Raw genomic sequence first — 288,358 nt, 5'->3', positions numbered from 1 at the left:
ATACTTCACAGATTCTTACAAGGAAAGGAACTAGTACAGAGGTCTGTCACACAGACAGAACTCAAGAAATATTTGTTGCCCCTCCAATCCTCCCACTGACTCCCTATTTTAACTTTAGATGTGTTTGTGCCCCCAAACCCAGCTAATGAACTTTCTCACTGCCAAATTAAAAAAAAAACAAAAACAAAAGGAAAACACAGCAGATACAGTTAAAAGAAGAATCCTGAAGTAGACAAAAATGCTGGGAATTGAGAAAGGGAGATAAGAGACCTTGAAATGGTAACAATTATTATTTTTTGAATATTAATATTGAACTTGTTCATTTTGTAAGTGATACTTAAAATTAGGTGACACTTTCCAAGTCTAACAAGGGGAATTCAGAGAGAGAAAATAGTCTCTGTTGTTCTATCCATTTCCATAAGAATCCAAGAAAATCAGAGAACTCAAGATACAACCAAAGAATATGACTTCTTAAAAACTTTATTTGCCCCCAACTTCATCAATCAAACTTTTCATAAGCTCACCTCTGGTATCAGCTAACACGTCCCTATTTTGTCTGAACAGGCCCATCTGATTCCCCCATCCGTAAATTCAGCTTATGTTCTCAGAACAGGATCTTTTCTCCCTTAGGCCTTCACCTTCTATTTAATACCCTGTGCTACTTTTCTCCAAAATCCCTACAACAAATATTAGCTCACATACAAGGAAAGCAAGCAGAGTTTCAAAATGGGCCAGGGGCAGCATTCTTAAAAATAACTCTGAGAACACTCACTTATCCAATAAAAACAAGAGCAGAATTCAAAATAGTTATACTGTGGGATTTGTAGATTTATCTGCTCTTTGAAAAGGTAAAATAAACATGAAACATTCCATAAAGTCCTAAGCAAAATTCACCTGCCATCACCACCACTCTCCTTTACAATAAACACTTGCTGGCAGAAGCGGGAGAGAAATCCAAGTTTCTTGCCTCTTGAAGTGACAAGTACATTCTTTCCTCATTTGCCAAACTGCTTTTCTCCCTCCGAAGCTCCAGCTGTTCTCAAAACCCAGACACTGTTCCCTTCACTGGCTGGCCTCTGGCTCTAACCCTCATCCAAGGGTGCATCTCCCTGAAATCTCTTGGGGACACTAACAGCCAGGACTTGGAAGCTTGTGCCTACTTAAAGCGAATTGGGTTTTTGGCAGAGAGAGAAGGGGCAGGGGGGGTGGGCGGATGAAGGGGAAACACTGTGTGTCAGCACAAGAACTCAAACAATTGTGTTTGGACAATGCCTGGTACTTTGGTGCTGCCAAGTGATGGCTGATGATTCTCAGTGGTTTGCAGACTTTGGCTGTGGGATTTTTATTCACTGTGGTTCACAGCCTGGGACCCCCAAGTTCTGCTATGGAAAATAAAAAAGTGTTTACAAAACAAGTATATCTATTATGACTACATTTTCTTTCAGTGATATGAATGAGAAGATCCATAGAACCATGGGATCTTGCGGGGGGGATTTTAAACCCATTCATTTATATAAATAAGCTCCACAAAGGACAATACGAATTAATTCTTCCTCAGCGATTATAAAGAGTGAACTGTTTATGTTTCTCTCGATTAATAATGTTCCACTCTTGACCATAATAGGATAGAGGTGGGAGAAAAGGGATACAAAGGCACATTTGTTCAGGTCCAAATTGCAGGAAATCAACAATCAGAAGAAAAGGCAAATACCTGCAATTTTTTAGAAATTCTGGGTTTTTTAAAAAGTTAAAGCTATCCTATGTCCAGGCTACCCTGACTTGATAAGTAACCTAGAATGAATTTTAACTCCACACATAGCTGTTAATCACTGTCTGCAGGGATTCTTGAAAGAATAACACATTAACCTGTCCTTACTTAAGAGATGGTAGCCAAAGACTAACCAGCTAAATTAGTGAGAGCTAACATTTGATGAGGTGTGAAAGGGATCTAAAAACATAGAGTCTATTTCTCACCCTTATAACAGTATGACTGCACATGATCCAAAGCTAGGAATGCTGGTGCTTTCTGTTTGCACACCATCGCAAGGACATTTCTGTCATCTACCTGGTCCAAGATGATCTTCACTGTAGCCAATGAGAAGTGGGAAAGGGGAATAAAGGTGGGGGTGGGGTGGGGAAGTCCACCACTTCCCTTTAAGAGCATGACTCAGAATTTGCACACATCATTTTCACCCACATCCCCTTAGCCATAAGTTGGTCACATGATTATTGTCTAAAATATGTATTTATTTTGGGCACCATGTGACAGTTAAATATCAAAAATTCTATTAACTTAATATAAGAATCAGCAAACTATACCCATGGGCCAAATCTGGCCCACTACCTGGGTTTAAGTGACCTAAAAGCTAAGAATGATTTTTACATTTTTAAGTGGTTGAAAAAAAATCAAAAGGAGAATAACACTTCATGATGTGAAAATTATGTGAAATTCAAATTTCAGTGTCCATAAATAAGCTTTTATTAGAACACAGCCATAGTCATTCATTTAAATATTATCTACAGCTGCTTTCATGCTACAAGGGCAGAGTTCAGTAGTTGTGACAAAGACCACAAGGCCCACAAGGCCTAAAATATTTACTATCTGGCCATGTATTAAAAGAACTTTCTGACACTTGCTTTAGAAGAAAGAAAGAAAAACAAAAAAACAGGAATTGATGGATAACTAGCTAACTTGGTCATACTGAAGTGGAGAAATTGGGAGTAGAGGAGGGTGGGTTTTAAAAGCGGCTGTAAATGAGTCCTAGTTCCTTAAAAGTTCTTCAAATTGCTGAATTAGTTATCCATTTATGTATTAAATATGATGCTAAAGCTCCTAACTCCTAAAATTCCTATTTAAACCATTAAGTAGGTTAATGGTTTAAATAGGAATTGTGTATTGCTTAGTTTCTATGGGTCAGGAGACCAGAAGTCACTCACCTGGTGGGGGCTGGCTCAGAGCCTCTCAGGAGGTTGTAGTTAGGATACTGGCTGATACTGCAGTTTCATCTGATGGCCCGACTGGGGCTGAAGGTGCCACTTTCAGATTGCTCACTCACATGGCTGTCTGTGGGAAGCCTCAGTTCCTCACCACATGGGCTTCTAGCCTGGCTGCTAGCTTCCTCCACAGTGAATTATCTGAGCTTGAGAAAAGTAGAAATAGAAAGAGAAAGATAAAAAATAAGCAGGAAGTCACAGTGTCTTTTTTTTCTTTCTTTCTTTTTTAAATTTTTTTATTGTTATGTTAATCACCGTACATTACATCATCAGTTTTTGATGCAGTGTTCCATGATTCATTGTTTGTGCATAACACCCAGTGCTCCATGCAGAACGTACCCTCCTCAATACCCATCACCAGGCTAACCCATCCCCCTACCCTCCTCCCCTCTAGAACCCTCAGTTTGTTTTTCAGAGTCCATTGTCTCTCATGGTTCATCTCCCCCTCTGACTTACTCCCCTTCATTCTTCCTCTCCTGTTATCTTCTTCTTTTTCTTTTTTCTTAAAATATGTTGCGTTATTTGTTTCAGAAGTACAGATCTGTGATTCAACAGTCTTGCACAATTCACAGCGCTCACTGTAGCACATACCCTCCCCAATGTCTATCACCCAGCCACCCCATCCCTCCCACCCCCAACCACTCCAGTAACACTCAGTTTGTTTCCTGAGATTAAGAATTCCTCATATCAGTGAGGTCATATGATACATGTCTTTCTCTGATTGACTTATTTCACTAAGCATAACACCCTCCAGTTCCATCCACATCATTGCAAATGGCAAGATCTCATTCCTTTTGATGGCTGCATAATATTCCATTGTGTATATATACCACATCTTCTTTATCCATTCATCTGTCGATGGACATCTTGGCTCTTTCCACAGTTTGGCTATTGTGGACATTGCTGCTATAAACATTGGGGTGCACCCCTTCGGGTCCCTACATTTGTATCTTTGTGGTAAATACCCAGTAGTGCAATTGCTGGATCGAACGGTAGCTCTAATTTCAACTGTTTGAGGAACCTCCATACTGTTTTCCAGAGGGGTTGCACCAGCTTGCATTCCCACCAACAAAGTAGGAGGGTTCCCCTTTCTCCACATCCCCGCCAACATCTGTCATTCCCTGACTTCACAGTGTCTTTTATATCCTGTCTTTGAAGTCTCACACCATCACTTCCATTATATTCTTTGCATTAGAAGAGATTCACTAAGTCTACCCCAGCCCACACTGGGTGTGCAAGGAATTGTCTTCCATCTAGTGAAGATACATATCAAAACTATGGTCATTTTAAAACCACCACAATAGTACCTGAGGGAAAAAGTAAATAATCTGTCTTCAGATAATGCTAGGGACATGAGGCTAGTGATTATGAAATAAGTATAAGTTATTTGACCGGGGAAAAAGGAATATTAAGGCTCATGTTAGAGATGGCAGTCATTATATTAGAAATGGTTTTAGCTCTCTTGCCAATCAACTGGTAGTAGTTGCCTGGAGTACTACGTTGAGAAAATTCTGATTGACAGATATCAAGTACACATATTTTGTCACTGGCGCAAAACTCAAAATTTTAAGCAATGAGAATTTGGAGAAAAAGCAATATGTGGGGCATGTTCAAGTCTCCAGAAAGCTTATCAAACCATGGCTCTTAGGCAGCTTCCCTAGGGTGTTTCTCTAGAATACTGGTATCCCATGAGATTCATTACCCTCTCTCCATCAATCCTTCCTTCCATGAAGCCTTCCTTCCATCAATAAGAACTTATTGAACACATTTGTGTTACACATAGATACTCTGGTCACCAGAGCTAAAATGAGGAACAAAATAAATGTCTCACCTTTATAGTAAACTAGGTATTTCGGTCTTCTATAAAAAGTCTTCATTTTTCTTCTCTTTTCCAAAAGCTGTATGTTTTATTTCTGATTACTAACCAGTTGCACTAAATAATCTAGATCAATACCATAGAATAATGGTGATTTTTCATGTTTCTGGTCCCTATATTGCAAGGTTTCCCAGAGTATGTGTCACAGAAGTATTTCCACTGGGCATTATTAATAGGAATAACTTGAATAGAAGGGTTTCATGGCACATAAGATTGGAAAATGCCAGATTACACAAAGGTAAACAGATTTCTCTACTGTCGGCAACTTTAATGGACCAATGAATCACCAGGAAAAAGATGGTGTAACATGCTGTATTTCCAAAAGTTCCTTGAGTTTAAAATCCTGTGTGTTTGTTTCATTTTGTTTTTACAGAATGCTTATTCAGGTGGCCTGACAAATGCTGCTGGAGATTTAAAGTCACTGTTTCCCTATCCCTTTCCCTATCAGTCACATCAGTTCCCTTACATTTCTCTAAGACCTTAGAGTTCAGTGAGACACATAAATGTCCATCATTACAGTAATATACAAAACCTAGGTGGAAAAGAAATAGTGACAATTATTCTCATAGAGTGTTTCTTTAATATCTAAGTATTTCAAAGCCATACAAGTGTTTTAAAACACATAACTTATATAGAATGTTTGCACATACATACATTTATGTAAAGAAGTACGTGTGTGGGGGGGGTGGGTGTGTGGGTGTGCATTTTGGAGTCAAAACTTTCCAAATTACCTGGAAATATATATTTATTAAGTGCACACAATGTGTCAGAAACTTATAAGCATTTAATACAATGATGAGCAAGAGAGAATGCTTTACAAATACTGTCATTAATGTAATTAATAACTCAGAGTATTTGAGGACAAAAACCATTAAGCACATTATTATCCATTATGGATAGATAGTTTGTAAATAAAAGTACAGGATACAAAAAGAGGCTATATCAAGGGCTCTGCATCATTTAGCATTTGTGTGTACTGTATATAACAGAAATCTGATGACAGTGGCTTAACCAAACAGCCTTGTGTAATTTGTCTCACATAAAAAAAGTGCAGAGACAAACAGCCCAGTGGTTCCATGGTCTCATCAGTGCCCCAGGATCCTACTTCCTTTTCACTCCTCATTCTCATTACGTAGCCTAATTCCTCATCCTTACTGTGAGATGTCTCCAGTTGGCTGTTACCTTCAACCTCACTATGTGCTTTCCAGGCAAGAACAAGAAGGAAAGAAGAGTAAAGAAGTAGAATCTAGGAGATTTTCGTCAATTATTTCATCAGCTGAAATGTCATGCCACTACCCCAAACTGTGGGCAAGTCTGGGGAAGTATTTTAGCTGGATCCATGGAGAACAATTCAGTTTCTGTTAAACATGAAAAAAGAGCAAATATTTGGTAGTCCACTCACCACATCCTTTTCAGACCCTTACACAGTCTGTGAGGGCCAAAGAAGGAAGAAGCTAATAATAATGTTTTTAAAATAGATATACTTGTTTCTTTTTAAACCATCTCCATTTATCATACTTCTAACTTCCAAATAACTTTACACAAGCAATTTACTTTTGTCATAAACACAAACTTTTAAGGAATTCCTACTACTTACTTTGAATACCAATGAAATAAATGTGAAAATAATTTCCATTAAATGTTTGAAATTTTCAACTTTACTATGTTAAGAAATAGTGGCTTACTTCTGTTTTTGTTTGAACTGTTTTGGCCAGCAAAAATAATTGTTCACATTGGCAGAAGTCGAACATTTGCCAGCATGAAAAAGCACTATTTAGAATAGCATTTAGCATACCATAACATATATTTTCTTACTTTCATAAATCTAGTTTAAAACCTTGATTTTTTATAGCTGTGGCCTCAATACTTCAGAATTTTAACTTTTTTTCAACTTTGCAGCATATAAAAGTACATGTGTTAGCTTATAATGCCAAGAAAAGTTTTTTTAACGTTAATTGCATTTCTACTTGGAATTAATTCTGGCTTCATTTTGCAGGGACCATGCTGAATGCCTTCCTATCCAGAACACAGAAATACGTTATTATAGTCACTAATCTCTCTACTAATGCCTTAAATTTCTCTTTGACTCTCTTTGACACCCAAAGAGCACTTTTCACTCCTTTCTTGTTTCTTTCTTTCTTTAACTCCATGGTATCAACTTCTACAAATGGTTGGTGGAACAGGTACTGGGTAATTCTCATTTTTAATAAATTCCTATGTCTAATGAACCCAAAATGGTTCTTAGAAAATGCATTCCCCCCAAATGTAATGAATCAAAATACCATCTATGAAGAATATAATTCAACTTACCCATAAAAGTACATGTTTCCTAATATCTCACCATAGGAAAATGGTTTAACATATGTAATACGATGAACTAGTATATTGCCTTGTAAAATGATAATGATAAAGACTATGTAACAACATGGGAAAATGTTTATGATTTAATATTAAGCAGATTACAACTCAAGGAAAATGAAAGCATTAGACAAAAACTAGAAGGTAATGTGCAATGATGAAAATAATTGTGGTAGGTTTATATTTTTTCTAAGTTCCTTAATTTTTTTCCCATACAGTCTGATTATTCTTCAATGTGCATGTATTACCTTCATAATTATAAAAGGGGGGGTAAAATAATTTTTTAATGAAAATATATTATGAGAGGTGTGATGCTCTCTACATTTGAACCTCCCCCTATGTGCTCATTGCTTACCTAGATGTCTTAATAGTAGAGCTGTCTGCTTAGAAATAATCCCTCTTTTGTTTTTCTTCATTGTTATTTATCTCTGTCAGATAATCCCATAGCTCCGTGGACATTGGCCACCCACAAGAATAACTTCCTTTTTGCCTTTGGCTGGTAGCACACATGAATTGCTAATCCTTTCTTAAACATCTAGGTGAACCTCGAATTCTCATGGGACTCATATTTCCTCCAGAGGGCTCACTACATAAGGGCCATTCCCTCTGTGGAGCTCTTTCCTGATTGTTCCTCACAAACAATTAAGTGTGAAAAATGACCGCTACACCTCACTTCCCCCTCCGGTTACCTCTGTCTATCCTTTGGCCTGAGTTTTAAGGTAAGATTACCACCAGGTTTTTTCTAACCTTTTGTAGCAAGATTGAGAGGTGAGGGGTGAGTTTTACTGGGCACTAGTAGAAGGTTCCTATAACACCCACTTTGGCTTTGGGAAAGCCAAAGCAAGCGGAGTGATTTAAAACCAGCTGGAATACAGCCCAGAAAGAAGTTAACACCCTAGGCTTTCCATGAACTTTTCTACTGTGAGTCCGAAGCCAGAGGATCCTTCATGATCAGAAAATTATTGGAAATCCAGTTTCCAAAATTCACTGGAAAAATGATACAAGAAATGCCTAACAGGGAAGGTTTTACTTAGATTACTTGATTAATTAAAGACCACATTTCAACAACTCAAGGTTACTTTGTGGATGTAAATGTATGAGTAATACCCAAAACCACAAACCGAGGAGCAAAAAAAGGCCTTAGGTTGAAAGTTCTACTGTCAGAATTATCCTGATTTTCCTCTGAGCAACTAGGGAGAGGAAAATAAAGAAACCAACAGGAAAATTCATAAATCTGTGATTCTGGAAGGAGGTCACATTCTATTGAGAAGGTGCTTTCCCTAGGTCCAGTAGGAACTGCTTTCTATAATGTGTTGGGAAGTGAGTCCAGAATAGAAAGGTTCTTTTCAACTTGTGTCTGGACTTGTCTACTTCTCCTGCTGGCTCACCCACACATTACGACTGCCTTTACCCCTGGTGAGCTCCATATGCCAAGCCACCTCTGGAAAGGAATTATGCTTCTGATGGACCTTCCCGGCCTCTGAACAGCTCTCCAACAAGCAATGAATACCAAAGCCTCGGTTGAACCCCCAATTTTTTTGACTCGGGTCTAAAAGAAAACAGAATATACAAACTTACCAAGGTTCTCTGGCTATGAGTTACCAATTTCTTTCCTCTAGAATTCTAACTTTCTTCTTGTTATGGGTTGAATTGTGTCCCCCAAATTCATATGTTGAAGCTCTAACTCCCAATACATTAGAATGTGACCTTATTTGGAAATAGGGTTGTTGCAAGTATAATTGGTTAAGATAAGGTCATGCTGGAACAGGATGGGTCCCTTATCCAATAAGACTGGTGCCCTTATAAAAAGGGGAGGGGTGCCTGGGTGGCTCAGTTGATTAAGCGCCTGCCTTTGGCTCAGGTCATGATCTCAGGGTCCTGGGATTGAGCCCCACATCAGGCTCCCTGCTCAGTAGGAAGTCTGTTTGTCCCCCCTCTCTCTTCCTCTGCCCCTTCCCCAGCTCGTGCTTGTGCTTTCTCTCTCTCTCTCAAATAAATAAATAAATAAAATCTTTTAAAAAAATAAAAAGGGGAAATTTGGACCCAACACTCACAGAAGGAAGATGAGGTAAAGACACACAGGGAGAAGACAGCCATCTGATTAATAGAGATTGGAATGATTCACCTAAAGCCAAGGAGTGCCAAGGATTGCTGACACAGAGCAGAAGCTGGGAGAGGCAAGGAAGGACTCTCCACCACAGATTTGAGAGAATATGGCCTTACTGACACCTTGATTTCAGATTTCTCTAGAACTATGAGACAATGAATTTCTGTTGTTTAAGCTACTCAGTTTGTGGTACTTTGTTATGGCAGCCCTGGAAACTAATACAGTGGTCTATCACCAAAATTTGCTTAGTGATCTATCAGCCGATTTGTTAAAGAATTGGAAACTACCTTACTTTGAGAAACATTTGTTACTCACTTGAGTCATTCATTTTCTCACTTTCTGGGAGGAATTCCACCAAAGAATCTACCCAAACTTCTCAAGTAACTATTAACTTTACCTTTTATTCTTATTTGGAAACGTCTTGTTTACAGAGCTAGAGTTAGATAAAACTAGGGTAAAATAACCCTAAATATTGGAAATTAAATAGTTAGTTTCCCCCTCCTCACTGTTACACATATTGGACCATCTAAATTTTCCCACAATAATGCAGAAAGTCTTATTATTTTTGTTTTGTTTTGTTTTGTTTAGTGTTCCATGATTCATTGTTTGCATATAACACCCAGTGCTCCATTCAATACACGCCCTCTTTAATGCCCATTTGTATCTTTGGGGTAAATATCCAGTAGTACAATTGCTGGATCATATGGTAGCTCTATTTTCAACTTTTTAAGGAACCTGCATACCGTTTTCCAGAGTGGCTGCACCAGCTTGCATTCCCACCAACAGTGTAGGAGGGTTCCCCTTTCTCCACATCCCCTCCATCTTTTAAATGAATGAGGCTCAGTTTAGTATCTTGCCTAAGTGAAAAACAAAACTAGGATATGAACTCATTCAATAACCAGTCATGTTCTTTCACCCAAACTGCACTGCACTGCCTTATTCGTTTACTGCGTCTCCATTTTGGAGGTCCCGGAAGTGATAAACGAGCATAAAGGGAAACTGTAAGCCTAGAATATACTAAGGCAGTGAAGTGGTAGTGGCTAGCTCTAGAAGCAGACCAGAAGTTCTAAATTGAACTGTTCTTTATCTTTGATTAATTAAGAATGAGAAACAACTATCTTATAATAAGTTCTCCCTGCTTGTAGACATTATTACTCAAAACACGGTAGGAAGAAATAATTAGAGGAAAATTTGGTGACCAAAAAGAAATGGGGGAAAATTGCTTTAAATCAGTGTTAAATTAAGGTATGTGCATTTTAAGGGGAAAAAAAGAGGCATTAGCCAAGAACCGAAAAGCAAAGAGTAGCATCTGTCAGGAGATTTAAAAAAAAAAAAAAAAGTGGGGTCATGAGGAAAGCCACTGGAGTCCTGAAATCACCTGAGTGAGGCTGACTCAAGTTTCTCAGCTTGTCAAAACCATTAAGAGTCATAGAAGCTGCTTTTATCCCACAAAGGCCTCTGTTTAATAATCGTGGGTGCACCCATTACACACGATTACCATGGCCTTATGATTCTTGTTTCCTTGTGAAAGTGTGTTTCCTGCTCTGAATCATCCTGTAATTTGCTTCACAGGGTTTCCATTTGTTTAGATCAAGTGTGAAAAAGAACTGCCTGAATCCCATACTTAATTTGGTGCAATGACAATTCATATGGCAATGTAACAAGGTCATGCCACAAACTTCACACCCAGATATGCAGCGGGGGGAAACACAGCGTCTTCTTATTTTAAAACTGCTCTAATCTCCCATGCCAATTAAAGACATCTCTTCCTGCTTAACTATTTCTTTCCAGTTAACTCTCTTTCGGGTAAGTTATTCATCTTTGTAGCCAACCTTTCCCCCTTTCTGCTCTCCAATATGTTATCTGTGGGTATGAGGGAAATCGTGTGATTTTAACTATCAGAGGAAGGGGTGCTTACATTCCTCACCTGTAGGTCTTTATGCCTTTTCTTGGTATTTGGGTTTATGAAGTAGTTGGATATGGTTTGGCCCCTGGGAATTCTATGATGACATCTCCTGAAATGTGGCTGATCACTCCTAGCCCTACAGAGCATCATGAAGACACCTACTGCTTAAGTCACTAAACACAGCCATTAGTTTGTTCTCAGGAAGCCCCTGCACATTGCTGCCTCTTTGTTCTAAGTCCATGTCTCCAGTCCTCTCATTGCCCCCATATCATCTGCAGTGTGGAATCAGGCACAAGACCTCAGGGTCATTCCTCTAGACACCATCCTCCATCTGTGTTTATTTTCTTCTCTCACCATGTTAGATGTGGCTCAGGCCAAAAGCAAGGCTTTGCATAAAAATCTGCACAGATAGCCTAGTCACTTTGATTCCCCCATACCTATCCAGATGGTTTTATAGCCTTCCCTCAAAACTCAAACCCAAAGAAAGAATAACAAGCTTACAGACATCTCACCAACCTGCTGCCCTACTTTCTCTTCTCTTCAAATATTTTATGTTTTCATCAGGTCTAACACACACATTATTTCTTATTTTAACATTACTTATATGTATCTTTATAGATATGTGCAAGAAATTCTCTGGGTTTAAACACCCAAGAATCTGCCAGGCCATACGGCATAACAGCAATGAACATACCACTCCACACATCCATGGGAGAACATTAAAGTATCTATCGTGACATATCCTGACCTACACTTGTATGTACATTTCTAATGTTTGCTGTTCTGATAGCTTTAATACGGCATCTCACTGTTGCTTTAACATCTCTGATTACAACATGTGAAGTTGCTCTTTATGACTCGTTAGCCATTCAGATTTCCCTCTTTATATTGCCTTTTCATATCCTTAACCTATTTTTTGTGGTTGTTTTTCTATAAATGTTTCTATAAACATTTTTATCTATTAGCTTTAGAATTTTTAACCTTCACAGTGATGTCTTTAATTCATGCAGAGTTGCCTCTTACACAGTGTAAAACAGGGATCCAAATTTCTTCTTCGTATGTGAGGATTTTTCCAGTGACACTAAAATAATCTGTTCTTTCATCATTTTTTAATATGTCACTTTATCTCTCAGCTATATAAATTCCCCATATACGCAGTTCAATTTCTGAGTCTATGTTCCATTTCACTGATCTGTTTGTCTGTTCCATAACCAATAATTTTAAAAAAATTTAAACCATATAATTGTCAAGTGTCTTAATATCCGATAGAGGAAGTCCTCTCTCTTTTCTCTTCTTTTTCAAATGTGGCTTAGCTATTCATAGACTTTTATTTTCCCAGATTTTATAAAGAGTTTTTCAAGTTCTTCAAAAAATATAAATGGAATTTTGACTGGAATTGTATTGAGCTAGTAGATTTGTTTGAGGAAAATTGACATCTGTACCACATTAAATCAGCCTATCCATTTATTCAAAATTTCTTTTATGTTTTTAATGGAGCTTTAAGTATTTCTACACAAAGATACTGGCTTTCTTTTTTAGGTTGGTTTCTAGATATTTATTCATTTTGGGTAATATTATAAAGAGCATCATATTTCAATTATATCTTCTAGTTGATAATTGCATAGGAAAATACTATTGATTTTTATGAATAGGTCGTATACCTAAAACTTTGCTGAACTCTTTTCAGTTCTAATAGATTTCTCTTAATTCTGTCGGAATTTCTATGTATATGATCATTTCACCACCAAAATGACACCGTGTGACACTAACATTTAGCACTATGTTGGCTGGCATGTCACAGGTATGGAGGAAACTGCATAGGAGGGAGGAAACTCCCTTTTTCCTAAACCCATAAACTCGGACATTCACAACTGATAGTGAAACATCTTTAAAGTAAAATAAAAAAGAGCCAGTAGGCACAATATGAAAAATTCTCTACAACTCTCTTTTTTTATTCTCTTACTTGGCTTAAGTTTGATCTTTTTTGTTTTCAGATTTTGAGTTCTTTGAATTTTATATATTCTATTTCTATAACTTTAGTGGTTACACTTATAGTTTCTACATGCATAATCTGAATTAAAATCTGAAATAATTTATCTCTCTTCTTCCTGGGTAATAAAAGGTCTGCAGAACTTTTCACTCTACTCACATTCCTCCTATTTTACACATTATTATTGCTTAGTATTTTACCTCCACATATGTTTTATCTTTAAAACTAATCAGTACTGTTTTTATTGTTTTATAGAGTTAGTGATTATGTAGATACTGCCATATTTACCAGTTTCTTTTTATCACATTGCCTCTTGCTTCTCATATTTTCCTTCTACACATTCACAAGTCTTTATTCCTAAAGTGTGTTCTTGAGTTATTTTTTCCATGAGAATATTTAACTAGTAAATTCTTTCAAGATTACTTTTCAATGTCTTCATTTTACCTTTGCCCTTAAATCATAGTTTAGTTGGGTATACTAGATTGGCAACTATGTTTTCTTTAAAGATATTTCTTTTCTTTCTTCTGTCTTCTACTGTTGCCACTGAGAAGTCTGTTGCCAATCTAATCTAATTACCTACCCTTGTAGTTAATGTTTTTTTCTTTTCTATTAGTGTTTTAGGTTTTCTTTTATTTTCTGTATTTGGTGCTCTGCAGTCTGATTCTGATATATAAAGTACAGACTTATTCATTTATTTATTTTGTCTTCCTTGGAGCTTATTTACCACAAAATTCAACTCTGAGCTGATTATTAACCTGTTCTACGAAGTCCTATTTAGACACGGACATATCAGAAGCTAGCCTAATGGATTCACTATAAGTCATTCCAGTCTGGAAAATTGTCCATTTAGACTTCATTAGCTTCCCCCGATACAAAAGCATATGAATTGAGGTACACACTGTTGACATGCCTTTGGCTTTTATCAAGGTTCAATATCAGCCACATACATACTGTTTCTGTATAGTCTATAAATCATAGTTGAAAACATTATGTTACAAAACTAAGATGTGAACAGTTCCAAATTTCTCTACCACCACCCCCAACTATTAATCATTCTCTCCATCCATCCTGGCTCTGAGAAACAGAAGTATCTTTTTTCCCTTCCCAAGTTCCCAAGTTCACCCATCTTTCCTTCCACTATCTCTGACAATTGGCTCAGTATTTATACTTTCACTCCAAGGCCATTTAAGTCTTTTCCACTCCGCCCACTCCTTCCTTACAGATAAAAAAATTCAAGTTTCACACTTCCTAAAAAATAATAATTTTTCTTTATCCTTTCCTGTCCCTCAAGATAATTACATCTCTTTGCCATCCTCACAGCCAAACTTGTCGAAGGAGGGAGGGCTGGTCTCTTCTATACTACCCCTCCCCCCAGTACGCCAATTTCATTCCAGCTCTGCTGAAATCTGGCTTCTTCTCCCAGCACTCATTGAAACCACTGTAGGCAAGATTACTAATGACTTCTTGACCTCCAAACCAGAGGAGTCTTTTCAGGGTTAATCCTATTTGGATGCTCTAAGGCTTTGAACACTTTTTTAAAAGATTTTATTTATTTATTTGAGAGAGTGGGCGGGGGGGGCAAAAGAAGAGGGAGAGAGAGAACCTCAAGCAACTGAGCCACCCAAGTACCGCAGCTTTGGACATTTTTGCCTAATTTGTCATTACTGACTTTCTTACTCCCTCAGAATTCTTCTCTGCCTTTTCAGATTGCCCTCCTTAGATCACTTTTTATCCTGTATTACTATTTCTCCACTTCCCTTTAAGTGAGGGAGGTCTATGGGAGTATTTCTGGTCCTCTTTTCAAACCACTTCCATGGCTTCAGCCTGTAGTTATAAATTGGAGGCCCTGAAATATCTGTCTCTAATCCTGAGTATCAGACCTAATTTCCAACAGCTTGCTTAACATTTTCACCTGGATGCCCAACAATATCTTAAATGCACTGTGTCAAAATGGAAGTCCTTTTCTTTTTCTTTCAAACTTTCTCTTATACTCCCTATTTAAGTGCCATTGTCATTCACTGCCCAAATTTAAAACAGTCTTTAATCCAGTGCTGTCCAATAGAACTTTCTGTGATGATGGAAACGTTCTGTGTCTGTGCTGCCCAATGTGGTGTCCAAGACACTCATGGTTACAGAGCATTTCAAATGTGGCTAGTATGGCTGAGGAAATAACTTTTTACTGTATTTAGTGTTAATTTACATAGCCACATGCGGCTATCCTACTGGAAAGCACAGCTCCAGTTCTTCCTCTCACCTAAATTATTTTTGCCATCAGTTCTCATAGTATCTATCTCCTAAATTTTTCTTGAGAAGAGCCTTCTCAAAGCAGTTCTGCTTTCCTATCTTCACTGTTACCATTTGAAAACACCAATATATTTATGTCCTTTCCCTGTCTTAAATGTTTTCATTAACCTCACATTTTATATTTTACATAAGATGATATCTGCACTTCTAGTCATAGCCTCCAAAGCCTTCTGTGATTTGGCCTACCTTCCCTCTGGCCACTCTCTCACCACCACCACTCTCCCAGCATGCATCCTCTATAACAAGCAAACTCAACTCTTTGCTCTTTTCCTATGTGCCCTGTAACACTTCCAAGCTCTTGCACACTCTGTACTTCTGCTCTGTATATACCTTCTCTCTCTCAGTTCCATGAATTTCTACTTAAACTAAAGAGACCAGATCAAATGTCACCTCCTCAGTAACATTGTTCCTGACCATTCATGGAAATATAGCTACCACTTTCTATGCATGTTCATAATATGTAATAGCTACTCTGTCATAGTAATTAGTACTTTTTCTACATTTGCTGGTATATCTGTTTCATTCTAATCCAAAGCAAGGACAGTGTCCTAGGAAACATTTTGATTCCCATATGTAAATGAATGAATGATCATAAAATTCCAAACAATTTCTTCTACAATTAAAGGCCAGAAATGTATCACCTGAAAAACTTGAGTGCTTCCTTTTTTTAAATACTGAAATTATAAGCCTGTATTTTTTCTAATGGCTCTATAAGTCATTGATTCTTATATATATGAAAACAGAGCTTTATTTTTCATAGCTGAATTTAGGCAAATCACATCACATCTCTGGATATAGCACTTATTATCCCACTAAGCCCCAACTTTCCCATCTGAAAATGGGGGATAATTGTAATGAGACAGTGGGAAAAAAAGAAAAGAAAGGTGGGGGAGGAAACATGCAGTAAACCCTCACATGTAGGTACATTTTCCCAGGCTTCCCCAAGTACTCACAGGAATACACAGATTCCAATGGTTTGCAGTTGAAATTTCACTAGATCTGAGAAGCATCTCACTTTTTAATTCCCTCTGTGAAGAAAAGCAAGTTGTAGATCAATTCCAGACAACCCTGGGTATTACCCAGATCAGAGCTTGGTACAAGTCATGGCTGAAAACTAACCCAACCTGTGCCTGACTACACCTTTGGGTAGATGCTTCTGATTCTGAGTTTGGTCTAGGGACCATAATTATAAAATTCATTCCTCTGTAATAATAGTCTATAACTGAGAGGGTTTTCCCGAGGATTCAACAAGATCTTAAGGTGATAATCCTTTTGAAGTGCCTCACCCATAATAAGGGCTCAATATGTGATAGGTTTGATTATTACTTATAGGATTCAATAATTTTGCAACATCTGAAACTATGATAATTTTGAGTGCCAAATCACAAATTTCTTGTAGTCAAGTGCTGAGAAATCAGACTGGAACATTACTAATGGCTGATATGTGTATATGTGCAGCATTTACCAAGGTTATATTTTTTTGTATGATTATCTGCTTGATGTCTATCTCCTCCACTAAACTATAATCTCCATGAAGGCAGGGCCTTGTCAATTTTTGGATCCCCAGTACTTAAAGAGCCTGGCACATGTGAAGCACTCAATAAATACTGCTGAAATAATTTGCTCACTTATTTGAAAAACATTCTAGGTATTGGGTGGCTCAGTCGTTAAGTGTCTGCCTTCGGCTCAGGTCATGATCCCAGGGTCCTGGGATTGAGCCCTGCATTGGACTCCCTGCTCTGCGGGAAGCCTGCTTCTCTCTCTTCCACTCCCCCTGCTTGTGTTCCCTCTCTCGCTGTGTCTCTCTCTGTCAAATAAATAAATAAAATCTTTAAAAACAAAACAACAAAAAAAAACATTCTAGGTATTGTGGTAGAAACCAGGGATACAAAAACGTTTCAAAGAAAGTCTTCTGCCATCACTGAACTCCTGTCTAGTTGACAAGTCCTTAAATCAAACCAATGATTACAATAGAGCAAAGTAAGTATTATAGGAACAGCATGGAGTGCTGTGGGGAAATACAAGAAAATATAAGATAAATAGTGAAGAGAGTAGGGAGAATTAGGAAGAGCTTTCCAGAGGTGACAACTGCGATAATCTCAAAATAGGCAAGAAAAAAAGAAAGCAGTTCAGGGAGAGCAAGAAACCCAGAAATATAAGAAAGTTAGAGGAAAGGCAAGTTTTTCTGTTTAACTGGAGAAGTATCTGCAAAATAAATAATGGCAAGACACAAGGTGGAAAAGTAGGGAGAAATCAGAACATGTTTTGTGAACCATGTTAAGGATTTTGAATTTCATTTTGAAGGCAATCTAGAGACACTGCAGGATTAACAGAGAAAGATGATAACCTGAAAAATGAGTGGGGTGGACTAGATCTCTAAGGTGTCCCAGTTTTAGCAGTCTGTAATTTAGAAATGTTGAGAGCTGAATTTAATACTCAAATACAGTAACTGTATGTATCAGTTGAACTAAACTACTATAACAAAACAGATCCAAAATATAATGACAGCAGAGATTCATTACACACTCAGAGAGGAGCCCAGGGAGGGTACTTCTATTGCCTTTGGAGAAAAGAAAGGATCTATCCACTCCTCACACATGCATTCTAGGCTAACACACCTCTACCATATTCAACACATGGCTTCCAAGATCACTCTGGTCTTCAAGTCACCTTTCCACCCTTTGTGAATGGGTTATGGTGTGAAAAACACCCTGTGGGAGGCTTTCTGAGTCAGATCTGGAAGTGGCACAGATCATTTCCATTTACTAGGACCCACTGGTTAGAACCAAATCACATGGCCACATCTGACTGCAAAGAAGGCTGGGAATTGTAACTTAGCTGTTTGCTAAGGCAGTTTCCACCATACTACTTTAGTTTAGGACTTACAGTATATTTGTGTTCTCTTTCCCCTCGATGGTTTTGTATTTTATTTTTATTTTAATTATCTGTATTTCATTATGTCTCAAATTTATTTTAAATGAATGCAGAGTGCAAATTATAAATAAAACCATAATCATAAATTTGGTTAATGTCAACAAAAGTGCATAGTATTTTGCAGTTTCACACTCTTTAGTTTGGTTTTTTTAAAGCAACTCTGATGAAACAGGGAATTGTTGTTACCACCATTTTTAAAATACGTGACTCAGAGAGGTAAATGACTTATCTGAGGTTGCCCAATTACACTCATTCTAACAGACAATTAATGTGGGAAACATTTAATTCCTTGAAATCTATCTAAAAATGTAAAAGTATTTTTAAATCTTTTTAATACTATTTCTCTTGATTCAAAAATAAAGGACATCCAGAGTTCACATTGAGGTCCATTTTGAAACACTTAGATTCATATAACTCAGCAAAGTTCACCTCAACCACAAATGCAGAGTACACAGAGAAACATAACCACTGGGAATGATCCTCAGACTCCATCTGAGCTAGTATCTTTATGATCTAGAAAAAAAAACATTTGCAAAAGAGGCAGCAAGAAAGGCTCTTGAAGCATAGATTCAGGCACTCAATTTGTTAAAGGGGTTCAGATGGTGTGTTGGTTTCCTAGGGCTGCTGTAACAAAGTATCTCAAAATGAATAGCTTAAATAACAGAAATGTATTGTCTCACAGTCCTGGAGGCCAGAAGTTTGAGATCAAGGTGTCAGCTTGGCCATGCTCCCTCTGAAGGTGCTAGGGAAGGATCTGTTCCCAGCCTCTTTCCTCCCTTCTGATACTTTTCTGGCCTGTGGCAGCAGAATTCCAATCTTCACAAAACTGTGAGATAATAAATTTCTCATTTGCTTACCTTTGGCTTAGATTTAGTCAATGAGACAAAGGCCTACATATTAGGAAATTAACAGCCTGCAAGGGAATGAAAAGAGCTTTCCTATGCCCAAAGAGTTGGAAAATATAGCAGTAGAAAGAAGCCAACAAAAAATTCCAAATGCTCAGGCCACGTAAGTTTTGCCCTCCAGAACATTTTTACCAGCATTTGGCATGCTGCACCCCCCCAAGCAATCCTCCCCTGGAAAGTGAACAATGCATCAGCCCCCCACATCTATGTAAGTTTCCCACTTGTCTCCAATGAGCAACATTCTTCCCATGAGGTCATGTTCAAGCTCCTATTCTTATTCCAAATGACTTTTCAATCCTTTTGGCACCTATGCTTTTGTGTATTTCAATGACCCATAAAAACCAAACCAAACACAAGATATGATACAGAGACCTCAGCTGTTCTACAGAAAAATGCCTTTGCAGTTCTTCCCCAGTCCAACTTTTCCACCCAACCCTTTTCTAGCGCCCCAAAGGAAAAAGGAGGAGAGAGGGTAAAATGTTTTGTCTGTTCACCAGTGCACTGGGAAGGTATTGCTTCCTTGAAAACTCATGCCCTGGTACCTGGCAAAATGAACCCTCTGCTGCTTCACTTTTCTGACTGCATGGTCACATTTGCCAAGCCAACATCTGTGGATTGCATGGCTTTACAATTAGAAGAGGTGGACAGTATATGTGTGAAAAAAGAAGAAAAATCTTCTTCAGAGAAGAACATCCTCTTCAGAGAGAACATCCTCTTCAGAGAGAACATCTGATAGGATTTGCCCCTCAAACTTCCACACACCTTCCTCTTCCCCACCATTCCAGGGCTCTTGTCCCTAAAATTAGCCTAAGAGATGGAATCACTTCTAGTCCAGAGGAAGGCAAGTTTGGCAACTTTTAGGGTTGAATCGTGACAACTTAGTAACAATCTGCTTTTCTCTGCAAATTGCTCAGGCAATGGTGTTGCTTGGCTAATTCAAAAATCAGGTGATGCCCAAATAAACTACAGCACATTCTTGTTTCTCATCCAAGAGCCAAAGCACGGTGCCGCCAGAGGCTACAGGTCAAGTCTCCTGCTGAAATTCAGTCCCATGAGATTGGCATTCCAGGGCTGTTTCTTCTAGAAAGCGATGAGACTTGGGACAAAAATTTGGAGGGTTATAGGGTAAAAAGCAGAGGAAGAAGACAAGAAGAGAGGGTAGCTGTCACTAGATATGCTGCTTCCATCAATGTGGTCATAACAAAGACCAAATTGGGCAGCAGTTTTATAGGGTATCATACCAAGATGTGAACAGTCTGTGGTATTAACCTGCAAAGAGGATCTTCTCTGTGATCTTTATTTCAATTCTCCCCCTATTTCTTTCCATTATGTTAAATGGTATCCCTAGCTTCCACCTCCAGTTTATTATAAGTCCTGTCAATAAGAGCTACTAAGTAACTCTCTCAGATACATTTGTTTTCCTTCATAACCATTGCCATCAGTGTAGCTCTAGTCATCAGCATCTTCTTTCACTTGAATGAATGGTCCCTTCTTATTCCTTCCCTTCCCTCCTCCCACACTCTTGTTTCTTTCTAATGTATTTTATAATCAAGATGGTCTTTCTCAAATGCAAACATAAACATATCATTTGACTGCTTAAAACCCATACACAAAAATAGACTAAAAATGGATGAAAGATGTATATGTGAGACAGGAATCCATCAAAATCCTAGAGAAGAACACAGGCAGCAACCTCTTCAGCCTCAGGCACAGCAAATTCTTCCTAGAAACATCACCAAAGGCAAGGGAAACAAAGGCAAAAATGAACTATTGGGACTTCAAGATAAAAAGCTTTTGCACAGCAAAGGAAACAGTCAACAAAGCCAAAAGACAACAGACAGAATGGGAGAAGATATTTGCAAATGACATATCAGATAAACGGCTAGTATCCAAAATCTATAAAGAACTTATCAAACTCAACACCCAAAGAGCAAATAATCCAATCAAGAAATGGGCAGAAGACACAAACAGACATTTCTCCAAAGAAGACATCCAAATGGCCAACAGACACATGAAAAAGTGCTCAACATCGCTCGGCATCAGGGAAATCCAAATCAAAACCTCAATGAGATACCACCTCACACCAGTCAGAATGGCAAAATTAACAAGTCAGGAAACAACAGATGTTGGTGAGGATGCAGAGAAAGGGGAACCCTCCTACACTGTTGGTGGGAAGGCAAGCTGGTGCAGCCACTCTGGAAAACAGTATGGAGGGTCCTCAAACAGTTGAAAATAGAGCTACCATACGATCCAGCAATTGCACTACTGGGTATTTACCCCAAAGATACAAATGTAATGATCCGAAGGGGCACCTGCACCTCAATGTTCATAGCAGCAATGTCCACGACAGCCAAACTATGGAAAGAGCCCAGGTGTCCATCGACACATGAATGGATAAAGAAGACGTGGTGTGTACACACACACACACACACACACACACACACACACACACTGAAATATTAGGCAGCCATCAAAAATGAAATCTTGCCATTTGCAATGACATGGATGGAACTGTAGGGTATTATGCTAAGTTAAATAAGTCAATCAGAGAAAGACAATTATCATATGATCTCACTCATATGTGGAATTTAGGAAACAGGCAGAGGATCATAGGGGAAGAGAGGAAAAAATGAAACAAGATGAAACCAGAGAGGGAATCAAACCATAAGAGACTCTTAATCATAGGAAACAAACTGAGGGTTGCTGGAGGGGAGGGGAGTGGAGGGTTGGGGTAACTAGGAGTTGGACATTGGGGAGGGTATGTGTTGTAACAAGCACTGGGCATTATATAAGACTGATGAATCACAGACCTGTACCCCTGAGACAAATAATACATTATATGGTAATTAATTGAATTTAAATAAAATTTAAAAAACCTTCATGGCTCCCTGATACTTTTATAATAAAGGGCCTTCAAGACCCTGCCTCTATGGCTTCTGCCTAATTCTCCAGCTTCTTCTCTTCTTCCCAAATGCATTCTCTGATTCATCCAGGCCAAACTCCTTGTAGTTTCTCCAGGTGTCCTGGTTCTCCCCTGACCCCCTCCCTTGACTCCCACTGCACTCTTTAAGCTCTCTCCTGGTTGCTTGAGATCTTCCCAACTTCTCCTCCTCCTTCTCTTCCCTCTCCTCCTTTTCTTTCTTCTCATCATTTGCTAACTCCTACTTACCCTGCTGGTCCTCAATTCCAATTTCACTTAATCTGGAGAGACTGATCTGCCCCTGTGCTTTGCAAATCTGGGTTAAGTTCCCTTCCCATACTCTTTCTCAGAACCCTCACTTTCTCCTTCCATAAAGTGTTAACACTCTGTGTTATAATTGTCCATCACTCATCTCTGTCTAATTCTCTCCACCCGCCTTCCCAACCTAGGACTACATGCCCTAAGATCAAGGAGCATGCCTATATTGCTCACCATGACCATAACACCATACAAAAAGCATATGCAAAGTGCTCAGTGTTTGTTGATTCAATCAGTCTATTAGTCAATTAAAATATCCCATGCTGCAGTAGTAGAGGTAGAAAAGTCTTTGGCTCAGGTGTTGATTCCCAAAGTCCTCCTATTTACCCCTTGACTATTTATACGTAGTTATACTTTGGCAAAAGACAAATTCATTGCAGCTATTGCATAAAGAAAGAAACTGGGATAAAAGATGAACAGCAACAAAAACACTTCCCTTCACAGTTGTTAGAAGATTCTGCTATTTTTTAACAATCTATGGAGGCTTGATCTTACTTAATCCTTTAGGCTCTTCTCAAGCTCAACTTGTTAGTGATTATCAGAGCATACTTAGCTGAGACCAGGATCCTGACTCCTTAACCTCTTTCCACAAAAACGGCCATCCCTCGAGGGTCAGGACCGATTTACCCATTAGGTCCTGTAGTAGCTCAGTGCCGAGGGTCCACAACAGGTTTAGAAGCCCAAGAACATGTTTTAATTTCTTTTGAAATCAAAAGGAAAAAATAAACTGTTAGGACACACACACAAAAAATGTTAAATATAAATACATTTATTTGTCTTTATACCAACAGTCATAAAATTTAATTTTTAATACTTTTTATGGAGGAAAGTGTCAATGAAGTCAATAGTACCAAATGCTCATGAAAATCATGATTTTAGTCTTTCTGAGCATCTCAAAAGTGATATATGCATAGAGGACAAGGCTAAGGAGTTGGGATCATCTCACTACCTCTGGACCTTGATGGAGCCCCTACTACTGGTGAGAGGGTTGAACCATATTTCCATATGGTTTTCCATATGGTTCGTAAGGATTGCTTCCATGCCTCTGGCCTAAGGCCTGCAGATGGGCAGACTGAGGCTCCTCTTACCCTTGTCTGAGACTTGTACAGGGACTGTCAGCAAAGGAAACCAGAATATGTCAGCTCAAAATTTGCCTCTTTAACATAAAAATTATCTTGAATTAAAGGCAATTAAGCAGTAAATACAGGGGGAAAAAAGCTCCCTGTTTTCTACTTTCTAAAGGCAGAAAATAAATTCTCCTTTTACTAGAGACAAACTCCTATCAGCCCAGAGTTGGCATCAGAGGAATCTGTGAACAAAGCTTATTAAATTAGCCCTACTTAAGGAAGATAAGAACTACCTAGCCCCAGTAGGACTACCCCAAGCCCAAACCCCTCTGTTTTCTCAATTCTTCACAAATTTATTGTTTCTTTGCCTCAAAGGTATAAAAGCTTCCCCTGCTCTGGTCATTTCTTCTAGTACTCAGTCTCTCGTGAGGGCTTCTATATACATGTAAAAAGTTAATAGATTAAGTATGCTTTTATCCTATTAATCTGTCTTCATCAGTTTACTTTTCAGATCAAGCCGGGTATCCTAAGAGGATTGGGAAAAACTTCTTCCTTCCCTACACCACTTTATCTCACCAGCTACCAAAATAAAATTGCTTCCATTACTAGAAATATCTAAGACCTAGTTCAATACTGTAATCATTCGACGCCTTCTATGAAAACAGAATTATATTAAATTAAACTTCTCTTCTTGGACAGGCCCAGTGCTCCAAGTCAGGAGCACTTCAATCCACACACCTTACTATGAGCCATTACTGTGAGGTAAACCAGGCCACAACCTTTCCAGACCACGGGGCTAGGGCAAGATCCAAAAACACCCTCCAAACCTAGCTGAAAAATAGAGAATGTGAAGTCACACACTTCACTGACAGACGGGCAGTGGGCATCAAATACAAAATATAAACGTGCTCATATTTGCAAACATGTAAGAGAGCCACTGTGTACGGGAAGAATGCATTCATCTGACAGGGTTTATTAAAAGGTAAATGCTCAGAGATCCATCTAGATAAAAAAGAATCAGAAAAATTATACAATAATACAAACATCAGTGGCTCAGTCAGTTAAGTGTCTGCCTTCGGCTCAGGTCATGGTCCCAGCATCCTGGAAAGGAGTCCCTCATTGGGCTCCCTGCTCAGCGGGGAGTCTGCTTCTCCCTCTCTGCCTGCCACTACCCCTGCTTGTGCGCTCTCTGACAAATAAATAAAACCTTTAAAGACATTACTTCACGGTAAGATTGGTTACTAAAATCTGCACTCTGCAAATGTGCATCAGAGCTGATATTTGGACAAACTGGGTCACAAAGTCAACCAATCAGAACACAGAAATTCCCTAACTGCTTAGAATCCACAAATAAAGAATCGTTTGTTTACATAATTAAGCTGTCACAGTATCTGGTTTTGCATTTTGTAGGCAACATACCAGATAAAAATGTGAATTTACTCATGACTAGAGACTACTAACTATAACTAACAACTATAAAAATGAGACTACTAACACTATTATAAATATTATTAAAATGTCCAAAAGCAAAGAATCATAAGAATAGAGGAAAACAGGGAAAGATCATGTTCCTATTATGATCAAAAACTTGCAATGAGGGGCACCTGGGTGCACAGTCGGTTAAGCTCCAACTCTTGATTTCCGTTCAGGTCATGATCTCACGGACCTGGGATCAAGCCAGAGTCTTTGGGTCCCCACTCAGCAGGGAGTCTTATGTGTCTCCCTCTCCCTCTGCCCCTACCTCTGCTTGTTCTCTTTCTCCCTCTCCAAAGTAAATAAATAGATATTTAAAAAAGAAAATAAAACCTGCAATGAGTCTTCATTCCCTTTAGAACAAAAGCCAAGATCTTTAGAATGGCCTACACCCACCTAATCCCTCCATCTAGCCCACTTTACCACTCTGAGCTCATCTCCCCTGGCTCTCCGATCTGGGCACTCATCTCCTCACTGTTCCTCAAGTATGCCAAGCATGCTCCTGCCTCAGGGCCTTTGCAATGAGTGCTCTTGCTGTCTGGAAGTCTTTCTCTCAATGTATCCACTGGGCCACTTCCTCATTGTCTTCAAGTCTTTGCTCTACAGTCACGTTTTCAATGAAGGAGGCTTATCCCGAATTAAGTGAACTATGTCATCTACTAATACCCTCCTACCTACATTTCCTCCTCTTTATCCCCAGCTTTAGGGACAGTCTCCTTTCTGCCACAGACAAGTTTAGCAAGTGCAAAATCACAGCATTTGGTTGAGAAGGAGGAATATAAGCGTGAAGGAAGCTGATTTTGCAAAGCTGAAAAGATACATTTCCACCTCTGAGAACCCGACTGAACCACCTCATTCCAAAGATGCTTTTGGGTATGATACTTAAATGTTGAGCTCCCCCTGTGCCTGGGAGCAGCCATCCAACAATTTCTAGAAAAGCAGACTGGTATTTGGAAGTCTTCAGTAATGCAGAACAACTCATTACTGTGCTTCCCCACAGAAAAAATTCTAAAACTACTACTTTATAAGAAGGAGTTCTCCCATTGGCTTGAAAAGAACGAAGATATTACTTAGCAGATTTCAGTGCAGCACCTAAAGAAAAGAAAGGGCTACCCAAACACAGCAAAAGCTACATGAGAGTGGTTTTTAATGCACATGTGTGTATAAGCTTGCTTCATGAAAGAACTATGTTTGTCTTCTTCATCCCTGATTCTCATGATGCGCACATGCTAGGCTTTCATTAAATAGTTGTTGAATGAATGAATGAATGGTTCAAAAAAACAAAAAGAACCAATCACTGCTCCCTAGGTTTAGTTTAGTGTGGGACAATAGCTAAGCGCTGAGTACCTTTTCTTATAATTCTAAGCACACACGTTTACTTTCTTAAAAGATTATTAAACCCCATAAATGTTTCTTAAATTTTTTTCTTCATTGCTTACTTTTGCATTTCTGTATAACTTCTTTTATCTTTTTAATTAATTCAACAAATATTTGTTCATCCTTAGCCAAACTTCTACTTCAGAGACAATGAGAGAATAAATGCCTTGGAAACAGACATGTGGATCTAAATACTTATTCCACCGATCTCTAGCTAGGTGTCCTTGAGCAAGCTGCCTACCTCTCCCAGCCTCAGCAACTACTTATGTAATCCAGAAACATACCCATCTCAGTAGATTGTTTAAGGGCTAACTGACTTCCCTGCTTCCATTTCCTTTAAGAGGTGGGAAATTTAATGGCTGATGACCAATTACAATTCAATCTCCCAGAAATTAGAAAAGGTCAGCCTGAGAGATCCCTTCTGATAGCACAGAGTATGCTGTGTATCATCTAGATCCCACTTTGTTTTCCTCTGGGAATGCAGAAAGACTGCATTTCTCAGACCCCCTTGTAGTCAGTGGGCCATGTAGCTATTAGAATATAGTAGAAGTGACATTCAGCCTTAGCCTCTATAAAAATCTTCCAGTCCTGGCCCCTATCTGAATGCAGAGGATCCAATAAAAGACTCCAAAGCCCTATGTGATGTTAGAGGCATGGAACAGGAGTGTAGGGTCCTAAATTATCCTTCCACCCTCACCAATCTGCAATAAAGTATGAGATGTAAGCAGTTCAATATGGGAGTTGTTTTGTTTTGTTTTTACAGCAGTTAACCTATCTTGAATAATTCACCACCCAATCTAGAACTGAAAACCTGGAAACAGATTAACAGTTATCAGTTCTTTCACTAGATTTCTTGAGAGATAAGACTAGGTCCTAATTTCCTGATATTCCACTCAACACTTAGCACAATACCCTAAATAAATATATTTATAATATAAATGTTATAGTTTTATTTATAAATATATAAAATATATTTATATTTATTAAACACATACATATTTTAAATAAAGTCCATCCTCCATACCCTATTTTAATTTAAAATATAAACCTTATTTTCTGAAATCATTCCAATTCAGGACACAACCAAGATTTGATGACAATTAAAATGGCAATCAGAATGTGATCCCTGTTTTCCCAGGTCACTTAGGAGAACCGCAATCATGGGAAGAAGGAAGTTATAGAGACAATCAAGTGTGTAGATAAGAATTCTAGTGGTGCATTCAATGCCATCCCTATCAAAATACCATCGACATTTTTCACAGAGCTGGAACAAATAATCCTAAAATTTGTACGGAACCAGAAAAGACCCCAAATAGCCAGGGGAATGCTGAAAAAGAAAACCAAAGACAGAGGCATCACAATTCCGGACTTTAAGCTATATTACAAAGCTGTGATCATCAAGACAGCATGGTACTGGCACAAAAATAGACACATAGATCAATGGAAAGGGACCCTCAACTCTATGGTCAACTAATCTTCAACAAAACAGGAAAGAATATCCAATGGAAAAAAGACAGGCTCTTCAAAAAATGGTGCTGGGAAAATTGGACAGTCACATGCAGAAGAATGAAACTGGACCATTCTCTTACACAAAGATAGACTCAAAATGGATGAAAGACCTAAATGTAAGACAGCAATTCTTCAAAATCCTAGAAGAGAACACAGGCAGCAACCTCTTCAACCTCGGCCACAGCAACTTCTTGCAAGACATGTCTGTAAAGGCAAGGGAAACAAAAGCAAAAATGAACTAATGGGACTTCATCAAGATAAAAAGCTGCTGCGCAGCAAAGGAAACGGTCGACAAAACTAAAAGGCAACCTATGGAATGGGAGAAGATATTTGCAAATCATATATCGGATTAAGGGCTGGTATCCAAGATCTATAAAGAACTTATCAAACTCAACACCCCCAAAACAAATAATCCAGTCAAGAAATGGGCAGATGACATGAACAGACATTTCTCCAAAGACATCCAAATGGCTAACAGACACATGAAAAAATGCTCCACATCACTTGTCATCAGGGTACAAATTAAAACCACAATAAGACACCACCTTACACCAGTTAGGATGGCTAAAATTAATAAAACAGGAAACGACAAGTGTTGGTGAGGATGTGGAGAAAGGGGAACCCTCTACATTGTTGGTGGGAATGCAAGCTAATGCAGTCACTCTGAAAACAGAGATTCCTCAAGAAGTTAAAAATAGAGCTAACCTACAATTCAGCAATTGCACTACTAGGTATTTACCCCAAAGATAGAGACATAGTGAAACAAAGGGGCATCTGCACCCCAATGTTCATAGCAGCAATGTCCACAATAGCCAAACTATGGAAAGAGCCAAGATGTCCTTCAACAGATGAATGGATAAAGAAGATGTGGTTCATACATACAATGGAATATTACTCAGCCATCAGAAAGGATGAATACCTACCATTTACATCGACATGGATGGAACTGTAGAGTATTATGCTAGGTAAAATAAGTCAGTCAGAGAAAGACAATTATATGGTGTCACTCATATGTGGAATATAAGAAAAAGCACAGAGGATCACAGGGGAAAGGAGGGAAAACAGAATGGAAAGAAATCACAGAGGGAGACAAACCATGAGAGAGAGAGACTCTTGACTCTGGGAAATAAACTGAGGGCTAGGGAAGGGAAGGGGGGTGGCGGAATGGGGTAACTGGGTGATAGGTATTAAGGAGGGCACATGACATGATGAGCACTGGGTGTTATATGCAACTGATGAATCACTGAACACTACATCTGAAACTAATGATATACTATGTGTTGGCTACTGAATTTAAATTAAAAAAAAAAAAGAATCCTAGTGGTGTTTGAGTATTGAGCTCTGGATTATTCTTTCAAATCCTTAATGCTTCTCAGTCTCACTGAGTCCTGCAGGGATCATTTTCTCCTTGGATTATATCCTCCAACCACTTCTGGTTTTGCTACTGTCACTTGCATTCTTTTCTCCTGGCAGCCATGCTTCTACCATCATTGTTGGCCCACTTTTTAAACTAATTCTCATATATCACCTTTGATAAATTCCTCTTTCCAGCACAAAAGCATCCATCCCCAAGTGTAAAAGTATTTGGCAACTAAAGAGCAAAATTGCTCTTTCAATTTTTACAGTCCCCTTCCTGGTGGAATGTGGGACACATTCACCCAGAGCTATGTTGGAGAGTATTTATAGGTGATATTCTCAAAAACATTTTTCCCCTATAACAAACTGGATCCTAAGCTTTAGGACCAGTTGTTAGCTATCTCCAGCTGAGTTGCCTACCTATTTTCTCCAGAAACTAGCAATCAATAATTATCTTTCTTAATTGCTTAAGGTGACTTAATCCCAGTGGCCTGGGTGCCTGTTAATTATTCTCCACTATTTTTTACTGTAAACATTGGTAAATATAATGTATATTCAGAAAAGTAGTCACAGCAAAGTGTCCAGTTCAGTGAATCCATTCACTGTTGTTAGTTAGTTGGTTAGTTAGTTAGCTTTCCCCAAAAGTCTTGGAGAAGGAGTCCTGATAACAGTCCCTGATACCCTAACATCTTTGATGTGAACAGAAAAATTCTCTCCACTCCTCTAGGGCTGCTCGCACATACTCATATCCACATGCTTTTGCTACATAAATGATGAGTTAGAGTCAGCATTGGTAATCTATGTCATGAAGGAATTTTGAAGACTTGATATTTAGTTTATACCCTTGCACACATTGATTTTTATTAAGTAGCACTTCTTATTTGCATGAAAGCATCTGAGGCATAGAATACATATTAAGCCTGTACACCACACTCCAAAGGACATATTTGTATGGTTCACTAGAGTCATATTTATAATGGACTCAAGACAACTCCAGAAATGGGGTGGGGTGGGGGAGGAACTGGCTTCACATCAGACCAAGAAATCCTTTCATGTCTTCATTCATAATTCACCATATGCTGTGCTTCCTTTCACCACTGCCTTTAAAAATCAAGAGGTTAAGATACTGGATTTATAGCTAAATATAAATTTCCATATAGCCAAATCTTTCCTGCTTTCTCATTACCAAAAAATGGAAATTATTCCAAAAGGTGGCATTCCAATGTCTGTCTCTGTCCAATGTCTCTGAGGAAGACAACTGTACCCATATTTAATTCAGAGGAAAGTGGATGGTAAATAAACAAAAGAAAAGTATTCCCATTCCTTCTTGCAGCAAAACACAACCAATCATTTCCTCTTTTTTAACATTCCAATTTTGTATTTAATTAAAATATCAGCCTTTTATTTTCCAAAACTACCCCTGAACCTGGTCTATCCTAGCTGTAACCCTACAACTGTCCACCTATCTTCAGATAAAGCTATCATTCCTCTTTAAAGAATGCTATGGAAATCCTTTTTTGTCCCATTCATTACTGAACAATATTTTATTCTTCATTTTTATTCTCTTGGTCCAGTGAGCATACTCCCAAAACTAAAAGGATCAAAAGATGATGAGAGTCTGAGATAGACTTTATTTAGATCATTAGGTCTTTTTTCCTAGAATGTTTTTTACTCTGCACCACTTTTCTCCTTTAAATGTTTTTTTAATTTAATTTAATTAATTTAAATTAACAGACATTTCTCCAAAGAAGACATACAAATGGCTAACAGACACATGAAAAATGCTCAACATCACTCGGCATCAGGGAAATACAAATCAAAACCGCAATGACATACCACCTCACACCTGTCAGAATAGCTAAAATTAACAACCCAGGAAACAACAGATGCTGGTGAAGATGTAGAGAAAGGGGAACCCTCTTACACTGTTGGTAGGAATGCGAACTGGTGCAGCCACTGTGGAAAACAGCATGGAGTTTCCTCAAAAAGTTAAAAATAGAACTACCCTAAAGCCCAGCAATCTCACTACTAGGTATTTATCCAAAGGATACAAAAACAGTGATTTGAAGGGGCATATGCACCCCACTGTTTACAGCAGCAATGTCCACAATAGCCAAACTATGGAAAGAGCTCAGATGTCCAATGACAGATGAATGGATAAAGAAGATGCAGTATATATACACAATGGAATATTACTCAGCCATCAAAAGGATGAAATCTTGCCATTTGCAATGACATGGATGGAACTAGAGAGTATTATGCCAAGCGAAATAAGTCAGTCAAACAAAGACAAATACCATATGATTTTACTCATATGTGGAATTTAAGAATGAAACAGATGAACATAGGGGAAGGGAAGGAAAAATAAAATAAGATAAAAACAGAGAGGGAGGCATAAGAGACTCTTAACTGTAGGGAACAAACTGATGGGTGCTGGAGGGGAGGTGGATGGGGGATGGGGGATGGGGTAACTGGATGATAGGCATTAAGGAGGGCAATTGATGTAATGAGCAGTGGGTGTTATATGCAACTGATGAATCACTAAATTCTATCCCTGAAACTAATAATACACTATATGTTAACTAAATTGAATTTAAATAAAAAATTAAGGGGTGTCTGGGTGGCTCAGTTGGTTGAGCTTCTGATTCTTGATTTGGGTTAGGGTCATGATTTGGGGTTGTGGGATCCATCCTTCTACTTTACCTCTCCCTCTGCTTCTCCCCCGACTCTTGCGCTCACTCTTTCTCTTTCAAGTAAATAAATAAAATCATTAAAAAAATTTTAAAAAGTCTCATTAATTTTTTTGCTCCCATTTAGATAACTACACTTTTAAAAAAAAATCATAGAACCTGATTTTTCACATATACAACCCCCTCCATACCACCACAACACTACCATAGTTGCTTTGTGGAGAACAGGTGCGCTGGGATTTCTTAACACATTCAGACTGCTGCTGTAGGGTCTGAGACTATGGGGGATATGAGAGTCTGGGACTCTTAATGACTGCCCTCCCCCAACACAAATATAAATACGTTGAAATTATTTAGACATTCTTAACATGTTTATTTCACAGCTCTTGAAACAAGTGAAGCCTCATCCCCCACTTTTTTTTATTATGTTCAGTTAGCCAGCATATAGTATGTTTTAATGAATTGTAAATTTTCATGAAAAAAGAGAACTATCTCCTGACACAAGTAATCCTATTTCACTGTTATTTAGGTCAAATGATAAAACATGCCCAATGGGCCTAGAGTGATCTAATAAAGCGCCAGATCATAGGAAAAGACAGTAGTATGCCCTGTGGGCAAGCAAGAAATATGAATCTATAAGCGAGCAGGAAATCTGAGTCAGCACTCTTAAAACATGCAGCTGAATTTAATTCTCATCTGCCATATATATGTCTTTAAAATGTTATGATTATTATTTAAAAGTTTACAAAGCACAGATTTTTAGGGCAGTGAAACTATTCTGTAAGAAACTGTAATAGTAGATACATGTCATTGTACATCTGTCAAAACCCACAGAATGTACAGCACCAAGAGTGGATCCTAATGTAGACTATAAAACTTTGGGTGACAATGATGTATCAGTGCAGTTTCATCGACTGCAAGAAACGTGCCACTCTAATGTGGGATATCATACTGGGGGAGGCTGTGAGTATGGGAGGACAGGGAGTACATCTACTTAAAAGAAAAGTTTTCTATCTGGATATTTTTTCACTTAATATTACATCATATGGAATAAACTACATTATGTCTTCTCACTGCTCTCAAATTCTTTTCTAGATGGCTAAAGAATCACATTGTGATGGCTTCCAACATCCCTACAACTTTGGATGAATCACTCTTTCTTTTTTTTTGTTAAGACTTTATTTACTTATTTGACAGAGAGACAGCGAGGGAGGGAACACAAGCAGGGGGAAAGGGAGAGGGAGAGGGAGAAGCAGACTTCCTGCTGAGCAGGCAGCCCAATGCAGGGCTTGATCCCAGGACCCTGGGATCATGACCTGAGCTGAAGGCAGATGCTTAACGACTCAGCCACCCAGGCACCCCGGGAAAAATCACTGTTTCTGAATGTCTTGTTTTAAAGAGATTTGTAGTCTTTTCTCACACATTTCCTGCACCTACACTTCTCGTTGCATGCAACTTGTCTCCATTTATTGCCACATTGCCTAACAGTCAGAGATGAAATCAGCTTTTCTAAAACCTGCCTTTATTTTTAGCAACTTTTTTTTTGAGTCTGTATGAAAGAAAGAGTAGCAGAATTAGGTAATACTGGTCCCCTTCTCTCCAATCTTTTCACACCACCCAATCAATTCTACAAGCTCCTGTTAGAGATATCTTTTTAAAGAGCCCAAACCCACTCAATGATTTTTTTGGTTGAAAACTTTGGCTGGCTCCCAGGTTTATGCTGGCATGCCATAAGCACCCCTCTCCATCTGACCTGCACTTACCTTTTCTGTCATTCGCCCAACAGATCACAACACTCTATTTCCAACGATCACTTTTCCTCCTTCCACGTTCCCCCTCTTCTGCCTGGAAGAAAGTATTTATACATCCTTGCATTTCAACTTATCTTCTCAGTGAAACCCTCCTTAGCCCCCCAAGATAACAGCAATTAATGCAATCCCTCTTCTGGTTTTATCACCAGCATGAAACTTTGTTGTGTTATTATTCACGTAGCTGTCTTTCCACTGGACTGTAAGAAGCTTGGGGCCAACTGATCTTAGTTATTTTTATATTCCCAACTTCTACCTGGGTGGCTGGCCCTGAAATAAGTATCCTGAGAAGTCCAGGATTGTTTGATAAATGCATTCACATAATCAATACCTATGAGTAGTTCACCTGACCAAAGCGAGGAGCCAGAACTCTCTAATCTCACCTGTGAAAGGAAGCAATAAGGGTTTTCCTTATTTCTGCTTGGTTGGTGAGTGTGTACATTTTACTTGTATTATATTTTTCAAGGGACATAATTTAACCTCTTCTAATCAATTTAGTTTAGAAGAGCAAATTTTCCCTTAGTCATGAAAATGGCTACATAAGTTTGATTAATGATTATCCACAGATTCACCCATCTATTCAGTCACTCAAATATATTTTGTATCTTCCATGTGGAACAAATGAAATTCTTCTTTTTATCCATGAGTTTTATCTGGGAGACAGAGAACAAGACTATTAATATCAATCTCACAAGTAGAGTACAAAATGTCTCTGAAAATTCAAAATCTTATGAAAATTTTGATATCAGAGGCATATACAGATGCACAATTACTCTTCCAGTAGTTTTTCAGGTATACTTACATAGCACAGAACCAGGTTATATAGGGTCAGTCAGGTTCCAAAATTTTTCCTGACTTACAGGAACCTTAGTTTCTTAGGAACCCAGATGAAAAAGTTATCAGGTTGAAACATATGTCTGAGTTTGATGAGAAATTCATTGGGCTGGAAGTCACTGGACTTGAATTCTCATGTTGATTCTACCATGGTGATCGTAAAGCAATTTTTTACATGTCTAAATCTTAGTTCACTCACCTAGCATAGGACATAATTGTCCAGTCTGTATTTTTTGTATCAGGGTTTACAAACTCTTCAAGGTATGTGGATATGTGCTAGATGCTACACAAAGGTGAAGGATAAATAGGGACCATTATGCTTAATGGTAAGTAATTTTAAAAACTACTTTTATGAGAAAACAAGATATAATTTGATATCAACTTGAAGTTGCAGAAATACTTAAAGATAAAATAGTGAACTTCAAAGACATTATATATTATGCTCATTCTGAGTGGAACTTTCTCTGTGCCTCCATACATCTGCTGAATTGGCTCTTTTTCCTCTGCAATAGAAGTCCTCTAGTGAAAAATGATGGCAAAATACTGATACTCTCCAAAATCCTTTCTATATCTTTTCATCCTATGATTCTTCTGTATTAAATGGAAAACAGCAAGTTTGCCAGTTTGATTTAAACCCTAGTTATAGCTCACTATTAAAACATAATGCTTTGCATGGAGAGAAGGTAAAATCCCTGATTGAGGTATATCACAATCCTAAGTCAAAAGTCCTTTCTTTGTGGTGCGGAAAGGAAGAAATAGAAGTACCATGTGAGGAGATTCTGGCAATTGTGCACTCCCACAGGTGAGGGAAGAAAGCAGGAGTGAAAAGTAAATAAAATGTGTAGAACTAGCCTGGAAACATGGCTGGCAGTAAATGGATCTGTCTCAGAGAGGAGGAACAGAGATGGCATGCTCCCTTCAGGAATGGTAAGAAAAGTAGACTTTAGTAAATATAGTCCAGGTAGCTTGATTACTTTGGTTCTGGATGTCTGTGAGAAGGAAAGGCCTAGAAAGTTTAAATAAATACTTCATAGAGAGCTTCTTCAAATTATACCATCCCCTCTCTCCATATTTCATGTGCACAGATTAATTGTAAATCTTGGTGTAATATATCCAGTTTTCATGATGAATATGATGCTTTTGACTACTGCAACTAACCATAATCTATCCAGTTGACTCCAAAATGGCCCTTGAAACCAAGGATGCATATCCCCACAGACAAATGTGGTATGTTCAGATAGTTTATCTTGACAGTCTCTACCAGCCAAGAAGAAAATGCCCCATTCATTCATTAGGACTTTTATAAAATGGGAACTTATCAGAAGAAACAAGTCTAAATCAAGCTCCACAAAATAAAAAACAAAATGCACTCTTGGGAAGATACATTCATGCGAAAATATTTTTTGCCACTCTAATTTCTACTAATGTCGTGATAATGGGGTTTGTACCAAAATACTAAACAAACAAGGAATCTTTACAGGTAGAACTGCAATTTAGCTGTATGTGCATCTGGCAACATGGTCATTTGTATATATTAAGAAGAGTGTGTGGAAAAATAATATACTGAATAGATTATCTGTGATTTATGAAAAGAAATCAATATCTGCTACCAAATTTATAGGCTCAGCATATTCTGTGTGTCTTACTGCTTCACCTATTTATTAAAATGAAGATGAGAAAAGTAAAAATGGAAGATAATTTTTTTTATGGCAGAGAGGATGTTGCAAAATACCTGGTAAAATAATTAGAACAGATAAATTCATGAGCAAACTAGAAATTTCTATTCTGTGCACATAGTTCTAATGCACCTGGAGAAGAAAACATTTCAAAGTCTTGGCTATAGTGTTTTCTGTGGAGAACAATAAAGTTCTGAAACCTTCACTGGGCTCTCCAAACAATTTGATCTTCAAAGCCCCGATATCATTTGGGTTCAGGATTCCACAGAAACTGCCTTTATGTACCACCATGCCTGTTTCAGCTGGCCAAAGAACAGCTGCCAACAGGCCTTAGGTGTGAATACCAAGGGCTGGAAGCAAAATATTTTCCAGGGAGAAAGTCCATCTTTGGAATTCAGTTTTTCAGTTGGTTTCACCAAGTTCAGGAATATTGGCCTTCAGGCCATAGAATAAAGCCCAATTACCTGATACTTATGGGAATATTTACTGGTAAAATAAACATCAAGTCACAACATTATTAAGATGAAATAAGTATCTTGGCTTAAATTCTCAAAATTCTTTGACTTCCTTTTGAATAGTTCCAAGCATGCCAACGTGTGTTGAAACTATAATTAAGTCCTCCCACTTCTCCGTGAAAAATTCAAGACTGCCTAAATAATGAAGGTTCCTTTGCAAATGGAAGGGGCTTTAGAACAACTGGCAATGAGTTATTAAAAAATTAAGTTCCAGAACTAGAGCATTTATCTGTTTTGCACAACTGGAGAGCTAAAGTAGGAACACAAAAATTCCCATCAAGTGCACTGGTTCATGGAGATGCCCAGGGAAGGATCAACCCCCTTCTCCAACCCATGGAAGCAGAGTCTGCATTTCAGTTGGAGAATAGCCCACCATCTTTAGGAAACAGATTTTACTATGACCAAGCTTCAACTCAAATGTCGCCTCCTCAGAGGCCTTCCCTATATATTATAGGTAAAGTAGTGCCCACATCAAAGTGACTCTCAACTGCTTTTTCATAGTAGAACTGGTAGAAGAAAGAATCAGAAAACTTGAAAGTAGGTCATCTGAGATTATACAGAAAGGAAGATGAATGAAAAAAATGAACAGAGCCTCTGACAGCTGTGGGAAACTGTCAAGCTACCAACGTATGTACAATAGGAATCACAGAGGAAAGAATAGAGTGGAAGGGGCAGAAAAAAATGTGAAGAAATAGTGGCCAATAACTTCTCAAATTTGATTTTTAAAAAAAGTTGATCTAATGTTCAACTACTATTTGACAAGGGAGCCAAGAATAATCAATGGGGAAAGGATGGTCTCTTCCATAAATGGTGTTGGGAAACCAAACAGTCACAAGCAGAAAAATGAAATTGAGTGTCTTACGGCACTCAAAAAATTAACTTGAAATGAATTAAAGACATAAATTTAAGACCTGAAACTAAAACTCCTAGAAAAAAAAAAAACATAGGGAAAATCTCCTTGACATAAGTCTTGGATATGACAATGATTTCTTGGATATGACACCAAAAGTACAAGCAACAAAGGCAAAAATAAACAAGTGGGACTACACCAAACTAAAAATCTTCTGCAAAGAAACCATCAACAAAGTGAAAGGGCAGCCTATGGGATGGGAGAGACTATTTGCAAACCACATATCAGATAAGAGGTTAATATCCAAAATATACAAATAAATCATATAAATCAATAGCAAAACACAAACAATCTGATTAGAAAATGGGCAGAGGAACTGAACAGACATTTTTCCCAATGAAAGCACACAGATGGCCAACAAGTATGAAAAAATGATCAACATCACTCATCATCAAGGAAATGCAAATCACAACCCCAATGAGATATCACCTCATTCCTGTTAGAATGGCTATCCTCAAGAAAATCCTTGGTGAGGATGTGAAGAAAAGAGAACCCTTGTGTACTGCTGGTGGAAATGTAAATTGGTCCCACCACTATGGAAAACAGTGTGGAGGTTCCTCAAAAAATTAAAAATAGAACTACCATATGATCCAGCAATCCCACTCTGGGTATATGTCCAAAGGAAATGAAAACAGGATCTTGAAGAGATACTGCACTTCCATGTTCATTGCAGCATTATTTACAGTAGCCAAGATATGGAAACAACCTCAGTGAACACTGATATATGAATGGATAAAGAAGATGATGTATTAAATATATAATTAAATATATTTATATGTATGTAATTATATGTTAAACATATTTAGTATATTTCTATAATATATTAAATTTATTTATTAAATATATTTAATGATATATAAATATTATATTTATACATAATAAAATATTCAGCCATGAGAAAGAAGGAAATCCTTTCATTTGCAACAACATGAATGTTCCTTGAGGACATTAGCTAAGTGAAATAAGTCAGACACAGAAAGAAAAATATTTTATGATGTACACGGAATCTAAAAAAGCTGAGCTTATAGAAACAGAGAGTAGAATGGTAGTTAACAGGGGCTGGGAGGTAGGGGAAATAGGGAGGTGCTGGTCAATGGGTACAAATTTAGAAGATGAATAAGTTCTGGGGATCTAATGCACAGCATTGTGATCGATAAAAATTCTATGACGTACACTTGAAAATTGCTGAAGCGGTACATCTTAAATATTCTCACCACAAAAAAGAAACGGTAATTATGTGACATGGAGGTGTTAGCCAACAATATGATGGTGATCATATTATATATATATATATAAATACACCAAATCAACACATTATACACCTCAAAATTACACAATGTTATACGTCAATTATAGCTCAATAAATTTGGGGAAAATTAATCTACATATCCAAGAAGCTCAAGAACTCCAAGTAGGATACACTCAAAGATCAAGTATTTTTTTTTTACTGCTGAATTTGCAGATCTTAAAACAATGCCTACTCTCAATAAATATAACAAATATTTGTTCAATCAGTAAGTGAATTCATTTTCATTTCACAAATGAAAACCTGAAGCCCAGAGGAGCACAGTAATTTTCCCAAAGTCAAACAGTCAGTGATGAAGTCTGGTTTTAAACCCAGGCAGTCTGCCAACAAAACCCTCAATCTTAATCTCATGCTAGTCTACATCATGTACCAGCCCTTGTGGTGTTAAAATAGTCAGAATATGCATCTTTTTGAAATCCATGTTGACTAATTAAACATCTACTTTTGCCTCCCTTTGCTTCCATCTCAATATATTCATTCATAGATAATGAAATAAGGACAAATGAGTAGAGCCAATTTTAGTCTCAGATTGCCCCAATCCTGCCTCTGTGCTCTCATGCCTAAATCACAGGGACAGGAAGGGCCATACAATGAAAAGGAATTTTCCTGAAATTAGATAATTACTATGTATAAGTCTGTGCTGATAAATCTCAAAATCTCACTGAAAAAAAAGGTTGAGAGGGAAAATATATGTAATCTAATATCAAACAAGAAAAAATGAATAAGTTTTGAAGAAATTGAAAGATATCACCTAATTATCTCCAGTAAAAGATTTTAGGACCAGATATTTTTACTGGTAAGTAATCCAATTCATTTTATTAAGCTAGTATGACCAAAATAGCAAAGGTAACCAAAGAGAGTCCAAAATACAAGTTATAAATCAGTCTTACTTATATGGATTAGAAAAGGGCAAAATAAGAACAAAGTAAATTAATCAGCAGACTGAAGCAAACATCTAACATAATCGAGTAACATTGATTTAAAGAGTCCAATACTTGTTTAATATTAGCAAATCTATAAATCTTTCCTTAAACCTACAAGTCAAATAACAAAATCATACAATCATCAAAAGATACTAACAAGGAATCTGAATGTCAGAAACCCGTTCTTAAGGGGAAAAAAAAGTAACTTAAAAACTAGAACTAGGGCACCTGGGTGGCTCAGTCGGTTAAGCATCTGCCTTTAGCTTAGGTCATGATCCTAGGGTCCTGGGATCCAGTCCCAGGACTGGAAGCAGGGAGCCTGCTTCTCCCTCTCCCTCTGCCCCTCTCCCCCCGCAACTCATGCCAGTGCGCGCACGCGCTTTCTCTCTCTCTTGCAAAAATAAATCAAGAAATTAAAAAAAAAAAGCCCTAGAACTAGGAGGAAATTATTTAATGTGCAAATAAATATTTTAAAATAATAACCTTACATTAAACATATATCTAGAGTCATTTCTATAAATAATAAATAAGCAAAGATATCTACCCAATATCACCCTTGATCTAGTAGAGCTATGCAAATGAAGAGGACAAATTACCATTATACTAGAAGATGAAATCAAAACTGTTTACATAAGGGTGCCTGGGTGGCTCAGTCAGTTAAATGTCTAACTATTGGTTTCAGCTCAGGTCATGATCTCAGGGTCATGAGATCAAGCCCTTGACTGCTCTGGGCTCAGCAGGGAGTCAGCTTGAGATGCTTTCTCCCTCCCTTTCCCTCCTGTTCTGCTCCTCCCCCTGCTCATGGGCAAGCATGTGTGCTCTCTCTCAAATAAATAAAACCTTAAAAAAATAAAAATAAATAAACTGTTTATACAAAAGTGGTAGATAATTAATTGAAAATCTCAAATTTAGTATTCAAGTCTAAGATACAATTTATATCCACATTTTCTTGTATACCAGAAAGTATGTTAGAAAAATGCAATAGAATATATATTCTATTGACAGCACTATTAAACCCATATAAAATATCTAGAAATATCCTAAAAATATGAGGAACTACACAAAAAAATGATTTTTTTTAAAGATTTATGTATTTATTTTCAGAGAGCGAGAGAGAGAGAGTGGGGGAGGGGCAGAGGGAGAGGAAGAGAAACCCAAACAGACTCCCCCGCTGAGCCCAGAGCCTGAGGCAGGGGCTCCAGTCCAGGACCCTGAGATCATGACCTGAGCCAAAACCAAGAGTCCGAAGCTTAACCTACTGAGCCACTCAGGTGCCTCAAAACATGACATATTTTTACTATAAAGTGTGAAAAAGAAGGAAGTGGAGGGAATAAGAGGAAAAGAAAACATGGTGAGAGACATATTTTCTTTTTTTTAAATTTAAATCAATTAATTAACATATAGTGTATTATTAGTTTCAGAAGTAGAGTTTTGTGATTCATCAGTTGCACAGAACATGCAGTGCTGATCACATCACCTGCCCTTCTTAATGCCCATCACCCAGTTCCCCCAACCCTCCCCACCTCTCCTCCAGCAACCCTCAGTTTTTTTCCTAGAGTTAAGAGTGTCTTTATGGTTTCTCTTTAATGGAAAAATGGAATTCTGAAAATACATCCATTCTCTGGCTAAAATCCAAGGTGTTTTCCAGGCCCTACAGGGCTGCACATGATCTGGCCCTTGACTACATCTCTGACCTCATCACCACACCCATCACTCCCTCGGATCACATAAGCCTTCCTCCTGTTCCTCTGACCACCGGGCACCTGTGACCCCTCTGCCTGTGGCTACTCTTTTCCATGCACTCTCTCTCACTTTATTCAAATACCATCTGCTCACAGAAATGCTCTCGAACAAAGTTACCTAATACCATCTCCATCATTCTCTGTTTTGCCCTGCTTTTTTGTTTGTCCTACCTCTCACCACCTGACCTTGTGCTATATACTTACTCCTGTTTTTGTCTATCATTTGTCTCCTCTAAGAAACTGGGAGCCCCATGACGGCAGTGACTGCCTATCTTGCACACAATTGCATTCCATCCCCAGCACCTAGAATAAGGAATGCCTGGCACAGTGAAAGACTCCATAAAAAGTTATCAAATGGAGTAATGAAAAATCCTAACTGGATAACATTACAAAATTATTCTAAGTTTAGCCTAGAACTATAAAGAGACAAGAATGCGAATAATTTTTTAATGCAGTAATAAAGGAGTCTCAATATGTATTTTAAAATCACAGTAATTAAGTCAATGTTTTACTGGGAAAGAGACAAACCAACAATCAAACAAAACTGACAAACCCAAAATAACCATAGCTCATAAAAGAACGTAATATATCACAAAGGCAACATCATAAGACGAGGAAAAATTAATTATTCAACAAAGAATGTAAAGTATACTACTTCAACCTTTGAGAAAAAAAAGAGGTTGGGTGCCTGGGTGGTTCAGTCGTTAAGTGTCTGCCTTTGGCTCAGGTCATGATCCCAGAGTCCTGGGATCGAGTCCCGCATTGGGCTCCCTGCTCAGCGGGAAGCCTGCTTCTGCATTCGCCCTGCTTGTGTTCCTGCTCTCGCTGTCTCTGTCTCTGTCAAATAAATAAATAAATGAATAAAATCTTTTAAAAAAAAAAGAAAAAGAGGCTGTTCTATAAAATCTAATAAACATGTTTTTAAAATGGCTTTAAAATAAAACAATTAAATGGAAAATATATGTGAATATTTTGCTGATATTTGGATGTGAATGATACTTGCTAGGATATCACAAAAAATATGAAAAAAATGGACATATAAAAATTTTAAGTTTCTACCTATAAAAATGCTATAGCCAGTACGAAAAGACAACATAATAGAGAAAGAACTCTTCTGGGCGCCTGGGTGGCTCAGTTGGTTAAGCGACTGCCTTCGGCTCAGGTCATGATCCTGGAGTCCTGGGATCGAGGCCCGCATCGGGCTCCCTGCTCAGCAGGGAGTCTGCTTCTCCCTCTGACCCTCTTCCCTCTCATGCTCTCTGTCTCTCATTCTCTCTCTCTCTCAAATAAATAAATAAAATCTTAAAAAAAAAAAGAACTCTTGGCACAATTATGACAAAGGGCCATTATGCTTACCATATAAAACAAGTTCATAAATCATCATGAAAAGCATTAAAGCTAGGAGAAATATGAAAGCCAACAGGCATATTAAATAGTACATTCTCAGTGGTAACCAAAAATTATAAATTAAAATAATGCTTCTATCAAAATGCCAAAATAATAAATGCTAAAAGTCATTGTTAGTAAAGATACAGTGGGATAGTTCTCATACATTGCTGAGAAAGGAAAATTGGTGAAAAATAATGGAAAGAAAATTTCCTGTTTAATAAGACCCAGTAATTCTACTCACAGAAGCCATTCCTGAAGAAACAAATGTGGACTGAGATTTGTATCTGAAGTTTCATCATCACAACATTTTATATAATGGCAAAAATTTATAAACAAAACACAAGCTCCCCAAAAATATGGTGAAATCATTTATGGGACATTCACACAATGGGTGATTATACAAGTTTTGAAATCTGTTTTCAAGGAATATTTAGTAATATCTGCTAGCATTTATTATATATAAAGTTAGGAGGAAGAGGAGGAGGAGGAGAAAATAATTCAAAATTACATATATATATAGAGTTCTTACAGGATATTACAGCTGAATCAGGGCTCAGATTCTATAGATTAAAAGAATTATGTTTCTCTCTCAACATAGCAATTGAATTTAGAGCTCTGGTCTGTTTGGTGGAGTTGAGTAGAACTATCTGCTTTTATAAATGTGTATGAAATAAAAGGTGCCCCCTGGTAAAAAATGACATGAATCCCAAAGCCATACTCTTGAGAGTCAAAGATATAAAAACATGTCTGATGAACTAGGATGGGAGAGATCTAAACCAAAGCCAAATGTCAACAAGATAAGCTGCTGCCCACAAGGATACCCACGTAAGAAAGGTTAGGTCACAGATCACCAGAACTGAGACCTAGGGCCAAAGTCATTGAAGGGAATGTGGGTTTCAGGACCAATGTGCACTTAATGCTGGAACCTGTTCCAACACAGACTCTCACCACCACTCCCTACCTGCCTCAGGCCCTCTGAGGACACCAGGTGGGAAATGTCTATCCAGCTCTTAGCATTGTCCCTGACACGGAGTTAGTACTCAAAAAACATTTTTCTTGAAGGAAAGAAAAAAATGAGTGAGTCAATGAATCAATAAGTGAATTGAAAATTGGCCACCTTAAGGCAGGCATTTTTGTTGTGGGCACCTCCATGAAGCATGATGCTGAGAGGTATCCTATTTCACACCTCAAAGTGTAGATCCGTAGATATTTTCACCAGGACCAAGTAGGGTCTGAGGAACACCACGAGAGTGGTGCCTCCACACTGAGGAAATGCCTGGGGGCAGCTGAGCTCCTGGCAGAATTCTCCTGGGTTTAGGGGGATGCAGCCTATGGCCCTCAGGGCTGCAGCTGCAGGTAAGCAACCAGGAGACAGAATTGAAGTAGGGGTGTGAGTGACCTGGGTGAATTTCAAGACACTAGGGGAAAAAAACTACCCAGGAAAAAGCATGAACTTTTTGCTCCTCTGGTTGGTGCCCAAGCCATTGTTATTTGGATGTTTCAAAGACAGATTGTTTTATTTTGTGGACACAGACTTTTGTGAAATAAATCATTTAAATTATACAGTAATACACCTGTTTTGTAAAAACAAAAAGCCTAACGTAAACACACACAAGTATATACACATACACATACACTTATATCTCAACATAGAGAAAAATATTTCTGTATTTAAAACGTTTCAAGGAACTTGGATTTTGTAAATTGGGGGGAAAAATAAAACACAGCTTTTCACTTAAAAAAAGGGTGAATAAAAGGCAACAAACCCTAAGATATTTTCCTGCAAAAGGAGCCGGAGAGGGGGCCAGTTTGATGGGCAGCACTGAGGCTGCATAGCAGAGACTCTAGAGGCTTTTGGGGGCAGCAAAAATAGTATCATTGCGGGGGGGCCGGGGGCACCAACTCCTCCTGACAGCAACTGACTGAGATACGCCCGTGGAAGGAAACCCAGGCCGACTCACAGAGCTAGTTTGGAAGAATCCGGGGGAGCTAGAGTTCTCACACAGTGGGTGAGGATGGAGCCTGATGTACGTTTTACCATTGTCACTGAGACCCTAGTTTTATTCTGATACCATTGTGGTCTGGGGAGAAGGTTTTCAATTGCTTCTCCTTTAGGAGTTCTTAACCTTACAGAGGAAGGAAAGCAACGAAGACGTTAATGGTGTTAGACAATATAGGACTAAGTGGGGAATTAGGAACTGACCCCTAAATGCTGTAAGAATTTAGAAGAAAGTTCTCTAGAATCAAACAGCCAGAAAACATTTTCTTAAGGAGAAAGGAATTTAAATTTGGCTCTAAAGGATGGCCTGGAACCAAAGAAAATGAGAAAATTAGAGGCGAGAGGCAGAGGGCATTCCTGTGGCATGTTTATCCTATATCATTTCACAGAAGGCTCTAGAAAGGTTATCTTGAGAAGCAATGGTCAAGGTAACCAGTAAGTTCATTACTTTATTCTAATATATAGTCTAATCTCATAAAAGGACTATTTATTTTCCATGGAATATTATTGAAACTCCAAAAGTCAACACACTAAAGATAAAATATCTGCCTAGAAAGGATGGACATTCTGAAGAAGAAAGGATGGACAGAGAGAAAAGGCGTAATTACAGAAAACCTGTGGTGCTGTGATTCTACTGGAGACAGAACCACCAAAATCTGACAGTATTGAACACCCCCTGGTGGTCATATTCGTGAAGACTGGTTACTTGGGAATTTTCACCCATTTTTCTTTATGGGAAATGATTTCAAAAGATGAAATGGCATTCAATGACTTGATTCTCCTTCCCCTTCATTAATTTGCATACAGATGTGGCTCATCTCGATTTCGTTCCCTCCACCAGCACTGTCTGGTAATTCTAAAAAGCCCCTCTTTTGACCAGAGCTATAGTAAAATGAAGAACAAGGGAGAATTTGTAGATACATAGGCAATAATATCATTAATTCCAGATGGCAAGAAGATACTGTTCTGTATGTTCTGTATCTCTAAAGAAAAGACCAAAGACGAGGAAACTCAACGGTGTGGAAAATTTTGGCATTTAATGTTATTCACCCAGATCTCAGTCGTTGCTGTGAGACAGGCAAAGATTAAATAACTATGCAAAACACCTAGCAAAACCACTGTCACAGAGCAAGTACTCAGTAAACATCATTCCTTTCCCTTGAATTCATACTGATGTATTTCTATATAGGACTCAGAAACAAAATGGACCACACACACACAAAAATGGTATCTATGTGAGGTGATGGATATGTTCATTATCTTGATTATGATAATCACTTCATATTGTGTATGCATATCAAATCATCATGTTGTCCACTTTAAATATACCCACTTCTATTTTTCAATTTTACCTCTATGAAGCCAGGGAAGGAAAAAATGGAAAAGAAGCAAACAGGACAAGTGGAAAAGAGAAACAAGTTAGATTTCACAAAAATAAAAATGCCATTATGTCAGAGAATTGAAAAGTTCATTATGGGATCTATTTTCTGCCTGACATATACTGTCTCTTCTTAGCTTCTGTGTGGGTCCTTCACTCAGCAAAAGTTGAAAAAAAGAGAAAAATGGGGAGAGAGCCATCCAAGTTTCTATCTATTGAACTAATAAGAAAAACTCAGTTCTCTGCTACATTCAAGACGTATGACCTTAAACAAATCACTTAATTTATTTGGACCTCAATTTCTCCATCCAAAAAATGAAGAGATTGTCCTAGATCGGTAGTTCTCCACTGCTGCTCATGGATTACCAACAAACTAAGAGGAGCTCATCTGTCCTTGGTAAAATGAACAATGCAGAGTTTTACATAAAGTTAAATTATTAAATTAAAAGATTGCCATCAATTCTGAGATTCAATCCTTCTTACCCACATGGTGTTAAAATATCCTTCTTTTGGGGCATCTGGGTGGCTCAGGTAAGTTGAGCGTCTGACTCTTGATTTCGGCTCAGGTCATGATCTCAGGGTCATGATCTTAGGGTCCTGAGACTGAGCCCCAAGTCAAGCCCTGTTTCAACCTACACTGGGCTCCACACTCAGCCCGTCTACTTGGGATTCTCTCTCTCCCTTTCTCTCTGCCCCTCCCCAACCAGCTCATGTTCTCTCTCACTCTCTTGTTCTCGCAAATAAATAAATAAATCTTAAAAAAAAAATCCTTTCATGAAACAGTGGTGACATGATATTAGGGGTGGCTTTAATGTCCTAAGTAAAACAATGCCAATCCTAAACTGACCCCTCAAATTTTGGGTCTATGAAATCACTGAAAATCCACTGAAATCAACTGAAAGAGTGGATATGGTAGAAAGATAGTGAAATCTGGAGACAGTTGACCAGGCTCTGTTAATTACAGACTTACGTGACCTTGTTTGTTTAATTATTCTAAGCCCAAGATGTGATTAGGCAGTCTGTGCTTGAAAGGTTATTGATCACAAAAACCAAAGATTTGAAAACTCCTTTCCTTGCTCTCTAAAGGTCCTTCCAGCTCTGCTTTCTAAAGTGACACATGGACATTCACCTTAGTTACACTGTAACACTAACAGAACCTCCGATCACATGATGTCAACTTAGAAAAAAACACCTGAGTGATCAAATCAACCTCCCCAAGCTGCAGTGAAGAGGGCTAAAACATAAAAGGAGAGGAAAAGACTGGCTATGCATATGCATTACAAAGAAAGACAGTAAAATGCTAACAGAATGCCTACTGTGTATGCTCATTAGACAAATTTTATATGCGATATATACATGAGTCATTTTATCACCCCTAAAAACATAAATCGCTAGTCATAAGTTTTAAAAATTCCAAACTTCCTCCTTGGGTTTCACTCCCTTATTTAGGTCAACTTTGTGAACTCTTTCCAAGGAGGGAAAAAACAAAGGATATTGGGAAAATGAGGACTGAATAATCACACCGGGTACCCGAGTTCACTCGGTGGTCTTTAACACTGCCTCCCTACAGAGTTTGGAAAGTGGAACACACACACACACACACACACACACACACACACACACACACACACACTCATTCTCTCCCTCTCCCTCTCCTTCTCCTTTATAGTGTTCTTCCTCTGCCTGACATACAAAGCTACTGAATCCAAATACAGGTCAAAGGCACCACCTAGAGGCATTAATCATAAGTCTCTCATTTCAGTGAACTCTGATACAAATCAGTTCAAAATGCAGGTGAGTTTCCTTCCAGTCACAGACTTGAAAATTAATCAAGTAAAGTGCTCTCATATCTAAATGCAGTCAGGGGGAGGGAGTAAGACCAAATGAAGAGGAGATGTGCAGTTATACACATCCTGTCAAATCATTAGACTTACTATCACCATTTTATTTATTAACACCTCTGTGGTTTCACTTGCTGCCTAGTCCATAAGAAAATGCATGACATTAAAGGCCAAAATTCTACCTTTGGGTGTCAAGGAGATCAAGCAACTGAAACCACAGGATTTAACTCAATAAACAACATGCCCTTTTAATAATGAAAATATGTCTGCAATAAATGATACTAGATCCTGCCGGTTACCATTGCTATCAGGGACAAGGAGTGCATTTCCAGAAAGTTCAGCCTTCATGTGTTGGCTTTATGTCGTCAGCAATAACCAAATATCTGGGTGAGGTTTTAAATGTAACCATCTGCACATCTTATCTATGTAGCATTAACTGGAATAAATAGGTGTCCCAAGTTCAAAGGCCTATCTATAACCAAAGTATCACAGATCACCAGGCAAAGTTAAGGGAGAGTTGAAACTAATGAGGAGCTATGAGCTTCCGATGCGTAACTGAGTCTGCAGTTCAGAAATATGTTTGACAAATACCTTGGACTTCCAGGATACCAGAAAACTAATTTAAAGCTTAGGCAGCTCAGATGGGCAAAAATTATGTTGGCAGGGGACAATGGAGTCCCCGGTTCTAGTCCCATTTTTGTCATGATGTAGCCGTGGGATCTAAGGCTATTCATTTACCTTCTCAGTTTTTCTCATATATAAAATAAAGAGGACGTTTATTATGAATTGTAAAACTCTATAAGCATAAAAAAATTGTTCATTATAATTTAAAAGTCTTAGGTATAAAAAAGCTTAGACAAAACACCTACCCTTTTTTGGCATTGATGCTTTGTTCCTACAAACCACTAGTGGGCAGTGTTGGGCTATCTGCCTAAGACACCCGCAAGGTGAGCAATGAGATTTCTCTAGCACTGAAGAATAACTTCTGCAATATTCTTCTCAGAATTGTCTGCAGCCCACCTACCCAGTGCTGCAATCGCTACCTTGTGTTTGCTATATACATACACCAACCAAAATTTAAAGAATAAAAGGCTCAACATTAGAATTTTTTTTCCACTGTAAGCTGATCATTAGTCTCCACTCCACTCTACCATTTTTAGTTCAATCTTTAATTAATCACTTCATTATATCAATTTATTAAAACTACAAGTGTTCAAGAAATAATTAGTATCCTATTTAATGATCTAGAGCAATTATATAGATTTTTGCTTTATCCAAATAGATGTGTTTCTGAAAAGATGGGTATAACAACACTTTTTATGATGACAAAAGTAATACATTTCACTCAATAAATTTTAACTTCATGGAAAAGGCTATATAAATCCAACCAAATCTTAACATTTTGACTTTGTTTTGTGGTTTTTCCTTTGTATAAGCATTTAACTTTTGCTTTTAAAGAATCTGTGCACATATTATTCTATAATGTGCTTTTCCCCCATTAATTATGTCATGAATATTTCCATGACATTATCTTCTCCATCAGCCTTGTTAGTGTCTGCACAGTATTACATTATGGAGATAGGAAAAAAAAACTGAGTCAACTGCCTTTTTGTAAACTTAAGATATTTCTAATTTCACAACACAGAAATGAATATCCTTACTGATAAGCCTCTGATACATCTTTGCTATCTGAGCATAACTGTAGGTTTAAAAACTGGGCAACAATTCCAGTCATTTCAAAGTTCAGATGTCTTTGTCTCAGACAGACTGCTTTAAGTAGATTCCTGAATATTTGAAGAAGCCTGGTGGTGACAGTTTTCTAATCTTGACTTACACCAACTCAGATGCTGTCTTAGTCCGTTCCACTGCTATAACAGAATACATGGACTGGGTGGCTTATAAACAATAGAAATTTATTTCTCACAGTTCTGGAGGCTGGGAAATTCAAGATTAGATGAGGCACCAAGAGATTCCGTGCCTGGTGAGAGCCTACTTCCTGGTTCCCAGACAGCTGTCTTCTTGCCATGTCCACACACAAAGTAAAGCTGTGTCTTGAGTGGCCAGCTGCACCCAAGAGGCACAAGGAGCACTCTCTGTAGAAGACTTGTTATTGACACCCTCTACCTTATAGCGTATCTTTTCCTCACAATTACCGGAAGGTTCTACAATAACAGAAGCTAGCAGAGAAAGTAAAGTCAAAGACAAGAACACAACTAAGAATCACCAAATAGTTAAAGAAAATCACACCCTAAAATATAAGCATCAACCTAAATATGCAGAACTAACTCCTGAGGGGAAAAAACAATACAACAAACTGAGAGTAGTTTTTAAAGGATAATTAATATCTTCAGAAGCATTAATAAAAGAGATATCACATCCACGTAGCAAAATAGGCTGTTGTAAAAACTGATTAGAATAATTAAAATTTAAAATACTGTAACTGAAATAAAACACAGTAGATGAACTGAGTAGATGTGCCTAAAGAACAGACACAGCTGAAGAACAAATTAGTAAACCAGAGCACAAATCCAAAGGTCAAAGTGATGAAAAGTGGGAGGGAGTGAAGAATGAGAGAGTGGAGGCAGCTGGTAAGAATGACTTATAAATAAAAGGACTCTGAGTGGGAGAAGAGAGATGGAAGGAGAGAGAGAATGACATGGAAATACTGAGAGGTGCAGAATTAAGGAGTGTTGGATGATGGAGGAGAACCATAAAGTTAAGCAGAGCAGTGAGGTCCCTGCTGGAGGAATAACTAATGATAAACAAAAATGGGTAACAAAAAAGACATATGTTTTAGAGTATAGGAGAGAAAGAGGTGGAAAGATAGCGGATATGAAGTTTGTAAACTGGCATCAGGAAGTTGTGGAAACTAACATATACTACCTTGTTTTTTTTTAACACAGTGAGATGGGTTTTTGGGGTGCCTGGGTGGCACAGTTGGTTGAGCATCCAACTCTTGGTTTCGGCTCAGGTCATGGTCTCCCGGTCATGGGATCAAGCTCCGCGTGGGCTCTGGGCTCAGTGCAGAGTCTGCTTCAGTTTCTTTCTCCCTTTCCCCCTTCTACCCCTGCCCCTCCCCACTCATGCTCTCTCTCTCTCTCTCTCTCTCTCTCTCTCTCTCTCTCAAATGAACAAATAAAAATCTGAAAAAAAAAAAAAAACCCATAGTGAGATGAGTTTTTCTTTCACCCCACCCCTATTTCCTGGAAGCTGAAGGTTTCTATACCTAGGTGATAGAATGGTGGCTGTCTGGTGGGCAGAGGACAGTCTCTTAACATAAGATGTAAGAGATAAGGGATGTGCTGACAGGAATTAAACGTCTACAGTATAAAGTGTCAGATATTTTTAAAATTTATATTCTACTTTCAGGCCAGACTAGCACTTTTACCTACCTCTCCTATCTTCTGTCCAGCACAGAAATCTTGTGGAACAGAAAAGGACACCTATTTCAGGGGCACCCAGAGCAGAGTAGGCTGGGATTGGGATGAAAGAGAAGTAGTTAATGAGGATCAAGGTCTATGGGGATAGCTCAGGAAGGAGAGTCCAGAAGAGAGACCCTATAGCCACCTCCTAGAGTTTATGTGAAAGCTCACTTACATGAATGCAGAATGAAATGAGTAAAATAAAGCCATTCCTAAATTCTCACCCCCTATGGATATTATATGGGTTAAAATATAGTGCAAACCTAAACTAAGAACAGAATGGACTTCCTTTGCAACTGTTATGTGTTTTTCCAGTTGAGAAAGAGGAAGGGCATGCTTTCCTTCATCAATTAACAGCAATTAACATTTAATTTCCTTCATCAATTAAATGCCTGCATTTCTCCAGTGGAAAAAAAACCGTATGTTGGAACAAATGCCTTTCTTTTAACAATTTCACCTTACCATCACAGTCTTCCACCCCCAAGATAATAGGCAGAGAGACCGAGTTATAGTTCACGGCTTCCTACAGGGGTGTCTCCAGGGGCATTTGAGTGTCCAGTTGTACCTGAATCAAATCATAAAAAGGAACTGAGCTAGGAGACAATCCACCATGGCAGCCAAAATATTAGCAAAATGGTACCAAGACAAGTGGCTCCAGAATAAAGTGGTTTGGGGGTTTAGAATTTTTCAGACAGAGGGAGAGAGAAATAGTATATCATTTTATGATCTGCTCACTGGAATCAGTGAGTATATAAATTGAGAAGACTGGAACCATGCCTCCTGCAAACCCAATATTGAGTTTTCTTGCAATATATGGAAAGTGGTATATAGAGCCTCATTATCAGACTAATAATATGTTTTTGAAATCTGGATCACTTCTGGAAAGAGAAGATCCATCCACACAACTTGACCAGGGGTTAGAAATGCAGTGATTATATCAGAACCAATGTCATGGCCTGTGATGGTCAGGGGAAGAGGTAAGGTTGCTTATGTTGTATGCTAGTAGATAGAGAAAGCTAAAGGTATTTGTCAGGAGCGCAAAATAGTTCTCAGATGGGCTAAATCTAAACTATGGGCTGTGGTAAGAATAAGGAGTAAGAATAAAATGTATCAGAACTATAAACAGAAGAGGGCTATGAAACATTGGCAGCTTCTGCCTTCAAAGTTATATGTGGGTTAAATGCCACAAATGTATTGGCCTTGATGCGCAATAGACTGGTGGCCTTCATACAAGACTACAGAATATTGAGAAATTTCATACCACCTGATCACTCAGCAAGAGAGGACAAAGAGACTGCTAATTAGATCATGAGACTATAAATATATATAACACACACACACACACACACATATGTATATGCAGCTAAGAAGCATGCTGGATTCATTCCTTCCCCAAACTCCATGCATGTGGTTTAGGTTGGATTTACCCCAACCCTGGCTCTGGGAGTGCACATAACCCATATCTGAGCAGTGTACTATCCTTACACTCCTACATCAAGGTTTGACCGGTTGCTTCAGGGATGGGCAATCATCAAAAGCTGTATTTGTTTCCTATCGCTGTTGTAAGAAATTACCACAAACTTAGTGACTTAGAAAAGAAGTTATTATTTTATAGTTCTGAAGATCATTATCTATAATGGTTCCGCAGGTCTGTGTTCTTCTGGAGTCTCTAGGAGGGAGTGTGTTTTCTTGCCTTTTCCAGCTTCTAGAGGACATCTGCATTCCTTGATTCATGGCCCCCTTCTTTCATCTTCAAAGCTAGCATCATTTCTCTTCTCTGACCTCCTGCCTCCCTCCTGGGACTAATTCAGGCCCATCTGGATACTCCAGGATGATCACCCACCTTATGAGCCATAACTTAATCACACTTTCAAAATCCCTTTTGCCATGTAAGACAACATATTCACAGGTTCTAGAAATGGGGACATGGATATCTTTGGGAAGCCATTATTCCACCTACTATGCAAGCCTATCAAAGTCTTTCCTGGAACATTTTCTAGAAGTATAAAAAGCACTAACTGAAGAGATATCATGAGCCTAGAGCTACTAGTGCCCATATTTTCCATTTGAGACTCAAGAATCAGGCCAACCAAAGGGAAAGTAAAGTTGAAAGATAAAGGAAAATGGTCCTGAGAATATTGTTTAAGCTCCCAGGACCACCCATGCCAAAAACCAACATTACCTATAGACTCTATAGCTACATGAATATTCCCTTTTTGCTGAAGTTTGATTGAATTAGGCTGCTATCCATTATAATAAGAAGAGGCTGTGTGATCAAATTAACGGAAAAGCAAATGATCAATTAGAATTTACCCATCATCATTTATCCACCACTGAATCTGATATGTGTTAAAGAGAAAGAACATTAGTAATATGAAGTCCCTCCACTTTTTAGGGAGTATCCTAGAAAAAAATTGTTTCATTAGAGAAAATTGCTGACTTAAAAACAGTATTAATAATGTATTAATGTCAGAGTATCTAGATTTTGGAGGCCTACAAAATTAAGATATATGTAGAATAGGGCATGCGACAAATTGGCTAAAATAGATTAGTATTTCATGTTGGGAATTCAACATGCTCAAACTGCTGAGCCAGGTGCTCAGTGGTGGTGGTGATTAGTAGTGGCATTTGTGGTGATTGGTGGTAGTGGCATTTCTAAATCTAAGAAATGGGTCTTTTCCCAGAGGACTCATCCTATTGTTACGGGAAACACTGGGACACTCAGCTATTACCATATAACAATTCTTTCCTCGCATGGAAATTAAATGAGTTGGTAGATTGTGAATACTATTTCTTGTTCTTCAACAATATACTGCAAGAATATGTATGTCCCTGCCAGAGGTACCTATGCTACAAGGAAAGTGAATATATAATGCTTGCAAAAATATTATGAAATAGCCTTCTTTTTATCTGCAAAACATTTTTGTTTTCCTTTATGTTAAAAATAGTCTAAGAAACCCTGAAGAACTGAGAAGTTTCCACGGAGTCCCTGCCACTATTCTTTTCTACTCCCTCCTACACAATGACTTAACCCATCACTGTTTTCCACTCCTCTTGATCAAATCCAAATTGCCCAAACCATGGCTACTATTCTACAGACTATTCCTCCCTCTTAGGAGAACATCTTTGCCTAGTTCTCAGAACTACCTAATTGTCAACTGCCCCTTCCTGTAAACCTCAATAAAAAGTTTATGCCCCGCCCCCTCCCCCCAAGTTAGAATGTTCTTCTTAGGCCCAGCATTTTCAAATCAAGTTTTATGATAATGGTGCTCTCTGCGTGGTTACTGTCTACAATAGGAGAGGGGAAAACCTTTCGCTTCAGGATACTGAATAAGGTAAGAACGTTTTGATTTACTATCTCCCCAGGTCTATTCTTTCTTTCTGAAAGAAAGAAAGAAAGAACACTTTCTTTCAGCAGCACACAAAGGACTGACTGATGGTGGCAGGCCTGAGATCTGACCCTTCAGACCAATTGAACTGACACCATTGTAGACCTGTTTGAAGACACCTGCTTTAGACAGAGGGCAGTATGCATTTAGTATCTGAACATACCTGCAAATAAAAGAATATCCCTATAGACCAATCAATAGAAGTCTTATGGAAAGAAAAGAAACTTAAAATAAAATAAAGGTCTAGCTCAGAAAAAAAGTGTTAACCCTACTTAAGGTGGAACAAGAACAAATCTCGAAGTTGTACCTCTTTGAGCATCTGAGCTACAGAGAGTGCTTGGGGATATAAATTCCATGGACATAATGGTATATCTAAACAATCTCATTATATTTGGTAAGTCTTTGGAAGAACAAGAGGAGACTTTAAGCAGCAGACCGCCTCCAAGAGGCAAATCTGAAACTTTCCCACAGTGGTTGTCAATTACACTGTTTCCCTGTGAAGCATATGGGGCAGCATGATCTCAGCCAAGGACAAACACAGTCCCTTAGAAGACCTCTGTTCAAACACTGGCCATGTCCAATTCACTTTAGAGAACTAGAGATATTACATCTGGGAATTACAGGTGGGGTTTATTTTTTCTTCAAGAATTTGGATTTCTAATTTCTCTGTTTTGACTTGAGGTTACCCTTTCACCTTGTCTTCTCTCTCTTGATGACCCCTGAAGGCCATGGGCACTGGAGGAGGAGTGGAGTCACTCTATCCTGGTCCTGTTGGGGGAGGAAGCCTGAAGGCAGGCATTCTGTGTCTAAGTAGGGGAGCAAATGAACACTGTGAGCTCATGTAGGAATGACTTTTCAGGCCAAAGAGAACTGACCATTTTGACTAAGATGTGACTCCTACAGCCAATACATTATATATAGACATCTGTCACTCAGGTGTAGCACCAGGTATGGCAAGACAGATTATGGCATTTGTACATTCCAGACATAAAAAATAACTGACCACTGGAAGCTCATTATACATGTAGTAGAATGGGGCAGTCTCCCTGAGATGGACGGCATCAGAGATCAAGGTCAGGATTATCTTGGTAATAAGGCATTTTAATAACCCACTGCCCAAGGAAGAGAACACACCCTGCCTAAGGCACTGATACTAACATCCAACAAAAAAATTGGAGGGATTACTCTAAAAAAAGTTGCCCTGCTCTCCCTACCACCACCATTATAAGCAAACAGGGGGCTAAAGATAGAAAAAGGGAGGAGATAGAGATGGAGGGACTCCTTGCATCTAGAGAGTGCAGGATTATCTACCACTGTGGTGTGGAAGATAGAGAAGCATGTTCATCTCCACAGATCTGAATCAAGAAGTGCTTGGACCTGAGGAACAAGATCAATAGATGTGACTAAGGCATTTTGAGATGGGAGGATTATCCTGGATTATCAGGGTGGCCACATATAATCACTCATAAGAGTCCTTATAAGAGGGAGGCAGGGGCACTGGGGTGGCCCAGTCGTTAAGTGGCTGCCTTCAGCTCAGGTCATGATCCCAGGGTCCTGGGATGGAGCCCTGAGTCAGGCTCCCTGCTCAGCGGGGAGCCTGCTTCTCCTCTCCCTTTGCCTGCTGCTTCCCCTGCTTGTACTCTTTCTGTCAAATAAATAAATAAAATCTTTAAAAAAAAAAATAAGGGGGAGGCAGGAGGGTGAGAGTGAAAGGAGATGCAACAACAGAAAGAAAAGACAGAGTGAGTCAGGTCAGGGAGCCAAGGAAACTTTAGAAGCTGGAAAACATAAGAAACCAGATTCCTGCCTATGGTCTCCAGAAGGAACACAGCCCTGTGGCACCCTCATCAGATCTCTGACCCTCGAGAACTTGTCAGATAATAAATTTGTATGTTTTCAAGTCACCAAGTTTATGGTAATATGCTACAGCAGCAATAGGAAAGTAATGAGTGGTTGCAATTTCAAATTTTAGAATTTTGGCCACTCTATCTCTTATGGGGGTAGACTATGGGATCTCTCAGTCTCAGCTTTTCAAGATGGTGTTATTTTGTCTCTCCTCTTCTTACATAAACTTTCTCTGCTACACTTGTTTTCTAAGGAACATCCTAGCTGTATAATGCCTGTGGGTTTAGGCTGGTGTGATGGCTCGTCTAGCATGAACCACTTACCCAATTGACCTGGTCTCTTCGTATCTCTTAGGTCAAATTTTAGAGAGATCTGATGGTCCTACTTGGGCTACACGAACAACCCAGATCCAGTTATCTATGGCTTGCAGAGTACAAATTGTCATCACCTGGTTAAAAGCTACTCTATCTTCCATGTCACAGTGGTAGATAATCCTGCACCCTCTAGATGCAAGGAGTCCCTCCATCTCTATCTCCTCCCTTTCTCTATCTTTAGCCCCCTGTTTGCCTACAATGGTGGAGGTAGGGAGAGCAGGGCAGCTTTTTTATTTAGAGTAATCCCTCCAATTTTTGTGTGGGATGTTAATGTCAGTGCCTTAGGCAGGGTGTGTAGACACAGTTCATAATTCTGTGCTCTGAGCTCAAAGAAATCCCTGCCCCTGCCCCTCCCCTTTAGGTGATCTCATCCCATCTTGTATGAACACTAAATACAGGCAGGATTCTGTTATCCTTAGAAGGAGCAGAACAATTTATACAGATTAAGCCTCACAACCATCCCTGAGGATTAACCAGATCCTTATCCCCTATTCATTCAAATGTAGACATGTCTCCTAAACACATCTCAACCAATCCAAATGCCTTCATACAACTAATCTGACCAATGAGAATCCATTTTAAATAACCCATTGTCTGAGCAAAATGCCAATTTCATCAACTAAAACCCTGTGATATTGTGATAAAATAAGAAACACATATTTGGTCTTCATCCATGGTTCCTGGCACACAGCTTCTAAAATCGTTGTAATTGTTTTTTAAATTTTTTTTAAAGATTTTATTTATTTATTTGACAGAGAGAGACACAGCGAGAGAGGGAACACAAGCAGGGGGAGTGGGAGAGGGAGAAGCAGGCTTCCTGCGGAGCAGGGAGCCCAATGTGCGGCTTGATCCCAGGACCCTGGGATCATGACCTGAGCAGAAGGCAGACGCTTAAGGACTGAGCCACCCAGGTGCCCCGCTCATTATAATTTCCTAAGTGAAAAGTGATAGAAGCATCTTTTGTTATATTTGGCCTTCTGTGCTCCTGAAACAGCTCTTAAAGGAGCTGAGTTTGTTATTCATTATAAAAAGGCCCTTTTGACCACACCTAAATGTATATATTAATGAGGCAATTTTTGAATGCCCCTCCTTGGGGTGCCTGGGTGGTTCAGTTGGTTAAGTGTCTGCCTTTGGCTCAGGTCATGATCCCATGGTCCTGGAATTGAGCCCCCACATTGGGCTCCCTGCTCAGTGGGAAGCCTGCTTCTCCCTCTCCCTCTGCCTGCCACTCTGCCTACTTGTCCTTGCACTCTGTCAAATAAGTAAATAAAATCTTAAAAAAAAAAAAAAGGAAAGCCCCTCCTTGATAACCACAGAATGGGGGCTGGTTGCCATGGGAACCAACAAGGTAACTGGAAACTTGGAACTTTCAACCCCACCCCGTGACCTCACAGGAGGGTAGGGCTGGAGATTGAATTCAATTACCAATGAGTGGTCAATGATTTAATCAATGGTGCCTACATAATGATGCCTCCATACTGAGCATGGAAGCTCTGTGCACCCTGCCCCATACATTGTTCTATCCATCTTTTCCTGAGTTGTACCCTTTACTATAAATGGATAATACTAAGTGCTTTCCTGAGTTTTGTTAGCCATTTTAGCATATTATGGAACCCAAGGCAGAGGTTGTGGAAACCCTCGATTTGCAACCAACTCAGATAGAAGCTGTGGGTAACCTGAAGATCCACTACTTGAGACTGGTGTCTGAGGGGCAGCAGTCTTGTGGGACTGAGCCCTTAACCTGTGCGATCTGACACTAACTCCAGGAAGTGTTGGAACTGAATTGAACTGTAGGACACCCAATTGGTACAGTGAACTGCGAGAATTGCTTGTTGTGGGGGAAAAATACACATATTTGGGGGCTAGAAGTATTCTGAGGGTAGTAGAGAGAAGCAGAATTTTCCGTTAGTTGGAGTTTTTCTTTTAAACCCATTCTGCTATAATGAGCTGTCCCATTTTAAATTTTCTATTTTTCTGACCATTACTTTCCTGTAAATTGGGAATACCGTGATGCCTGGTAATGTCAACATATATTGTATACTTTTAGCACAGTGATAGTGTCACTGCATAATAAACACAATGCTTGCCATCTAATTCAATAACATAATCCACACTGTACTGTGCCTTAAATGCATGACATCTGAAGTCTACTTTTCTTATTTTGACTGAATATGAACTGGTTAAAAAAAATAAATAAAATGTCAGAGTAGGGCGGTACACACAGCACTCTAAATGTTGTGGAATAAAAGCTGCATCACTGAAACTGGAGTGAGCTGAGTAGAGTGACAACCAGTCAGCTCTGCAACTGAAGGGTGAAAGCCACAGAAATATGTTAACAAATAAGCACAGCTGTATTCCAATAAAACATTATTTATAGATACTGAAATATGAATTTCATATTATTTTTGTATGTCACAAATTATTCTTTTGATTTTTTTCAAGTATTTAAAAATGTAAAAACAATTCTTAGCTTTTAAGCTGTACAAGAAATGGCGGTGAGGTGGATTTGGCCCCACTGTCATAATTTGAGAACCCCTGATCTAAACTATCATATGAATATCATACCCTAGACACAGGTTGAAGTATAGTAAATTTTCATTACACATGGTAGTTTTGTTCTGTAAAGCTACTGGGAACACTGAATTCATGACTACTGTACTAATGTACTAACGCAGGAGGCAAAGGAGGCTTGGGCAAGTCAATCAAAGTAAAGCCATTTTGGTTTTTAGGCTGACCCTTAACCTAAAAGTCAGCAGGTCATAAAAAGAGTCATGAGATCCAACTCATTGAAGACCACAAGACCCCACTCCCTCTGACAGTAAAAGTCATAAAAGCTGGACATTCTTAAAATTGCTCCCTGTGGGTAATTCCACAACCCAAAGACAATGGAAAAACCAACCACCCAATGTAAGTGATAAACCCAAAGTTAAAGAGTAAGCCCCTCCTATCTAGTTAGCTAATTCAAAAAAAAACTTATAAAACCCTTCATTAGAGGGGCGCCTGGGTGGCTCAGTTGTTAAGCGTCTGCTTTCAGCTCAGGTCATGATCCAAGGGTCCTAGGATTGAGCCCCACATCGGGCTCCCTGCTCCAAGGGAAACCTGCTTCTCCCACTCCCCCTGCTTGTGTTCCTGCTCTTGCTATCTCTGTCAAATAAATAAATAAAATCTTTAAAAGAAAAACAAAAACCCTTCATTAAAGGCAAAGGGGAGGACAGAACAACTTTGTGAAGCAGCTCCTTTCTTACTTCTATATACTTAATAAATCCTTGTCCCTTTCTCCAAATGGCTTGCTCTTGAATTATTTATTGTGCAAAGCAAAGAACCCTCTTGGAGAGGGGCCTGAGGCCCTCTCGGGACCTTGCCCATCCAGCATCAATACAGTTGTTCCTAGAGGAAACAACAGGGTTAGGTTCCTACAAGCCTGTGTTCATAACATTTTCATCAACCAATCAAGACATAATCTTGTCCTATGTGTGTTTCTGTTTAAAGACATCTTATTTAATATATATCGCTGGTTCATTAACACTGAACTCCTGGCCAATAGCACTGTAACTCATGCTTGAACAAAACTTATCGAACATACATATTCTCTCTGTGAGACTGCCATACTTTTCTTACACTTAGTGTTTGGGGGCCATTTTAAACAGAGAAATCATCAATAAAAAGTATAAAAATGAGAAAAACATGGCACTAAATAGACCGCGAGAAAGACACTTATTTACAGTACGAGAAGTGAAACAAAAAGGCTCATTTGATCTCGGCTGAATGTGAGCATTGGACAGTTTGGGTTTTTTTTGCTGTTTTTTTATGTAGACTCCATGCCCAGTGTGGAACTTGAACTCAGGACCCCGAAATCAAGAGTCACATGCCAGCCAGGAGCCCCACCATTTGTATTTTTGGCTGCTCTGAGCATGCATGCATGTCTGCTAATACCAGAAAAAGCATCATGAGGATATTACAAATGCATTTTAGTGAGTAGATGAACCCACAAATATGAATCTGTGAATAATGTGAATCAGCTGTATTTTAAAGTAAAATAACTATCAGATAGGTGAGAGTCAAGTATGAGAAAGAAAATAATTCATTTCAAAATCTGTACTTGGTTGCAACTATAATTTTAAATGGGAACCATAGTTTTTAATTTGGACTCCAAAATAGACCATTTGTATTTGAAAACTCAAGCACAACTGAAGCTTTTATGATAAAAGTTTATGAGAGTTTCTTACCTATAGCAACACATAGGATAAATTTTAAATAGCATGGAATATGAAACTGCTAATTCTTTCACAGATATGGAATTTATATTTTTAATACTCCTTACCCTCAGAAGCATCCATCACTCAAAGATGACCCAGGAAGCTTGAGGTTATAATTAGAAGAAATTCTCAAATTATTTGTGCTATGGTTGGAACATGCATAAATGCAGCTGCAATGAAAATATGGTTAGGTATATTTCACAATCCATTTTTTTAAGTTTCCCTGGAGAGCTACAATTTAGCCAAAAGACAAAAATCAGAGCTAAATTAAATACAGTGCTGCCTTCCCAACCAAGGCAAAACAAATGTAAATTGCCTTATCAGGGACACAAAGAGAAAGAAGCACACCTGTGATATTTTCTCAAAATGGAAAAGATAGAAATTGGGCACTTTCCAAGAGGCCTCTTTTTCATGAAATTCTTGGCCCTCTGGAGTTTAGCAGAGATTCACAAGGATAGAAATTTTTTTTTTGTTACCTTAGATAGAATAACTCAGTGACTGTTTTCTTGGAGCACTTTTAGTTTTATTTCAGTTCTGTCCATTAGTGCTTTTGGTCCCAAACACCCAGAAGTCTATTTTATTAAATGAAACCAGCAGTACAGGACTGGGCAATTAAAGGTAAGGCTACTTTGTAAAACTTACCAAAATATAGGGCAGTCAAGAAGGCAGTCAGTGGTATAACACTAGGGGCCAGGGTTCTCTCAGCACCTATTTCTTTGGGATAGTTGTGTATCTTCCTCATGCTCAAGTTACAGCAAAGCAGACAGTTACTGTTCTAAGAACTAGGCAAGGCCTCTGTATGAACACACTTTCTTGATTTGGTGGATTCTTGGGGATTTAGCTGCCATTTCTCAGCTGGTAATTTTTTCTTTCTCTTGTGGTATTGGCCAAGCCTTATGGTTCCTACAGATGGGAATCAACCAGGATCAAAATGCTTTTATGTATTGTTTCTAATTGAGATTGTGGAAGGTCTTAGGTGACACAGATATGAAGGCTAGGCTTTCTGAGTATGGGGGTGGAGAACTGTGCGGAGAGAGGACCCTCTGTGGGGCCAGTTTCTTACTCAGGGGCTATCCCTGAAGCTATTTTAAAAGAAAAACTTGAAAAAAAAGCATCTTCTGTATCTCTACCATGTTGCAATATCGTGAAACTAATATGTGCATGTCAACTATGCTTCACTTAAAAATGTTTAAAAAAAAAAACTCCAAAAAATACATTCAATAATATCTTCCCTTTGGTAGCATAAGCAGCATAAAGGAATTTGTTACAGCATCCAAAGAAAACTAAGATACCTAATAGACATTGTATATTTTACCTAACAATAAGTTCCAAAATAACACTGCAATATTAAGAGCAATACAATTACTGAATAAAGTTAAAAATTTTCTAATAATTCCTTTTGCTTTTAGACTATAGTCCACTAATGATCCTCAAGTAAATTTGTTCACCAAATCGCTCCCTCTCTGTGGCAGTGTCCGTCCTTATCTGATGAGGTTTCAGTTTGCTTTGTTTCTTGGCATTATAGGAGTGTGATTAGTTCAAAGCTCTTACAAGGTGGCTTTCTTTTGTGGCTGTCTGCTGCAGCCAGGACAGAGAAGGGTCTACTGTACTTGGAGATGATGTAAAACATGCAAAACAACTCTGTCTCCAGAATCTGCAAAAAATCTTATTTCATAATTATGTGATCTATATACATTTTTTTAATGATGGATTACATAGTTATAAATACATGATTCATATGCATACTCTCTGGCTGAATAAGCTAATTCTTCACCTATTATTTAATTTCTAGGAGTAGTAAAATCAATGTATTTTTATATATTGTCATTATTTTAAAAAATTTGCTAAGTCCCATCCTAATCTTCCAAGCTTTTTAAATTTAATTTGCTTTTTCCAAGCCATATCATAAATCTTGTAATATTAAGATCCATTCCTATACCACCTTAATGTTATGTATTATCATACCATGGTTTACAGGCCTAGAGGATTCCCCCAATTAAAGATTAAGAGTACACTTGTTGTGATCACTGAAAAATGGATAGAATTTTTTTTTCTTTTTTTAATTTTTTTATCAGAGAGAGAGACAGAGAGAGCACAAGAGGGAGAGTGGTAGGCAGAGGGAGAAGCAGGCTCCCCACTGAGCAGGGAGCCCAATGTGGGACTCAATCCCAGGACCCTGAGATCATGACCTGAGTCAAAGGCAGACGCTTAACCAACTGAGCCACCCAGGCATCCTGAACAGAATTGCTGAATCACTATTTTGTATGCCTGAAACCAATATAACACTGTATGTTAATTATACTGGAATTAAAATTTTTAAAAATATGTGGATACAGAAACATCTTAAACAATAAAAGAATTATACAAACGTAAAATAATTTGACCAATATCATGAAAATACAAAACATGACAAACAATAAAATAAAGGATTCCCGCAATTAGCATTAGCTTGACCCTAGTACTAGTTTTTCACTTTCTTAGAAGATTATAAGAGATACCTGGTATCTTTGTATTTCATATGATTAGCAAAGAATACATGTAAATTCAGGGCACCTGGGTGGCTTAGTCGTTAAGTGTCTGCCTTTGGCTCAGGTCATGACCCCAGGGTCCTGGGATTGAGCCCTGCATCCGGCTCCCTGCTCAGTGGGAGGCCTGCTTCTCCCTCTCCTACTCCCCTGCTTGTGTTCCCTCTCTCACTGTGTCTCTGTCAAATAAATAAATAAAATCTTAAAAAAAAAATACATGTAAATTCGGTCTTTAGATTTTGCTTGAAATGTTCATGGATGAAAATTCGTATGTATGAATACATTAAAAATATATATGAATATATATAAATTCTTATTTTACTTGTTGAAACAGTACAGAAATCTAAAATTTCAGAAGTATCTATGGTTTTATGACTGCACAAATTCAAATGTCCCAAAGCTAATATTTATTCCACAAAACTCGGTATTTAAAAATATAAGAAAAATAATAATTAGAAAAATATCAGTTATTACAACTTTAAACTATATATTCTTAAGGTTCAAATGGAAAATTTTCTATGGATTCCTATAATTTCCAGATAACCTGTGTCCTGGTAGAATAAGCTCATAAAAGAGGAGAGCATCAATAATGATGGCCTATTGTAACTAGTCTCATGTTTTATATCACATTTGCATATTTAGCTTTAAGACAGGAACCTAAATTCTTGCATGGATTCATAGGTCATTACCTGAAATCTTAAATTTTGCATTCTGTGGTAACTTCACTTATCACCCAGGGGAAAAACAACATTCTTTGTTTCTGAGATCTGAGTTCCTACTGCTTTCGGAGCTTAATCTGGTATTGAAGCAATTTAAAAGGTGATTCTCAAAGATAGATAGATAAATAGATAGATAGATAGATAGATATTCCTGGAATCCTCAGAGGAGGAACCTATGAAGACATGTGGATGAATTAAGCACAGGTGGAAAATAAAGAAATTACTGAGGCTCATTTGGGCCCTCATTTTTTCCCCTGACACAATTTCCCCACTATGGTCTAGGAGAACTGGCTGTACCTCTTCTGAGATGTGAAGGTTTGGTTTTTAGTTCTTGAGTGCTTCTAAAGGTACCTTAGAAAGGCTTGCTCTCTGAGAGGTTTGGAAACCTCTCCTGCGTGATCTGTGAAGGTGGCAATCAAGGATTTTGCTTTTAAATCTTCCTACCTATGACATCTGGCCCAGATAGGACTCTTCAGGTTTTCTCTTACAATGCTTCCAGGGAAAACTTGGGTTGTTTGGTTATGCCAGTTCCATCTCCTAACATACGTTTGAGCTCTAGTATCATGGTAGACTGTAAATTGATCCAGGAGGGAGTTTCCTTTCCTAACTCTTGAGCTGAGACACACCGATAAAAAAGTGAATCTGGCCTAGAGACAAAAATAAGGCCCACCTGGAAGAAAGAAAAAAAAAAAAAGACTCCCTTTCAAGAGAGGAGGAAGGGTGTCACAGACAAATGGACTATGGTCTCCATCTGAAAAAAACAAAAAAGATTTCCTGAACTCTGTAGGGTCCAAGACAGAACTCTGCCAGTCCCTCAGCAGCAGAGGAAGGAGAAGCATCCAACAGGAAGTTGCCAAGGGATCTTTACAGTGTGTGTGTGTGTGTGTGTGTGTGTGTGTGTGTGTTTGTGTGTCCTCTTGTGCCCATCCAGTACCCACCTCCCCTGATCTTAGGCTCTGGAAGTGCTCCTGACTATGACAAACTGCTGGGGAAATAAAATCAAAGACCACAGACTTGGGATTTTCTGAAACATGACTTGCTATTTATTAAAAAATCTGCCTGGAGAAAGAAATGAGAGGAATATTTACCAGCTTGAAGTCAGGTGACTAATTCACCTCAGTTCATAATGTATCAGTTTTCTTTATTCATGAGTATTTTCTAAGATCCCAGCCACCTTCAGTTCTACCAGAAATTATTCTGAGATATGGGAGGAAGGACCTTGTATTTTCAAATAAATTTACATACATTTTCAAAGCAATTCAAAATGTCTGAAAACAGGAAAGCAATAGGAAACAAGGTAAACTATCCCTTGAAAAAAGATGTTAAATGTACATTTAGAAATCGAGGGGAATCCAAGTAAACAAGGTAAAGCATGCTCATGGAAAGAAGACTCACCTACTGGAAAAGGGAGTCACAGCATTCCTTTATTTCTTACTTTCAGAAAGTGACAAACTTCTTTGAGTAAGATGGGGGGAAGAGGGCTGATTTCCTTCATCCCATTATGAGAAAAATATATGAATCAGTACCCAATGATACACACGGCTAGACAACTTATTTGAGATAGCCAAAGTTTTTCTCAAATTCTCTTTCCTCTTTTTGTGTAATACAACCAGCACACACATTTCTGCCTCTCCTTCCCTGATTGTACATGTTCCGAAAGGTCAATTCTTGGTATCTGAGGTAGTTATATTCTATAAAATTACCACAAACTCTGAATTAGTCAACACGAAACCATTGCTCCTAGAGAATTTACCAGGGGTACATTTCTGTGAACCTCTTGTCACATTTTTGTCAACTCATCAATACAACATATTGTTAATTCATTAACGGTAAACTCATGGCCAACAGCATCATAATTCATGCCTGAATGAAGTTTATGTAGTTATTACTTTCTCCTTAAAGAACACCACAGGATTCTTGTGCCTAGGTAAACTAGACAGCACTTCAGCATGACCACACTTGGGAAGCCATTTTAAATAGCAAAATCACGAACAAAAAGCCCCTGAATGAGAAAAAACATGGCACTAGACCATGAAAAGGACACTTGGTTATTATATAGTCTGACAGCACAAACAAGAAGCCACAGTATTGCCCTGTTTGACCTATCTGGGAACACATACCTCAAATGACTCAAATTTTTTGGTACTCCATGTTTGTCCAAGAATGACATCAAAAGCCCTGTATTCATTTGGGGGTTACAAATAAATTTTAGCATGTAGGCAAAATGGCAAATACAAAGTCTGAAAATAATGAGGATTTACTGTACAGAGGCTTCAATTCCTTCACTGTGATTAGAAAGACAGTTACCTCAATAGGGCAGTCATGAACCAGGACTGGAAAGTCAGGAAAAGAGAACCAGGTCCCAACAGCTACCTTTAAATTCCCAGTGAGGTGACAACCAAAATGCCTAAGATTTAATAGACATTATTCAAAAAATGACTAATTAATTCTGCTTTAGTTTTTGCTTTATTGTAAAACGTGAGATGGGATACAGGGCCTCTCAAAAATGAGCTTCATATTCCAACTCAATGAAAACTTGTAATTTATAATCTTTTCAAGGTACTGTCAAATTTATTCATAAATATCCCAACTGCAATTAGTTTTTACCATCCTTTCAAATCAAACCAACAAAAAACTGGATCCACAATTTGTATTACCTGTTAGTTTTTCCATCTACCATAGTCTAAACCCATTAGAATACTTAATCCTTCCAAATAAGTTTATAAAATCACCTGCATAATAGATAGTTGCCTTTCAGTTTTTCTTCCTTTGACTAAACAAACTTAATGCTTAAGATTTTCCACTTAGGGCTCTACCAGTACTTAGTGCTCTACCAGTACTTAGTGCTATATTCTAGTCCAGTCTTTTTTTTTCAGTCTTAAGATACAGAAAAAGGAATGTACCCTTCTTGTATTCTTTCAGAGCAGGGTTGAAAGGCAGTATCACCTACCATATTAGGTATTTTCTTGTAAGGACTACTCTACTGCATGTATCTCAAGTCCATTTTTTACAAGTCACACATTAACTCATCATCACTGTGTGTTCCATTAGAATAAGATTGCTCAACCAAGAATTACCAGAAAGCCTCGGGGAAGGGGAAGGGAGGCTCATCAACGAAGGCCCCCATGTTCTGAGTCCCAGGATTTTTCTGAAAAGAAAACCATAGCCTTAGCAGATGTGCAAACGGGTCTATGATCCTCCACACCTCCAAAATTTTAAGAATCACCTCACTGTATTCTCTTTAAAAGACTTTAATGTATGAGATTGGGCAGTATAATTTGACATCATTCAGTATCTAATCCTATTTTCCAAAGTTCTGGCACCTCTAGCAAGTTGTAATTTTATAAGCAGAACCAGGCACTCTGATTCTACTTTTGTATTTTTAAGATACAATTAAACATATATTTCTAGCACTTAAAGGATTTTAAGTATTGTCAAATATATTTGGATTATATCTTAACCCATAGTACTTCACACAGTTCATGGTTTTAAAGAGATTAAATTAAATCTGAATTTCTAAACCTAAATATATTGTGACAGTGACACTTGCGATTGTTTCAAAATTAATGGAAAGCATGTCATTTTTTTGAAATGAACTTGGCGTAAAAGGCAGCAAAGAGGTCCTTATAAGGAGTGTCTGAATCTGACTTGGTCAATGGTATTCGGCAAAGTTGACGAAACCTAGGAGAGCGCAGCAGCAAGTTCTGTGAAAGGCCCATGAGGCTGGAACATAACCAGTACAGCACAATCGACTAGAAAGAGAAGAAAGGACATGAATGTTAGTACTTCTCAACTCTCCAAGGACACCGACGTCTGGAGACGGGCAGGCGGTACAAGAGAAAATGACATTGTGGGGAAGCAGCCGTGGACAGGGACTGAACAAGACCTGTAGCAGCTATCTGACACCTGTGACAATTCTACTAGGTAAGAAAGAAGGCTAAAAGGACTAAAAAGTGAAAAGAAAGCAACCGGAGAGGTATTCATGATAGTAAGTGGATGAGAGAGAGCAGTGCCCAGGCAGAGGCTCAAGAGAGATCTCCCCTCCCCTCTTTGGCAAGTAAGCACCCTTTTTCCCCATCAAGAGGCCTGACAAGCTGCTCTACTGGAGGTAGGGTACTGCTCCCTAGACCCCGTTTTCCTCTACATAGTGATCTATCACCCCAAATTTTCCCAGTAACTGGTTTCTTAGGAATGAATTGCCTTTTTCAGAGATGAACAGTCTCAGCATCATCTTCAACTTTCTTTTGTACTTCCATTCAGAGTGATTTATTTAGGTTACTGACTAAGTTCTGTAGCCCTTCTAAATATTCCCATAGTTGGGAGTTGCAAACTTTTCTTTGGCATCAGAATGTGATCAGGCCCCAGAGGCATGAGCCTGTGGTGGTTCAGTCCGGGTCCTGGAGCTGAACTGCCTGAATGTGAATTCCATTTATGTGACTGCAGGGAAGTTATTTTCCTTCTGTTTCAGTCTCCTCATCTGTAAAATGGGGACTGAACTATACCTGCCTCAGAAGGCTGCTGTGAGGAAAAAGGGAGATAACTCACACAGACTGGTAAGCACAGTAGGTGGCCTATATTAAGCACTTGGATTTGTTCCAAAGCAAATTTTTCAGGGCAGAAAGTACCACATCCTCAAAGCAGATTAGCATAGTAGCTATGGGCAGGAGCTAAATTGCCTGGATGGGTCTTAGATACTTAAGTGATATTACATGTTCCTTAATGGATGAGTGACCTTGGATAAGCTACTTACCCTCTCTGTGTCTCAGTATCCTCATCACTAAAGTGGAGACTGAAACAGCACCTACTTCAGTGCACACTGGATGAATTATACGAGCTAATACATGTAAACCTTTTAAAACAGTGCGTGGCACAAAGTCAATACTGAATGAGTATTAGCCATCATCATTTGACTTATCCAGTACGAAAAAAGTACTCTGAAACCAACTATGGTAGACTACGAACTACCTACTAAGAATAATTCTTCTTCCTTAGTAGTAAAATTCTCATTTTAAGCTGGGTATACTGCCATCAGAAAAAAAAGGACTAATTCCCAGTCTCTCCTGCAACCAGGTGTGGCCCAACTAGGATGTTAGCACAAGTGTTTGGTGTGACATCTGTCACACAGTGTCAAGTGCTAAATGCACTTGAAGTACCCTTTTACCATTCCTGCAAGATAAGTTCCAGCAGCCACCATGACCATACTGTGGCCTTAAGGATAGAAATTACAGGCTGTGAATGGTGGAACATAATGAGAGAAGCAGGCTGCGTTCTTCATGTATCTTCATGGAGCTGCCACATCAGCTCTACACTAAATTGCCTAACTCTGAATTTCCTATATTTGAGAGAATAAACTTTTGGGTATTTAAGACACTGCTTTTGAGATCTCTGTTATTCACTTTAAACCCAATCCCTCACTGAAAATTCACTGCTCCTATTTCATTTGATCAGGGAGTTTCCTGATAATATATAAACTGGTATTATTTCTCCCCAGAAAGCAGTGAATCTGTACTGTTCTATTTTCACATGAAAAGTACTATAATAAGCACTTCATGCTACTTTATTAGTTCTCACAGACATTATGAGGTCTACTTTAGAAATGTGGAAACTGACTTATTTTACACAGGATTAGTGACAGTATTATGACCAAGGGACAGCTTTAAAAAATACATTTTTGATGCTGAAAATGCACTGTTTCAGATTCCTAAGACAATGAAGTACTCTGATATATGCTGATAGAACCCTATCTATCCCCAGTAAATGAATTCTACTTCAGGGTCTATGTGTTGGCCCTGAGCAGAGACAGAGATAATACCTAAGACAGCTTTTGCCCTCTTTGCACTAAGTATCATTGGGAAATAAGCAAAAGGCTAAAAATGTGAAATAACTGCAAACGTAACTATTTTTTCTCTATTTCTATCAAAGTGTATTGACATATAAATGGGGGCAGGTGTACCTACCTCACTGAATTGTTGAGGTTAAATAATATCACATATGAACCCATATGGACTTGGCACAAAGTTTTGTTTCTTTTTTAAGAGCTAAATTCCTTGGCCCACTCTATGTAGACAGAAGGAATTCAATATTTCAACTAATCAAAAAGAACAAATACTATGTTTAAAGCACTGTGCAAGATTTAAAAAAAACGAAAGAAAAAGGAGTTTGAGAGTTAACTCACATTCACACAAAGGAAGATTAACTAATCCCAAGAAATATCAAGTGTCACTTGGTGATATTAATTACTACAGAAACTCGGAAACTAATTAGGGACTTAGCAGTCAAAGGAAGCTCAACAGAAGACACACAATCCTGGCCAGTCAGCACAGAGAGGATTTAGCACATGCTACACACAATGTGGGTGCTTACTCACTGAAGGTACGGTTGCAGCAACTGGAATCATCAATACTGACACCGCACGAACAAAGTATGTAATATATGTCTGAAAACGAGACATTCCAATTTTTTGCAGAGCAAAAATCTGAGAGGGTAGAATAATAAATACACACAATAATTATTAAGCATATTATATCAGACAAGCTTTAAAATACAATTTGATTTTTGACTGGCCTCCACCTATATTTTAATAGAAGAAAAAAAATTAAAACACTGATAAATGTAGAGTTGACGATCTGTTTCTGAAAAACTTAGTAATTATGCAGAATTATTAATGGAGCTTTAATCAATAGCAATAAAGGGGATTCAGCTATATTAAAGAGCATAATTATTACAAGTCAATGTTTTTTAAAGATTGTAAGGCTGAAAGTCCTTTCAAGATAGGTGCTATGTATGAATCATTACCCTTGTTTTGGTACTTAAATACAGTGCCTGGCATAAAGAAGGATCGTAACTGGAATCTCAAAGGTTTGTGATCTGGCTATATGGAATAAGGGGAAGAACCAGGCTAGGAAAAGCAGTTATGACTTATAAATAACTTATTTAAGAGAGAGAATAATGAAATGATTGTGAGCACAGACTCCAGATCCAAACTACCTAGATTCACAGGGCAGCCCTGCATTTAATAGTTATGTGATTTTGTATAAGTTACTTAACCTTTCCGCGTCTTGCTTTCTCAACCTTAAAATGGGGATAATATTAGTACCTATATCACAGGATTATTCTAAGAATTAAATGAGTTAACTCACATAAATTGTTTAAAATAGTGCCTGGCACATGGCGTATATTGTGTAAGAATAAGGTTTTCTTTTTAAAAGATTTTATTTATTTACTTGTCAGAGAGAGAGACAGAGAGCAAGCACTCACACAAGCAGGGGGAGCGGCAGGCAGAGGGAGAAGCAGACTCCCCACTGAGAAAGGAGCTGGATGCAGGACTAGATCCCAGGACCCTGGGATCATGACCTGAGCCAAAGGCAGATGCTTAACCGACTGAGCCACCCAGGCGTCCCAAGAATAAGTTTTTATTAAACTTATGTATACTGGGTTGTTAGTTGGTAAAAGGAAAGACTAGAAGACTGACATTAATTCACTGTGACCTTGTATTGATCATTTTCTTCATTCTAACAAATATTCACTAAATACGAACCACATTCGATGGTGCTAGGTAACCTTAGGGAAACACACTTAAGACTACACATGGAGTCTTTTCTCAAGAAACCCTAACCCAAAACATTAGAGTATCGTCTTCACTTTTCTCATTTGAAAAAATAAAGGGTTTGAGGCACCTGGGTGGCACAGTCAGTTAAGCGTCTGCCTTTGGCTCAGGTCGTGATCCTGGAGTCCTGGGATGGAGCCCCACCTCGGGCTCCCTGCTCAGTGGGGAGTCTGCTTCTCCCTCTCCCTCTGCCGCTCCCCCTGCTTGTGCTCTCTCTCAAATAAATAAAGAAAATCTTAAAAAAAAAAAATAAGGGTGTATTTGATTTCCGAAACAGAGACCAGTGATGGGTCTCTGAGATGAGGTTCTAAGGATCATTTCTAAGGTTTCTTCTAGTTCAAAGAGCCTATCTTCTACTCAACTGAGAATAGCTCCTTATACAATTAAAGGCTTGCTTCCCCTAAACTGCTGAGTAACAGAGCATGGGATAATGGTAAGACATAGTTGACAGATATTTTATATGTATGTGTTTTTCTACTCCATCATATAAAGTACTGACTCTTCTAGGGTCATACAGCTAAAAAAAAAAGACAGATACTATGTTTCCTACTTGCAAATTTACATTTTAAACATATACACAAAATACCAATCTACTGTGAAAATAAAACCAGATTGATTAACCATTTTAATTACTGTCTTTACCAAAAACAAATCACAAAATTGTGTGTATTAGATTCATATAATTGTAAAGCTGGAAGAGACTTTGGAATTGTTCTAATTCAGCTCTTCCATTTTAATTATGAGCATTCTGGCCCCCAGAGAGGTTAAGGAACTGGCCTAAGACTTGCCAATAGCTGATCTATGACCAGAAACCAAGGAATCTCAATTATGGCTCAAAGCTAGAATATCACTACCAATTCAAACACATTTATATTTGATGTTGGAACAGCAACAAAAATCCCAATAATTTAAATGGCAAACAAATCTCATTTAAAATCACTGACCTCCACTATTAATAAATTGATGATACCAACAGAGATAGGCAGAATCCAAGTAGAATCCAGTGCAGTGAGGTCAGGAAACCACAGGATTCCATCAGTAGCTAACTGTTCCTGAACAGAAAAACCTGCTAAGACAGTTTTATAAATAAAACATAGCAGAAGGAAATATACAACACATTAGTAGTCTAAATCAAATAAGGTGTCCTTCACACTAAAGACTTGCATTGGTTTTATTCACTTTCAATCCACAACATAAATTAGTCATCCTGTACTGAGAAAGAAGCAGCTCTCTGTAGCAAACAGATGTAGGAGCATAAAGATACACAGCAGTACTCTTTTCAAACTTATATTTATATAATTATGTCCATAGGCTTTCTTTCAAGTCTGTTCAGATATTTTCTGGTTGGAAATGCCTTTAAGCAAATGCTTTAGTTTATAGTTTCTTAATAAATGTTTACATTTATAACTGTGAATGCTTTTCTGGTCCCTTAATTTTATAAATGGAAAAAATTCTTGGCCAGGAAACTGAATCATGGAATTGTAACATGAATTTTATTATGACTTCCATGAAGAAGTATAATGGACCGTTAAACAACTCAGGGCTTAAGGGTACGGACCCTCTGAGCAGTTGAAAATCTGTGTACGGGGCACGTGGCTGGCTCAGTGGTAAAGTGGGTGACTCTTGATCTCAGGGCTGTGAGTCCAAACCCCACATGGGTGTGAGATTACTTAAAAATAAATTTTTTTTTTTTAAGATTTTATTTTTGTGACAGAGAGAGACACAGTGAGAGAGGGAACACAAGCAGGGGGAGTGGGAGAGGGAGAAGCAGGCTTCCTGCTTCCCAGGACCCTGGGACCATGACCTGAGCCAAAGGCAGACGCTTAACGACTGAGCCACCCAGGCGCCCCTTAAAAATAAAATCTTAAAAAAACCTCTGTATAACTTTTGACTCTCCAAGAACTACAGAAAGCCTATTGTTGTCTGGAAGCCTTATCAATAGCATTTATATGCCGTAAGTATCATATACTGTATTCTTACAAGAATGCTAAAGAAAAGTAAATGGTATTAAGAAAATCATAATGAGAGGCACCTGGGTGGTTCAGTCGGTTAAGTGTTGGACTCCTGATTTTGGCTCAAGTCATGATCTCAGGGTTGTGAGATCCAGCCCTGAGTGGGGCTCATCCAGCCCTGGGTGGGGCTCTGCGCTCAGCGGCGAGTCCACTTCAGATTCTCTCTTTCCCTATCCTTCTGCCCCGCCGCCAAATTAAAAAAAAAATAATGAAGAGAAAATACGTTTACAGTGTGGGACTGTAAAAAATATACCTGTTAAGTGGACCTGCCCAGTTCAAACCTGTGTTGTTCAAGGGTCAACTGTATTACTGTTGTCCTTCCTCCATTCATGTTTTCTCAACACGGCTAGTTTGCTTACACTTAATATTTTAAACTCTATACTGTTATAAGAAAGATGATAAAAACATTCTAATTATGAAAAGCATAGGGATTTTTTTTTTTTTTTTGCCTTTTTTTTCTTTAGAGTACAAAGACAATGTTAGAGAACTTATTTGGGGGAAACAGACTTCTATAATAACTACCTTCTGAATGTGTTGCCCCTGTGCTAAAATTCCGGAGAGCAACAGACATGAAGATCCACATTGGAAACTGAATCCAGACCAAAACAGTGGCTTTGAAAGGGTGGCAGTTATCCCGAACATAGAGCTTTGAAACAAGCCTCCGCATATTCTTTAGATAAGTGAGCCTAGTTTGAGGGAAGGGGGGAAAAAGGGAAAGGAGAAAATATCATTTGACTATTAATAGTGCTTCATACCCGTAGCACAAACACACCCATGTTGTGGTTATTAGCTAAAATTTTGTGTCAGAGTTTTAGTTGTCATAGACTTTACTAAAGGGTTGCCTCACAAAAGGCAAAAAGGTCTTTCACTGAAAATTCTCTAGCAATGTACACAAATTACATAACAATTTGATAAATCTGACATTATCCAAACTACAAGCCTTGGCTCTGGTGGTCTTTGGCTAATTAGGTTTGAACAAGCGAAATTTTACTACTGGCATGGTATAACTACAGTTTGTATCAAAAATTCTAAAGGTGAAAGCACATTTAACTCAAATCCCTCCATTCCAGCCAAGCTCAATTACTTGATCCCTGAATATACTTTTTGTAGCAATGTGGTTCTGTAATATGTATGCTCTTGAGCTATCAAAATGGTTTCCATTCTTTAGCCAACTCTTTTATGAAGATTTTCTTAATCTGTTTCTCTGTTAACCTTATTCGTTATTCCTGTTCTTGTCTTAAGTCCCACTTTCCCTAGGCTCCTTGAAGATCAAATGTTGAATCTTACTCATCTCTAAATCTCTTGTAGCATGTCTTTTACAATGTAGACATCTAAGGGGCTTGAAGCCAATAGAATTATAGTGTATTATTGCATTAAGACAGTACACAGACATTCCAGGCTTTATAAGTTAGAGTCTGCCTACTCTTCCAACTTTATCTCTTGTTACTCTTCTACAAACACCTGTATATTCGGTGCCTACACGCACAGGCTATCCAATAAATCAGACTTCTACATCAACATGCTTTTGGAAGTCATTAAGTCATCTGTGTGGACAGTTCACTTACCTGGCTGTCCACCTGACAAACTCTCTTTAACCCTACAAGACTCAGTTCCATTGAAAATCCAAGAAACTCTTAGATGTGTCTTCCTAGAAAGTCATCTATCTGTGCAAGGATGTGTCTGGACAATCATCCTGCCAATGCTGCATAAACAAGGTACCAGTCGTGTCTAGGCTGCATTTATAATTCAGATGAGCAGCTTACTAATCTGTTCTTTTGGCCTGGAGTTGTCACTCTTAGATTTCTCTGATCAGTAAAACTTCAAAACTATTAAGTTTGTCAACTTTTTATTTTATTAAGTAAAGATATTAAGCTACCATAATATTTAAATGTCAGATCTTTTTAACATTAAAGAGAAAAGCAATTTCATATTGAAGAGAGTTGGCACATTTATACACATATAGGTAAAAATATACAATAACCATATATACATTATATATACATAATATAAAGCCCTTATTTTTCTCATTGCTGTGAACTGGTGAACACTTAGTCACAGCCTGGTAAGGATTATAATTTGACTAAGTACTAACTTAGGCTGATTGAAGCAGAAGGACTTAGAAGTTCCCAATGGATAACTACAGGCACAGAATTGCAGCATGCATGGTCAAGCACCTTCTAAGGGCTTTTGAAGAGCCCAGACAGACAACTACACAGGGTAACCACAGTGGACAGACAGCACACCTTGCTATCTACTTTCTTCTACCAGAGCATTCACATTTGCTACCTCCCCTTTCTTGTGGGCTGCTGTATCCTTCTTTCCAAAATGGTCAAATGTGTAAATAATCTGTATCATTTACTGACTTAAATCCCAACAGAGTGGCACAGTATCTTCATCCGTGAAGCCTTCCCTGACTTTCCACTATGACTGAACTCCTTGTACATAACCTTTTTTATAGTACTTAATTTAGTCATTATTTGATTACAGGTCTTTATTCAGGAGGCTGGAGTCCCTCAAGAAGGAACTTGCTCTGTTTCTCCATTTCTTGCTTTCACTATACAAAACTCATACCACACAAACTTATTAAAATATTAAGGAGTGGAAGGACTACTTTGCTGCTAAAGCTACAGAACACTCAAACCTATAATTAATATAATCACTTATGCAGTATATATGCATATATATATGGCCTATAGTCATAGAATTAGCTTACCTGGCAACTCTTTTGGACCATCTCAACTGATTTGCACGAACTGCAACTTCTTGGTTAAGATGCCTTGCAATGTTTTTTATTTCTGGCTGTAAATTTTCCACCTAGCTAAAGAAAAAGTAGAATTTGTTATGAGCACATAAAGGATCTTTATTGATAACCACTCATAATTTTACTCTCTATTCTTCTAACTCACTGAAAAACGTGGTTTACTGATCATCTCAAGAAAATTTAAGTCTAAGGATAAGGTGTTAAATTTGCTTAAGATATCTTCAGTTACAACCAAATTCAAAATCCAGCTTATATTCTTAGCTATGTGATCCTGGGCAAGTTACTTAAGTTCTAAAACCCTGTTCCCTCATATATAAAATGTTTAATAGCACCTACTTCACAGAATTCTTATAAGGATTAAATAAGAACTGAACCCTATACTTGAGTGTTTCATCCTTGGACTTCTGAGTAATGGTAACTGAAAAAATAGAAGTCAATTATTAAGTTTTTAATATGCTCTGTGACAGCCACAGAGTCACAAAAAGTTTGCATTTATTTCTGCTCTGTGGCAATTCTTTCTGTAAAGTACCTCACTGCCTTAATGGTGCTGATGATTCCCTTTGTTTTTGGGTCCCCCAACCCCTATAATAATTTGAAAACATGGAAACCATTATTTTTGAAGTCTCACATTTGAGTAATATTTTAACCCATATTCTCTGATTTGATCTCTTAACATTGTGAAGTACCTAGACGGTATGACTATCCCGATTTCACATAAGAGATAGAAGCACTGAAGCCCAAGTGGCTGCGACTTACCAGAGTTGTAGGTGGTACAGCCTGAATAAGGAAATCAAGTTTGCAAATGGCTAGCTTAGCAGTTTTTTTCTAATAAGAAAGATGAATTGGAATACTTGGGGACAAAAGATGCTGCAGACATACAGACTGTTACAATCTTTAAGACGGCAATTTTACAGGTTTCCCCATACAACTCTGCTACCGCTTCCTTTATTTCTCTCATTCTCTAACAGCAAGCTTAGCAACCACTTGGGCTTTGAGCACAAACCCAGTAGGGTAAACGAAATGACAGGTACATGTGTCACCAAACATCTCTTAATTCACATATCCAGTGCTAGTTAAATTTCTTAGCAAGAAAGTGGTCACGATGATTTACACCAAACACTCCAGAAGCACCCGGGGATTTTAGCCCCCCGTAGACGTCTACCACACCTCACCGCCAAAGCGGATGCGCAGGGTGCAAGTGCCCCTCACCTTGGCCAGAATGTAGTGTTGGTAGGCGGCCAGGGGTAGCGTGACGGCGCCGCGGAGGGCCACGGTGGTGAGACCGATGCAGGCCCACCAGGGCAGACCTGTGACGGTGTGCACGCCGAGTAGCACCTCCTCCGTGCCATGCACCGGCGCCGACGTGGCCAGGGCCTCGTACCAGCTGCCAGGGCCGCCGGAGCCAACTGCAGAGACTGACGCCACTGCCCACACCGGCAGAGCAGAGTGCTTAATGCCGCCCGTTGAGGTTGGCGCAAGGGGCCGGTCCCGGGCCCCGTGCTGCAGTACAGGCAGCGGCCTCAGCCACCTACCCCCCAGCCGGCACAGCATGTCTGCGCCAGGGCTGAGTCAAAGCACGGACCTCACAGATTACTGTCGGGCTCCGCTCTGCCAGGGAAGCCACGCGCACGCGCCGGCAAACCTAGGCGAAAAATGGGCGCGCGCCCTCCCTCAGGCACTGTTGACCTTCCCAGTCAAGGCAGTGACGTCTTGCGTCGCACTGGAGATGACGCAGTTAGTAGGAAAGTCCCGCCTTTCCCACGCGGCACTGGGCAGGGCTACTACGCAGACACAAAACTTCCCCGCTACTGGTCTGGAGCTCCTTAGAGGCCGGACCGGAATTGCAGAACTAGGGGCGGGACTTGCTGCCTCGCACCCGACTGGGCGGTCTCTAGAAGCCCTCACCTTTTTAAGTCGGTCTTAAGCGTGTACCTTTGCATTCCTTTTCACTTAAAACTAGTCGTTTGGTTTGTAGTAGATTAAACTGGGTAGGTGGTTTTTGTGACCAGAAGGTAGTCCCCCACCTCTTTACGTGCTTCTGCTAGAGACTGAGATGGATTATACTGCCAGAGTCAACACGTTGCTGAACTGCCAGGTTGGAGAAAGGCATGCGCTTCTGGCTGACCTGAGTTTTAATGAGTGAGCATCCATTATGCACTAGGCATAGTTCAGTCTGTAGTATAAAGATTTAATTGGCTCATCTGTTCAGTTAACATTTTCAAACCCAACTGCAAACTGAGCGTCCTTAAGTGTTTTATCTTCAATATAAAGAGCAAAACTCAAGGGTACTATACCATCTTCTTGAGGCGTTATCACTGGCAGGGAGGGGAATTCTTCACTAGAGCTTACGTGTATCCTATATAAAGGTTCAAGAGCGTGAACAGTAACATTAAGCGTCTTCGGCTTAAAAAGAATACGCCAAATCTATACGGACTAGTTTTGACTTTTGTGTTCCTGGCAACAGTATACAAACTGGAATGGAGTGAAGGAGTTTAATCACATAAGGGTCACCCCTAAACCTAGAGCCCAAATTGTGCTGTGCGGAATAAAATGGTCAAAACAAGTCTCCGGCAAATGTTGGGATAATGCTAAATTGCAACTATGGTTCTTGTTTCATTATGCACCTACACGAATTTTGAAATGTGTTTACACACACAAATCCCAATTTATGCCTTACACAGCCGTTGCTTTTTAAAAGAAAAAAACGTACAAATCTATCTCCCTATCCATTTGTTAAGTTAAAAAAAGCAACCGGGGCGCCTGTGTGGCTCACAGCGGATCCGGTGGAGGTCCTGGGTTGGAGCCCCCGCTTAGGCTCCGTGCTCAGTGGGGAGTCTGCTTGAGGATTCTCTTTCCTTCTCCCTTTGCTCCTCCCCCAACTCACATTCTCTCTCTCAAATAAATGAATAAATCTTTAAAAAATATTTAAAAAAGCAAAAAATAAAAGCAACCGGTAGCTAGTGACTACTTCAAAGTGGAAACAAATTTTAAATGGAAATATCTTTGCCTATAGATTTGTGGGAGTAAAGAAGCAAATTCTATGCTACTGCATTTCTCTCCTTTCGGAGAACTGATGTCATTGGAAATTGGTCCTTCCACAGCAGCAGTTAAGCCTAGGGACTCTGACCTTTTAATACTCAGGAGAAAGGGAGTTGATTAGGTCACCTTTTCTGGAGTCACATATTATATTCTCACTTTATAGAGTGTTTCATTGCTTTAAGTTTCAATATTATGATCTAAATAAAATTTATATTTAACTTCTGCCAATTTTGTATGTACTAACATACATTTCTAAATTCATATAATAGGGATGATCAGAACTTCTCTACTTGGTAAAGAATGCTGGGGGAAGTATTTGTCAGTTATAAAACAATACAAAAGGAGAGTGTTAGCACTAATGTGTATGTACTGGTTATCCAAAATTGTGGTAACACCTATCTTTTGAATTGCAGAGTACAGTATGAAATGACCATACATTGAACAAATCAACTGATTATCTTGTCAAGTCTAACAATGCAAATGAACTTGTGCAACATACTAGAACATTTTTTTTAAAGTTCAACATTTGTAATTAGCCTATTCTTGTCTTTACTATGTCACACAACTAATTTTTTTTTAACTTTAAGCCCCTTAAAAATAGAGAATGTTTCATTTTCTTTCTGCAGTTTCTGAATCAGTGCTGAACAGAGTGGGCTCAAAAATTCAAAATTTGAATACAGGCTATTTACACATATAAACGGTGTAAATGTACATTTAAATTTCTCATTTCCCAAATATGCCCTCTGAAATGTTTGACAAAAGAACTTTTAAAAGATAAATAATTTTCATGAGCAATTGTTAAAGTGACCTCTTGGAATTAATTTAGGTTGAATTTTTCTTTCCTACTTATTTAATGCATTGCTTCTTAAAACCAAAGTTAATGTAAAATTAGCCTTTCATCTCTATTGAAAAACATCCTCTCATCTTTCTTATCATGGTTTTTTTTTTCTTATCATGGTTCTTACTTAGCATGCAAAATTGACTTTTACCTTTCAAAAGTGTGAATGCATTTAAAGATAGAAGTCTAATATGAAACCTCTTAGACACATCTTAGTCTTGTATTCCAACTGTCCTATCACAAAGGAATTACTTATGTCAAGCCATAGTTGCACACTTCACTCTTACCCAAAATACAAGTGACAGTATTTTTGCAATCAAGGTATGTAACATAGTAAGTCATATTAAGCACTAATGAAGCTCTCATTCTAAATTCATCACCTGGCATTAGCACCAATTGAGTGTTGCGACTTGAAGCAAGCATTTATCAGTGGGACGTATACAGGTTTCTCCACTATCTCAAAGTAGAGCTTTCCTACCAAATCTTTCACAGGCCCAAATAGTGGAAAGCAGAGTATCCCCTCTTTCCAAAAGTTTGCATTGTATTACTTGGCATTAAGGAAGTTCTGTAATGCCAGATCTGCAGGAATTAGAGTGTTGCTAAAAAGCCCAAAATGAAAAACAGAGGAAATAAAACAGAGGCTCTGAAGAGGTTTTGTGATTTTGAGTTTCCCTCTTTAGTCTATCACTTTGTATTTTTTAAAAAATAAAGTGAATAAAATAGTGTGCAAAATAATTTTTATGAAATGTGCATTTAGGTCATTTGAGTCAAGAGAAAGATGGAATGATATTTTCATGAACAATACAGGATCCGGAAGTAAATTATCCCCCCCTCCATATTTTTTCCTGAGAAGAAAAATGACAGTAAGTATAGTAATTTAACAAAAAGTTAATTTTCAACTAATAAAATGACTTATTTTTACAGTAATAGTATATAGAAGGGAAAAATATCTTTCACATGAATACTACAATCAATTTTTGTGAATATGTTAATACATGTTGAAAACTCATGAAATGGGGGTTCCATTGGCTCTGGTAAACAAAATCATCTCTAAAATGAAATGGTTGATATAAAAAGATTACACAATTCGGATATTAATTATTTTGCTATTTAAGGTGTGAGCTAAGCCAAATATTATTTTCGAGAGTTAAGTCACTTCTTAAAAAATGAAAGAAAGGTGTGCCTAGGTGGCTCAGTCAGATGTCAGGCTCAGGTCATGATCTCAGGGTTGTGAGATCAAGCCCTGTGTTGGGCTCCGCACTGGGAGTGGAGCCTGCTTAAGATTCTCTTCCTATTCCTTTGCCAACCACACCTCCACCCCCCAGCTCGTGGGCACACTGTCTCTTAAAAAAAAAAAAAAATGAAAGAAATATATTATGTAGTCTGCAATTACACATACCATATACTTTCAAAAGCGGGGGGGAAACACCTGCATGGTCTCAAAAGATTATGGTTTTTTTTTTAATCTTTCAAATAAAAATGCACTGTTTTACATCTGAAATATAAAAAATGTGTTTGAAAAATGTTCCTAATACAGACTTCTAAAATCATGGTATTGTACTCAATAAGACGGAGCTCCAAAACTAAATATGGAGGATGCAATCTATATTCCCGTCCCATAGGTTCAAAGTCAAGAAAATATAGGTCATTTCTTATTAAGACACCCCCATCTTAACAAATTCAGTTTTGTGAATCAACACAACTCATGTGTTGTAATAAATACTGGGTGGTATCTATTATCTAGCAGGATTATTTTAATTATAATTAACTCAGGAAAAAAATTAAAACAAGAAATTATAGGATAGTGGCAAAAGTCATATATAAAATACTCTGTTAAACAGCATTACACACCTTTCTTAGTAAAGTGCTATAATTTTATTTCAGAGGTATGTTTGCAGGATATCATTTAGCTTTTCCCCTAAATTTGGTCATATCGATCATAGGTAGCAAAACAAATTTATATATTTTAAGACCACCTCCTAAATTAAAGTATATATGTGTGTTGTTTACAAACTTCTAGGTATGTTTGAGAAATCTTTTTACTCTTTATTCAGGCTATCAGAGTAAAGAAATCATTTCATTTACTTTACAGCCAAGGAACCATATTAATATTGTCAACTCTGGGCGATTTATCTGAATTTGAGTTTCACTACTGTGGAATTTTTTTAGTTAAAAAAAAAGGGCAGATTGATGCATTCATTACTTCACTTTTATGCTTACTGTCTTTTATATTTCAACCATATAATTTATTTTTCCATATGAGACAGGGTAGGACACATATTCTTCTTGGATATGTTATTGTTTATTGTTTCAAGTGAATGGAATAGATAAATCTCACTGAGTAGTTTAGTGTGGCCCTGTATCTTATATAAACAGGTTAAATGAAGATGTTATTTTGTATTCTGTATATTCATGTATACCATAAATTGTCTTAATGACAAATGCAAAATTTCCTTTATTACTTGCCCCAAGTTAGCTGTTGATCCCTTTCACTGATAATATACAAGTATAGAGAACAAGGAGCCTTTAAAATTAGGGGGGAAAAAAGATACTTTCCACTAAATTACTGAAAATTGGAATTTTTATGTTAACTCTTGATGACTGGAAAGCCAATGTTAAGAATCAATATATCCAATATAAAATAGTACATTGAATTATTTAATAATAAACAACATAGTAAGAGCTTGTATATGCTGACTGGGAACCAGTGGTGGTTTTTTAAATTCTCAGAAAGACTAAACATCTTATGGTTAGAAGAACCACAGGTGATGATGAAGGTGCTCCGCTTCTCTGTAGCAGCCATTACAATAAAAATCTTTATAAAACATTATTTCACGATCAGCAAGAGAATTTTACTGTTATTAGCGGTAAAGGTGAGAAGAGAAGAATGAAGAGAGAAGTGTGTATTAGTTTTAAAAGTGTGGCAAGGTAATAAAAAGACATGGAGAGGTGATAAATTTCTTCTATATGTGCCCTGCTGCAAACAAACTCAAAAAAGTGAGCAAGATGGGTATTTTTAAAAGCCAACATCAGGAAACATCCACTGATAATGCCCATTGTTTTACTTTATACTTAAATTACACAAGCAGAAAAGTTATGCTTATTAATAGTTTAATGTATGAAGGAAACATCCAGATTTCTGAATATGAAGGTACATATCTCACATTAATTTAAGTCTACATAAAGTAGAGCCTCTATACTGACATATTGAAATTTACTTTCTGCTTAGCCTTTTCTGTTATGTAAACAATTGTACATTTATTTGCCATTCTAAAACTTCAGGATCAAGTTTACATAATTTTGCTAAATTTCCGTGTTTGCTCAGAAGCAGTTTACAGTACTAAAACCAACCAGCCAAAGAACAGCTTCAACAGAAAGTTATGTCCAAAGGGGAAGAGGGAAAGAAAAAAAGAAAAACGATAAGAAAAATGCTAACTAAGGTAAAACGGATGTTGGTGGGGAATGGGCAGTCACAAATGTTCACAGAAAATAGGTCAGTTAGTAACTTCTTCTGCAAAAAGCCTACACACTTCAGTCAAGCACATCAGTAGAATGATTTGGGAGCATAAATTTTTTTCGGCCACTTGTGATTTCCTCTGAATGAAAAGGAATCTGCAGGCTAACAAGCTGATCCTCATCAGCCAAGCTGGTTCATATGCACACTGTTCATGTGAGGTGCCCAGGGTCCAGTCCACACCTATGAATGTAGAGCATGCATTTTATTATTACATATTTAACACATATTTGATTAAAACAAAACTCTTAAAAACTAAGGAAATGCTTTTAATATCTATGAGCTAAAATAGCTAAATCTCATTCAATTTGCAACATACTTGGAAACAATGAAGAAAAACAATGATAAGCCACTTTTATTTGTTGCTTTCCTGCCTCTCCTCTTACTTCTCAAACAGGATCTGATTTGTCATTTTTTAAAAACTATTACCTGAATGCCTACAGACTGATGATTAAAGAAAGAAAATGAGTCAAAGATATTCAGCATACACCAACATAAGCTAAAATATACTAATCACTAATCATTTCTGTGAATTTTTGGAGTTTTAATTATACACTGTTCTGACATTTATAATACGTATAATAATAAATAACCTCTCGATGGTCCTTTTCATACCACTAGTAAATTCTGATGTATAAAGTTACAACACTTTGTAATTTAAAATCTTTTACTTACTATCTGCTACCCAATGAAATATATTACGCCTTTTATAATTTTTGTTCCAATGACTACCTTTGGTACCATTTTCCATATCCTCCTGCTGTATTAAATTTCCTTCAACTTTCTCAATTACCCATATTCACCATACTCCCTCACTACCATGATTTACCTGTATCCTATTTGTCTTGGCATCTCATAAACACTAAAGAAATGTTCCCTGAATGATCAGCCTTACCGTTTGAGGGCCATTATTTTCTGTGGAGCTTGAAACCATCTTTATCAGGGAGTTCCAAGAGGGGTCTGCAGCATGAGGGCCATTAAATATGGGTCCTCCAGCACCATCAGGAATAGGTGCTACTGGAGGAATCATTGCATTCCCATACACAGAGAAAGGCATACCCTTAAAAAAGGAGAAAACAAAAATTATGCACACAGTCACATCTTCAAGTCACTGCTTACTTTTCCCAATATAATCCATAGCCTTAAAGATGAAACTTCATCTTATTTTGAAAAAGTACGTTATCTAGATAATCTAAAATTTATTTTCCATTATATGATTTCTTCTAGCATTAGACTACACGTAAGCCTACTATAGCCAAAATACTTGGTCAAAAAACATTTCTCTAGCCAGATTTTCACCTATAATTACAGGCTAAAGCCTGTGTATTATTTCACAAATACTTACCCACTTGGAAGTAAAATGAAGTTAATAATAAGAAAAACATTTAGAAATATGAAAGTGCTTATTTAAGTCACCATTACCCCAACTTTAGGAAAGTCCATGTATCCTGCAGGAACATGCTGATGGAATGTACCAGAAGGAGTTACAATTCCTGTATTCTCTCGCTCCATTGCTTGATGCTGTGAAAACACTCCTGGATCGGACATTGGCCTATGAATCATAGGATTTCCCATACCAGGGTTACACCAGTCTACTTTGTCTGAGGGAAAACAAAACGGTAGAAAAAGATAGCTGGTGATCTTTAAAACCAGAAGACAGTAAAATAAAATATTTAATATATTTCTATCTAGAATTTTCCACAATGAATTGTGCATTCCTTCCGAATAATGACCTACTTTTATATATTTACTGCAGTATTTCCATGTGTGTAGGTAGTAGATATAATAGCCTAATAAAATAACCTAAACACTTTGTGTTACAAAAGAAAAAAAGTCAAGGTAAGATAAAACTGATTAGTGAAAAACAAGAGATATGAATATAGATCTTTTAAGAATGACTATTAAATATTACTTACAATATTTTAAATGCATAAATTTAAAACTTAATTTCTGGTAGGTAGAATAGCATGTCTTACCTTGATTGCCACCAATCCCTTCAAAGGACCAGATGCCACTATGCCCTACTGATGTGGATAAATTACTCCCAATAACAGATGGAGCTGAAGTTCCAGTTTGCCTGATACGTGCGGAACGTTCAGTCCCAATAGGGACTGGAACTTTTCTGTCCTGAGAGACATTGCTGGGCTTTTCTGACCCTAAAGGTACTGATGATGGGGCAGGCGAAGGTGCACGAACTCCAGAGGATACTGATGGTGCAGGAGAATCTAGAGAAAAAATATTTTGAAATGGTATACATGTCATCTACAGAGGGTATAATTTTGTAAAACCAAATCTTACATTCTGAAGATACCTTATATATGTGTTCTCTGAGGAAAAATGAAAGATGAGAATAATGCTTAAAAATTATGCATATTAAATAATTTGGTTAAGTTCTATGACTTTGCAGTCATTTTTTAATTTGATTCACAATTTTTCCATTTAGTTATGTGATAGCAAACTGAAGATGTCCAACTACACAGGTAATATAACCCATTAAGCTAATTAATATTTAAATAAATGCTTGACACTGAGTAAAATAAACACCACAGCAATGAGAAGACAATGTTTAAATTAAAAAGGCTAAACAACAACAAAATAGAGGTGGGGAAAATCATGCCTGTATTGGCAATTTCCAAACAATTGGTGTGTTTCCTTGAGAACACAAGTCCCTTGGTATGCTATGACGAAAACAAAGGGACTCAGGTAGCCAACAAATTTGGAAAATCTAACTTGAGAAAAAAAGTAAGTTTCTTTAAGTCAGAACTTCACAGAAACTTAGTATGCTGATAAAATACCAACAGAGGGCTATGCCTCACTGCCCAACTTGTTTTATTGTATCATGTATCACATGGGTATTCCACAGAACAAGCTTTTCAAAATGACAATTTAAGCTTTATGTATCAAAACAAGGCGGGTTCTTAATATTTGGGAGTATACTTTAGTGATTCAATTTCTTCATGCACTAGAGAGGAAAAAACAAGAACAACCCAAATTGTATTTCTCATTTGAAGTTTAAATATCAAGCACATTTAAATTTAAATAGGGTGTAAATGGTGGAGCCTGAAGCTTAAAAGTCAAAAGAGTTACCTGCTTATCTACAATTACTCATAACTGCCTGACTGTATGCCCTAGAAGCCCTAGGGATAGTCACTTAATAATACTTTTCCATTTAACCATCTTTTCTCATTTAAGTTTTGTGTGTGTGTGTGTGTGTGTGTGTGTGTGTGTGTGTGTGTGTGTGTGTGTGTTACTCATAACTGCCTGACTGTATGCCCTAGAAGTCCTAGGGATAGTCACTTAATAATACTTTTCCATTTAACCATCTTTTCTCATTTAAGTTTTGTGTGTGTGTGTGTGTGTGTGTGTGTGTGTGTGTGTGTGTGTGTGTGTGTGTGTGTGTGTGTGTTACTCATAACTGCCTGACTGTATGCCCTAGAAGTCCTAGGGATAGTCACTTAATAATACTTTTCCATTTAACCATCTTTTCTCATTTAAGTTTTGTGTGTGTGTGTGTGTGTATGTGTGTGTGTGTGTCTATTCCTCCAAAAGGATTCAGGTAGCTAATAAATTTGCAAAATCAATCAACCTATCTACACACACATACACATACACAAAAGCATAGTGCCTCTACTTCCCAAGGTACTTTTCAAGGAATCTGAAAGACAAAGAAAAATTCAGTAATAGTATTAGTCTGAATATGCTTAAAAAAAGATTTGCCATGTATATTTTAGAATTGTATAGATTTGGAAAGTACTGTGGAGATAAATTTCATCTTACTAGTGCCTGCAGAAGTCCATTTTGGCTAAATTGATAGTACCACCTCTCTCAATGAATCATAGTAATATTATTAACTAAAAAAAAAAGAATATGAAAGTACTATATAATTTATTATAAGGATATAAATATTATTGGGGAACAAAAACATGAAACTTACGAGCTTATCTGCACAAGTAAACCAAGAGAACTGTTAGTCTCTAATGAAAAATTAAAATATACCTTCTGTGGTCATGGATCCATTAGCATTTCTTGACAGTATTACTTTTAATAAATCATAAGAAAACAGAAAAGCTGTATGTGTGTCTTTGAAGTAATGATACATATTTCTAAATTCACCTTAAAACTGCACTGGTGTAAGAAGGAATTCTAAGATGGAGGTGTAGCAGCACAAGTTTTGATTCTTCCCAAACCTTTCCATAAAAACAAGCTACCAAGTTAGCAAAGCCAAACACCCCTGGATAATATCTATAACAAAACTAACAAAATATCCAAATGAATCAAAAGATACAAGTGAATGAGGACAAATCACCAAAAGCTATAAGACCTCTGTGGTATCAGCATCTGTGTGGAAAGAAGCAATTCTCCAGACCTAAGAACAGAATAGGAGAACAAAACAGTCAAAAAGGTACTCAAAGGAAAGCAGAGAGAAGGCCAATCTGAGAAGAGCGGGTGAAACTGGGAGAGTTCTGCCTATGCATGGGTAATTGCAAGGGATTTACAAAAAGGTCTGAAGAAGGGGGAGCAATAGTAACCCTATGAACTCTCAAAAATACTGCTGAAGCCTCAATCCCCAATAAAGCCTCACATTGCTAAGACACTTCTGGGAACGGATTCCAAGTTGAGCAGGAAAGGGACAACAGAAGCAAAGCAAACACAAGATCCAGTCAAGAGTGGGGCAGAGGTGGGAGTGGTGGGAGAGTAAAGATAACAAAGCCAGATTTAATAAAGTATTAAGGCCATATTTTTGCATACTTGCCTAAAAGACGAAGAGCCTTTAAGCTAGAGAAGATAACTGATCCACTTATCCTTTCTAAAAGTTCAGGAAAACTCATTTAATTTAAAAATGTAAAACAGAATAGAAATGCAGTCAAATTCCATACAAAGCTATTATATGAACTAAGAGATATGGACCCAGAACATCTTACAGATGATAAAAGCATGCCAAAAAGAAAGCTGTATTCTAATATTCCAAAGGTGTATCAGAAAGAAAGCTATACTCTAAAATTCCAATGTGAGCTAAAAGAAATGAAAGAAAAACATAGGAAAAAACAGCATAATTCAGAACTAGTAAAACTGGAAACAATGACAAAACTCAGGATAGTAGTAAATATGAAAGAATACTCCAGAAGGTTTAAACACAAGGGATAAAGAAAGCTGTGGGTTCTGTTTTTTAAACTATGTATTGAAAGGACACAATTACATACCTGAGAAGGATCAACCCAGAATTAGTAATGCCAAGACAGAGTCGAAGGTGACAAGCAGGCAAGAAGGACGGATGGATAGAAGGTCAGACAAATGAATTCTACCTCTCCCACACTCATCCCTGGAAACCTGACCTATTGTCAGTGTTAGATCTAGTTTCTCTTTCCTTCCCAAATCCTTCCAAAAACAAACGCAAAGCAAAGCAAAATACCCTCCATATTCTGTTTAAATGAATGGAGTAATTAGGCCTGTTGGCTGACCAGCCCCACTTATGAGATTTGCCCTCTTCACAGATTCTGCCATCTCACTGGCCATATTTTTATCAGATGACTGTTTTCTGCTTCCTCCCTGCAAGCTTACTGGACTAATGACAGGTGTCTGACTGAAGAATGATCTATTTCAGGCTAGCAGCAATCTATGACTGACATGGCCCGACTTGAATGTAGGAGGTAAGCAAATCATATTCCTCATTCACAAAGGTACAACTGATAAACAAAGAAAAACTGGTTTAACTAATTATGAATTGAATCTTTGAGGACCATATACAAGATGAGATTATGAAGAAGGCTAAGTGTAGAGGAGACTCACAAGACACAGACCACGAGTCTGTCATAAATCCTCTAAAGAGAGAGATGGAGGGAATAGCTGGATGGCTCTGAAGACGGCCCTGGATCAAATCCTGCATGGTTCTGCAGACGGTCCTGTATAGCTTTAAAAGTCAATACCATTTTCCTTGAGATTCCTTTGGTGGGTCTATGTTCCTTGTCATGAAAAGTGCCAAATTATTATAATTTCTTTTCTCATCTCTAATTATATAATTAGAAAAAAAAGCAAACAGATTACCTAAAAAAAGCTGAAAGTCTGACAAAGCAAACTAAATGGTCATTAAAAAGTAACAGTATTAAGATTTATATTAAGTGGGGAAAATGCAGACTAGTTAAAAATTCAGTATTAGAAGTAAAAGTGAGATGGTGATTAACATAATAAAATAATTTGTAAAACAAAAACAAAAATAGAAGTAAAAGTGAGAGTCTTGCCTAAATCAATCCTTTGATTACAAAACAATGACTCTAATTACAATTCCTTCTACATGTATGAGTTGTCCCTGTACTGTAAGGAAGAGAGTACCCTTCCCTTCGAAAATTTTAAATTCTTAAAAAAAATAAAAAAAATTTTAAAATCTTGATCATTATGGACTTATGGATTCTTAGATTTTATCCAGTGTGCTGCCATTATTCACTTTGGTGGTCAAATTTTCCTGAATTTGGCCAGTGGGAGTCTCTTTAAAGCTGCTTTGTGTTTCCTGACATGTCCCCATCATCTTGAGCACTTAATTACTTTCTGACACCGTAAGACTTTGCAGGCTCCCGATATGCCCCAGCTCTCGAATCAGCTATTTCCTCAAGAAAGCCTGTTTCTTTCAGTGGACAGAAATATTTAACAGATGGATCTGGACACTGGATATACTCACTCCTGATGAAAATTAATTGCTCCTAGGCCCTTTCAGTAGATAGAGCTGGTGGGAAAAGAGCAATTTCATATGATTTACTCCAAAATACAGGTAATGAAAAATCCTGAGTTCACACTAATCCTCTAATTCTAATCCAATTCCATAGGGTTCTTCTTTGCCTTTCTCCATTTCACATCTCCTCACAGTGAGGACCATGGATTACATCATTAAAATAGACTTACTTGCCCAACCCTACAATAAACCCCATAATTTCAGAATTGCTTATCCATAACATTAAAAATCCAATGTCCTCAGTAGAACTGAAGATTTGTTTGAAATCTATTTTTCTTTAGACTAAGAGTATATAAAGTACTAAGGTTTAAGAGTTTTATTGGATTTCTTTTAGTAGGTTTATGTTGATAACTTAAAACACAGATAAGTTTATTTCCATTTATGCTCAATTTTAGTGTTTTTCCCTTCATCAAAGCTGATTTTTTTTTTTTTGGAATTTATAAACATTAACCTGGTTACAAAAGCAAAACTATTATTTTTACTCAGACCAGTGCTACTTCTTCCCCCATTCCCTTACACTCTGTCTCAAAGTCTGATAAGGAATAAGAACACAGTGTCAGAGAAACGCTCCACAGATTACTTATTAATTACAAAGGGAAAAAATGATAATTTGAAGTAAAGAAACCTGGCATACATGATCATAAGCAAATGATCAAAGTTAACAGCACCAGTAATGGTACAAACTATTATGCAATATCATGTACTGAAAAAAACGATAGAACACTGACTACATAGTAATATTCCTGTCAAAAACACATAACCTAAATTTAATCATGAAGAAACATGAGAAAAACAAAATTAAGGGGAATTTTACCAAACCATTGACCTGTAATCTTCCAAAGACTTTCTTTGAAAGACAAAGAAGGTTGAAGGAACAGTTCCAGACTGTTTGACACTAAAAAGACATGGAACTGAACTGAATGCAATTTGTGATCTTGATTTGAATCTTGGATGAGAGGAAATAATAAATGTGTTACTGGGACACTTGGTGAAATGCGAACATGGACTATTAGATAATATTGTCCAATGTAAAATTTGCTGAATTTGCTAACTGTAACATAGCTGTGGAAGAGAATGTTCTTGTTTTTAAGAAATATTATCATTTAGAGTATTCAGGGGAAAATAGCTTGATATCCACAACTAACTCTAAAATGGTACCAGAAAAAAATTCTATACATCCACACACCCAGAAATACACTGTGGGGGAGAGAGGAATGAATCTGATAAAAATATACAAGGGTTCTTTGTACTATTGTGTTTAAAATTATTATTTTTTAAGTTAGACTTGAGAGACATAATCTAATGTAATACTTTTACCTTGAGTGATTCATGGTTCAAAGGGGAAAAACATCTACAAAAAATGTTTTAGGACAACTGGGGATATCTGAATAGAGACTGCATATCACATGATATTACTAAATTAATATTAGTACATTAGCTATTTGATAATGGTATTGTGGCTGTGTAAGAAAATGTCCTTATTTTTAATATGCACACTGAAGTTTTTAGGTCTTAAGTGTTATATCTGAATCTTACTTTCAAATGGTTCAACAATAAAAAAAGCAAAGAGATAAAATAGAGCAAAATGTTTAAAAAACTGGTAATTTTAAGGAATTACCAATTCAAAGGAATATGGATGCTTCTTATTCTTTCAACTTCTCTGTAACTCTGAAAATTTCTGAAACTTTTGAAACAAAAAGCTGTTGGAATGAATCAATGGAAATTTTAATGACTTCAATGACATTCTGTATCAGTTAGCAAACATAGTAGAAAACCTAACCTATATTGGTTGCATTGTTACAAAAAGCACAATGTTTTTCAACAAAAACAAAAATCAAGTGAACATAAAACCAAACCACAAAAAAAAAAAAAAACAATGAAAAGCCCACACCCTGAACTTATAGGGCCAAACAACCTATAATACTTTGTGAATTTCATCCAAAACTTTGAGTTTATTTCCTAAATATTAATATCTAAAGTAATAAACATTAATATCAACAAGTATGTTTTTATTGTGCTTAAAAACATTCTCTGCTTCTGAGAGTCCATTCTATTTTAAAGATTAACTACCAAAAAATTTCAGGTTAACATTTTACAATGAGCAGTCATGTTGCAATTTTAACTCCTCTTCTCCCGATTCCTATTTTTTCATGAACATGAAAATAAAAAACTATCCTTATTTTTATATATAAATAGGTGAATATGAATCACCTATATGTAGTTTCTTAAGGAATCTGTTTATTCCTATGATGTTTAATTTCAGCTCAACATACACAGAAGACACTAACCCAGATCTGTTATATATTTAGGGATAAAAATTAATTTTAAGAGGAGTAAGAAAAAACTAAGCAGGTAAAATCACTCAAAAATTATGATGTATTTCAGACTTTTTTTAAATTTTTATTTCAGACTTTTTAATCATTTGCTATTTACAAAAATGTTTGCTCCTCTGTTCCCATTTTGTTAGTCTTGATATATTCAAGACTTGCTCATAGCTCTTAAATCATCTTTTACTTTGTCTTTTCCCACTTAAAAACCTTTTGCTTTTAAGAAAACATATATACAAACTCTTCTTATGGAATTACAATGTATAATACTCACCATTCGATGCTGATGAACATGGAGTCAACAAACTAAGTGGGGAAAAATGTTGTCTGTTAAAGTTAGCAGCTGTGGGTGCTCCTCCAAGGGGTGCCCCAGGTCCATACATTTGACCTCCTGAAAGGTTTGAGGCAAAGTTTCCCAAATGTGTAGAAGAAGGTGTTACAGAACCATATGGCGAGTCCATATTGACAATACCTGTAATTAGAAGATAATTTATAATTGTTACCTGTAGGAGAAAAAATTTTTTAAAAAACCTAAAATTCCAAGAAGTCCCTAATACCCTCAAATATTTTAGATGGCTAAAAAATTTCTCCTTGCTTATTCTTCCAGTCTATTGACAAGTCATTTCCCCCTCTATAAAGATAACTATAAAAAAAGAATTATCAAGGAAAATTATTTTTATATTTAATTTTAATCTGATACCTTAATTATAGAATACATGTAGATTTCATATCAACACTGGAATTTAAATAGGCTTAATGGCCAAAGAATTACATAAAAAATTTACCTTTAAAAAAACTCAGGGGGAGGGAAGGAATGATTAGGCAAAGCACAGACACTGAAAATACTCTGTATGATACTATACTGGTAGATGAATGTCATTGGACATTTGTTCAAACCCACAGAATGTACAACACCAAGAGTAAACACTAATGTAAACTATAGACTCTGGATGATAATGATACATTAACGTAGGTTCATCAATTCTAACAAATGTACCACTCTTCGTGGGGAATGTTGATAATGGGAGAGGCTATGCCTGTTAGGGGCAGGAGGTATTTGGGAAATCTCTGTACTTTTCTCTCAATCTCCTCTGTACTTTTCTGTGAACCTAAATGTGCTATTAAAAAAATAAAGTCTTAAAAAAAACTAGAGGGGAAAAAAACATGGCTATACTTCTATGATGGACATATCTGATGATCAGCATTTTAAGTGGCCATTCTTTGCAATAGCTAATAGTGAAACAATCTTCATTGAATGCTTCCTGATGTAATGCAGTGTGAGGTTCAAAACATCACCCATCTGATGTTTCTGCCAAAAATGTGTGACCTGAATATAATCACAGACTTAGGAAACAGATGAATCTAATCTAAAATGTGGGACATTCTTCAGAACAACTGGACTCTTCAAAGGATTCAATGTCAAGAAAAACGAAGGTAGTGAGATATTTTAGACTGGGGGAGACCTCAGAGACATAACAGCCAAAGCAATGTGTAAAACCTGATTGAATCTTGAATCAGAAAAAAAAGGAACATACAGACATAATGGATGTATCTGGGATGATGGTACTGAATATTGGGTGGTATTGCTGAATTAGTGTTAATTTTCTTGAGTGTAGTAATAGTGATGGAGTTGTAAAGGCAAACATGCCTGTTCTGTTGACCTTAATCAAGTAGTATTCCCCTCCAATGGACTCTACAATTAAATTTCAATGCTAATTTTGGCTCTAATCAACTGTATACCTCCCTTATAGAGCTGGCCTTTTATCTATACCTTTCCACAAAATAAGAATTTTCAACTACCATAAAAATGAAATATAAAAACATTTCCAGTGCATTAGCATATAATGTTCTTTTAAAAGTATATTTATTCTAACAAGAAAAATTATGTTATTTTGAAAGTACACATAAATATTTCAATCAGCCCCCAGCAAAGAAATATTTCCTGACCATGTTCATTACATTGTATTCACATGTCATAGAAATAGGCAAAAATAATACCCAGGCTGCATTAAATTTAGAAATTTTTAGTCCCAGAATGTCATCTCTTCAGTAACACAGGTTGGCAACCTTTCTGCAAAAGGCTGAATAGCAGTATTTTCAGGCTATCATTACAGCATGAAAGTAGCTATAACACAATATGTAAATAACTGGGCATGGCTGTGTCCCAATAAAACTTTATTTATGAACACTGAAGTTTTAATTTCCTATTTTTTTGTGTCACGTATTATTATTTAAAAAATTTTTTTAAGTCATTAAAAAAATCTTACACTATTATTGAATCTCAATTTTAAAAAGCTACAAATGTAAAAACAGGCAGCAGGCCATATTTGGCCCATGGGTGATAGTTTGTCTATCTCTGGCATGGCTTATCTTTAATTACTTGAAATGTTCATATTAAAACACATATCTCTAGATGGAACTTGGTATCCTGGATTGGACGCTGCAACAGAAAAAGAACATCACTGGAAAAACTGGTGAAATCTGAATAAAGTCTGTAGTCTAGTTAATTATACTATACCAATATTAATTTCCTAGTTTTAATAAATAAAGGATTATATAAAATATTTACATTAGGGGAAGTTGGGGTAATTATAGAAGAACTCTTCCATAAATCTAAAAACATTTCAAAGTAGAAAATTAAAAAAAAAGCAATCACTCAAAACCAGGAGATCTTTAAATCCTCTATAAATATCAGCATTGTCCAATAGAACTTTTTAAGATAATGGATATATTTGGTATCTGTACTGTCCATTATGGTAGCTACTAGCCATATGTGCTTATTAAGAGCTTGAAATATGGCCAGCTTAGAGCCACTACAGAAAACAGTATGGAGACTCCTCAAAAAATTAAAAATAGAACTGGTATATATGATCCAGCAATTCCACTTCTGGAAATATATCCGAAGGAAACAAAAGCACTAACTCAAAAAGATATCTGCATTCCCATGTTCATAGCAGCCTTATTACAATAGCTGAGACATGGAAACAACTGAAGTGTCCATCAACAGATGAATGAATATCCATCAACAGATGCACATGCACACATGTGTGCACACCCGCACACAAAGGAGTATTACTCAGCCATAAAAAGGAACGAAATCCTGCCATTTGAAACAACATAGATGGACCTTGAGGGCATTATGGGAAGTGAAATAAGTCAGACAGAGAAAGACAAATACTGTATAATCTCACGTATGTGTAATCTAAAAACAAAGAAACCAATTCATAGAAAAAGAGATCAGATTTGTGGTTATCAGAGGTGCGGAGTAGGAAGAAGGGCAACTGGAGGAAGGTGATCAAAAGATATAAACTTCCAGTAACAGGATAAAGAAGTACTAAGGATGTAATATACAGCATGATATCTATAGTTAACATTGCTGCATGATATGTATGAAAGTTGTTAAAAGAGAGTAAAATCCTAAGAGTTCTCATCACAAGGAAAAATGGCATTTTCCTTTTTTCTTATTGTATCTATATGGTGATGGACGGTAATTAAACTTATGGTAATCATTTCACAAAATATGTAAGTTGAATTATGCTGTACACCTTAAACCTGTAGTGATGTCAGTTTTATTGCAATAAAACTGGAAAACAAATTTCAAAAAATATGGCCAGCTTGACTGAGAGGAAATTTCTAATTTTATTTAATTTTAATTTAAATAGTGCATATGATTAGTAGCTACCTTACTAAAACTATGTGGCTCTATATTTTTCTCATTATTTTAAAAAAAGAAATGAAATCAAACTTTTAAAAGCTTTATTTTTTAAATAAACTTTTCATAGCATTGTCTTATTAAATTTAAACATAAGAGACAGTTTTGAGAGAGAAAAATATACCTGATAATGATATTTATTTATGGTAAATTCAAGATAAAATCCACTGTGGCTTCTAAAAAGATTTTTTTTTTCTAATGCCATACTCAACACATCTAATACTCAAACAGCATTTCAGGTAAATGAATTCAACAGTCTCTGTCTATCTGGCCCGGTCATCGAGTAAAAATATTAGAGGGGCGCTTGGGTGGCTCAGTCGTTAAGTGTCTGCCTTCGGCTCAGGTCATGATCCCAGGGTCTCGGATCGAGCCCCGCATCGGCCTTCCTGCTCTACCGGAAGCCTGCTTCTCCCTCTCCCACTCCTGCTTGTGTTCCCTCTCTCGCTGTGTCTCTGTCAAATAAATAAAATCTTAAAAAAAAAAAAAATTTAGAAAATGACCAAGAGTTTTCCTATCACTTGTATAAATCACAAGCTGCAGAATGTGAGAAAATACCAACTCACCTGAGGGACTTGGAGCGGGTCTCTGTAATGGTGGTCTAAAACCTGGAGCTTTGGAAGTATCAGACTGATGTAAAGGATCTGAATTTGGCAAATATGAGGATTTTCCTGATAGCATAGATTCTGGTGTTGACTGAGATGAAACAACAGATCCTCCCCAGAAGGCATGAGCAGAAGTAGGGCTGTTTTCAAACAATGTGCTAAAGGGCCCAAATGGTAAGGGGGCACTGAAATTGGGAGCAATAGGCTTATTTGCTGGATGTACTGAATTTTGACAAGCACTTTGTGTACTTAAGGTTGAAGGTAGCTGGACAGAGGAGGGAACACTGTGAGGTCTTTTAATGTGATTGACACTGAGGACTGCAACAGATGAATTTTGCACTGGAGCTGGATTCTTGTGAGGGGCAGTTGTGCCATGAGAGGGTGGTCTAATAGCAGGGGTTTCCATTTTAGGAGCAGGCTGGGAGCATCCCATTTGTGTCTGAGGCATAGGGTAAGTCCCTGGGGCAGTAGAAGGCACCGCCACCGGAGCAGAACTTGTTGTTGCTAAAGGAGGAACAGTCATTCTAACTTCCGGGGGAGGAACCTGAGACTGCTGAAGAGGTGGTCTTGGTTCCTGAGAAACAGATCCCGGAGGTTGTTGCTGAGTAGAATGAACTGATGAACTCCCAGAAGAACTGCTGCTGTTTGAAAGTCTACTGTTTGTTGTTTCTACTACTGGTGGACTACCTGCTTCCTGTTCGGAGGAAGATGCCCCTTTATTTGGAGATGCTGTTCCACAATCCAAAGGGCTGTTTCTAGAAACCCCTCCTGACTGGGCTGGTGGTGATGGGGAAGATGGGGATGATACTGGGTAGTGTTCTTTGGCAGTAGGCATAGGATATGTGGCATTTGTGGGTGCAGTGCTGTTGTTGCTTGCTGTGGTTGTAACTGTTGTGGTGGTGGCGTTGGATGTCTTCACAACTGTGACAAAAAGCTGCCTTCTGACAGAAGGTGAACTTGGACTGCCATTTGTAGATGTACCAGGCACCGTTGAAGCTGATGAACTGGTTGTAGTTGTTGGACTTGAAGTTAAAGAACCTGCTGAATTCACCTGAGAACCACTGCTATTCTGATTGCTATGGCGAGGCACCATGTGAGGCTTAGGCGAGTTAGTAGCTCTGGCAGGGCTCAAAGGCCTGACAGGAAAAGGACCCCACGTAGATTGAGCTGGTGGAAAAGTACCTCCAAAGTGGGTCATGGGCAACCTTGGTGGACGGATCTGCTGGAAAGTCTGAGCAGCAAGCAAAGCATGTGCAAACTGTGGAGGAGGATATGCTAATGGAAGAGAAACTGGAAAACCAGGCCTCACATTATTCACTGGGTTTTTAATGGTTTTATGAGTAGATGCAGAAGAAATTGCAGGCACAGTGAGTGCTGTGGCAGTTTGAGATGTTGATGACAGAGCTACAGTCGTCATTTTAATTCCCATTAAGGAACTGTTAGCAGCAGTGGTGGTAGGTGCTGATGACCCTATTTTGGAATTTGCTGAGGAGCTTTTCAAACGATTCTTTGGAATAAGTTCATCAATTTCTTTGTCTGGATCCTTGATCAGAGCATTGATCAACTGAGTTGCCTGTCTTGTTGATTCAGTGCCACCCCTATAAATTGACCAAAAAAAGGAATTAGGCCCAATTTCCCCTACTTTTTAATAGGTGAAGCCTAAATTCATTTGTGAATGTGTACACATACATACAGAGAATAACAAAAGTTAAGCACCAATTTTCTGACTACTCTTGAGATATTCTGCAAAGCAATAAACTGTCTTGACGTGCCACTTTTCAAAAATGCATTTTACTACTGTTTCCTTACACTTAAGAAGTCCTCTTCCTAACTATAAAGTACATTAGTTAGAAAAACCACTGTATTTTTAATCCATAATGATACTGTAAAGTCAAACAGTTGATCAATGTTAAAAGCAATATAAGTAAACAAAGGAAAAAAAAAACTGAGTAAGAAAACAGTATTTTATTTTAAATCCTGGTACCTACGATGACCCCATCTATGACTAATCTCTATTAGTAGAATGATTCTTGTAATTCCTCTGGAAAGATGTCTCAAAATGAGAGTGGAATCTTGATAATGCTAACAATGGCCAAAAGGTCAAAGCCTAATGTTAGATCTTCAGGAAAATATTTGATTGCAAGGAAAGCCTTATGGAAACGCTAAGGGGGAAATTACTCATAAAGGATATCTGCTTCCCTCTTCTCTAGATAAGGCAGGTTTTGACTACCCACCTATCCCAGGAGAGGGAAAAAGAAGATAGGAAAGGAGGATAAATGCAAAATAGAAATGGCTAACTGCTTCCTTCGAAGTAGGCTATATAAATATGGGACTCTGCAATGGGGTACCTGCCCCTCCCAACCAAACTTAAGATTTCTTAGAATTTCATATCTTTAAGAGTATTCAGGTATAGACATAGTCAATACAAGACAAATATCCACTTCAGATTTATATCTATGACTGAGCTTATAGTCTAAGGATACAATCACAGAATAATAAATCTCAAAAGCCAATAAGGGGAAAAAGGGAAGCCTACTGCTTAAAATGGGTGAGAAACCTCTATTCCCTCTTAAAAAGTCTCAATAAAATTTTAAGAATGTCATATGAACAGTTTATGTAAGGAAAAGATTATCTAAACCTTTGACACACACACACACACACACACACACACACACACACAAAATTCCTTTAAAAGCCCTTTGAAATATTTCATAAGAGCACATGAATTAGAGAAAAAAATTATAAAGGTTATCTTCTCTCATACTAATCAAATTCTCATTTTAAAAAGTACGCTATTAAACATAAAGATTCACTGAAAACTCAAAATACTTGTATTTCATTAAGATACAGTGCAATAAAACACAAAGGGAGAAAACATAAGAGACAAAGTTTTGCCTTATAGTTATTATCCGGTCTCCTGTCTTGTCTTTCTGCTTATCAATATCTATGTGTGCACCAGTGAACTCCCGAATAGCATTAATATTACAGCCTCCTCTTCCAATCACTCTGGATATCACAGTTGACGGAACAGATACTTTCTTTGACCTGTTTAAAAGTTGCAAAGATAAATTAAGATTTATCATTAGTATCAGTGGTTATGATTAAAATGAGGAAAGAGGCTAAAATACATTTCTGTAAATACAGAATAGATTATTGTTGAGTCAGCCTCTTCTATCTATTCTTACTCTAGGTGATAAAAGGCAACTAAGAGCAACAGAAGAGAGAGACAGAGTGAGAGAGAGCGCGCCAGCATGTTACCACAGCCTCTCATCTCATTACCAAAGATGGTTTGTTTTTTTTTGACTTTCATCTTTCATTAATATCTATAAAGCACATATTATATGGACATACACTGTGTTAATGCAAGTATTAATGGCAAATAAGATAAACATAGGTTCCTGCCCACATACATTGACTATGTAGACAGCAAGTAGGAAAGCCACAACACCATGCCACGAGTGCTCTAATAGGGTATCATAAAGACACACTGGTTGGGGCACCTAATCCAGACTGAGGAAACAAGAAAGGCTTCTTGTGGGCACTTCCTGGATGTTTGACTCACATTCTTTTTATTCTCTTAAAATTGAAAGGATGATATTAAAAATGCATTGTTTCCTTTCATTCTTTTAGAGGCATTAAGATGATTATCCACCAACATGGAAACTCACTAAAGGATATTTCATCATGTGAGGAAAGAGAAGAGCCTGCTGGAATTTTAAAAAAGCAAAACCCATCTAACATTTGCAAAATTGCTTTACAATTCTAAACATTCACATTTCAGAAAAGGTACATATACATTTCTGACCAGCCTAAATTAAAGGATGCTTCTAAAAGAAATACAGTATAATTCTCAATAAAGAGAATGAGCCAACTACGCTTTACTGAACAAGTAAATCATTTATTTAGAATGTAGATTATTTTTTTTTAAGATTTTATTTATTTATTTGACAGAGAGAGAGCACAAGCAGGGGAAGCTGCAGAGAGAGGGAGAAGCAGGCTCCCCTCTGACCAGGGAGTCCAATGTGGGGCTCGATCCCAGGACCCTGGGATCCTGACCTGAGCTGAAGACAGACGCTTAACTTACTGAGCCACCCAGGCGCCCCTAGAATGGTAGATTAAATAGTAAATTAAAATATTATATTTTTTAAACGGTTAGCTATGACCCCTGCCCTTTAGTATACATAACTAAGTTACTTGATAATTCCTTTTTCTCTGAAGGGCAAAATAGCGATCATTATTTTCAAATTAGTTAAGAATTTCTTAGTATACCACAGTATAAAATATGTGGAGAAAAACTGAATTACCTTACTTTTGGATAAATAGTAGTCTAATGTTGTGATTGATTTCAGTTAGTTTAACAGTGTGTGTATATACGTGAGTGAGTGTGTGTGTATATGTGAATGAGAGACAGAGACAGATGAAGATAGAAATGGTGGTAGGGGGAGGCTTTGGTCAAAAATATGAAAAAATTGGGATTAACAGAAATAAGTTTGGTTCCTTATAGCTCTTATTTCAAATAATCAAAAGCTTAAATTTTTGCTGGAATTTCTGGGAAGTTCTTTAGAATAGGTTATTAGAGATTTACAATAGATCCTATGTGGTATCTTACCACCTTTTAGTTTGAGATACTGTTTTACTTTTTGATACATGTAATTCAAAAAATCCCAAGCAAAATATAACCAAATATTTCAGTCCTAAAATCCTTTAAATAAAGGCATCCTGTGGTTCAAAGACAAGAATAGTTTAAAACCAATACTTATTCATTCTTCAAATATTTACAAGTATGTAAAAGATACCACATACTGGGCTCTCTACAAAGTTGAGTAAGATACAATTTATCACCTTAAAGACTTTAAATTAGTTCTCTACCAAACAGCAATACCTGGGGGTCAAGCAAATACCACAATCATCCATGTAATTTTTTCGTAAAGTCTATGTACTTTTTATGTAAAATCTCCTAATTTTAGAAGTACTAATATCTACTTTTTTTTTTCCCATCTAAAATACAGTGTACTCACACTATCTCTGTTGGCCAGATTCAGCCTTGGGCTACCAGTTCGTTTGCAACCTTTGGGATAGTTGGAGGAATCTAAGGGTAAAGTAAACAATACCTCACATAAAAAGAATGAGAAAAACAATTAAAGAAACAATCACTCACCTTCTTACAACTTCCTTCCATCCTTCTTCCCTCTTTTGTCCACGCTTAGGACTTGCTACTGTTAATTTCCCATTTGGAGAGGAAAGGGGAGATGGACCAGATTTTGTGCAAGTAGACAGAGAATTACTGGTTACTTCATTGATAGTCTCTGACAATCTTTAACAGAGGGAGGAAAATACATTAAATATAGAATAAATGTAGAATTTTAAATGAAAGAGGCAATCTATTACATAATTTTCTTTTATTTATTCTTGGAATAAATATAGTAAACAAATGAGTAACATTTCTCACTTTTCAATATTTAGCATAAAATGAAGAGTCAATTAGAGGTCAAAATTAGCAGAGCTGAATTTTAATAACCCCTGAGAAACCATAATCAATACTTTTCATGGGCTAAAATTTAACAACCAAAATAAAGAAGTTACATAGTAAAAATAATTTTATCTTTCATTTTTAACACAAAACTTCAATAGCCTATTATTCCATTAAAATGAAATTGTGACTTCTTTAGCACAAAGACAAACCCTTGTTTTGCCAGTTGTTAATTTGCCTTTTTTTACTGAAAAATTCAGCAACAAAGAATTTCATGATGATACCATAAATTATGAAAAATGAAGATTGGAACTAACTTTATTGAAGCCTTGCCAGAAACAGATTTTCTCTCTTCCTTTGGAAATGTAACCAGAACTGATGGCTGCTTCTTGCTGGTCATAGTGGTGGTCACCACAGCAGGTGAATGATTGTCACTCTTTCGGCTGCTGTTGCTGTTACTACTTTCATCACTGCAGCTGGAAATCCTCATGTTATCACTGTCCCCACTCTCGCTGGTACTGCTGCTCTTGGACTCTCCGTTTACCTTCTCTGGCTGACTATATGAGATTGGTAGTGGATCATCAAATATAATCTGAACATTTTCTGGAGTAATTTTATTTTTCCTGTTTTTCCTCTTTGAACTGGTTGTAGTTATGGTGTTATTTCTTTTACCATGGGAACCTGCCAAAGTTGTCCAGGTTGCAGATATACCTATGGTAGTAGTGGTTGTGGCACTTGGAGGCTCTGTCAAGACTTCAGGCTCATCTGTAAAAGTAGCAACACCAGCAATACCAAATTAGCAAGTTCTAAGCGTTTTTAGAGTATATTTAGCTTCAAGCACCTGAAGAACAATAAAGTCAGGAGTTACTTTGCAACTATTATCAATCATTCCAGCATTCATTAGTAATGAGACGGATATGACATCTATTCTCCTCTCTGTGCTCAAGTCCTAAACAATGTATAGTAGGCAGTTATAAAAAATATTTTGGGGACGATTTGGGAAATATGAATATGTACTGTATATTACATATATTATTAAATTTTATGGGAGTAATGTTACTGTGGTTACATAAAATAATGTTCTTTTTCTGGGAAATACGTATTTAAGTATTTAGTGGTGATACTGCATGGGGTGTCCAACTTATATGTAATCTGTTCAAAAAGAGAGGAAAAAAGATAAACTAAATTAATGTGCCAAAATGTTATAGGAATCTAGGGGATAGGTGTTCATCATACTATTCCACAAACTTTTCTATAGTTTGGACATTTTCAAAATCACAAGGCTGGAGGAGAGGGAAATTACACAACAGAAACACACACACACACACACACACACACACACACACACACACACACACACACACACATTGCATATATATTTGGTGGTTTAAAAGCAATGGTTTCTCCTCACAATATCTTCACATCAATTGTTTGGTTAGAATCTAGTTAAAATAATTCCCTCATTTTGAGAAAAAATCTAAATATGGTTAGAATAACAAGTGATATTATGGAATTACTCTTAATTTTTTAGGTATTATAAAAGGTATTGTTATTACATAAGCACATGTCATTCCTAGGATACATGTTGAAGTTTTATAGGTGCAATGTCAGAATGTCTGCAACTTACTTTTAGACAGCTTAGAAATAATATACATATATATTTAGAGAGAAAAAGCAAATATGGTAAAATGTTTATTTTAAAAATCTAGGTGGAGGGTATTGAGGTATTCATTTTATCATTCTTTCAGCTTGTCTGTAGCTTTGAAATTCTTCAAAATAGGGGCGCCTGGGTGGCTCAGTCATTAAGTGTCTGCCTTTCGCTCACGTCATGATCCCAGGGTCCTGGGATCGAGCCTCACATCGGGCTCCCTGCTAGGCGGGAAGTGGGCTTCTCCCTCTCCCACTCTCCCTGCTTTTGTTCCTGCTCTCGCTGTGTCTCTCTCTGTCAAATAAATAAATAAAATCTTTAAAAAAAAAAAAGAAATGCCTCAAAATAAAAAGCTAGGCAGAAGTCAATAAATGAAAATAGTGTCTAAGTACTTCAAGGGCTTAACTTAGAAATCTACATTTACCTTAAGTTATTGATATTTAAGGAAATATAATTTTGAATACAATGTATTACATGAATCAAATTAGATGGTAATTTAGAGAAAATACCTTCAACTTTATGTTTTTCTTTTTCTTGAGCAGCTTGGAGTTCAAAGTTCTCTTTATTTTTGGCTTCAATTTCCTCTAGTTTTCTTCTTTGTTCTTCCTTTTTCTTTCGTCTCTTTTCCTTTCTCTTTTCTCTTTTGGCAGCCAAAGCCAACCTCCGGCTTTCTTCTCTTAACTGTTAAAGGATTGATAAAACAGATTTACCTCGTAAAAAAAGTTTTCACATAATGTCATTTTATCATAAGGGAACTAGGAAACCATAAAATTCGAAGTCATCTAGTTCAATTTACTGTTTGATCAAGATCACAGTCAAATCACTGTAAAGAGTAAATAATGTTTTTAAATGTCAAGATCAAATTAATGATAAAAAACAATCTAATTTTAAAACGGAAGAATGATACATAGCTTCTTAATCATTGAATAAATGTAAATGAAAATAAGTTACTGTGTTTTGTTCATTAATTTTGTAAAATTAACAAAGATATATATCAACAGAAGATCGGGCAAATAAGTTCCTTCCTATACTGCTGTGGATATAAATATTTATATTTTAGGAAAGGTAATTCAAAAGCCTCCTATGAAAATTACAAACTGTTTATCCTTAAGAATTTATTCTATAAAATGACCACAGTGAAAAAATAATTTCCACTGCAAAACTGATTATAATGGCAAGTGGAAACAAGGTAAATCCATCAATGCCAAGGATAGGGGGAGTAAATTAACAACAGTATACATTCATAAAATACGAGGCAGCCATTAAAAGTGTTATATACTTGGTAATATACTCCCAAATTACATTGGTTAGAAGGAAAGAATACACACCGCAGACCAATGATCCCCCTTATTGGGAAAGGAACCCTTTATGCAGCTCTATTTGTAGAAATAGAGAAAAAAGGTGAAGAGGATACAAATCAAAGCTACTGACTAGAGTGGGGGATTGGAAGAAGGGTAGCAGAAAGATGGTGGCTTTCAATTTTACTTAATGTAAGTTGTTGATTGTTTCTATTTGTGAAAATTGTTACTCTCATAGTCAAAAAAAATTAAGAATAAGTTTAAAAGTATAACATCTCTTAAAAGTGATGTCAACTATTAAATTTTCCTCTTTGATTCATAAAGTAAGAAAATCATCTTCAAATGCTTTTATTTCCATGTCATCTATTAAATTTTCCTTTGATTCATAAAGTAAGAAAATCATCTTCAAATGCTTTCATTTCCATGTCCTCTAAAAGACGTTTTCAAACTAAGTACTCCCTGCCCATAATCGAGTGTTCTGTGTATTATGTGTGTGTGTATTTTAAATATATGCATCAAGACAATGACACTTGGTTTATGGAAAATGTCACAATATCCTAACTAATGAAAACAGAGCTCAAATATGGGCTCAAAGGACAAATCAGACTTTGTTTCATTTTTTAAGATTTTTTAAGTTTTTGCTTTTGCTAGATATTCCTGCCTTTTCAAATTATCCCTGTTAGATACCTGAAAGGTTTTGTCCAACTTGAAAGCTTTTACACCCTGGGGCAGTGCACCATAATTACATTCTTTTGGGTGAGAGAAAAATCTTTTGTTCCTGAAAAGGGGAATAACCAAAGAGAATCTGTAGAACACTGATACTTTCTCAGGCAGAGGGATTTCAGGAAAGAATACAAATGGGAAGTTAAAGATCTAAAAATTGTCTGCATGGTAGCCCTAGAAAGTTTTGCTAGTCCTCCAGAAGTAGACAAACTCCAGTCTGAAGACCAGTAAAAGAGCAGCTTTTCACCTTTCAGAAGGACTGAGAAGAAAACACTGGTGACCTTCAGTCCTTTACACAGGGAGAGGAGTAATATCTGACTGAAGTGTTTGAAAGAAGGAAGTAAGCGTATGCACTGGGCCTTGCTTAAATGGAGCTAGCTGCCTGCCCTCAGGAAACGTGCTTTCTACCTCTGAACTCCAGTGACGTTGTCCTGTCTGGATCTGACTTTGACGGAACGAACAGGTTAAGTGGAAGGAAAAGAGGAGTAGAAGTGGGGTGAAGGATATGCCAAGAAAAATATTTTCAAAGCAACTGTGGCCAAACAAAACATTTTATCTATATCATGTCTGTGGGGACAGAAACGCCTTAAGAAAGGTATACAGAGGATCAAAATAACAAGTGAAGTTTAAGACTTTTGGTTAAACCATGGGGTGCCTGGGTGGCTCAGTTGGTTAAGCGACTGCCTTCGGCTCAGGTCATGATCTCAGGGTCCTGGGATCGAGCCCCGCATCAGGCTCCCTGCTTGGCAGGAAGCCTGCTTCTCCCTTTCCCACTCCCCCTGCTTGTGTCCCCTCTCTCACTGTCTCTCTCTGTGTCAAATAAATAAATAAAATCTTAAAAAAAAAAAAAAGACTTCTGGTTAAACCAGGATGGATTTTTAGATTTGCTGGATTTTTTTGTTTGGTGGTAGGAGGTCATTGTGACTGCTATCAAGGGGGGAAAGAACTAAAGAATAGAAAAACTTAAATCAGAAAGCAGACCTATTTGGCCTAGATGTGGGTGGGGGTGATAGGCTAAGGTAGGTCTTAGTTTGTAGGTGCAGCTGGGTCTTAGGCATGCAAGTACCCTCAGGCCTTAGAGAGTTCCATCAGTGGAGGCTGGTCCTTTGACAATAATAAGTTTGGATTATCAGACTCATAGTATATGAGTTCAGCCCTAAAGGCAAGGTATTTACTCTCTAAATCTTAAAGTTCTATGGCTAGTATTTGGGTAATCCCATAGATGTACTAACCCTTTCAACTCACTAAAAAGTGGAGCACAAATTCAGAGGTCCTAAGAAAACACTTTCTGAAGGACATATCTCAGACTATGGCTGTAAAAGAACCTACAAAGGCATGAAGGTCTCTAAAAAAAATAGGCAGAATTAGAAATATAGATACACATTAAGAAGCATCATAAGTTTGCAGGTGGTATATAAAACTAACAATCAGATGAGATCACCCAAGGGAAAAAGTTATTAACTATATGAATGTGTATTTATGTGTGTGTATTATATACGTAGGAGGGAGATATCCAAAGGAAGACCAAATGAGACTTTAGGAAGGCATAATCAGATAGAGGAAGACAAGAGAAGATGGCTTCAGTGAGAAGAGTTTTATGAAGGAAAATGATCAACAATGGTAAGTTTCATTATCAGTAAGAACTGAAAAGAGGTAATAAAATTTGGCAGTTAAGATGCCATTGGTGATCCCTCTATAGTTAGTTCACTGGAGTAGTGGGGGAGTAGGCAAGTGATCCTGGGCTGAGGATTATAAATTTTAAAAGTAGAGTCAATAAGACATAGATTATTCTCTTAAAATAGCTGGAAAAGGAAAGCAAAATACTAAGTTTGAGGTAAAGTCTCATTATAATAGTTACCTTGATTAAGTTGTAGGCAGAGGGTAGGAGTTAGTGAAACTGCAGACACTAAAGATAAAAGAATATGGGGGAGGTGGTAACTGATACAAGATCCCAAAGAGAACAGATGAAAGCAGAATAAACCATGAAGATTCAAGGAAGTCTGGAGGTACAGAAAACAGGGTTAGAAATTCAGTCTACATCCTCTATTTTTTCACAAGGTACAAACCTAGACCTCATTTCACTTACTGGGGAACTGCTATATGTTTCTGAGTATATATGGGGGAAGGTGGAGGCTTTGAAGAAAAGAGTCAAGTTGTAGAATAACCTCACTGTGGAAAAGGAAAAGGCCCTAACTCAACCAGTGATTTCTAATTGAGGTTTCAGGAAACAAAGTGATCTTTGAGAGTTAAGCTTTTTAAGATGAGAATTTTAGAATCTGGGGAGAGGCAGTCCAGACTAAAGAAATACCATCTGCAAATTTACATATATGAAAGTAAACGAGATAATGCAAGCAGGAGAAAACCATAATGAGTGATGAGCCTGGAGAAGTAGTAAGCTAGGAGGACCTGAATGTTTGGATTTTCCCATGCAGACAATGAAGAGAGACTGAAAGTTTTTGAGGAGGGTGTAAGGTAATCCCACCTGTGTATAAGAAAACTATGGGAACTGTGGAAAAGTTACATTGGAATGGAGAAGGATTAAAATGAAGACAAAAGGTGAAAGAGACAAAAATATTTGTTTATAATAGGGAGACCGTTAAGAAGCCCACTGCAATACTTCAGGTTAGGAATGGTAACTGAGAGGAGAGGATGGAGCAGAGGCTCATAGAGTGACTGCCAAAGCTCAGTTAAAGGTAATGATGATGATGACAATGATATGGTTTAATAATGTGGAGGGTTTAAATGTACCAGGCACTGGATTACTGCATGAATTCATTTGATGGATATAGAGAATGAAATGAGCAGCTGAAAGTGATAGCAAGATTTCATTACTGACTCATGAGTAGTGATACCAATAACAGAAAAAGAGGTCAGGGAGGATCAGGGGAAGGGAAGGGCAGGATCCAACAAAAATTAATTGGTAATTTGCTATGTACTAAACATGGTTCCAGTCTTGGAACTAATCAGTAGACTAGACAAAATATCCCTACCGTCATGAAGCTTATAAAACTTAACATTTAGTTGGGTGGGAGGGGAGGCACACAGATGACAAACATAATAAATACATTACATAGTTTTCAAAAAGGTGTTAAGTACAATATAAGATACTACAGAAGGGGAAGAGAAGTATGTATACAGGGATAGGTAAGGGGTTTTGATTTTACAGTGGTTTTTTTTTTTTTTTTTTTTTTTTGAGAGAGAGTGAGGAGGTCGGGTGGGGGCAGAGGGAGAGGGAGACAGAATCTTAACCAGGCTCACCACCCAGCACCAAACCCAACACAGGGCCTGATCTTATGACCTGGAGATCATGACCTGAGCTAAAAATCAAGAGTTAGATGTTTAACTGACTGAGCCACCCAGGAGTCCAAAGGGGTTTTGATTTTAAATAGGGTGATCAGTGTAAGCCTCACAAAGGTAAGGGTTAAGTGAACATCTAAAAGATTTGAAGTATTTCAGGCAAAGAGGACAGCCAGTACATAAGCTGTACGTTCAAGGAGGCCATTGTGGCTGAGACTAGTAGAAAATGACTTCCTAAGAGTATCAGAAGTCTTGATCACCTAAGGCCTGCGTGTTTTAAAGACTTTATCTTTTACTCTGAGAGAAATAGCACGTAGGTTTGAGCAGAAGAGTGATACGATTTGATTTAAATAATTTAAGAGGATGGAGAACAGACTGCCGGGCACTGATGGAATCAGGGAGGTCAGTTAAATGACTACGGGGTAATACAGGTAAAAGACAGTATTAATGACTTGAACCAGGGTGAAAAGTGATTAAAAAAAAAACTAGGATTCTAGATATATCTAGGCTAGGATTCTAGATATAATTCTAAGGCAAAGGTAACAAGATTTTCCAACACAGTGGAGGATAAGAAGGAATCAACAATGACTTCAAGGCTTTTAGCATAAGCAATTACAAGACAGAGTTGTGGGTCTGGGGTAGGCAAAGATCAGGAGTTGACATTTGGACACAAGTACTGGTATCCAAATTGACAGGCTGAGTAGCTAGTTGGATATGAGACTGGAGTTTAGGGAAAAGGTCTGTGCTAAAGATATATATTTGGGATCAGCTGGTATATGCTTAAATTTAAGAAGCAGAATGAGATGACCAGCGCACGAAGATGATCATGTAAAGAGCTAAGGGGCTTGCCAACTAAGGGAGGAGAAAAGGAGGAAGTAGCAAAGGAGACACAGAAGGACCACCCAAGGACGTAGGAGAAAAGCCAAGAGTGTGTAGAGCAACGGAGGTCAAGTGAAAAGAGTACATCAGGTGTTATTGGGCTTAGTGAGATAAAGATAAAAAACTGAACACTGCATTTGGCTACATGAAAGTCACTGGGGACCATAAAAGCAGTTTCGTTGGGGTTGTGAGAGTAAAAGCCTGACAGAAGTAGATTCGAAAAGGATGAAGAATTTGGGGCACCTAGGTGGAACAGTTGGTTGGGTGTCCTACTCTTGGTTTCTGCTGAGGTCTTGATCTCAGACTTGTGGGATTGAGCCCCGTGTTGGGATCCACGCTCAGCATGGAATCTGCTTGGGATTCTCTCTCCCTCTCCTTGCCCCTTCCGCTTATGCTCTCTCTTTCTCAAATAAATAAATCTTAAAAAATAAAAAAGGATGAAGAATTGGAAATAGCTAAAATAGATGAGTTTGCTGTCACTGTTTAGCTGCAAAGGGGAGCAAAGGAATGGGCTTGTAGCTGAAAACTGGGAAGAGGGAGTTGGAGGAATCAAAAGGATTTTTAAGGCTGGAAACTAAGCTTGTATGATGATAAGAATGACCCAAGAGAAGAAGAAAAATGATATAGGACAAAGAAAAAAGAATTGCCACAACGTTTTTGAGTAAGGGAAACCAGATCTAGTTCACTAGATGGACTGGTTGCAAAAAGTTTACTTAGTAAATGGGAGGAAGAATATGGATAGAAATTCATGGGTGGGAAGATGGGGTGGGGAAAGTCTGACAGTTTACTTCTGATGCTTCAGTTTTCTCACTGACGTAGAATGCAAGGTCATTAACTGAGGGTGAAGGAGAGGATGTATTGGAAGTCAGAGGATAAAAGAAAAAGTAATAATGGTCTAGATGAGTGGGAGAATGAATTAAATTAGGGAAATACAGTATAACTACTAGGCAGCATTAAAGAATTTATTGTCACCCATTTAAAGTAAAATTCATCATCAGGGTTGAATTCTTTTTCCTACACATTTAGTTACTAGGATACAGGTAAGAATAAGAAGAAAGAAAAGAGTAAGGAACAGTGAAGAGTGGTAGGATAGATGAATCCTACAACATACTGGTAGGCAGTGTTGTCTGGATTGTTGGAGGGGGAATTCCAGAGGGAGTAAAGCTGAAAAGATGATCAGAGAATGAAATGTATAAAATTAAGATTGTGGACCACTTTGTCAAGCTCATTTCCTGGTATGACAATGAATTCGGGTACAGCAACCGGGTGGTGGACCTTATGGTCCACATGGCCTCCAAGGAGTAAGAGCCCCCTGGACCACCAGCCCCAGCGAGAGCAAGAGGAAGAGAGAGGCCCTCAGCTGCTGGGGAGTCCCTGCCCCAACTTATCCCGCAAAACACTGAGAATCTCCAGACCTCCACCGTTTCCATCCCAGACCCCCTGAAGAAGGGGAGGGGATTGGGGAGCCCTACCTTGTCATGTACCATCAATAAAGTATACTGTACCCAGCCCCCCCCCAAAAAAAAAAAAGATTGTGGAATCGGCATATTTAAAAGCTTCAGGTGATGGCAAAAAAAACCAACTGAAAATATCTAATAGGAATATTTTAAAAATATACCCTATACAGCTCCCTAAAAGGTAATGCAAGTTTACAAAGAAAAAAGTAGGGGAAGAAACAATAAGTGATAAACTGGAGGGGTGAAACAAATATATCAAAAACGCAGACCAACAATATCCACTAAGGATACCAACAGCCATGAGTGTAACCTAGTCGTTAATACCCTAAGAGAACAAATAATTAACTGCAAGAGAATTCCACAGTTTGACCAGATAAAATGCTCCAAAGCAAGGATTCTTTCACATAATAAATGCTCAGTAAATAAATGTTTGCTGAACAAGCGTAAGGGAATCTGATAAATATAATGGGTAGTATTTTCAGCAGCAGTTTTTATAAACCTATTAACCCAAATTTTTAAATTAGAAAGGCTGATCAAATAAGCACTTTTATATAAGCAATAAATTACCTATACAGAACATTCAACTTAGACCAGACAAGACCAACTCCAATGATGTTCCTAATCAGATATGGTAGAGCCAGAATACTGTTTCAAAGGCAAAAAAAAAAGTGTATTTTCCCAGATATGTCATAAGTAAAAATAAGTGAACCAAATCCTATCAGATCTCAGTCTGATAATTTTTATTTTTTTAAAGATTTTATTTATTTGACATAGAGACACACAGCCAGAGAGGGAACACAAGCAGGGGGAGTGGGAGAGGTAGAAACGGGCTTCCCGATGAGCAGGGAGCCCAACACAGGGCTCGATCCCAGGACCCTGGGATCATGACCTGAGCTGAAGGCAGACGCTTAATGACTGAGCCACCCAGGTGCCCCTGGGTGATAATTTTTCAAATAGAAATACTGGTTTAGAGTTCAGGAGAGAAGAACCTCCTCTGTAATCTAGAATTTTACTTCTACACCACCCCTATTCAAAACTGTTTATAAAGTACCAGTGCATGCAAAAGAATCAATTTACATCTAATTAGTTTATGATTAAAAAGTATTTATCACTTTGAGTTTTAATATTGTGGAAAAATACGAAATGACATTTGAAAGAAGTTCCTCTTGACTTGCTTTAAATCTGAGGTTCTTGAAAGCATTAACATCAAGGTTAAGAAATATTGCAAAAAATTCAAGGAAATGACACGTGTTGCTGATAATAGTAGGAAAATATTCTAGAAGTATCAAATTTAAAATATATTGACTCAAGTGAAGAAACTTATTCTATGAAAATAAAAGCACCAAAATATAAGGAAATATGTATAAGGATTTTTACTGTAACATTATTTGTAGTGACAAAAAACTGGAAAAAAACTTACTATGGAGTATATTCTGCAGTTATTTAAAGCACTATCAACTGACAATATCCATCAATTACTGAGAGAGGGAAAAGCAAGTATTAGAGTAATGTGTTCACATGATTCTTTTTTTTTAAAAAAGTGCACCATCTCCATATGTGTGAATATTCATTTGCTCAAGAAGTATCTATTGAGCGCCTAAGACATACGAGGCACCATTTTGTGGTACATGCATTGTAGTGGTGGAGTCAAATAAGATAACTAAATAAAATACAGTATTTAGAATGTTACACAGTGAAAACAGAGAAGGGAAGAAGAGTAGTAAGAGTGTTTGTCGAAGGGAGACTAAAAAAAGAGGCAAATGAAGGGACATTTAAGGCAGACGGCACAGAAAGAGCAAAAAGAGGATGGTGAGTATGGATGGAGCTAAGTGACCAAAGAAAGTAATAAAAAATATGTATACAGGATCTGGAAGGTGTAAGAAGTATCATGGTTGGGCAGATCACGTACATTCTTAAAAGGTAATTGTAGAGGTGTAGACTTCAGTTACCATACCAGGTTTTTAACTTTAGTTAAATGTTATAATGGTGACATATGTTTTTCTTTAGTTATCTTTGCATATTTCAGTTTAAACTGAACACATTGTAATAAAGAAAAAAACAAGTTGATTGAGAACAGATATTTTAAAAAAGATGTCTCCTATAAACTGCTTCCTGACTTTATATAATCTACAGGTATGCAATAAAATCCTAGATGTATTTACTGTAATGTATAAATATCAAGGCATGAAAAAATTAAAGATTTTATGTAAAAACAGATACGTATGTCTCACCTATAGAAAGGATGATTTCTAGATTTATAAAAATGCAAAAAGAAACTATCATGAAATAACTTAGAAACAGGAGAGTTTTAAGATGTAAAAATAGGAGAGTAATGCCAAAACAGGATATTACAATACTTTGGGAACAGAGAACCAAGAGGTAGGTTATGTTCAATTAAGAGTGGGAACCTGGGAATTTGGAATAAAAAAAACTGGGTTCAAACCCTACTATAGCTTAAGTTACTTAATTTACCACAGATTTAGTTTCTCCATCTGTAAGAGGAAGGTAATAATATTTTTTAGTGAGAAGACTAAAATAATACTTATTTTATCATACAACTTGGCCTTATTATATTGCTTGGTATTTAGTAGGCATTAAATAAATATTAGATAAGACTGAATATGAAAATAGGTCAAGTAATTGTTATAATGATTATAAATATCTACCTCTCAATGTGCTCATATTCTTTTAAAATTCCAAATGGCCAAAAAGGCTAATTTGTTTGATCGGAATTTAAACCAGATCTTTTTAAATGAAGAATCTCCAATATTAAATATATTTTCTGAAAAATAACAGTGTATTTTCACATTTAAATTAGAATAAAATCTTTAAAATAATTCATTTTTTGTTTACGTAAGTTGAAATTTATAGTTTAACAAAGTCAGCAAATACAGTAAAAAAGAAGGGAACTGACTCAAGTCAGAAAGTTAAAATTATCACTGGATAGCTTTTATAAATTTAAACAGTACTTGTTAAGTTTTATAACAGTTAAAAAATTTTTATAGCATTTTTAACCTTTTTATAAAAGATGAAATATGGCAGAATATGTATTCCAACTCTTTTCCTGCTGTGATTACTATTTGTATTACATTCTAGAATATAGAGTCATTGATAGGAAGGGGGAGAAAGAAGGAGCTATAGGATTGTCAAAACTGTTGTTTATAGTATTTTGCTCCCTATGGAAATAGATGGGAATGATGCTGTTCTACCTGAAAGAGAAAAGTATAAGACAAATCATCCATTTAAAAAATGTACTCATTAAACATTCCACCAAGTGGTTGTAATTCACTGGTTGGTTATGTGATGGTAATGCATTCGGTACGTCTGATAAATCTGTTGGCAATAAATTACAAGGTCTAGGATCAATGAAAGATCAATTTGGATGGGGATTAAGAGATCATTCGTTGAGATAAGACTAAACTTGATTATTGAGATTAGGTTTTCTGACTTCCAGATCAATGCAATTCCTATGATAAAATTTTGTTAATCTGATTACAAAGAAAGTTATTTTAATGATATTTAAAATAGTCATTAATTCTCTCTACCTGAGCCAAACTTGGGAGGAAAAAACATGTGCATTGGTTAAAGCAAAAACAAAATGAAATAAAACCAAAAAACAATAGATTACAATTAGGGGGAAGGCAAAAGAGGAAAAGGAACTTTTTATATGTAAAGGTTATCATTACCTTTTCCAAGTCTAACTCCTCTAATAAAATGCTGGCATTTTTGTTTGCTTCAGCAGCCTGTCTATCTTTGGCTTGTACTATTGATTCCATACAAAGATGACACTTCTTCAGCATCTCCTAAAATAAAAAATTAAGATGTTTGCAGCCTCAAAAAACAATTCACATTTAGAGAGATTCCTGAAAACACGATGATAATTAAGGTACTTGAATGAACATAAGCAATAAAAATTAGTGGTAGGGCAAAAAAGGGTACAATTATAATATGAATGGTGTATATTTTTTAAGTTTATTTCTTTATAATCTCTACATCCAACATGGGGCTCTACCTCATGATTCTGAGATCAAGAGTCTCATGCTCTACTGACTGAGCCAGCCAGGCATCCTGGTATATGTTTTTTAAAATACACAAGCAAAGAGCCTCTACTGTCCTTCAAAATATATCCATTTGACTGGTACTTTGGAAACTAAAATTATTTACTCCTAACATTTCAATGGAAGAAATCATAGAGCAAACAGAGCTGCAATAATTTATGCCAGCTGGTTAACGGGCTAAAGGAAAAGGTCAATGTCAACAAAAAAATGGGTTTAAAAAATGTTAAAGTACTTAATTGGCAGGAATTGTTCTCAAAGATTTAAGCTTTGTTGCTACAACTTCATGTGCAAGAATCGCACTTAAAGAAATCATAGACATGGGTACTCACATACTTTTCTCAGTGATTTCATTCTTAGAACACACTACTTAACAGGAAAGGGCTATTTCCCTATTGAGACTAACGCCTTATTTTTTATCTCCCACATCTCCAAAAAAAAAAACAAAACAGGAATGTTAATTATCACAGAGGACTGTAGAGGCAGGGAAGACAGTGAATTAGCTGTGTTAAATAAAATCCATGAAAAAAAGAGTGCTCACTATTATGTAGTAGAAAGACATTTTTGAATTCATTGACCTCTTTGCATTTTCAGAGGCATGTCTTAGCATTTTATTCAAACCTAAGTATAAACCCCAAGTCAAAACATCACCAGGGGAATATCCCAATTAGATGTCTAATAGGATTTATTTAACCTTCTTTACTTTTCCTGCAAAAATTCTGGCCAATTCATTCTTAAGCTGACAATTACTCCAATACTGAAGACATTAAAGTTTTCTTGCCCATCACTGTAAATAGAACTATGCTCAGTTTTGTTTAGGTATTTTAAAAAAAAAACCTACTGGGCTTGTTCCTCTCAGAAAAGGTTATCAGTTTGGATAAACATATATATATAAATTATAACACTGATGAATAATAACAATATTTGCTTTAGATTGTTTAGTGTTTACATAAAAATTTAATTAGTTCAAGTACTATTTAAAAAATAAAATTCTATTACAGAGAATGTTTTATTGCTTTTTTAGGTAAGTAAATAATCTCAAGCATCTATGAAATAGAATAGTTCATCTCCAAATACTAGATAAATGAAAACTGCTGTATACACACATTATTGCTTAGACTAAGGCTTTTTTTTTAGTGCGAGACACACACATATATGTATATATGTGTATGTATATGAGTGTGTGTGTGTGTGTGTGTGTGTGTATAACCAAATGGGATCCCTAGCTCATATAGTGGGATGAGTTTAATCAGTATTATTACCTTATCAGTGATGGTTGCTATGTATCTCATACATTCAGAATCTGATGGAAACTGATTGACTTCTTTGACTAAGTAGCGCACCACCTTCACATGACCCTAAAAAATAGATACCAATGTCAGATTGAAAACAGATTCTAACAGGATTCAGTATTATCTACAGTCTGTCTTATCTAAGATTACTTTGCCATCAGTGCCACAAAATAAAGTCTTAATTAGATATTATCTGCACTGTAAATGAAAAAGAGACAGACTTTGGTTCTGATAAGTTAAATCTACACTGTTCATTTTCATCCCATCCTCCAAGTAGTACAGAATAACCTGATCTAAAATTCTAAACAACAATTAATAAAAAAACAATAAACCAAAAATGAGTATGAAGAAATGGGGGATATGTCTGAAAGAAAAAAAAAAACAAAACTTCATTTGTTTCTAGCTAACTCATAAGTGAGCATCCTAATTCTAAGCATTAAAATAGTAGAAATAACAATTTTGTTCTTTATTTCAGATAAAAATTGAATGTACAGTACTGAACTAGAAGCGTAAAACATGAGCTATGATTATATTATTCACAGTTCACTAAGCTCAAAATCCTTACACTATTATTCTCTGAACACAACACCTACAAATTAGCCAGTCTGGTTAAACAGACTGTGTCTAGTATATTTCTCTACCTCTTCCTTTCCACCACCTACATCTTTTTAAATTATTCCTATCTTTTAATGAATAGTTCAATGCCATTTGCATCATTTCTTGCTCTCTCGCCAACACTTCTACAGTATTTAAATTATACGGGACACCTCACACAGTTACCTGAGTTTGTGTGTGGATCTTACCTCCCCAATTAAATTCTACATTTCTTAAAAAGTGCAAGTGCTGCACTCTGTACAATGTAATATCCCAACCATTACAGTTGCACATGGTAAGGTACTAAAAAAATAATGGAATAAATACAAAAGAATATAAAAGATGAATATTGTTCTTAAGGAACTAAGTCTATTTGGAAAGATAAGATATATGCATGTTAGAGTAATAACAAGATAATTTTAGTCAAAATGAATTACAGAAATAACATTGCAGAACTTCTACAACTTTTAGGTGATTAAGTATCTTACTGGGAGCTGAAATAGGATTAGAAGAGTTTCTACAGAAGGGGAGATTTAAACTATGCCCAAAGAATGAATAACTCTGGAAATGAGGAAAGACATGAATATTTCTGAGATGTGAACAAAGGTGATGTGAGAGACAGCAACAATGGAAAGACCAAGCAAGGAGAAGACTCTCCACATCAGGGACTCATAATGGGAGATGAGCTTGAAGAGCACTAGCTTTATGGTGGCTGTGAATAACAAACTAAGATTGGATTTCAAAGGATGACAAAAAAGGAAAAGGTTCCAGAAGAGGATACTAACATAGTGGAGAGGTTAGGAAGATTAACTTGATAACGATATGTTAGCTTGCTTGGAGAAGAGGTAGATAGTCAATGATAAAGCATTAAGTTTGACTGGTGGGGAAAAAAACACACAGAGAGTCAGTGTCTAGGTAGTCTAGAAAACCTAGGGAAGAGGTGGTATAAAGCACAGGAGCCAGAGAGAGAATTATAAGAGAAAAAGGAGAAAGATGATTTTTTGCAATTATATATTAAAAGTTTTCAATACAACAAATAATTTGTAAACTACCAAGGGATTTTACCTACCTGCCTCAAAATGACAAAGCTCAAAATTATAAACCCTAAAATAGTAACCCAGTTTTCCGAGTAACAAATTAAAACTGCATTTAAGAGACCAACCAAATCATTAAATGAAATTACTTATACACAGCTCTGTGCTATGCATTATAGGAAGAGAAAAAAGTTTCTCTTTCACAAAATTTATTTCTACTTCTGAATGTAGTTTGTTCGATTTTCAGTCATTTCAGAATACTGGTAGCTGGGTTTTCATTATTTAATTCTCTTATTCCTAGTAATTAAAGCAAATGATTATAAATAAAATCAATTTAAATTAATTTTTTCCCTGCTGTGCTAATACAAGAAAACATTCATCCATAAATAATAAGTTACTCTTAACTGGATTTACATTTTGTGAAAGATTAAGTTTGCAACTAGATTTTGAAAATACTTAGAACAACTTTTTACAAGTTTACTTAACTTTATTTATCAATATCAGTATTAATGGTTTTTCTGGGATACCTGTATCTACCTTTCAAGTGTTGCCATCAACACTGAAACACTTCAGTGTTTATTTGCATATTATTTTACCACTTTCATAGTAATCACTAAACTATACACCTTCTAGCCTAAGTGAAAAACATTCAAGTGAATGAGGATGAAAGACTTCTACCTTCCTAAATGCTGCCATAAGAGGAGTTATCTTGCGGTTGTCTGCTGCATCCACATCTGCACCTGCTTGCACCAGTAACTGAACCACATCAAGATGTCCACCATTTGCTGCTAGCCACAATGGAGTGTTCCCCTTCTTGTTACGTACATCAATGTGAGCTCCCCTAAATGAATGACACAGATGTCATTGTTTAAAATGAAACAGAATGACAGAAATAATAAAAATCTAAACTATAAAATTATGAAAAATAATCTATGAAAATTAAAAATTATAATATTGAGGGACTAAAATACATCTTCTCTCAAAATTACAAAGAATTTTTAATCATCAAATTTAAAAGTCATCAACTAAAAAATAATCATATACTAGTAATTGCTTTTCTTATTTTAAAAATAATGACTGCATAATTCTGAGTTTCAATCCTGAGAAAATGTGAATTTTATTTAGTAAAAAATAAAAGATCAAAGTACATCCTGTTAATAGCATAATCAATACATTAAATAAACAGTATGCAAGAGACATAAACAGTATCCTACGAGGCACTTGTATCTATTTCATATTACTTGTATGCATGTATTTGTATTATGTGGCTTTGGAAAAGAATGAATCTAAAAATAACATGCAGGTTTAGCACACAGTGGGCATCATGGTAAGTAAGACTCAAGGTGAATAAGAGGTGATAGGAGCCACTACTAAATACTACTGCTTAGGACACTATGCAAATGTCTTCAAGACTGTTAAAGTAGGAAATCCAAGTACGCAGACAAGCATCTCTGGAAGACTGGCAGGCAACTTCTAAGTGACTGAAAGCGGGAATTCTCCTGGATTCTTTCTGATACCTTGAACAGTTCCAAAACTGTCACTTAAAAGCCCTGTTATTTAACCAAACAAAAAACAAGAAAATCAACAATAAACCTTAGACTGCTGCTAGGCTTTTAAGATTTCAAGTGATACTCTTTTTCGAAAACTCAAACTCTGTGGGAGATGTGAATACGGAGGACAACAGCTGGATGTTCAAATAGCTTATTATAGTGCTTTAAAAGTATATACACACCCAAGAAAAGAAGAAAAGAAGTATTTTTAGGTTGCACTGAAATAAATCAGACAATGTAGCATAGCTCTGGATAGGTGGGAAATAACAGAAGTAGGTCTAAAAAATAAAACAAAACATGCACTTGTAGTTTATAGAGGAAGTAATTACATTTGATTTTTTAATAGTACAATATGACCAGAGAGAACAGAAATCACTAGTAACACCACAGTCACGTATGAAGAGTATGGTAACATCATACCTGCCAATGAGAAGCTCACAGAATTTATAATGCCCTTTATCTGCTGCTATGGTTAAAGCTGTATCTCTCGAAGAGGGCACTGGAGGGGCATTAACATCAGCACCTTTATCCAAAAGAACTCGGCCCACCTCTGCATATCCACCAGAGGCAGCTTCCATTAGTGGTGTGAGGCCAGTCTAGGTTTAGTGAAAACAACAACAACAACAACAACAACAACAACACATAAGAGACTGAAAGAGCTAAAATGTTTAAAGAACAATCTGGGGAGCAACATGATACAGTTGTTGCAAAGATTGACAACTAAATTTCAGCACTGAAACCACTAGCCTGAGTTACAGTGTGATCTACTGAACGATATTCTATGCAATGCCAATTTATTGTGAAAAAAATTGTCTAAGATGCAAGCACTTGGCATATAACTGGTGCTAATAAATGTTTCCTCTCTTCTTTCCTAATAGTACATATTTTCTAGCTGATAACCCTAATGTCATTATTACCTATAAAGATTTATTGTTGAGGTATTTTCAAGAGTGAGTGCTTGAGTACACAGAATGATTTCTGATTAAATACATGTAAGATAAATGTTCCTAGAAAATAATAAAATATAATTAGCATAATGCTACTGTACACCTTAAATATTGAAGCAATAAATCCATGTATAAATCTCAGACTTTTTCTTACCTTAGCTCTGTGTTCCACATTTGCTTTTCTATCAAGCAGAAGACTAACCACTTCAGTTCTTCCTTGGAAGCAGGCTAAGGTAAGGGCAGTGTTCCGATTGGTTTCTATTTGAGCATTTATGTCAGAGCCCATGTCTAACAGGAGCTTAACAGCAGCTGTGTGCCCATTCATAGCTGCTAACATCAGAGGAGAAATGCCCAATTTGCTACCAGTTCTGGGGGTGGAGGTATGGGGAGAACAAAGGGAAAGAATAAAAATTTTAAATGTCCCAGAAAAATTGGATGAACTCTAGAGAATTCTATTTCAGGATTTATTTAAGATTCTTTGTTTTACAGGATTATTTAAAATAATAATTTTTCTCAGCCCTAGTAAGTCTATGAGATACTACCAAGACTCCATTAGAAATCTTTTACCACCTTAGAACTAGAATACTTTCTGTATCTCATTCAACATAATGACTTGGGCGGAAAAGTGATTATTAAATGATTAAGTTATTATTAAGATGAATTTTCCATCCTAAAGCATATACTTGCTTAATAAAAACTCCTAAGAAAACTGTGTTTACTCTTAGTACCATTAGAAATAGAGTAAGTGATGTTTTTTCAAGTTTATATCAATAGTTTTAAATACTTAAAATTAATCTTAATCTCCAACAATTTGGATTCTAAATTTGTAATGAAGGCATTTCCTAAATATGGCATTAAATATATAAGTGTTCTACAAATAGCTTTATCATAACACTCTTAAGGGGCTTATAGAGAGAGAATAAAACTTGCCTAGAATTAATCTCAGCTCCTGCATTTAGTAATATTTTGATAATGTTCACATAGCCACCAGAAGCAGCCAGGCTTAGAGGTGTATAATCAGAAACATTCCTGTGCTCTTTGTTCGCCCCTCGAGCTAACAATAGCTCCACCACCTGAAAAGAAAAGAGGAAAAGTTGTGTTTTCTTATGGTGAAACAATTTGCAAGGTGTACATTTCTGATTTATTTTTCTGATATATCGTAGAAGAAAAAAAAGAGGAAAGTCTTTTTTTGATCCTTTGCACAAAATTGGCCTCAAATGATACCAATAGGTCTTAGAAGCAACAGAAAGCTAGCTTCTCAATTAATATCCATTTTGGAATTTGCTAAAATGACACGGTGTGTTCATGCAAGGTCTGGATCTCAGATCTGCTGGATCTCAGTGTGTTGTTGTACAATGCTATTTTTTAAATTACTATTTCTGTTACTGTATCACATAGTGGTAAAATAAGAGTTTTTCATTTACATATGTAAATGTCTTTATGAATTTTTTTTAAGATTTTGTAAGCCTGAACTTACAACCCTGAGATCAAGAGTCTCATGCTCTAGCAACTGAGCCAGCCAGGTGCCCCTCTTTAAAATATTTTTTTAAATTTATAATCAATAGCTAAATGTTTAAAAACGTGAAATAAAGCTAACGCTTATTTTTTCCCCAACATTTTATTACAAAAATTTCTAAACATTCAGAAAAGTTTAAGAAATTTACATATACTCACTACCTAGAATCTACCATTAATATTCCACCACACTTATTTTATCATTATCTATTTGTCCGTTTTTTTGATACATTTCATTTCAAAGTAAATTGTAGACAGCTGCAATTTTCCTTAAAATACATCAGCATATGTATCATTATCTAGAATATTACTTGTTTTCAAATTTTGGGGGTAAAATTTGTAACTTACAGCAAACGCTCAAAACTTAAGTGTACATTTACTGAGTACTGACAAATGCATACAGCTAATGTAACCTAAATCCCTGTTATCTACTCATGCCCCTTTCCCAGTTAATCCCTCCTATAGACTAGTTTTATCTATCTTAGATCTTCATATAGATGAAATCAGTGTTTGAGAGTCCTTTCTGTGTATCGTGTAGCATTCCATTATATGAATATACAACAGTTTATTCTCCTACTGATGAACACCTTTGAAGTCCCTAGTTTTTGGCAATTTTGAATAAAGTTGGTGTTCTTTCAGAAATATATTTTCACTGCTCATGTGTTCTACCTAGTAGAATTTCTGGATGTATGTTTAGTTTTATAAGAAACTGCCAGACCTTTTCCAAAAGCGGTTGTACCATTTACACTCCCACAAATAATAAGTCCTGGTTGCTCCACATCCTTGGCAAGATTGGTATTGCCAGTCTTTATCATTTTAGCCATTGTAGTTGGGTGTGTGGTGGTAACCCACTGGGGTCTTAATTTGCATTCCCTGATAGCTAAAAAATATTTACCATTTATTGAAGTACTTACTGGCATCTTTTGTCCATTATGCCATTTAATGCACAAAACAACTCTTTGACACAGGTACTAGTATTTTCACCTTCATTTTACAAATGAGGCAAAGAAAAGTTAAAGATTACCCAAGATCGCAGCTCTTACCTTTCTCTTAGTACTAGTAAAATATCCTAAAATACTAACTGGGAAATAACAAATAATGTTAATGAACAGTGCTTTGTCTTAACATGTAAGCTGAAACTTTACTCATTTGAATAAAGCTATGACCAATTTTAGATTATGACTTTTGTCCATCACTTTTTTGCTCTTAGAGCCACTAACACTAGGTGGCTTATGCTACAAGGTTATAAAAACAAGACCAAAAAATGGCATTATGCTGTTTTATTTTACAGAGTCCCTTAAGCAAGAAAGTAAAAAACCGTAATCAAATTTCTAAAGTTATTAATTCTATTATGCAAAGATAACTGACTTTAGTTATCTCTCAAAGGGAATGGTCTATTCCCAGAAAGTAATAAACACTCAATATAAATTAGTTTGTGACTTTACAGTAAAATAAGTTTCCACTGTTTAATTACTTCAAAATACTTAACTGTTCCAATGACACCAAATCAAAGCAAGAGTGTTATAGGCAAAATTATTACCCTAAAAGATTTCTATATCTGTTACAACCTCATTTGTTACATTTTAATAAGAATATATAAAGATTATAGTATGCTATAGGTTTTAATATTGCTTTGAGAGGAAGGAAATCAAATGATCTTTTTAATTCAACATTGAAAAATTTCTTATCTTATATAAAGAATTATTTCAAGCTATATAATGACTGAAAATTTCAGTTAAATCAAAATTTTACTTTCATTATATTCTAAAACTGAAGCATTTATATTTCCAACTAAGTTTTTCAATTTAATGTTATTATTAATTGTAAAAAGTTCTGCCATAACATTTCAATTTGAGATTAATGGGGATCTCTACATTGTCTAATGTGGCAAGATTATTTATCAATTCAAGTAGCTTATTTTTTTCTATCTTACTTCCTATCATTTGGGTTAAAATTCTTTTAATATCCAATCACCTCTACTGTGAAATACAGGGGGAAAAAACATGATACAAATGTATTCACATTATCAACCAGAAGGAACAGCACAGTAGAGACAGGTTTTTTGTTGTCTCCTATGCAGAACATCTGTAGAAACATGTACATCTAATTGTCCACACATATAACTATCTACTCCAAATATAAAGGAGCAAAAATCATACATTTAAAAATTATAAATCGGCCAAAGCAAAAATTTTATAAAAAACAAAAAACAAAAAACTCTATTATCACTAGGTTCCAATTCTTTTTAATCCACAAGATAAAGGATCACTTTCTATCCATGTACCATTTTATTAGATTTTCCATTCTTTCTGTGTAAGAATTATTCTATCTCTTAAAGAACTTTTATCTTCTATTTTACTAAAAAACTCTAGTGGGTTTAGCTGATTCGAGTTCAATATAACCTGATGTGATATGATAGGCAAAGGACGGGGGGCGGTGCAGTTTAAGATGCACAAACAGGGAGGTAAAAATCTACCACTTCAGTGGCCAGAATAATTTAGAAATAATACTTCAGGAGGGATATGGACATAATGGGTAAAACAGCCAGGTGAGGGATTTGGAAAAGGTATCTTCAAGCTAACAATCAAGACAGGACACACTTCAAATAGAGAATAGGTAACTGGCAGATACAGACTCAAGTATCTGTAGATACAAGAGGGTATAAACCTCTTTCCATTAATTCAAAGAATAGAATTAAGAATAGTGGGGAAACTTAGGGAAGGCATAACTCAGGCTTGATAAACAGGAAACCTCTGTAACAGGATGGTGAAAAGAAAGCAAGACATTATTAAGCTGACCTGCTTAATAATGTAAGTAAGGTCAGTAAGAAGGTCAGTAAGAAACTGACCTGCATGATCTAGGGTACTTCTTAAGTCTAAGATTCAACAACTCCCTAACTGAGAAGTTGTCAGTCCATAGAGACAGCACAACCGGCTAATCAAAATCCTTACAACCGGATTTAAAAAACGGATTTAAAAAATTAGGTTGTCCAGCTGATCATTAAATTCCACAAAAAGACACACATGGGTATAAAGCTATAACTTCTTGGGCCTATACCGGATCACACCGGCTGTTCTACCCTACTTAAAAAATGAAAAGGTCATATAATCTTATCTGAGAATCTTTCTACCAGAGTTGAGAAGGAGTGGGGGAAAAATGAAAAGAACAACTAAAAACTGAATGCTCTTAATTCCCTACTAATCTTATAGATAGAGAGCAACAGAGGCTGAGCTTAAGTACCTTTCATACCAGGTACTCTGGGATAGGAAAAGATGAGTGACTATAGGCCCTGCTTATCAGGAGTTTACGGATTTGATTTGGAATGGCTTAATCACTCCCTTAGTCTGAATGCAACACACAGGGATTCCCATGGCAGGTACTACTTTTAGATGAACATAATAATGTTTAAAAATGACTTTGTAGACATGATGGCTTATGCTAACAAAATACTTGAAATTATTACCATTAGCAAAAAAAGTTACTGTGATAAATCCAGATGTCAATCCATTATTCCCATCAAATCATTTAAGTTAAAATATATATTTGCTAAACAGATGGACAAATATTTCACTGGGGAAAATGTTACCTCCTGTCTTCCCCCGGAACAAGCCAAAGATAGTGGTGTGTCCTTGGTTCTTTCTGACTGGGCTTCAATGTCTGCACCATTGTCCAGCAATATTTCCACAACACCAACATGACCAGCTGTGGCAGCCAAGATAAGTGGAGTAAAACCTGGAAAAAAATAATGATCTTCTTACTACATGCTAAGCAAAAAAAACCCACTGTTTTTCATTATATCTATCACAATAGGGCTGGAAGTAGTATTTCTTCACAGAACACAAATATTCCAGAAAAAAAAATTAACAAACCTAAGCCCTACCTTTCTTGTCTCGGTGCTCAATACTAGCTCCTCTCTCTAGCAGTGTTTGTACCAGCTCCTCATGACCACCAGCACAGGCCAGTGTTAGCGCCGTATCATGATTACTTTCAGTCTATAAAAAATTAATTTTTGATTAGGTTAATTTTAAAATAACAGATTACATAATATATACTTATACCAAATACAGACACAGATGTACCATTCTACTGTATCAAACATTTGGATATTAAGTTGTTTTTTTCCATCAGTGGCTAACTTGTGATTTTGTAAAGGCTATAAAATAACATTTGAACTTTATGGGCAATTCTTAAGCATGAAGGAAAGAAAGTATGATTTTCAACCATATGCTATTTACAACTACATGATTAAAAGAAATAGCGTTGGACTCACTTTTGCTTCTAGCCATTAATGGAGTAGCACAGAAAAGATCTGTCTTCCTATCTCAAACAACCGAAAGGGACAAACTATTTGAAATGATGGTGTTTAGATAAGCAGTGCATGGCAGTGATCTCCAAGGGTAGAAAGGATTAAACTCAACTTAATTGCCTGGAGAGTTTCAAGGCTGCTGTGTGTAGAGAGGGTACCCAAATACAGCCTGGCAATCTCCCTGAGCTGGGAAAACAGAGTTCAGAGCGGTCCAGATGGCTGGAATTCATGGGGCGGACCACTGGAGAGGAAAGCACGACAGAGTACATATCTGCATTGGGTATTCAGCTGAGGCTTTCAGCTGAGTTCTGATCAGCACATGTGCATGAGGAAAATTATGAGAGGCCAAGGAGAGACCACCAGAAGGCATAACAACACTCAGAGCTTACACAGGGCCAGCAATAGTTTGGTTCCCACCAGCTAGAGTAGAGATACATCAAAACACACAGAACATCAAGTAAAATCCTCAGCAGTGGGGCCAAATTAGCTGTTCTAGGCCCACCTAACAGAGCCGAAAAGCAAGCCTTGATATGAAAAAAGGGCTTCCAAGTAACTTAACTGCAGTTGAGAACAAAGCCCCAAAATACTTAAAGAACAACAAAGAAAAATACGTAATATACAGAATATTTTGAAAGACAAAGACAATCATAACTGACACATGATGCTTTATATAAGATTTACCTCTGACTTCTGCTAATGATAGTGACCAATACTGGATTTACTGGCCATACTCTATTAATATAGTTTAAAATGCTTATTTCATGAACAAAGTCTTCATACTTAGTACTCTAAACTTGTGCTATTGAAGAAAGGTAACTACCAGCAATATGTGGCTATTGTACTAGAAATACAGCTATATATGTGATCACTCTAAGCTGTAAGTAGAACATACAGACTGAATTTTGAAGACCTTTAGTACGAAATAAAAATGTAAAATATCTCAGTAGTTTTTTGGTTTTATGGATTACATGTTTAAACAATAACATTATGGATATATGAAGCTAAATAAAATACATTCTTATAATGTATTTCACCTATTTTGTTTTGCTTTTTCTAATGTTACTAGACAATTTTAAATTTCATGTGTCTTGCATTATTTTTCTACTACACAACACTGTTCCAAGCTACTTTCCCCCATTTTTACATATACATCTCTATTACAATACTTATCACCAATCTTCCTTATGCTAACACTAGTATGTGCCTATCACTCTCAGAGAACTATAAATTCCTGGGAGGTAATGAACATGTCTTATTCATGTTTGCATTCTCCACCTGTAAGTGATGCTTAGTCTAGGAAACAATAAATGATAGTTAAGTTCAGTGAATGACAACGGCTATGCAGGGTCACAGATTCAAAGGCTATTACTAATAAAACATATGAAATATATTTATTGTGTTCATGTATTTATGTAATATTTATTATATTTATGTAATAAATACAGAAAGGAAAGGCATTTTCTCCCAGAAGGTCAATAACTCTAAAAACCAAACTCTATTATAAAAGATGAGTAACGAGACAAAAGGCAAAATTGATAGAGTTGAGAAATAAGAAAAAGCCTACTAGCCAGTGATGAAGAGGGAGACCGCAAAAGCTGCTCTGCAGAAGAGGCTGGCAGAGAGCAGAGCTACTGACTGCAGAGATCAGGGATGGCCACAAGGGAGAGATGCACCAACTACAACAATGAAGGACATGAATACTTAAATGAGTGACAGCTCTGACTGTCTAATAGTATTTGATCTTCACTTCAGGTTTATCAGGAAGGAATTATTATGCTTGATTTCAGAAAGAAAGAGACAAAGGCTTAGAGAAATAATCCTCTAGTGGTCATACAAGCTAATAACTGATAAGGACTGGCTTAAAAAAACCAAGGAGATCTTGGATAACAAAACCCTGCTTTCCCCATTACACCATAAAGCAGTCCTAAGGCACAGCCAACTGAGGTCAATATAATGTTAAATCTATCTACCTTATATGCTTTCTATGTTAGTGACAATTAGAAAGTCAACTTTATGATGAATAATCTGCTTTATGATGAAGTTTATTAGGTTTCTCAAAGTCTTCTGGGGGTTAAAGAGTAATTTAGGAAAGCAGTACCGAGAATGAAGAGACAAAATTTGAAAAAGATAAGCATGGAAGATTTTAGTGGATTAGTAAAATATTGGGTTTTTTCCCCCCACATTATAAAACATCAGTTCAACTGACATTTATGAAGCACCTTTTATGTTCAAAGTACTCTGCGAGGTACTCCAGGGTTGACAAATATGAGTAAATGCAGTTCCTGTTCACTAGGAGCTTAGTGATTACAGCACAGGACAAATTTAGGCTCAAACTATGAAAGACATAGAAACAAGGTATTATGAGAATTGAATGAAAAATAATTAAAACTAAGAAAGAGGGCTTGTCAAATTCCTTGGGGAACTTAAGAGTAAGTAACTTCATTAACTAATATCTTATGATAATCTTCTAAGGACAATAATGAAAAAATTTAAAGATTCTGAAGTAAGGTTTCCACCTTCCTAATAAACACCTACATAATCCCCAAATGGTGAGAAACACTAACCTGATTTGCAATATTTCAAGAAACAAATTAACTGAAGCAGAAGTTTGGGTTAAAGTAACAATGGCTAACATGATATAGAATTAAAAAAAATGTGTTTTGAATATTATTAATCAAGGAAGTAATGATAACAATATAGGTGATGGCTTTCTGAAAGGTAACGTATCACTAAAGTCGTGTTATGTTATACTGGTTAACAAGCCACATACATTATCATATACCTATAACTAAAAGAAACCTGAAAGGGAGACTGATGCCCCAGAGATTTCTTTAGAGCTCATTCAGGTTTATATTCTAAAGAAAATTTCCATTTAGCCCATGATGCCATAAAATATACCATTTTTTACATGACAGATGTTGTTATGATGATTCTGGCTTATAAAAAATGTTAACATTATATTCAGTGTAAAAGTATTCTGTAAATTGACATGACTATTCAATTTTGTAAGACTGAAAAATAAGAAGGAATCATAAGACAGATGCAATATTAATGGAAAAAGCAACTTTTAATGAGCTGGAATGCAGGTGAAAAAACATACCTGAACTGCCTGTAAAAAACAATTACATCTAAGTAATTAATTTACTTCAAAAATCATTAGGACTTCAAGAGCTAACCAGTTTTTTAGACTTCCATAACCTTTATAATTCTAGACATCTCATTCTCTAAACATGTCAGAGGTCACATGTAAGATTCAAAAAAGATAAAAAAAAAAGGACAGCATTTAGGGAGAATGAGAATAATAAGAATATTCAGTAAAATAGTAAATAACCTGCTTAAAACCTCACATAAACAATCAGAATGCATGCATTTTAAGTAGAATGCTTTAATGGCTGCATATTGCATATCACCATTAACTCATTTTTCCTGGTCTCTTCAATTTTTCTCATTAAAATATTGTGATTAAACTGTTCTCTGTACTGCAAAACCAACAAGGGAAAAATATCCAAATGGTATTTATACCATTAAAGGCAAAACATAATTTTACATACTTTCTAATTTCAGTCTTGGCATCTAAGTCAAATTTAATGCCTACCCTCTTTAAAAAATAATCATGGAGGGAGGGGGGTGGGGGAATGGGTTAGCCTGGTGATGGGTATTAAAGAGGGCATGTTCTGCGTGGAGCACTGGGTATTATGCACAAACAATGAATCATGGAACACTACATCAAAAACTAATGATGTAATGTATGGTGATTAACATAACAATAAAAAATTTAAAGAAAAAAGTAATCATAGATATATGTAATTGGAAAAAAGGTAAAATTGCATAATGCAATATTTATTTTTCTCTTTTTTGAAATGTACCAGAACCATTTATTCCAAGTTCAAGGAAAGCCTTTAGAAGTTTGTGAATAAAAAAGACAAGCAGTTCAGAAATACATGAAAAACATGTGATAAGAAAAAGGGAAGGAGGGGATGGGAACACAAGTTTTACACCCATGAACAGAACAACTGGTACTTTCTCACTTTTAGTGGCTGTTAGAGTCAATCAAAATCTCACACAAAATACAGAAAATACATAACTCACCAGTATTCAACTCTAACCTTCAGCCAGATTTACTGTTTCATACAAAACCAACAGTTCTTAAAAATCTGTAAATGATTACTAATTTCTATATGGAGAATACCCAGATATAAATTTCTTATACCATTCTAGCAAAATAAAAATTGGAGCTACGCTATTAAAAGATAGTAAAACAGTCTGAAATCATTCCTTCAAATTATCATTTATTGATGTTTCTTACAATAAATTTTGATAATGGTACAGTATATGGTATTAAAATATAATATATATAATAATATAAATATATTAAAAATATCTAGACAAGGGGCACCTGGCTAGCTCAGTCAGTAGAACATGCCACTCCTGATCTCGGGGTCGGGAGTTCAAGCCCCACACTGGGTACAGAACTTATTTAAAAAAAAAAAAAAAAAAAAAAAAGGATAAAAAAATACATCTAGACAAACTTGATTCAATAAAACCATTACATGAAAGGTAGAGAGCCTGTGGCACATATGTGCACACTGAAGGTAACTTCTAGTTATATTACATAAAATTTGAAGAACCTTATAAAGAATACAAACTCTCATCTTCAGCATTCTTCAAGTTCCAGAAATTACACATGATTTCTGCCAATCCTTGTTAAAAATTAGTTTCTGCATATAAAGATCAATTAAAGAAGTTTAAAGTATGACCATTTTAAGAATCATTAGCATTTTTAAAAAGAGACACACTGAGGGTTTAAAAAAATTAACATTCCTTTTGTCCTTCTTTAAATTAAGATTTGATACAAATATGTGGTATGGCCAAGGAAACATGCTGAAAAGCCACAAAGATGAAAGACACACGATCCTTTGATCCTTCAATACCAAGTTCAACCCAGTTCTACAACGCTGTACCTTTATTGATTGATTGATTGATTGATTGAGGGGGGGAGGGAGAAAGTATGAGCGGGGGGGAGGTGCAGAGGGAGAGGAAAAGAGAGAACCCTAAGCAGGCTCTGCGCCCAGCACAGAGCTCCACGTAGGACTCGATTCCACAACCCTGAGATCAAGAGTCGAATGCTCAACCAACTGAGCCACCCAGGCACCCCTATAATGCTATGTCATTATTAAATATAAATCACTGTGGTTCATCAAATGAATACTTCATAATTTTTTAAAAGGCTATAGAGTATGGTAGTTAAGGAGGGAGCCTTTAAAATCAGACCCACTGAAGTTTGACTCTCAACCCTCACTTCTTAGCTAAATGAAGTGATCTTTTAAGATTTCATTTAATTTGACAGACAGCAAGAGAGGGAACAAAGCAGAGGGAGTGGGACAGGGAGAAGCAGACCTCCCACCGAGCAGGGAGCCCGATGTGGGGCTCGATCCAGGACCCTGGGATCATGACCCGAGCCGAAGGTAGAAGCTTAATGACTGAGCCACCCAGGCGCCCCGCTAAATGAAATGATCTTAAGCAAAATGTTTAATCTCTCTCTTAGCCTTGGTTTCTTCATCAGGGAAATGGGTATTTAAAAGTAGCTACTTCATATATGCGATCTGAAGATTAGACAATTCCTTAAAATTGCCCTTGACAATTTTAAGTGGTCAAAAAAAAGTCAGCACATACAACACAATGAAAATTTGGAAAGCAAGTAAGGATAGAAGTGATATTTCTTTTTCTTTCACAATATTACCAAAAAACACTTTAATGAAAAGGAAGCTTTATTTTCATAGGTTAAGAGTACACGGTCTTAATAGGTCACACACACATATCCTTCCTGAAATTCAGGTTTATAAAGAACTGATCATTTACAAAACAAAAAGTTTTATCATGTATACTGCCACCCTCCCCACCCCAGGTATTAATCAAAACACAAAACTAAACTGCAAACATTTCTCAGGCCTGAATAAGGCCATATACTCTACCTTGTTCAGCAGTCTTCTAAACTAAGCCTCTTAGCATTTCTTCAGGACAAAACACCAGCTATCCTCCCCTTTCCAACTTCATTCTGCCCTGAGATTACATGGTAAACTAATTTTTTTAAAAATTGGGATTTTGTTTTGTTTTGACTTAGTGCTGCAGACATAGACACACAGATTCACTACATATTTCAGTCAGCAAGATGAGAACTTTCCAAGACAATATAAATGCAATTGAGTACATAAATGGAAGAATCTTTTCTTTTCTGTGTGATCCATTATGAATTAGAAGCGTACCTTCTAATTCAAGATCAGAAGAAAATACAAACTAATCTTAAATAAGTTATTTCTTTTAACATGCTCTTCTAAAGTTAAAAAAAAAAGTTACCTGATGACCTTGGAAACCAGATCATCACATAATTATCAATAATAATCTGTACTTAGTATTTAACTTTTTAAAATGTGGATTCTAATTTATTCATAACGTGGCTCAGATCTCTGCCTAGAGAAAAAGCAGTCTAAGATGATTTAAATTACTGATTAATGTTTTTACTGATGGTATGATTTTAGTTAAAAACCATCCCTCCAGATTGGAGCTTACCTGTGCATCAATATCAATGGCAGGGTAGATAGGAAGCATGGCTGAAGGAGAGATGATAGGACTTGGAGTTGGAGTCTGAGGTTGGGAAATGGAAGCAGCGATACTGTGGGTAGGAGTGTTTGACATTGCAGATGCTCTTCCACTGACTGCTGTTGAACAAAATAACTGCACTTAATAAGGATGAAACACTGTTAGATAACAGTAAGAAATAATTATTAGAAAATATTTAAAGACTTCTTAAAACAAAATGTCTATAAGTAGACTGCCATAGCACTAATAACTCTTTTCTGGTTATTTTACTTCTGACTTTGGACAACAGTCTAAAAATAGAAAGTATATTGAGAATAACCCTTTTTCTAAGTAATAATCCATCCGAAAATAAAATTCCCCTCTTTACAGTATATAATCATAAAACCTCAATGCAAAATAACCCTGAAAACAAAAATATTCTTATGAATTAAAATTGAATATAAATGCAAATGGATAGTTGTCCATTGTATCTTCTTAATCAGAAAAGGAATAAAAGGTAAAATAGTCAAGTTCAGAGGGAGAAAAGTATGAGTTTTAACCTACCACTTTCACACCTCATATTCTAATGAAAGTAATTTCATTGTTTGGGGTGAACCTCACTCTCGAATCATTTAAAACTCTCCCTACTCTTTTACTAACTGCAGACAGGGGATGATATTATTCTGATGGTAGCCCTTTACTATGACAGCATAGTAAAATATAAAAATTTGATCCTCACACAGAAATATAGTTTCTCACATGTAGAATTATTCTGAGGGGGTTAAAATGCCCACCAATCAATCCAGCAATCACATTGACTTAAGAGGACAAAATTAAAAGATTAAGGTAGAAATAAATGTATGCATGCAATCAACCTTCAAATATAGATTATTGTCAGTTCTAAATATAATTTTGCCTTGATATTATTTTAACCAAAATATGCAAATTAAGAAGGGGCTGATTAGGTCAGTACTTGGGGTGGGAGAACTCCAAAGGTGGTGGCAACTGAGGGTATTTTACTCCCTCATGGATTCACTTCTGGAGTTAATATGTGAACATCAATCCTTTCTCCCCCCACCCCAATTAAAAATGCTATAGCACTGAAGTCTGGACATTAATCTTTGGATGGTCAACAGTAGTGTGGATGTGTGTTACCAACATACTTATCAACTACATCAGACAGAAAACAATCATGATTCACAACTGGATCTGAAACCAGGCAAAAGAGGTTATGATCCTGCCAAGAATAAAAACTGAAATTGACCTTATTTAACAATTATAAACATGATTGTCAATTAAGAAATCTATTTTACATGAAATCCTCAGTTCAGGCACAAACATACACTATATACATTATAGCAACACACATTCTATAATTATACATTTTTAAGTCCAATTAAAAGCTAAAGGAAAAACAAAGAAGGAAACAAAACAAAACAAAACACTGTTTGAATCCTTAGGGATCCAGATTAATAGGAAAGGGCATGTACTAATATATTAAATTGATCATCTAATGACCTTGATATTGTTATTCCATATAAATAGTTTTGTATGTTAAGAAAAAAAAAGATAATTTAAATGCACATATTCTAGATATAAATTTCAAAACCATATAAAATCTATGCCTTTTAAAATAGGTTCCATAATCTCCTGATTGATTTTCACAAATGAAAATGCTAAATACCAAAATTAGCTTAAACAGAATGAACACCAATCTGTCCAAAGAACTGGTTTTTATTTCATGATACTAAACAAAAAGTCTAAGCTTTATTGTTAAATGACTATATTGTTATTTACATTTTAATTGGAATAAGTTCTTTTAAAGAACATACGAAAATGAGTTTTCTTTTTTTTGGTCAAATAGTTTGTTCTTATCATCTCATCTAAAAGGAGATAGGAAAAACCAGTTTTCTCATTTCATTTCCTTTGGGGTACTTATGAAATTGGTTTATTAAACTGAAATAACTGCCTGTCACTCATCCATTCCCTATGGTGAAAAGTAACAACATGTAAATATGCAGGGATCTGAAGGAACTCTGGTACAGATCTTTACATACGGTACTTCATTTTAGGGTTAGATTTTAGAGAAGGAGAACCAGATGCTCTAGAAAAGTTTTACATCAGGTAGGGAAAGAAGGAACTTAGAGCACAGCAAAGGCAAGGTGTTAAGACTGATTAAACAGGGAACTGATTTTGCTATGGTAAGTACAGAGAACAGGGAAGACAGATTTGGACCAGCCAAGTACTAGAAAAAGAGACTGAACCTTACAAGAGCAGTCTAATAAATGGGAACTAAAGCATACAGAACAGCTTATGCTGCAGTGGGGAAGGAAGACTGAGCCTAAAGAGGTTATAAAGCATCAAGAAACCCAAAGAAAGAAATGGAAATGATCATCAGTCGACCTAAAGAACAAGTACTAACACAGAAGCTGTTTAACGAAAAGTCGTGGAAGTGAGTGCATGAGTATATGTGTATGTTTATGCATCTGCACATGCATGATGACAGGGATGGATTGCAGGTAAGTGGCTAGACGTTTTTAATCCTATTCTTCCTTCTGGTCATCTCTCCTCTCTCCATATAAATGGGTGTAATAAAGGGGTAAAGTATTTTTATAATGAGAAGTATTTGTCGTATTTCCTAAAAAATTATGTGCTTTTGAAATTCTTGTATATGAAAACACCTGGAACACATAGGCAGAATTTAATTGTTTTTGTTTGGTAAACCAATCAACAGAAAAACTACTTTACAGATCTCTGGTAATTCTGATCAGCATGAAAACTGTACAACTGGCAAATCAACGTTGATAAGTATGCCCAAGAACATCATGTAAATTCTAATAGCATATCAAAAAAATTTTAAGTATTCATTGGCAGGAATGTCCAGTCTTGATTTAACTGGATAAATAATACTTAACTCTATACATTCTTTGGTAGTTCAACTGACATAAGAGAAAGAACACCATGATGACCTAGACTAATGGCCATGTAAGTAATAGCAAATTTGGGACTTTTGGCTACTGTGCTCCAATTTTCATAAGATACTAATGTTTCTTTAATTGTATTCCTAATTATTTTAACCAGCTAATGGTGATTAATAGTAATTCTCAAATCTATAGAAAAGTTTTATATTTATCAATAAAAGAATTCTTACAGTTCTTACTAATGATTAACTGCAGGTTTTCCAAGGTAGTTATTACACCCTCTAAGATTAGCAGAGACCTTCATTCCACATAATACTGCTGGGGTGATACTAAAAGAAAACTGGGAAACTTAAAGAGCAATTTGTTAAGTATAAAATCTGTCTCATTAGCTGGTGCTTAGTTTCTGAATGTTGGCTAAATATCTCAACACTATACAGTTTAATTTTCTTTTATTCTTTTAAAAGATGAAAGACAAATTATATATAATTTCATCATAATATGTAACGCTGCCACAACAGTTTCAAAATTAGAAAAACTCAATCATCTTATAAGTATAGACCAAAGAATAAAAAAAAAGGGGAAGACAGCAGATAAAAACCACCAAATGCCAACAATTTACTACCTTTCTTTTTCCCTTTTCCTTCCTTTTCGAATTTTCTTTTTTACCTTTTTCTTAAAGAAAATTATCCTTCTTAGTATAGCATTCTTATGGTTTATAATCCTGTAAAATCTCATTCTACTTTGTTACAGAACTCATGAAAAGTAAGTACCAAAAATTAGAATCATTAAAACAACCTTCTAAAATATTTCCTCTTGCCAATGAAACTAATTATAATGAAATAAAATTTCTTTGGCTACACATTTAAAGATATATCATTTATGATACTGTCAGGGAACCACACCTTCCCACAATACAATTAGAAAGAGACTACACATTAACATTCACAGGGGATAAAACCACTGACATACAGTATAATCAAACCCCTATTTGGTTTGGTACTTTATTATTGTTGTAAAGGTGTTTAAATTTTGTTTGTTTGTTTCTTAAATATCCATCAGGTTTGAAGTCTGATCCATTAGGATATAAAGTATTTCTGTTCACAAATAAGCTTCCTGATGTGTCCTACTGGTTTTGTACTTCAACTTCTATCAATTTCCCAGTTTATTGGTGTGAATACAGAAGCACAAAAGCCAAAATTCAATCTTAGTATTCTGAACTTAAAGAGAAAAAAGAAAAAGAAAAACAAAAACTCAAACATCAACCCCACTCCTGAAAAAAAACCTAGATTCCCAGCCTACCCAGCTAAGCCAAAAAGTTTCAGTCACTTGTATTGCATGAACTAATCTTTAATTCGACCTGTATCCGTCTGAGAACTTCTGAGATTGAACTAATATTTCTAAGGATATACATGAGTCAAGAGTCCAAAAATAGTTCTCAAGTTGGGTAACGGCAAAAAATTCTGGCACACTCTTACTCGCCTTAAGCAAATCATATTTGATACCTGCTCATAACAATATAAACCCACCTGCCATGATGTCATCCAGCGTGTCATTGAGGGTCTGAGCAGGGCTGGCTACCATTAACCCTTGTTGTGTTTCTGTCAGAATTCCTTGCCCCAGCCCTGCCAACTGTGCTTGGCCCAGTACTGGCTGTCCAACTATCACTCCTTGCAGTTCTGTAAGATTTGCGATGGACCCTGGAGGCAAGGGACCTGCCGCCAGAGGCAAAGCTTGAGGCATGGCCAGAGGCTGGATTGGTGCAAAACCCATCTGAGCAGCAGTCTGCTGGGGTTCATCTTTAAGCAAAACGGGATCCACTTGCTGTAACCGTGCATAGTCTCCCTCGGAAAGCTGTTCTCCAACCCCAACAGGAGTTAGTAGTCCCAGATGTTGGCAAGACTGTTGCTGCTGCTGCTGAAGTTGAATTCTTTGAGCTTTAACCTCTAGATACTGCTTTTTTAGCTGCTGCTGAGTTTTCAGTTGTAACTCTCGTTCTACTTTCTGTAGTTCCTCCAAAATCTTTTGTTTCTTCTGAATTTGTTCCTCCCTTGTTTTGTTCAGCTCCTCGATCTTCTCCTTGGTAAGTTGGTCAGCGTGAGCCAGTTCCAAGGACTGCAGCTGTGCGTTCTTTTCTATGGCTTCTTTTATCCTCTGTTCCAGTTCTGTTAACTTTCCCTGAGCCTCTTCTACAATGCTCTCTGGAGACTGATTGGTGATGTAACCCTGTACATCCTGGCTGTTTGCTGGCAAATGGCTGCTGGACTTTTGTTTAGAAGCAGCTGTGTGAAAAAGAAACCCCCTCAGAAGTGCACATGAATGGCATCCTCATTACAGAGTTACTGTTGGGAGGTTTAGTGCCAACAGTTATGCACCAAGTTATCATATCCATAGAAGGTGAAAATGCACTGTTAAGGAGTTTAAAAACAAATCCACCTTCTTTATCATAAATACAGAATGTATGTATTTTATGTGCATAGAGTAATCTTTGGGAAATTAATTTTAAAAAATATCACATGGCTAAAATTAGACAATAGAGGGATGCAGGTCTGTGATATCGAAGTGGTGCAATTAAAGTAAAATCTAAAGCTATGTGTAGACACTTCATCTGGTCATAAAGATGTAAAAACTTATCATAAGAACAGAAAAATAATGCTAGATTATTAAGATGTAGGGAAAACTTAGACCTCTAAGTAAAGGTTTTTCCACATTTGATAGTCTATGACTTTTAAACACACACACACACACACACAAAGAGTACCCAAACCACTGAGAAGTACCAGGCAATTTACATCCAACTAAAATTTGTCTTTGCTGGGGGCCTACCATCTTCAAGACTGATAAAGGCAAGATATAAATTCACATATTCACACAGCTACCTGGCCAGTAGAGAATTGGGATTCAGTTTCCCTGGAAGAAAAGATGTTGGACTACGCCATCCATTGTATCTTCTGACAGCCAGGTGAATAAACAGATCTGGCTATGGGTATAGCAATCAGTTGTTTGCTACACCAACTGAAAAAGGTGCCAAGGCTCTAGATTGGTAGTAGTGACTGTAAAGAGCTGGTGGAAATACTTAGTATTCTTGTTGGTAAAATAATATAGGTAACCAAAAACCAAAAAATTAAAACTGCATTGGTTCTTCAGGTGAAACTTTTAAAAAGAAAAACTGATTGAAACTGGTAGCTGTAATGTTTTGGGACATAACTTAAGAACATGCATGGTGTAACATCCACAAGTCAAATATGGACCTCAGAATTCTAAACAAACAAGCATATCTGAAGTAACTTTCAGTTATTGGTTGAGAAAAGGTAGCCCAGATATAAAATCTATATTAAACCAGTTATTCTAAAATATATTTTAATTTTGATCTAAGTTGTTAAGCTTTAATATCACTACAGAAATTTAAGTAATTTACAAAAATGTCATCCAACTATACCCAGGCCTAATATTTTAACATGAATAGAAATGACCAGTTATTAAAGGAAATCATGGATAATCAGAACTGCATCAAAGATGAGCATCTGAATTTCTCCTGCTAATATTGATAATCCTAGCATAAATTAGTGCTATTAACTATCTTCTCTCCCAATAACATGCCTTATTCATCAGTAAAAAAATCTTTATGTCAACTTAGTAAAATTCACTTTTTGTGGAAAAATAATTATAAATGGATAGTTTTTTTTGGTAATCTTATCATTTTTACCCAGATAACATGTAAAAGACAGTCTTCAGAAGTATAACTGACCTTTATTCCTGATGGGAAGAGTAGTGGCAACATTGGCAGGTGGTTTGTCAGGCTCCTGAGGTGGGACAACCATGGGCAGTGCTTGAACTGGGACACGAGGAGCCTAAGACAGGAAACTGATTATATTTCTGCTTTTCCTACACACTCCATTAAATAACAGGCTTTAAATTAAGAATAAGTTACAAAGACTTCAAAATATTTGTAACATGGTATTAATCTCATACATTGACATATTTACTTAAAATATGCTGGCACCAAACTATTTTCCGTAACATTTTTTTAATGGACTCTGAATTCAAATGGTTATTCTGGCCATAGTAAGAAAGCAAAGCAAAATCACATCAATCTACAATCTGAATGTTATACCAGATTATATCATTAACCATTTCAACTACATAGCTATAAAGAGAACTACATATTATAACAAAAAATAGTCAAATCTAGTTTAAACTGAAACTATGAGCCAAAGAGGGATAAAGAAGATATAAAATGCTTTAGTTTTGAATCTTACCCTATTTAAATCGTGGGATGGGGGGGTTAACTGAGTGACATCTGGTGGAGGGGCTGAAAGCAAGTTATTAGGATAGTCCAAAAGATAGCAAACAACACTTGTATGGCCACCTTTCGCTGCTTCTATCAACATAGTTGAGCCATCCTAAGAGTGCATATGGGAGGAGAAAAAATATTTTAAAAAATAAGTTAAATTTACAGAACCATTAAGGAAGATAAAGCCAACAGGCCCCAGACATATTCAAATCTTAGGTTTAGTAAAGAACATTTTCTTCTAATAAAACAGAAAAAAAATGAATATACTTAAAATGCCATTATAAATGGAACTGGTAGATGGTATCTTGTAATGTTCAATAGGAAGAATTAATTCACAATGTTACCGGAAACGTATGTTACACATACTTTTAAACGATGAGTAGGATCTGCCCCATGAGCCAAAAGTAGTTCCACCACTGCCAGATGACCCCCTGCACAAGCCAGGGACAGTACAGTGTGGTCATTATTAGCTGTGGTTCTATTCACATTTGCTCCTAAAACAGACAAGACATGGAAAATCATGTTGTTAGACTGCTATTTCTTATGGTAAATTTCAAAATCATAAAGAGAGAATAGCATAATGAAAATCCACACGCCCCTTACCCAGTTTCAGTGATTATAAACACACAATCTCATTTCACATAAACCCTTATCAATTCTCCTCTCCCATCTTGAATTACTCTAAAACAAATCCCAAACATGACATAATTTCATCCATAAGCATTTCAGTATGCACTGGTAGAAGATAAGGCTAAATGTATACATTACTCCTAATGTAATCACTGTTCTAAAAAGTAAAGCAAAAAATTTTATCTACACGTTCTTTCATTAAAAAAGAAAAGATTAAAAAGCAATAAAAATAAGTCACACTGCCCTCTACAGGCTAACTACATAGAGAATTAACACGGAATACAAAGTAATAGTACTACTGAATAGAAAGTAACAGTACTATTGATTTCTTTCACTGGGAAATATCTGAGAATGAAAACAGGTACACCGCGCCCTCGATATGAATTCATCCCTGATTTAAAGCATTCTGCTAGGCAATGTGGGAAATGGAAATAAAGTAGCAGGAAGAAAATGGAACCAAACTCACTGAAATTTATAAGAGAAAGGATAGTGATTATGTAAATAATTCCATTCTTGATAATACCATGGTATAAACATATATCACAAGTAAGTGTTCAAACTGCCTAGAACAATCTGACCAGTAAGTTATTTCTATTTTCTTTTCCTATAAACAATTACAAACTTGAGATTTCTTTAGTATTTATGCTAAGAAAATAGTATATATTGCCTTTTTAATTATACATGGCTTGCACAGCCTTTCTCTTATGAATACTGAATCAAAATCTTTCATCTTCTGTACTTTAAGAATATGATGAAATTTGCATAAAAACCGTTTCAAGTTGAGCTTATGTAGTGAACACCTAACAAATAAGTTAAAGGAATAAGATGCTACTTTTGTCATTTAAAATGGTTTTTGATATTCAAAGTAGAATTACTAACCATAGATGAAATCCTCCATGCATTTTGGCATTTTTGTCACATTTCAATTTTGAATACGTTTTGTGTTATATTTATGACCATTTCTCTATGTTTTACAAAGAAGGAAACTTAGGCCCAAGGAAATGTAAAGCTGAAGAGCGACTTGCCCTTAAGTATCTCAGTGGCATAAACATAAAAATCCAGGTTTCAAGATGTATTATTAAATAAACAGAACAGACTTTAGGTTATCTAAACCCTCAAAGTTTTACATAGAGATATTTTTCTATATAAAAGTGTTTCTCAACAAGGGTGGTATTCAGTATGACAATTCTCCCTAGTTTCTGGAAATGTTCTATGCATTGCAGGATGTTTATCAACCACCCACTCACAAAATCTCAGTAGCATCCCTCCACCAGTGATCCCCAAAGTGTCCTTTATCTCTCAATCTCTAAATACCCCAGGGCAGGGAATAGACATCTTTGAGGAAAAAACTACTGTTTTACACAAACCTACCTTTACTAATTAAGAACTGAACAGTACAAACATGACCAGCTCTTGCAGCTTTCATTAAAGGAGTCCTTCCACCTTCAGATTCATGTTCCTATTAAAAAAACACAGATATTTAATTGCTAGTGAACAACTGCTCTTTTTCATGAAAATCAAAAGGCAAAGAACTGGACTAATTTCTGAATCTAAATATATTAAATATCATGCTTTGAAACAAATTAAGGAATACATCTTTAAATTTTAAAAATCTCAAATTAGAAACATGCTCTACAGATATAATTTAAGAACTGAAATTATATTCATGTGATTGTGACGCCCTCATCTAAATCCATCTGGGTAATTTTTCCTTCTCCCTCTACCAAAAGGACGGTGTAACTTGAACAGTGAATGGCACTCTAGCACAGCCCTCTTGAATCGGCATTATCAGCATTATCCTCATCCACTCCAAGTGATTTTCCTTTTGTTAGTTTGTATCCTACCTACACGAATTTCTGCAGTACATCATTCCCTTTCTTTACAAATTCCCATTAACTCCATGTTACTCTATATGACAACATAAAAGTTACTGATCTAAGATCTGGAAAACCACCAATTATAAGGTATTACTAGAGATTTCTGGGTCTCAAAAGGATGGAGAATCTATTGCATTCTTGTGATTGCTGAGTAATTGAGAACACTACTGGAGAAATTTTCAGATCGTAGAATATAAAGGTTTGAGGAAAAAAATATAGTTTATAAAGCATTAGATATATAAACATTCACATCTGATGAGTAACTTTTGATTTTTCTCTTAAGCCACACACTAAGTTGTTTAAATTGCAATGAACTAAGCAAGTTACATTGCTATATGTTTCAAAGCTACTGTGGTAAACACTGGAAATACAGTTCTTAAGCTGAAGAAGTTCAAAATCTTATAGGGAAGAAATATGCTCACAACTAACAAGAGTATAACATGTGTCATAACCACTTCAAAAGCTACTGACACACACAGAACTGATAGACACCACAAGAGTAATCCAATTTCCAATTTCACCCTTTCCTTCCATAAATGAGGAAAGAGAAATGAAACAAAGTTTACAAAACTAGTCAATGAAGGAGTCTGTTTCTGTCTCATGTGTGCATTTTTGTCATAAACTATGAACTTCTACAGGAATATACATTTGCTTGTTAATCTCAGCCCCATGAACATATGGTTACTTAAATTTTAACTACCTTCTCATGTCTCACTTCTACTCTCTCATATGCTAAACTGGAAGAGCACATAAAGCACTTGTCCCCTACTCTGAAAGGCCATTACAAATAAAGGAAATTATTGGGGCGCCTGGGTGCTTCCCTACCTCTCAAGGCTGTACTCACACTTATTTCTTCCAACTGGAATATCTCTTTTGTCATAACATTGCCCTATCCACCTTTTTAAACCTTACCCAACCCAAAATATACTATCTCAGGTGACCTCTTGACCTCTCCTGAGCTTCTTTACTGTCTGTACTTTCCCTATGACATCTCTTTATAATCTACCATACAATGACTTCAGTATTTCATCCTTTTTACTAAATTATAAGTTATTTGAGGGAAAAGACTACTTATTAAATACTTATCTTCCAAAAATAGCTAAGTACCTAAAAAAATTAATTTGTACTATAATATTAATATAAAATTTCCCCCTTTTATTATGGAGAACAAGGGGTAATAGACTGGATAACCCTGTTAACAAGAGGAATAATAACGGACACCAAACAATGTGGAATGAAAATATGATCAAATGAGAGAAAAAATGGCAAAAAGCCCAACACAAAATTAGAAGAAATACTTTTTGTCTGTAATCTCTATAGAACTTTAAATTAATTTCTTGCCTTGGCTTTAAGAATTAGGATTTAAAAAGTGACAAAGCTTACCAGATCTGCTCCTGCCTGAAGTAGGACATCTGCTACATCAGTATGACCATTTTCACAGGCGTATGTTAGTGCTGTATCCCCTGTTGCTGTTGTTGCATGAACATTAGCTCCTGTGGTAGTATTAAACAACAGAGACTTAATAAAAGAATCATAAGACATAAATGATGGACATAGAAATTTCTTCTACATAAGCCATATCTCCTCAAATTAGATAAAATAGCCCTATCCATTTCTAGAAATAGAGAATATTATTGGCATCTTTAAAAGCAAGAGAAAAAAACAGAAATAGATTACTGCTTGAAATTAAAGCTACAGATACTTCAAACGTAACAAGGTAAATTATTTATGCAGAGTACACACAATAGTTCACCACACTTTTTACATTTTTAAATACACATTCAATGTGTAAGAAAAAAATTATTTGCATTGTAATATTTTTACTTGAATAAATCATGTAAAAACTCCTCCCAAATGCAAAAATGCCTACCTGCAGCTAGTAAGTATTTAACTAACTCCAAATGACCTTCTTGAGCAGCTTCCATTAAAGGGGTAGAACACCCTAGTTCAATATCAGCTCCTGCCTTTATCAGAAAGTCCGCCACTTCCAGAAAGCCTCCACAGCAAGCCAGAGTCAAGGCAGTTTCTTGAGTTTCTTCTGTCTGTGCATTGATATTTGCTCCTAGAATAAAAATTGTAATTTTAAGAAAGTCATTAACTTATTCCAGAGATAAGCAAAACATGTTGTTTCCTAATAACTATACTTCAAAAATGAACATTTGTATTACTTTACTATTTATTTTACTAAATAATAAAGTGCTTGTCCCCTACTCTGAGAGGCCATTACAAATAAAGGAAATTATTGGGGCGCCTGGGTGGCTTAGTCGTTAAGCATCTGCCTTCGGCTCAGGTCATGATCCCAAGGTCCTGGGATCGAACCCCGCATGAGGCTCCCTGCTCAGCAGGAAGCCTGCTTATCCCTCTCCCACTCCCCCTTGCTTGTGTTCCTGCTCTCACTATCTCTCTGTCAAATAAATAAATAAAATCTTTAAAAAAAAATAAAATTATTAAAAATACACCCTGAGTCCATATTTGATGCACACAGCTGCAGTAAGACTTATTCAGCCAGAAGGTACAAACCAGGTGATAAAAGGACTTAGAAAAGTAAACTACATTCCCTTTTTATAAAGATTCAAAATTAATGATGATGATGATGACGATGACAGCTAACATTTAATACACTATTACTATTTGCCAGGTAATATTTGAAAGCATTTTACAAGTTCTATATCAGCTCCATTTTACAGCTAAGGAAATTGAAGTTCATTAACTTGCCCAAGGCCACATTATTATCACTACTACCACCATCACCATAGCTAACACTTAATAGGCACTATATGACAAACAACATTCAAAAAGCTTTATATATAATATATATAAACGTCACAACAACCTTACATAAGGCACAGAAGGTTAGGAACTTGCCTGAAGTTACAAAATTGGCAAGCATTACAGCTGTGATTCAAATGTAAGAAGTGTGCTACAAAACCTCTGCTTTTAAAGTTCTAGCCAATATGGTTTTTTAAAAACGTGCCACTCCTCTTAAATTTGTCCAAACAAAAACTTTACTACTAAAAGAGATATAAAACTTGGCTACAAATATATAGAGAGATGGGAGGTTACTTCTAAACTAAAGGTATCTTAATAATGTAAAATAACTGTCACTTTTCCCAAACATAAAGTCCACTATATGCTGACTCCTTGACAGCTTCTTATAAATGCATCCTTGCATTCTCATCAAATTAGTCCTTATGGTAGGATTCCCCACACTGTTTCATGAAACACTAGATATATTAAGTATTTATTAATAGGTGTTCAGCCCCAACAGCAATTCTCTCAATACATTGAGAAATGTTCAATCTCTTATATGCCCCTACATAATCTACAACCCTACCTCATCCCCAGTTCTGTTTTTACTCACAAAGCACATGATGCCTGAAAGTTCTATATTAAAGAAGTCTATTTGGTTTTGTTTAGCACAGTATGGAGCTATTTTCAAAGCAAATGCTTTCTCATTCATTTTTGTGACAACATCTCGTTACAAATCTACTAGAAAGATGAAACACAGAAACCCAATTTTATAATACTGTAGTCTTACATTTTAAATATTTGTGCTTTAGTGTTTTTGCTGGTACGGTTACCTTGGCCTAGAAGTAACGCCACCATTTCTTCATGTCCTTCACGAGCTGCTTCCATCAGTGGTGTATAACCTTCATCATTGACCTCTTCCAGGCTAGCTCCTCTTTCAATGAGTAAAGCCGCAAGTTCCACATGCCCACCACACGCAGCCAAAGTCAATGGTGACTCAAATGAATCAGCAGGCATGTTCACTTGGGCACCACTGTCAAGAAGTAACCTAGCTACTTCAACATGGCCATCCTAATTACAATGCAATTAAAAAAATTAAATCAGCACCATTAAAAAAATCATTAAAAATATGAACACTTCTCGATTACTATACAGTGAAGGTTTACTGATCTCCATTCAAATAAGAATTAATCTACATTTAACAGTTGAGAAAGCAAGTATTAAGTAAGACCATCTATATTTCTGTGGTACAGACCATGAAACAGCGATCGAGGCTATGAAACTTATAGAAAAATAATACCTTCCTTCAATCAAGAGGCTTATTAACCTTTGGGGAAAAAGAGACATTAAGTACATGCAACAAAAGACTACTATGAAACAACAGCACCGCGTGGCATATACTTAAATGCTACATGGATAAAGATGAGAAAGGGAAAATAGGATTTTTGTAGAGACCTTAAGAAGAAGCAAACTTTTGATTAGGTAGAAAAAGAAAAATGCAATACTTTTTGGAGAAGGCAGAGAATCGCAGATGATGTGTTAGGGGAAAGTGCACACAATTTATACACGGTACTTCCTTTTGTTATTCAACATTCAAATGCCAGTGAAAATTAAAAGAAAAATGAATCTCTCTTACTATCTTCTGTCTCCTTTGTTGGTCTCCCTTTCCCACAGCTTTCCTAACTATAGGCAACTCCAAGGCTCTCTTTTCTTTTTTGCCTTTGATGTAATTTTTCCTTCTAAATATTACCTCACAGACATTTCATCTTCTTTTGAACATGTCACACCCATTTTTAGTTCTGTACTTGCCATATTGCACAACTTTAATACCCTATTACAATGGTTACTTTGTGTTTCTTTGGCTCCAAATTTTCTCCCTCCATTGTTAACTCCTACATTTCCTTTAAAATCCAGCTTAAAATCCCAATCCCTTAGCAAGCTTCAAAATGTCTGGCCACTACCAATATCTTTCCTCTACTTATAACACTTCCAGTACATGCAGATTAGGTCTACAGAATGCTCCATTTTTATTTCTTAATCTACATAGTTCTCTACTGGGGGTCACAAGGATGTTTTAATTTCCTTACCATGGAGATATTATTGATGTGTTTTAAATACATTATATTATTTAATGATCACAACAACCTAAGAGAAGGATATTACCCTAATTTTAACAGATAAGAACTTAAGACCTTCAAAGAAAACTCATGTTTCTTCAAAGGATAATTTACTAAAGCAAACACTGGCATGGCAATAAAGAAAACAAAGATAATTCAAGTCTTAATTAACTACCTGATATTTTTAAAAATTAGTAATTAAAATTTAACATCCTTTCATTGAGATATGAAAAATTCATTTGGGGCCTTTTTCTATCTTTGGCATGTTTTTCTCATACATCAGCCTATAATGTTATTCTCATCCATTTCTGTGCCACAAATCACAGACTAAGATACAGAAGTTTAAGAGTACTATTATTACCTGTTCCTAAGTATAAACCCTAAAAAGAAAGTTCTTAAAAAAGGAATTAAGGGCTCAGAAAAGACCATACACAGAGGGGGGAATTATGTTACACAAATAACACTCTAATTTCAAAATTTTCATTTTTCATTCAAATTTAAATTATCAGTTTGATGAACGTACTCTGCTTAGTATTATGTGCATACTTTGTGGAATATATTCTTCTTAATAGCCTTGATCAACTTTTTAAATGGTTGCTTTTTGTGCCAACTGTGTAATACCAACACAGTTATATGAGACTAAGAAAATAAAAGCAGTGCTATAAAGCTCCAGAAAGCACCTTTAATAGAAAGAAGTTAACGCTGCCCAACTGGCTCTGAACGCTACTGATAATTCAGACAGCTGAGGTTCTGCTCTACAATAAATCTGTGATAAACAAATCTTTCAACTCAAGGAAAAGGTGCTCATCATACAATAACACTGTCTCTATGAATTATATATAGATATATTTCATGTATGTATTTCACCAGTCTTACCATGCAAGCCTCCATTAGAGCAGTGTGCATTTCATCCGTTTTATGCTCTTGATCTGCGCCTGCTTCCAAAAGAAATCGCACCATCTCTAGGTGTCCTAAACCAAAAATGTGCAAGATTACTTTAAAATATTTTATTATTCTAAAAAATATAAGAAAAATTTATAATACTTTGAAAATTTATATTTAACTTAGAGTAATAAATTTATAAGCATAATACTAAAGTCAGTTGCAAGCCACCCTCAACTGTCACACATAAATTATACAAGTGATACTTGTTCTACTCCTTACTCTGTTGCCAATACTACAATCCTTGCTGCAGGTGAGCAAAGACGCTATTAAAATCCAAAACCCAGAATATCCCCTCTACAACCTTTTAAAAGCCAGGGCATGCTATATTTATTTATGCTACAGAACAAATTAGCTTCCGTGAATTAGTAGCCTGGGATAATAATAATTGAAGTTATTTCTAGGAGGAAATGTGTTTTAAGTTTCAATTACTAACTCATAAACTTTTTTTAAAATTTTATTGTTATGTTAATCACCATACTAACTCATAAACTTTTTAAGAACAATCTGTTTATAAGTTGGGAACTGCATATATATATATATTTTTTTTTTGAAACCACATCATTTAGTTTATACTTATTCACCTATTTAGATATAAACATATACATATACATACATACACACACTCATATTTATATTTATGTAGTTTCAAATAAACCATATGCTTCAGTTCAAATAAAGACACCTTATGAGTAGTTAAAAAGACAAGGTATTTTTTAAAAAGGATTTCAGACACTATGCAAGAAACAGAAAAATGACTAATTTTTTTCCAACTTTATTTGGAAGGAGTTGCAATCAATTCTCAATTAGGACTAAGGGGAAGGAGTGGACGGTAAAATCATAAACAACTAAAACTAACTTCAGTATGTAACTGTAACATCTGCTGTATCTTGTTTTTGCTAACTACCTATCTCCCTTTCCTCTCAGTCCTTTTCCCTTCCCAAAGATCCACATCAACGTACAGTCTCAGCCTGAGTTCTAGCCCTTCCCCATCTCCTCCTTGTCAATCTATGTCCTAGAAGACCTCACCCGAAATAGAGGAAAGGGAGAGGGTCCATGGATCCTTGTAAGTAGTAGAGATGTTCTCCACCAGCTCAGTTCTATATCCAGCTTCTAATTAAAGCCTGCAAGCCCCAACCTCAGACGCCCCTTGGAAAGCAGGGTGGGGCTACAAGCAAAGGAGAGAGGGAAGAGTAGTTATATGTAGCCCCATCTCAAAGCTCTTCTGGCCAGCTGGGACCCAGTAGTAAAATACAGCCAGTTCCAGGTTCAAAAGTATTTGTGAAAAGGGGAGAGAGCCACCCAATCAATCAGCCTGCCCTGGAAAGGCTGTCCCAAGGCTTTAATTCCTCTCCTCCCGATGAAGATAAGCCTCTGCTAATTACCAAACAGTACTGGGGAAGTAAGGGACCTCAGCTGTGTTTCCTAAACTTCCTTAATCTGAGACTCTGTTAACACCAGACAACCGAAAGCACTTTAGATAGAGCATATTTTCACATTTAACTTAAATTTTAGTCATTTATGTATTTTAACCATGTTTTTAAAGGAAATTATTCCAGGGGACCTCACACAACTTTGGTCACTCTGAAACAGAATAAAACAAAACAACACTAGGGCCACAACTAGGGTGCGGCAATCAAAGCCTTAGGTATATAATTTAAGGAGGTATTCCCTCACAAGCTTGGTGGGGGAAGTGATTCAGCCATTGAGACTGAGTGCCCCCTTAAATTTTGTATCTTGTCTTATTAGAAATTTTTCTTGATGCCTCAAGGTCAATAATTTATCACTTATTCTATGATACAAACATGACACAGCTGCAGATGGTATGAAACACTGAACTGAATGGCTATGCAGACATAAAATTTGCCTTTTAAAAAAGTTCCTTGGTTTATAGCCATTTACCTGTCAAAAGGTAGTCTGAGAAGTATGTGGCTCTTTGGCTATCTTTTTAGAATCTAGAATCTAGAGCATTAACTAGCTAAAGACTGAGCAACTTTCCAGACAATTGTCTTGCCCTCTCAAAGGATGGTATTTTTCAGTATTACCAGTATTTTCAGGTTGATTGACATCATTTAAAATATCATATATCCCTTTTGTACAGTTACGTATGTATAAGGTAGGTGTTTTACTCAATTTCAACCAGCTCTTCCAACTTTATTAAATGTGTTGATGATACTCTAACATTGTTCTTTAGAATTCAAACTCCCCTCACACCACTTTTCACTTCTCAAATCTCATCTCAATTTTTCTCCTTCTTAGTGTCACATGAAATAGCTTAAGCACCTTCTTATTAATAGATCATCCTAGCTACTTTTATTGTATTTACTTTTAAACTTACAGGATGAATACTTCTGGAGTCAACAGGATTCTTTTGTGAGAACCACGCAAAATATTCTGACACAAAAACCATGAAAAAGTATAGTGCATAATTAAAATTAACCATTTCTGATAAAACAACTGAATCATTTAACAGTTATTTTTCATTGACAATATATTTATAATATTAAGTCTATATTTTAAAAGTTTACATATTAAACTCTGAAACACTTTAAACACATTTCTTTAAGTTAAATACATACTATATTCTATTACCACCTCTTTATTTTTTAATTTAAAAACTGTATCAAATAACAGTCATATCATGTGTTTAAAAACTTTGTTTTAAAAAAATGTTTTATACCGTACCTTTGTAACAAGCTAATGTAAGGGCACTCTCTTTAAATTCATTGGAATGCGTATTAATGCCAGCCCCATTTTCTAGCAGCAATCTGGCTACTTCCACATGTCCAGCACTTCCAGCTTCCATAAGAGGAGTATGACCATTTTCATTATGGTCCTCAATACTAGCACCGGATTCCAAGAGCACCTTTACAACATCTACATAGCCTCCAGCACAAGCATATGTAAGTGCTGTATTGCCTATTTTAATAAAGAAAAACAAAAAGATATTTTTTATCATGTTCAATTAGCCAGCATATAGTACATCATTAGCTTTTGATGTAGTGTTCAACAATTCATTAGTTGTGTATAACACCCAGTGCTCATTACCACACGTGCCCTTCCTAATACCCATCACCTGGGTAACCCATTCCCCCACCCGCCCTCCCTTCTGTAACCCTCAGTTTGGCTCCTGGAGTCCAGAGTCTCTCACAGTTTGTCTCCCTCTCTGATTTCTTCCCATTCAGGAAAAACAAAAAGATATTAACATAAAATACCAAAATAAAAAGAGCCTCTTTTAGCAACAAGAAGAAAACTGAAATGGGAGACTATAATTTTTTTTTAAGATTTTATTTGTCAGAGAGAAAGAGAGAGCACAAGCAGTGGGAGTGGCAGGCAGAGGGAGAGGGAGAAGCAGGCTCCACACTGAGCAGGGAGCTCAAGGAGCCCAATGCAATGCAGGACTCTTAATCCCAGGATGGTGGGATCATGACCTGAGCCGAAGGCAGACGGGGAGACTATAATCTTAATAAATTTAGATAATATATACAATTCCTTTCCCGTTGCCTTTTATCTTACTGAAATCAACTCCCAGTTCTCTCCATTTAGTATCAGGGTCAAATACATGTAGAAAATAGATAGGCTTGCCATGACTGTAGAGTTAAAAAAGAACTGAGCAATTCTAAAACTTTAACTTTTCATATGAGAAAAAAGTTATGTTCATTCTAACCTTAATTAGAGAAAAGTTTCACAAGATTTTTTTGTGATTGTAATTATTCATCGTATGTAGCGACATCTCAGACTGTCCCTTTAATCACACATATTTGTTTTCACTATAACTTCAAACACCAGCTAAATGATCAAAGCTAAAGTATTTCAAAAACATTCTTTCTTGATGATAAAAATCTCCCATGTTACAAGGAAAAAATGTTAACATTCTGGGTAAAGTAAAGATTTCTAAAACCCCTTCAAACCAGAACCTGTAAGATCCTAATTACTTAAAATATTTAACAAATTTGGGGCATCTGGGTGGCTCAGTTGGTTAAGCGTCTGCCTTCAGCTCAGGTCGTGATCCTGGGGAGTCCCGGGATCCAGCCCACATTGGGCCCTGCTCAGCGGGGAGTTTGCTTCTCCCTCAGCCCCTCCCCCTGCTCCTTCTGTCTCTCTCAAATAAATAAAACCCTTAAAATAAAATAAATAAAATACTTAACAAATTTAAAAATCTTACATGAAGAAGATACACAAAATATATTTTCGTATAATTTTAGAATTTTCATATAAATCCATCTATGCCAAGTTTGAAAAAAAATAAAGTTTAAACTAAAGTCATGTCCCGTGTGGGACACAATGTTTTCATAATATTCTTTTTCTGTAGGCCACAATTTAGTATCAGTAGACAATGACAGACCTGCCTTTTGTTCCACAGCCTTCTTGTTCTCCCTATCTTCCCTTCCCTTCTGCCCTGAGACATGGGAAATCTGGGTTGGAGAACTGTAGCCCATTTCCAAGAGTGTAGTCCTTCTAACTGGGCCAGCATTTAATTTAATCTAAACGAACTTTAAAAGGCCAAGTAATCATCCTCATACACCAAAGAGGAAAAATTTTATTCAAAATATATTCTTTACTTTAAACCTAATGCATAGCCTTATGCAAACATGTAGCATTTATAATTAGAGAACTACAAGAGCTTTACTAGTGATGATTTTCATGTGAAATAATTATTAGCAAAGGGTGTTCATATTTAACAAAACTGAAAAAGAATAACCTGTTGAAGACTGTGCATTGACATCGGCTTTATGAGCTAGCAGCAACTTCACAATTTTGACATGTCCTCCATTAGCAGCAGCCATTAAAGGTGTGATGTCACCTTTGATTCCCCTATCTTCCACATTTGCATGCATTGCCAACAAAACCTTATGAAAGAAAAAGTTTAAATGGTATTAGAAAATGATATATTCATCAAAAGATGTGGAACATATTTACGTTACCACCTACCTAGTCATTTAAAGTAAAAGAGCCAACAACCACAAAGTGTATCTAACAAAACTATGTGTTGAAATGAGCCTAATGGTTGAGCTTTATTATTTCCCTAATAAGTAGGCCAGATTAAAAAACAAAAACAAAAACAACCCATGTCATTATTTTTATAATACAAACCTGTGCAAGCTCATAATATCCAGCAGAACAAGCTAAACAAAGGAGGCTCTCCCCTTCCTCAGTGTGCTCATTTACACTTCGCCCTTCAATAAGTAACTTTCGCACAGCATTTACATCTCCTTCTGAACAGGCTTCTGCCAAACTGCGGCTATTGGGGAAGAACATTATAATATCAGGATATAAAAATATGAAAAATTACACAGTGTACTGGCTTTTGAGGTAATTCTGAACAGCAGTACTAAACAAGAATGATTATTTCAATATGATCCATAACAAAAAGAAAACTGAAAATGATTCAGTTCATTGAACTGAATTCATTTTAAAATCTATATATAAAAGTCACTCAATGAGAATTACCAACATTATAAGATGATTACAGCTATGCAACAGAAGGATAAAGTCCAGTTTACTATCCCTGGGGAAAAAAACCAAAATTCTAAAACATAAAATTTATGGAAAATCACATGAACACAATACAGGTAATAATTTTATTTCCCTTTGTTCAGTCGTGAGAAAATTTATATAAAAGTTAATAAAAATGTATTTAATAAAATGGGTAAAACTTGTACTAATTACAAAGGTCTACCTGAGTCCTTCAATCAACTAAAGGGAAATCAGACAGGAAAGTTGTGAGCATGTAATTTTGATTAAAATATGAATAACTGATAAGGAGATTTTTTTTTCAAGTATTTACTTGTGCATCATATTTTGGTGAAGCCTGAAAAATATCCAGGCAAGGCAAAGGCTAAATTCAAGCAAAAGGAAGGTGGAGAAAGTGAAGCAACAGAAAATTAGACTGAGAGTAAAGTGTTTGCCCTATAAACATCCCCATATAATTCCAACTATGGACATTTCTAAAGATTCTCTCTACTCTTGGATAAAATCCATCCTAAGAAAAACACTAAATCCAGTGCTATTAATATTCACTTCATTTCAAATATAAGTCAATTCTTATATCATCCTCTTGAAGGTCCCATCACTTCTGATACTAAAGGCATCCATGGGTAACCTCTTCTTTTTTTTTTTTTTAAAGATTTTATTTATTTACTTGAGAGAGAGAAAGAGAGAGTGAGAGGGAACACAAGCAGGGGGAGAGGGAGAGGGAGAGGCAGGCTTCCCGCAGAGCAGGGAGCCTGATGTGGGCTTGATCTCAGGACCCTGGGATGCTTAACGACTGAGCCACTCAGGCGCCCTGGTGACCTCTTTTCTATACCTCTATTATTACTACCACCCAGATTCAAGAACATCATGTTTAGCCCAGATTATGGCAAAGTCTCCTGAACAGTCTTCCTGCTGTTACCTTTGTTTTCCTTCAGACTCTTTTCAACAAGGCAACCAGAGAGATCTTATTTAAAGGAAAGCAGATCATGTCACTCCTCTGCCCAGAATCTTCCATTTGGCCTCTAAGCTCACTTACACTAAAAGCCATAGTACTTATGAGATCTTTCCAGTGGTAGGGTCCCACAGTCCTAGTTTTTACCTCTCTGATTTCATCCCCTACTATTCTCACTCTTACTCTTGCCACATTCACTGGCTTTCCTGCTTTTCATAAAAAATGCTAATTAAGCTCCAACTCCAAGATATATGTATTCACCGTCCCTCTGCCAAGACAGCTTCTCTGTCAGACACAGCTCACACCCTTACCAATTTCAGGTCTTTACTAAAAAACCATCTTTTAAGTGAGGATTTCCCTGACTACTCTCTGAAAAACGCACTGTGATCTCCAACCCCAAACACTGCTCTAGCACTTCCCCATTCAATTTTTCCCCATAGTTCTTATCATTGTGTGTCATGTTATATATTATACTTACTGGTTAATTGTATTATCCCCTTACCAAAGTCAAAGTCTTGAATAGCACCTAGTATGCTTGTCTCATAATTTCCCATTTTTTAGGACACCGACAGTCCTTAGACCCAGTGTTCTCTATTACCTTTAAACAAATGTAAGACAAATCTTTCCCATAAGACATGTCCTTATAAGAACATACCTTTTCTCTCTTTCAAGTGGGCTCTTACTCTTTTTCTCTTCCTGAGGCACACACATACTTTCCCTCTACAATCCCATTTAGACTTGCATTCAATTTCCTTATGTGTGTGCTAGCTTTAAGACAAGCTTACGGGAACTACTGTAGCAACAGTTCAAACTCCGAACTTATGAGCAAAGAGTACCTTAGATCTAGCACATGGCACCACACTTAACTAATATAAAATTTAACACATAACATCACTGTACTCCACTATATTCCTCAAGTTTTGCTGAATAAATGACTGTCACAAACATGCTCTACTATTCTTTTAGTATATTCAATGCCAAAGAATCTGTAATGTTTTATTTTTCTATTCTATTTCCTACTTGAACTAGCTTTAATATACTCTTCAAGGTGTTTTTAACTTTCTTTCTTGCCAGTCTCAGCAGGCACCACATTTAAGAGAATATTAGTAATACCACAGGGTAGTAAAACTGATCATTAATTCAGAAATAGAACTTGAAGTTAACTGAAGGAGAGTCAATCCATGAGAATAGTAAATTAAGAAAAACAAAAATCTAGACAAATGAAGATGAATACAGAGTCAAGAGGAAGAGGAAATTCATATTCTTGTTAATACTATACCTTTCTTTCATGCTCTTTATTTTTAAAGATTTTATTTATTTATTTGAGAGAGCATGAGAGCGAGACTGAGAACGAGTGGGGGGTGAGGCAAAGGGAGAAGCAGACTCCCCACTGAGCGGGGAGCCCAACACAGGACTCGATCCCAGGACCCCGGGACCATGACCTGAGCCGAAGGCAGATGCTTAACCGACTGAGCCACCCAGGTGCCCTCTATCACACTCTTTAAAGATGTCACATAAAAACACTATTATATAAAAGATAATCCTTAAATTCTATTTTTTTAATTCTCCAAACCCATATATAAAACAATACTCCCATTTTCTCAAGTGTTTAAAGGCAACTGCTAAAATAAATAAAATGGCTTCATTTTAGTTAGAGGAAAACAAGCCTCTGAGGAAGCAAAAAAGTAATTTATATTAATAATTCTCTTCCATTTGCTTTCTTGGAGCTTATATCCATTTTTCATATACTATCCATAATTGTTTTTTTTATATGAGATGGTATGATTTTTATTGTGTAAGATCATCAGAAAAACTTAAAGAAGCAAAGTCACAAAATATAAACTGAGTCCTTACTAACTGTAAAGTACTATATAAAAGGAATTGTGGGGCATACAAAAACGAAGTACCTGGGACTCACTTACATTCAAATTATGGGAACTAGATCTATGACATTTGTTGAACATGCATAGAACAAATAAATAAAAACCTTGCTCTTTAAAATGATTAGAACTATACATATTAACTAGAAAATGGCATGACTAATTAGAAAGCATTTATTTCTTTGTCACCAAAACATTAAAAGAAAACAAAATCTAAAGAGGCAAAAGGTTTTTATAACATATTGGCTAAGAAGTCAGACTTGCAGTCACTGGTGCCCCAGGTCTACCACTTGTCAGCTATTTGATCTTGATTAAATTATTCACTTCTCTTGAGCTTTTCAGAATAAAAGGAAAGTAGAAACAAAATCCATTGCCTTAAGGCTTTTTGTGAGTAAAAACAAGGTATTACATATAAAGTGGTTAGCTCCATGCCAAGCACAAAATAAAGGCTGTGGACATTAGCTATTTTTAAGAAAATGTTTTTATACTCATCACAGAGAAAATGTACTTACTTGTCCGACTGCCCTGCATTCGCTGTGCTTTCAGCTCTCATACGGGTAAGTGCAGCAGCAGCTTCATCCAACGCACAACTAACAGACGATGTCAACCTCCGAAGCACTTCAGGATCTGCAAAGGCTTTACCATCAGCCGTAGATAATTTGCCTATTCCTATTACATGATTTTCACACCAATATGGATATACCCAAAAGGAGAAACAAAGCAAAAGTCAAGTTACTTAACTCTATGTATCTTAACAAATAAACTTTAAATGTTACACTTCACATATATAATGTCTGTCTGGAATCTTTTGGAAAATCACTGTTCTCCAATTCTCTAATAACCTTATTCCTAGTCTAGAAGTGCTTGACCCCATGACTCTCTGGTGCCAGAAATGGGTCTCTGGCCTATGCTGGGACAACTAGGAGTCCCCAGTCAGACTTTTGCCATAGGTTTGGAAGAACTTCTATGTTCAAAGGTTACTGAATTGCTAAGATGTGAGTCATGAGCTAATGGCCACTTTCATGATCACAAAGAGAAAGACTATCTGAAATAAGTCAATATAGAGGAGAGCAGAGCAGAAAAACAGAAGACAGTTCAGATAAAAGTCATTTTTGACTCACTGAAATCAATAGTGCCAGAAGCCAGAACAATCCCCATTATTTTTGGTAGATGCCCACTTTTGTTTAAGACTGTTTAAGGTGGCCTACTACCACTTGTAACCAAAAATGGCCTAATAAGACATTACAGGCCATATAAAAGATAACATGAGTACCTATTTATTTCAAATTATGTCTATAACTTATTACATATACTCAATATCATATCTAAAAAACATTCAGAACAGCAAAAGAATAAAAATTCAAAAGTAGAACTGGTTAATAACTATCTGCATGAAATATATCTTACTGCTTTTCTGGATTATCACTACAAAACACTTCTAACTTTTATTATTCTAACTCCGTGGTGCTGCCCATCAGTGGAGCTTCTCAAAAATATAGATGATACGCTCTCCTACATCTAAGGATGTAACTCAGTAAGTAGGAGGTGGGGCCTAGGCATCTAAATATTTTTAAAGCACTAAGAAGATTCTAATGCATAGCCAGGATTAAAAACCTCTGCTCCAACTTGAAGATAAACACCTAATGTTATAATGCATATTATAGATCCCTGCTACTCAATAAGTGGTACATGGAGAACAAACACTGCTATCATTTGTGAGCTTGTTAGAACTGCAGAATCTTGGGGGCGCCTGGGTGGCTCAGTCGGTTAAGCATCCGACTCTTGGTTTTGGCTCAGGTCATGATCTCAGGGTCATAAGGTCAAGTCCTCAAGCCCATGCTGGGGCCCCCATGTCAGGGCTCCGTGTGAGATCTGCTCTTGAGTGGAGTCTTTCCCCACCCCACCTTGCTCCTCCCTCTGTTCCTGTGCACACGTGCAATCTCTCTCTCTCTCTCTCAAATAAAATCTTAAAAAAAAAAAAAAAGTGAGATTCTTTCCCCACCCCACCTTGCTCCTCCCTCTGTTCCTGTGCACACGTGCAATCTCTCTCTCTCTCTCTCTCAAATAAAATCTTAAAAAAAAAAAAAAAAAAAACTGCAGAATCTCAGGCCCCTAGATTTTCTGACCCAAAACCTGCATTTTTAAAAAAAGATTCCCAAGCAATTCAGATGCACATTAAAGTTTAAGAAGTATTATCACAGGTTTTAAAACAAACTACTTACCTAAGACATCAATCAAAAAAAACCCCACTCAAATGGTAATAATAAACATACCTGTGCAGATTTCTTTTTACAGTAGAAGGGCTTAATAACATCATATAAGTTTGTGTTTAAAGTTTACAAAAGTTTATACTTGTTTGGTTTTCTTTCTGGAAAAATCCAAGATATCAAATACTGTATCTTTTGGAACCAAAAATAAATCTGACAGAAAGGCTTTATGGTTTTAGATATAACAAATGTTCAGAGCAGTCAAAGTTGGTATCGGTTATAATCAAGATGTGCAAAGAATAAAGACAGTCTCGGTCTGATAAAACTGATCCTACTATATAATTTGTGTCACTAATATTAAAAACCAACCACAGTCTGAATCTGCTATAGCAGTATTTATTCAATAAGATACCTGTGGTTAGTTAAGTATCCTAACACTATGGAAACCAAGATCACAGATGCATTTGCACATGAGAGAATGAGCTCCAATTTTTTAGCCAATTCAGATCAACCATATAACAACTATTTGCCAATGACAGCAACAGAATTAGGTAAGAAGATATATCTGGATTAGTAAAAAGTAATCACTACCTTAAAAAGAAAGAGCATCAAAAACAAAATATTCCATATTAAATTTTTATGAACTTTTCATGTCTTCATAAGTAAAGCTAACTATTCTAGTAAAGATAATTAGGAAGTAACCTAAGATACACATGGTAATCCTTCAAATGAATAAATAGTGATTGAAAATTAATTTATTCTAGCTACTCTGGATTATGAGTTTTTTTTTTTTTTTTACTAGTCTTAACCAGTTATTATGTATTAATCAATGAAGATCGAAAACAGAAAAGATACGTGATGATCAGATTATTCTTTCCCAATTCTAACATCAAATCAACTGAACAACAGAACCATGTAACTTGCGACCAAAAATGTCCTAATAAGACATTATAGGCTGTATAAACGATAGAAGAGAAACAGTGCATTAAAAGATTACCTAGATTTCAGATTTTAAGATTATTATTTTCTCCCTTTTTTTCCTCTTAGAACTTACTCAACTTAATTCCTATTTATGAAGACAAAGTTAAGAGGAGATGTAACTGACTTAGCAGAACAAAGAGAAACACAGATATCAAAGAGAAACAAGGTGAGCAGTCCAAAAGGGTTCAGAAATTATAGGTACCAGATACAGGGGTGAGGCTTGGGCCAGAAAACAGAGAGACTAGCTGAACACCTGTGAGAAGTAGTCAGACACTTGAAGACTCTATTTCCAAACTGCACAACCAGATGATTATTCTCTACAGAAACCAAACCAGAAAGGCCCAGGATTAGTAGTCATTAGATAAAGAGGAAAAAGAGATGATATACTAAAGGGAAATAAGGATTAAGTGAATATATGCATGATAAACAGTGAGATCCTCAACCCCCACTGTACTCCAAAATACAGGTAGCCAGGTTTATCATTTACCGGATAAAAACTGGTAGATGTGTCTCTCAAGAAGTTGACAAGCCCCAGAGAAAAGATTTAAAGATACTGACATTTGGAGAGTTCTCAAAGAAAGGAAAGGGTCTCTATCCAATCACTGTGTACTAGGAATTCTAAAATGTTACCAACTTTACCCAGCTCTGGTATACTCACTCTATGTAATCCTTGGGACTGGGAATTTGATAGCTTTTATCCCCATGATTAGGTTACATTATATGGTACAGTTGACCTGAAGACAGGAATATTATTTGGGTGGGCCTGACCTTATCACATAAGCCTATGAAAAACTAAGAGATTTCTTTGGCTAATTGGAGAAAAGGAAGTCAGAGATTTAAAGCATTAGAAGGATTCTACTGTGCTTACATGAAGATGGAGGAGGCCACATGCCAAAGAAGGTGGGCAACCTCAAGAAGGTAAGAGCAGCCCCCAGCTGACAGTCCATAGGAAATCAGAAACTCAGTCCTATAACTACAAGGAACTGAATTCTGCTACTAACAACAATAAACCTGAAAGCAGATTTTCTGACAGCCTACAGATGAGAACTCAACTCAGCGGATACCTTGATTTCAGCCCAGGAGACCCTGGGCAAGAGAATCTAGCCACACTATGTGCCCAGACATCTTATTTACAAAAACTAAGTGATAGTAAATGGGTGTTGTGTCATGCTGCTATGTTTATAATAAATTGTTATGCTGCAGTAATTATATAATGTATATAATTTATAATATATAATAAATACTTCAAAGTGAAACCCACCAGTTGACAAAACATGCACATATACCTTGTTTTAGTTTTATGGCATTGCTATTGACTACAAAAAGGCTAGGATTCACCAGGTTTTTGAAGAAAATGTGAAATGTAAAGGACAGCCAAAAATATTCAAAATGTGAGCAAAATTTTTAAATGCCCCAAATTCTAATGCTATGGAGAAGGATGAGAAAGGAAAAGTTGCAGAGATAAGAGACTACTATAAGTAAGTGTGGTGTTAACTTCCTGAACTGCAACACCAGGAATTAGAGGAGATAATGGAGCAATAATTTCACCAGTCTGAAAGAGATTTTTAAACCAGAATTCTATACCTTCAAACTATCAAGTATGAGGATAGCATCAAAGGTATTTTTCAGACAGTCTCAAAAACTTTTACTTCTCAAGCACCCTTTCTCAGGATACTTAAACCATGGTCAATCTCAACACCACAAAAAGAGAAACCACCAGAGTAGTTCTGTGATACATAGGAAATATATATACCATGAATGACTATTCTTGCTAAAAACAAAATGAATCTGAATCTGGTCAATATCTGGATCTGAATTCTGATTTACAGGAAAACAACATACAGAGCAGCAACTAGCAAAATTGATAAAGTGGGACACATGAATCAATTTCTCCGATAAATGGGGGTAAAAAAGGAAAAAGGAAACTTATGATTAAAAGACAAAGTAAATAATTAACATGAAAAATATTACATTTTACATACAAAATATGTAAATATGAAATAGGTGAAGGGGATTAAAGAGTACACTTATCATAATGAACACTGAGTATGTAGAGAATTGCTGAATCGCTATATTGTACACCTGAAACTAATATAAGACTGTATGTTAACTACTGAAATTAAAATTAAAAAACTTAGTGGTGTCTGGGTGGCTCAGTCGGTTAAGCATCGGACTCTTGGTTTCAGTTCAGATCATGATCTCATGGGTGGTGAGAGGGAGCCCCAAGGCGGGATCCGGCTCAGTGGGAAGTCGGCTTAAATATTCTCTCCCTCTGCCCTTTCCCCCACTCACACATACACGCTTTCTAAAATAAATAAATAAATCCTTAAAAAAAGAATAAAAATTTAATTAAAAAATGTAAAATTTGTTTGGATCCTAATTCAAATAAACTAACTATAAAAAGACCACTATGGGGTGCCACCAACTCTCAATTTTGCCATAGGTCATAGGCTCAGGGTTGTGAGATCGAGCCCCATGCCGGGTTCTACACCGGGCATGGAGCGTGTTTAAGATTTTCTCTCCCTCACCCTCTGCCCCACCTTTCTCTCTCTCTCTCCCTCCCTCTCTATAAATAAATAAATAAATAAATAAATAAATAAATAAATAAATAAATAAATAAATAAAAATAAAGCAACCTTTAAAAAAAGACCATTATGAAATAATTGGGGAAATATAAACACTGACAGGATATTTGACAATATCAAGGAATTACTACTATTTTTTTCTTTAGATATGCAATGGTATTATGGTTATGTTTAGTTTTTTTAAAAGTTCTTGGGGTGCCTGGGTGGTGCAGCCGGTTAAGCAACCAACTCTTGGTTTCCACTCAGTTCGTGTCTCAAGGTGGTGAGATCAAGCCCCCTGTAGGGCTTAAGTTTCTCTCTCCCTCTCTCCCTCTGTCCCTCCCCACCGTGTGCTAGCTCTTGCTGGCTCTCTCTTAATCTAAAAATAAATAAATCTAAAAATAGTTCTTATTTAGAATATATACTGAGGTATTTATTTTATTTATTTATTTAAGATTTTATTTATTTATTTTAGAGACAGAGCATGCAAGAGTGGGGGGAGGAGCAGAGGGAGAGGGACAAGCAGACTCTGCAATGAATGCAGAGCCCCACACAGGGCTTAATCCCAGGACCCTGGGATCATGACCTGAGCCAAAATCAAGAGTTGGACGCTCAACCAACTGAACCACCCAGGCGCCCCTATACTGAAGTATTTATATATGAAATTATATAATGTTTAGTTTGCTTTAAATTAACTTGCTGGGGTGGGGCATCAGCAGGTGGTAATAAGTAAAGATGAAACAAGATTGTCCGTACACTGATGGCTGTTAAAGCTGGATGATGGGTATTCCCTCAGGGCTTGTACGTTAACATTTTTCATTTAAAAAAGAAGGAAATAAAGGAGAAAGGGAGAGAAGTGAGAAAGAAGATGAGGGAGGGAGGAGGGAGGCTATTGTAGAGAAAATAGAAAAAAAAAACAAACATAAAAATGAGAAAGTGAGACAACTATTAGCATCCTATGAAAACGAACTCTACCTCCAAAAGTAACTCCTCTCAGCTGAAGTCTACCTTCCTGTAGCACTTTTCAACCTGGTTCTGCGGGGGGCACAAAAACAAATATCCCTCTTATATGCAACCTGAGTTTTCTCATCTTCAGGAGAAACATTCTCTTTTCCTCTTATGACACACTTTCAAATAATTTTACAATCCTCATTTCTCTCACATAAACTTCTTGAGCAATACCAAATTCTGGCAAATGCTAAATTCTGTATCTACTATTCTTTTTTTTTTTTTAAGATTTTATTTATTTGAGAGAGAGAGAGTCAGAGATAGCGAGAGAGAACACAAGCTGGGAGGAGAGGGAGAAGCAGACTCTCCACTGAGCAGGGAACCCGACATGGGGCTCGATCCCAGGACCCCCAGATCATGACCTGAGCCAAAGGCCAACTGATTGAACCACCCGGGTGCCCCTATATCTACTCTTCTGAATAAATAGTTTTTTATACTCAAGGATGGGACCTTGCATGTGCCCTACTATGTTTTCATTTGTACTTGGTCAAGATCCCTTTAATAATCCATTCTAGAATTTTACTCAGGATAGAAATCAAATTTAACCATGAGTCCTTCAAATACTAAGATGCTGTGTTACAAGACATTTATTGAAAGGATTACCAAATAGTAGTAGACTGGTTTTATGCTATAATAAAGCAGCAGTTTACATGCATTGTATGTACACTATACAGCAAATCAGGGTACTAAAAAAAATGATCAATTAATGTTCACAATATATTTATGTCCACTTTAGAAAAGTTAAGAAAATATATGGCTATATAAAATGATCAGAGATTTAGAGTTACTATTCCCTTATACTTTAGGCCTATTATATATATATATTATATATGTAATATATAATATATATAATCTCTAATTAAAATTAAAAATATATATAATCTCTAATTAAAACACTTCTTATAGAGACAATATAATAATGATCTACTTTACAAAAACAGAATGATTCACTTTACAAGGTTTCAAGAGATTATGACAAAAAAGAGGGGAAATTATATACAGTCAATCTCATGATTAATGGTAGTTATATTCTATAAAGTCACTGGGAACACTGAATAAATGAATACTGAACCACTGCTCCTAGGAAAATACAGGTCTAGGTTCCTGTAAGCCTCTGGTCACACAGCATTTGCATTAACCAAATACTGTCTTATGTATGTTTTTGTTTAAAGATGACCTTATTTAATGTATAGCTGATTTATTAACATTGAACTCATGGTTAATAGCACTATAACCCATGCTGAAGAAGCTTATCTAACACATGTACTTTCTCCATTAGGCACATCACTACCTTCCCACATTTAGGAACACTAGATAGCACTTTCACATTATACTTGGGGACCATTATAAACAATGTAATCGCCAACAAAAGGCACAACAATGTGAAAAACATGGCTCTAAGTAGATTGTGAGAAGGACACTTGTTTATACAGTATGAGAACTGAGAGCTTCACTTATTTCATCTCATCAGGGAACGTGTGTAGGACAATTTTTCACTATTATGTGCATTTCTATGAAAGACTGAGAAAGTGCTGAAAGCACCAATTTTAGGGTATGAATACATGTTATCAAGGAGGCAAATTCACAAATATGGAATGTGGGACTAAAGAAAATTGACTATAGGAGAAATCCACAGCAACATGTGGATTTTACTTGAGTAATGAAATTATACTTGAGTAATGAAAATACTCTTTAATGAAATTTCCATGTAATTCTCTAGAAAGCTATCCATTAATCATTATGAAAAGTATTAAACTAAATGTCCAAGACCTTACATTTATTGTTTTGTTTTTTTTAAGATTTTATTTATTTGACAGAGAGAAACACAGCGAGAGAGGGAACACAAGCAGTGGGAGAGGGAGAAGCAGGCTTCCTGCTGAGCAGGGAGCACAATGCGGGGCTCTATCCCAGGACCCTGGGATCAGGACCTGAGCTGAAAGCAGATGCTTAACAACTGAGACACCCAGGCGCCCCAAGACCTTACATTTATAATCATAGTAGTTTTTTGTTATTTTAGTAAACTCTACACCCAACATGGGGCTGGAACTTATGACCCTGAGATCAAAAGTCGCATGCTCTAACAACCACGACAGCCAGGCGCCCCTAATCATAGTAGTTTTTATTAGATTTATATGTAACTTTGAAAATTAGATAGTCTAATTACATATGTAAGGTCTGCAGACTTACCTGCAGCTTCTAGTAAAGCTTCCAGTCTAGCTTGTGTTTCTGGATCTACTGTCCTGAGGTCTGCACCATCAGCAGTACCTGACAAGAGCAACTTGGAAGCCGTTTCCAGCATTGGATTTTCCAAATCATCCTGATCCAAAATGAAAGATTCCACCTAGAAAACAAATACAAAAAAAAAAAAAAAAGGAAGGAAGGGAGGAATGAAAGGAGAGAGGGAAAGTGGTAAGAGAAAGAAGAAAGTATTTTAATGTAAATATGATAAATACAATGCAATTTTAAATAAATTCAATGAGATACATAAGCCCACTGTTTAAAGGAAAAAATTATATTTATAGAATAATTTAAGAATGTGCTACTCATATGCAGCATAGTCTCATTTTTTTTTTTACTGAAATTATGTATTCTTTTCTATTTTAATTTGGAGAGATAAGGGTGAGATGGGGGAAGCTAAGAAGTTAATGATTAGACTGTGAAACATCTGACTTCTGTAGAAGACCTATATCAGCTGTTCTTTTTTTTATTATGTTATGTTAGTCAACATACATTACGTCATTAGTTTTTGATGTAGTGTTCCATGATTCATTGCATATAATACCCAGTGCTCCATTCAATACATTCCCTCCTTAATACCCATCACAGGGCTAACCCATCCCCCCACCCCCTCCCCTCTAAAACCCTCAGTTTGTTTCTCAGAGTCCAGTCTCTCATGGTTCATCTTCCCCTCCATAAATCAGCTGTTCTTAAATGTTCTGCTCTCAGGACTTAATGTTTTGCTCAGGACCCTTTTATACACTTATAAAGTACTGCCCACCCAAGACCTTCAGATAAGGGTTAAATTTATTACTATTCACCATATTAAGACAAACTACAATATCAAAAAATCACATTTGTTAATATCACCACCAGTGATATTTTCATCAGAAAAGTTTTAAGTACTGTAAAACCCAGGCGAATAAAATTTAAAATTCTAATTTGTGCTTGAAAGCTTAATTTTCTCATTGGCGACAAATATTGCCAATCATTTTCCTTAAAGTGGCAAGCTCATTCCCATCATTTCTGATGAGAACATCTGCCAAATATCCAAGTTTGATAAGTGTAGTGGGTCTGTCAATTATATTTTCTAGTAACAATGGCATTTCATGGAAAAAAAATGGCTAATTTACCTTGCATCTCAAAAAAAAAAACACAAAAAGAACCTCAGAAGTGCTTTATGTGTACTTCCCATTTTGTCACACACAGTAATATTAAAAGGACATGTATTCAAAAGTGTAGATTCATAAAATTAATATTTATTGCTTTATCGAGATTATTCCTAAGGTAAAATTGGCTTTTTATTTTCTTTTTATAACTGTGAGAATTGAAGAATATAATGACACTAATACAATTTGGTGCCATGGCCTCAAATGAGGGCCTAGCAGTTTTATCTACCATTGCTTTTGCATCATCAGTGCAAATGTCAACACAGTAAAAGAGGCAAATAACATCTCAGTACTGTGGTGAAAAAGTTTTGACCTCTTGGATACCCTGAAATGGTCTCTAGGAACCTGAGGGACCTGTGAACCATTCGTTGAGAACCAGTGTTCCATTCAATCCAGATTCAATTAAAAAATATTTTAAGAATTAGAACATAGCAAACACTGAAGACATGGGGAAAAGTTTTGTTGTGATATTCCTTATTATAGTGCTACTTACAAATAAGTACTAAGATATATTCTTTCCTGTTTGCTGATAAAAAGTTGATAATCATTACATAAACTGCCACTATTTTACATGATACTTACTTCACAAATCTAAGGTACTTCTAACACTAATAACTAAAATAGATATAAAAGTAATTATTAACCTAGAACACAATTATGCTCGTACCTAGTATCTAAATGTAAGAAATATGAAAAAAACCTTAAGGAATAAAATTTTAACTATTATAACATGAGAAACTCTGAGTCATTTCATCTTTTGAAAGTCACCTATCTAGTAACCAGGAACAAACATTATATTTAACCAACACATATTTCATACTGAATGTTAAATCTGGGAGGAAATAGTATGTTTCTCTCCAAATTTCCATTAGACTAACACAGTTTAACATGATTTCAGATTTCTAATATTTCAAATACAATAGACACTGGATACTCTGTAAATAATCTCTGTAAATATTTGAAAATTTTCACAAAATTTTGCAGTATATTAACTTTAACCCATCAAATAACAACTCCCTGTTAAAATGACAAGGAGTTAGAAAAAAGAAACAACAGGAATATACTCTTTTTAGTTTTAAGTTATCTTTTAAGGTAGTAGCATAAGTGTTATACTTTAAGAAGTAGATTTTGGGAATAAACATATCTTAACAAGGGGGGAGGGGTGATGCACCTGGGTGGCTCAGTCAGTTGAGCCTCTGACTCTAGGTTTCTGCTCAGGTCATAATCTCAGGTTCTGAAGATTGAGCTCCCCCCCCCCCCCCCCCCGGCGCCACCCTCCTCCCCAGGGCTCAGTGAGCTCAGCAAGGAGTCTGCTTTTCTCTCCTCCCTCTATCCCTCTCCCTGCTTACATGTTCTCTCTTTCACTCTAAAAGAAATAAATAAATCTTTAAAAAAAATAAGTAAACTTTTGGGACATGAGTTGGTCAGAGCAAGGTGTGATTGAAAATTATAGTATAACAAAAACTATGTCTTATCTTCAACAAAGGTCCAGAAGATGAGTCTTTTTAAAGAAAAAGTTGCTATCCAGTGAAATTTTCTCTGTGAAAGTATCTACAATTTTCCAATCCAATGGGAGAAGATGAAAGAAAACAAAGGAAATAAACATGGAAAAATGAATATAGGTAAAATAAACAAATGAAAAATTAGTATTTCAGACCAGAGTTTTAGAAAAAGTATTTCAAAGATCAGGGCATGGTTAAGTGCCAAGTCAAAAGTACAGATCAGAGGTATTTAAATCAAAGGAGACACTGCATACAGAAAGATAAATATGAAAAGGTTTTGACCGAATTAACTAATTTATATAAGACAATAGGAGAAGAAGGAATGTGGCACTGGTAGACAAGCTATAAAATTTCTGTATGATAGAACAGAATATTTACTATAGGAAAGGTCAGAAAGTTAGAAGTTAGGTCATAGGAGATATTAAATTTCAATTAAAAGTGATTCTCTGACATAAAGTCCCCTATGCCACACTGTGTCCTGAGCTTGATGAAAATTTATTAAGAAAAATGCATCTCAATCTCTTCATGAGGGATATTAATTACAGAAATATGTTTTCTTATTGATTTTAAACTTCTCCACAAAAGTTATATTGATTTTTAAGTCCACTATTCTTACTTTGTGAAAAAGTTAAGTTAAAAACAGTAAATTCAAATGACAATGAAATTTTATATATAGATTTTTTTTTTTTAAAGATTTTATTTATTTATTTGAGAGAGAGAGAATGAGAGATAGAGAGCATGAGAGGGAAGAGGGTCAGAGGGAGAAGCAGACTCCCTGCTGAGCAGGGAGCCTGATGTGGGACTCGATCCCAGGACTCCAGGATCATGACCTGAGCCGAAGGCAGTCGCTTAACCAACTGAGCCACCCAGGCGCCCAAATTTTATATATAGATTTAAATGTATTGGGGTGAAAGAAAAGAACAGGAATGGATTTCTATCTCCCCCACCCCCATTTTAATACTAATGAAGAAATTAATTTCAAGGATGCTGTTAGGATCTAAAGACCTGGGTACCATTACCGGTTCAGATGCCACCTATGTGACCTAAGCAAGTCTCTCAGCCATCTCTAGATCCCTATTCTGCATAATTTTTTCATAAATTCATTACATATGAGTTATTATAATATTTACTGCCTTTCTAAACTCCATGGAAACAGGGATTTGAGTAAATAAAAGATGGTTTAGGGATTCTTCCCTTTCAGATTCTAAAACGCTATAAGGCTGTTGTGTATTTGGGGAAGGGAGAGGTAGTTACAAAAAATAAATGTAAAGGTATATCTTACAGATTATTGAAAAATGGTACATGAAGTAACAGGTAGGGCAAAATGTCCATCATTAGCAAACAGTGTTTGTGCAAGAGATACTACGGTTTACTAGAAGAGGAGACAGACATGTAAAATCAACTCCACTATCTAGGAACTTACTTCTTTAATGAGAGAGCCAAAGTATGTGCATAAATGAACACTATTACAGAGTAAAAAGTATAGAAGGTAATGGGGGGGAGGGAAAGCTGTAGGAATTTAAAAGAGGGAGTAGATGAGAACTTCCTCCTTTAACAGTAATTCCTCTTTCCCCAACTGGAAAGATTCTTGCATTACATTACAGAACTGAAGAGAGACTGACATAAGGACATGCAGTCATAAAAATACAAAAATAAGTAATCCTTTATTCATAGGTCAACTAAGTTATGAGCAAATCCTGCTCTACCATGTACTGAATTAAGATAATTCAGATTAAATACTGTGTTTTCCCATTGAAACCAGACTCATTTTTATTATATTTCTACTGAAAAAAAAATTAATTTTGAACCACAGCCAAATTCTGGAACATTAAAAATTCTCTGAATAAAAAATTCACATAAATATTTTGAAACGTTTTCTTTAAATGAAATGTAAAAATAATTTCCATGAAGAGGGGAAAGACAGAAGGAAAGGTATGTCCTTATTAAATTTATTCCCTAAGGGAAATAACATATCAAAGTTATCAATAATTGAAAGCATGACAAGTTATATTTAAGCTGTTTTGGATGTATTGTTTTCACTAGATGGATATTTTATGAAATGGTGCTTGGACATCAAAATCTTGTCTAATATAAAGAACCATCATAATGCAAGGACCCTAGAAATCACCAGGTTCAATTCATTATTATAGATGAGAAAATAGAAGCATAGGACCATTATTTAAATAGCAAGTTTCTAAATATCTAGTCCCAAGAGACCAGTTATCCAATTAACTAGTTCAATATTCTTTCCACTAGAAAATTCCATGCTGGAGTAAAAAGTTTTTTTTCACTCTGTTCTAGAAAAGCCGACTTGAAATTCTGTATTTAGGGACAAAGCTGAACCTACTGTCTTAATTACTCAAAGTAAGGTAACTAAACATTTTATGCCTCTGATTTATGTAACATAAAATACACAGTACCACCTCTGAACTATTCTTGCCCCTCTGAAAATAAACAATAATCTAACAGAGCCCTTAGAAATAATTTCCAGTTTATAAAAATTAATAAGGCAAATATTAGGAACAAGTTAAATCAGTTTCTCAATGTTGGCACTATTGACATTTTGGGGGGGTAATTTCTTTGTTGTTGGGGGCTGCTCTATACATTTCAGAATGTTTAGCAGCATCCCTGGCCTCTATACACTAGATGCCAGTAGCAACTCTACCACAGGGTGTGACACCAAAAAACCTCCAAACATTGCCAAATGTACCCTTAGAGGAAAAACAGAAACAAACAAAAAGACCCTGGAGTATGATAAGTTGAAAACCACAAAGTTAAACAGGAAAAGAGACACAACTAAAATGTGGAACATGTTTTGTTTTTTAAAAAAGACAGAAAGTAAAAGGGAAGAAAAGCTCTAAATTAAAGAGACTCCAAAGACATAACTAGCAAAACAATACAGACCTTATATGAAATTTTCAAGACAAGTGAAGAAATCTGAATATGCACTGGGTATTAGACTGTATAAAGGAATTATTCTGGTTAGGTAAGAAAATGCTTTTATCTTTTAGAGATGCATACTGCCATATATAAAAATAGAAAATTGCCATTAAATATTTTGGGAAAACAAAGTTGTGTGGCACATTCTTGATAATGTTGAATCTGAGAAAAAGATTTATAGTGGCTTTCTTTATCATACCTGTCTCTATGCTTTTGTGCAAGTTAAATCTTTTTGGTTTTGAGACTAAAGGTGATGTTTTACTGCAGAGGTTGCTTTTGTTTTAAAAAATTATTTTTCCCTTCCTTCTCCTAATGTCCTCCGTGCTATTCCTTATGTTCCACAAATAAGTGAAACCATATGATAATTGACTTTCTCTGCTTGACTTATTTAACTTAGCATAATCTCCTCCAGTCCCATCCATGTTGATGTAAAAGTTGGATATTCATCCTTTCTGATGGCTGAGTAATATTCCATTGTATGAAAGGGGGGAAATCGGAGGGGGAGACGAATGATCAGACTATGGACTCCGAGAAACAAACTGAGGGTTCTAGAGGGGAGGGGGGGTGAGGGGCTGGGTTAGCCTGGTGATGGGTATTAAGGAGGGCACATTCTGCGTGGAGCACCGGGTGTTATATGCAAACAAAGAATCATGGAACACTACATCAAACACTAATGATGTACGGTATGGTGACTAACATAACAAAAAACAAAACAAAATAAAAATTATTATTTAACAGTAATACTATTTAGATTAACAAAGTAATTAAAATTTTTTTACTTCCTCCCTAAAATAAACTTAACACAAACACTCAACAATGAAACCAAGGTCTTTTAACAAAGGTCAGGACGGAAGGAATTTGTTTATGCCATTAATGGTACTCCCTGTCCTTCTATAGTAAAACACAAAGTCATATAAAAATTTGGAAATGTCGGGCCATCTGGACCAACTGTGAACATTGGCATTACATTTCAAACTAACCTCCTGTCAAAACAGATAAAGTATCACTGTGATATTAGAGAAGAGCAGTCCATCTTGTAATAAACTGGCATTTATTTCAAAGGATAAAGATATATTCTGATTAACTAGACATCATATATACGAGTTCCATTCAATTTAACAAATATTCACCACCAATTACATACAATGTGCAAAAAGCAGTAGGGCAACCAAAGGAGAAAGGAAATACAAAAATGGTTTTATTATAATCAATGCATTCTACAAATATACAAAATGGAATGGCAATTCTATGTGCAAAGAACTAACTATACCAAAGAAGACTGAAAAACAGTACAAGGTAGACACTAATACAGTGATTGTACAGAGAAAGGAAAAAACAATTCTGAATTAGAATGGTAAAAAGGATAGTGCTTAAGGAAGATGGGGCCTTTCAATATTGTACCCAGTTCAGAATTTATATGGTAGGTTACTGAAGGATTTAAGTATTAAGATAAATAATCAATTTCTTAAAAAGATTTACTTATTTATTTGAGAGAAAGGGAGGAGGGGTGGGGGTGGGGGCAGAGGGAGGGAGAGTCTCAAGCAGATTCTGTGCTGAGCGTGGAGGCCGCTCAACATGGGGCTTGATCTCATGACCCTGAGATGGTGATCTGAGCTGAAACTGAGCTGGATGCTTAACCGACAGCGCCACCCAAGCACCCCAAATAATCAATTTTTTAAAAAGACAGGAGATCATGTGAAAGATGGTTTATATAGATGTGACAGCAGGGACATAGAAATCTATTTATAACTTACTTCAATATATCAAATGAAAGATTATGCAAGGTGGGGATAGGAGAAAGTCAGTCTCGGAGGAGAAACATACTTTACAAAATGAGCATGCTATCAACTCCAGACTCGACTTCTCGACCTTTAACACTCCCTGTCCTCCCAGCCCATCCCTACTCACCAATTACTGTTTTTGTTCTTCTGGAAATTACCCTGTCCATTTTCATTCAATTTAAAGCAGGTAATCTAAATTTCAAGTTGATAATCTATATTCCAAGAAAGATAATCTAGATCTTGACTATACTACAAACATTTTTTATAATAACAAAAAATTCTCACACTTGCTCCAGGAAAACACAGTATCTTCAATCCAAAACTCAAAATACTTAAAATCTGAAGAGCTCTTAAGCAAGTCAATGCAGAAAAATCCCTCCAAAACAATGTTTATGATGAACTTTTTACACTGTGTATGATTTTTACTTTGAGTAAATGTCAGTATTTGATTTTTAGGACCAATTTTGTCATTTCAATGACAGTGAGTGGGTTTTAAGAACACAGATAATAACTGATACCATTTCACCTACCAAAAATAAAGATTCATTAGAACGATTTGACTTGAAGTCATCATTATAGACTGAATTACCTAATAACTCAAGTGTTATCACTTATTCAGTGATATGCAGAACAGGCTATGTAAACCTAATTCAAAGAAACAATAGTTTCTTCTCTTTTGTTCCTGACCCCAAAACCTAATAAAAATTTCTTTGATCCGTATTTTTTGAAGTCTTAAATAGGGTAAACTTCAGCTAAAATATTACAATTCTTTTTTTTTTTAAAGACTTTATTTATTTATTTGACAGAGAGACAGCAGGAAAGCACAAGCAGGGGGAGCGGCAGGCAGAGGGAGAAGCAGGCTCCCTGCTAGGCAGGGAGCCCGATGTGGGGCTCCATCCCAGGACCCCGGGATCATGACCCAAGCCGAAGGCAGGAGTTTAACCAACTGAGCCACTCAGGTGCTCCAAATACTACAATTCTTAAATTAATATATTTGGATGTAGTTTTTCTGTACCATTAAGATAAAACCTTCAGTATGGTAACTGAACACTGATCTATGTATATGCTGAAATAAAAGAGCGTAAAATAAAAACCACTTAAAGTCCTTATTGTAAAAAGAATATCAATTAATAGTATGACTCATTATGGTTTCAGTATCCTGAGATTCAAGTAAATAAAACTAAAGTGAACCTGACTAAAAATAAATTTAGCTTTCAAAAAGTCTATATTAAGAAGACATTGATTTATTCCTTCATTCATACCCATCTACCGATCTAATAAATTTTAGTTAAGATCTAGGAATGTGCTAAAAACTGGTGATACAATAGTTAACATGGCACTGTTCTCACAGAGCTAATACAAAACATGACTTCTTTTCTTAAGCTTCAAAGTACTTATCTGCCTATAACAACTCAGTATGAAATTATAATTCAATATGAAATTTTTAACATTAATTGTAAACTTCATAAAGTGAACCAATTATGAGTGTTTAAAGTAAGTAAAATTGTATGGAATTCTCAAATCTAGAGTTTGTAAGTGGTTTTTCTGTAATAGAATTAAGGCTACAGATTTAAAAAAAAACTTACCCCAACTCTAGATACCAATAGTACGATGCAATTTAATTATAAATTTAACCTGTCTCTGGTATTTATCATTATTCATCAATTATCATAAAAACTGCCTCAGAATAAAATTATTCTCATGAGATGGCTTTAAAATGTATAAGGAGATATACACACTCATTCTCAGATACAGACACACAGTCATAACCTGGTGGAATCTGAGCATTCCAAGGATATAAAGTGTAGAAAGTTTGTAAGGTGAGTGGTTAATAAGAGAATTAAAAATCAGGTTGGTATCAGATTCTCAAATACAACCCAAGATGCTAGAAGACAACTCTGCAACTAAAAGTTCTAAAGTACAATTATTTTGAAAGTAAAATTCTAAACTTTAGAATAATTTTTTAGATATATAAGCAAATTGACAATTTTAAAACCACAAATAATTCTGAATTTAGAGAATGTATGCCTTTAACAACAAAAATGAATCTAAGAAAAGGACAGCCTTGGGAATCAGAACACTAAAGCATCTGGAAAAGAAACCAGTATAATACAAGCTATCTTTATCATGTCAGGCAGGTTAATAAATAATTCCTTAAAGTTAGAAAAGTAAAAACATTATAACATAAACATATTACTAAAACATCAGTTAAGCCAAGATTGAATGATATAATGCCAAAAGCCCATGTTCAGCAAAGAGAACAACTAGTTAAAGATATGGTTTAATTCAATTCAGTGCCTGCTGAAAAAGAAAAGTGAAACATATAGTTTTCAAAGTGGGTAGTAAACGAAATAAAGAAAACTCAGTAAATTCAGCTAAACACAAGAGTGGCAGGCATGAATGGGGGAAGTGGGGAGCGGGGGGCAGTGATAACAGGAAAAGACCTCTTCACGATAACCTTCTATGTGAGGAAAAAGACCAAAGACCAAGAAACCAAGTTAGTATAAAAGCAAGTGGGAAAACTTCTCTTATTTGAAAAAATGGCACACAGATTAAGATTAAAAAAAGAAGAAAAAACCCTCAAATACATGCTATCATAAGAGAGCTAAAATTTTTAGTCGTAAGGCTAAAAACAGAAGCATGAAAAAGCAAACCCAGTCAAGGATGCAATTAATATCAAAGAACTCAAGACAAAAAGCATTACACATAAAAAGGATATTTTTATAATGATTAATCGATTTAATACACGAGTGTGTAATAGCCACATTTTTATGTACCTAACAATATAACATTGAAATATATAAAGTAAATATACTCGAAATAAAAGCAACTGGAAAATTCACACAACTTAGCAGGAAACTTTTTACATACCTATGTCAGAAAATGAGGAGAGCAAGTAGATTATGCAAGGATACGGATGATTCAGAAATAGATTCTGTAATGAACTATACTTATATATCATAGTGAAATGGAATTTAATGTATCATGAACAGAGAGAATACACAGTATTCTATAGCAAACAAAAGCCTGACCATACCTTAAACAAAGGAAAATCTCAAAAGATTAAAAAAAAAAAAAATACAGGTTACATTCTTAGTCCATAAAGCTAAGAAAAACTAAAATTTAACAATAATACTCTACTCAGAAATTTAAAAAGAAAAGAAAAAACGGTACTAATTACCTCTCAGAATACAGAGAAAATAAAAATTAAAATTAGTAAACGTATTATTTCCTATGGGATTTGGCCATAGCTGTCCTTAAAGAAAAATTTAGAGCCTTAGATTTAAAATACATAAAATAAAAATCTTCAAAAATAAAATCCAAGTCAAAATTTATCAATATAATTTGTAATAATAACAGAAATGAAGAAATTGAAAAGAGATACAGAAGTAATTAATAAGACCAGTAATTGCTTCTTGTGTAGGTCTAACAAAGAGACAAACAAGCCTCTGGCAAGTCTGATTACAGAAAATGAGAGGAAAAAAAATGAGTTATTAAAATCAGAAAACTAAGCAAAACTATAAATCAAGAAATAGGAAAGTCTGAACAAAACGGGTGGTTTTCAAGAAAAGGTAGAAACAATAGAAGAAATCTTAGGGGTAGTCATAGATCTATCCTTTAGAAGGAACAGAACATTATATTATTTACAAAGCCTAGAAAACAGATGGGAAAACTCCCTAGCTCATAAGCATATATAACCCTCATAGCAAACCTGAACAGGAATAACAAAATAATTGAACAAAATAAAAACTTAATGAAACACACTGTTAGAAAATTAAATACAGAAGTTGTGTAAAGAGTATCATACAACACATACAAGAAAGGGGATAAAGAGAGTACTAAGAAATACAGTTATTTGTACATACAGAAATTAGTATGTACTAAGGCTTTTCCCTTGCCTAGAACGCTTTTCCCAAAGTTTTCATTCTTCAGGTCTTATTTATATTTTACCTTCTCAGATTGTACTACCAAAGAAAGTACTCTACTCATCTCTCCACCACACCACTAACTTTACTTCCTTCTTAGTACCATCACAGCATAAAATTATCTTGTTCTTGGGTATCTGTTTACTATCTCTCTTCTCCAACTAAAGACAGGAACCATTCAGATTTAGCACTATCACCAGTGTGTGGCAGAGTTCCTGACACAATGCAATACCCAAATACATACTTGCTGAATCAATGTTAAAAATGAAAAACATCATAACCAGTAGTAGGTAGATGTATTAATGTAACTCACTACATTAAAATTTAGAAGTAATAAGATTATGTATCATCTCAACAAGAACACATAATAAAACATAATATTCATTACCATGAAAATACTTAAGTCAAGAAGGAAACTTTCGTTCCGGATAATATGCTCTACCAGAAATCTAAGTCACATACAAATGTAAAAGTTTAAAAATCTGAAGTATGCCATCAGGAAAGATGCTCAAATCAGAGCCAGCAGTGAACAGATTTGGAAACCTAACCAATGCAATATGACCAGAAAAAAACAAACTAAAAAATCCCCTAGAGACATATAATACTGAAAAAAAGGAAACAACAAAATGCCATCATGTGCAGAATGCATAATCATCCTTCTGGAAATTTAAAGATAATCCAATGAAAACTAAGTAAATGGTAAGATCAACAACAAAAATCAATAGATTTCCTATATATTAGCAATAACCAGTTGAAAAACAACATGTAAACTGGAAGAAAAGATGTAATTCACAGTAACAACAAAAACTACAAATACCTAGGAATAAACCTAACAAGAAAAGTCTTAAGACCTACACGAAAAAAACCATAAAACTTTACTAAAGGACATAAAAGAACACCTGAAGAAATGGAGAGGCATACCATGTTCCTGGATGGGAAGATTCAATAGTGTAAAGATGTCAATTCTCCCCAAATTAATCTGTAAATTCAATGCACTTCCAATCAAAATCCCAAAGGGATTTTTAATGGAACTTGACATGTTGATTCTAAAGTTCATCTGGAAGAGAAAATACACAGAAATTGCCAAAATTTTTCTGAAAAAAACAATGGGGAGGGGTACCCTATCCGATGTTAAATGTAAAATGAAAATAATCAAAACAACAGAGTATTAGATCCAGAAAACACATATTTTGGACTTTTAAAATGATAGAGGTAGTATTTCGAAAGTCAGTGGGGAAAAAAGACATTGGTCAATAAATTATTTCGGTAGAATGGTTAGGAAACTGGAAAAAAGTTAGGTCCCTACCACAGAATATATAACACATTTATATATATATAAAATTCCAGATGAATTAAAATCTTCTAGAAACATAAAACTAAAGAAGTCATAGGAAAAAAATATGAGACTAAACTAATATAAGAAGGCTTTTCTGGAAAGACACAAAACCTAAAAGCTAGGAAAGAAAAGAGTGATAGATTTTGACACTATAAAAATGAAAAATCTAAAGATTCCATAAAGTAAGACAAGTGACAGATTAAGAGAAAATATTATAAAATATGACATATGTATTATAGACAGAATAATAAAGAAATCCTAAAATCTCAGTAAGAAAAAGGCAAACCCCACACTGGGTAAAATCATATGAGTAGGCAATTTATGGGAGAAATAACAAATGACTAGTAAAAACATGCTAAATTTCATTGGGATTCAGGTTAATACAAATTAAAATGAGGCATTTTTCATTTATTGACAGATAATGTCTAATGTTTTGGAGGGTAATTTGGCAGAACGTATAATCAACATTTAAAAATGCAATTTTCCTTTTTAAGAATTTAGTTTACAGAAAGACTTGTACATATAAGCAAAAAAATATGTACATGGATGTTCATCACAGTACTGACTATAGCAAAAAACAACTATAAGTAATCCACATGCCCATCAACAGAATAATGGTTAAATAAATTATACTATGAAATAGTAAATACTTATCTGCAGAATAAAGCAGATTTAGATACGACATCCTATACCACAACCATCTAATGCACTTTTCATCTTTTTAGCCTTCACTAATTACCTTCATGAAACTTATCAATAATAACATTTTCCCCCAATTTATTATCTTCTTATTTGAGTATCAGTTGCTTGGGCAAGGACCCTATTTTTTTCCTTGCTAGCATTAAACATCAAGTACTTAAAAATACTGAATGAATGAATATATGATTTTGATCCAGAAAGATACCCAAATTACTTTAGGTGAAAAATTACAAGCCCAGAAAAGCAATACAAGCCCATGGTAAGCATCCTTTTAAGTTGATTTTAAAACCAAAATGTATGCATGTGCAAGAATACAAACAAAAAAATTTCCGGATATTATTAAGTTTTAACAGTGGTAACTGAAGAGTGAAATCAATGACAGAATTTTACCTTTTTACTTGTCTGTACCCTTCCATATTGCTTACCTTAAGAGAAAAAAAGACCACGCAGTTTCCTACTGTGTGATTTTAGCAAATACTTAAGAAAAAAAAAAACCCTTCAGACCTTTAAAAAAAAACATCAGGAATAACCTGACCATTCCGTATTTCTAACAAAAATTCCAAAAGAGCTATCATAACAATTTGTTAACTTGCTGGTATATGTAATTCAGTTTGAAGTATGCATATGCAACCTAATTATTTTCAAACAAATGAAAAAAGTCCTGGCAAAATCAAGTTATAGTAAATTTCAATTAAAGCAACTGCTTGTTTCTCAAGAGAAGCAAAATCAGAAAAATATTATATTCTCTTTCTTCAATCTTTTTCCTTCTGTACCCAATTAAGTTTTTTTTGGAAAGTCAGGTTTATTGAAGTATAGTTTAGAATAAAAATCACCTTTTTAGTTGTACAAATCTATGAATTTTGACAAATTCATAGTTATGCCATTACCACCACAATCAAGATAATTATCACTCAGAAATTTCTCTTGTCCCTTTGTAGGCAATTCCCTACCAGTACGCTCAGCCCCTAGCAACCATGACATTTTCTGTTACTTTCAGCTTTTTTTCCAAAATGAAATGGAATCATCCAGACTTCTGATTACAACTTTCACAAATGCATAATGCCTTTGAGATTCATTGATGCTACAGCATGCATCAGCAGTTCATTCCTTTTTATTGCTGGATAGTACTTCATCATATGGATGTACTGCAATTTGTTTAGCTACTCATCAGTTAATGAACATTTGAGTATGAAACTTTATGTGAGCATGTTTTAATTTCCCTTGGGTACATACATGAGATGGACATGCTTTATGGCAACTGTATATTTAAATTTATAAGAAACTGACAGACTTTTCCAAATGACAGTAGCATTTGCTTTCCTACCTGCAATGTATGTTCTGGTTGCTCTTGCTTCTCACTAGTATTCAGTATAATCAGTTTGTTCCTTTCTTTTATTCCTCTTCTCTATTCTAATAGGACAGAATCACATTCTGATTTTACTCTGCGAGTCCTTAATGGCTAAGGATATTGAGCATCTTTCCCTCTGCTTATTTGCCATCAGTGTATTTCTTCAATAAAGGATCTGTTAAGAACATTTTCCCCATTTTCTGTTCAGTTGTTTGTTTCCTCATTAATGAGTTGTGAAAATTCTTAACATATTCTGAACACAAATCCTTTATCAGACATACAAATACTTTCTGCAGGCTGATGGCTTATCTGTTCAGTATATTCTGAAGAACAAAACTTTTTAAAATTTGATGTAATCTAAATTACAATTTTTGTTTGCATTTTTTGTGCCCCATCTAAAATAGTTTTTGCCTAACCCAAGGCCACAAAGATTTTCTATGTTCTCTTCCAGAATTTTTATTGTTCTAAGTTTTACACCTAGGCTTATGATCTAATTCAAGTTAATTTTTCTATAAAGTGCAAGGCATGAGTTGAAGTTCCTTCCATAAAAAGATATCCATATGTTTCAGCACCATTCATTGAAAAGACTACATTTTCTCTATTGAGAAAAGGTGCCTTGGCATCTTTGTCAAAAATCAAGTGATCACACACAGATCTTTTCTAGATTCTATTCTGTTCTGTTTATCGATGTGTCTATCCTTTCATCAATACCCCACTGTCTTGGTTTAAGACAGCTTTATAGTTAAGTCTTGAAATCCTTCAACTTTGTTCTTTTCAAAGTTGTTTTGACTATTCTAGGGTCTTTTCCTTTCTATATAGTTATCAGAAACAGGTGTCAATTTCTACTAAAAACAAAAACAAAACCAAAAAGCCCTTGATAGGATTTTGATTGAGATTATGTTGAATTCTACAGGCCATTTGGGGGGAATAAGAGGGAGGGGATTTACATCTTAAAAGTACTGAGTCTTAAAAACCATGAATGTAGTATATACGTTTTCATTTATTTATATCACCTTCAATTTTCTCATCAATGTTTTATAGTTTACAGCATATAAATTATATACTTAGCTTGTTTAACCTTAAATGTTGCATGTTTTTTTACTTTGTTTTAAATTTTTCATTTTTGAAATGTTCATTCTTAATATATAGAAATCTGAGACTTTGCTAAACTCATGAATTAGTTCTATTATCTTTTTTGTAGGTTCCATCACAGTTCATACATACGATCATGTCAATTGTAAATATAAGACATTTTATTTGATTCTTTCCTATAATTGTGCCTAATTTTTTTTAACTTACCTGACGAGGAAATCCAGTACTATATTGAGTAGGAACAATGAGAATGGACATCCCTGTCTTGTTCTTAATCTTAGGGGAAAAGCATTCATTATCACCATTAAGTATGATATTAGCTATAGGTTTTTCATAAATGCACTTTATCAGAACTAGGAAGGTTCTCTAAATATTCCTAGTTTACTGAGAATTTTTTTATTAGTGCATGTTAAATTTTAACAAATTCTTTTCTGTATCTATCGAGATTGTAAAATAATTTTTCTTGAGTGTTAATATAGTTAATTACATTGATTGGTTGGCAAATGCTATGAACTTTGCATATACACACCATCTGTTCATGTTGTGTAATCCTGTTTATATGTTGCTAGATTTTATTTGCTAATATTTTACTAGGATTTTGCATCTAGGTTCATAATATATATTGGACCGTAATTTTCTTTTTTATAACGTCTTTGCTTATCAGGGTATCAGAATAATGTTAATTCCATAACATGAGTTGGGAAGTAATCCCTCATCATCTATTTTCTGGAAGTTAGTATACAATTAGAATTATTTCTTCCTTTAATGTTTCATATAATTCACAGATGAAGCCATATGGACATGGAGTTTTCTCTGCTGGCAGGTTTTTAATTAGAAATATTTCTCTTAGATAAAATATTATTCAGGTTATTTATTGAGTAAAATTTGTAGTCTGAGTTTTTCACAGAATTTGTCCATTTCATCTCAGTTAAGTTTGTTGGCAAAGTTATTCATAATAGTCCCTTATTAATCTTTCAATGTATAAGGGTGGAATTTGTGATAACGCCCCTTTTTTTAACTGCTGATATGAGTAACCTGTGTGTGTGTCTGTCTCTCCCTCCCCATCAGTCTGATTAAAGCTTTATCAGTTTTAATGATTCTTTCAAAGAACCAAATTTCAGTTTTATTTTCTTCATTATTTTTGTTTTCAATTTCATTGATTTCTATTTTTATGTTTATTATTATCTTTATTCTGCCTGCTCTGATCTAGTATGTTCTTCTTTTTGCAGTTTCTCAATGCAGAACTTTAAATCACTGATTTGAAAACTTTTAAAAAAACAAGCATTTGATGTCATAAATTTCCCTCTAAGCACTGCTTTTGCTGCATACCACAAATTCAGATATACTTCATTCAACTCAAAATATTTTTTAATTCCTCATGTGGCTTCTCCTTTGAACCATGTATTATTTTTAAGATGTCCTGTTTAATTTCCAAATATTTGGGAATTTTCCAGAGATCTATTTTTTATGTTAGTTTAATTCCCTTATGGTCAAAGAACATTTTTTTTTTTTTTTTTGGAGCCCAACATGGGGTTTGAACTCACCACCCTGAGATCAAGACCTGAGCTGAGATCAAGAGCTGGACGTTCAACTGACTGAGCCACCCAGGCACCCCTCAAAGAACATTTCTAACCGAAATAAAAATATTTTTGAAGTTCACAGAAATTTTAAATAAAGTTAATATAAAGATAATTGACAAAAGGCATATTGCACCAAAACCAAATGGTGAAAATGGTAAATTTTGTTATGTACACATTACCATAAAAAATCAGGAAAAAAATAATTGTTGATTTGCAGATTTTACTATTCAATATACATCAAATTTAAGAAGGAAGTTAAAAAAAGTCAATTAAAAAAAAAGACTGCTGGTATCAATATTTCTTTTAAATTCAACAAAGAAAAAGAAAAAATATGAATGCTCCATTCCAAAAATCCTAAAATTTTTAAGGAGGAAAGTATCTTAAAGATAACCTCGTCAAAATAAGAACGTATTCTCACGGTTGAATACTTGTATCTTTTTCTAACTCTGAAGTTTTACATTTTATTAACATCTAGCCTCTCTAATTCTCTCATTTTATTATTCTCTATTAAATCTGTTCTTAACTGCATTCTAGGCCCTAAACCTTTCCTCTTTCATTCAGTTTATCTGTTCTCTTATGGATCATTTTTTCCTGTCTGGTTCACAATTAAATGTGCCCATCATCTCAAGTATTTACTTTTTTCTTTTTTTGTTTTTGTTTTTCCAAGTATTTTCTGATGAGGCCCTTCTGGAGCTTCTCTTCCTTGGCATTCAAATACCGATATGCTCCCTCCATTCCACCTTCACCTTTTTATTTAACCTATACAGCAGGGTAATGTCATCTATAAACACAAGTTTTAATTATAACTTATTCTACTGATAACTTTAAAATATTTTTCTCTCTCAAACAGACTTCTCTGCTGAGCTTCAGTTCTGTATTATCTAAACTGCTGAAATTTCTTTCTGGACGTGCTATAGATACCTCAATTAAGCCCATCTTAAAATACTGTCTTTCTTTTTCTCTTCCTCATCTCCAAGAAAAGAGAGCTCTTCCTCCTCAGGGATTTTTTTCTCAGAGGAAAATATAGAGCCTTGCCTTTACTATCCTGATCTTCTCATTGGTTCCACTGATCAAAGATAATACTCTACAGGGGGCAGCAAAGCAAGAGATTTCTAATAAACTATCATACCCAAATAAACGATTGAACCCTATCTTAAATTTCATACATATGTAATTTATATAGAGAGAGAGAGAAAATATCTAAATCTTAGTCAAGCTCAAATAATAATTAAAAGTCAGATTTCCAAGTATTCCAACTCCCTTTAAAATGTAAGTCAGATCTTATCATTCTTTTGTTTAAAACTGTTCAATGGCTCCCAATACACTTAAATCAGTGCCAAAATTTTTACCATGTCTCAAGATGGCAAAGACTATTATGTTTCAGTCACTTATGTAACCCAAACTCCAAGAACAGGATAGGTACCCAAAATATTTGTTAAATGAATAATTTCCAAGGTTGGGTGAAACCCAACAGAAAAGAATATTCTTGACACACCAAATACTAGTGAGCACAAATAACATTAGAACACTAAGAGACCTGCTCACTCGCAGTGAGTATATATGTACAATACTTGATAAATTTCAGTAATTACCAAAACAGATAACTGCTGTCTGTGACAATAAATACTTTTCTCTACCTGCTCATTTTATCTGAGTCTAAGGATAGTATCTATATCTAGGGTATAAGTAAAGTATATATAAAATTCACATGCCAACCTTTTTCAAGCAAACTAACAAGATTAAAAATGTATTCCTGGTTTTCAATTCTAAATGCCAGATATCATTATAAAGAAACCTTTTGAAGGCCACTTTTTTTTTTTTTTTTTTTTTTTTTAGAGAGGGGAAGGGGGTATAGGGACAGAATGGGAGACAGAAAGAGAATCTTAAGCAGACTCCACGTCCAGCACAGAGCCTGACATGGGGCTCGATCTCACAACCCTGAGATCGTGACCTGAGCCACAATCAAGAGTTGGACACTTAACTAAGCCACACAGGCGTCCCTAAAGGCCACTTTTAAAAAAAACTATCAGTAAATGATTTCACTGTGGAGGTCAAAAACAGATAGCTATGCAGAAGAAAACTGAAAACTCCAAGTGTCTTAAAAGGTATAGGTGTCTGTGGCTTGAGATACAATCATCATATATAGCTGTGACAGTACTTTATCTTACACATCTTAAGTTGAAGGGAAGATGTGCTTTGGAAAACTGTGCTAATGAACCAAAACATTGATTTAGTGTTAAAGACATTAATGTCAAAGGTCTATGTGGAGAATCAGAATAAATATTTTATAAAATGTTAAGAGTGGACAAAAAGTAATATTTCTCAAAATTACTTTATAAAATAGTAGACATTTAAATAGTTCCTCCATATCCTAACATTTATATTTAAGTAGCTACTTTACTAGATCCCCTGCTTATTTAGCACCTGACCTTAAGAACCATTTCCAAGGACTAAAATATATTAAGAGCTTTCCATAACTAAGTTTGTGGGGTTTTTTGGGCATAGCCAGATAAAATGCTCACATTATTCAAATGGACACTGGAAATCATACTGCTTCTTGCAAGCTACCATTAAGTAACTCTTATTTTGGAATAATTTTACTGGACATAAATAAAATCACAATCACGAAAATACATGCCCAAGGGCATTTCATCAGCACTTGCCCTGTCTTGGTTTCCCCACTGAAATCTTACTTTTTAATTCACTGATTTTGTTGTCTGCAGGCAGACAAGAAGCAGTAGGCATGTGGTTTGAGTCACACAGTGTTTCCACAAAAGACCTGTCTTCATCGTAGAGATAGGATTATTTTGCAGCTCATTTAATATGAAATTAAAATATCTTAAATAACAAAGATTAAAAATCAATTATCATTTGCATTATTAAAAAAATCTTCATGAGGAATTTAATGGATATTGTTTAGCTAATTAATTTAGACATGAGTCTCAATGATAAGATCAGTAACTCCTGGTTTGTAGGGTCTATGTCTGGGTCTATGTCTATGTCATCTCTGTTTTTACCACAGCACTTCACACATCACAGGTCTTACATAAATGCTGGTAAAATTTAACATAAAAGCACATTTTATTTCCTGCACTTAAAATGTTTGAAAGAAATTAATATTCAATTTTCAGAAGGAGATCTATAAACATTCTCTGACTCAAATGTTCTGTTTGCTGCTTATTTAGAACTCACGATGTATTGTGAGTAGCACCCTTTGAGGCCCCAACTCCCCACCAATCACTCTAAATTAAGCAGCTCTGAAATAGTTGTTAGATCTTATGCTGCTAATGCATCCCATCTACAGTAAGATTTCTTGTGGTAGAAGATGGAAAAGCAGATACCACTCAAGTCTCATATTCTTATAGTCATACAGTGAATACTGTTTACATTATGTAATGTTTATAGCAAAGAGACAACTGTGCTGTAGTGCAATAAATGCATCCTGACAAACTTCACGTTCTGCAAACAGCACATTAAAATAACATGGCTCAGGGAAAAATAAAACTGGGGACATTCAAAACTTATGTAACTGTAATCAAAACATTAAGAAAAACAAATAACAACTATAATAAAAATACTAGCATACTTAAAAAGACATATTAAGTTCTCACAAATAAGAAAATTACATAGTAAATATGTCATAACTTTTACAAGAGAAGAACCCTGTAAAAAGTACTTTCAAGAGAGAACTATTAGCCAAACTGAGCCAAGGCAAAGAAATTCAGGTGAATGAGCATCTCATTAAACATATTATTTACTGTTTGACTTGATGTACTCAACTGTGATTGTATACTTGGCACTCAGCACTTGTTACCTGGTGATACAAAACCTAAAAATATTGGGAAAAACTGTATGAACCAATGTAAATTCAGTTATACTGCCATCATTTCCCTAACTTTAGGGTATCCACATATATAAACTAAATCAAAACATTACTGAAACTGCCCCAGGAAAACAAGTATAAACTAGAAGTGTCCCAAGTGAACTGAAACATATGGGTACTCCATATACCTACTAATTATATATAGACACTTGCTTTATAGAAACATTCAATGGAAAACAGTTTTGCTAAAATATCACCAATTTTGATCTATTACCTAGTCATAACAAAATAATATGACTTATCATTTAAATAGCAATAAAAATATATGACTATATACTGAAACCCTTAAATTATCCAAACACATCATTTACTTTAGTTTCTCACAGCAAATGAAAAATCGCATTTGGCACACTGCTACTGTACATTGAACAAATTAACTGAATAGCCATCAGTAATGTTTCATTTGATAAAGACTTAGATTATTTACGGACAGCTCTACTTGACATTCAAAAACCCAAGAATTCCTATGAAATGTGGCTAAGTTGTCTACATGGTATACTGACAAAATAGCTTTAAAATATATACAAAATGTGTAATTTCATCCAAAATCCATATTTTTGTAAAAGAAAAAGAGAACTGGAATGCTATCACATAATTCAATATTATACCCTCAATTCTTTAGTATAAAAAGCCTAATATAAGAGTAAAAAAGATAAGTTACTTTAGTATACTATAACTTCACCAACAGATTAAACCAAAATTGTATCATTCCTTTTGGTGGACATCTGGCCCCCACCATATATCCCCCAACAAGATCAAAGGCATCCTTTACTTCCAAAATAATACTAACACATGTTCTCCATGAATTATATAATTAGATGAATCATGATAAAAACATACTGTAAATTTTAGGAACTATGAAGATTAAACATCCTGGTTAAGGAAGGTGACCTAAAACTTTTAACTTATAAAAAGATACACAAGAATTTGAAGAATTCATTATCAAAAAACTTAACACATAACTCCTATTCCCTAAGAGCAAATTCAAGAGAAAGTAGCTATAGCACATCCTAAAAATTCCCAGTCTCTTCCCAACATACCTCATTCTAGTCTTGGCTCCATTTGCCTCAAATTATGCCTCAAGATTATTACAGAAATCATCCCCATGCTTGCCCCGGGCCCTTCTCCATAGGCTGCTAAATAAATAACATAGTCTGGTAGTGTGGGGGTGGGAGGTAGAGGGAGGGGGAAGGGGATAAAGGAGACAAGGAAAGTAAAAGAAGAAAACACAAAAAGAAACCCAGAAAGACAAGGACACCGAGTGGTTCAGTCAGTTAAGTGTCTGATTCTTGACTGTGGCTCAGGGGTTGTGAGATTGAGCCCCACACTGGGCTTAGTGTGAGTCTGCTGGAGATTCTCTCTCTCCCTCTTCCTCTCTCCTCCCACCACTCCCTCTCTCTCTAAAAATAAATAAGTAAATAAAATCTTAAAAAAAAAAAAAAGAAAGAAAGAAAGAAAGGAAAGAAACTCAGAAGGACAAAGAGAAAGTCAGGCTCTCAGGTACCTCCCGGCAAGAAGTCTTCTAGTTAATTGAAGAAAACAGTCTCAATTTCCCATTATCTTACCCAAAATACCCTCATTAACTCTGCCTCTTCTAATGTCCTTCAAAACATTAACTAGATCATAGCCCAGGAATTCACAATTACAGTTCCCTCTGGAACTCACCAAGATTTTCAAATGGCCAGCTTCTTCTCAACATTCAGATTTCTACGTAAATTTGTCAATTATCAGAGTGGTATTTTCTGACTCTACGAACAATATCTCCTCCTCTCTGTCACAGTCTGCCCCATCACCTAGGCTTTATTTTTTAATAGTATTAATGACTATAAATTGTATTATTTTCTAGTCAAACTGTACAGTTAGTCTTTCCAACAACATAAATTCTATGAAAGTAGGAACTACATCTTTTTCACTGCTGTAGTCTAAGCCAAGAACAACAGTGCACAACACCTAGGAGGCAGTCAATAAATACTTCCTGAATGACTATTATATCACCAAAGATATTTAACTTTGACAAGTCCTTTATTTGGAGACTTGGAAATAATTTCTATGCCTCCTATATTTTTCATCTCCTTAAAACAGTTTCTGACAACAGAGTATATCTATGAAGTGTATCTTCTGCATTTAGAGGAGTACTATTGCAATGAAAATTTATATTGGTTTAGTATATATCCTTTTTGAAACTACAAAAACATAAAACACCAAAAATGTTCTCATGCTGAGATTTACATAAATTTTCAACCCATCATGAATTTCAGAATCCAAAAAAAGAAACACAGACAAGCTTTTCTCTATCTGCATCGATTATGTAATAAAACAATTTGGATTACAAAATAAAATAAAGAGAGAAGAAACACTTTTCTCCAGATTATCTAAATACTGAAAAAGTCTACCATGACAGACTATGTAATCTCCCCAACTGAGAATTTTTAGAAAGCACCAGCCAATTCAACGGTCTATTTCCATCCAGCATTTAACAAAGAAGCAATTTTATTTCCTTGGTGTTATGGACTAAACTTGCTGTGTTCCCTCAAAACTTCATACATTGAAATCCTATCAGCAATGAAGACTGATAACGGCAGTAGGAGGTGGAGTAGTTAAAATTAGAAGTCATGAGGGTAGAGCCCTTATAACAGTCATGAGACAGCTTGCTTCCTCTCTTTGTACTCTGCCACATGAGGGTACAAGAAGTTGGCAGTCTGCAACCTGGAAGGTCTTCACCAGAACCCAACACCATGCTGCCACCCTGAGATCTCAGACGTCCAGCCTCCAGAACTATGAGATAGAAATTTCTGTTGTTTAATAAAGCACCAGTCTTTGTTCCTTTGTTTCAGAGCCCAAATTGACTAAGACACTTGGAGAGTTTAGGAACACACTGCTTTAAATTCCCTTTATCCATAGTCTTAGAGCAGTGGTTTTCAACTTAGATGTACACTAAAATTAACAACAACAACAAAAAGTACTAATGCCTGGGTCATATCCTCAGATATTGTGACTTAATCATTCTAGGGATTGGCTTGGGCATAAATATTTTTTAAGCACCTGAGGTGATACTAATGCAAGACCAAGGTTAAACTACTGCTTAACAGATAAGAATTAATAGATACATCATAAAAGTTTTACTATATGAAGATAAAAATAACTTTTCTTAATTGAAAGGCATTTGATCATTCTGCCTGCCATTAGCTTTGTTTATATTCAAAAATAGCCAAACGTTTTATAAGTCACATAGAAGACATCAGACTCTTTCCTTCTCATGCTTTCTCTCAGGTATTAAACGAACACTTCAAAATACCTGCACTCAGCACTATGCTAAGCACTGATGAGGAAACTAGATTCCTGTACTCTTATAATCGAGCATCAGTCTCTACATTTCAGATGTCCCAATCTTAACCACGACTATGATCATTCTCTCCTTTCCATCAAGGGATAGACTATATTAGGAGTACAACTATAATGCCGAATGTATACCTTTTGAGGCCCAATGTTCAGGGGTTGAACTACAGGTTTATTGCATGTCAAGCTCTGTTTTTACTCAAGGATTAGTCACAGAATTTTGTTAATATTAAAGAAAAAAATTTATTCTATAAAAAATAGATATCCTGGAATACAAAAGGTATGATCTCACTAATTAATCATCTGCTTAAATGGCCCTAGGGAAAAAAGTTAAGATTCTTATCAAATCATGTATTACAATTCAAAATAAATTCTTGCAGGACTTGATTAAAAAATATATAGATGTTGGGGCTCCTGGGTGGCTCAGTCATTAAGCATCTGCCTTCAGCTCAGGTCATGATCCCAGGGTCCTGGAATCCAGCCCCACATCGGGCTCCCTGCTCAGTGGAGAGCCTGCTTCTCCCTCTCCCTCTGCTGCTGCTCCTGCTTGTGCTCTCTCTCTCTCTGTCAAATAAATAAATAAAATCTCTAAAAAAAAATAAAATAAAAAATATATAGATGAATATTATCTAAATCTCCAGAAGGAAAAAGAATTTTCTAAGTATAAGAAAAATTAATCCAAAGCATATAAAAGTTTTGCAAAAAATAACTTTAACAAAAAATATAAATTAACAAATTCAGAAAAAAAATTTTTTCTCACATTTGGTGAAGATTCACATCAATACATAAAGATTACCTCAAAAAAATAAAGCCATACTTCCATTAGCAAAATGGCCAAAGGATATCTTAAAAACTTTTTTCCAATCAAAAAACTGGATGTCAAACAATAAAAATACACAGTAAGTTATATTCTCAAGATAGAATATTAGGTAATCACCAAAATGATTATTTTCAAAAAAAAATTAATAAAATAGGAAAAAGCTCAAGATATATATATGTTAAAAGTTAGAACATAAAATTTTCAAGTCTAGTAAAAATAATTCAGATGTTAACACAGATTAGAATACAAATATTAAGATATTTGTATTTCTCCTTTATGCTTCAAAATCTTTACAATGAATATGCATTAATGAAAAGGTTTCAAAATCACCATCCCCTGATCTAGAAATCTACCAGAAGTTTTCTGAAACCCAGAAGAAAACAGAACACTCACTATAGTATTATTTATAATAGAAAAATAGAAAAATAAATTTGACATTTTTAGATTGATATTTTCAGCATTTATTTAAAAGAGAGAAAAATATAAATAATGTGTGAGGGGAAAAAATCAAGACATACAGTATTTTTTTTTAAATATGATCCCAATTTGTTAAAAATGTGTGTATACCCATATCAGGCATAAAGAATGGACTGAAAGGAAATATACCAGAATATAACATCATTCATTTAACTTTCTTTGAACCATTCTATTAATTCTAAGTTTCCTATGAGATTTTATTGTAATTAATGAAGCTTTCCACCCCATTACTAAAGAGCTGACAATAGAATGTTTGCCATTAGTAATAACCTGAAACAGTTTATTTTAAATTACCTCAAAATGTGTTCACTTTCCTAAACATAGTTGAGAGCAATTTTCAGAATTTTTAACTAAATAGGGTTAGGCCTTCTTAAAATGTACTATGAAATATGAAACATAAGCATTTTAGATGCTGCTATACAAACATGGTACATTGGCAGTCATCTGTGGCAAAAGCATCTGCAATGGAACTGCAATGACACTGCATCTATTGAGTACATATTGCTTACATTTGAGTAAATGACTTTACAACTAAATAGATGAGGACTAGAAGACTATAGGATGTGGCACTCTGTTAGTCATGAAAGATATTTCATTGCAAATTTACCACAGCTTACTCAGTCTATTTAATATAATTCTCTCCACAACCTGGCAGTTTAAATACACTGACTATACAGTTTACAGTCATAACAAGGTAACTGGCACCTAATAAGGCATCCCATCTCTTTTCAAACAATGTACAACAGGTATAACAGAGGAATGATAACTAAAAAAACAAAAACCAAAAAACAAAGACGTGAACTCTACTACTTTCCCATCTTTTTGCCATATCCAGCACTATCTGAAAAAACAAAGCAAGGAACTGATGAAATGCTACTTATTAGCTCAGGAGACAAAGATCAGAGATTGGAAAAGCTAAGAAAGCTAGTATGTTTGAAAAAACTGGAGAGAAGAATTGAGAAAATAACTACTAGGGAACTATAAGTTAAACAACTATGGGAGTTCCCACAGGATTATGATATATCCATATCCAACCAGCCAGAGAGGGATTTCAACTGAAAACCTCGGGTATTTGGTAGAGGATCCAGAAAGGCCACACATAAGAGTAAGACTACTCTAACTTTAGAGTACAGGCTACTAGAAAGATGCTATAACAATACTTCAAAACCTCAAGAGAATAAAGTTGAAAGAAAGACAAACACCACATGATTTCACTCATATGTGGAATTTAAGAAAAAAACAAGCAAAGAAAAAAAGAGAAAGAGAGACAAACCAAGAAAAGAGACTCTTAACTGAGAGCAAACTGATGGTTACCAGAGGGAAAGTGGGTGCGAGGATGGGTGAAATAGGTGATGGGGATTAAAGAGTACACTACACTGGAATTAAAAGAAAAAATTTAATAAAAAAATAGAGTTTAAAAAAATTTTTTTAAAAGGGGGGGATAAAGACAATAAAGTTGATTCACAAGTAACCTAACTGCTAGCCCAAATTAAATTCCATATTCTTTAAAGAAGGACAATAACATTCAGACATTCAACAAGGTAGTGTCAAAATGTCGACCATCAAATAAAAATTACTCAGACTGCAAAGAAGCAAAAAAATACGTCCCATAACTAGGGAAGAAACAGGTAAACAGAAATAAAAGATTTAAAAAAAAACAACACAGAAATAGACCTTTAAATGACAGGCATGGAATTAACAAAGACTTCTAAACTCTTTTATGTGTGTTCAACAATTCAAAGAAAAATGTGAACATGAAGAGAGAAATGAAATCTATAAAACTAAAGGATCAAAGAGAATTTCCATAACTGAAAACTACAGTGTTTGTTATTAAATTTCAATGAATGACAATGCAGAAAAAAGGAACAGTGAAACTGATATACAGCAATAGAAATTATCCAAACTCAAGCATGAAGAGAAAAAAAGGCTGAAAAAAAAAAGGGAGGCAGAGGCAACATTATGTTTAGGAGAATATTACATAGTGTGTATTTGGAATCCCAGGAAAAAAGAAGGGTAAAAAAAAAATCTTGAAGACACAATGCCTAGAAATTCTCAAAATTCAGACACAAAAATATTAACACACAAATCTAATAAGCACAACAAACTTCAAGCAGGATAAATGTAAAGAAAACTGCACCAAGGCATGTCACAATAAAATTACTAAAATCAATAATAAAGAAAAAAAATTTAAAACAGCGAGAGGGGGTAAAGAAACATTATGTAAAAAGAAAGAAAGACGGGGCGCCTCAGTGGCTCACTCGGTTAAGCATCTGCCTCCGGCTCAAGTCATGATCCCAGGGTCCTGGGACAGAGACCTGCATCAGGCTCCCTGCTCAACAGGGAGTCCACTTCTCCCTCTGCCCCTCCCCCTGCTCAACGGGGAGTCTGCTTCTCCCTCTGCCCCTTCCCCTGTGCACGCTCGCTCTCACTCTCTCTCAAATAAGTAAAATCTTAAAAAAAAAAGGGGGGGGAGAAAGATAAGAATAACTGCTGACTTCTCACCAGAAATAATGGAAGCCAGGGGTACCTGGGTGGCTCAGGCAGTTAAGCGGCTGCCTTTGGCTCAGGTCATGATCCCAGGATCTTGGGATTGAGTCTCCTTATGGGGCTCTCTGCTCAGTGGGGAGTCTGCTTCTCCCTCTGCCTCTGTCCACCCTCACCGCCCAGCTTGTGCTCTCTTGCTCACCCTCTCAAATAAATAAAATCTTTAAAAAATAAAAAAAAATTAAATTTAAAAAAAAAAGAAATAATGGAAGCCAGAAGACAAAAGACACTTTTAAAGCACTGAAAGAAAAAAAAATCTTTCAATCAGGAATACTATATATGCAGTGAAAATATACTTCAAACATAAGGGGAAAGAGTCATTTGCAGACAAAATCTGAGTTGTTGTTGCCAGCAGACCTGATTAAAAAAAAACAACAACAACATTAAGGGAAATCATCCAGGTGAATGGAAATTATTCAAGTAGATACTTGATAAAACTGGATTCATGCAAAGTAATGAAGAATATCAGAAATGATATAAAAATAGATGTCTTCCTTTTCCTTATTAAAAAAATACCCTTAAGTAATAATAATCTATTCTGGAGATTCACAATGCATATAAAAATAAAATATATGACAATAATCCCACAAGAGACATAAAATAAATAAAATACACTCATGTAAGGTTCCTAATATTATATGTGAAGTGGTATATTATTATGTGAAGGTAGCTACAGTTAAAACATGTATATTACAAGCCCAAAACAAACACTCAAAAAAATAATAAAAAGAGGTAATTAGGCAATACAGGTGATAAAATGAAATACTAAAAATAACCAAAAAAGAGACATGAACAAAGGAAAAAAGGAGCAAAACAACAAATGGGACAAACAAAACAATTAGCAAGATGGTAATTTCAAACATAAAATATTGATAACTACCATTAAGTAAAAATGAACTAAATACACCAATTAAAAGGCAGAGATTGACAGTCTGGATAAAAAGGCAAGAGCTAACTCTATGTTGTCTACAAGAAACATACTTCAAATATAAAGACAAAGACAAAGAGGTTAAAAGCATGCAGAAAAGGGGCACCTGAGTGGCTCAGTCGTTAAGCGTCTGCCTTCCGCTCAGGTCATGATCCCAGAGTCCTGGGATCGAGCCCCGCATCGGGCTCCCTGCTCGCCAGGAAGCCTGCTTCTTCCTCTCCCACTCCCCCAGCTTGTGTTCCTAATCTCGCTGTGTCTTTCTCTGTCAAATAAATAAAATCTTAAAAAAAAAAAAGGAAGCTGAAAACCATTTAAAAAAAAAAAGCATGCAGAAAGATATACTATGAAAACATTAGTTGTTTCAAAGCTGATCAAGCTATTATTAATATCAAAGTAAAAACCATGAATACTAACAAAGATAAAGAGGGACATTTAATTACATAAAAGAATCAATGTAGCAAGAAGATATAATAATCCTAAATGTTTATATACCTCTTAACATAGCTCCAAAATACATGAAGCAAAAACTGATGGATCCAAAAGAAAAAATGAGCTTCTCCACAATTATAGATGAAGATTTCAAAACTCATTTCTCAGTAATTGATAGAATACACAGAATATCAGTAAGGATATAAGAGACTTGAACATTATTAACTAACATAATCTAACTGACATTTACGGAATAGTCACCCAACAACTGCAGAAAACATGCTCTTTTAAGTGTGCATGGAACATTCACCAAATGGACCATTATTTTGGACAATGAAACAAGTTTCAATACAGTTTTCAAAACTGAAAGCAGAGTATATTCTGACCACACATAATTAAACTGGAAACCTGTAGTATCCCAAAATATTACAGATGAAATATGCCATTTTTAATAACTCACAGAAGCTTTCTTAAGAAGAGTTCCTCATCTGAATCACAAATAACCAAAAATGATTTGAGTGACTATTTTCTCAATTCTCCAAGAATGATATATAATCAGTATTATTCTACATGCACAGGAAGGAGAGATGTCTTAAGAATTAGAGCTTAATTCGCCCATGGAACCCCAGGTGAGAAAGGCAGACTAAGTCAAAGAGGAAATCACAAGGGAAATTATACAACATTTAGAACTGAATGATAATGCAAATACAACACATCAAAATTCATAGTATATATATAACTAACGCAGTGCATAAAACACATTTAGAGCTTTTAATATTCATAGTAGAAAAGAATAAACATTAAAAACAGTAATCTTGGCTTCCAATTAAAGTAACCAGAGTAACAAATTAAATACAAAGAAAGTACAAAGGAGGAAATGTAAGTGCAGAAATTAATGAAATAGAAAATGAACAGAAACACTGATGACATGAAATGAAAAACTTAGTTTATCAAAAATAAAACTGACAAATTTCATATTAAACTATGCAAGAAAAAAAGAGAAAATGTAAATTACCAGAACCAGAATTGAAAGAAGGAATGCTATTATAGTTCCCACCATAATTTAAAGAGTACAGACTATTATAAACAACTCTTAATTAATTCAACAACTTAGACTGAAATAGGTTCCTTACAAGATTTACAAATTATCAAAACTGACAGAGAAAAAAGCTAAAGAGCTCTCTATATATCTATCAAAGAAACTGAATTTTTAATTAACAATTTTCCCACAAACAAAACATTAATTGCAGATTACTTCACTGGTCAATTCAATCAAATATTCATTTATACACAAGCTTTTAGAAAACAGAACAGAAAGATACACTCCCAGTCACTTTATGAAGCTAACATCTTTCTGATACAAAAAAATGGTCAAAGGTTTTATTTAAAAAAGGAAACTAAAGAACACTACGCCTTGTGAAGAACAATAATCCTTAACAACACACAAGTAAATCAAACCTGGCCATATCCAAAAAAGGGTCATATATGATGACCACAATGGAGTTTATCCCAAGAATACAAAGCTGGCTTAAAATCTAAAAGTTAATTTACATAATCCATATAACAGAATAAAGAAGGAAAATAATAAGATCTCAAATACAGATAAAAGTACCTGACGACATAATGATAAAAAAAATTTTTTTTAAAGATTTTATTTACCTGACAGAGAGACACAGTGAGAAAGAGAACAAAAGCAGTGGGAGAGGGAGAAGCAGGCTTCTCGCAGAGCAGGGATCCTGATGCAGGACTCAATCCCAGGACCCTGGCATCATGACCTGAGCCGAAGGCAGACGCTTAATGACTGAGCCACCCAGGCGCCCAATGATAAAAATTCTTAGCAAATTAGTAATAGAAGAGAACATCTCAATCAGATATGGGAATCAAAACAAAAATAAAAACAAAGCAAAAAAAAAATACACTGCTGAAAGAAATTAAAGAAAATGTAAATAAATGGTCATCTTGTGGGCTAACATTATGTCAGATATCCAGAACACATTTCTAAGTCTGATTTGGCCAAGAACCCATCAGTTTGCAACCTCTGCTCCGGATGTTCTAAATTTTATGCTTGGAACAAACCAGATCATCAGAAAACTGAGGACTCAGATTATATACATATACATATATATATATATTTTTTTTTTAAACCCAACTGCATTTTATCATAAATCCTAGGCTTACTTTCTATAGAAACAATATGAAGCTTGTCTATTTTTGGAATGCTGAAGACATTATTTACTATAACACGAAGTACCTCCATTATGGGGGGCCCAAACAAATTATTTCTGAGACCTAAAGTACACAAAACTTATCAATTTTCCAGATCATCTAGCATGCCTAAGGAACTTATGGACAATTCAAACCTCAAAACTCATCAAATTTCCAATTTAGCTCTGATTGCTAGCTAGTTTGATCTAAATTTAGCAATCTGAAGTAGTTCAGAAAAGATATGGTAAAGATAAAGATGGTGGGTAAAAAGTCAAATAATAGATCAAGTACAAAAATGAGTTTGGATTTGATTCTTTCATGTAAAATAAAGCAGTAAAACGGGTAATAAAGCTTTTGAAATATATGGGACCATTATCTCAAACTTCTTGTTTGGAACTTATTAAAGCCAATTCTTTAAGAGGACCAGTTATAGACTTTTTTTTTTACATTTAGAAGGGATTGTAAAGAATCTATATGGTACAACTTAACTTCAGAGAGTAAGAAAATCAAGAATAAAAAAATATTTATTTCAAATAACATAGAAAGATTATATACCATAAAACTATAACCTATTGATCACCTGGGTTGATTTGAGTAGTATGAATTACTTTTTCTTCTTCCTCATTTCATGTACAGTATACACCTAAGCAAGGCTAAGAGTTCAAAGAACTTCTAAAGGGAAAAAGAAGTGGCTCCTTCACTGTACAAGAATACCTCAATTAAAATGAGAAACAAGCATTTAAGTGCTCAATATACAATTCTAAGTCACTAAAGACACCAAGAATAAAACTACTCACAGGAAATCATACGGCAACACTATAAACTCAAGACAATGAAAAAGCCCATTAAATATAATTTAAAAATACTTAAAAATCAATGTCAACATAATTCAGCACTCACTTACTTTAGAAAAGATTTATATTTATAATTCATAAAATATTTATAAAGTGATGATTTACCTGCCAAGATATTTTTAAATGACATATGTGGGGCTTAATCTTAATATTTTGGTTCTTTAAATGGATACAGTTACGGGAGAGCAACTTTCTACCCACTGTTGTCTCCATGTATTTTATTTCACAGAGAAAACTAAGAACAACAGGAAAGAAACTGAGAAAGACATTTTGAGAAGATAACAAAATATTATACAAATGTGACAAAATTTTAAGAAGGAAAACTTTCCAACATGTGTGAACACTTAAACACCAGTATGTTTTTGCAAAATCCTAACCAGTATTTCCTTATGAAATGTAAGAATTTAGAAACTCTACTTCTCAAACTTACTTAAACAGTTCACACAAATATATATTGGTCTTTATTATGATGACAGGGCATAAATTAAAAATGCAGAACATGTGACAAGGACTGGGGAAGTGTCAACAGGACAAATTCAAGGTTAGAACTAGCTAATAAGGATAAACACTAGCTGAAGGAATGAGAAGGTCAACAAATGAGAATATCTGTGTGAAATCAAAGAGCCAGGTTGACCACAATATCCAAACATCAAGTAGAGGATCATAATCTAGACAACTTGTAGGAGAAAAAAAAAAAAAAATGAAGTGGGCAGCAGATATCCAAACTCAAAGAGGCTAAATCATAAAAGGTCAGAAACTGAACAAAAAATAAGACAGCAGAGAAAACGAGCCGTTTAACACTGGCTCAACACTCTTCCTCATCTCAACAATCCTTTAGAATTTGGAAGCAGAGAAGAGTTATTAGCATTTGAGAAGTGGGAAAGACAAGAGATGTACAGATGTTACTGACATTCCTCGTTTCCTATGGGAACACATGATTTCAATGCCAATTTCAAAATTAAACTGTGGCAAAAATGTAGGCCATACAAAATATACATGTTTATATAAATACAAAGAAAGGTATAAATTAAATTTTAAATAATATAATTTTGGTACGCCTGGGGGGCTCCGTTGGTTAAGCGGCTGCTTTCGGCCGGGTCATGATCCCAGGGTCCTGGGATCGAGTCCCACATCGGGCTCCTTGCTCAGCAGGGAGCCTGCTTCTCCCTCTCTCCCTCTGCTTGTACTCTTTCTGTCAAATAAATAAAACCTTTAAAAAAATAAAATAAAATAAAAATAAATAAATAGGGGAGGGGGTGGGGGGATGGGTTAGCCTGGTGATGGGTATTAAAGAGGGCACGTTCTGCGTGGAGCACTGGGTGTTATGCACAAACAATGAATCATGGAACACTATATCAAAAACTAATGATGTAATGTATGGTGATTAACATAATAAAAAATTAATTAAATAAATAATATAATTTTGCTAGTAGGCAAAGGAATTTGAAACAAACAGCTTAGCCTTTGGATAATTGAGATGTATGTTATCTTGAGTCATATTTTTCATTTTCATAGACAATATAAAACAAAACTAGTCCCAGAGAAAAAACTTCTCTTGACTGGATGAAAACCAGCTGCAAACTGTCATAGGACACAGAAAAGAAGCCAATAGCCTTTAAAGTGAAAAATATTCAAGGGGCACCTGGGTGGCTCAGTTGGTTAAGCATCAGACTCTCAGGTTTTGGCTAAGGGTCATGATCTTCCTGGTTGGGAGACAGAGCCCCACATTGGGCTCCCTGCTCAGTGGGGAGTCTGCTTCCCCTCTGCCTCTCCCTCTGCTCTTGCATTCTCTGTCTCTCAAATAAATAAATAAATCTTTAAAAAAATATTCAAATTTGACTACTTAATATATTTGTTTCATTTGCTAAAATGAGTATTCAAATAAATCTATGAACCGCTTTCCTAATTATTCAGTAGAATCATAACAAGACATGAGAGAATTTACAAATCCATTTGTTTTTAATAATTGTCTTTATCAAAATCAGAAGTGTTACTATTTAATGTTATTTTACAAGCAAAACCATTTTCTACTTAATTCTAGCTTCTCCCTTCACTCAACTTGACTTAGGAGACCTCAAACTCCTTTTTCATAAATTCTGAATGACTAACCTAGGGCTTAAAATTTTAAGCAATTATTTAAATTTCCACACAAAGTTCTTCCCACTTCTTAAACTTGCTTTATTATAGTTGAAGGGTAAAGAAATCCTAGAGGGAGTGTCAAAAGAGATTAAAGAAGTTGGGACTATGTGATGAATTAAGAAACTTGATAAAATGGTAAAACATTTGAATCAAATAGACTTAAATCTTAGTTTTATGTCCTTACTGATTGTGAACTTGGGCAATATACTGTAAACCAGTAGTTACTCAAGTGTGGTCCACAACATCCCTGGGGATCCCTAACTTTTCCAGAGGATCTGTGAAGTCAAAACTATTCTTATAATACTAAGATGTTATTTGCCTTACTGTGTTCACATTTGCACTGATGATATAGAAATAATGGTGAGTAAAACTGCTGGCTCCTGAACACGAATCAAGGCCATGGTACCAACCATATTCTTTCTGCCATGCACTCATAATTTTAAAAAGGTGCAGGGGTGGGGGTGGCAGGAGAGAAAGCCAGGTTCCATTATGAAGTAGTAAAAAGTATTAATTTTTTAAATTTCCAACCTTGAACATATGACATTTTAATATTCTTTGTGACAAAATGGAAAACATTTCTGCTAAATACCTATGTATGGCAGTTATGTCAAGACAAACACCTGTGTAAATGTGAGCTAAACCAATAGCTTTTTTCATGGAATACCATTTTTACTTAAGACAGACTATGGTTATTCATATTTATTTGGCAGACATTTTCTCAAAAATGAATGAAGTGAGGCTATCATTTCAAGGAAAAAAACGCACTTCCTTTGTCATCAGTAATAAATTCAAGCTTTCAGGCAAAAATTAGAATTTTGGAAAATTTACCCCTGACACTGTGAATGTGACAGCTTCCCAGTTTTTGACTTTTGTAAAGTAAGTGCTGATATTAGCATATGTGTGTGTGTGTTTTTTTTTTACACTGCAGAATGAAATGTAGCAATATTTGGAAGTCAATAAGTATGTCAGAAATCATTTTCCAAATGACCAATGTATGATGTTACAAACTCATGCATGAGTACAAGATCCATTCAAAATGTGCACTAAACCAGTGGATTTTAATCTAACAAAGTTCAGAAAATTCCCTGATTTTTTTTTATATTCCACACTGCAACTAACCTCTAGGAAACTAGCGTTTGTGTAGTTTTAGGAGTGATATCGAAGAAGAATATCCGTAATTATCTGAAAGAATATGAAAATATTCTTCCTTTTTTTATCCTCATGTAAGTGTAAGATCAGATTTTCTTCTTAGACTTCCTCCAAAATAATGTATTACAATATACTGAATATAAAAGCAAATGTGCATCTAGTTATCTTCTATCAAGCCAGACTTCTGAAATAGTTGTAAAAATGCAAAACAATGCCACTCTTCTCAGTTTTCTTTCGGAAATTATTTTTTATAAAAATGGTAACATGTAATGGATTTATATTATTTTTAAATGAATAAATGTTAATGTTTTTAGATTTTCTTAATTTTAATTTCTAATAATTATTGATAAATATAACTCTCATAAACAGAGATCCTAATGAGTCCCCAATTATTATTTTTTTTTAAAGATTTTATTTATCTGACAGATAGAGAGACAGCGAGAGAGGGAACACAAGCAGGGAGAAGAAGGCTTCCCCCTCAGCAGGGAGCGCAATGTGGGGCTCAATCCCAGGACCCTGGGATCATGACCTGAGCCGAAGGCAGACGCTTAACGACTGAGCCACTCAGGCGTCCCCCCAATTATTTTTAAGAATGTAAAAGAGTCCTCAGATCAAAAAATTTGATAACTACTACTCCAATCATCTCTGAGGCTAAAGTTTTCTTGATCTGTCAAATGGGGGATGATATTAACATAAAACAGTATATGAGGGTTATCATCACTTTAAAAAAGAGCTAACAGTCAAGTATTAACTGTTAGCTGTGCTAAATGTTTATACCAATTATCTCATTTATTCCTTACAAACATTCTAGGAAATGGATACCTACCTCTTCAGAGAGTCATTGAGAGGATTAAATAAAACAATGCTTGTGGAGTACTTGGCATAGTCCCTCTGTATACAACTTAAAATTTCAATAAATGGTAACTAATGTGCTCAATTACTACTGCCACCATAAAACTATGTGGGTATCCGACGTACAACATATATCCATATATAACCAGCTAGTTAGAAGCCTGATTCTACCCAAGACCAAATTATTAATGACCAATACTGACTTAACCCCTCATTAAACCAAAAGTTATCTGATGGACATTTAACATTTATGAACACCTCTGAAAGGCCTTTGTCTTCAAAATCTGGAAGTTATATAAACCAAATATCAGTGGTTAAGCAGAACTTTGATGCTCACCAATTCTGTAGTGACCAATTCATTTCCTATCAGAATGAGTTCTTTAGTCAGGTGTCAGAACAAGGACCCCTAACAATGCGGAGGAACGTGTCAATGTTTTTGCATGTGTACGCAGATAATACATGATGTAGACCTTTCTTAATTCACACACCACAGCATGCATTAACTACTGCACTATGATGGATTAACATGGGACTAGTGGCATCTGGACAAGTCTGCCCTTACTCTCATATGAGAATAATAGATTAATTCATACACTTCTAGTTACACTATATTTTTGCAAGCTGTCTGGAGCTTTCACACTCTATTAAAACATTAGTATTTACAGGGATTATAAACTAATATAAGTGCATCTTTTAGCTACCCTCTACTATTCCCCCATGCTTCCCCCGAAGTTGGTATATGAAAGCAATGTTGCAACTTCTGCCCCTCCCTCCAAGATAAACACAATTTTCAAATAAAAGTATTCATAGTGCATAATATAGCAGGAACATGAATGTGTGTATGTAAAGTATACGAAGCATATATATGAGGGTGTTATATGTATACGTACACATCCACTCATCCATAACATACTGATTTAAATGGCAATGGAAAAATCTTTAAGGACAAAAAAACAGACTTTCTGGACAGCCCAACATTCATAAACATGCTTAACAATTACATAGATAAGCATAAAAAAGATAACCTACAGGTGTTTAAATTAAGGAAAATATATGCTTACTAAAAAATTCAGAATGCTGAAAACATGGGTTTCAAATTATTCAAACAAAAAAATGAAAATACTAGTATTCAAATACACAATTGAATGCATCCTGAATTCAAGAATATTTAAATACCAATGGTAGATATTTTGTCTTCTGAACTTTTAGTTTGTGAAGCAAAATTAGCTGGACTTATTTCATTGAATTTCAAGTACCTAGCACACTGAAGGTACTCAATAAATACTGGAGTGAAATTATAAGATTCAATCTGTTCAACATGTCTAATCTTTCCAAAACCTCTTAATGAATGGAAAATGTTACTTATATCAATTCAAAAATTTACATATTTAACTTAACTTTTCTGCCTCTAGATCAATTTATACTTATGTCCTAAGAGTTACTCCAATTCTTCCTTGTGAAAAATGTTACCATGGTTATACTAAATATAGAACTTTAGAAATCCACTGAAGACTTGCTGATAAAATATATAAATATGTGTATTACACAAACCAATATATTCTATAGAATAAAAAGATATATAGCAAGTACCTGTTCAAAGAGTCTACTTCATGGAGATTTTGTATCATTACTAAAAATAATTTTCATGGGAAATAGAAAGCAGATTACCCCTGTTTGAACTAAAATGCACTATTTACCATTAGCTCATCATGTTGACAAATCAAAAGGAAACAACTTCCCTGTGACTCTTTCAATCTTATTTAAAAACAAAAACAAAAGCAAAAAACCCTCTGATGTCATGATAAATACAGAGCAAGAAATTGTTTCATAATAAATCTACTTCCTATGTTTAAATCTGACCCTTAATTTAGTTCTACCTAAAGGATTCAGCCAAATGCTCAACCCACTGGATCTTTCTGTAAGGAAAAAACAGAGTTGGGGTTTTATCTTATATACAATCTATAAAATCAAGTACAGATGAAGCTAGAAACCGTGGCTTTGGTCTGATGAAGGAACAAGACTGGGCATTAGAGTTACTATACTTAATACTGCATTCTTATTTTCATAAAATTGCTACTTTTTAAAATAAAAAATATATCAAATGCTATATGCTGAAGAAAAGAATTCTGAATTTAATTAAAATTAAGATAAAAATATTTGTGAAATTTTCTCATTTGTAAAATAATTTTTACAGAAAACTATCAAAACTGGTTCAATTATAAATAAAACTAGAATATATATAATCAAGTTTCTGAAATGATCTCTCATATGATTCATGTTTTCATACAAAGAGCTTATACATAAACCTCTCCAGCTTATATACACAGTATTTGGTCAAACAAATTGAAATATACAAAAAAAGTTTGGACGACTATTTCTTCTCATTGATCTAAGTACCATTATTGGTACCAATAATGGATCTAAGATCCATTATTACATATGACCTATAGGAAAAGCATCAAATTTCTAAAAGTATAGTCCTATCTCAGCAAAAATAACCTTAACGAATTAAAAAAAAGAGAGAGGGAAAGAGATTTATATAGACTCCTAAGCTCTTTCTATCATCTGTATTTGGCTATTTTCCCAAGTATTAGTTAAGGTTAGCAAAAACACAAACACTTTGGTTTGGAAAAGAAAATTACTGACTGGATTATTTGGATAATTTAAATAAAGACGTTATTCAATTTAATCCATTATCTTGGGCAGTTGAGAAGTAATGATATTAAGCTGAAAACAACCTTTTCCACTTTAAGTTTTAGAAACTTACAATATTTTACTTAAGATGTTGAAGATCACTTAAAAATTCAAGTTAAATACATATGGGGATATATAATAAACATTACAATTTAAAAGGTAAACTATAGCATTATGAAAATTAACCTGCACTATATTCACTGATACTGATTTTTTTTCTTTTTACTAAGATTTAATAAGAGCACCTTCAAGAAATTTATGATTCAAAGGACCACGTTATACCTGAAGACAAAAAAAATAGAAGGGGTCCAATGTTTAATGTAAATAAGCAGAAATCTACATAAAATTCCAGATGTTCAATAAAGTCACAAAGATGAACATCATGGTGACAAACCTAAAATAGCTCAATTTTAGCTGTAATAATAAAATTGTCACTGTGGTATATAGACAAACTTCATTATTCATTATTGGGCATTTATACAAGGAGTTAACTCTTTTCAAAAGAAGAAAAAATAATTTTCTGTAAAGCCTGTAGTGTAAAATGCTATTCACTTGCAATATGAGGTACTTTTAAAAATAGTACATTTAGCTCCAGAGATAACAAGTTTACTCTCTTAGGTCATTATGACTAGTTATAATTTTGGAAAAGAAGCATATTTTATTACTACTTGGTAATTTTTCTCATTTAGTCTACCAATTATTGACAAATAGTTAAATTAAATAATATAAATAAAGAAAACTACACAGTATGATTTAATGCAACAGGTATATGAGAAATAAACTGAGATTGAAAATTAGAACAATTAAAGTTACAGAGGTTATTTTAATAACCAGTAATATGAACAAATTAGGTAATGTAAAAACATATTAAACAGTTTTAGTGGAAATAATGAAAAGCCAATTTCTGAGACGGTATTAGAAAAACCTATATAAGAGGCACAAAAAAATGCTCAAGTGGGTTTTTCCCAGAAAATAAATAAGACTTGTAAAATCTGTTATATACTGAAATTTTAAATGGCTAAAGAAAACATCAAAAATAGATTTATTGTAATCTGTAAAATACTGTTCTTTAAAATCCACACAAAAATTAAAAAGCACCTTAAAATATACCACTAGAACTTTATAATCTAATCAGACTTGTTTAAACTGAACCACTAAGTCACTGACCATTCCTAATTACTGAAGTTCCTTCATGAGAGTACATACCACTATTTCTAAGTAGGTAATTCATGCCATTTCTAAGAAAACTCAACAGTATAATAAAGAAAACTCAGTAGCATCAAAGTTTAAAAAGAGAGAGAGAGAAATAAGAATGGAAATTAACCAGAGGATTCAACTCAGACAATAAGCTCTTAGGAGAGGGGGAAAGAGTATGTTGGCAGGTGTCTGCAAGGAGCGAGATAATACAATGGAATCAGTTTTCATTCTGCAGAACAACCATGAGACTTGCTGCAATGTCAGCTCCAAGCACACACTGAGGGACTCCAGAAAATGCTCATTGATCATGCAGCACTTTATAATGCGCATAGGCTTTTTTTCTCCTGCTAACCCCGCCTAGCTTCCCTTTGCAGCCTATTTTCCCAAGCCCTCTCCCCCTAATACAATCTCTTCCTGCAGATAGTGAAATATTTAATAAATTGTCTTTAACAGTGTAAGTATTAGGAATACCACTCACCATCATGAGCCTCTTTATCTTAATTAGTATTTTTTTAATGAGGGAGGGAAAAACTCTACACATCCATAGATTTAAAAATGGGCATTAAATATATCTATACCTACAAATACAAATGTTTGATAGTTATACTACAACCAAAGCCAAAGCCCATTATAGTTTCACTTTGACATGTATTTCCTGGAACTGATTTATACTCAAATAGGTTTTTATAAAATTGATACAACCAAGGAAAAAAAGAAAATTAATTTAAAATTCTCATGACTCAAAATGCAGATTTTTATTGTGAGCTCTCAATCATAATGCCTGAATTTTAGTCTTTTATTTTTTAACTTAATATTTTCTAATGTCAAAGTCACATGAAAAATCCAGAACCAGAATGTACCAGCTAAATTAAGCATCAGATTGATATATATGCTTAATTTTATTCTAGAAACGAAAATAATCAGCTGTTTTTAATAGTTAACAGCAAGCAGAGCTTTGGGCTTAAATATGTAAATGAATTCTAAGACATATGACACTAAACCTACTCAAAGCTGCTTTGTAGACCCCACCTTCTAATGAGTTAATCTAAAGGTCACCACCAGCCAACGTTTTTTATTAAGTCCGAGGCCCTTTCTTTTTTTTTCCTATCAAACATATATTTACAATTTACAAAACATGAAGTTTAAACAAAATAATTCTAGACTTGTTTAGTAATCATGTGAACCAGACTGGCAAATTCTCACAAGGAATAAGGTCTGACCATATCTTGCTTTTATGCTCTGTCTCTTTGCTCTCTCCTCTAATCTATTCATTTGTAAAATAATTCCGGCAGATAAGATTTCTTTGTTCAGATTTCAACTTTCATTTCATTTACAAACCTAGCCCTACCTCAAGAATGTCTTCTAGAACATATGCTTCCATTTCAGCCGCTGTCTCCACCATGTTTTATCAAACTGCCATGTTTCTTACTGCACTATGATTAGATCATTGCCAGCAGGAACACTCCTCTGTGTCAGCAAGGGAACAGGAAATGGAATGTTCTATTACATGCCTAAAGCAGCTTAGCTGTTCACTAGCCAGGCATCTACCAAAAGAGCAGGGGGTGACTCACTGTGTATTTTTTAAAGATACAGAAGCTCTATTCCAAAGCAAACTTCTGTCAAGTAATTTCAACAGACAAAATAAATAAAGTCCCCTATTTTACCATACCAAATTTTAAAATCCTAAAATTTCAAAAAAAGAAATAATTATACATTTTTTTAAAAGCTATTTAAATACGTCTGGCTTCCTGGTTGAACAAAAGAGGTTGAAGTGGGTTACGTAGCAATTTATCCTTAGTAAAGCCTTGTAGTGAGATTAATGGCTGTATTAAATACGCAAAGGAGGAGGCAAGGTTATACCAAGTAAGGAATTTGCTATATCAGGCAAATGTATTACATAACATATACATTACAGGTGCTGACTTAAGGGTGTCAAAAATAATTTTTAATGTAGATTTTTTTAATAGCAAACTGGTATTCTAGAAACTAATCTGTTTGGAAATATCTAAGAGAATGAGATCAACATTCAACTGACTTACAAGTACTGAAGCAAGACATAACACATCATGGTTATATTCATTTTCTAAGAATGCCTTTAACTTCATTTTCTAACCAGAGGAATGGCCCTTCCCCCCCCTTATCATAAATACTACAAGAAACTAAAAGATTTTAGATAAATGAAATTCAGAAATACTATCTGGATCATTAAACAGCAAATAAAGTTGGTGACTGACAGCAGAGCCAATTTATATTATATTCACTAGTATAACTGGTCCTCAATTTAGTAAAATTTGTTACTTTGTCAAATTTCTTCCTTATGTAATCTGGAATATGAAAAATGCAATGGAAAAGGAACAATGTTTTACGCTTTGTGGCGAAATAAAATAACTGTGCACGTGTAGGAGTGCCACACAACCTAAAACTGAAGTGATTCCTCAATGTACTGATTAACCAATCTAATTATAATTCTAAGGTGAACAGTTTTTCTTGCCTAAATTTTCCTAAGGAAAGTGAATTTTTAAAGCAAAGGGAAAATATAGGAAAAAAATTAGAGGACGGAGTTATTATTAACACATATGAGCAAATCTAAGCTGAGAAAAGCGAATGACATTGCCAGTAATGTCTCCTCACAATGATGTCATGTTTCAGTGGAAAAGGATTTTGTAGTTCTCTTGGGCCTCAGATTATTTACCTCTAATTATTTACCTCTAAAACAGTATAACATTCATTCGACATGGAATATCTTCTGCATATTAGAAACTATTTTAGATATAGTCAGTAAGGCATAAAATTTCTTAACAGCATCTTTTTAAGGCATAAAATTTCTTTTTTTAATTTTTTTAAGATTTTTATTTATTTATTTGAGAGAGCGAGAATGAGAGATAGAGAGAGCGCACATGAGAGGGGGGAGGGTTGGAGGGAGAAGCAGACTTCCCGCTGAGAGGAGAGCCCGATGCGGGACTCGATCCCAGGACTCCAGGATCATGACCTGAACTGAAGGCAGTCGCTTAACCGACTGAGCCACCCAGGCGCCCAAGGCATAAAATTTCTTAATATATGAATATTAAATAAGAAAAATTAGTTACTACTTAATATCTGATATTTAGGGGGTACCCTTAATGTGTCAGGAAAAATGAGGTTTTTGTTAATAAACATGTCATTTAACCCTTATAATAACCCTGCTAGGTGATAATAATTTAAAATAATATTAAGAATTACATCATGCTTACTATATGCCACATGCCATTTTAAGTGCTTTGTATGTATTAACTCATTTAATTCTCACAATAATCCCAAAAGAAAGGTAGGAACTATTATCTCCATTCTACATATGTAGAAACTAAGGCACAGAGGGGTTAAGAAATTTGCCCAGCTTATTCCCAACTAAGATAATTAAGCTGAGGAGCTAAGATTTAAACCCAGGCAGTTGGCTCAAGAGTCTGTCCTCTATCTAATATACTTCCTCCAGGTAATATTATTCTCATTTTATGAATAAGAAAATCAAGTCTCAGAAAGTGTGCACAGTTTTATAGTAGAGTTAGAATTCAAACCCAGAACAGTCTGACTCCAAAGGCTGTGTGGAATTAATGGAAAACAAATGATATTAAAAATAATGTTTTCCCTCAGGCCATATATAGTGATTACATCTAAGTATGGGTATGCCTGGCATTTGTGGAGGCTTCTGAAAAAAAAATAATTTGCAGGGTGCCTGGGTGGCTCAGTCGTTAAGCGTCTGCCTTCAGCTCAGGTCATGATCCCAGGGTCCTGGGATCAAGTCCCACATCAGGCTCCCTCCTCGGGGGGAAGCCTGCTCTCCCTCTCCCACTCCCGCTGCTTGTGTTCCTGTTCTCACTATCTCTGTCTCTGTCAAATAAATAAATAAAATCTTAAAAAAAAAATAATTTGCATTGTTAAGACCTAGCTTAAGAGAAACTAGCAAAAGGGCTTTTACTATTTCCTTTCTTCAAGGTCAATTATTTTTATGCATCAAATTGCTTCATCCTTACATTAAGAGAAGTCAATAACAAGGTTTTTCTTTCTCAAACCTTCCTCCAACATAAGCAAGCAAAGACAGGCTTGAGTTCAAAGAAATCTTATGTTAGGTCACTTTTATTTCCCACAAACCAAGAATAGGCTTTCCAACTTTATTTGCTAAGGAATCAGGCCCCTTATGACTCAAGTCAATTAAACCATTTACTCTCTCTTTCCCTTCTGTTCTAGGATTACAGGGTGCTTATCTTTTTAGATAATTATTAAGTTTTCATGAAAAAATATGTGATTACAGCTTTCCTCCAAGATTATGGATGTTTATATCCATTTATCATCTCTCTCTTTCCTACACATCAGAAGCTTGATGAAAGCAGGTAACATTTTGTTGCGAATATATACCCAGGGCCAGCACAGTCTCTGGCATAGAGCAGAAACTTAAGCATTTGTTGAACAACAAATGCCATGAATTTGGGAATTGTTGGAGAGCCAGTAATACATCCTAATTATTGCTACCACTAGGAATTATTTCTCATGACAAAAACATTTGTTCTGTGACTAGGTCACTGAAATAAGATATTAGAAATACTCAACACAACAAGCAGAATATATATTTCAGAATTTCTGTAATTTTTTATTATACAAGCAAAACAATTACTTATTTTTATTTTATTTTCTGGTCCTTTTTGTTAATATGATGACCTATGCCACAGCATAAAATACTTGGGCAAAGGGTGTGAAAGAGATTCATATGTATCAGCCTTAAAATCCTACATACTAAAGTGAGCCACCTTCCTTCTAGTTTAACCTCATCACACAGGCAAAAAAAAAAACCCTGTTTTTCCAGTTGCCTAAACTGATTTCAATGGCACAAGGTCTTTCATTTTTTGCCAAGAGCAAAAGCATTGAAGTGCAAATAGTAATTAACATAGAACAGTTATGCGAACAAATGCAAGACAACATATGTAAATAACAAATCATAAAAGAAAATACTAAAAGTAAGATTCAAATGTCCAAAGTGAAGAGAAAAGCCTCTCATAAAAAAGGGGGGAAAGGACAAAAGAAGCTCAATAAATACCAAGACTGGATGAAGGAAATCTTCTAATATTACAATTTTATTTAGGACCAGCACTGGTTTCTTTTAATAAGGAACAAGAAAACCAAACACACACACACACACACACACACAAATGTGTTGAGGACAAGCAAGCAACATTATTTTGTATGACTTAACACTCTGATGTTTGTTCCCCCATATAAAACTATTTTGCAGTCAAATGCTCTACCCCTGAGCTATACCCCCCATATAAAACTATTTTGAATCAAAAAGTCCTTGTAAAGGGAGTTTATTCGCATCAATTTTTTTTGTTTGTTTCTTTTCAAAATCCACATTTCCAAGCAAGGACAGATCATTGGTGGTAGGACAAATGTTAACAATTTCACCCACCTACATAAAAGCAAACTGCTAGAAAAATATACAACTTCATCTCTCAAAATGTGTGAAATATAATCTTACTTTGTAATCTTTTTCTCCTTTCTACATATAAGTTATATTTTAGCAGAAATATGAAACCCAAGTGTGAAATAACCTGGACCAAGCATAAATGATACAGATATTAAAGAATTATACAGAACTCAAAAGACTAACAAAATCTGGTCAAATTTCTGAAAGCAACATTATTAAAACAACACTCTCTCAGGACGCCTGGGTGGCTCAAGTTGGTTAAGCGTCTGACTGTGGCTCAGGTCATGATCCCAGGACAGTCCTGGGATCAAGTCCTGCCTGCATCAGGCTCCTTGCTCAGCAGGGACTGCTTCTCCCTTGGCCGCTTCCCCTACTTGTGCTTGCTCTCTCTCGCTGACAAATAAATAAAATCTTAAAAAAAAAAAAAAAACCACACTATCTCCATGATTTTACCTTATATTTCTCCTGAACCAATCATGCCATAATAATAACTGAAGGTTCTAGAAGTCTAACATAGCACAGTGATATTCTTTTCATTATGACCATTGTTTACTTTCTTTTTTATTAACTATGGTGTTTAAAGTAATACATGTTCATGGAAAACATTCACATAAATAAGAAAATAAAGAGAACAGTAAACCTACCTCTTAGCAACTCTTAAAAGGCACAATTAGTGTATTTTTCTAGAAATAATCTACATACAATCTACATGATGTATATCTTAGTATAAGATTACTTTTTATACAAATGGAAGCATATTATGCATATTCTTCTGCATCCCCATTTTTAAAATTTAACACTCCATGACAACTGTTTCAGGTTAGCACAAGCAGGTCTATCGCTTTGATTTTGATAGCTGCTAAAATTTTCACTGAAGAACTGTACTGTATTTAATCAGTTCCCTATTGATGGGTATTTGTGTTATCTCTAATGTTTCACAATGCTGCGATGAGCATGCCCAGAGCAAGGACACACATACTACACATGCCTAAATATAACTGTATGGTGCATTTCTTGATAGATATATCTATTTAAACTTTTATGCTACCATACTCTAAAGAAGATGAATTAATTTATATTTTGACAACGAATGAGACTCCTTCTATAGAAATATCAAGTTATTAATGATACAAATCTATTAAAAAACCCAGATCAGAAATCAGCATCAATTTTTAAAACACATATCTATGTTTACCCTTAGTTCATCATTTCCACTTTTCAAGTAATCTCAAATTAAAGTTACACCTCCTCTCATTTAATTTCTGTCCCTTACCAAAGTAAATCAAATAAATTCACTCCCTGACAGATTAGGAACTTCAGCTGCTATTTACAAGAAAGAAAAGAAGGAAAGAAAAGAAAAGAAAAGAGAAAAGAAAAGAAAAAAGAAAAGAAAAGAAAAGAAAGAAAATAAAGAAAAAGAAAAATTAAAGGGAAAAAAAGGCAACAATGCAGATTCTATCTATCTATATACATGTATTTGGAGAAGAGAAAAAAATGGGGAGGAAAATATCTTTTTAAAAATTAAAAAAGGGGCACCTGGGTGGCTCAGTCGATTAAGTGTCCAACTTGATTTCAGCTCAGGTCTTGATCTCAGGGTCATGAGTTCAAGCCCTGTGCTGGGCTCCACACTGGGTGTGGAGCCTACTTAAAAATAAATAAATAAAATAAGAAACTAAAATTTAAAAAAATTTTTTTACATCTACCTTTTTGCTAAAATACAAAATCCATTCAGGTTTAATGGTTCTTTAACTTAGGACTAAACTGTGAAGTTTTGCCAGAATTTAGTATTCTGAAGATACAAAATTCTTTGGGTATGTTCTCACTAAAGTAAATTAATTAAATACTGTTGGTTATATTTGTTTCCCTTCCACATTTATTTCAAACTACTCATTTTTAAAGCAAAAATTCTAAAGTAATCATTCCATCATTATAAAAAAAAATCCAATATACAATAAAAGACAGAGCCACACATAAGCAATTTCTATTAACATAAAGAGCACTAACAGTTTCTATCTCAGTTTCTTAACACACATTCCAGGGCCAAATTTGATAATAATATTTAAAAATAATAATGATTAAACCTTCACTAGAACCTCCATACCAAATGTTAACAGTTGGACACGCTTCTGGATATGTGCAGGAATACCTAAAAGGTTTAGGTAATGAAGGATTAAGTAAGGATATTTAAAATTGTAACCTCATAAATAAAATAATGCAAAGGCCATCCAGTAGTATATTTTAAACTGAGGCTAAAGGTATGAACTATTTTATAATAATTTATCTTATTGCATAATGTTTTTCAAGGCTAATATTATAAAAAGCCCTAGCAAACTTTTGGAAAGATCATCATTAGCATTTTCATCATGCATTTATACAAATATTTTTGTGCTTATTAGGTGATGGGCCTTATACTGCATAATGGATATAGACTGACAAAGTTAGTCCACCTCCAAGAGTCTATAATCTAGAAAAACTTGAACCTGTTTCTCCACAAAATTTAAAATCAAAATCTTCCATGATTTTTTCCTCTTCTCTGATTTATACTCCCTTTCCATTTTTCTTTAATCCAACTAATAATTAAAACCCAAAACTCCACTTTGAATAGGAGAGAAAATTTCAATATATTTAAACAAAATATTTCATCCAGATGTGTCCCATGTACAGAATGGAATACAAGCAGAGTCTTGTCCAAACATAAGTAACATAGTAAGCAAAGTAAGAAACAAAGCAGCTGTCCCTCTTTTCACATTTTCACAGTGTGCTCATTGGACAGTTGCATTTGTTGTCTCTACCCAGGATGGGTCACACCATGAATTCATTCTTTTTCCAGTATTTCACAATAGGTTCTATGTATACAAAACTGATAAAATATTTATTGATTTTAGGTCACACTCACCTCCCCAAATTTGTCTGTACTGTACATTCTCAAATAAAAATTTAAAAAGTACATATATAAAAGAAATTAGCTATTTCAATGTTGTTTATATTTGTTTCAAATAGGATAAATCTACTGATAGTACAGCACTCTCAATCTGGTCAGCAACACATCAGCTGTCCTCTGCTCCAAAGCAACAAGTATCTCCAACAAAAAGAAATATGCCACATACGCAACCCCCCTGCCACGCACACACATGCATACCACACAGGAAGAGTGGTAGAGAAAGAAGAGGGGCTGAGGATAAAAATACAAATGACAAGAAAAGACAAGTCCAAAACCAACTTTTTAAGAGTCACCAATTTCTTCCACCCTTGTGAAAGACAACTATCCTACTCTAGGAGACTTAAGAAACAGCTCCAGGTAACATGCTTAAGATAGTATCAAAGGCATGGAAAATCGGGTGTAAAAACTATCCAATTAACCGTGGATAGTTCTACTACCATCACTGGCTCTTCTCCTTTGGTTCCTGGATGTTTTGGGGTCACTGGCAACAAGCTCCAATCAGTCTGGTCTCTCACGATGCCTGTTACCACTCTATTTCTAGCCTAATGTATTAATAAAAAATTTTGAATGGTTTTTCAGCAATTACTGCAAATATCAAAAGACTGACTATTCTTTCAGATTCATAACTCCATCTCCTAAGAAATGCATTACAATAAATTCTCTTTATCCACCTAAGGCTAGGCCAAAAGCTACAAAATAGAGTAGCATTCTTTATTCCACTAACCTAATCCTGACCATAGCTAAAGAATCTTTAAGGATCATCTCAAAACATAACTCACTTTCCAAAGTTCCCGAAGTGGATATACAGATAGGATTTCAACACAACCCGCGCGCGCGCACACACACACACACACACACACACACACACACTTCATTCTATGTAACTGAAATATCTCTTTGGTCCTTATGAAGCTATCTCACAACACAACTATCTGTTACCATTACTTTCAACTTCCCCCACAAATTTCAGATAACCAGTTTTACTACCAAATCTCCAACAAAAACTAAACAATAGAAGAAAGCAGAAGGCAATATTTACCAACTGTCTGTGATGGATATCTCACTAGCATGCTTTATGAAATCAAATTTAACCCACATTCATATCTTTCGATTCCTTTATCACCAATTTCTTATCAGAATCAAGTATTTTTAGAAAGCCTAAGAACTCCCATACTCCTAAAGCACCTATATGCCAACGTCCCTCAATGAAGGCAGTCGATATTGTTTAAAGGGTAGACACTGAATAAGCTTACAGATTTTTTAAAAGCATAACTTAACTGCCAAGCATAATTTTATATTTAGTATGTCTTTGTATACTTAAGGAAACCACTGCCCTCTTACACAAATTCCACAATTTCCAGTAAAACACTTAGTTTTTAAAGTATTTCTCATAATTATTTTAAAGGTATACATTTACATAACTTGATTTTTTTTTTAGCACTCCAAATTACTTAAAAAACTATGTACAATTTAAGTAGACAGTATATGTGGGTCTTAGAATCTTTTGCAGTTTACACTTATAATACTTAAAGACATATAATACCATAAAATGTTATGTTCTTTAAAATCAAATCTGCAAAACATACAAGTAGAAATCTGTTTCCCATAGATCGTTTCTGATGCAAGACTCCTAAAACTAAGCTTCAAAAAACATTTTACCTATATACAGCATAAACAGGATGCTAACCCACCTTACGTTGATATGACATCAAAATAAAACTAATTCTAAAACAAACAATTTTCATTCAACAAATGTTGTCTGGCTAGGGACATAATATCAGTGCCATCTCTAGAAGGATAAAAAAGGCCATTTCTATTGCCATCTTCCTTCTTCCAGTTCTTCCAGAAGACATATCCTGCCTTTAGTAGCTGTGCCTCCCCTTGATCAACATGATTTCCTCCTTATAGACAAACCAGGCTTCTTCTAATCCTGGTCTTCAATATATCAGAGAAAATGTCATCTTATTAGGAGTCATTGGTAGGAAGAAAGGCTCCAAATGTTCCCATATATCCAATTTTTTAACAATAAATATTTTTTTAAAAAAGAATCATGGAAAGGATTCAGGGACTGATATATAAGATCAAGAATATATGCCAGTCAAGAAATAATTATATATTCTACACAAAAATAGCCACATTCGTATTCTATGCAACTTGCTAATTTCCTGGAATTAATCCCTATGTGTCTTCTCTTTCTACCTCAGTTTCTAAAAACCATGTACCCCTGAAATGTCACTTTATAAATAAAAGCATTACTATCTTACTAGGTGGATGCAACTTCTATAATCTTTTTAATGTTGCAAATGTGATGTATACAAGATTTTTTCAAAATTCAAAGGCCACAAAGGCACAAAATGAACAAAATTAACACAAAATGAGGTCTTTTTTGTACCTGCCTGCATTAAATTGGCAATACACTGTTACACTGTTATTAGATTTCTAGTGTGGTTACCAGCTTAACTTTAATACTATTTTACTTCTGTTTCCTAATTCAGCATTTTTATATGTTATCTATTGACTGTCCACTGACAAAATGAGCACTAACCCTTCTTCTATTGCCCTCAACCTCCTACTAATTTTATGTTATTCTTTTTTATACTATAAAGTTTTATAAAGCATTCTACTCCATAACCTTAATTAAACCTATTTTATAGATCTTCTAAGTGGATTCTAAAAACTAAAAATCAATTAAGTACATTTATAATGTGCCTAGGTAAATACTAATCACCAAGGGAAATATAATTTTATATCATTTAGACGTTACTGATTGAAAGAGAACTGTCCATGTATCCCAGTCAGACAACACTCCTGAATTTTCCTAGGTTTCTTCAGTTCTTTTTGTAGGCCCAAGATTGCCAATGTAACTACCAGTTTCCTCCCACCCACACTGCTCTACCACCATATCTTCTATCTTGGACTATATTTTTCATTGTACTAAAGTATCTCAAATATTTTCATATAAGGTGCATAGTTTTTCCAAGTATAAAAATGTACTTGTCCTCCTATGATAAGTAGTGTGGTTGAGTACAGAAAATTTATGTCCAAATTTCTTTTCCCCCAAATGTGAAGATACTGTTCGACTATCTTCAAGCATTCATCAAGGCTGCTAGGAACTCAAGTCATTTCATTTTCCATCTTTTATTACCTCTCTGTGGCAGTATTTGGGGATTTCCTTTTTACGCTTAGAGTTCTGAAATTTTACCAGATGTGTCTAGATGTACATCTTTTTCCATTCATCCTGCTTGGGCTCTTACAATCTGAAATTCATTATCTTTCTTCCAGCTCATGACCTTTTCTTCAATTATTTCTTTCATTATTTTTCTCCTTCCCACTGTTCTGTTCTCTGCTTCTAGAACTCATATTTATGGACGCGAAAACTTTATGATATAATGTATTTTCTGGACCTTCTTTAATTTTCTCTCAATTTTTCTAGATCTTCTTTTTTTCTTCATATATGCAGAGATTTCCTCCTCTTTCGCTCCAAACCAACAATTCAGTCTTGATTCATGCTAAATTGTTATTTAGCCTTTCCATTAAAATTTTTCTTTATAATTGTCAAAATCTTTTCTGGTTCTCTGCCCTTTTTTCAATGAAACTACAATTAATGATTATAACATTTTCTTAAATCTTAAGTGAAATATCAATTACAGTTTTTGAAGTTTTCTTCTGAATTATATCTGACATCAGTTGTTCTTTTATTCATCTTAATCCTCTTCCATCTTGATTCTCCTCAACTGTCTGATTATCCCTGTCTGTTTATATTGGCAAATGAAAAGATTACTTTAGAGAGTACTGGAAGCCAAAGTGGGCTTTCTCTGAAATTGTTCAAGTTTCTGTACCCAAGTGGCTTCTCTCTTAAAAGGGAGAGTAGCACTATTTAAGCAGGCAGGGCACATAAATAAGGCATCCAAGCAAGGTACCTGCATAGGAAGTCAAGCTCGCTGGGCACTGTCAAAACTGTTTTCCTCTGGAGTAGCATGCTTTAGTGGATCTGCTTCTCTCTCAGATTCCAACATCTCAGTAGATGTCCTACTGAATTGTTGGTCTACTTTCCTAAGGGCATAGTCCTTAGATTTCAGGCCTGAAGACAGGCATCACTGCCACGAGAGTTTAGGCTGGAGAAAGGGCTGGAAGGAGGTCCAACTAAAGCATTTTGGAAAATAATTTTTTTTAAAAATTCTTGATTATTACCCAGTTACCCACTACTGTTCTTTGTATTTGTTGACTCCAAGCTTGGAGCCTTTCTGAGGTTCCCCTAGGAAAACCTGAGCTTACCTCTGGTATTTTGGGTTCCATTTCTTCTGAGATTTTGCTGTCAATCCAATCCCATGAACTTTCTATCTTCTTCAAAATTTCTGGTCCTCTGATGGTACCTGTAGTGGACTGTGAACTGTAATTTTACTGCTCAACATGCTTTCTCCCCTCTCCCCCTTTTCTAGTAACATAATCCCTGTTGTCTGTGGGGAAAATAGTCCATGTGATTTAGGAGGTGATTTCTTCCCAACCACCACAGGGGTGGCCACATAACTTAGGTCTGGCTAGAATATCCCATCCCCCTTTCCTTTGGCAGCCATCATTGCCTGGCTGAAAATAAATAAAACATTAGAAAAGAGAGACTAAAAATGTTGAGAGAAACAGTACTGATGACATCATTCAAGTCTGGATTTATCCACATCTAGGTTGGATCTTCTCCCTTCATTCCCCACATACATGCAAACATACATTAAAGTCATAGAGCTAATGAGGTCCTTTTGCTCCTCTTTAAGGAAGTTTGACAAATAACATCTGTTCCTGCTTTTCAGGACTGTCATTTAATTCAATCCTTATACAACATCAGTGGGACACTGGGAAAAAAAAGGAAGTTAAAGGAAAGTGCTCAATCTACCATATTTAAAAGAAAACTTAGGACAATAACTATAAAATAAGCCTGAAGAAATAAAAATAAAGTTTTATGGTTTGCTGTTAAACATATAATGATGAAATAAGCTGTAAACTTTACTAAGTACATGTTCTCATTCCACAAGACATCCTTCGTATGTCTTGGAGTAAAAAAGCAGACATAAAAAGCAATTATCTCTCAAAGAGTTTTCCTCTGAGTCAAGATTCCAGTGGTTTCAAAAAGAAAAAGAGTAAAGGAGGAAAGGTGATAGTAATTTAAAATTTTCTAATCTAGTATTGTGAAAAAAAAAAAAAAAAAACTCTCTAAATGGTTATATAGTGACAACCCCTGAAAGAAAAATTCTGTAGCTACTGGTGTGATTATTGGGGCAGAGGTAGGGAAAGTTGCTTATTTTTAATTTTAGAGGTGATAAAAAGTAGATGGTCACTGAACTCCTCAATGGATAAAAGATGAAATCCAGTACTCTTCACCTAAGGTTCATAATTCATGATTCACAGATTTACGCCTTAAGAACTCCTCCTAAAATATGCAAAATGCTGTATCTATGTTTAAGTAAATTTTGGGGAAAAATAGGTCCACAGTTTTCATCAGAATCTAATAACTAAAATTCATGACCTAAAAAAGGTAAAGAAAACTGCTCCTGACTGAAAAAGAACAATGACAACTTCATTCAAGATTTTTATGTAATAATTAAATCCAGAAAAACACCTAATGAATACCTCCAACATGTAAAACAGTATTTTAGATATATATATTATTTCCATTCTTTAAAAAAAAAACTGTTAGGAAAAAAATCATTAGCCCCAATATGAATGAAAATAATGAAGTCAAACAGTAACTTTCCCAAAGTCACATGGTATTAAACCAGGTTCAAAAGCAAGTTTCCCAACTTGATTTCAAACTCTTTCCATAAATGCTTTTTTTCCAGGAGAAATATTCGTAAGAAAAGAAATACAAAGGCAATGGGTTATTTCATAATGTAATGTAATTTTATGTCAGGCACAGAAATTGTCAAGTACTAACATGCCTATGGTTTAATGAAAGTAGAATCTGACTCTTATTCCTAATTGCCCTTTGATTAAGATACTAAGGAAAACTTGTGCTTCTGGTAGTGAAGTCAGGAGGACCCTACTATTTGATTAAGATGTATGAATCTTAACACTGAAGGCTGCCTAAGCCAACGAATGGGTTCTCTAGCCAAGCAAAGCTGCTCTTCTGGGCTCCATGGGCTACACAACAAAGTTGTTCATGCATGAAGGACAAAAAGCTGAAATGCCAAACCCTTGGTTTTTTTTTTTTTATATATTTTGGCATAAAAGACAAGAGGATCTGTGGATAAGGCTAAAGTAAGTAAGAACTTCCACATATGAAAAGACCTCCCACACACTAAGGCACATTCACAACTTAAAAACATATTCTAGTACTTGGATCTGGCCAAGAGAACTCAGGTACTGGAGTTTGGGTTGGAGCAGAAAATTGGGTCAAACTTGGATCGTGAGGCAATGGTTATATGGGGGCAAAATAAGAAGAGAAATTAAGTACAAATGAGAAAACAATCCACAAAGCAAGTTAGAGATGTCTTTTAAAGGTTCCAAGATTTAGAAAGTATCATGGTCAAATCTTTGCATTGATACTTTGCCATTTTATCTAGAATCACAGAATCATCTGCTAAGGTTACAGCAGAGAAGTCACAGAAATACGGATTGCTTCACCATTCCCAGAAAAGGAGCTAAAGAGTAAATAAAGGATGTTGAATTTTGCATTACTCAGTCCCTCTTTATTAACAACAGTATGACAAAGTACTATAAGTTTTCTAATTCTGGGGGAATTTAAGAACATACTTTTTTTTTTAAAGATTTTATTTATTTACTTAACAGAGAGAGACACAGTGAGAGAGGGAACACAAGCTGGGGGAGTGGGAGAGGGAGAAGTAGGCTTCCCGTGGAGCAGGGAGCCCAATACGAGGCTCGATCCCAAGACGCTGGGATCATAACCTGAACCAAAGGCAGACGCTTAACAACTGAGCCACTCAGGCACCCCTTAAGAACATATTCTATTTAAATACTAAAGATCTGTGCCTGCTTCAGCAGCACATATACTAAATACTAAAGATCTAATGAGTTCAGAATATAATCCTAAAAGGGCATCTAACCCATGTGACTATCACTTGCAGAATCTCTGTTACAGACTCTCATTCCCTATTAACATTGGCTCCATCTAAAATAAATTAACCCACATGCACAATTACAGCTGAAGAGTTTTATTGGCAATCTGTGAACTCAAAAAAGAAATAGAGTTGCTGTAAGGATTAAATGAGACAAAGCAATTCAAACTGTGCCTAGTATATGGTAAGCACTCATTAAAAATATTAGTTATTGAAGGCAACTGGGTGGCTCAGGCGGTTAGGCGTCTGCCTTCAGCTCAGGTCATAGCTCCTGAAGTCCTGGGATCGAGCTCCATGTCCCCACGTCAGGCTCCCTGCTCAGTGAGGAGTCTGCTTCTCCCTCTCACTCTGCCCCTCTCCCCTACTCTTTCTCTCTCACTCACTCTCTCTCACATAAATAAAATCTTAAAAAAATAAAATAAAATATTGAGATTACAATTATTCAATGTGCTAAATGTTATGAACAACTTCAGGGAAGCAGTGATATTTCAGCTGGCTCTTTATGGATAAAGCAGTCAACCAAGAGCAACACCCAGAGAAAACAGATATTAATAGGGCTTGAAAGCTAACATTTGACCTAGCATATCCCAAAACATACTAAACCACTACAAAACCACTGTAGTTTTAAAAATACAGCATTGACACACATAAAATAGAAATCATAGAAACAGACCCATTCACCTTTGGTCTAGCACTTTCACCAGTGGAATATATCCTACCAAAATACAGAAACATATACACAAAGATATGTATATCAAAAAGAGCCCACTGCAATATTATTTGTAATGGTAGAACACTGGGTACAACCAAAACACTGGCCACAAACACTGTATAAAATCAGGGAAGTCATGATTCCTGAAAGAGAATACTCCCCAACCATTAAAGGAAACAAGAAACTATATGTGTATTTATGTGGAAAGAGTATGATAAACTATTAATTAAAAAAAATTTCAAAAGATTTTTATCATGACCACATTCATACAGAACAAGAATTTTTTATATAAATATACATGTGGATAAAGGTGTAAAAATGCACAGAAAAAACATGAAATTATATACACTTAAGATTTATACCTTAGGATATGAAAGAAGGGAGATTTTTCAATTATTATACCTTATCTTCCTCTACTATTTAAATTTTTAGTTTATATTTACTACATGACTTAATAAAAATAAAAAAATATAATGCAATTTCCCTTAAGATTCCTCCCACACAAAAAAATTAGAAAGAAAACAAAACAAAATACCACAGTTTAATATCATGGATGCATACTCTATCACAGGTTTGATTCAAAAGAATGTGTTATCACACCAATGGAATTACAACTTATCTAGCTTGAGTCTTATAGCAGCTCTTCCATTCTGACATTTCTTGAAAATCAACTACATTTTTAAATTATTCCTAGTTTATCTGAATATACTTCAAAAACATTGAAACAAAACTAAAGAACACTGGAATGATAATACAAAAGAGCTAAAACACATTCATAGAATTTGTAAGTCCTGCCTTAAATGTGTATGGAGATGTTTGAGTCCAAAGACAGCCGGGTTAAGACTAATGACATCACAGATTAATAAGAAAACTATATAGATTCTGTCACTGCTCTTGTCTTCTTCATAAAAGCACCTTTACTTCTTTAGTAGAAATCTGTAAGGGAGGGAGGGAAGAAAGGAAAGAAAGAAGCCACGCATGCGTAGAGCTTTAGAGTTAGGAGGAAAAAAAGTTGTTTCAAAAGACCACTGACTACATTAAACGAAAAATATGGAAAATTACTTTGTTAACCATAAAACCCTGCAGATGGTAGCTATGTGTCAAAAAGCACAGAAAACTGTTTAGTACAAACAACTAATTTTAGTATGTGGGCCTTAAGGTTATACAAATGCAGCACACATAAAGATGTATATAATGAGCAGATATAATCCAGTCTACTGTTCTATTGTCCAAACATATGAAATAAAGGTAGTAATTCAAAGAGTAGGAAAGGATAGACTGAAATAGCCAATTCAAATGATTAACCATTCAGAAATGTAAGATTAAGTTCCTATCTCCCTCCATAAGCCAATTTAAATTTAAAGGACACGAATTAAGTGTAAAAAACAAGAGGTACAATAGCCAAAGGTGGAATAACAACCCAAACGTACATTGAGGGATGAATAAACAAAATGTGGTATATACATACAAAGGATTATTCAGTCTTTACTAAAAAGGAAGGAAATGTTCCATATGCTACAACATGGATGAACCTTAGGGACATTATGCTAAGTGAAATAAGTCAGTCACAAAAAATGATACTATATGATTCCGTTTATATTAGTCATCTAAAGTAGTCAAATTCATAAAAACAGAAAGTAGAATGCTAGTCACCAGGAGATGAGGAAAGAGGTAAATGGGGAGCTGTTTAAGTTTCTGGGGAGTTTCAGTTTTGCAAAATGAAAAAGTTCTAGAGATCTGTTGCACGACAATGTGAATATACTCAGCACTACTGAACTGTACACTTAAATGGTTAAAATGGTAATTTTTTTTGTTGTGTTGTTTACCAAAATTACATTTTTCTCAATTACGAAAGAATTAAGAGGTATGCATTAAATTACCTAGGCCACTTTTAAAAATTATGAAACTATAAAGAGATCAAATGAAGTGCTTGATCAAACTCCTTTCTAACATCCAAGTGGCAAATATGGCTAAAAATACAACATCAAAGATTAAAATGAAGAAGAATGCATAAAATTGCATCTGTCAAGCACAAATCTTTACAAGACGATATAGGAAGGAAATACAGTTTCTCCCAAGAAATTTAGAAATCTAATATGGAATGGATAATCTCCCAGAAAATATCAATTGAAATGTTAATGACATCAAATCCATCCAACAGTATGTTAAAAGAATATACTAGATCATACTAAATATTCCAAACAGTTTAATATTAGAAAATTTACTATTACAATTCATTATATGAATAGATTGGAGGAGAGAAGAAATACTCATTTCAATAGATGTCAAAAATGCATTTGATAAAAGTTGGTACACATTTCTGATAAAACTTAATGAGCTAAGAGAAAGAGATATATTAAATAGAGGATATTTGCATTATACTTAATAGTGACACAGCAGCACTCCCTAGATAATGACTGCCTCTATTACCACTTTTATTCAGCATTTTGGGAGTGTTCAAAACTGATGCAACAAGAGGAAAAACAAACAAGAGGTAAAAGCACTGAAAAGGTAGAGACAAAAGACAATCATTTGTTGGAGTCAATATGAAAACCCAACAGAATAAACTCACATAATATAAGAATTCAGTTTAGCAGCCATATACACAAGATCAAAATATCAAAATCCATAGGTTCTTACACTCCAACAATAACTAATTACAAAGTGTAATGGAAGAAAAAATACCATGCATGACAGTAATAACTATAAAATAATCTGAAATAAACCCCCAAAATGTGCAAAATCTATATGAAAACTATAAAATTTTATTAAAGACAGATGAAGGGCCTGAAGAAAATAGAGGCATGCCATGTTTCTGGATGGAAATGCTCGGTATTATACATCTATTTCTCCTCAAATTAATCCATATTTCAATCTAATTCCAATTAAAATCTCAATGGGCATATTTTATGGCAGCTTACAAAAACCATCTGACAAGTTAAATGCACAATATCTAAAACTCTTGACAGATCAATGAGGGAGAACTGCCTTCTAAGACATCAAAGCATTCTAACATACTAGGTTGAGCCATATGAAATCACAGAGATGTGAGGACTCTCCATGTACAAAAAGAACAGTATCAAAAGGTCCAACCTAATAACTAAAACTGATGTGGACATAGGAATAAAAAAACAGCTATTATTAATCTGGGAATGTTAAATACTCAAATTTCCCTACTCCCACCACCCACAAATCCCTTTCTAAGTCCACTAAAATATTTAATACTAATAAAGCTTGGTTAAAGGCCAAGAGGGCCTCCTATTTCTTACCCCAGTAGCAGTCACAGGCAGAAAACTGAAAGGGAGGGTGGAGAAGAGAAGAGGTGTAGGGAGGAAAAGTTTCTTTCAACAACTCTGAACAGGAAAGGACACCTAAGCTGGAAACCTAAAAGAGAAGAGACAAAGAACCAGGGGAAGAATATCCTAGAAAGAGAGTAAAAGACCCTAGGTGAGAAAGTCTCCATGCTCTAAGAACAGGCCAGTGGGACTAGAAGATAGTGAATGAACTAAAAAGGATATAAAATGAGGCTAGAATAAGAAGGATCAGCCATATAAAGTCTTACAGGCCAACGTAGTAGTTTGGGTATTATTCTAAGAACAATGAGAAGTCAAATAATGATTTAAATCTCAGAAAGATTAGCCTAGTTGCTGCATGAAGAATGAAATGAAGTGTGAGGAGACAAGAAAGCAAGCTAGGAAATCAAATTAGGAGACTACTATGAAGTCCAAGTAAGATAACAGCCTGGGCTAATGTGATGGTAGCAAAGATGGAGAGAAGTGGGAAGTTTCAAGGTATACTTTGGAAGTCTTATGTCCAGTATCCTTCCCACTCTACCACCTCACCTTTTTGGCAAAAGAAACACTTTCTGGGAAACTATTCCATGAGACTCAGGTGAAAATGACCTCTCCTAGTCTACCTCCTAGAGGGGCAGAAAGACATGACTTACACCTAGACAAAGCATCTTTTTCCTTTTCAATGGCTGGTTCAGGCATGGACACATGACCCAAGCTAGGCCAACAAGATTATTTCAGGAGTCAGGAGTAACTTTTTTTCCTCGTATTGCTAGCCATAAAAACAATGTAATCCTAGAATTATATTGGTGTAAGACATTAATTAACCGCCAATATCCATACTCCCCTTCTTTTAGTAAAACACTTTTCCACAAGTTATATCTGGGTGTGATGGCCATATAGCAAGAGCTGGGTCCTAGTACTGGACATGTAACTAAGTTCTGGTCAGGAAGTGATGTTTGCAATTTCTTGGCCAATTCATTAAAAGGAAGTTATTTGTGGTTGCCTTTCTGTTTCTTATTTCTCATGTGCTGTGCATTAGTTTTTCTAGGGCTCATAAAATACCACAGACTGGGTGGCTTAAACAACAAAAATTTATTTTCTCGCAGTCCTTTAGGCTAGAAGTCCAAGATCAAGGTGTCAGCACATCTGGTTTCTTTGGAGGTCTCCCTCCTTTTCTTATAGATAGTCTTCTTTTTGCTGTGTCCTCACATGACCTTTTCTGTGTGCACGTATTTCTGGTGTCTCTTTCTGTGTCCAAATTTCCTCTTCTTATAAAGACACCTGTCAGATTTATGACCTGATTTGACCTTATTCCCTTTTTTAAGACATTACCTCTAAATGCAGTCACGTTCTGAAATACTGGGGGTTAGGGTTTATCATTTTATTTTTTGTATCATGATAAGTGTACTCTTTAATCCCCATTTCCTATTTCACCCATCCCCCCCCACCTACCTCCCCTCTGGTAACCATTAGTTTGTTCTCTATAGTTCAGAATCTGTTTTTTGGCCTGTCGCTCTCTCCCTTTTTTCCCTTTACTTGTTTTGTTTCTTAAATTCCACATGTAAGTGAGATCATAGGGTATTTGTCTTTCTCTGAATGACTTATTTCGCTTAGATTCCTCTAGCTCTATCCATGTTGTTGCAGATGTCAAGATTTCATTCTTACTTATGGCTGAATAATATTCCAGTGGTGTGTATGTGTGTGTGTGTGTGTGTGTGTGTGTATCATATCTTCTTTATCCGTTCATCTACTGAAGGACACTTGGGCTACTTCTACAGTTTGGCTATTGTAAATAATACTGCACTAAACACAGGGGTGCATGTATCCCTTTGGATAGTGTATTTTGTATTTTGGGGGTAAATACCCAGTAGTACAACTACTGGATCATAGGGTAGCTCTATTTTTAACTTTTTGAGGAAACTCCATACTGTTTTCCACGGTATGCATACCCAGTTTGCATTCCCACCAACAATGGGGGTTAGGGTTTCAACATGAATTTTGGAGGGACACAACTCAGCCCATAACCAAACTGGACTGTGGATGTGATGCTAGTGAGCCAAATTAGACTTTCTAGATGAAGTCAACACCCTAAAGCAAAGCTGTCCAATAAAACTTTGATGATGTATATGTTCTATTATCTGGCACTCTCCAAGATGGTAGCCACTAGCCAGCCACATGTGACTATTTAAATTAATTAAAACTAAATAAAACTAAAAATCTAGACCCTGTCATCCTAGGCATATTTCAAGCACTGAGTAGCCACATGTGGTACACAGCCACCATACTCAACAGCACAGGTTAAGGGATGGTGTAACAAAACAGGAGAACTTGGACTTAGGCGTGACCTGAAGGACTACTCCCAGAGTATCACATAATCTATCTTACTTCAACCACATGTGTTTTGGAGTCATTTTGTTCCAACAACCCATCTTCTATTTTAACCAATACAGTAAATTAGAAGTAGAGTGCTGCCATAACAAATTCCTAAAAACTCTGGTAAGGCTCAGAGGACAGATAGCAAGGAAACATGTCAGGCTGGAAAACTAACCACCTCTGTTATGCAGTACCAAACCATTTAGTAAAACTCTTCCCTGCAATAATGGAGAGGGCACATTACACGACTAACAAGTGTGTATAGCTCTAATAAAAGCAGTTAGAAAAACTCAGAATATTGGTGGGTATTGGCTATTTAAAGAACTGGCAAAAAGATCAGCTCAACCAAGTGTAAGGCAGTTTGTGAACAGAGACAGACCTAAATACAGTGCTACTGAGAGAAGCTCTCTCAGTAGCAAACCCTACCCTGAGTCCAATAAATCGAGGCCTCTCAGATTAGAAAAGGCAGGACTTTTGTGCTCCAAATATAACAAGAGAACTTTGTAGCAAAGAACATGTGAAGAGAGTCCCTTTGTGATGGGTTTTGATGTGTCAACTTGGTTAGGCTAAACTAAGAGGAAGGGAAGGCAAGCAGCCATTTTGTAAATACTTTCTCTCAGGTATTCAAACACTAATCTAGGTGCTGCCGAGGGATCTGTAGATGTAATTAAAGTCCCTAATCAGGGGGCACCTGGGTGGCTCAGATGGTTAAGCGTCTGCCTTCAGCTCAGGATCCCAGGGTCCTCGGATGGAGCCCCATGTCCGGCTCCCAGCTCAGCAGGGAGTCTGCTTCTCCCTCTCCCTCTGCCTCTCCCCCTACTTGTGTTCTGTCTCTCTTTCTCTCTCAAATAGATAAAACCTTAAAAAAAAAAGAAAGAAAGAATTTATTAAAAAAAAAAAAGTCCCTAATAAGGTGACTTTTAAACTAGGATGATGATCCTTAGTGAGCTCTTCCTGGCAAATGAGACTCCAAATAGCAGCTGAGTCTGTAATTGTTCTCCTTTCCCTGGATCCTCCTCTCCTAACTTCCTAGGGAGAACAGCATCAGCATATGCCCACGGGTTCTAGCCTGCCTGAGATCCCTTCCCAAATGCCTACCTTACAAACTTCAGACTTTAAACTTAGCCAGCTGCCAAAATTGTAATCCAATTCCCTGTAATAAATCTCTTAATACCTACCTCCCTCTCTCTCTCATATATAAATCTCCTATTTGTTCTACTTCTCTGGTTAAACTCTAACTGATATACCATTCAAGCCTATTATTTCAGATGCCCTCAAGGTAGCCCGGTAACACAAGGAAAGAGGAACAGGCCTAGCACAGAGACTAGTAAAGGAATGAGTAGATTTCACAAGTTATGACTAAAAGAGATTTTCTGCTGAAGATAATGTCATATGGTACCGACTTAAAGAAAACAAAATAGAAGTCTATTAAGTTTTTGAAAGAGTTTTACCACCGAACTACATTACTGGCCTATAAAAACCTATGACTGAACCTTAAATAACCCTGCAGCTCCTTAATCTATACCAACTAGCAGGGAGCTATAAAAGTTGTGCAATTCCTAGGGATGTCATATTCTTGAATGCCTACTACTTCAGATGTAGCAAAGGAAAATAACAAACAAGGGAGAATCACCTAAGAACAAAACCAAGGACACACATAATAGTCAAAAGGGCATTCCTCCCATAGAGCAAAATCAAAGTTTAACCAAGGAATTTATAATGTTGCCAAAGCAGAGTCTTCTGATCAGGATTTCAGTATTAATATGGACCAACAACTGCTCTCTACTTCTATTCTTTCCTTCTCCAAAGCAGCATCATTATGATTATCCTATTCCTATTCACCACTGTGCAATGGGTTGGGCAAAAGGAGAGACACATTATTTACTGTTTTATAGATTACTGGCTGAATTAAGAGAAAAAGAAGTATGTAAATATCTGTTGTGTTGAGCTATGTCTAGTAACTGGATGGAACTTTGGAGTGATACTCTTGAGAAAGGAAGAAAAGTATGTTAGAAGAAAGGTTTGTACAAATGTTGGGTGACCAAGAGGTTCATACCAGTACTCAAGAAGAAAGGTTTAAATTGGAAATACACACTTGATAGTCACTAGCATATATATAAATACTCAAGACTAGATAAGATCACCTAAGAAGTGAGACTACACACAAGACCAAAAAGGGCCCAGGACTGAGAAATTATTTAGAGGTACTAAATAATCAAAGAATGTACAGTGAGGGGAGTAGGAGGAAGCAAGAAAACCTACAAAAAGCAGCTAGTAATGTAGAAACAGAAGAGCGTGGTATTACATAAGCAAGAGAATAGCATTTTTTAAGAGGCAAAAAAAATTGGTCAACAAGGTCAAATACTACTAAAAAGAGTAAATAAGAAATGGACACAATTAAATATTATATCCAAAAAGATATCTGTGTATCTTTCAAAAACAAAGCACAGCAGTATCAAAAGAAATTTCTAAGAATATTTTCTTAAAATATTGGGGTGAAGGTCTCCAGAAATCAAAAAAAAATAAGTCATTTTACTACACAAAAATAAAAATGTTTCTATATTGTGAAAATACTATAAACAGAGAAGAACAAATAATACTGTGAAGGATTATTATGCATAAATATAAATAGTACCAACAATCACTAAGAAAAAGACAATTCTAATAGAATAATAAGTAAAGTATATAACAGGAAATTTTCAAAAGAAATCCAAATGAAAAATAAAAATTAAAGTTTACTCAATGTCAAGAGTACTCAGGAAAATGAAAACAAAAACAAAACACGATTTTTTAACACATTTTAAAAACTAAGATTGCTCATTTCTAGTAATATTCTTAATACCCTGTTGATAGAAGTAAAACGTGGGAATATTTATTAAATTTAACATGTGCATAACCTCTGGTCCAGCAATTCTTTCCAGGAATCCATTCCAAAGAAATATCTTTATACTCAAAAATAACTGTAAAAGGACGTTCACTTCAGCATTATATATGTAATAGCAATGTACTGAAAACAATCAAAATGTCTACCAACATAGGGGCGCCTGGGTGGCTAAATTGGTTAAGCATCCAAGTCTTGGTTTTGGCTCAGGTCATGATCTCACTCAGGACTGTGAGATCAAGCCCCACATCCGGCTCCAAGTCTGCTTGAGATTCCCTCCCTCCCTCTCCCTCTGCCCCTCCCCGTGCAAGTGCACATGCTATCTCTCTTTCTAAAATAAATAAATCTTTAAGAAAATGTCTACCAGTATAAAAGAGCAAATAAATTATGAACATTCATACTATGGAACATTCATAAGTAAATAAGAACAATGAGGCAAAACCTAATGTACGCTGTCAGACACACATATCCCCTTCTCCACCCCATACTCATTCATTCAGTCCCACCAAGAAAGAAACTAGAATGTTTGATATATACCAAAATGTTAGCAACATTTACTTTGAGAAAGAGTAAGATAAAAACCTTTATGTATAAGATTTTTTTTAAAGTATGAATGCATTCCTTAGTTTTTATAGTTAAATAAGTATGTAACCATCACCCCAAGACTTAGCTCTTCAACTGATGTATTTTAAGTATGCTCATCAATGAAGCTTTTCGCAGACAAAATGTGTTAAGTGATACCTTTGTTCTCTGTGACAGATAATTTGATTAACATACACCAGGGGAAAAAAGGAAAAAATTTTCAAATAAGGATTAATTCTGGAGGGTAAAATTATAGGCAATTTTTGTATTCTTCTTTAGATCTTTTTGATTTTGTCACATTTTCTACAAATATGTATATATTTAATTAATAATGTTTAACTATAGAAATACTATATTTAAAATCTAATTTGGAAGATATTTAACATTGTACTCTACACTACTATAACTCAATTTCTCATATTTTAACATATTTGTACCTACATTAACCACAAGTATACCTTTATAACCCCTATTCTCACTACAAAATCTTCAGGATAAAATTAGAATGGATGAGTCTTTGGTGTCATTTAATTGTTAAGGATATTCTAGAAAAATAGCACATACAGACATCATCTTTAAAAAAAAAATCAGAACATAATACCACAAATTAGTGAGTATTACAAGAGGCACTCATAAAAGTTGTAAAGTCTACCCAACTTATATTCAAAAACAGAAATAAAACAATCCCTATAATGAAACCAATTCTAAAGGAACAGTTACACTGAAAACACAGATTCCCAAATAAATTAATTACACAGGACTAAAACCATCTTCACAGTTTTAAATTATTAATTTTATCTCAACATGACTTAAATTTTATGGAACTAGGAATAATGTCTCTTTCTTTTTTTTTTTTTTAGATTTTACTTATTTGACAGAGAGACACAGTGAGAGAGGGAACACAAGCAGGGGGAGTGGGAGAGGGAGGAGCAGGCTTCCCACAGAGCAGGGAGCCCGATGCGGGGCTTGATCCCAGGATCCTGGGATCATGGCCTGAGCTGAAGGCAGACACTTAACAACTGAGCCACCCAGGTGCCCCAATGTTTCAGTTTCTTCAAATTCCTCATAATCCCTGATTTTGCTAGGTCTCAATAATGCCTTTTAAATTTATTTAGCAAAGTATAGCGATATTTTCTAAAAACCATAAAAAAAAACATTCCATCACTCTAATTTTTCATGTATGTAAATTTAAGTTTTACTAACCTACAAGGTGAATAAAATCATTTAACTCAACATATACAGGTATTATTTTAAATATAGTTAACTTTTTAACATTCACTGAGAGGGAAATGGTTGAGATTACTATATACTGAAAACAGCCACACATAGGAGAGACTCAATAAATGTTTGTCAGGTAAAAAAAAATTAACTCCTATACCACATCTTGAACTAGTAAGAACTGTACTAGAGCCCTTATAACAGGACTATTTCTGTTATTAAATTCAAATAAAAAATAAGAGGGAAACCGCATAGAGAAGGTAAGAGACAATAATGAGGTCAAAGACCGAACTGGAAATAGAGCTGGTATAACACAAAGAATTCCTTTTCTTCTCAGGTCTCAGATTTAGGGTGATAGGAAAGAGGGAAAGGAAAATAGAACTGTATGTTAATGTTTATTTATTTGAAATTCAAAACTGATGAAACTAGTTTTTCTACAGATCTGAGATATTTCTCAAAGGTTCTTTAATTAAAAGACGATTCAAGAGAAAAAACCCAGACCACAAATTAATTTCAGGACAGGCTATTTCTTCACTTTTTTTTTCCTGTTCTGTTCCTTTCTTTTTGGGGAGTATGGGAGGAATGAAAAAAAAAAAGATTAAATGAAACTCAATGATAGCTCAGGAGGGGAATATGTCCGGCTGGAGATGCAAACGTACAGACTAGTTTCATATATTTGTCATGTCTGGTGTGTACTTTCAAATAATCTCAAGAAATAAGAAATAAGGAATTTACTTATTTTCAAATTTGAAATAACATTATCTAACACACATTTTTCTCCATGACTCAAGTTTGAGTAACTGATTAATCTGAACATTAAGTAACAAGCAATAAGAATATAATTAACTATAATCTGCAGTTTTCCTTGATCATGGATTCCATCCCTAACCCTCCAATCATTTTTTAACTATCCCACTCTAGAACTTGCTTAGTTTTAGTCATCATTTTCATGGTACAGCAGGCAGAAATATACATAATCTATTTTGTGCAGATGTATCAAAGAATTATTTAACTTACGATTCTCCAATACCTTATTTCATCGTGTTCAACACCATACTGAAAAACTATGCTTTGTTTCAGATCATTTGCCCAAAAAAAGCACATTTTTTACCCATGACTCATAAAAACCTATTTAACATTTTTAATCTATTCTCAACAATCTTATTTCATTAAACACAATTCACTCTGACCTATCTGTACACCTTGAGAAGGATTTCATCATATTGTCAAAATTGTTTATAAACATACTAAATAATATTGGGTGCAAACGGAATTCCTAAAGTACTATGAACTTTACACTTTTTGGTAACTGACCCTCTTTTATGTCTAGTCTCACCCAGAAGTAAACCTAAGTCAACTCTTTTAAAAGATCAAGGTAATGTTTATGAGTTTTATAAAATAACAGAAGGCAATCTGCATTGTGTTTTCAATCAGGTCTATATTAATGTCAAGTTTCAAAGCATTTTTGGGAAAAATAAAATCCAACATGTCTCTTTTCAATAATTAAAACCTAAATTATAAATCATGATAAAATGATAGGTATATCATTCCACAATTCCACTTCCCCTCATGACTGGAAAAGATATCTTTAAAGACAAAAATATATACACATTAAGAAGTTAAACACCATACGTGAGGAAGGATGTTTTGATTCTGCGTGGCAAGTGGATAGGTTTGACTACCTGACAGGTAAGGTTCCAGGGACCAGAGGGTATTCATATTTACCCTTCACCTTCAATTTCCTAATAATTTTTTTCCAAAAGGTTAAAGTTGAAGGAAGTTAGTCAGATTGAGCATAGATTACCATGGATGTTGGTGCCCTCTATTGGTCCTAACAAAAACATAAGTGGTATCAACAGGCGCTACCTCACATACTACTCTGAAGTGGAATTTTTTTCATCTACGGTCAAGTATGTAAAAATTATATGGAAATTCATTACATGTACATTTCCTAACTCACTAAATCATCTTTATAAGAATGCAGAGTAAACTACTGCTATAAATGCAAATATGCTGCCTCAAAGACCTAAAAACTGAACTTCTAGTCAACCAGACTTCTAGTCAACCAGATGGTATAACTGGACACCAGTAGAAGCAGTCTAGTAAATAGTCTCGCAACTTTCAGGGAATCAAAATGTATTCCTCTGATGATTCCAAATATTTCCAGAGTAAGTGGTTAAAGAAGAAATATTTTTTCATTTATTACTTATTTATTTTTACTTCAGAGATCTGACTTCATGAAAGCCTAGCAGAGGTTAAGACACTAGGACTTATATAACATACATGGTACAGTGCAGGAGGAGATATAAAGATGTGTAAGGCAAGGTTTCATCTTCATCTTCATCACATCTTCAGATCTGATAGTCCATAGCAGACTAGATGAAAGCTGCTTCACTAATTAAACAGTTAAAAGGCAAAATATGAGGATTTAAGACAAGAGTAAGCATAGAGCTAGTTTACCAGAAAGGACAAGTTAAGTCTTGGACTTCACAACACATATAGACCTAGGTGTGTTTACATTTTAAAAACATAGGAAACTTACTTATTCAGTGCCTACTGTGTGTCAAGTCTAAAATAATGGTTAAGAGCATGGACTAGAGCTTAGAGTCAGATATGATCCATCACTTACTAGCTTTGTGATCTTGGACAAGTTACTTAACCTCTCTGCACCAATGTGTTACTACATTACCTTGGTTACAAGTAGTTTCCCAATTCTAAACAATGCACATAAATGCCTGCCTGATTCCCCACTACTACTGCAGTGAGAATGTTTCAAAATAACAAGGTGGGAGGGAGGAAGGAGGCAGTCACAGATCTCTCTGAGAATCTTAAAGTTTTGCACACACCCTATGGGGGTAGGGGAGAAAGAATAAAACACTTTATAAGCACCTTCAACAAAATCTTGGGTTTAATTTCAGATATTCACAGCCTATCTAGATCCCAAGTTAACAACTCAAGTATATTTCTATACTTCTGAAACTCACCCATTTTATTTAGGATCTATGTTTAACCATTTACTCTCACTATCATACCTCCCAAAACCTGTATTTAATCATTGCTTCATTTTAAAATCAATGTGTCTTAAAATAGTTTTGCTCACCCTTACTTACCCAGTACAACAAAATGTCCAGCATATACTAGGAACTCTAAACATGTATTGAATAATGAAACAAATATGAGAACACCTACTTCATAGGGATATGGTGAAAATAACATGAGAATACATGATACCTGTATTATCTTATTTAATTCTCATACCAATGATATACAATAGAATCTACGTTATCACCATTTACATAAGAGGAGACTGAGGTGCAGAGAGGTTAAGTAACTTGTCCAAGATCACAAAGCTAGTAAGTGATGGATCATATCTGACTCTAAGCTCTAGTCCATGCTCTTAACCATTATTTTAGACTTGACACACAGTAGGCACTGAATAAGTAAGTTTCCTATGTTTTTAAAATGTAAACATACCTAGGATGCTTAAGGTATTTATCAGGCATTCAACAATCAATATATATTGGCTTAACCGGCTTTCCCCGTTAATACCTATGGAAGAGGACCCCTATTGAACAGGACTGTCACTAAGAGAAGTAATTAGTAACTGAGATATTGAAATACAAACTTCAGCTATTTGGCAGCCCTGGATCCAAGAAGGGAGAAACTCTATTCCTTCTCTTGGTTTCCTAAATGAATTCTGGATTCTCCTAAGTACTAGTTATTCACTGAAAATTTTTTTTATCAAGTACTGTGCTTAAGCAGACTAGGAGACAAGATAATTATGACAGAACTATTCAAAGAGCTTAACATCTAGTTTACAAATACTGCTTTATCAATTAAGAGATGAAACTGAGGACCAAGAAAGCTGCTCTGGACTCATCTGGGATTCTACCATTATAACAAAGGAACCTAGATGGCATTTTTCCATTAAAAAACAACAACAAAAAGATTTAGAAGGGAATTTAAGGGAACAAAATCTACTGAAATAATTTTTCTTTCTCTCTCATTCTCAACCCTACCTCTTCCATGTCTACAAACAGATTCTCCCTGGCCTTGCAAATCCTTTCAAAAGTAAGTCAGTACTAATTCATTCACTGGCTCCCCTTGTCTAAAATTTCACCACTAGGTTTGTCTCTTAAATTTAAAGCCTCAAGTTACCTACCAAAAAAATAGCTGGAATTCTGAAAAACTCCTACTGTCTTTACATTTTATTCATCTTTAATAAAAGTTACTTTTGAACACGAATCCTACCTTTAATAGCACATTTTTCCCCTTTGAATTCTGCATTAGCAAACACTGATACCATCCAATTACATTTCAAAATGCATTCAATAGAATGCATGTTTCTTCTGAAATGAAGTATCAACTCATGCAATGTTAACATTTTTTTCTTGTAATATTCAAGTAAGCAATTTAGTCACTAATTTGAAAAGAAATGCATTACAATTTTATGTTAGGAAATACATTTCTGTGTATTTTCCATCTTAGTCACCCACTGAAAGCCAAGGCAATTACACATTTTTCATTCTGATCTAAGATTTTTGAGTCAAATGGGAGGGGGGAGAGTAGGAGAGGGAAAAGGAGAGCTCTTGGTCTTATACTTTTGTTTCCAGGTACAGCCAAAGTTACATTAATTATCTAAAACATGATTATCCTATTCTGACATTGAAGAGAAAAATCCAATTCTCAATAAGCTACTCCAACATTTAGTAAGAATTAGATGCTTGTTCTTCAAGATTCAAATAAGGCTCTTATTTAAATTAAATCTCCTTTCCTTCTAACTTTTCCTCTTTCAGCAGATATAGAGAATATCCAGCTAACGTTTCTTCATAGCAAATGTATATATTTTTGCTAAATTATCCTTCAATTTTTCAGGTTAAGTACCTGAAACCACAAGTATATACAGAAACTATAACCTTTCATATTCCTTTTTAACCTTTTGATGACTTTTATTAGAAGGATAATCTCAAGGATCATGTTATCCACATTTTTCATTGTGTAGCCAATAACAGAATGAATTAGAAAACGTACTTAAATACAATGAGTATTAACCACAAGATTTCCTAGCTCTAGAAAGTTAAAACTTCTGCTGACATGTCAATAAAATGATAATGAAATGACAAACACTGCACAACTCCTCCATTTAGCTTATAGTGTACAGTGACTGAAGTTTATTTACTTCTTTATTTTGGTCAAGGATAGAGGCAGGTGCGGAGACATACTGTACTCCTTTCTGCCTGCTCATCCCTCGTCATGTACCTATATAGATTTATTTTTAATGGCTGCACTTTCTTACACTTATTTCTCCTGACTCATCTTCACAATTGACAAACCCATTGTTTACAGACCTGTGCACAAAACAAAATAAAGCATACTAAAAACAAAGAAACTCCCCTAGCTGATGAAAATGAACATATATCATTCCCATCTTCTGAGGAAAATAAACCCGACTCAGAAAATTAACACACCTATAAACTTACTAAAAGTTTTGCTTCTTAGGCCAAATTCCAATGAACAAAACTACCTAGGTATGTGAAGTTTACAGTATAATAGTCCAGTAAGTACTGCACTCAACTTGATACCATGTTCCAAACCAGAGCTTGATATTTTGTGGGAGAATTTAAAATCTTAATAAAATATTGGCATTTTGCCCACAGCTGCATGATTGTGTTACCTTGCAATTTACTGCCTAATTTTTCAAAGATGTCAGGCAGGGAAATAGCTGTCATAAAAAGTGTACTGGTCTGAACCATTAGAAAACTTTGATTTCTACTTCTGCTACTATTCACCACAGTTTCCTCTAAGCCTTGTTTTCCTCATTTTTAAAATAAAAGGGCTGAACTGGATTACTTCTAAAATGTTTCTCATCTCTGCAAAGAATCATACAAATGAAAGATTCTCACTACCATAATAGATTTTATTGGAAATAAGAATCCCATCACATCCTCCTCTTCATTGTTTCAAATGCAGCCCAAGCAACACCGTATACGGAAAGGTCCAACTAAAATCAATACAAAATCTATCAACACAAACCTATTCTCAGAATTCAATCGGATAATGGAATAGCAGGAGTGTCCATCTTTTTGGTATACATACTTGAACTATTACATCTCTACCTATATAACTTCATCCAATCTGAGGTAAAAGAGAATCTGGTCTTCCAATAGACAAGTCTCAAACTCTTTAAAAGGTATTTCTCTATTTGAACAGAACTCAAGATCCAATAATACAATTTTCAAAAAATAAGCCTTGCACCCAGATAAACTCTGTGGAAGAGAATAAATGGCAAGTGGTACTTCTAGATAATTGAGTTGTTCTCTTACAACAAGATTTAAAATCAGCTTTTAAAGCTGTTTTCCTTCTGCTGCCTTAAGTTACAACTTCGTTCTCTGAATCAATATTTTCTAGCTTCCGTTTCAGGGAGTGGACAAGAGAGTTACAAAAGAGCTGATAATAAGGCTAACTCTTAGGTTTTTCTGTCAGTATGGTATGTTTTACTGAGCTTTTGGGTTATATGTGGCCTTTGAATAATAAGGTCCTGCAACGCCGCCTGTCTGTGGACCAAGGAAAAATTATAAACAGTTATGAAACCAGATCACTAGGACAAACCAAGAGGCCTTCCTATTCCAACTCACCACAACCAAGGCTGGCTTCAAAGCACTCTTCAGCTGTCCCATATTATCTGGAAAACGACACAGCCTGGCTTAATTTTTCCTCACTAAGGAAGCATCTGAAGATGTATATATATGTACATGTAAGAGTCAGATATACTTTTCAGCCACTGAGTTATATATAAATGTATATGGATCTAAGATTAGTTCATCCAAAATCCCTGAGAGATCAAAGAACTAAAGGCTACTTCAGTAGCCACAATAATTATGAAAAAAAAAAAAAACCTGCAGAACAATATGGAAAAGTACAGCTTCTCACGTGTCTCTCACATACACAAATACTTAGCTCTGAGTCCATTACAACCCTACCTCCCCTCAAAACTGCTCCCTACCACTTCACAAGTGGGAGAAATTTACCAACCTCCTAGTCATTCCCCAAGAGACTCAGCTACCTATTATCTTATGCCTCCCGCTTTGGTCCCGCCCCCGCCCCAGGAATAACATGGCCCTACTGACCCCAGTCAGACCCCGCCGGGTGTGCAAAGAGGGAATCTAACCAATTCCCTCCATCCTTAACCGTGTGAACCATCCCAGGATAACCTGCTGTTCACCAACTCAGGGCTCTGTGGTCCTCCCACCCCCACGTGTCAGCTACCCTCCCCCACATCCCCACACCTCACGATTTAGGCCGGGGAAAGAAAGAGGGCAGTGGAAAGGCTGGCTGCTAAGATAGATCAACCCACAGGAATCTGTCCCACCGCAAGTCCCCTCCCACCTTCGGCCCCTACCCTTTACGGTCCCTTCCTCCCTCCTTCCTTTGAAACCAGGCCCTTGCCTCAGAAACCTCCTCTTCCTCGTCGTCGTCGTCCTCTTCTTCCTCGCTGTTGTTGCTGCTGGTGCCGCCGCCGCCTCCGCCGCCGCCGCCGCCGCCTCCACCGCCGCCGCTGTTGTCGCTGTCGCTGCTGCTTTCGCTGCTGCTGGGGGGTCGGCAAGTCCGGTTACGCTTGGCCTTGTGGTGTTGCTGCTGCGGCGGCTTCTTCTTCAGGAGTAGGTCGCAGACTCGCACCATCCCACGAGGAGAAGAGGCCGAGCGAGCCCCGCTGCCGCCGCCGCTGCCGACCTCCGCCGCCGCCGCCGCCGCCGCCGCCGCCGCCGCCGCCGCCGCCGCGGGGGGGCCCGCCACGGCCGCCACCGCCGGGGGGCTCCCTTCTCCCTCCGCCGCCGCCGCCGCCGCCGCCACCGGAACCGTCGCCTTCTCCATCCCCAGGGAAAGAGGGAGGGCGCGGACGGGGGAGGGGCGTGGGGGCTACGCTCTACCGCGACTTCGGCCGCACCGGGGCCGACACAGCGCTCGGTGCCGCCTCCGCCGCCACCGCCTCGGTCACCTCTACTGCCGCCGCCGCCGCCGCCGCTCCGCCAGCTCTCACCTCGTCTCGCGATACTAAGGGCGGGGAGCCTGACGATGGGAGGGAGGGAGAGGGAGGGAGTGTGAGGGAGCAAAGGGGGGGGGGTGAGGCGTAAGGAGAGACCCGGGAGTCGGGAGACCCTGAGGAGGGGAGACTACGGAGAGGCGAGGGAAGTGTGCCTAGGGCGACCTCCGATGGGGGGACGGCGGGGGCAGAAGAGGCCCGCGGTTACTGTCGTAGCGCCGGCGAGCGCCCGGATTTCTTCTTTTTGCTCGCTATTTCCCCCACACATACAGCCCTTCAGACCTCCCTTCTTCCTTCCTCGCTTGTGACTAGAACGCAGCCGCAGGCGGAAGTGCGGGTGACGCCATCAGCCGTCGCCAGAGCGGTGGCGCGCGGGTGGCCGAAAGACGAAAGTGAGCTTTCGAGGGCCGGGTTCCGGACCCCGGCGGGCGGGCGGTGCTGCGGTGCGTGCGGCGGGCGGGCAGCCTGGAGAAGAGCGCCCGGGGTCGGGTGGGAAGCCGGTGAGGAAGCGCGCTCCTGACACTTTGTTAGCGGGAGGCCAGAACCGCCAGATCTGGGAGGTGGGGCCTCTTTCTGGACTGTCGTGTGTAGTTTTATTCCTGGCCATTTTTTCCACCGCCAAATCGTGGTTAGGGCTTTGGATCTTTGAGAGATGGCGTCGTGTAAGGGAAAGAGCCCTCTTTGCCTAAGTTTAAGTGTTGAGTTACAGACTTCCTGAGCCTGAGTTTACAGTTGTGTGATACGGAGTTTGATTAGGTGATGGCTGAGATTACCACAACTTTGAAGTTTCCAAAGGGGAGAAGACAGGAGAAGGAAGCAGGATCTGTGCCAGAGTTTGCAGACTATTCACGGAATGACCTTGATTTAGTTCTTCCAACCCTCACCGACTCAGCTTTTATCTGTGGAGTGAGCATTATAAATAATCATCCTTGTCGGTGCATCTCTCGGAAGGAATATGGTGAAGGGGGTTTTGAATTCATTTGTAGATGTATGAAGGACTTCCAGGACTTTTGAAATAATAGCGTAGCTTATTGAACTCAGAATTATCCCTTTCTGGTCCAATAAGAGTACAGTGGCATAAGGAAATGAAAATATCAAAGGCAGATGTACTGGCACAGGATGAAAAGTATGTCTCAGCTGACATAGTTGCCATTTTAAGACTGCTAAGTTTAATTGAGTGTGCCTGAATTTTTTTTAGCGTTTTTTTTTCTTTTTAGCATTGGCATACCATATGAAATGTGGGCAGTTGCCAGTACTCTACAGAGTACTATGGCAGAATTGGCAATGACTGAATCAATTCATTCAAACAAAAATTCATCATGTTCCTACTGTGTGCATAGTTTTTGAAATCAAAGTCTCTGCTTCCAGGGGCTGTTTGGTATGATAAGTGCTATAGTAAATATACATACTAAGCTAACTATCTGCCTGTTCCTCTCCTACAGTGGTTGCTGAGTTCCTGTGCAGAACATTACACTACATTGTGCATCATACCACTGCAGATTTAGGTTCTAGAATCTGAGCTGTATATCCAGCGGCACCTTTTCCCTTCCCACCAAAATACTTTTTGCAGTCTTAAGTCCTAGCCACAGTTCATTATATGACTTCACTTCAAAAGTCAAAAGAAGATTGATGCTATTAGGGATTAACTCCTTCAACTTGACAAATGCTGTAGACTTAGATTCTTCCAGAACTTTCCTTTTCTCCAGTATCAGAGGAATGAGACATTCCCTGCAGAGACTCTAGTTCGGCACTCTAGTTCCAATTGCTTCTTTCTCTTCCATTTATTAACTTTTCTGTCTTCAATCCTCCACATTTCTGGTTCCACTCCATTTCCTTTCCTTCACAATTCTTTAAAGAGGATTCTGTGTTCATTGCCTCTGTTCATTGTCTCTGTTATCTGAATTTAACTCATTAACCCTTTACACTCTAACTTCTGTACCTATCACACTGTCAAAAATACTCTTTAATCCCATTATTAAAAGAAAATAAACTCTTGCTCTTTTACATAGTAGTGAAATGAATATTTTGTTGGGGCTAGTAGGATACAGTCAAGCCAGCCTGTTAGAATAGACAGAGCACCTGCAGTGACTTTCTGTTATTTTTGAGTAGCTTTTTTTTTTTTTTTTTAGATTTTATTTATTTATTTGACAGACAGCAAAAGAGGGAACACAAGCCGAGGGAGAAGCAGGCTCCCTGCAGTGCAGGGAGCCCGATGCGGGACTCGATCCCAGGACTCTGGGACCATGACCCGAGCTGAAGGCAGTTGCTCAACCAACTGAGCCACCCAGGCGCCCTTTTTTTTTTTTTTTTTTTTTTTTTTTTTTTTTTTTAGAACCTTGTGGCAGACTTGACTAGCCATACATGAAACATTTCTTCTTCCTGGACATGCAGCTAGATTAAATTTCCCAATTTCCTTTGCAGTTAGTTGGGGCCATGTGGTTGACTTTTAGCCAGTGACTTGTGAATGGAAGTGATGCATTCATTTCCAGGCTTAATAAATTTCCTTCCATCCTCCCTTATTCTTTTCCGTCAGCTTGTAGCGAGTGAGTATCATAACCTTGAAAACTATATGTTGGAGATGACAGTGCCACAAAAGAGGCGCATGATTAGCTAAATCACTACTTAGAAGATCACCACCTCCAAATTAGAAAAACTTTTTTGGACTTATTAAAAGAGAGAAAATTGAGATTTGAGAATTTATATGTTATAGGAGCTAGAATGACCATAACTAATCCAGAAATTGGTACCAGAAAGGGAATACTGCTAGGCCAGTAATCTAAAATATGTTGCATTGGCTTAGTAATGATGTAGCAGATGTTAGAGAAATTGATATAGGAGGCCAGAAGAAGGAGACCCAGGTTTTATAGGGGCAGCATCATTGAAAAGCATATCACCTATCTATTGAGACTAGTTCCAGAGGAAATAGTTCAAAAGAATAAAAGTGTATTTTGAATTGTACATTTTGTTTTTAGCAAGGTTTTACTAAAAAAAAGATAAGCTCAAGGAAAGCATGGCAGAAATGAAAATGCATAAGAATACTTGGAAGGATTGGAAATGCTGACTCTCTAGACCTTGAGTGGTACAAAATGAAATGGAGGAAGCCTTGAGTACAGTACAGGAACAAAGAACATATCGGCGGTGTTACCATCCAAGGCCATTATTTTAGATGGCCTGAAGGTGGCTGGGATGAAGTTCTAGAGAAACAGACATGGGGTCAAGGAAGCAAAGAAGTAAATCAGGTTTGAGAATTATTTTTTTTTAAAGATTTTATTTATTTGAGAGGGAGAGAATGAGAGATAGAGAGCACGAGAGGGAAGAGGGTCAGAGGGAGAAGCAGACTCCCTGCTGAGCAGGGAGCCCGATGCGGGACTCGATCCCGGGACTCCAGGATCATGACCTGAGCTGAAGGCAGTCGCTTAACTAACTGAGCCACCCAGGCACCCAAGTTTGAGAATTATGTAAGAAAGAACTTTGGGTCAGGGTGCCTGGCTGGCTCAGTCAGAAGAGCATGTGACTCTTGATCTCAGGGTCGTGAGTTCAAGCCCCAAGATGGGTATAGAAATTAAATAAATAAATAAACAAACAAAAAAAGAACAAATAAACTTTGGGTATAGTTACTGGAAGCAAATGGATCACAAGACTACATTTTTCAAGGAATTTTATTACTAATCAAATCATTAACCTGGTTCAAATGTTATTCAAGTATTAAAACAGTGAGGCAACTGTTCAATCCCAAGCTCGCATAAGAAAGAAATAGGGCATAAACACTTTACAGCATCCCAATACTCAAATAGGATGTGGCCATGGAGAATAATGGACAACATTTCAGAGGTTGGTATCAGGGGCTATACAGAAGACAAAGGACAACAGAGTTCCTCCCAAAGACTAGATTGAGGTCTCATCAAGACTTCCTCTGCTCTCAGGGGAGGTGGTTCACAAAATGCCCGTGCAGTATTTCATCATTGTTATGTATCCACATTGCCTAGTGTCTCACATCTTTCTTCCTAATGAGAGCGTAGTGTAGTTACCTGTCTGATTTACCACTGAACATTGGGTTTGCTGAAGCATGGGGTAATATTAGAGATAACTTGTCTTTTTAGTTCATAGGTTACACCTGGACCTAATGAAGAGGACTGTACATTACCTAAAAACCTAGACTTTAAGCCTGACTTAGTAACTGAACAGAATTTTAGGTTGTCTCCATTGGAGTTGGATGTGTTCGTCGTGTGGAAAGAGAAGGTAAAATAGATATTTAGTGATCAGAATAGTGGACTCTTGCAGACTAGATTCTTTTTCTGGACACACAGATTGTATTTCCCCGCCTCCCTTGCAATTAGGCTTGCCAATTAGGGGTGCCAATTAGGTCCTAACAGGTGGGATGTGAGTAGAAGTGGCGTGCTCCTGTTGCAGCTCTTGTCCAGAAAGACAGCACGTGAAAAGTCCAAGATCTCCCCATTCCCCACCAACTTGAGGCAGATAAACATGGTTGTATTAGAAGCCATGTGTTGAAGATGGCCAAGCCACAAGGTGTAAGAACTCACTTGTATTAGAGTTTATATGCATTCTTTTCTGTTAAGCCACAGATTTGGAAGTTATCCTAACTAATATAGTCCTAGCCTTCTTTCCCCAGGTGCAACAGTCCATTACCTAGTCCTGATATCCATACCACAGGGGTAGGCCCATGAATCAGGCTAGCCAAAAGACCCTTATTACTCAGTCATAATGATTGGTTCAGGAATGGGCAGGTTAACAAAACAAAGCCAATCAGAAACAGTCTCACCATTTTGGCTAGCACTGTTGAGAAAGAGGCACCTCACTCTGGAACTAAGCAAAAACTTAACTCCCTATGGCCTTTGATCACCAGGTGAAGTGAGCTTGCCTGAGAATGAAATTGAGGCAGCCTCAATGGTATTGCAAGAGGAGAAAAGAGCCCATGATTTGAGGCATATGTTTCCTGGCTCTCCTCAAGGTTAAAACACCAAAGGGTAAGGGGCAGGTACTGCCAGGAAGACCAGAATTCAAAAACAGAGTTTATGGCTTGTGCCCTGCTTCCCGCCAGGAAGTTTGCCCAACACAGGCAACTACAATCAAGAATAAACAATTCTGTTTAAGCAGAGTGGACCAGGCAGTATTGATAACCACTCTACTCCTGCATCTTGATGACAGTGGACTGAAAAGGAAATACAGAATTTTTTAAGAGGTATATAAACTTGGTTCACAAAAAGCCTAACTTCTTGCAGGACAGGGTGATGGAAACTCATGGCAGAGGCTGTGCTATGAATCCATGGATGGATAGAGGATCCTATTGAGAAGACACTAATATCCATACATTCTGAGGTAAGGGCAGAGGGAAAACAATCACACTTTGACTGAGAGAGTAGATTACAAGTTGTATCAGCAACAGACCTTTCAGCAACAAATTTAGACACCAAGCAAACCATATTTCCCTCTGCCAATGCCATGATGGTAAAGAACTTACCTCTAGCAACCAGATAAATCTTAGAGGAGAAATGAGAATAGTCTAATCATAATACCTTAACCTTTGAATTCCCCAAATTTGATTAAAAAATTAATATGAAATTCGAAACAGACTGTTGAACTGGAAGCAAGTAAGAATCTCAAAATGGCAAAGTTCTTGTTTTTATTCCTGATTAGTGCATAAATAGTACTGGTGTCAACACATGACACAGTCTGAAACATAAAACCAGTGAGTCTAGGTGGGATGCAGAGTATTAAGTTTCCTTAGCCCTAGCTAGGAGGTTTGGCAGTACTTAACATGTAGCAAGCAACAACCTGTTGAATTTTAGGTTGTAGCAATGTCTATATCAAGATGGAAGTTCTAAGAGAATTGATAGGAAAACATCAGGATTTTGGAATGTGCCTTTTAGTGAGGTCCTACAAGAAAGGGATGCACGTCAGTCCAAGCTAGCTATCTGAATGCAGAAGAAACAGAATCTATTTCTAAGACACTCTGTGTGTACTCAGTAATCCATGTGCCTGAGAATTAAATAAATTTGCATATTGCAGGTTTGGAAAACCCATATTCTTTATCCTGAGCTAAAGTTAGTGCAAATAAAGGTAGGGAGTTGGACACCCAGTAAAAGATATAATTGGAACCCTGGAAAAAACTTGATCCTTTATCACCTCATGCATCTCTTGCTGTACTCTGACAAAGGTTGACAAATTAGTCCTAATGTGAGGAGCCATTCCCTGAGATGTGACTTGGCGGCAAGGGGACAGATAAAACCTAGCTGCACTATCCCTAAACTCATTCTTCAGTTTAAAATTTTGGATGCAAAGGCCAAAATAGAAATACTTAAGTTTAGTTTAGTGGAGTACAGATAAATATGTAGTTAAATTTAGTTGGCTGGAGGATAGATGTATACCAACCTTGCAACCCATTGCTTAAGGACAGAAAACAGGTTCATATACCATCTCCATTTTTGGTTTCTAAACCACAGTTACCAAAAAGCAAAGTGACCAGCAGCCAACTAAGATTGCAAGAGAATTGTATTGACAGACACACCAACTGTTGGGGCGCCTGGGTGTCTCAGTCATTAAGCATCTGCCTTCGGCTCAGGTCGTGATCCCGGAGTCCTGGGATCGAGCCCCGCATCGGGCTCCCTGCTCCACGGGAAGCCTGCTTCTCCCTCTCCCACTCCCCCTGCTTGTGTTCCCTCTCTGGCTGTGTCTCTCTCTGTCAAATAAATGAATAAAATCTTAAAAAAAAAAAAAAAGAAACACCAACTGTTGCAAACAAGGGCCTGTGATTGCTTAATTCCAATGCCCTCTTTTCTGTAAGGGATCAGGGAGCACCTTTCAGAGAGGAAACTCAGGACCATTATATTGGCTGACCAAGGACCTCATCCACTAGCTAATTAAAAGTGCCCTTGAGATGCCTGGGTGGCTCACTTGGTTAAGTGTCCGACTTTTGATTTCAGCTCAGGTCATGATCTCAGGGTTGTGAGATCAAACCCGGTGTGAGTGCCCTTAACTCACCTTGTTAAGTTTATGGCACTATCCAATAAAATTATCTTTATCATGTTGTACCACAAAGAGCTACATCCAGAACTGACCAAAAGAAATGCACATCAGAACTCCTGATTTTCAAGCAAGATGCAATAATTGGATGAGACTTTGGCATGTTTCCCAGGAGAGTATTTCAGTTGTCCATGGGATCATTAAATTGTCTTAAGCTAGGACATTTTTGAAATTATATGTACTGGAAGAAGCACAAGTGTAGATGCTACGTAGCCAAGGGATGGAATGTTGTGGAGAAGACTCCCAACTCTTAACTTTTTGTATGTCCATCTCTTCAGGAAATGCCTTTTCTCTACCTGATAAAGCTGTCAATTATATGACTTATTTTCCTTGTCATAAAGATAGGCAGATGAGCCAGGTCAATCTTTCCAGTTATCTATGAAATTTTACTGAGGCTAGAGCTGCTGACATAACATGGAGTGAGGCTATCTTACCGTACAGCAAAGACAAAAGAAAGCAGGTATTAGTAATAGAGAGTAGAGTCCAGATATTTGAAATCCAGGATTAGATCCATTGTCCATGAAGTGGCCACTAAGTTCTGCCTTTTTCTCTCACCCACCCTTGACAGCTTCCTTTAAGCTATTTTAAGGTAGGTTTTATTCATTTGCAATTAAAATAGCCCTGACTAATGTAGTCCCCTGGGGGGTATAGTTCCATTCTTAGAGAATCTTACAGAACAAGGATTGAAGCAGTAGTTATAGGTGCCCCACCAACACCATCAATGGAGACATTCCCTCAGTTGCCTTCCTGGGAGAAACTGACTTTATTAAGGAAGGTGATGATTTATGATTAATTCCTAATTGTCAAAGTCATTAGCCTCTTTTCAGCCCCTACTTTACCTGACTGTTGTGGAATTTGACATCAATTGTTCCATTTTCCAAGGGGTCTCAATAAAATAATTCCCCTCTTGTCTAGGTTCTGAACAATTTTCCTCATGATTCAGGCCACTGCCCTATTTCTATATTATATTCTTTCCCTAAGGAATCTCGTTTCAATTACCATGTTTAAGGCTAATGAATTCATAACCCTTATCTCCAACCCATTTAGATTCAGGGTTATCAGCGGAATTACTGTATTTAAGCTAATGTTTCCTTAACCTTTATCTCCAACCTAAACAGATCTAAGATTACCAAATCCTATTCATTCTATGTCCTCCTATCTAATTACTTTCTTTGTCCTCACAACTACTACCTTAATTTTGCTTCTACCCGCTTTCACACATACTATTTCAATTGTCTGTTAATCTTTCTGCCTCTGGTCCTAGTCTACTCCATTTTATCCTCCACATTGCCACCTGAGTTACTTCTTCACCTTGTAAAAATTCATTTCTGAATACAAAAACAATTCATGTTTATTGTAGAACATTTAAAAAGCATGCTTTTTAAAACTTATTTTATGAGCATAGTTTCATGCCATTATGTATTCTCTATAATATCATTTGTATTGAATATATAATGGATATATCATTTTAATACAAGCACTGCAAAATACTAATCTATAACCAAAATCATTACATGGACATGCTATATTCTGTCATCACAGCATTTCAAAGTTCTTTGAATTTTGAATGCCTTTACATAACACACACTTTCTTCAATTCCCCACAGTTTATACAAATTCCTATTATCCAGTGTTATTCCTTCATTTTTGGCACCTACGTGTTTTTATTTTGTTGTTGCTATTTTCTGGTGGGTTGGTTTTTTGTTTTTTTTTTTTCAATTTTCAGTTTTTAGTACAAAGAGAAAAGTATGATCCCAACTCATCTGGTGGTTTTTTAAAAACTGTTTTGGGGGCACATGAGTGGCTCAGTCGGTTAAGCATCTGGCTTTGATTTCGGCTCAGGTCATGGTCTGAGGGTCTTAAGATTGAGCCTGGCGTTGGCTCTGCAACTGGGCGTGGCGCCTGCTTGGGATTATCTCTCTCCCTCTGCCCTGCCCCCGCTCCCCCAGGTCATGCACGTGCACTCTCTCTCTCAAAAACATATAATACATATATATATATAGCACATAGTAATTTATAACATAATACATATTATATAATATAGTAATATAATATATGATATATGATACATTTATATATGTATTGGCATTTAAATTGAAATGGACAATTTATCCAACATAAGAATGGATTTTCGGGTGCCTGGGTGGCTCAGTTGTTAAGTGGCTGCCTTCGACTCACGTCATGATCCCAGAGTCCTGGGATCGAGCCCCACATCGGGCTCCCTGCTCCGCGGGAAGCCTGCTTCTCCCTCTCCCACTCCCCCTGCTTGTGTTCCCTCTCTCGCTGTCTCTCTGTGTCAAATAAATAAAAACTTAAAAAAAAAAAAAGAAATGAACTTGGGGCAATAAAGCTCAATCAGCCTACCCTCTAAATCTAGAGAATAAAATCTTTATAAAAAAATATTTAAAACATTGAAAAGAAACACCCCCACTGACCTAGAATTCTGTACCCTGAAAAATTATCCTGCAGAAGTGAAGGAGAAATACTTCCTTAGACAAACAAAAATTGACAGAATGTGTTGCCAGTAGACCTGCATTGTAAGAATTGTTTAAGAAAGTTCTTCAGAGAGAATGAAAATAATATAGACCAGAAACATGGATCTGCATAAAGAAATTCATTGGAGAATGAATTGAAGGAAAAACAAAAACATTTTTCTTATTCTTGATTGATCTAACAGATAATGGTTGGTTCAAAATAATAATACCAACAAAGTATTTGCTTATGTATACTAATGTGTGTGTGTGTGTGTATGGATGTGTGTGTATATATATATATATATATATATATATATATATAAGCTTGTGTATAAGTGAAATGAACAACAGAAATGATACAAGGGATGGGCAGGATGAATTAGGAATATTTTGTTAAAAGGTACTCACACCACCCATGAAGTGGTATAGTGGTATTTGAAAGTGGGCTTGGATTAGTTGTAAATGTATGTTGGAAATTTTAGGAAAACCGCTAAAAAAAGAAAAAAAAATTAATTGATATGCTAAGACATGAGAGAAAATGGAATCAAATGAAATGCACAATTAACACCACAAAAGACAGAAAAAGTGTGAAAGACAAAATAGGAACAAAGAAAAAGGGCAACCAGTAGAAAACAGTAGCAGATGTGGTTAATATTACTCTAACTATATCAATGATCATTTTACTTTTTTAAGTAAAAAGCATTTTAATTTTAAAATATTCTTACTTTCTATATTATAATCTTTATTTCAAAATATTTAATCTTTAATTTATAATTACCCATTATTTTCCCCCTCACTCCTTTCTTTAAAATTAGAAAAAGTTATTGAAGTATAATTAACATACAATATATTAGTTTTCAGTGTACGACATAATGATTAATAATTCTGTGCATTACTCAGTGCTCACCACAGTAAGTGTAGTCACCCTGTCACTAAGTAACATTATTACAAACTGATTGACTGTTTTCATCTTTGTGACTTATTTATTTTATAACTGGAAGTTTGTACCTCTTAATCCACTTTATCTATTTCACTCATCCCCCCCACCCATCTCCCTTCTGGCAACCACTAGTTTATTTCTGTATTTAAGAGTCTGTGTCTTTTTTTCTTTGTTTGTTCATTTGTTTTCTTTTTTAAATTCCACATAAGTGTAATCATAAGATATTTGACTTTCTTTGACTGACTTATTTCACTTAGCATTATACCTTCTAGGTCTATCCATGTTGTTGAAAATGGCAAGATCTCATTCTTTTTCATAACTGAGTAATATTCTGTGTGTGTATGTGTGTGTGTGTGTGTGCCACTTCTTTATCTATTCATCTATGGGTAGACATGGGTTGCTTCCATATATTGACTATTGTAAATAATGCTGCAATAAACAGATATATCTTTTTGAATTAGTGTTTTAATTTTGGGGGAATGAATACCCAGTATCAGAATTACTGGATCATATGGTATTTTTATTTTCAATTTTTGAGGAATGTCCATACTGTTTTCCACAGTGACTGCATCCCCACCAGCAGTGCATCAGGGTTCTTTCTCCACATTCTCACCAAAACTTGTTATTTCTTGTTTTGTGTTTTTTTTTTTAACTCTAGGCATTCTGACAAGTGTAAAGTGATATCTCATTGTAGTTTTGATTTGAATTTCCCTGATGATTAGTGATGTTGAATGTCTTTTCATGTGTCTGTTAGCCATCTGTGTGTCTTCTTTGGAAAAATGTCTATTCAGGTCCTCTGCCCATTTTTAATCAGATTATGGGGGGGCGGGGTTGGTGTTCAGTTGTCTAAGTTCCTTATATATTTATATATTTTGGATAGTATCCCTTAGTGGACAGATCATTTTTTAACATACAGTGTTATATTAATTTCAGGTGTACAATATAGTGGTTCAACAATTCCATAAGGCACCCAGTGCTCATCACAACAAATGCACTTCTTACAGAGTCAAATTTATTGATACAGAATTTTTAATTTAATGTAGTTATAGGGCGCCTGGGTGGCTCAGTTGGTTAAGCGACTGCCTTCGGCTCAGGTCATGATCCTGGAGTCCCGGGATCGAGTCCCACATCGGGCTCTCTGCTCAGCAGGGAGTCTGCTTCTCCCTCTGACCCTCTTCCCTCTCGTGCTTTCTATCTCTCATTCTCTCTCTCTCTGAAATAAATAAATAAAATCTTTAAAAAAAATTTAATGTAGTTATAATTCTTTTGGAGTAGTTATAATCATTTGTTTGCTTGAGTGACTGAAATGTGTTTTCACTGATGGACAATGTTATATGGATTTGAGATCACAATTTCCTTAGCAAAATGTTGAGGAAGGAATAGAAAGACTTAAGGAAATAGGAAAACTTCAATGGATTTATCATGTTCACTCTTTTCCTACTTTCCACTTCTCCCAGAAAGGCCCAAAGAATACACCCTTCAGCAAGGTATTGAGAAGGCAGTGATAAAAGGGTCAGCGGTCTTAAAAAGCTCAGCACTCTAGTATCTTTCATCTAGGGCCAAAAAAAATTTTTTAATGCTGTTGAGGATCTATGAAGAGGCTCTGATTTTTGGAGCCCAACGCAGGGCTTGAACTCACGACTCTGAGATCAAGACCTGAGCTGAGATCAAGAGTCAGACACTTAACCAGCTGAGCCACCCAAGTGCCCCAAGGCTCTCTGATTTTAATAAAAATGATGTTATCCCACAGTAACACAGATCAAGTTATAACATTTAAGCAATAGAGGCAAGATAGGTATGATTTCCATAAGTGTAAGACTACAATTGATAGTGAGAATGAAAGGATCTTTGGTTATGGCAAATTGACCATGAAGCTCCTTAGGATTTAAATAGGCGTGCAAACAATGAATCGTGGAACACTACATCAAAAACTAATGATGTAATGTATGGTGATTAATATAACAAAATTAAATTAAAAAAATTAAAAAATAGATAAGCAGCTCACACGAATAACCAGGGTTACCACATTGCACATAGCTCTTAGCAATATTTACATTGTAGTCTCTACAGATGGAGTTTCCTGGAGCATAAGACCCCCTAAAATGAGAATTGTGCACCTGTGAATTATGCAAAATGGTGGCCCTGATATAACTTAAAAATTGAATATTGCAGATTCTACCTGATCTCTAGATCTAGGAACCCTAAGAAGGGGTCACATGAGAAAGATACGTGTATCACAGGTACATGGTATAAATCTTTCTCCTTACTTTCTATAAGAAACCCATAGACATTCATTAATGCTTCACCCTATTTCTTCACCTCTATCTCCCTCCACATTCTTGCTATGTCCTTACCATAGCCAGAGTGTATTTTCCTGCCCCCTCAGCAATATGACTTGCTTGGCCAACATCGTATAGATGGAAGTAACATTGTGCCAATTCTGAGCCTATGCAAGCAGTTGCACACGTTTACTTGACTTCTTGCTCCTCTATCATTGTCATGAGAACACATCCCAGCTAGCTCACTGATCCAAGAGAAAAGAGACAGTGGAGGAAACCCACACCAGCAAACCTGTAGCATAAAGCAGAACTAACCTCAGCTAAACTACAGATATAGGAATAAGCCCAGCTGAGATCACCAGACCTACCCAGGCAAGTCTCTTCACACTTACCACTAAAAAAGAAGAACACCACCAGTGGGTCTTTTTGGATTTTTGAAGATACAAATGGCATTTGTGTATGCTGTCCAACCTATTTAAGCCAGCCTAGAGCAGTTGACCCATGCATGGATGTAAGCAAGAATAAGTGTATGAAACACTGAATTTGGGAGCAATTTGGTATGCAACAGTAGTGGATCAATACTATACCTGTGTACAGGGAAAAGGGAACTATTCAGGAATTTACTGGACACTGACTCTTAGCATATTTGAATCCCCAGGACTTGAAATGCCACTATGATCTACCAGTCAGAAGGGTTGCTTATGGAAGTCAGGTGATAAATAGAATTTGGGCTTGAGTCTGCCTCATGATGGCTCACAAACTCATCCTCTTGTTAATTCTCCAGTTCTTTTATGGATATATTTAACATTGTAGAAATACCAGGATTGCCTTCCTAACCTGTAGAATGAGGACATTTAAGGAGGAAGACCAAATGGAAGCCCCTGGAACTGTTCTCCCCAACAAAATTAGTAAAGCTGCATTCCTGGGGAAATTGCAGGATTAGTGCTACCATAAAAGACTTGAAAGATGGGATGCCAATGATTTCTTTTTATTTACATTTATCTATTCCCTTTGGCCAACATAGAAATAGATGAATCTTAGAGAATAACAGTAGATTACTGTAAATATAATCAGGTAGTGACTTTAGTAACTACCCTGATATGGCTTCTTGAATAAAGCAAATCAACACAACCTCTAGCAGTTAGAATAAGGCTACTAATCTGGCTTTTTTTCCCTATCTCAATAAGAAGAGATCTCCGGAAGGTGCTTGTTTTTTACCTTGTGGTAACACAACTATATTTTCATTGATCTATTTTAGCTCTCCAGCTCTGGCTTACAAACTATTCTGCAGAGACCTTTCCTATTTACTATCTCATAATCCTACAAAACATCACACTGGTCAACTACTTTGATGATGTGCTCATTGGGCTTAGTGACTAGATTTCAGAGAATGGGAGATGCACTCCATTGAAAATCCAGGTAACTGTGACCTCACTGAAATTTCTGGGGAGATAAGGCAGTCTTGAGCATCTGAAGATATTCTCTCCAATGCATAGGAAAAGTTCTGCACCTTTTACCCGTTATCAGTAAGAGAGAGATAGAACACCTGATGAGCCTCTGAATTCTTTTTAAGTAACGTATACTATAATTGGATGTACTACTTCAATTTCTTCAATGAAAATTACCAACTTTGAAAGGTCCTCAAAAGCAAGAGAACTTTCTAGCTGGCCTATGCTGTAGCATGACCAGTAATTAAGCATCAAAAACAGATCAAGATGCTCTTTGGAGCCAGTGGCCAGCCCTATTAGGAGAATCACAATGTAGGCCCTTAGGGCTTTGGACCAATGTCATATGATTAACTACTCTTCATTTGAGAAACAGTCCCTGGCTGGCTTTGTGAGCCTTGGTAGAGACTTAACAACTTCCCATGAGAATTTAAGGCCCTGGGGTCTTGGATAACCATCACAAACTTGGTTTCATGTAATCTAACAAGCCATAAAGCTGAATACGTCCAGAATCACTGCAAAATCAACTGGAAGTGACATATAGAAGACTGGAACAAAGCTAGTCCTGAAACTACTGGTAAATACCACGACCAAGTAGGTGGTTCACATTACCAGCTGCCTACTGTTTCTATATTGCCACCATTCCATCAACCCATACTTGTGACTACATGGGGAATTTTCTATTACCAGTTGACTTAGGAAGTAAAAATTCAAGCCTGGTTTACAGAGAGTTCTGGAAAATGAGCCGGCCCCTGCAAGAAGCAGAATGCTGTAACATTATAGTCATTCAGAGGTGACTGAAATACACGCAGAAGGGAAAATTCTCCAAGGGGAAGAACTTTGGTCAGTTTATCTCTTTTTCCAATTTGTTTACTTTGTCCAAGCGATGTCCTATGCCTATTTATGGGGAATGGTTAATAGTTTGGCTGGACAGACAGGAACATGGGAAAAACAAGACTGAAAGATTGAAGGATAAATAAACTTGGAGAAACAATATGCAGATGGAGCTCTGGCATCCCGCAAGTGTGAGGATACTTTATCTCATGTAAATATGAATAACAATAACAAAAAAAGAGGCCACCAGGGGAGGTTTATCATTAAGCAGGTAGCCAGTATAACCTCTTCTGTGGCTACCAGTTAGCTTTTTTCCCCAGTTAGGCAGTGCTTGTTCAATGGTTCCCTGAACAAAGTATCATGATGGCAGAGATAGATAGAAGTTTTTTATGATCTCAGAACAACATGGACTTCTCTACTGCAAGGCTGACCTGTCTACTGCTATAGTTGGGAGCCTAATCTGCCAGCAGTAGACAGCCAATGCTGTACATTCGTAACATCATATACCAGGGGGACCAGTCGGCCTCTGGTAATAGGTTGATTTTATTTGACTTCTTCTATCACGGAGGTAGCATTAATTTGTCCTCATAGAATGGGTCGTTATCGTGCAGCTGTATTGGTCTTTCTTGCTTGCCATACTTCCTCTAGCAACGCTATTTATAAAATGACAAAATGCCTTATTCCCCATTAGGGAACCTCACACAGCATTGAATCTGACCATGACCAAAGAACTAGTTTTACTGTAAATGAACTAAGGCAAAAGGATAACAACCATGTGATCACTGGTTTTAAATGGTTTATAAACCTGTGTGATTACTGAACTATAAAGCAATGACTTTATAGAATGGTGGAATGATCTATTGAAGAACTCGTTTATGATACATGGAACAAGTTGGGAAATACTGTCTTACAAGATTCAAATACTGTTTCTCCCAGTAACAGAACACATAGGTCTGAGAACACAGGGATGGCAGTGGGATGGCCTCAGTCACTATTACACCTAATGGCTGGAGGGACTATATAATTTATTGGCCAGACTTAGACACTTTTAAGAATGAAATAGAGCATCAAAAAATTAAAATTATATTATAATTTAAAACATGTATTAACTGACAAATTAGTTATATTGGTGGCCCTATAAAATAGACTGCTTAAAAACTATTTTCCAAATCGGGATACACTAGAGAAAAATAAAAACAAACTGCTTAATACTGATTATCAGTATATTAAAAATAAAGATCAATAATTATTCTATACATATTCATGCATTTTCATCAGTTTATTGACTACATCTGTCCCTTATACGATGTATTTTTTTAACTTCTGAAGAATATATTTTTTTCCAACTTCACTGAGATATAATTAACATATAACATTGTGTTAAGTTTAAGGTATACAACATGATGATTTGATACACATATATACAGATTCTACTCAACTTACAATGGGGTTATGTCCAGATAAATCCACCCGAAGTTGAAAATATTGTAAGTCAAAAATGTATTTAATACACCTAACCTACCCAGCATCATTGCTTAGTCTAGGCTGCCTAGAATGTGCTCAGAACACTTCCTATGAGCTACAGTTTGGCAAAATTATCTAACACAAAGCCTATTTTATAATATAGTGTTGAGTATCTCGTGTAATTTATTGAATACTGTACTAAAAGTGAAAAGCAGAATGGCTATATTGGTACATATACTGTACCAATATAGTGTACTGGCTGTTTACCCTCATGATTACATGGCTGATGGGAGCTGTGGCAGACTGTCACATGATACAGTACTGCATATCACTAACCTGGGGAAAAACTTGAATTCAAAATTTGAAGTACAGTTTCCACTGAATGTGTATTGCTTTCATACCATCATGAAGTCAATGGTATAAAATCATAAGTTGGAGACTGTCTGTATTGCAAAATGACTACCACACTGAAGTTAACTAACACCCCCATCACCTCACATTATTACCTTTTTCTGTTGTTGGTAGTAATAGCACTTAAAATCTACTCCCTTTAGTAAGTTTCAAATATACAATACGTTACTGTTAATTATAGTCACATGCTGTACATTAGATCACCAGAATTTACTTATTGTACAACTGGAAGTTTATACCCTTTGACCAATATCTCCCCATTTTCCCCCAACCCCAGTGCTTGTGAGGAATATATTTTAATATGGTGCTATGCTTGTAATTTTTAATAAAAATGTCTCTAAACTTCTTTAACATTGTAGTAAACAAATTTAAAATTGTTGATGCTCTCAATTGACTGTCCTCTGTTGATCTTAGTATTTTTCTTTGGGAACATACTCTCTATAGGTTAATATAGGTACCTGGTAAACTCAGAGCAAATTATTCCAAATGGAGTATACTCTCAAGTTAGATTTTGTTTTATTAAATATATAAATATTTCAGCCCAAATATTTTCAGTTACTGTCTTTTTTGCTTTCCTCATTGTATCTTTCTTTGATCAATATTTTTATAAGACAAAACTCATCAAATAAATTAACTCTATATTTTATGATTCTTTGAATATTATATTGAATTTAGATGTTATACAATAATAAGCAACTTCTCAATTTCATTCCATTCTTGTACAAAATATAAATTTTTCAAGTAAAAATAGAGACTCCACAGAAGAATCTTTTCAGAAGTCAAGGGTACTTGTTTCCCATTGCCACTGTAATAAATTACCACAAACCCAGTGTCTTAAAACACCTCAAATTTATCATCTCACAATTCTGGAGGTCAGAAGTCTGAAATGGGTTTCTCTGGGCTAAAATGCCAAGATATTGGCAGAATTTCATCCCTTCTGAATGCTCTGGGGGAATTCTGTTTACTTGAATTTTCTAGCTTCTAGAAGTTGCTTGAATTCTTTGGCTCATGGCCTCTTCATCTCAAGAAGTATCCCTCCAACCTCTGTTTCCATTATTATATCTCCTCTGACTCTCTTTCTCTTCTATCTTTTAAAAGATCCTTGGATTATTACATTGGGCTCATGTGGATAATTCAGGATAGGCTCCATGTTCCAGGAACCTTAACTTAATCACATCTGCCCGGTCCGCTTTGCCATGTAACATTACATATTCACAGGTTCCTGAGATTAGGATGGGACTAGGAGTGTTTTCAAATGTCTGGGTCATATGGTAGGTATATGTTTACCTTCTAAAAGTGGGCAAAATACTTGACTAGACAATTCACTAAGAAATATGTATAATAAGCACATGAAATGATGTTCTACTTTAAATAGAAATACAATTGATTTTTGTATATGAATCTGATATCCTGCAACCTTGCTAAACTCCCATACTAGTTCTAATAATTTGTCTTCACAGAAATCATGTTGTCTGTGAATAAAGGGAGTTATATTTCTTTTTTTTTAAATATTTTATTTATTCATGAGAGACAGAAAGAGAGGCAGAGGGAGAAGCAGGCTCCCCACTGAGCAGGGAACCTGATATGGGTCTCAATCCCAGGACCCCAGGATCATGACCTGAGCTGAAGGCAGACGCTTAACCATCTGAGCCACCCAGGCACCCAAGGGAGTTATATTTCTTTTCCAGTCTGGATCTTCCTTCCTTCCTACCTTCCCTCCTTCCCTATTTTCTTTCTTTCTTTCTTTCTTTCTTTCTTTCTTTCTTTCTTTCTTTCTTTCTTTCTTTCTTTCTTTCTTTCTTTCTTTCTTTCTTTCTTTCTTTCTTTCTTTCTTTCTTTCTTTCTTTCTCTTTCTTTCTTTCTTTCTTTCTTTCTTTCTTTCTTTCTTTCTTTCTTTCTTTCTTTCTTTCTTTCCTTTCTTCCTTCTTTCTTTTTCTTTCTTTCTTTTTCTCTCTTTTCCTTCCCCTTTCCCTCTTCTTCTTTTTCTGCCTGATCTTACTGATGAGAGCTAGCAGTGCAAAATTGATTAGAAGTGGTAAGATAAACATTCTTTTCTTGTTCCTGATTTTCAGAAGAAAGCATTCAATTTTTCACTGTAGGGTTTTCATGTATATCGTTTATCATGTTGAGGAAGTTCCTTTCTCTTCCTAGTTTTACAAGACTTTTTATCAAGCCTGGATTTTGTATTCCTCAAATGCTTTTTCTGTGTTTATTGAAATGATCATATCTTTTTTTCCTCTCAGTCTGTTATTACAATGATTACATTAATTGGCTTTAAATATTAAAATTGCTTTACATTCCTGGAATAAACTCCACTTGGTCATGATGTATTAACCATTTTGCATATTATTGTTTTTGATTTGATAACATTTTGTTAAGACGTTTTTCGTGTATATTTATGAGATAAATTTGAGGTTTTATTTTTCTATGTCATTTTCTGGTTTTGGTATAAGTAATGTGGTCCTCACAGAGTGATTTGGGAGGTATTTCGTCCTCATCAATTTTCTGGAAGAGTTTGTGTAGAATTGGTATTATTTCTTGCTTAAATGTTTGGTAGAATTTTCCAGTGAAGCTATATGGGCCTAGTGTTTTCTTCATGAGAAGGTTTTTAACTAGAAATTCAATTTCTTTAATAGCTACAGAATTATTTAGGTTATCTATTTCTTCTTGAATGAGTTTTGTGTAGTTTGTTTATTTTAAAGAATTTCTCCATTTTATGCCCTCTTTCAGCTCTGGTAATATTATTTGTTCTGAAATCTATTTTGTTTGATATTTATATGACTACCCCAGCTTTCTTTTGATTAGTGTTAGCATGGTGTTTTTATTTTTTTTTTCCCCATCCTTTTCTTTTCAACCTATATGTTAACATAGTTTGGTCTTGTGTTTTATCAAATCTTATAATCTCTCATTTTAAATTACAGTATTTAGACCATTTATGTATAATGTGATTATTGATATCTTTGGATTTATATTGTCTTACTATTTTTTTTCCATTTGTCCCATCTGTTCTTTCTTCTCGTTTTCTTATTTTTCTGTGTTAGAACAGTTGTTCGATTTTTACTCCATTTTATTGCTCTCATTGGCTTCTTAGCTAGGACTCTTTATTATTTGCAATAAAGAGATATAGAGTTTTAGTTGTTAATTTAATGTTTATATTACATATCTTTAATTTATCATATTCTACCTTCAAATGATATTGTTTTATTTATTTATTTATTTATCTCGTTGATAAGTTTTGTATCTATATGCATCAGGGATATTGGCCTTTAGTTTTCTTTCCTTGTAGTGTTCCTATCTGGATCTGGAATCAGAGTGACGTTGACCTTGTAAAATGAGTTTGGGAGTGTTCCCTTCTCCTCAGGATTGGTAGAATTCACCAGTGAAGCCATCTGGTCCCTGGCTTTTCTTTGCTGGGTAGTTTTTGATTATCCATTCAATCTCCTTCTTAATAATTGGTCTGTTAAGATTTTCTATTCCTTCATGAATCAGTCTTCATAGATTGTTTCTTTCTAAGGATTTATCCATTTCTCCTAGGTTACCCAATTTGTTGGTGTGTAATTATTAATTATTAATGGTATATAATTATTAATAATAGTTTCTTATGATTTTTAGTATTTCTGGGTTATCATTTGTAATGTCTCCCCTTTCATATATGGTTTTATTTATTTGAGTCTTCTCTCTTTGTCTTACTCTAGCTAGAGGTTTGTCAATTTTGTTTATCTTTTCAAAAACTAGCTCTTACTTTTTTATTGATCTTTTCTATTGTTTTTCTGGTCTGTATTTTATTTATTTCTGCCCTGATCTTTGCTATTTCCTTCTTTGGCTAACCTTGGGCTTAGTTCTTATTTTTCTAGTTCCTTGAGTTAAGTTATTTGTGATCTTTCTTTTTTTTTTCTTAATGTAGACATTTATCACTATGAATTTCCCTCTTACAAGTGTTTTAGCTACATACCATAACTTTTGCTGTGCTGTGTTTCCATTTTCACTTGTTTTAAGATATTTTTAAATTTCTCTTTTGATTTCTTTTTTTGAACCATTGGTAGTTCAGGAGTGTATTGTTTAATTTCTATTTTCCAGTTTTCTCCTGTTATTGATTTCTTGTTTCATAATGTTGTGGTCAAAAAAGAGGCTTGATATGATTTCACTCTTCTTAAGTTTGTCAAGACTTGTTTTGTGGCCTAGGACAATGTTCCATGTGCGCTTGAGAAAAATGTGTATTCTGCTGCTATTGGATACAATGTTCTGTAGGTCTGCTAGGCCTATCTGTTCTATAGTGTAGCTCAAGTCTGATGTTCCTTTGTTGATTTTGTCAAGATGATCTACCCATTGTTGAAAATGGGAGCTTGAGTCCACTACTATTTTGTATTGCTGTCTATTTGTCCCTTCATCTCTGTTAATGTTTGCTTTGTATATTTAGGTGCGCCAATGTTGGGTGCAGGGCAACTGCAAGGTTGTGGGGAGGATGGCAGCCCCGGTTTCAGGGCAGGACACAGTAGTTTCTTTGTGGGAGAGAGGTACAGCAACATCTCCCTTTCTGGGAGGTCCCTGGCTACCTACTATGGCTGTTTGTCACCTTGATGAAAAAGATATGGGTGTCCTATGTGGACGAGGACACTGGAGTCTGTGTTGATGAACACTAAAAAGCTGCAGAGAGTTCATGGCTGTTGCAAGGACTGCTGAGATAATCAGCTGGAATTGCTTCTGATAAGAAATTTACTCTCATCTTTATCTTTAGTCTCCTTTATGTGATAGTCTTTTTGCTCTGGCTGCTTTTAAGATTTGCTTAAATTAGAACTTACTAGTTCTAAGAAATTTTGCTGCTAACCTGTGTTAGATAGGACCAGAACAACATTTAGTCCATGATGAAATAATACCCACCACTAAGGCAAGATTCTTCTTAGTATCCTATATGATGTTTTCTAAAATATAAATATATATAAATATAAAATATAAAGTTGTCCACTCTCGCTGTTGGGAACAGGCACTATCCTAGTTCCTATGTGAACTATGAATACTGTTTCCTCTAATCCTCTTGGGTGGTTCTCCCCCTAGCCTCACGTAGCTTCTTCACACACATGTGCTAATGAATACTTACCCGAATATTCAAGCGGCACTCTCTGCAGATCTCTAGAATTCTTTCTCCATGTAGTTCTCTCCTTCCCAGTACTATTCCTGCCACTTCTAGCCTACTTGACTTCCTCAGACTCCCGGGTCCTTCGCCTCAACTCAGGGTTATTCCTCCCTGCATTGCAGCCTGAAAACTTTCTTGAGGCACTAAGCTGGGACTATGGTAGAGCTTACCTTATTTCTTCTCATTTGACAGGGGATAAATGTCTTTCATTGACTGATAACCAGTATCTTGAAAGCCATTGTTTTATAAATGTTATCTATTTTTCTCATTATTTCAGGCAGAAGGGTAAATCTAATCCTGTTTACTCATCTTGACCAGAAGCAAAAGTCCAGAGTGGTGTTTTTTATAAAGGGAAAATCTTTTCATATTGTGGTACTCGTAAAACCTGTTAGTGGCTTCTCAATGTTCTTAGGATAAAGTCCATAATCCTCAACAAGGTTTCAAAATCTGGCTGCTTCTAGGTTATCTGTGCCCTTACTCTCCCCTTACTCTTTTTGGTCTGGTTGCTCAAACTCAGTGGATACTTCCGCCTCTCCTTCCCCGGCTTTTACCCTATACTTTGTGCGCCCCCTTCGCCTAGCTAACTCATACCTATAAATCAGTTTGTCTTGAATGCCATTTTTTTCAGCAAAACTGTCTGTGGCTTCTTTCACTAAGTTATGTTTTAATGATTGCCCCCATAGGCCGAGAGATCAACATTAAGGAGATACTCTCTAATTTATCAGGGTATTATGTTAAATAATTTCTGAGGGTCTTTCCAATTATAAATGTCCATGATTTGATACAACGTATGTTCTTTAAAAACAAATATATCATTTTGAAAACTATCTTAGTTATTAAGATTACAGTATTTTTTTAATTAATTTTTTTAAAGATTTTATTTGAGAGAGAGAGAGGGAGAGAGAGAGAGAGAGAGAGACAGAGCTGAGCACAAGCAGGGAGAGAGGCAGAGGGAGAGGGAGAAGCAGACACTCCGCTGAGCTGAGAGCCCAATGTGGGGCTCAATCCCAGGACGTGGGGCTCAATCCCAGGACCTGGAGATCATGACCTGAACTGGAGGCAGACGCGTAACCATCTGAGCCACCCGGTATTTTATAAAATTTAATTGTAGAAGTGTTGAATGGGATTTGGTAGCATTTAACTTCTCAGGAAGGCTTCTTTGAATGAGGTTATACATTGCCATACCCAATGCACCTCACCAACAATTTGTTATTATTTCAAATTGAGTATATTGATTAATATTATCAGCACCAGAGAGGTAATGTAAAATCAATCTCATTCCTCAAGAAAGTTAAGATTTAGTAAAATAGGGCTCAAATACAGGAAACAACAAGGAATTGACCAAATAATTATAAGATAATAACTAAATGCGTATTAAGTTGTATATTCTATAAATCCTGCCCTTGCTACTCTAAGAGTGCGAAGGATTAGGGCAGGTTAGGTAGAGACATTAGCCACTCAAATTTAAGGTGGAGAAGGGACTCCAGAGGTAGTAAGTATAAGTAGATTAGTTAATTATCTGGAATAGCTAGAAGAAAAAGGAGGTGAAAAGTAAGTATAAAGCATGGTCCAAGAAAAAAAGTTGATAAAACAATTGTTGTCAAATACAAAGACTAAATATTAGGCCAGAAGCTAGAAGACAAGTCAGAGGTCATGAATTATGTCAACACAAGAATACAGTGGGAGAAAGAAGCAAGATGGCAATGAAGCTAGAGGATTTAGTACTTCTGGTATGAGAAGGGCTGTATTACCTGAAGCTCTCTATTAGTTACCAGAGAAGTATACTCATTATTAAAGCTTAATTGTTATTGGGTGTGGGTCACAAGCTGAATATGTGAGGGGCCTCAATTAAAGGAAGCTGGTTGGAGGGATTTTCCTTCTGACCCTGCATAAACACCTAGGCTTTCTTTCTCAAGGAAGGGAAGACTTTCCCAGGGTTTTCCCTGATAGATATCAATTCTCTTTGGTAGGATGTTCTAGTCCACCTATGTGCCTTTACATCAGTCACTTATGGCCATGGCCCCAGGCATTTGTCTACTCTTATCTGTTCACTGTGATATTTTGTACACAGCTCCTTGGTTCCTAATCTGCACCCATTCATTCCATAGTCCATCTAACCTCTGACTGTGGCTCCATTCCCAGCTCTCCAGTCCTTTGAACTAGACTTTGGTATTTGGTTTCCTCTTTCTGATTCTTGGCTTGCTCTCAAAAGTGTGTTCTAATGATCATTCCCACTTCAAACGACTTCATTATTCTATAGGGACTCAACCCCTGTTTCTGTAGGAAACATAACTGTCATTTTTGGTCATGGAGCAGTGCCTCAACCAAAACCACTGGACCTTACACGGGAGGTCCACATCAGTGGTTGTTCAGATGTGTTTTTCTCTACTAAGTACTATCTCCACCAGATGAAGTACCAGGGCTAGCTATAATAATGGCAAAGTCCAGATCATTTCCTACTGTGTGTTTTGGCTCCCTGTCTCTGGCAGTTGGGGTAAGTTGCAAAGCGTTGGGTTTAGAGTGGAGTTCTAGTGTCATGTGTATAGGGATTAGTGAAAATGAATTTTGGATGCAAGAATGGTAAACCTGGAAGTAGAAGGCTCCTACTTTATAGTCAGGAATCTTGTTCTTCTATAGGCTAGAAAGTAGTAGTGGGTGGTACATATCTATTATGAAGAGCCATAGAGTCTCTTCTCTGTATTGTCTTTCTTAGTGTTCAAAACTGTCAACTTAAGCTTTTGTTTCTTTAACAGATCCTTACTGAATGCTTACCATATATGTATTAGGCTCTGGAATAGAATACAATGGTGAACAAAAATAAACATGGTCCCTACTGTTACTCAGCTTACAAGCTAAGTGGGGGAAAAACATTATACATTAATCCAAAATTATTTAATATAATGATAAATATAATAAGATAATGTAATGATCCATATAACCAAATATAAATATAATACTAATTAATGACAATAACTAATAAGTATTAATTAATTAAAACAATTAATGGAAAACTCTATGTTAAATGTTATAGGGAAGAAAGAGAGTATAATAGTGCTTTCCTGAGAAATTATGGTTGATCTGAGATCATAAGGGGAAATAGGAGATAACTAGGTAAAGAATGGATAAAGTATGCCTATCCTAATTCCTTCTGATAAAAGGACTTATTGGGGCTTCAAGTAGTTGAAAGATGGCTATTGCAGCCATTGTGTCAGAAAGCTATGAACAGCATGTTGCCAAATGAGTCTAAGAAACAGGTAAAGGCCAATCATAGAAGTCCATTGTAATGATTTCTGTCTTTACCCAAAGATAGGATGCCACTGAAGTGTGTTAAGCAAGAAAGTTCTATGATCGGTGTTTTGACAAGATCATCCTAGTTGCTTATGTGGAAGAGGCCAAAAGATGTAGGAAGACTAGTCAGAATGCTTATTTAGTAGATTTAGGCAAGATGTAATGCTGGTTTAGACTACTATGTTAGTAGTAGAGGTAGCTGAAAGTGGTTAGATTCAAGATATATTTTGAAATCACTTTTAGAAGATGATCTATCTTATCTCCTATTTCACTAGGAGAATAGAAGTCATTAGACAAAAACTCTTATTTACCTGCCAAAAACATGCACTTGAGAGGGGCCTAGGTGAACTCTTATCTTCAAGGGAGATCCAGATTTGAGTTAAAGAGCAGGGACTTATCTGAAGAAGGAAATGAAAAGTGTTATGGTGATGATAGTGAAAAGGATGAATGACCATAAAATTTGTCATGTAATGGAAGCATGGGAGAAAGGCATGGGGAATTTCTCTGAGGGGGACAGACAGTGGGAAGTAGCCAGAGGATTTGACTTAGGTGGTCATAGACATAGAAATTGGCAACCCATCTGTTAGAAGGTCTGGCTATAGAAACTGAAGACTCACATGCTACAGGGCCTGAGTAATGGTGGATATGAAAACCACAGAAGCCTTGTATCAGGAGATGTCCATAACTCCTCTGGGTTGTTTTGGATTTCTTCCAGGAATTGAGTTGAGGCAAAGGTTATGGTGATGCTAGACGTATAAGAAAGCAGTGGACTTGAAATCCATATTTACTGAAGAAGGGGTATATAAAAATTGTTAAAGGCCAGTTTCTCTGTTGTAAGATGGATGACATAGTCATATTATTTATTTGATATGTAGCCATAGAAGTTTTCTTTCTGTGTCTGGTTAGTCACTCCTTTTAACTTCTATCTGTGGATAGTGAGTAGGAGAGGCATGAACTAAGACATTGAAGAATTTAAGGGATGCACTCTAGAAACACAAGACTAGTCGCTGTACATGGTCTCACTGTAAACTATCAGGTAGTTTATAGAGAGGAAACACCTTTTCAAACAGCAAGGCAGCAGGCTCTGAAGCAGAATATGATCCAATGTAAAGAATACTTTGTGCCCCATCTTGGTGGAAGCACTAAGAATTGTACTAAATCTATATGAAAGGGAAGGGCTAGGACAATTTTTTTTTTAAGATTTATTTATTTATTTTAGGGGGGGAGGGGCAGAGGGAGAGAGTGTCTTAAGCAGACCCCACACTCAGTGTAGAACCCAGGCAGGGCTCGATCTCATGCCGCTGAGACCTGCAATACCCAGGCACCCCTAGGACAAACCCTTTCTAATGAGCTCTGAGGAATCAGGGTATAAGCTTTCCCAGGGCATCCTGAGCCTGCTTTGCTTCTAGATGCAAATCTTATAGTGGTATGCATCAGAAAGTTTTGTCAGAAAAAGGATTACTAGACATCCTCATGGGTCATGTTCAGGGGCTTGAATGGACCTCAGTATCCAGCCAGGCCACATTGTCTGGGCTTCATGTTAGTGCAAGCAACACCTTGATTCTTCAGGACTGCTTCCAGTAATTCTACAACTCCTTCAGATGCTGCTTGGTCCATGTGTCGGCCTCCTCTCACCCACTGATGAAGTTTTCCACTTCTAGCTGTGATTGTAGGGCCATGTAGGTCTTTGAGCAAAGACTCTCGGGCATGAATAAACTTGTACATCAATAAATTTATAGATTCCTCTTGTCTTATATGAACCTGGCATATATATGATATGGAGTTGACTTTCAAGAAGAATATGACACCTGCACCTGACATATGCTTAGCTCTCTTGTCATTTGTGCTGTTCCTTGTTAAGAACATCATGGAGGAGTTTTAAGACCTCTCAAGTAGGTGTATCCAGGTCTTAGAGGCAGTGTTTATAGGAAACATGTCCAGTCCCATATATTGTGTAATTAATTATTGCCATCGACAGCTTTCTCTAGAAATATGTGCATAGACAGAGTACACCTTAATCTGAGGTACCCATATGGCAGGGATTCCTCTGTGGGGATGATGGAGGGCTCTCTTTATGAAAGGAGGAGATGGAAGGCAGGGTATGGTCAAGATTGAGGTGAAAAAGCTCTTCCATTCCTGAAAGATAATTACATTTTGTAGACCCTAATATCATATCTAGGTTCTCTAACTTACTTGGCTAGAAAGGATATCATTCAGGATTCTGTCAGGATAATAAAACCACTATAAAATTTATAAGTATAAGGAATTTATTAAATATGAAGGGAGCCTATGAAAATGAAAGCCTGGAAGACAAGAGTTAGAGACTCAAAAAAAAAAATCATCATCAATCTGTACTTTTCTAAATACTTGCCTGGTGGACAAGTCAAAGCTTGAAGGGAAAAGCAAGAAGCCAAGCCCTTCAGGAAACCAAAGCACAACAATGAGGGTAAGGTCCATGGAAATTGCTTCTTCTGGGAAGTTATTGCCTTCATGTAGCTACTGCCTCAATGGGTCCACAGTCAAGCACCTGGTGGAGGGCCTGGAGTCACAGGTGGCCAGCAGAACCAGCAGCTGGGAAGTTGAGCCAAATGCAGGGGAGGACAAGTTGGGAATTGCCAATACTCTGTGTCTTTTTTGTCACCATGTCTGACTGCTGTGACCTTCTAAGGGTAATGACTTTTGTTTCACTTTTGCCTCCCAAATCTCATGTGGTTCCTCTTTTGGTCAACTTGTACCACAGAGGGAAAAGAACTTTAGGAAATGTTGTTTTCAGCATTGTCTAAATTCACATGACAAAATCCAGCACAGACATTCGAACTCAAAGCTCTCAAAGATACATTTACTGGAGTTTCCTCAGAGATGGTATAGTAGTGCTAGGACCACAAAAACCAGGCAATCATATAAGGCTACATTTTTTGATATATCTAAATCATGGAGAATCAAAAAGTTCCAATGGCTAACAAGAATTACCCAATACTTAAATTGTTCCAAGTGGGTCTGAAGACCATCTTCCTGATAATGTTCTCTTGAATATGGATTAGATTTCACATTCCCTCTGAGTTGGTCTAAGGTCTTGGGGTTGGACATTCTCATACCAGCACAGATTTGCTGTTGCAACAGTTCCTGGCAGAATTGGCGTTTCTCACTCTTCTCTTAAAGAGTACCAGGGTGCCAGCAAAGAAGCAAAGAGGGTTGAGAGGTTGTCATAGATATTTCATCTATGGAATTCTAAGGGACATATAGGTCTTCTAAGAGTGGATTACATTCCTTTTTTGTTTTTGGGTTTGAGCCACAGATGCAAACTGGATCATGCAGTCAACTATTTATTCACAATTAATATCTGTTTCCTATTTCAAAAACACCATTTAATAGGACAGATGTGTGTGTTTATATCTATCTATCATCTATCTATCTATCATCTTCTATCTATCTATCTATCTATCTATCTATCTATCTATCTATCTATCTATCTATCTCCTCAAGAATGAGAGCATCAGGTAAAATACTTGTCCTGTGCATGGCCTCTGGGAATGCTAGATAAGACTGAGGTGAAGTTCGGTGTCTAAGTACTCCAGAAGTTCACAGCATTGTGTATCTCTGATTAGTTGATGACATTAGCCCTCTAACAGCAAATGCCTATCTAACATATGTTCCTGGACATATTCTCCCAAAATATTCTAGCTAAATTTGGAGCTCAGTACAAACTCAGCTTCTTTTTCCTCTCTTCCATAGTCCTCCTCTTCACTTGTCTATTTACACTGGAAATTCATCTTTAGCCTGAGAAGGAGGTCATGGTTACTAGGAAGTATGGTAAGGTGGCTCTGTATAAAGTCTGATGAAGATTTTGATGGGTTTGGTCAGGTTTTTTGAATAAGCAGTCCAGGCTATCTTATCCCAATGTTGTGACACTCTGATATACCACCTGGATCCCCTGTCAGTGAAGGATTGAGGACCCAGCTGCTGAAGGAACTATCTATAAATAGCCTTCAAAAATGGCCTCAGTTACAGAGAGCCACAGGGAAGTCCTATACCCAATAGGTGACTGATGTGGGGTATAAAGGCTTTGACATCTGAGAGGCCTTTCTAACTCCAAAGGTTCCAGTGAGGTTTGTTGGGGCTGTTGCTTGACTTCTTCCTTTCCCCACTCCTGCTTCCTTTTCCTCTCTTCCACATATGTCAATCCTGTGGGTACTCCTTTGTCCCATGAATATTCCCTATACACTAAACTCAGTCTGAGACTATTTCTAGGAATCCAACAGGCAACACCTGTATAGTTGTGAGTCTTTCTTGGGGTTATGCTTGGAAAGACAGATGAGTATTTCTTCTTTCGGTCTGTCTCCCCTCAGATACTAACCTTGTGGTGAGGTTATGGATTAAAGATATATTGCCAAAGTAAAAAAAACAAGAAACAAAAACCAAAAAAAGTGTTATTAGAGTTTAGAAGACAGAAAGTAATCAGTGGTGATCAAGGAGAGCTCAAGCTATAAAGAAAAGCTTTGCAAGGACCATGGTATTTATCTGCTCTTTGAAAGATAGTAGATCATGTCATGATCCTGTTATCCCTTTTCTCCTCCAATCTATTCTCCAATCTGTAGTCATTTATTTTCAAACCCAAATAACATCATATTGCCTTTCCTCCTCCTCCTCTTCTTCTTCTTCTTTAAAGATTTTATTTATTTGAGAGTGCCTGTGCACAAATGAGGGGGAGGGGCAGAGGGAGAGGGAGAAGCAGACTCCCTGCTGAGCAAGAAGCCTGAGCAGGGTAGGGGAGGTAGGGAACCTCGATCCCAGAACCCTGGGATCATGACCTGAGCTGAAGGCAGATGCTTAACCAACTAAGCCTCCCAGGTGCCCCGCCTTTCCTCTTAAAGTCCCCAAATTGCTTCTCATTATTGTTGGTATAAAGTTGAAATTCTCTTAAAGAATATGGACCTGGATCTTAATGTCTAGATCTGGATCTTGCAGCCTCCCCTACTCTGTCCTCATCTCTCATTACTCAGGTCTACTGAATTTCATTCAGTTTCTCCAAAATACCATGTTGATGTACTTCTGGGCCTTCTCACATATAGCTCTCCTTGCATAGACCACTCTGCTATCACCAAGGTCACTCCAACTTATATTTCAGGATTCACCTTCAATGTCACTTCCTCTGGAAAACCTTTCCTGACAATGTAGTTGCTTTTTAAAAATTTTTTTTAAAGATTTTATTTATTTTTCAACAGAGAGAGAGAGAGACAGCGAGAGAGGGAACACAAGCAGGGGGAGTGGGAGAGAGAGAGAAGCAGGCTTCCCGTGGAGCAGGGAGCCCGATGTGGGACTCGATCCCAGGACCCTGGGATCATGACCTGAGCTGAAGGCAGATGCTTAACGACTGAGCCACCCAGGCGCCCAACGTAGTTGCTTTGTTTGGCCCTGCCATAACACCCTGTACTTCCCCCGGAATAGCACTTATCCAATTTTGTTTCAATTCTTTGATTTTCTTAAACACTATGCACTCCCTAATAACACCTAATGTTTCTTGAGGGCTTATTAGGTGTCAGGAACTGTTGTACACACTTGACACATATTATTTCCTATAATCTTTACAATAAACTTATCTTACTATATTATCCTCTTTTTACAGATAAGAAATCAGAGGCAAATGGAGGTTAAAGAATCTCACAGTAGGTGGCATTTTAGCTTGTATTTTGACTTGGTCTGTCTGATTCTGGAGCCTACGCCACCACTACATTGTGGCTTGGTGGCTGCCACATGGTAGGCAGTCAACAAATATTTATTGAATGCATGAATTTAATAGGCCCAACCAGGAGAAAAGAAGGGCACTGAGGATTATTGGGAATAAAGTGGAAAAGTTAGATCCAGATTATGGAAACTCTAGGACACTGAGAAGTAGTTTAGACTGGAGGTGGTTGGAAATAGGGATTCATTGTTGAAAACACTTTTTTAAACGAAATTACATTGGCAACAGTTTGCGCAACTTCTATTCTGTGCCTTCTACCTCAACCTTCAACTTGAAGTTAGAACATTTAGAAAAAGGCATGATGAAACATTAATGGAAAAATTATGTAATAGCGCATAAAATCTAAAGGCTGATGTTTTGTTTCCTTTAACTGAAGGTCATATACATTTAAGAAAGTATATTTTTCAGATAGTTTATGGCATGATTATTAATATTTTATATTTTAAAAACAAATAGATTTTAAAAAGATCGCTTCCTACAGGATGTTTAGGAGTAAGTCATATCTTTTTGAGAATTTAAGTTACATGTTATTACCAAAGCTCTTTGTTATGTATATATTTTTGACAGATTTCTCTTATTAAAACATTTTTTTTCAATTAGGATTTTAAGGTTCATGTTAAATCCAAAATAATAAAATCAACTGTGACTATAACTTTTAATACCTTCTGTTGGTTCCATGTTCACAAGGCAAATAAGACTTTTTTGTTGTTGCAAACAAAACCATGTATTGGCCAAGTGTCTTAACTGGAAAACTTTGCTGTAATCTCTAAGTGTGAAATTCTACCTTCAGGTTTGTTTGCTGAGGGTGGTAAAGACTTAAAAATCATTGTCCTCCAAAGTAATCTGACTACATTAGGTGAATACCGGATCTTTAAACATGGTCACGGGGCTTACCCAGGAGTAGCGTAAGCATCATAGCATTCCTTTGCTTTCTCCATCCTGTCCGCACTCCCCCTCCCTTTTTTACGCATGTTACACTAAAAGTGAGAAATTATAACAATATCTCCTCACTATAATAATATATTAAGTACCTTAATTATTTTAGAGCCACTATCCCAGGGTCTTCTGTCCTAAATTGTTTTCACTGTTTCCCCACTCAGATACTATATTACTGATGAACATTGTGGCAATCTAGAGAAACACATAAGAGTTTTAGTGAAACAGACAAGACCAGACTAACAGGAAGAGACTTGTCTTTGCATAGTTGAAAGGCTCTTTTTGTTGCCCTGGGCAGTATATATCTAAATCTATACATTCCTGTTTTTAGGATTTGGGAATACAAGTGTTGGAAGATACACGAAATCATACCTTACACTTGCAGAATGTCTAAGTGTGATTGGAATCTAATACAGTATTTATTATTGGGAATGATAGAGAGCCTTGCATTGTAGAAGTACAAACAGTAGTCATTTACAAATAATATAAGAAATATAGTTTATGTTTCATTTACATATTATAAAAAGTTATATGAATATAATTGTAAATTCTATTTTCATTCTCCCTTGCTCCCTCTCTTCTTCTCTTCTTCCATCCATTCATCTATCTGTTGAGTTGATTAGGTGGTTAAGTAACAGAGAATTTACTGTACTTTGAGGAATATTTCCTTAACATGTTTTAATATGTATAGTTATTATTTTTAAGATTCCCTTAGACTACTGAGATGCAAACCAAAATGCAAAAGAATTTAAGTGCCTAAAAATATTATGTAATATAAAATATAATGTGACATAATAAATATGTTATGATATGATATGTATTCAGAAAAAGAAACCCAGAAAGACCCAATCTAAATAAATCACTTTCGAGGGTTTGGCGGAGAGCACTTCAAAAAGATAGGCAGTCATTCTCTGGAACAACTGAAATCGAGGCCCATGCTACTGCAATTGTGAGAGACAGGTCATACATATTAAAACATAATGAACAAAGAGAACAGACAGGAGTTTTGAATATGAGCTTCAATCAAAATTCACAAAGGAAGGTGTGATTTTGGGCATTGATTTGCAATTGAGCTGCTTCTTTCAGGGGCAACTCTATGTAGTAGATAGTACAATGTGAGACTGCAGGGATTTATTCATTAATTAAGGATGGTTCACAAATTCCCTAAGCAATACTGGAGAGGAAAACTAGCTATACGTAATCATTTATTTTAATATATGACAAACCAGGTATTTCTAAACAGTGGAGAAGTGAATGAGGAAGATTTTTTCAAAAAGGTAGAAGTTAAAATGTATTAAATGACCAGAACATAATTTGAAGAGATTTATAAAACACAGAAGAATATATCTGGATATTTTAAATTAAAACAACAAATTGGGAAATTTCAGCCTCTATGTTGACAGAAACAGTATCTATATCATATAAAGAGTTCAGGGAAAGTGATAAGCTAAATATCAAGTTCTCAAAAAAATGAACAAAAATGTGATCTGATTTATTTAACGAGAAAAAATTAATAATGAAACATGCAAAAGTGACCAGTTTCAGTAGTAATTAAAAATGCAATTTGGGAGCCTGGGTGGCTCAGTTGGTTAAGCATCCAACTCTTGATCTCAGTGCAGGTCTTGATCTCAGGGTCATGAGTTCAAGCCCCATGAGCCTACCTCGAAAAAATGCAATTTGAAATAGCAACATATTCTAGTTTTATTCCTATTAACATAGTAAAATTTCAGAGAAATTTAAATGACTAATGTTGAGATTATTTTGAAATTGCTGTATTTTGCTGGTATCAGGATAAATTGCTCAAACCATTTTGTGTAGTAATTAGGTAGTAATATAAAAAGTTACATAATGTCTTCTCTTTTTTATTTTCTAATACTCATAGGAATTTGTTCTTTTGACAAATTCCAAGGAAGAAGAAAATGACATGCATTATAATTTCATAGGATGAGGAAGGGAAAACTACAAATGGCTAATGATGGAGAAACTCGATGGAATACTATGCTGCCATTTGTAAGGGATATTTGGGACACATGGATACAATAGTAAGGTGTTCTTCAATAGCTAAGATTTAAGAAAAGTAATATTTTTGCAAGAAAGAGACAGTAAAATTAAAACATAATGGATCAAGTCAGAAGAAGGAAAATGGCTGCCAGGCCTAAAGAATATAACTGTAACCAGAATGAACTTAATGACACTTCTAATGAATGTGTCAGTTGAAGATAGGGTTGCTCCCCAACGGAAGCAACAGAAAGGGAGGAGTCTTAAAGACAAAACAGGTCTGCCCATTCAACACTGATTAGGACTTCATTACCCTGCTTAGAAGTGCTTGAAGCCATTGTGGGGACAGGCATTTAATTACATTAGAGACTCAGTGTTTGTAGTCCATTCTAATCAAGCAGCCTCCCATGTAGCTTGCCTAGAGGGAGAAAATGTGATGGGTCGAAGCAAACACAGGGATGTAGGTTTGTACATTTACTTCTTTACTTCCCATTGTAAATTAATAAATTGTTATTTTAGTCTCATCATATGTCATCTCAGAGGACTGATAGAATGAATTGATATTCCTGTATTCAATTAATTCTGGGGCAAGGAACAAATTGGGTGTCCCAGTCTGTAAAATAGGGAACAGTGAAAAACTTACCAAGGTAAAGTGGCATGTTGTGGACATGGCTAGTCACCTGGCCTTCCACAGGTGATACCTTATCTCATTTTACAATGTCTTTGAGTATCTACACATTAAAATGATAATTAGGAACCATACAGCAAGTAGAAAAAACAGTTTTTACATAATTTTAAGGGAAAAAGGTAAGACATAACATTTTGTCTATTATGAAAGCAACAATTTAAAATATGCATGAATATGGGCATAATAATAAGAGAACAAGGGAAAAGAAACAGTGACTATATTAGAAGGGTATGCCAATATTTCATTTCCTTTACTGCTATTTTGTTTACATCATAAAAATCAGGAGGAAAAAGTTCTGCATTGTATGGATATAAAATTTATAACAATATGATATTTAATAAGACAAATCATGGCATATTTAATAATAAAGTGATAAAATATATATCAAGCAATGCTAATTTTAGAGGCATTTTCATTTCTAATTTACCTATGAATCTGCTAAGGCCAAAAATGGTAACAGAAAACTCAAATTCAAAATGAAGTTGGAATAGCTACATAACTATATACCTCAGACCAAAAAAAAAAAAATTTCCCAAGGGCCCAAGCCTCCAGTTTTTGATTTGGGTTCAGGTCATGATCTCAGGGTTGTTGGATGGAGTCCCCCATGGGGCTCTGCACAGAATCTGCTTGTCCACCCCTTGCCCCCCACCCCCGCTCATGCTCGCTCTTAAATAAATAAATAGAATCTTTAAGACAGACAAAAAAAAGAGTACTTTGTGGACATGTGGCTTCTCAGTCTTCAGAAAAGTGAAAGCATATTGAGCAGTAAGAGTCATCTTTTAAATGTATTAAAGACGTTGAATAATTTCTGGTGAATTACTTTGTAATAAATATACAAATAGAAAGACTGGCCATATATGCTCGTAATTTTCCTTTTGAGCAAGCAGTTTCATTTACTGGTTCACTTCATTCCTGGTTTTCTCTTTTATCCCCTCAATTATTAAAACAATTTAAAAGAAAATATATATGATATACATATTATATATATAATTTATACATATGAGAATATATATATTTGCATCTCCTAGTTTCTTATGATCAAATTGAAATTTATAAGAAATAATCTGTTTACACAGACACTCAAAATCTTATCATATGGTGATTTCCATCTACACCTTTAGCAGTTAAAGGAGTTTTTGGTTTTTGAGCATCGTGATCTCTGACATCAATATTAAATAAAGTTTACTGTTGAGGGCCACCAGTATTGGGCCAGTAGAACAAAATAAAGTCAAAGGTAAGCATTCCCCAAATGGAGGCTTGAAATTAAAATTTTAACCTTAAGTATTTAAGTAATTTTACTCAAATAAGGATTCAATATAAGCAGAAATGTCATCACTCCAATTCTTTCCTTTCTTTGGTGTGTTTATTCTTTTCCTTTAATCTCTCTTTTGCCTTTTTTTAACCACTGAGTCAGCTTCGTGCAAGTCTGCACCTCCCTCTAGAGTATGAAAATAGCAGTCACTTTTCACTCATTTTGAGGGAGAAATAATCTTCCCAAAGGAACTTTGTTAGTGCCTCCACAGTTCTGCTTTCCAAGGTTCAGCATCAAAAGCTATTTTTATCACCAGTCCTCCTTGACTGCCCTCCCTCTGGCTGGTGTGAAAGCCGACTGCATGTGAGTCAGGCATTGCTTACTACATTCAGAACAATTTCTCACCGGTAAGAGTAAACAACAAGGAGTCATGGACTATAAAGTTAAAATAAACTGCAGTAGCTTTCTAGAAAAGCAAGGAGAGAGTAGATTTTATTGTAAATAAGGAAAGAAGGGAGCTAACTGAGTCTCTGGGGTATATTATATCCCCGGTCAGTCTTAAAACACTTTGTATCCAAGTAAGTTGAAACATACTTGGTTAGTCTCTATGCTTTTCATTCATGACATGTAGAAATGTGAATTTAGAGTTAGTTTAAAATTATCTTTTTTGTTTGTTTGTTTCTGGGTGCATTTTATTCTGCAATGACTTTTACCTCAAAACTCTGGGATACTTTTGTAAACACAGATGTGTACAGCATATGCAAACATAGGCACTCAGAGATAGACCCGATTTTAGGAGGTTATAAAATACAGTACTCTTTTTTTTTTAATTTGAATATAGTTGATACACATGTTACATTAGTTTCAGGCATACAACCTAGTGGTTTGACAAGTTTATACATTATGCTATGCTCACCACAAGTGAAACTACCATCTGTTCCAGTACCTCCCTATTACCCATTCCTTATGCTGTGCCTTTTATTCTTGTGACTTATTTATTTATAACTGGAAGCCTGTATTTCCTTCTCCCATTCATCCATTTTGCCCAACCCTCCACACCTCTCTCCTCTGGCTACCATCAGTTTATTCTCTGTATTCACAGGTCTGATTCTGCTTTTTGTTTGTTTATTCATTTGTTTGTTTTTTAGATTTCACCTATGAGTGGAATCATATGGTATTTGTTTTACTCAATCTGATTTATTTCACTTAGTATAATAACTTCTAAGTCCATCCATCTTGTCTCAAATGGCATGATCTTATCCTTTTTGTGGCTATGTAATATTCCTCTGTGTGTGTGTGTGTGTGTGTGTGTGTGTGTGCACGCGCGCGCGCGCGCACGTGCACCATATTTTCCTTATCCATTAGTCTACTGATAGACACTTAGGTTGCTTCCATATTTGGCTATTCTACATAATACTGTAATAAACATAGGGATGCATACATCTTTTTGAATTTGTGTTTTTGTTCTCCTTGGGTAAATACCCAATAGTTGAATTACTGGATCATATAGTATTTCTATTTTTAAATTTTTGAGGAACCTCCATACTGCTTTCCAGAGTGACTGCACCAATTTACATTCCCATCAACAGTGCATGAAGGTTCCTTTTTCTCCACATCCTCGCCATAAAATACAATACCCTTAAATATGCAAACCATCTCCCACCTCCATAGTCAAACCAGGTATGTCCTTAGATGTCTTTCCCTTCCCCTCTACAACTTTGGGCATACTTGGAAAGAAAACAGGAAGACAAGAATAAACATGTTATAAAATACAAATTGGTATCAGAAGAAGAATCGAGTAAAAAAAATAGAGAAGTTAATACAGATAAAATAACTAATTTTGGATACTAGTGACTCCACTATCATGTTGGTTTGAAAAATTGTATCTTGCAATTATTTAAAGAAATATATTTAAAAGCCTTTTCTAGAAAAATAAATGTAAAAGCCTTTTCCATTGTCTCTAGTTTTTAAATGATCTATGTTGAAGTACTCTACATGTGGTCTGATGAATGCAGAATAGTCTTAAGGTTATATTTCTCTATGAACTGGATTTATATTTATGTTAATGCAATCTTGGATTATATTAACCTTTTTAAACATCTATATTATATTTTAGCTCTTTGTGAGCCTGGGGTCTACTAAAATTCTCTGTTTTCACAGGATCATTATCCTATGTTTCTGAGATTGAATTTTTCACCTTAAGGGCAGAACTTTTTCTGAACTACTGCCAAATTTTATCTCATTTACTTTACTTCTTTATTTTAGTCAATTAAGGTAATCATTTTGAATCTTGATTCTTTTATCAGTCATATTATTTACTGCAGGGGTTGGTGAGCTTTATCTAGATCTGTAAAATCTAGATCATGAATATTTTAGGCTTTGTGGGCCAGAGGTCTTTGTTACATGTTCCAAAAAAGAAAGAAGGAAAGGAGGAAGGAAGGAAGGAAGGAAAGAAAGAAAGAAAAAGAGAGAGAGAAAGAGACAAGAAAGAAAGAAAGAAAGAAAGAAAGAAAGAAAGAAAGAAAGAAAGAAAGAAAGAAAGAAAGAAAGAAAGAAAAGAGAGAAAGAAAGAGAAAAAGAGAGGAAAAGGAAGGAATCTTTTGAATGTAAAGAGCATTCTTAGCTCAAAGACCATATAATGCCAACCTCTGACCAGATTTAGTCACAGACTATAGTTCGCTGACTGCTGATGAATTTTATTGGTTATCTATTGCTGTATAACAAATCAGCTCACAACTGAGCGGCTAAGAAATACCAAACATTATTATCTCCCAGTTTCTGTGGATTAGGAATCCAGGGCTTGGCTTATCTGGGTGCCTCTGCATCAAAGTCCCTCACCAGGCTGCAGGTGTTGTATGGGTCTGCAGTCTCATTTGAAGCCTCAGGTGAGGGAGGATCTGGTTCTGGGCTCGCTCACATGGTTGTTGGCAGAATTCAGTTCCTCATGGGCTATTGGACTGAGTGTTTGAGCTCCTCACTAGCTGTTGGGTACAGGTCTCCCTCAGTTCCTTTCTACACGGCCCTCTCCATAAGGCAGCTAGAGTCCATCACAGCAAGTTAGCAAGAGAGAATGAGAAAGAAGATGCAAAATGGAAACCATAATCTCTTTGTAATCTAATTTCAGAAGTGACTCCCATCACTTTTGCTCTATTATATTTATTAGAAGTGAGTTATTAGGACCAGTTCACACACAAGGGGAGGGGATTACATGAAGGTATGAATGCCAGGAGGCAGGAATCACTGGGGCCATCTTACAGGCTGTTTACCACATCAGTCCATCCAGAATTTTCTGCCACTTAAACAAAGCATGCTTTATTCACCCAAGGTTTTGATAAGAATATTAGAGAAGAGGTGTTCATGACAGAGTCTTGTGGCATGTTTTACCCTCCAAACTGACTCTAGTCCACTAACTAATATTATGAATATTGCTGGATGCCTAGCTGTACATTCTCGATACTGGTGTCATCGGACTAACATCTTGTCATCATATCCTTGGAGATCTCAGGAGACAATTTTGTCAAACGTATTTTTAAAATCACACTATTTATGCTTCACTGGATAGGTGAAATCAAGTTAAAATAAGATTCAAGGACTGTCTTGAAGAATAAAATAAATCATAGTACTCCTAGAGCTCAAAGGATGTCATAAATAGAGAGGACCAGTTCCATCTGCCTTGCATTCTTGACAGGCAGTTTTAGGGCTGACTGCATCTTATATGAGCCTGAAGTTTTTTAGCCAACTAGTGAAGCTGTCTTTCCTTTACTTGCATTCATGCTCTCATAGAATGATTTATATTTTCTTGTAGAATAGCTAACAGACCAAATCAGGGGTAAATTATACTTTATAAACATCTTAACAGTAAATCACAATCATAGTTTGATTCGGAATCTTTCAAAATTAGATAATACCAGTCATTAATACCTGCCATCTAGATAGCAACCTTATGCCAATACAATGTTTCTACTACTCTGAGAAAAAAGTATAATACTGTAATCAGAATTGACAATATAAAGTCCCATAGTTTTAAGTGCTGTATCACTCAAACTTCAATTCTGCAGACAGCCCAAAGATTGCAACTCTTTCCCCATAAAGTAATAGAATAATTACTACTTATTGACTGTATACTATGAGCCAAAGACTGTGCTAAACAACTTTCTATGGATTTTCCCATTAATTCTCCTTAATCCTGGGAGGTACGTACTATTATTATGTATGTTTACAGAGAGATGAAGCAACTTGCCTCTGATCATCTGGAAGTCAAATTCTAAAACCCAGTAGCCTAAATCCGGAGTACTTTCTCTTAAAGCAGAGGCACAAGTGTAACATTTCTTTGAAAAATGCTAAGGAAACTTTTCCTAGGAAACGTGGGTGAATGATTTACTATTAACTTTTTAAAAAAAAGTTTGACACCACTAGATGGCAACATTTTCAAAAACTTTAATAAAACTTTTGAAAATTTAAGGTGGAAAAGTAACTAAACTTTATTATTATTTCATTTTCATTTTAAAAATTTCAGCTTTATTGAAGTATAATTAAAAATAAAATTGTAAGATATTTAAAGTGTACATCGTGATGATTTGATAAATGTATAATTGTGAAAGGATTCTCCCCATCTAGTTAATTATCACATCCATCATCCCATTAATTAATTAATTACTTTTATTTAGAATTCTTAAGTTCTATTCTCTTAGCAAAGTTCAATTATACAATACAGTGTTATCAACTATGGTCACCATGTTTTACATTAGATCCTCAAACCTAATCTTACTGCTGAAATGTGTCCAACGTCTTCCCATTTGCCCCACCCCCCAGCTGCAGGCAACCACTTTTCTACTCTGTTTCTATGAGTTTGACTTTTTGGGGGGATTTATTTATAAGTGATACCGTGCAGTATTTGTCTTGCTCTGTGTGGCTTCTCTCACCTACCATGAGACGCTCGAGATTCATCTGTGTTATCATAAATGGCAGGATTTCTTTCTTTCTCATGGCTGAGTGATATTCCATTGTATATATATATATATATATACACACATATTTATGCATATATGTACACTCCTATATGTATATATTACATTTATATATACAATTGTATATGTGTGTACATATATACACTAAATATATGCATAAATATATACATACAACTTATATATAATATATACACCCCCCCCCACATTTTCTTTATTCATTCATTGATGGACACTTAAGTTTCCATATTTTGGCTATTGTGAATGATGCTGCAATGAACATGGAAATGCAGATATCTCTTTGATATCCTGTTTTTATTTCTTTTGGATATATACCCAGGAGTGGAATTGCCAGATCATATGGTAGTTCAATTTTTAATTTCTTGAGGAATCTTCACCCTGTTTTCCATAGTGGCTACACCAGTTTACATACCCGCCAACAATGATTAAGGGTTCTTTTTTTTCCCTATCCTTGCCAACACTTGTTATCTCTTGGCTTTTTGATGATAACCATTTTAACATGTGTGAGGTGATATCTCATTGTGGTTTTGATTTGCATTTCCCTGACGTTTAGTGATATTGAACATCTTTTCATGTACCTGTTGGACATCTGTATGTCTTCTTTGGAAAAATGTCTACTCAGTTCCTCTGCCCATTTTTAAATTGGGAATTTTTGCTTTTTGCTATTGAACTGTTATAAGTTCTTCATATATTTTGGGTACTAACCCCTTATCAGATATATGATTTACAAACATTTTTTTTTCCTTTCTGTAGGTTGTCTTTTCATTTTTTTTAAAGCTTTTATTTATTTATTTGATAGAGAGAGAGAGAGCACAAGCAGGGGGAGCAGTGGAGAGAGAGGGAGAGGCAGGCTCCCCACGGAGCAGGGAGCCGGATGCGGGGCTCAATCCCAGGATCCCGGGATCATGACCTGAAGCGAAGGCAGACGCTCAACCATCTGAGCCACCCAGGTGCCCCGGTTGTCTTTTCATTTTGTTAGTGGTTTCGTTTGCTCTGCAGAAGCTTTTTAAGTTTAATGTAGTCCTACTTATTTATTTTTGCTATTGTTTTCTTCACTTTTGTTGTTAAATTAAAAAAAAAAAAACATTGCTAAGACCAATGTCAAGGAGTCTACTCTTTATATTTTCATCTAGGAGTTTAATGGTTTCAGGTCTTATTTCAAGTCTTTAATCTGTTTTGACTTAACTTTTGTATATAGTATAAGACGAGATACAATTTCATTCTTTTGCATATGTCTCTTTAGTTTTCCCAATACTATTTATTGAAAAGACTATCCTTTCCCCATTGTGTATCCTTAGCTCTTTTGTTGTAAATTAATTGACCACATATGTGTGGGTTTATTTCTGGGTTCTCTATTCTGTTTCATTAATCTATGTGTCCTTTTTTATGTCAATACCATATGTTTTGATTGCTATAGTTTTGTAATATAGTTTAAAATCAGGAAGTGTGATGCCTCCAGCTTTGTTCTTTCTCAAGATTGCTTTGGCTATTCACGGTCTTTTGTTTCCATACACATCTTGGGATTGTTTTTTACATTTCTTTGAAAAATGCTATTGGAAATTTGATAGGGATTGGAGTGAATCTGTAGATGGCTTTGCTAGTATAGACATTTTAAAAATAGTAATTCTTCCAATCCATGAGCATATAATATCTTTTTATTTATTTGTGTCTTCTTCAATTTCTTTTATCAATGTCTTATAGTTTTTAGTATACAGGTCTTTCATTTCCTTGTTTAAATTTATTCCTAGGTACTCTATTCTTTTTGACACAATTATAAATGGAATTGTTTCTTTAATTACTCTTTCTGATAGTTCATTTTTAGTGTATAGAGCAGCAACTGGTTTTTGTATGTTGATTATGTATCCTGCAACCCTACTGAATTTGTTTATTAGTTCTAATAGTTTTTGGTAAAGTCCTAAAGGGTTTTTGACGTATAAGATAATGTCATCTGCAAATAGAGACAGTTTTACTTCTTTGTTTTCAAAATGGATGTCTTTTATTTCTTTTTTGTGCCTAACTGCTCTGGCTAGGACTTCCAGTCCTACGTTGAATAGGAGTGGCAAAAATGGGCATATTTATCTTGTTCCTGATCTTAAGGGAAAAGCTTTTAGTTTTTCACCATTGAATATGATGTTAACGATGGCTTGTCATTTATGGCCTTTATTATGTTGAGGTACATTCCCTCTATAACTACTTCCTTGAGAGTTTGGTTTTTTTTTTAAATCAGGAATGGATATTGAATTTTGTCAAATGCTTTTTCTGCATCTAAAGAGATAATCAGGGGCCCCTGGGTGGCTCAGTTGGTTAAGCATCTGCCTTCGGCTCAGAGCATGATCCCAGGGTCGTGGGATCGAGTCCCACATCAGGCTCCCTGCTCAGCGAGGAGTCTGCTTCTCCCTCTGCCTCTACCCCTCCCCCCTGCTTGTGTGCTCTCTCTCTCTCCCACGTGCCCTCAAATAAATAAAATTAAAAAAACAAAGAGATAATCATATAGTTTTTATCCTTCATTTTGTGAATGTGGTATATCACATTGATTGATTTATGTATGTTGAACCATCCTTGCATCCTAGGAAAAAATCCCACTTGATCATGGTATATGATCCTTTGAATGTTCATCAGGGATGTTGACTTGTAATTTTCTTTTCTTGTAGTGTTCCTGACTAGTTTTAGTACCAGGGTAATACTGGCCTCATAAAATAAGTTTGAAACTGTTTCCTCCCCTTGATTATTTGTTGGTATTAGTTCTTCTTTAAATGTTTGATAGAATTCAACAATGAAGCCATCTGGTCCTGGATTTTTCTTTGTTGGGAGGTTTTTGATTACTTCTTTAATCTTCTTACTAGTAATCGGTCTGTCCAGATTTTCTATTTGTTCATGATTCAGTTTTGTAGCTTGTATGTTTCTAGGAATTTATCCATTTCTTCTAGGTTTTCCACTTTGTTGACATCACTTTTATTACTGATAGGTTTTCTATGAAAAACTGTCTTTTTTAAAAAAAGATTTTATTGATTTACTTGAGAGAGAGCAGAAGCAATCACAGAGGCAGAGGGATCACAGAGGCAGACGGAGAAGTAGACATCGCTGAGCAGGGAGACTGATGCGGAACTCAATTCCAGGACCCTGAGATCATGACCTGAGCCTGAGGCAGACGTTTAACTGACTGAGCCACCCAGGTGCCCTTGAATAAACTATCTTTGGTTGAACAAATTATAATTGCTTTATTTGTAGGAAAATTTTTCAATGATGTAATATAACTATGGCAGAGATTTAAGTAGACAAAAGCTGGAGTATTATGTTGCTTTTTCTGTGTACCTTATGTTTTACTTTAGTTTGAGGTTAAAGATAAGTTCTTATGAATAACTTAAAATTTCTTCCTAGAGGTTTTCCCTCATGCCACAGTACTGCCACCAAGTTTGTTTAACATCAAGCATGGAAAACTCTTTAAAAGTACTTTTCAGAACAACACTGTGCTATATATAACAAACTTTAGTGATTTCACAAATAGAATTTGTACTACTTAGAATGCACCTCTCCTCCTTTACCTCACATACTCCTGTAGACATTTTGACGTCTCACTTCATGTGTATCTTTTTCCTCTGTGATGCTCCTCCCGCTTATGCAGGCAGTTATATTCTCCCCCCTGCATCACCATAGTACCAAATACATGATCCATTTGAGCCTTTGATACATTACATATGTCCTGGTGATAAACTTATTTGTCTATCTTCCCACTCCATTGGACAGTACCAAAAGCAGTCTTATTAAAAATTCATACTTGTAAATATCTCCTCATCCCATCCCAGTGTCTGTCCACAGTGCTTAGCATTGTATCTGACACAGTAGTAATAATAAATTCTTGACCATGAGACCAAGTAACCATTTGATCAGAGTTGCCCATGATGAACATGTTATCAAATCAAAATAACCAAAAGGTTGGTCATGCCCAGCAGTATTCCATCATCTAATGGAAGTAATATATATGGAACCAAGCCTCAGAATATCTAGAGGCACAAATAAGTTGCAGATGACTCACATTCTGACTATGCTACTTCTGCAACACTGTCATTTCTCCCTCAATTTTATTTAGAGACTCATAGGAGATTCTTTATTACCTAAATATGTGACTCTGGTTAACAGATTAGTCTAGATGATTTGTTGGCACCAAGTGGAAGTGAACTGCTACTGCCTTACAACCCCATTCAAGGTTGGCCAGTAAGGATCATAAGGAGGAATTTCTCCTAATGGGAGGAATTTTTAGTATTTCAGATCATTTTCCAATTTTTATGAAAGGGGTGGTATCAGTCACAAATTCATGGTCATTGGCTAATGGAACTGGGAAGAAGAAGATTGTAATCTTAGAGATAAGGTGGTTGAGAAGTAAAATACATGGATAGACCTTTTTTAATTGACCTAAAACATAAGACTATTGTCCTGAATGAATGTTCATCAAAAAGCTCTTACCCTTCAAGAGTATCTTAATAATCAGATGGACAAAAA

General features: G+C 36.0%; 2 protein-coding genes across 7 annotated transcripts; both read right to left on the bottom strand.

Moving 5' to 3' along the window:
* Window positions 1-65,955: 65,955 nt before the first annotated feature.
* Window positions 65,956-78,999, bottom strand: COX18 (cytochrome c oxidase assembly factor COX18). Of its 2 annotated transcripts, none has more exons than XM_028100769.2 (6): window positions 78,524-78,999; window positions 77,267-77,367; window positions 75,076-75,239; window positions 73,486-73,610; window positions 71,303-71,410; window positions 65,956-68,687 (listed from the first exon to the last, which is right to left on the bottom strand). In XM_028100769.2, exons 1-6 carry the CDS (start codon window positions 78,863-78,865, stop codon window positions 68,514-68,516), a joined length of 1,014 nt encoding a protein of 337 aa, XP_027956570.1. In that variant the 5' UTR covers window positions 78,866-78,999; the 3' UTR covers window positions 65,956-68,513. The 2 variants fall into 2 exon arrangements, with proteins under 2 accessions (XP_027956570.1, XP_027956571.1); XM_028100770.2 differs by having other exon boundaries at window positions 73,486-73,607.
* Window positions 79,000-83,828: 4,829 nt separating this feature from the next.
* On the bottom strand, window positions 83,829-242,952 carry ANKRD17 (ankyrin repeat domain 17). 5 transcript variants are annotated; one of them, XM_028100587.2, is made up of 34 exons: window positions 242,361-242,952; window positions 167,489-167,642; window positions 159,054-159,210; window positions 155,329-155,476; window positions 154,937-155,084; window positions 152,920-153,153; window positions 150,169-150,263; window positions 148,009-148,246; window positions 146,298-146,489; window positions 145,811-145,920; window positions 143,922-144,009; window positions 142,287-142,414; window positions 141,886-142,029; window positions 141,375-141,477; window positions 139,156-139,908; window positions 134,700-134,848; window positions 127,707-127,818; window positions 127,413-127,558; window positions 123,242-123,384; window positions 122,466-122,679; window positions 121,785-121,960; window positions 120,493-120,655; window positions 118,157-118,252; window positions 116,526-116,642; window positions 105,695-105,866; window positions 103,855-104,302; window positions 103,226-103,381; window positions 100,963-101,112; window positions 98,029-99,665; window positions 94,028-94,225; window positions 86,682-86,930; window positions 86,128-86,306; window positions 85,601-85,765; window positions 83,829-84,888 (listed from the first exon to the last, which is right to left on the bottom strand). In XM_028100587.2, the coding sequence occupies exons 1-34, from the start codon at window positions 242,784-242,786 to the stop codon at window positions 84,829-84,831; spliced, it is 7,848 nt and encodes a 2,615-aa protein (XP_027956388.2). In that variant the 5' UTR covers window positions 242,787-242,952; the 3' UTR covers window positions 83,829-84,828. The 5 variants fall into 5 exon arrangements, with proteins under 5 accessions (XP_027956388.2, XP_027956389.2, XP_027956390.1 ...); XM_028100588.2 differs by having other exon boundaries at window positions 134,700-134,845; XM_028100589.2 differs by lacking the exon at window positions 242,361-242,952 and adding an exon at window positions 209,747-209,812.
* Window positions 242,953-288,358: the final 45,406 nt, after the last annotated feature.

Source organism: Eumetopias jubatus, unplaced genomic scaffold (assembly GCF_037043125.1).
Source record: "Eumetopias jubatus isolate StellerSeaLion01/CBP00866 unplaced genomic scaffold, mEumJub1_p1.0 scaffold_2, whole genome shotgun sequence".
Taxonomy (NCBI): domain Eukaryota; kingdom Metazoa; phylum Chordata; class Mammalia; order Carnivora; family Otariidae; genus Eumetopias; species Eumetopias jubatus.
This window is presented reverse-complemented; position numbering and strand designations above follow the sequence as displayed.

Excerpts from the sequence above, each read along its gene's own strand:
- COX18 (XM_028100769.2), bottom strand. The coding sequence starts at position 78,865 with ATGCTGTGCCGGCTGGGGGGTAGGTGGCTGAGGCCGCTGCCTGTACTG. Across the intron at positions 75,240-77,266 it reads TGGTCCAAAAGAGTTGCCAG|GCTCACTTATCTAAAGAATA; the intron begins GTAAGCTAATTC and ends CCCTCAAACTAG. Across the intron at positions 73,611-75,075 it reads AGGGGCAACACATTCAGAAG|CAGGTTTTTCTGTTCAGGAA; the intron begins GTAGTTATTATA and ends AAACTGTCTTAG.
- ANKRD17 (XM_028100587.2), bottom strand. The coding sequence starts at position 242,786 with ATGGAGAAGGCGACGGTTCCGGTGGCGGCGGCGGCGGCGGCGGCGGAG. Across the intron at positions 145,921-146,297 it reads TAAATACTTACTAGCTGCAG|GAGCTAATGTTCATGCAACA; the intron begins GTAGGCATTTTT and ends ATACTACCACAG. Across the intron at positions 94,226-98,028 it reads ACCCGCTCCAAGTCCCTCAG|GTATTGTCAATATGGACTCG; the intron begins GTGAGTTGGTAT and ends TTCTAATTACAG.